General features: G+C 43.7%; 4 protein-coding genes, 1 long non-coding RNA gene and 2 pseudogenes across 6 annotated transcripts; 3 read left to right on the top strand and 4 right to left on the bottom strand.

The window, feature by feature from the left end:
• Positions 1-62,582: 62,582 nt before the first annotated feature.
• On the bottom strand, positions 62,583-114,731 carry Fzd3 (frizzled class receptor 3). 2 transcript variants are annotated; one of them, XM_051195506.1, is made up of 7 exons: positions 114,670-114,731; positions 104,841-105,365; positions 94,324-94,520; positions 89,327-90,344; positions 72,149-72,297; positions 69,806-70,039; positions 62,583-63,198 (listed from the first exon to the last, which is right to left on the bottom strand). In XM_051195506.1, exons 2-7 carry the CDS (start codon positions 105,027-105,029, stop codon positions 62,985-62,987), a joined length of 2,001 nt encoding a protein of 666 aa, XP_051051463.1. In that variant the 5' UTR covers positions 105,030-105,365; positions 114,670-114,731; the 3' UTR covers positions 62,583-62,984. The 2 variants fall into 2 exon arrangements, with proteins under 2 accessions (XP_051051463.1, XP_051051464.1); XM_051195507.1 differs by lacking the exons at positions 104,841-105,365; positions 114,670-114,731 and adding an exon at positions 94,117-94,205 and having other exon boundaries at positions 94,324-94,471.
• A 3,544-nt stretch (positions 114,732-118,275) lies between these two features.
• Fbxo16 (F-box protein 16) lies at positions 118,276-168,132 on the top strand. Its single transcript, XM_051195547.1, has 8 exons — positions 118,276-118,753; positions 123,265-123,400; positions 133,172-133,207; positions 139,818-140,024; positions 141,893-142,057; positions 146,569-146,795; positions 151,664-151,766; positions 167,865-168,132. Exons 1-8 carry the CDS (start codon positions 118,635-118,637, stop codon positions 168,033-168,035), a joined length of 1,164 nt encoding a protein of 387 aa, XP_051051504.1. The 5' UTR covers positions 118,276-118,634; the 3' UTR covers positions 168,036-168,132.
• On the bottom strand, positions 143,222-144,124 carry LOC127230277 (40S ribosomal protein S2-like; annotated as a pseudogene).
• Positions 168,133-178,158: 10,026 nt separating the features above from the next.
• On the bottom strand, positions 178,159-178,514 carry LOC127230282 (60S ribosomal protein L35-like; annotated as a pseudogene).
• Positions 178,515-204,043: 25,529 nt separating this feature from the next.
• On the top strand, positions 204,044-241,419 carry Znf395 (zinc finger protein 395). Its single transcript, XM_051195545.1, has 10 exons — positions 204,044-204,344; positions 230,193-230,454; positions 231,818-232,023; positions 234,102-234,219; positions 236,418-236,657; positions 237,278-237,378; positions 238,081-238,381; positions 239,897-239,989; positions 240,782-240,885; positions 241,160-241,419. The coding sequence occupies exons 2-10, from the start codon at positions 230,212-230,214 to the stop codon at positions 241,269-241,271; spliced, it is 1,518 nt and encodes a 505-aa protein (XP_051051502.1). The 5' UTR covers positions 204,044-204,344; positions 230,193-230,211; the 3' UTR covers positions 241,272-241,419.
• Positions 241,420-241,536: 117 nt separating this feature from the next.
• LOC127230288 (uncharacterized) lies at positions 241,537-243,778 on the top strand. Its single transcript, XR_007835170.1, has 2 exons — positions 241,537-243,230; positions 243,285-243,778. It is a non-coding gene; the product is annotated as an uncharacterized LOC127230288 (long non-coding RNA).
• A 2,834-nt stretch (positions 243,779-246,612) lies between these two features.
• Positions 246,613-267,724, bottom strand: Pnoc (prepronociceptin). Its single transcript, XM_051195548.1, is given in 5 exon segments — positions 246,613-247,024; positions 249,742-249,871; positions 249,873-250,091; positions 254,148-254,296; positions 267,408-267,724. Coding segments are annotated over 4 exon segments (561 nt in total). The 5' UTR covers positions 254,274-254,296; positions 267,408-267,724; the 3' UTR covers positions 246,613-246,938.
• Between the last annotated feature and the right edge of the window lie 16,297 nt (positions 267,725-284,021).

Below are 284,021 nucleotides of genomic sequence, written 5' to 3'. Positions count from 1 at the left end.
ACTGGGAAACAGGATACCCAAGTCCTTATTAACCAAGTATATATTGGAAAGAAGTGGCTTAGAGCTGGGGACGGAGCTTGCTGATACAATGCTTGCCTTAAAGTGTAAAGGATTCCAGATTCACTATATATAGATAGATAGATAGAGAGAGAGAGAGAGAGAGAGAGAGAAGGGGGCTGGGGAGACGACTCAGTGGGGTAAAGTATTTGTTGTGCAAGTGTGAAGACCATGTCTGAACCCACAGCACTCTGTAAAAAGCCATGTGGGTATAGTGGTACACTGGAGGTGAAGACAGGGGACTGGCTAGCTATTCAGACTGAAAAGAATTGGCAAGGTCTAGGTTTAGCATGAGGCCTTGCCTCAATAAAAAAAGTGAGCTTGATCAGGGAAAATTCCCAACTTTGAGTCTCTGCCAACACAAATATGCACATGCATGCACACCTGTGCACATATTTACACACATGTGACCATGCAGACACATATGCATACCACCCACGCACAAAAACATGGTCTTTCAAAAAAATCAGTAAAGCATGCTCCACCTCTTCTCCCTGCACAATCGTAGAAAATTAGTCAATCCAGCTTTATTTTTTAACAAAAGACATAATATTTGCCTTATAGACTTATGAAGATTATTTTCAACACAGTATCTCTTATCCAAATGTGTATGTAGTTCAGAGTGCTTTGTATTTGGAGTTTTTCAGATTTATGATTATTTTCACAGGTTAAACATCCCTACTCTGAAAATGTTCCAAAATCCAACTTTCTAACAATTGTGTCAATGCTCAAGTTTTAGATTTTGAAGTCTATCTTTGGATTGGGAGGTGCTCAACCTGTGCATGCTGTTAATGTCAGAGGCCCTGTGCTAACCTTCCAAACATCAATAAACAAATTCAAGATGACAGAGATTGGAAAACACACTTCTGCCCTAATGATCTTTGGCTCCTAAAGATCTGCTGCTTTTTTTTCTAAGCTTAAAACATCAGACCACACAATAGTCCTCTGCTCTCCTGCAGCCAGCCATGCTGCAATGTAGAACTGTTACCTGACACACAGGTTGAGAGTCATCTCTCTTGGGCATGGGTACAGCCAGCACCTACTAAATTTATCACTTCCCAATAGGCCATCAAATTATGACTATCTCCCAGCATTGGTGGCTCATGCCTTTAGTCCCAGCTCTCGGGAGGCAGAGGCAAGCAGATCTCTGAGTATGAAGCCAGCCTGGTCTACAGAGCTAGTTCCAGGGCAGGCTCCAAAGCCACAGAGAAACCCAGTCTCGAAAGACAAAACAACAAAAAGTTAGGACTATCAAGAGATGAATCCTAGCTGGGTGGTGGTGGCGTATGACTTTAATCCCAGCACTTGGGAGGCAGAGGCAGGTGGATCGGAGTTCAAGGGCAATGTAGTCTACAGAGTGAGTTCCAGTACAGCCAGGTTGTTACACAGAGAAACCCTGTCTCAAACAAACAACAAACAGAGAGAGTCCATTCCAATCATTTCCCCAAACCTGACCTATAAACATTGCTACTTTGGGGATCAGGGCTTCAGCACATGAGCATTTGGGGGGGATACATCCAGATCTAAACCAGGAAAACTACTAAGCTGTAGTATGAGAACAGACAGGGCTCCAATGTACAGAGTATTTTACACTGCACGTAGTACATGATGGTTTAGATCTAACATGGCCCCAAATACACAGAAGCAGGTAGAACATGGAACTAACTCAGCACTATCTCCCAGACAGATATGATATACACATCTATAACCCTAACACTAAGGAGGCTGAAGCAGCAAGGTTGCATGTTCTAGGCTAGCCTGCACCCTATATATGTGTGCAAATAAGCAGAAACCCCTCAAAAGTCAGTCAAAGAGTTTTTATTTTATTATTTATTTTTTAAGACATGGTCTCCCTGTGTAGCCCTGATTGGCCTGGAAATCACTATGACTCACTTTGTAGACCTTGAATTCACAGAGATCTACTGGCTTCTGCCTCCTGAGTCCTGGAATTGTAGGCATACAGTACTACACACAGCTAACGTGTGTGTGTGTGAGTGTGTGTGTGTGTGTGTGTGTGTGTGTGTGTGTGTGTGTGTATATATATATATATATATATAGAGAGAGAGAGAGAGAGAGAGAGAGAGAGGAGAGTTCTGTCTGCATATATGCCTGCAGGCCAGAAGATGGTACTAGATCTCATTTCAGATGGTTGTGAGCCACCATGTGGTTGCTGGGAATTGAACTTAGGACCTTTGGAAGAGCAGGCAGTGTTCTTAACAACTGAGCCATCTTTCCAGCTCCTAACTTTTTTAAAATACAGTTTAAATTAATCTCAGTGTGAACTCTGCCTCAGCCTCCTGTGTAGTAGGGCTACAGATGTGTGCCATTATATCTGTCTGGAAGGTAGTGTTGTTGAACCAGCATCCAATATCATATATCTGCATCTCCATGTTCTGCCTGTATCTGCATATTTGAAGGTTATTTCAGATCTAAACCATCCTCTTGTAATATATGTAAAATACTCCATAGATTGAAGTCCTGCCTCCTTTCTCATACCAGGGTCAACAAACTCTCCCAAGACAAATTTCTATTTTTTTAAAACTTGTTCAAGGACCCTCAGAGATCATAGCTAGAGAGAGAAATCCTAGTGCTAAAAATAAATGTATGTGTGTCCTTCCCCCATACAGGTAAAATTTTTAATACTCTACATTTCTGAAAAACAAACAAAAAACCCACAGTAACATGGGCCTGGAGAGATGGATAACCCAGTGATTAAAAGCATTTGTTGGAAATGATGGGCAGTGGTGGAGCATAACTTTAATCCCAGGCAGAGGCAGGCAGATCTCGGAGTTGAGCTACACAGAGAAACCCTGTCACAAAAACAAACAAAAGTCCTGTTGGCTCTTGCAGAGGACCAGGATTCAACTACCAGCACCCACAAGGCAGCTCACTGCCATCTGTAACTCCACTCCCAGGAGATACAACGCCCTCTTCTGGCTTCCACAGGCACTACATGTATGTGGTAAAATAGCCAAACACTTTTTTTTTTTTTTTTTTTTTTTTTTTTTTTGTTCTTTGTTGTTGTTGTTTTGAGACCAGGTTTCTCTGTGTAGCCCTGGCTGTCCTGGAATTCACTCTGTGGACAGGATGGTTTCAAACTCACAGAGATCCACCTGCCTCTGCCTCCCGAGTGCTGGGATTGATTAAAGGCATGTGCCACCACTGTTCAGCCCAAACACAATCTTTTAAAGCATTTTTTGAAACAATGGGAATTCTCTTTATGTTTTGCTTAATTTTCCTGTGAACTTCATAGTGCTCTAAGAGAATTAAATGAATAAACATTATTTTGAGAAGACCCATAACTGACCAACAAGCTCAGTGTCACTAATCAGTAAGGACATTCAAACCAAACTCACAGTGATATTTAACACATGACCCACAACAGTGGCTGGATTAAAAGGAAGACTGAGGAGAAACTGGATGCCTTGACCCTTGGACATGGCTGACGGGCTGTAAAATGGCCCCCAAGTTAGTGTGGGACACCAGCATCACATGACCCAGCAATTCCATTCCTGGACAAAGGATGAAAAGAATGTCAAGTGAACAGATATGAACAAGCAGAGAGGCTCAGTCACAATAGCCAGGAATGACCTAAATGCAAGAAGAAAGGATGCCATGTATAATGGCATCATGCTCGGCCATGAAGGGCAGTTAATTCACAGATCTGATGCCTGGAAGTCAGCACCAATGTGACCAGTACTTCCAAGCTCTATGCAGGGGTGGAAATGGCCAGGTAAACTGCATTTATTTTACCACAATGTTTTTTTTCTTTTAAAGAAACAAAGCAATAGTTCTATACTATCATAGCAATCACAAAATAAAACTTTAAATTTAAAGGAGATACAGAAGGGGGCCGGTGAAAACACTTTAAATTTTAATAAGAAAGAAACTATAGCATAGGATAATATACATATGGTTGGTAATGGAGGAAATTTTTTTTTCTTTTGGTTTTTCTGAGACAGGGTTTCTCTCTATTGCTTTGAAGCCTGTCCTGGAACTCACTCTGTAGACCAGCCTGGTCTCGAACTCACAGAGATCTGCCTGCCTCTGCCTCCTGAGTGCTGGGATTAAAGGCCACCAATGCCTTGCTGGAAAAAACATCTTAAAATGAGATTTGGGAACACAAACCAAATATATGATTATGAAATAAATATTTGACATCATTAAACCCATCTATTCATCCAAAAATACTATAGACTAAATATAATTAAAATATACTGTATACCTATATGAATTATCAGAGAATAAAGTATTATATTTTAAGAAGTAAATTATAAAGTCAAAAGACACAAGAAGCTGACCTTGGTGACTCACAACTTTAATCCCAGCATTGGAGTTAAGTGGGCTTTGAGGGAGGAAGGGTCACAAGTTCAGGGCCAGCATCGACCGCTTAGGGAGTTCTATACCAGCAAGGCTCCATCACAAAACAAAAAACAGGGGCTGGAGAGATGGCTCAGCAGTTAAGAGGCTTTTCCAGAGGACCTGGGTTTGAGTCTCAGCACCCACATGGGGCCCTACAACCATCTCTAACTCCAGTTTTAGGGGATCTGACGCCTTTTTCTGTCCTCCACAGTCACCAGGCATGCACATGGTACACAGACATACATGCAGACAAAACACCCATACACATAAAATAAAATATCAAAACAGTGAAAAAAAAAAAAAAGAAGCTTGAAGAATGGTATCTACATTGCTTATGACTGTACTAGAAGGCAACGGAACTACTAATAAAAAAATACAGACACAACAAAAGGGAGAAAGGTAATCTAATGAAGAGAAGACACCAAAAGGAAAAAATGCATGGGAAGATGGTAATCATGGACCCTCTGAGAATGGTTCAGAGAATAAAGGTACCTGCTGCCAACTTGTCCAAGCCCTGGGAACCAAATGGTAGAAGGAGAAAACTGACCAGATCCCCAAAGTTGTCCTCTGACCCCCATATGTACTCTCTCTCTCTCAATAAATAAATAGGATCCGCCTATCTCTGCGGGTCCACTCTGAGTCCCCACCAGCAAGATCCTTGACCCCCAAAGCAGGGCCTCTGCTAAAGAAAGAGGCCTCATCTGGAGAGTGCCAGTTTCCAGTGAGATCCAACTATCCTGCAGCCAGCCTAGGCTACTATATCCAGCAAAACTCTCAATCACTATAGATGGAGAAAACAAGATATTTAATGACAAAACCAGATTTTCCCAATACGTATCTACAAATCCAGCCCTACAGAAAGTATTGGAAGGAAAACCCCAACCCAAGGATGGTAACTACGCCCACAAAAATGTAGGCAACAGATAATCCAACTACACCAGAAACCAAGGGTAAAGCAGAACAAATATATTCACAATACCACTGTCAACAACAAACCTAAAACAAGCATCAACAATCAATGGACCTTACTCACCCTCAACACTAATGGCCTTAACTCACCTATAAAAAGACACAGGCTAACAGAATGGATATGAAGACAGAATCCATCCTTCTGCTGCATACAAGAAACACATCTAAGCTTCAAAGATAGACATTACCTCAGGGTAAAGGGTTGGGAAAAGATTTTCCAATCAAATGGAACCAAGAAGCAAGCAGGCATGGCTATCCTAATATCTAACAAGTTAGACTTCAAACCAAAAGTAATCAAAAGAGATGAAGACAGTCAGTTCGTATTCATCACAGGAGAAATCCATCAACACAAAGTCTCAGTTCTGAACATCTATGCCCCTAATACAAAGTCACCCACATTCGTAAAAGAAACACTACTAAAACTCAAAGCTCATATAAAACCTCACACACTTATAGTGGGAGACTTCAATACACCACTCTCAACACTAGACAGGACCACAAATCAGAAACTCAAAGAAACAAAAGAACTAGCAGAAGTTATGTCTCAACTGGGTTTAACAGACATCTATAGAACATTCCATCCAAACACAAAAGAATATACCTTCTTCTCTGCTCCACATGGAACCTTCTCTAAAATTGACCACATACTAGGTGACATAACAAACCTCAACAGATACAAGAGAATAGGAATATTCCCCTGTACCTTATCAGACCACCATGCTTTAAAATTGGAATTCAACAACAACACAAATAGCAGAAAACCTGCAAACTCATGGAAACTGAACAATGTGCAATTGCACTACACCTGGGTCAAAGAAGAAATAAAGAAAGAAATTAAGGACTTTCTAATATTCAACGAGAATGAGGACACAACATACCCCAACTTATGGGATACCTTGAAAGCAATGCTACGAGGGAAGTTCATTGCACTAAGTGCCCATATGAAGAAAACAGAGGATAGTCACATAAGAGAATTAACAGCACAACTGAAAGCCTTAGAACAGAGAGAAGCTCACCCCGTAGGAGTAGACGCCAGGAAATAACCAACTTGAGGGCTGAAAACTACAAAATAGAAACCAGGAAAACAATACAAAAAAAAAAAAAATCAATGCAACGAAGAGTTGATTTTTGAGAAATTCAACAAGATAGACAAAACTTTATCCAAATTAACAAAAAAGTAGAGAGAGAGAACATGCAAATTAACAAAATCAGAAACGAAAAGGGGAACATAATTTCCTGGACACAGGAAATCCAGATAATTTTCAGGTCATACTTTGAAAATCTGTATTCCACAAAAATTGAAAATTCAAAGGAAATGGACAAATTTCTGGATTAACTATCACTTACCAAAATTAAATCAAGAACAGACAAACAACTTAAATAGACATATAACCCGCAACGAAATAGAAGCAGTCATCGAAAGCCTTCCAACCAAAAAAAGTCCAGGGCCAGATGGATTCAGTGCAGAATTCTACCAGACATTCAAGGAAGAACTAATACCACTACTCCTCAAACTGTTCCACAAAATAGAAAGAGAAGATTCACTGCCAAACTCTTTTTATGAGGCCACAATAACCTTTGTACCCAAGCCTCACAAAGACACAACTAAGAAAGAAAACTACAGACCAATATCCCTGATGAACATCGATGCAAAAATACTCAATAAAATACTGGCAAACCGAATTCAAGACTACATCAGAGAAATCATCCACCATGACCAAGTAGGCTTCATCCCTGGATTGCAGGGATGGTTTAACATATGAAAATCTATCAACGTGATCCACCATATAAACAAACTGAAAAAGAAAAACCATATGATTATCTCCCTAGATGCGGAAAAAGCCTTCGACAAAATTCAACACCCTTTCATGATAAAGGTATTAGAGAGGTCAGGGATAACAGGAACATACCTAAACATAATAAGAGCAATATACAGCAAACCAACTGCCAACATCAAACTGAATGGAGAGAAACTTAAGCCAATTCCTCTAAAATCAGGAACAAGACAAGGCTGCCCTCTCTCTCCATATCTCTTCAATATCATACTAGAAGTTCTAGCTAATGCTATAAGACAACAAAAGGAGATCAAGGGGATCCAAAATGGAAAGGAAGAAGTCAAACTGTCTCTATTTGCAGATGATATTATAGTTTACATAAGAGACCCAATAAACTCTATCAGGGAACTCCTACAGCTGATAAACACCTTCAGCATACTAGCAGGATACAAGATAAACTCAAAAAAATCAGTAGCCCTACTTTTTTCAGATGACAAAGAGACAGAGAAAGAAATCAGAGAAACATCACACTTTACAATAGCCACAAGCAACATAAAGTATCTTGGTGTAATGCTTACCAAACAAGTAAAAGACCTATATAATAAGAACTTTGTGGCTCTAAAGAAAGAAATTAAAGAAGATACCAGAAAATGGAAAGATCTCCCATGCTCTTGGATAGGTAGGATAAACATAGTAAAAATGACAATCTTGCCAAAAGCAATCTACAGATTCAATGCAATCCCCATTAAAATCCCACCATAATTCTTCACTGACCTTGAAAAGGATAATAATCAACTTTATATGGAAAAACAAAAGACCCAGGATAGCCAAAACAACCTTATACAATAAAAGAACTTCAGGAGGTATCACCATTCCTGACTTTAAGCTCTACTACAGAGCTATAGTTCTGAAAACAGCCTGGTATTGGCACAAAAATAGACAGGTAGACCAATGGAATCAAATTGAAAATCCTTATATTAACCCACACACCTATGAACACCTGATTTTCGACAAAACAGCTAAAATTACACAATGGGGCAAGGACAGCATCTTCAACAAATGGTGCTGGCACAACTGGATGAGAGTGTGTAGAAGACTGCAGATAGACCCATGTCTGTTGCCATGCACAAAACTTAAGTCCAAATGGATCAAAACCTCAACATCAATCCAGTCAGCCACACTGAACCTCTTAGAAGAGAAAGTAGGAGGTACCCTTGAACAAATTGGTATAGGAGACCGCTTCCTGAACATAACTCCAGGGGCACAGACACTGAGAGCAACAATTAATAAGTGGGACCTCTTCAAACTTAGAAGCTTCTGTAAGACAAAGGACACAGTGGACAAGACCAAACAGCAGCCCACAGCCTGGGAAAAAATTTTCACCAAGCCTATATCTGACAAAGGGCTGTATATTTTGTATATTTTGGAGATTCCAAAATATACAAAGAACTCAAGAAACTAGTCAACAAAACACCAAATAACCCTATTAAAAAATGGGGTACAGAACTGAAGAAAGAATTCTCAATAGAGGAAATCAAAAAGGCTAAAAGACACTTAAGAAAGTGCTCCATATACTTAGCTATCAGGGAAATGCAAATCAAAACAACTTTGAGATACCATCTTACTCCTGCCAGAATGGCTAAAATTAGAAATACCAATGATGACTCATCCTCATGGAGAGGATGTGGAGAAAGAGGAACACTCCTCCACTGCTGCTGGGAGTGCAAACTCATACAGCCATTTTGGAGATCAGTATGGCAGTTCCTCAGGAAGATGGAAATTAGTTTACCACAGGACCCGGCAATCCCCCTCTTAGGCATATACCCAAAGGATTCACATCAATGCAACAAAGACATCTGTTCAACTATGTTCATAGCAGCACTATTTGTAATAGCAAGAACCTGGAAGCAACCTAAATGCCCTTCAATTGAAGAATGGTTAATGAAGATGTGGCACATCTACACAATGGAATACTACTCTGCAGAAAAAAATAATGGTATCTTGAAATTCGCAGGCAAGTGGATGGCACTTGAAGAAACCATCCTGAATGAGGTAACCCAGTCACACAAAGAGGAACATGGTATGTACTCACTCATATATGGATGTTAGACCTAGAGCAAAGGATCACCAGCCTATAATTCACACCACCAGAGGATCTAGGATACAAGGTGTATTCTAAGAGATTCATATAAAGTACCTCACAGAAGCGGAAAGGGACAAGTCCCCCAGAGCACAGGGGAAGTGGGAGGGCTGTGAATGAAGAGAGAAGTAGGAGAAAGCGAGGGGGAGGAAAGGAAAACACGTGCGACCAGGAAGATTGAGCCCGGTTAGGAATAGACGACGAGAGAGAGAGAGAGAGAGAGAGAGAGAGAGAGAGAGAGAGGACATAAAAGAGGGAGCCAATATTGGTTTGAAGATAAAGTTGAACACAAAGAAAGGTCTAGAGAACTACAAGACTGCCGCCAACCTACAATTTGAGCATCTGTGGAAAGGCTACCATAAATGCCCTTACCGGATAGTGAGATCAACAACTAACTTATCCATGGAGCCCTCATCTAATACCTGTTGGAAACAGGAGCAAACACCCATACATAAACACTGAGTCGAACTAGAACCCAGACACAGATGGAAAGGACAAGACCAGGCGGCAGAAACACACAGAGACAGCTTACCTGAACAAGGCTGTGGATTCCTTCCAGACTAATGTGGTTTGATCAAGCCAGACTGCCTGAAACAGAGTACCAGGTGATCCTACATTCAAAATAGCTGGACAAAGCAGCCTTACAGACTACAGCCAGGATTTCTGCATCTTCTTAGAATCCCCCATGACAGTGCCCCTTACCAGCAGAAGTAGTTGGGAAAGAATGACGCCCAAATTCCCAAATATTGTCTATAAATGTTTGTTTTAATTTAAATGGACTTGTTATATAAAAATAAATATAAATAAATAAATAAATAAATGTGAGAGAAAAATTGTGCTGAGGCGCCCACAATCAGGAGTCACTATTTCACATGTGGATTGGCCAAAGCTGGCCAAAGGCAGACAACATACTGAGGTCAGCAGAAACAAAGGCTATCCCACACACTGGGCAGCAGAGGAAGCCCTGAGTGATGAAATCCTGAGCAATGTATATTGTTGACATGGGCACAGCCACGTCAAAGACCCCAATGCCTCAGCCCCATGGCATTGGCAAAGCCTTTCCTGGGTGAGGCTCAGAGGGATGGCAAAGCTTTCTTCAGGTCCAAGTGCAAATATGGACAGCAACAGAGCCTGCAGACAATACTCACCCTAGCTTTCTCCCGGCCCGTGTTTATAGCCTGAAGACTGCTCCTGCCAAGGTTAGCTAAGCCTGCCTCCTTGTTCAGCTGTATAGACCAAGCCCGCCTCCTTGTTCAACCATATAGTAAACATGGTAACCTGCTGGGGTGTTGTGGTTTTCCCACTTGAGAGCCCACACCATCCTATCCCTGCTTTCCTGTGCCCGTGTGTCTGTCCTTTCTTCATTCCCTCAGCATCCCAGTTAGATCCATCACAGGATCCATGCAGAACATGGCACAAATCCCATCGCTGGCACATCGTTGTGGAGAGGAATACCACCCTGTCAGCATGCACTACGTGACTAGAGCCCCAGATAAACGCCTTCAATGCCTAACGAGAAGGGCACACACACCTCATCCGGGATAGTGGTGGCTTCTAGGAGGGAGGGAGGGACAAGGACGAAAGGGGATATCCGCTCTTATTTAAGGGGATCTAGACAAAAAAAAAAAAGACAAGGTACAAAGGTGTGTGAAAGCCAAGTGGTATCAGGTGTAACAGTGAAAACCTACCACCCCAGCCTTCGGGAGCCTGAAGCCAGAGGACTAGAATTTAAGATCAGTCTGTGCGTTGGAACAAGTTCAAGACCAGCATGAGCTGCATAATAAGAACCTGTCTCAAAAAGTGGGAGTCAAGCATGGTGGTGCACACCTCTAATCGCAGCAACACAGAGGCAGGTGGATCTCTGAGTTTGAGACCAGCCTGGTGAGTTCCAGGACAGCCAGGGCCACACAGAGAAACCCCATCTCTTAAAAAAAAAAAAAAAGTGCATGTGTGTTGGGGTGTGGGAAGTAGAGAGGGTGAGCATGCTTGGTGTGGCTCAGGTGAAGCTGTAGACTGGATATTAGCACACCCCAGGCCTTGGACTAGTTCCCAGCATTAAAACCAAGTGAAAACCCACCCAACCAGCTAAGTGGTGTACACATGATATCATTCTTTCTGCCTCTTTTGCATACTTGAAGTATATCCTGGCAAGGATCCGAAGCTCACTGGTGCAGAGCCAGAGGAAGGACACATAGGCATCCATGTTTGTCCCAAGTCTCAGTCAGGGAACAGACAGAGATGATGTGACACTGGAATGTATACAGGAGGTATCAACTGTTGGCTTCACTTCACAGGGAACATGGCCAGCATCAAGGGATGCCCATGACCATCTCCCCACTCGCACCCTGTGAGCTCTCCAGCCTCAGTATGGCTTCTTCTCTCACCCCTAGGGGACCTCTATCATGGTTTAATAAGGACCAGGATAAATAAATAGGCTGAATAGATGTTTATTCAGGGAGAAATAACTTACAACCTAGACAGATGAACACCAGCAGGTTCCGCCAGATGCTCTCCTCTCCACGTCCTGCCAGCAAGAGCAAGAGCGAGTTCCCGGCTCCTCCTCACACCTAGTTCCACAGGTCACTTCCGCCCCTGGCTCCACCCACAATGGGTGTGGTCAGTGCCACAGAAGCAGACAAAGTGAATATCTCACTACAATTCCCCTTTTAGTCTAAAGAAAATATTTAGGCTTGATATATTTGCCTCCTACAAGCACATAGGACTGCATGTCCAAATCAGTGGTCAAGGTGGGGGCAGTTCTTTGTCCAAGAGGCCATAGCTGAAGCAAGGATGGACTCCAGAAGGAGCAACAACAGTGTCCAACATATTTTTCAGAACGTGCACGGTGTTGTCAGAAGCAACAGTGTCTCATGTCAATGGAGTACTAATATTAAAACATTTAAATGCCATGTTCTGTGGGTCTAGGAAGTGATTGAAGATTAAGCATCTTTGACTAATCTCATAGGTAAAGGAAACATGGGTGAAGATAATCTGTAAAACTCAGGAATTTAGCTAAAAAACGGATTGAAACTTCCTTGAGTAAAGCAGGGACAAATACCTAAACAATATAACTATGTACATATATATACACACACACACATATATATATATATGTGTGTATATATATATATATATATATTTAAATTCCTAAAATAGAGGTAGAGTAGAAATGTCTAGTAGAAATGTCTAGACCAGAGATAGAACTATAAAGGGCAGCATGATAAATATCCCAAATTGTATCAATATACAAAATGTCTTCAACACAAGCAAAAGTATACATACATAGAATATGGTTAAGAATAATGTGCATAAATTGTATCAATATACAAAATGTCTTCTCTGGTCCTGAGGGGACCTCTTCTCTACAGGCTGCAGAAGCAGCTGCAGTGCCTCCTAGATAGGAAGTCACACTCAGGCAGAGCTGTCACTTCTGCCTTCTTCCATCATTTCCTGCAGAGACAATTCAGAGTTTTCGGTATCCAATGAGGAACTCTCCAATTTCTTCCCTTCAAAGCACCTACTACACTGCAAGAATGTCAAGGAGCTACAATGACATTATACATAAGGACAAGGACAACATCACATGGTGTGGGGAAGGGGGAAGGGAGGTGGCATAGGGTGCCTGGGCTTAAACCTGCATAGCCCTAAAGTCCATTGAGGCACGACCTAACAAGCATTAATAATAAACCGTGGTAAGAACGAAGATGAAAACAGATCTCCCCCTCCCCCGTGTGTGTGTGTGTGTGTGTGTGTGTGTGCGTGCTGAATGAGCAATGTCTCTCATAGTCTCCAGCATTTGAACATTTGGTCCCCAGGTGTAACGCTCTTCGGGGAGGGTTAGGAGGTTCTACCTTGGTGCAGGAAGTGTGTCACGGGGGTGGGGGTCTGCTTTGAGATAAAAAAGCCCTGAGCCACTTCTAGTTCATTCTCCCTGCTTTGTGCTTGCATTTAAAGTTTTAAGTTCCTGGCTCCCTGTTCCGACTGCCATGGCTGCCACACTTGCCGTCATGTCCCTCTGGAACTTTAGCCCAAATAAACTCTCCTGTAAGTTGTCTTGGTCATGGTGTTTTGTCACAGCAACACAAATAACTAATACTATCTCTGTGTGTGTGTGTGTATGTGAGAGAGAGACAGAGACAGACATCATATGAGAGAGAAACAGAGAGAGAAGAGTAAGGGACAGACCTCATATTGAACCCAAGTGCTCAAGCATGTCAAAGCATTCTGCCACTGAGATACAGAACCACATGACCCCCAGCTCTTTTCACCTTTTTCTCTGTAGACCAGGCTGGCTTCAAACTCAGAGATCCACCTGCCTCTGCCTCCTGAGTGCTGGGATTAAGGCATGCGCCACCACCGCCAGGCTTCTTTTCATAATTCAAGACAAGGTCTTATGGTTTTCCAGGATGAGACCTTGAATTTGCAATCAGCCTGCCTCAGCCTCCGGAGCAGTTGGGCTGCCAGGCCTGCACCTCCAGGCGTGACCAGAAGCAGAGCTCCCTAAGAGGAAGCATGTCTACAAAACACAGCACAGAGGCTGTCCTGGGGGAAGCTGCCTCTGACCCGTGAACTCAAAGGATTTGTTAGTAGCCTGTGGGGGAAGGGCACTATGCGGGAAGAACTGAGAGTTGCCTGGGCTGACATCTATGGGTAAGAGCTGATGTGAACCGAGAGGAAGGGAAGCACTGGACAACCTCAGACTTCCAGCTCGAAGTCAAGCCCGGGTCATTCCTTGGGTTTCTGAGGTCTAAAGATAAATGTGGGGCCCCTGGTGGCAGTGCTACCTCTTGGGAGGAGGCTGCCCAGGGAAATGTGCAGGCAGGAGGGGGGAGGGGGGAGTGGGGGGAGGGGAGCACACAGAGACAGACCGAGGCTGTGTGCTGGATGCCTCTGGCCGAGGTCCACATCTGGACTTGGGGAGACAGAAATCAACACCTTTCCTTGGCTGGGGTTTCAGAGTCTGGTCATTTGAGTGGCCGGTTCCTTAGTGCACTCTGTCAAGCCGGGATCATTCCTTGGGTTTCTGAGGTCTGAAGGAGGATGGGTACAGCGAGAGTGGGGAGTCCAGGGAAGCAGCCACAGAGAGAGAAACCCAAGGGCAAGCACAGCATACGGCCAAAGAGCTAAGCAGGAGAGCATGGTGAGTGCAGAGGGGCCTGGGTCAACAGCCTCTAGCTCTTGAGAGATGATCAACTGTGGGTTGCTCAGCCAGGGTACCATTGGCGACTTTTCTGAAGACAGTTTCAGAAGAAGGATGGGAACGGAGAAAGGAAGGAGAGCCAGTGAAAACAGGCAAGTCTAAGACAAAAAGCTGGGGCACGGAGAGGAGGGGTGGCTGGGAAGGCGGGTTTTGACGGTGAGCTGTGAGTGAGGACAAAGGCCGAGGAGACACATGGAGGTGGAGGCTAGAAGGCAAGGCTAGAACACAGACAGGCTGAGCCCCTGAGTTTAAGACTGGACCTACCTGTAGAGAACACCTGTAATCCCATCACTCGGGAACCGGAGGCAAGAGGAGTTAGTCTACAAAGCAAGATCCTACTTTCCTAGAAGTGGGGGGGAAAGCTTGGCTCTAACTCAAGGGCTGGGCACCCCAAGAGCAGGAAAAGAGCAGGCAGGTGTAAAGTTAACCAAGGAGGGCGCAGCAGAGCAGCTGCTTGACAGCCTTGATTTTATCTATAAAGCCACACAGTAGGTCCTTCACTGCGAGTGGGCGGAACCTGGAAGACCATCTGAAAAACCGCTGTGGAGAACAGAATGAGAAAGAACCAGCTAGGAAAAAAAACCAAACAAAAAAAAAAAAAAAACAAACAAACAAACAAAAAAAAAAAACGGGCTGTGTGCCTTGAGGACCCCTTGGGTAACAGAAACCATTTCAGTTCTACCGAGATCTGGATAGAAAGGACAGCATCCAGAAATCAATGTTTGACTCCTTTAATGGTCTGGAAGAGGGAATTTTAAGTTTGTTGACACAACTTAGTTTTTATATAGTGAACTGCCAAGCTGATGGAGATGAGCCACCGGAAGGCATCACAAATAACAAGACAGAGTGGATGGACAGACAGTAGACTGACTGCTTATGGTGGCTCATGTCACAAACTGATGGAGGATTGCTGTATGGGGCAGCTTGAGCTACACAGCAAGTCCAGACCAGCCTGGCAAAGAAGGAAAGAGAGGAAGATAGTAAGCTAGAGGGAAATACTGCACCTATACATGTTTACAAGAGAGAGAGGTGCTGGAAAATGGCACAGTAAGTGAGGTGCTTGCCTTGCAAGCCCGAGGATCCCCCAATCCCACAAAAAAGCCAGGGTGGTGGCAAGTTCTTGTACTCCCAGCATTGGGAAGGTAGAAACAAAAGGATTCTTTGGGGTATCTTGGCCAGTCAGTATAGTGAAATCAGGAAAACCCCAGCCTAGTGAGATACTCTGTCTCAAACACAAGGTAGGTGGCTGAGAAATGATGCCCAAGGTTGTCCTGTGACCTCTGTATACATACATACATACATACAAGCACGCACATGCACACACACACATGCATACACACACACCCTTCATCTGTGCCTATAAAATAAGGTCACAATTCTCTTAAGAGAAGCCATAATGCTTGGACAGAGGAAACACCAAGTGATGCTAGAGAAGACCCTTCTGTATGAGGACCCAGAGATTCAGTTGAGGAGATGAGAGCTCATGTGAGACACCATGGTGGAGACAGCTAACAGCCACAGCTGTCTGCTCTTCCCAAAATCTGTCTACATCGGGTCCCCCATCCTGAAACAGCCACAAGAACACCTGAACCACAGGAAGACTTGATTCAAACTCGGTGTCGTCTGTCTGTAGCCCATGAACCCCTCCTTGGAGCAAGAGTGTGATGGACGGCCTGAGGCTGTCCTCCTAGCCCACCTCCATCACCCCCACAGCACACACTGAATGCTTGGGGACCACACACTCCAACCACTTCCAAACCACAGCAAATGGGAACAGGAAGTGAGAGAACATATGCAAAACTTGTTTTTTCCTTGAGACTGGGTCTCTCTAATATAGTCCTGGCTGTCCTGGAGCTCGACACGTAGACCAGGCTGGCCTCAAACTCAAGAGATCCTCCTGCCACAGCCTCCCATGAGCAGGAATTAAAGATGTATACATCAAGCCTCAATTCTGTATGTGCTCTTAGCCACAGAATCAGCTCTCCAGCTTCACATTTTTGATGCATGTACAGACTTAAGAGCTTTTCCTTTTCCTTGCCTTCTGTTTTTCAATTCTTTTTTGGTTTTGGACAGGACCTTTCAATTTTCTCAGGCTTACGTTGAGCTCGTTTTACAGCTGACGCTGGCCTTGAACTCCTGATCTTCTATTTCTACCTCCCAAGTGGGATTACAAGCAGGCATCACCATGGCTTCGTCTTACCACCTTGATACCTAGATGGAATCAGGGCCAAACACACCCAATTCTAAGCACCCAAGTCTCCCTGAATAACTGTTTTTATAATTTGCTGCCGCAAGGCTGACAGAAATGAAAGTCAAGTTCCTGCTTGGTTAGACGGAGCAGCTTCATCAGCTGAGTCCTTGTTGGTACCAAGCCCTAGTCTGGGCAGAAAGGATAGGTTCTGGTTTCATATTCTCAGTCTGCCTGGACTTGCGCAGTAACCCTAGGCCTCCCTCTTGTCAGCTGCAGAGTGGGCTAAAGGGCATTAGCCACGTCTGCTGCCTCACAGCCCTGTGATCTGTCATCTAAGAACCTGCCTAGTGTTCTTTTCTTGGCCTGGGTTCTATTAAAATATCTTACCTTTTTCTGGAGTTGCATTTTCTGTCTTCCTTATCACAAATTTGTCGCAAGCTCCTAGACCTTGGCAAACTGACCACAATATGGCCAATAAGAACCTTTTTTCTGTATACAGTTAAGATATATAACTATTACATTAGCATTACTTAAACAAAATAGGGTTTTACTAAGTAGCTTTTGGCTGGCCTGTAATTCAATGTGCAGACCAGGCTGGCTTTGAACTCAGTGATCCACCCAATTCTGTCTTCCCAGTTCTGGGATTCAAGGCATCATGGCTACTTGCTTCTGTTTCTGGGATTCATAGGCAGAGGTTGGTGGGAGATGCTACATGTCGATAGGAAACAGTAAAAGGGGATTAACCACATGCGTGTGTGTGTGTGTGTGTGTGTGTGTGTGTGTGTGTGTGTGTCTGTGTGCGCGCGCATGTGTGTGTGTGCATGCGCACATGTGTATGGTGAATACGTGCTCAGAGGTGTACGAGCCAAGCATGAGGCTAGAGAAGGATGCTGGGTGTCCTGCTCTATCACTTCCTCAAGGCATAGTCTCTCTCACTGAACCTAGAGCTAGGTTGGTAGCCAGCAAGCCTCAGAAATCCCATGTCTCCCCACCTCCACCTAGAGCCCTGGAGTTACAGGCATGCACACAGTCACATACAAGGCTTTTTCAATGGATGATGAGGATTTGAACACGGGTCTGCATGCTTATCCACTGAGCCATCCCCCGCCCCCAATCCTGGGATTAGGCAATTTAAGCATGCAGTCCAATGGCATTTTCTATGTTCACTCTGTTGTGTAACCATCAACATGCTTTTCTAGGACTTCATCTTCTCAAACCTTTATCCATTGGACACTAACTCTGTATTCCCCCTTCCCACAGCTCCTGGCAACCAGCATTCTGTCTTCTATCTTCATCAATCTACTCTAATGACTGTATTCAAGTAGGGTCATACATTATTTATCCTTTGGGACTGGTTTATATCATTTAGTATAATACCTCACATACTTCTCATTTCTCCTGGCTAGCATATTTCCATGATTTTGTTATTTCTTAACCCCTCTTCCCAGGCATCCTTAATACTTATCTCAAGTGCTAGCTTTTTTAGAAGTCTCTTCCTCACAACTGATGGACTACACAGGAAGACAGACTAGACATAAAGCCCTGTCCATCATGAGCAGAGCTGTAGTGCCATGCTGTCTACCACCACAGCAAACATGTGCTATAGTGCCACACCATCCACCATAGCAAATTTTGCTATTAGTATATGCTGTCTGGGTTGATTTATCCTCCTGGGTCAGCTTCAGAAGCCAGAGTTTACATTATCTCTGCATTTCTGAACCCAGCAAGTGATGGGATGTCTACTGGACACAATCTGTGTTTGAATAACACAGAGTGATGCTCTGTCATTACAAACCAGGCTTATCCCATGTGGTGACACCAGCCAGAATAACCATTAAGTTTCTGCTTTACAAAGACAGAGAGGCCAAACTGTTATTAGTCACCTCCTTTCCTTGAGTAGAAGTAATTTAGTTAACAGTTTAAAAGACTTTTCTTGGCTGGGCATGGACACACACATTTAATCCCAGCACTTAGGAGGCAGAGGCAGGTGGATCTCTGCGAGTTAGAAACCAGCCTGGTCTACCCTAGTGAGTTCCTGGACAGCCAGAACTACATAGAGAGACCCTGTCTCAAAAAACCAAATAAATAATTTTTTAAACAAAATTTTATTATTTTGATTATCAAGTCTAGAGGGAGGTGTGGCAACTAAAAAGGAATGTGTGCTCATTCTTTGCATTGTAGGTTTGGAAGATACAGTAAAGATGATTTTCATACTTCAACCTTCTTGGTGGCAGAAATGTCTGAGAACCAAGCTTGCCTGATTTCCCATCCATTGCCTCCCACCAACAGCTCATTTGCTGGTTAGCATTGTGTTCACCTGGATTATCTTTTCCACGTAGTTGAATTACTTATTACTAAGTAATAAGAGAACTTTCTTGGGAGTTCAAGTGAAAGCACACCAATTGGCTTATGGAAATGGATATAACATAGGATGAAACGTGCCTTTAAAATACGAATCACAAGGCTGGAGAGATGGCTCAGTGATTAAGAGCATGTGTTATTCTCAGACAGCACACATGTGGTGGCTCACTATCATCCGTAACTCCAGATCTGGGGATACAATTCCCCCTTCTGGCTTTCAGGCACGCATGCATTGTACATTCATACATGCAGGCAGAACTCACACACAAAATAAATCTAAAAAGAAAAAGCTAAAATATGATTTACTTTATATTGGGGGCGGGGATCCGAGAATAAAACTTTGCAGGGCATTGAAAAGTGAGCAGAGCCACTCCACTCAGGTTTGTGACCTGAAACCTCCAGGTTGTGCTATGATTGTCAAGGAAACGGGGTAACAGGAAGCGAGACTGAAAGGACTGAACTAGAGAAGCAGAAACAGGCTGATGGGGAAGACACCCCAGCCCAAGCCGCCAAGCATTTCAGTGCTTTCTAACTACGGAAACTTACTTTTTTGCAAAGTGCTAATTATGGACTCTGAAAACCAAGGAGCTGGGTATCGCATCAAGGAGTCCTGGGTGGTGTCTAGAGCTGTTGGTCACCAGACCCTACCGGCTTAGTTCAAGGGACAGCGCCTCACCCTAGTCCATAGTGTGTGCTCACGAATACACGATTCCAACTTCCCACCAGTCGCTTGCGCCCGAAGCCGCATACATTCCCACGGGATGGATGGTCTGGAGCTGCATGGGACACCACCACAGGCTCCAGATACCCCCCAGGCCGGGTCCGGAACCCCTGGAAATGTGCAGGGGAGCCGGGCAAAGCCCGCGGCCACGCCCGCACTGCTCAGGAGGGATGAGCCTCCGGGGCCCCGACCTCGCAGCAGCGTTGGGAGCAGGCAGAGGTCTGCAACCAGGCGACCACCACGGCAGCAGAACACTTGGCCCCGGCCTCGGCCCCGCCCCCGCCAGCCAGACCACGCCCCGCCATCCAGGCCACGCCTTTACCAGCTAGGCCCCGCCTCGGAGTCTAGGCCCCGCCCCCGAAGCTGGGTCCCACCTCGCAAACCAGGCCACGCCCTCTAGTTCTATAGACCACGCCCCATAGAACTAGACCCTGCCGAAATGTTCAGGCCGCGCCCCCCATGGGGATGTCCCTCCCCACCGCTTGAGACTCTGCCATAGGCGCATGGGCAGTCCTGACGGCCCCCGCCCGGCGTGCCAAAGCCCGGTGCATTGTGGGACACTTCAGGCCAACTCCGAGCCTGTGCTGACCCCTGGTGGGCACTTCTGTAACAACATCCAGAGCGTGGCTGCAGAGCGTATATCCAGTCAACAGAGTTCTAGATAAATAGGATTGGAATGCTGGGCAGTGGGGCACAAAACTGTAAAAACTATCAGGACAGCCATTTAGTGTGCCTTCAATTTATTTTCTTTTTATTTTTTCTGGCTTTTTGAGATGGGGGAATCTCTAGAATAGTCTTGAACCACCTTCTGCCTTAGTTTCACAAAGCACCAGGATTCCAGTGGTATGCATCCATTCTTTAATGTTTATTAAATAATTTATTTACTGTTTATAGGCTGCTGGGACTGGTTCTGACTTCCTTTAGGACAGCAGAATTTCAGTTTCCCCAGTTTTCCCATAGTCTAAGAACACCCCCCCCCCCCAACCACCACCACCATATAGCCCTGGCTGTCCTGAAACTCACTGTAGACCGGGCCCAGATGTCTGCCTGCCTCTGCCTGAGTGCTGGGATTAAAGGCGTGTGCTATCGCACCCAGCTCATTTAAGTGATTTTGATGATTATCTCTACACACACACACACACACACACAAAAAGCTTCTGATGGCTTAGAGAACCATTTTGATTTTGCTTTTCTGCAAATAGTGGCAGGATACCAGAAGGAAACTATTTCTTTGGAAGCGTATGAGTTTGGTAAACTGTCTAAGAACTCAGACTAGGTGGTTAAAACGACAGGCACACACTCCAGAGGCTAGCAGGCTGTGAGCAAAGACTCGGCCTAGCAAAGTGGGTTCCAGTGCTGAAAGCTGAGAGGAAGGGATTTGTGCCTATCCCCTCTTCCTGGGCTTAAAGACAGTGTATTCATGGTTATAGTGTGTCCAAATGTTCCCTGCTTACATGACCAGTCAGTCATGTTTGGTAAGGGGCTTGCCCTGCTCCAGCAAGTCCTCATTCTAAACATACTACATATACAATGACCCTACTTACAACTCAAATTCCTTCTGTGGTACTGGGGGTTTAGAACTTCAACATATGACAGAGATAGGACAACAACTCAACCCAAAATTGGGAGTAAAAACTGAAAATTCACAGATTAACTTTTTTTTTTCGAGACAGGGTTTCTCTGTAGCTTTGGAGCCTGTCCTGGAACTAGCTCTGTAGACCAGGCTGGCCTCGAACTCAGAGATCTGCTTGCCTCTGCCTCCTGAGTGCTGGGACTAAAGGCGTGCACCACCAACGCCTGGCCCACAGCATTATCTTAAGACATTTTTATGGAAAACACACAATGAATGACAAAAGTACTGTAAATAGCCCTAAATGTATCAAAGTCCTGTCAGCTTACACACAGTTAAGACCAAACTCTTTTCTTTGTGTCTGTAACACTTCTTTCTAGCCTTTCAAGATGAACCTGGAACTGTGCATGAGCTAAGCTAAGAAACCTGCTTAGTGTGTATTTGATACACCAGACACATACCAACGCCTGGTCCAGTAGAAGGGACCATCTCTTGCATTTGAACCTTGGGGTCTTGGGCAGAGAGGGCACAGCAAGTCCTTCTACTGAAGAACTCTAAGTTTAGAAGCAGCAGTTTGACCAGAGCCCCTGGGTTGGAAAGGATGCCTCACAGGTACAAAATGTCTTTTAGAGCCAAGCTATGTTTCCCAGGTAGCCCAACTGTACAAACCACACTACTGTTTAACAGCTTTGGACTGTCTACAAGAAACAAAACCCTCCCTAGCATCTCAGAGCTGTGTTTTCTTGCCAGAATCCATCTAGGAGAACCCAAAACCCAGCAAAGACAAGCTCTGGTTTGTGGTGTGTATGGAAATCTATGGCAAACATTCCCGGCTGATCTCAGCCTACCCACAAGAGGACACGGCGGAGCACACGGTTGGGGACTCCAGCACACCACTGAGATGAAAGGACTGACTTACCAATGCATCTCAAAGCGTAGCCACAGCTGGGAGCTCCAGTGGAAAGCAGACAGAAGCCACTGCTCTTGTGAGAAAGGCACAAAGTTCGACTGGACAACAGTGCTTGAAGGGAGTGATGGACAGTGGGCAGCGAGTGGGAAGCAGGGGAGCAGGGGTCTGGAAGGAGCAACGGGAGCAGCTACCAAGAGGCAGAGCTAGCCTCCAGAGCTCACGCTGACACGTCTACTGCTCGCCAATTGGCAACAACAGTGAGGCAATTCAGCTTTTCCCAGATTGAGGGCAACAGCCCTATTCAGCTAAATAGGGCACAATCCTTGAGAAGAGAGAGCTGGGAACACAGGTGGCCATGGGAGCAGGTCCAGTGCTCACACAGATGACCTTCATCTCTGAGCTCATGGCCACGTGGCTTTCTCTTGTTTCTCCAGCTGTAGCCAGGAGCACTCACTCAGGGCTCCATTACATCAGGTGATGCTTGTACTAAACAGGCCACAAGACCTAGAGTTAGTTAGGTGGGCCTCCTTTTTTCTAATGGCTCTTAAAGAGGCCCCGGGGAACCCTAGCCCTGTCCGCTGCGTATTCAGACTCCCAGAGCATTACATTAGACTGTGTCTTAAGCTCACTGTCATGTGCACATATGCACGAGTGATTTTCCGCTTAGACAAACTTGATCCCGGATGTTTCTTCCTGCTTGGAACTTTTCCTGAGTGATCTGATGCCCCCTGGGTTCTCAGCCATATTTGCTGTCCTGCCCTCCCCCCACCCCAACCCACCCTTGGAACTTCATATTTTCCTTGCTTCGATATTTGGATACCAATACCAGAAATCTTGAGATACACCTATAGTATTATTCCTATTATGTACATTTTAAACTATCTTTTATTGTGATAAAACATGTGTAACCTAATTGCCCTTTTCCAGCCAGAATTCAGTAGCATTTTAATCACATTCACACTGCGAGGCAACCATTAATGCTTTCCAAAATACTCATCCTCAGTGAAGCTCTGTACCCAGTCATGCCCTTACTCCTAACTAGTCTTAAACTGGTGACCCCTGAATCTACTTTCTCCGTGAATTTTCTTGTTCTAGAAACTTCCTGTAAACAGAGTCAGTCAGGGCTGCTTTTGAGTCTGGCTTTTCATGCAGCAAACAACTCCAAGGTCCATTCATGGGGAAGCATGTTGTAGGTCATTCATTCCATGGCTGAGCAGTCATCTTGGCATGGGTGCACCCCATTTATCCTTTCTCCTGTTGATGAGCACTTGGGCTGTTTCCACATTTGGGCAATCATGAGGGGATCTGCTCAGAACACTGGCATACACTTAACGTGTATCTTTACCCTGAGGTAAAATCTGTTTCCACTGTGGACCTAGCTGGCTCCTACTTCAGAACCCTTCATAAAGGTCAGTATGGTGGCATGCGCCTGGCACTTGGGAGGTGGCAGTGGAGGATCAGGGGTTCAAGACTTTCCTGAGTCACATGAGCAAAAGGAAAAGAAAGAAAGGAAGGACGGAAGGAAGAAAGAGAGGAAGACAGATGGAAGAAGGGATGAGAGAGGGGAGGGAAGAATAAAGAAAGAAAGAAGGAAGGAAAGAGAATTGTGGAAAAAAAGAAAAGAAAAAGCTTCATAAACAGCCAGTGTGGCATTACGTGCTTTTAATCCCAGCCCTCAGGAGTCAGAGGTAGGCAGATCTTTGTGAATTTGAGGCTACCCTGTTCTACATAAGGAGTTCCAGACTAGACAGGGCTATACAATCTAGCCTGTCTCAAGAAAAATGCAAAAAAACAACTTCATAAATAGTAAACAGAATGTGGTAAAATAGGGGCCCCAGGCAAACACTTTCCTACTGGGTCCATGGATATTTCCAGGCACGGCTCTGTTCTGCAGCCTTTCCCCACGTAGGCTGTCTGTGACAGCAGAAAGACTGACGGTAACGGAGTCTGAAGCCACTGAGTCAGAGGACCTAGCAACCTGGAAGTGACAGAAAGTCATATTTAGCACCAGGGCACTAAAACTGGGTTTACACTTGATACCCAAATAGGAGCTCATGGGCTGTTCTCAGAAGGCAACGGTGCACAGCTGGCTGTGGGCACTTACACACGGATCAGCTGATAGGAGAGCGTTAAAGAGATAGATGGGTGGATGAGAGCTCAGAGTGAATGGCCAGCTAGAGCTTGCTTGCCTGCAGTCACCAGTGAACACTCAGCAGAGCTTTGGCAAAGCCATTGAGTCACTGCATTAAGTAATAATAATCAACTTGCTTCAAGAAAGGCGAAATGAGGGCTGAGGAGATGCCTCACTGAGAAAGAATGCAGGCGGTGAGCAGTGAGAACTCTAATCCTCAGTGTGCTCTCGCACATGCGCATGTGCGCGCATACACACACACATGCAGACATACACACACAGACACACACTCAGGCACAAAGACACACACACAGATACACACACACACAAGATACACACACACACACACACAGACGGACACACATGCAGATACACACACATACAAGATACACACACACACACAGAGACACACAGGCAGACACACACACACACACATACACACATACACACATAGACACACAGACACACACACACAGAGACACACACACACACAGACACACACACCCACTCAGGTACAAGACACACACACACATCACACACACACAGTGGACACACATGCAGATACACACACATACAAGATACACACACACACAGAGACACACAGGCAGACCACACACAGACATACACACATAGACACACAGACACACACACACAGAGACACACACACACAGACATACACACACACACCACAGATACACACAGACACACACTCAGGTACAAAGACACACACACACATACACACACACACAGACACACACACACATAGACACACACACAGACACACACACAGACACACACGCAGACACATACACATACAGACACACATGCACACACACAGACACACACTCAGGCACAAAGACACACACACAGACACAGACACACATGCAGATACACACACAGACACACATACACACACATACAGAGTTGAGTATGGCTGTACATGCCAACACCAGCACTGGAGGGCAGAAGCAGGGCATCCTTGGGGCTCGATTGTCTAGCCGAACTGGCAAGGTTCAGGTTCAGTGAGAAATGACCTAAATAAACAAACAAATAAATAAGATGGGGATCAAAAGAGAAGACAGCTAATGTCCTCCCGTGGCCTCCTCATGCACACACACACACACACACACACACACACACACACACACACACACGTGTAACCTCACTCCTACCCCGCTCTGCATGAATACCATCCCCCATATCCACACAAAAGATGAAACAGTGAGATGCCAGCATGCGATTCTATTTCATACTTCACATGAACAGAAATAGACTATAGACTATCAACAAGGACCCCATTGAGAGCTGGAAATGCCATGACCTAACCTGAATTTGGCCAGAACCAGCTTGTTGCTGTGAGTCTGCCCCCGAGGACAGTCACTTGAAAGCCTCTTTGATTTCTTTTCCCTGTGCCAAAGCCCCAAGGCTCTGAACTGGATTTTGTCACTTTGTCTGGGTGGTGACATTCAGTTTGTAGGCTCAGAAGATCCCCTATGACCTTAGTCATGGGTCATCACCAAGCATAATTCAAAAATTAGCCTCTGAGGTCCAGGGCTGTAGCTCAGTTGGTGGAGTGCTTGCCTAGCATGCACAAAGCCCTGGGCTAGTGCACCGCATAAACTAGGCATGGTGGCATAGACCTGTAACCAGCACTGAGGGGGAGGAGGCAGGAGGAGCTAGTGCTCAACGTGATCTTCAGCTAGAGTAAGTTCGAGCACAGCCTAGGTCACACAAGACTGTCTTTCAGACAGTGCCGCCTTGCATTCCTGGGTCACCCTCCACTATCCAAGTTCACACTCAGTGCACAAGTACTAACTGAATTTACTTAGGAAGGGAGGCTGTCACAGGTCTATCATCCCAGCATGCGGGATGCTGAAGTAGGAGGATCACAAATTCGAGGCCAGCCTGGCTGTACAGCAAGAGTCACTGTTAGAGGATGGGGAGCAGGGAGAGAGCTCTCCAGTGTTCATGTGACATCTGCACTGCAGACAGCGTGGCTTTTCCATCTGCCTCCCTCTCTTTCTGTTGTGTGGCCTCTATCACTCGGCGTCACCTCCTGACTCCCAGACACATGCGCAAAAAGGAGTATGGTATGAAATAAGAGTCCCCAGATACGTCTGCACCCTGGTGGGTTTTGATGGAAACTTCCCATTGCTACCGCTAACGGGGCTTCCCACCATCAGGTGCACTTGTGAATCTGGGTGGGCAAGCATCCATCAGCAAAGGGCCCTCCGTCCTGTGCTCTCAACAAAGCTAAAAGGGAAGGGACACTGAGGCCCTGTTCCATCGCAGAGCTACAGACACTCAGTAGGGGTGAACGCAGCAGGCTCCTGGGGCTGGTGGATAACAGGCTGGGCTCTATCGCTAACAGAAAGTCTCCTTTGGCCCTCCTGTGCACCCCAAGTCAAAGCAAAGGGATTTTAAAAATGAGCAGTATTTTCCAGAGATAAAGGAAGGAAAGAGCTGTGGACAAATAAGCCATGGAAGTGTCCTTCCTTCTTCTGAGGGGCCTTTTGCTTTGAGGTTCACATCAGGATAAGTCCCTAAGACAGACAGCTCCAAAGGCAAGGTCATTGTCCTGTCTTCCCTAGGAGGTGAAACAGTCTACTACAGCAAAATTCAAAACTCATTGAGGAAACAAAACCACCACCAACAACAACAACAGCAGAAAGAAGAAAGAGGAGAATAAAGAAAAAGAAAAGGGCTGGGGATGTGGCCCAGCTGGTAGAAGCTTGCCTGGCACGCACGAAGCCCAGGGTTCAATCCTAGCACTGCATAATAAACCAGTTGTGCCTGTGTACATCTCTAATCCCAGCACTTGGGAGGCAGGGGCAGGAGGATCAGAACTTGAAGGTAGTTAGAGAGTTCAAGGCCAACTGGGCTATAAGAGACTCTCTTAAAACTAAACAAATGCATAGAGTAAATTAAACATTTGCATTCAGAATTCAGAATATGGGACTGGATTTGTGCATCACACAAATCGGTTCTTTCCAGTGCCTTATATAGCCCAGGCTGGTCTCGCACTCATTATGCAGCCCAGGCTGGTCATGGGCTCCTTTTCCTCTTGCCCCAAGCGCTGGGATCACAGGCACCACACAAGGCTTCACTGGTGCCTTCTCGGGACCTTTGTGATATTTTGACAATTGAAGTGTGTATGGAAAGCTTGGGGGTGTGGCTCAGTCGATGCTTCCCTGGCATGCATGGAGCCCTACGTTTGGTCCCTGTAAACTGGATGTGATAGTGCCTCCCTGTAATCCCAATATCTGGACGTGGAGACACAAAGATCATAAGTTCAAGGTCATCCTCAGCTACACAGTCAGCTCAAGGCCAGCCTGAGCTGCCCTGTCTGAATAGGTAAAGGACAGAAGGAAAGTGGGGAGGCAGAGAAAGAGCAAGGAAAGAGGGAAGGATCGAGTTTGAGTTCAGAGAGGCAACGAACTGTCCCAAGTTCACACACAGATAGGTCAGCCAATGCAGTACAATGGCATCAAGCAGATCTTATTGTAAACTTGGAAAAGGCATTTCCGTAACACAAGCCTCTGTTCCCTCATCCGTAAGATGGGGCTGGTGAGCATCACTGCCCAGGCTGAGTGTGAAAATGAAGACACATCGCCTGCCTGTCAATCACTGTTAAGTGAGAGGATACAAGGAGTTGGAGGGCTGTTTTTATTGTTTGTTTGTTTGTTTTTGCTTTTGGCTCCTGGTGTCTATGCTTTGGAAGTCCACTCCATGCTCCTTCCCTCTCAGTCAGCAGACAGACCTGGTGCCACAGGCTTTGTGTGTGCAGGGATGAGCTCAAGCTGTAGATGCCTGGAATTGCTGGAGTCTGCTATCACTCGGAAGCCACGGAGCTGGTCTTGCTGAAGTCCCAGCCGTGGGATTCCTTGTTGTCCAGACCCAGACCTGTTTTCAGCCCTGACCTTACCAAGCGCTCTAGCATCATGACCACAGGTAGCCCTGACCTCTCCTGGGAGCTCCAACATCACAACCAGGGGGTTTGCAGGCATCTCACAGGGATCACACAGAAGGAAACTCTGGTCCTGCACTTTCTAGGCATCCTTAGCTTTAAAGGGTTTTAGCCAAACCTCTAGGCATTTACCTGGATATCTTTTTTTGGTCTCATGACTTATATAAACTATGATCATAAGTCTAAAGAGATGGCTCCATGGTTAAGAGCACTGGCTGCAGCTCATAACTATCTGTAACTCCAGTTCCAGGGGATCCAGCACTTTCTGACCTCTATAGGCTCCAAGTTAGCATGCGATACACGCGTATACATGCAGGCGGCTCAGGGTGGGCCAAGTCCAGCAAGAAAGAAGGTTGAAGAATCCAAAGGAGAGATTTTAAAAAATACATTTGGGACTAGTCCAGTAATGCACACATATAGAAATAAATATACATAGGTGAATTAAGATATGAACATTTATAGGGTGACAGAGACAGTGTCCAATTTGCTTTAGTATTTGTTTGTGAGGTTGTTTTCTCTCTCTCTCTCTCTCTCTCTCTCTCTCTCTCTCTCTCTCTCTCTCTGTGTGTGTGTGTGTGTGTGTGTGTGGTCATCTTTGTTTTCTTGTATGTATGTTGTGTGCATCTGTGTACATGAGTATGCATTGTAAGTATCTGTGCACATGTGTGTTGTAGGCATTTGTGCACATGTATGTGCATTTGTAGGAGACAGATGTAGGCCTGGGGTATTTTCCTGTTTCTTTCTACATCCCCTCTTTCTCTGTTTCTTTTGAGACAAGGTTTCTCTGTGTAACTACCCTGGCTGCCCTGGAACTCGCACTGTAGACCAAGCTGACTTTGACCTCAGAGATCCTTCTGTCTCTGCCTCCTGAGTGCTGGGATTAAAGGTGTGCACCACCACCACCCAGCTCTACATCTCATTTTTTGAGACAGGGTCTCTCACTGAACTTGGACCTCATTAATTGGCAGATGTAGGAGACAGGAAGCCCTTGGAACCAGTTTCTACACACACCTATACCTGAAGTTACAGATATGCATTGTCACACCTGGCTTTTACATGAGTACATCCAAGCTTCATGCTTGCATAACAAGTATAAGAGGCCACTGAGCCACCTCCCCAACCTGTTTGTTTTGATTTTGAGGCAGGGTCTCATGTAGTGCAGGCTAACCTCAAACTCATTATGTAGCCATAAGGGATTGAACTCTTGAACTCTTGCTGTGATGATCTTTGGTGAACAGGCCCAGCCAAACTGCTGGAGATGGTGGCAGTTTGGCTCAGAGAACTGCTACAAATTGGGTATATTAAAAATGTATCAGAACAACCAGACCCTAGAACTTACTGAACATATTGAGAAAGGATAGGCAATGGTACCTATCAAACTGTCATCTGAGTTCCCAGTGTGTCAGAGCACTGTCCCTGGAGTTCAGCCCAGTTTGGTCCCTACTGGTGATGTGGCTACTCGAATTTCAATGCATTCATTCATCCATGCCTGTGTCCATCAGGTCCTGGACTTTGTCTCTGCAATTAAACTCAATCCTGAGGCCTGGCTCAACCCTATGACTCTGCAACCTTGTTCTGCTGTAGTGACCACAGGCTCTACAGTTGGGTTCCTTAATATCTTACTCATTTTTTTTTGAAATTGCGTTTATTTTTATTGTATGTTTATGGGTGTTTGTCTGCATGTATGAAGGTGTACCACATGTGTGCACTGCCAACCAGAGGCATGAGAGGGTATCAGATCCTCTGGGATTGGAAGTACATATGGTTGTGAGCAAACATGTGGGTGCTGGGAGTTGAACCAGAGTTCCCTGTGAGAGCAACCAGTGCTCCTAACTGCTGAGCGATTCCTCCAGCCCTGTTCCTTAATTTCTCATCTAAGCATTACAATGAGTCTGCATCTGAATCAGTGTCACCTTTGACCTTCAGGAAGGCCCCTTTGACTCCTCAACTCCTTGCAGCCTCTTTAATTCTTGTAGCCACTCTGTGACCTACATATATTCATATTTATAGATTAATTACCATGCAGTGTGTGATCTGAGAGTTCACATTAGTAATTAAGACTGGAATAAAAGAACCTGTGTTTGCCAACAGCCAGCTATCGAGGGGAATCGAGACTACTCAGCAGACTGCAGCCAAATGGACCCATGTAGTTTGTGAACTCAGTGTCACTAAACAATTTTGACACTGTGCAAACACACAGACATGTCCATCTGTGCCTCTGACCCAGCATATTCCACGTTAGTGGTCCCGTGAGCTCGGGATGCCTGGAAATGTACAGGACAGTCTGACAGACTGGCAGGTGCAGTCCCTGGCACCGTGGGAGAGGAGGCATCTGCCCCTGCCTTGTGCAGTGTCCCGGGCTGTAGATACAGAAGACGAGGCTTGCCTTGGGACAGTGGTAGAATACCAGTTTCTGAGTTTGTCCACTCACATTTACCCCAGATTGGTGCTACAAGTGCCAGTGCCCATGGGCTTATTCGAGGGCTTAATTCTCCGTAGTCATGTGGCCTGCCAACCCTCCTGTCACTATCCTCTTTGTCGTCATAGATTTTTATCACACTTTCCCCATGTGACTCTCTATGTCCACACCCGCTTTTACCTCCTTACTCTTCTCCCTGTCTCTCCACGACTCCCTCTAACCTAGTCTCTTACTTCTCCCTCCTCTGAGCTTGCACTGAAGGAAGATGTCGATAGATATTTTCTGTTTTTTTTTTTTTTTTTTTTTTTTTTTTTTTTTTTTTTGAGACAGGGTTTCTCTGTGGCTTTGGAGACTGTCTTGGAACTTGCTCTGTAGACCAGGCTGGCCTTGAACTCACAGAGATCTGCCTGCCTCTGCCTCCTGAGTGCTGGGATTTAAAAAGCCAAAGCCAGTTGATTTCGCAGGATAGCTTGTTTGCTGTTTTCTCCCCAGGAAAATAACTTACAATACTAGCGCTATTGAGCTCTGGAAGATTTTACTCAAAGACAGAGTCACATGAAACCTGGAAATAACTTCCGTTTGGACTCAGTCACTTGCAAAATGCTTGGAGGTAGGAGGGCTGCAGTGAGGATGTGTCCACTTTAACCTCTGCCCCCCCCCCCCAGCCCAGAGCAGAAAGCTCAGGCAGAGGACAGGAACAACCTGGGACTGGGCTGGGAAGGGTGCCTGGCAGGCCAGGGGCCACATAACACGTTGCTGTGTGTGTGTCTCTGGGAGACGATGATGGCACCTCACAGGCGTATGATTCTCCTCTCCCTCAAGCCAGTGGTGTTTAACTATCTGCTCAGTGTTTGGAAGTGTTACCTGGAGTGGAGGAAGAGGGGCTGCAGGGAGAAGAGAAGAGGACCCTATACTACTTAGCACCTGCCTAGCTTTCCTGTGGCCCACAAGGACCCAGTTCTCCATTCATCCTCGCACAGGGATTCATCAGTGCAGAGCCACCTCCCAGCCTGGCTTTAGAGCCCCCATCCCCACCTGCCACAGTTGCTCCCAGCCACTCACCTGGCTTTCTCCAACAGAAGTCCTGGGAATGGAACGGCCTCTACTTCATTACATCTGCAGCAAGGCTGCAGCATCCTTGAGATACTGAGGACAGACAGCCCAGCCTTTGATTCAGCTCTGCTCTAAGCTGGAGCTGGGCTATTTGGGAAATCTACACTTACAAAACTCACTGGGCAATTTAACCTGGACTCTCAGTTTCTGGTGCTTCAAGAGGAGGCCCATCCTACCTGGCTCACATTTGCCTTGACGTGAGGACTTGCATATATCAGCTGTTGGTTCTTTCTTCTGCCATCCACTTCACTCCATCTGATCTGCCTCACCAGGAAGTTACGTCCTCCAGACAGCTCAGGCTGCAACCAAGATATCCATCCCCAATGTGGGCGGCTGCTCTGATGCAGGAGCATTCGGACACACCCCAAATATCACCATAATTTTTATCTTAAGAAGCATGGATGGGGAGGTGACATCTTCTGGCTGGGCTTAACTAGGTTTGAAGAATGTTGTCTGTAGAATTTGTGACTTGGGCAAAGATAAAAGTCACAAAAGATCTACACACTGAAGCCTAATTCTCATTCACTAGTGTTGAAAAATATTTCAATCCATGCGCTCCTAGAATGAATTGTGTACTGGCCACATATGGATACCATTGCTCTGAAGATCTCATATTTCAAGTTCAGGTCTAAAAATACCCCAGCCATGAAAGCAACACAAATGGATTCTGAAGCACCTGACCTCACTTGTCAAGTCCCATGCTTAGACAAACTAATGTCCATGCATCATGCAATATTCCATTTCTACAATAAATTATAAACCCGGCAGGAGAAAAGAAAAAAGGCATCACATGATCCCTTCAGGACAGTCCCCAGGAGCCTGGCTCACCTCACAGGTTCGAGGTTTGTGTCTGTAAGAGAAAACTGTAAACGTGGAGATTGGAGAGAAGTGATCCTGGAGAAGAGAACCAGTTGTCCAAGGTAGACACCTTGTAAGGGTCTCATGAGCATCCTCCACTCCCCACTTGTCTTAGTTACTGTTCTATTGTTGTGAAGAGACACCGTAACTGAAGCAGTTTATAAAAGGAAGCACTTAATTGGGGACTTGCTTACAGTTTCAGAGGGTGAGTCCAAGACCATCATGGTGGTAAGCATGGTGATGGACAGGCAGGCATGGTGCTGGAGCAGTAGCTGAGACATTGAGAGAGCCCATTAGAATGGTGTGAGCTTTTGAAATCTCAAAGCCCACTCTGAGCAACACACCTCCTCCAACAAGGCCACGCCCCCTAATCCTCAATTATGGGAGCCTGTAAAGCCTTTCTCTTTCAAACCACCACAGGGCTGGCTCCAGGAGACAATGTAAATAGGCCCCATCTCCTGAGGGGTGTGAGGTGATCACAGCTGTTTTGCTTCAAGACAGCAAGGGTTTGTGTCCAACCCAGAAGAAAACTAGGCTGCACTCTCTGAGCTCAGCAAGTCAGGGCTCTGGAAATGCTAGAGAGAAGAGGTTGTCTACTGTTCAAGCTAGAAGATGCTTTGACTCCATACCCTAGCTGTCTGCATTTTATATTTATATCGACACAGGGGCTTGTGGTGCCACAAAGCCTTGTTCCTGGCAATGCAACTGAGAAGAGGAAGCAGTATGTGCAAACTCTCTCTAGGGTGATAGAAGTGAGAGGTTTCTCCTTTCTAATAACTTCATGTAATGGGCTAAGGAGCAGCTGCTAAGTGAATTCAGGGAAGGAGTTGAACTTTTTTGAAAAGCTGCCAACACTTAAGTTCAGCATTGGAGGCAGATCTGGAAACAATACAAGCAATGTTGGTTTAGTTTTTTAAGGTGGGCTGGCAGCGAAGCTCAGGGGTAGAGCTGGTTTGAATAAGGCTCCGGCTTTAACTGCAACACACACACACACACACACACACACACACCACCTGACAGAGATAGATACATACACACAATACTTTTCTTTGGACAAAGCTGGCTGGCTTTTTAAAGAAGCTATAGAGGAAAGTAAGGCTGACACAAGTGAACAATGCAAATGTGAACGGGTTTGAGGAAGTTCACAGTACACCTGCTGGGCGCCTGGGCTGGGCTGCTGAAAAGAAAGCCTGCACTTGTGTGCAGGCTTAGAGTGAGAAATCAACAAAGATGCATTGTTCTTTTCTTTCCTTTTTTCCTTTTTTGTATTTGAATCATAAGTATGTGTCTTTTGATTTAAAAAATTCCTATAATGGCCAAATAGTTTTTAAAAATTAAGCCAGTAAATTAATGTTTGAGGAAAACAATCTAAATAGTGCAAGACAAAAACAACAAAACAAAACCCCCTCCCCTTCCCTGGGAGTTCCCCTGAGTTGCTGATGACAAGTCTGTAGACTTTATTGTCTGTAATACTGAAGTGTTGATATTTTAATTAGGGAGATTCAGGATGACACAGTGTTTAAGGGTGTATGTTTTTGGAGCCAGATTTCGTAGAGCAAACCCTAACTCTGCCCCATACTAGTTGTGCGATGGTTAGTCTGCCCTGTCAACGTGACAGGACTTGGAATCACGTGGGAACACACTTCTAGGTGTATCCATGAAGACATTGCCTGAAAGGGTTTATCAAGCAGGAAAACCCACCCTGTATCTGGGCTCAGCCATCCCATGGGATGTTTGCCCAAACTAAACAAAAAGGGGAAGATGAGCTGAGCACACGGGTTCATCTCTCTCTGCTTCCTGGCTGTGGATGCAATGTGACCAGCCGCTTCAGTCTCCTGGTACCATGACTTTCCTGCTGTGATAGACTGTACCCTCAACCACAGAGGCAATACAAACCCTTCCTTCTTTAAGTTGCCTTTGCAATTAAGAAAGTAACTCTATATGAGAGTACAACCTTGGAGAACATACTGAACTGTCCTCTCTTTCCCATCTGTGAAATGGAGACCTTCTTTGTCAGACTTCTCATTGCCATGACACACACATGAGAGACCAATGGACCAATAGGGGAAAACCAATTTTGGCCCAAATGTACTTGACAGTTGTATTTGGGCTGGTTGTGAGGCAGGGGCATCATGGCATGGAGCATATAGCCCAGCAAAGTGGCTGGCTTAGCTCATGGTACCTAGGAAGGAGAGAGATGGGAGAGCAAAGGGGCCAACATAGGGTGAGAGAGAGAGAGAGAGAGAGAGAGAGAGAGAGAGAGAGAGAGAGAGAGAGAGAACAAGAAGGAGAGAGAGAATGCTTGTGCTAGCAAGTTCCCCCTTTTATTCCATGTGGGTCCCCAGCCTATCGGGTGGTGTGGCCCACATTCTAAGCATGCCCCCACCCCAGTTAATCTTCTCTGGAAGCGCCCTCACAGACATTCCAAAGTATGCTTGCTAATCTGATAGGCTCTTCTCAGTTCAATCAAAATAGACCATTCCAGAGCCAATCATAGCTTATGATGATCACGTGACTCAACCTGCACTGAGCACCTGTGACACTGCTTAGCCCAGTGGTTCTCAACCTTCCCAATGCTGTGAACCTGTAGTTCCTCAGGTTGTGGTGACCCCCAACCATAAAGTTATTTCGTTGCAACTTCATAACTGTAATTTTGTTACTGTTATGAACTGCAATATAAATATCTGATATGTGAACCCTGTGGGGTCATGGCCCACAGGTTGAGAACTTAGCACATGATATACACTTCAGGAACTTCAGAATGTATTAACAGTGAAATACAACTTTAGCACACTTAAAGTTAAAGATAATAAGTACATAAAACCATCAAGTATAATATACATAAACAGCACTTTACCATTCTAGAGTAAGAAAATGGGAGTAACCCTGAGAAATTGAATGTGAAACCACAGAATTCTAGCTTATTTATTTATTGAGATGTTGCACAGCTCAGGCTGGCCTCAGACTTGCTATTCTGAAGAGGATGACAGTGAACTCCTGAGCACTGCTGTCATAGGGCTGTGGCCATCATGCCCAGTTCCACAATGTCAGCTTTTTGATTTGTGTTTATGTGTATGTCTCTCTGTATGCTATGTATGCAAGTGTGCACATAACCAGAAGAGGGCACCAGATTCCCTAAAGCTGGTTCCAGAATTTCAAGCTAGGAACTGAGTTCCCTGGAAGAGTGAGTAGCAAGTACTGTTAACTGCGAAGCCATCCCTACTTTCTGCACAATCTGAGCATTAAAAAATTGAAATACCAGGTGTGCTAACTATACTTCTGTAATCCTTTTTAAAAATCCTTTTAAAAAGATTTTTATTTATTTATTATGCCTACAGTGTTCTGTCTGCATGTACCTCTGCATGCCAGAAGAGGGCACCACATCTCATTACAGATGGTTGTGAGGCACCATGTGGTTGCTGGAAATTGAACTCAGGACCTCTCCAAGAGCAGCCAGTGCTCTTAACCTCTGAGCCATGTCTCCAGTCCCATACTTTTGTAATCCTAATCCTAGCACTTGGGAAGCTGAGGCAGGAGGATGATGAGTTCCAGACAAATCTAGACTACACAGTGAGACTTAATCATTAAGAAGGCAAATATTTTAATGTTCTAGCTACTCAGTTATCAGGATGTTCTCCACAAGTTTCCAGAGTTTCGGAAAAGGCCTTTTCTAACTCTGTACTCACCATGGGAATAGTAGGAAAATGGAAATTCCCTTCTGAACATGATCTTTTGGATGGCTTTTTCACATCTGATGGCTTTGCTTGGAACATTCCCTTGTGCTCCTTTTCCTGGGCGCTGTGGTCATGTTGCTGACTCTAGAGGTCTTTTTCCTGGTTGTTTGTACGTTCTTTATTTCTGATGTAGTTAGGTTTTTGGTCTGCTGTGTTGAGGCTTGTGCAAGTGCTCTACTCTGAGCTGCAACCCATGCTGGGCAAGTGCTCTACCCTGAGCTACATCCCATGCTGGGCAAGTGCTCTACCCTGAGCTGCATCCCTAGCATCTTCTTCCCTGTTGACACAGACAGTGGAGAGTCCAATATGGTTACCAGTTCCAGCCACAGCACTGCCATGCTCCTCTAAGAATTGTTTTGGAAAGACAATCTTTTTATAATAATTCATTTATTTTTATCTTATGTGCATTGGTGTTTTGCCTGAGCGTATGTCTGTGTCTGATCTTGGAATTACAGACAGTTGAAGCTGCCATGTGGGTGCTGGGAATTGAACCCAGCTCCTTTGAAAGAACAGTCAGTGCTCTCAATCACTGAGCCCACCTCTCCAGCCCTTTGGGAAGATATTCTTATCATTGCTCTTTCTTTCTTCTCTCAAGCATCTCAGAATTGTGAGATGTGATTTTCTGCACCCCCTCCGCTTGAGATTTAAAGTGGTATCCAGCCCTCTAAGAACAATTCACAATGCAAATGTTCAGATTTTCTAAATATCACAATGGTAGCACTATGCCAGCAAATGCCAAGTGGCTTGACACTGGAAGGTCACAGCACACTGGAGTATTAATACAATAGAGCACCAGAGAAGACAGGGTTGGAATCCATACCCTAGCTCTGAAGGTTGGCTCATGCAGTTTCTAGGGTGACTTTAAAGAGCTTCCTAGTATTGCTTGAAGGACACACTGTGAGTCTGTCCTTGTCTCAGCAGCCACAGCCCTGTAGCACCCTTGCCCTTCTATTGTTCCCTCACCCAACCAGCATGCAATCTAAAGCTGTGACACGAGGGGGCGCCATTATGCTCCACATGCTTAACTTGACAACCTTTGGGCGCTTGACCACTTCCAGCAAGGAACGGAGCTGTCAGAGGGGACAAGAACAATTGTCAGAGGCAAGAAGTATGGCTACCCACCATGGGGACTCTTTAGGGAAAGCACACAATGCCGTAAGTCTTATCATTCAGCTCTGAGTATATTTTGTGCAAATTTCCCCACATCATATACAACCGAGCAGCTTTAAAAGTGGGAAGCTTTGTTTACCGAATACTTACCAACATGTAACAGTTATTAATATTCATTTTCACCTTGTGAGTAGTTGGCCATGTAGAAAAGGAGGTATCATGGGGCAGGAAGCCAAAGATGGGAGGAAAAGGAAGAATAGAACGGGGGAGGGGGAGGGGTGAGAAGGGCTCTAAGCAGGCAGCAAAAGAGTCAGACCCTACAAAGGGGGCAGAGCCCACAGTGATGGCCCTTCACCTCTTCTCATCACAGTCCCCAAAGGGATCCCAGAAGCTGTGGGTCTCTGCCCACACAACAGATGTGTGCGTATCCTCAAGTAGTCTCTGCAGCACTAATGCAAACAGCACTACAAAGCAAGTAGAAAGATTCAATGAGGCAGGAGGTAGAGAGACAACAGAAAGTCGCGAAGGATGACAGCAGAGAAGGGCCATAGCGGTCTCCATCCACCCCACCCCCAAGGTCTATCTAAGGGCAATCCCAGGCTAAACGGGAGACAGGAAAAGTCTCCCAGTGTCTTTCAATAGCTCTCACCTGTCCTCTCTCACCACGTACACAGAAACTGTGTATAGGGATGGCTGCCCTCCTGGAGTGCATTGGCTGCCCTACCCTGCCCTGGGCCAAAGCCCTTGGTTTTCATTTGTACATTGAAGAGACTGAAACAGATAAAGATGGACATATTTTACTCAATATACTGTTGGTTCAGAAGTTGTTCAGGAGGCAGTAGACTTCCCAGATTACAGAGCTATGACAGGAGGGGCTTCAGTCGAGACAGTGACCATGGGCTGCAAGGAGTGGGGTGAAGGAAAGCAACTTCAGTGCAGTATGAAGGGCTGGAGGGCAGCTATCAGGCAATGCACATGAGCCAGACCTCCACAGTCTCTTCCGTTCCCTGGGAGTGTCAGCTGCCCACATCCCAGAAGGCATTTCAGTGTTGAGTTCCACTGTTTTGGCTATGAGACAGTTCTCATGGAGCCCAGGCTAGACTTGAACCCAGTATCAGCCAAGGATGAGCAGGAACTGTCTTGTTTCTACTTCTCAAGTGCTGTATGGGGACCTGGGGGGGTTGGAATGAGGTCTTCCTCCCTCCCTCCATCCCTTCTTTCTTTTTTTGAGACAGGCTTTCTCTGTGTAGCCCTACCTGTACTGGAACTCACTCTGAAGACCAGGCTGGCTTCGAACTCACACAGATCCACCTGCCTCTGCCTCACAAATGCTGGGATTAAAGGCCTGCGTCACCACCACCTGGCTGGAATAGGGTTTCTTGTGTGTGCTAGGCAAGCATTCTTTCCATTTAGATACACCCTCTGCCTAAGTTTCATGACTTTAACTCCAACAGAACAAACATGACTCAGGTTCATCCGAGAGTTATTCCATGAGATAAAGAGCTATAAGCAAAGGTACTGTTAAGTCTGAAGCAAGGCTAATGTAAGAAATGAACTTTCTGGATTAGGCCAGCTCTTTTACACGAATTAGGGCTCCTGACATTTCTTGAGCTGGTGTTGTTTTCTTAGGGGTTATATTTCTGAAGTATCTGGAGGGTGGGGGTCAGGCTCCCTCAGAGAACAGAGGCTTCACTTTGGGTGACTTAGAACAGACAATGTTCACATTCAGGGGATCAAGGTGGGCCGAGCAGGGGTAACCAACTAAGGACAAAAGGAACAGCTCATGCGTGACAATTCTGTGCCAAACAACAAGCTTCCTTCCAGGGGCCTGACCCCTTTCAGAGAGATGTGTGGCCAGGGCTGTGACTCTGGTGTGGCTTTTTCGGTTGAGGAGATGCCTGTGGCGCTGGCTCTCTGACAAGCCTACAAGAGAAGGCTCCTGGCCAGAGGCCTGGAATGAGCGCCTCCCCTCTAGTCAGTCAGCAAGGGATGCTCATTAGCAGGCTCCACCCACGAGCCTGCTGCAGGTGCCTGCATACTTAGCTGGCCCACCATGTACGGGCAAGCTGGTGCCCTCTGAGGGTTTCTGGAACAAAGAAGACAAGAACACTAACCTGGGGAAGTTTCCAGAAGAGTTCCACAGCACCTGCTTATCTGTCCAGCTGTGAAACAGGGTTCATTTGTTGCCTGGAAAACTTAAGAACACAGGGAGGGTTGCAAAAGTGGTCCCTGGGCCACAGGCAGCAGGCCTGTGTGCACATATGAATCCCAATTCCCACTTCAGACTTACTGAGACAAGCATCTCCAGCTTGTTCTTCCATAACACTCCCACTCCAGGTGATTTTTATGCAGGTAAAATGCAAGGATCTATTTTAGTGAAAGGAGTGTTTCTCTGAGACTGGGGACAGATGTTTTCTATCGACCTGCAAGCCTCGCTTCTATCATCTGTTGGTGGGCTGGGGGGGGGAGTGTCAGTAAATTACAGCCCTGGAACCAAATCTGGCCCATTGCTTGCTTTATAAATAAAGTCTTATTGGCTCTGGGCCCACCCATTTGTTATGTATTAGTATAAATGAAGTGTGAACGGGTAGCTTGTGGGCTACATGGGCAGAGTTGAGCTGTGAGCATTTGCTTTTATTAGTAAGCTTAAAATATTTCCTGTCGTGGCCCTCACAAACTTGGCCTGTCCCCAAGTTAGATGATTTCTAAGTGTCATGTGGAGATGTAAATACCCTCTAGTTTCATTTAGTCACACTGCTGGGCAACACCCGGTCCCCCTTTGTCTTTGCTGTGATGGTACATCGGCCATGTGGGTTATTATCACGCTCATTGGGTTTCTCTTCAGAGTGCACAGGTCAATCCTGGGCTAAACAGGAGACAGGAAAAGTCCCCCAGTGTCTTTCAATTGCTGTCGCCTCTCACCACGCACAGATAGGAGCCTTGCTAAAACTGTGTATCGGGATGCCTGCCCTCCTGGTGCCCACTGGCTGCAGATATCCCATGGGTGACTAGACCAGGATGAAAATGCTAGGCGTTCTGCTTTTAGCTGTGTCTATCTTAACCACTAGGCCAGATTCCACTTAGCTCTCTGCATGTAGACATCTCAATCATTCAAGAAAAGTGTTTTTTCTGGAACTATGACATAACTGTGAACTTGACCTAGCTTCTCTACTCCCTGCTCCAAGGCTAAGATGCCTACTAGCAGCCATGACTAGAGATGAGAGGTCTGAAAAGCAGTAGCAACCTAGTTCCTGAGTACTATTGCCTATGTTCCGGGAAGACATGGAAATGCCTCCCTTTTCTTAACCTATCTCTGTCCTTCATTATTCCTATCTCTATCTGAACTCCCTCAACCCTCTCAGCTCTCTTCTGCTCCTGAAGTCAGTTCAGAAGCAGAAGGTTCACCCCTCTGCTCTTTGGTCCCTGGACATGCCACAGCTTCCCTTCCTCCTGGCACATGTCTCTGGGATTAACTCCTACACCGGAGCTCAGTGGTGTAAGGACTCTCCCAGTCTTGGAACTCTTTAGAAAACAGTAATTATGTCTCTATAGGCATTGACATCGGTGCTGTTATCAGTCATTTCCTTGGCTGTAGGGATGGCTAGGGTGAGGGAAGGGACAATGCAAGCAATGCTCATGGACCAAGTACTAAGTGATTGGAACTAGTACCACAGAAAAGCAAACCAGAGGAGGATGGGAAGACTGGGCAGGATTTGTTGCTCAGCGTCAGTGTTAAATTAGTCCAGGGTTATCTACTCTCAAACTCAGGTAGACTAAGCGCCTTAGCAAGACATTGTCCCATTTCAAGCATAACATGGATTCATCAGTCTTACAAAATGCCCCATCGGTACCTCGTCCCATTAGACACAGAGATGCTAATCTGTTGTTTAGTCCATACTGGTAAGTTAATGGAGTAGAAAGGGACATTTTCCCTGTACCTCATCCCATAAGACTTTTATGGATTTGTCTCTTTAATATGGAGGCAATATTTATTTCAATAAAATACTTCCTGAGCGTCTACCAGTCGAGAGAACAGGCCACGTGCCGTTTCTGGACCATTCTTCCTGCACACTCTTCCCCTCCTGCTGCGCCCTCCGCTCTCACTGGAGACTGTAGCACCTGGCTCTGCTTTCTTCTGCCAACAGCTCCTACCCTTGTCCCCAGCACTTCAGGGTCTACACTGATGGCCTCATCTTCAGTGTCCATCTCCTCTGTTCTACTTTGGCCAGTCTGTCTCCCATTTGGATCACTGGCCCACCATCTCTAGAAACAACCCAAATTGAGGTGGAGTGTCCCTCACTGACCTCAGTCCCCAATCCATACCATAAACTTTATGAAACTGTTGTGAACTCTCCTGAGGACAACAGTTTTCGGGGAGCTAGCAGCCCAGGGAAACCAGGGCCTAGAGACAGTGCACCATGACATAAGGTAGGACAGCCTCAGCGACACTAAGGGACAGCAGAGTCCACAGCATGCATGCTGCGAGTGTCAGCAGGGAAGGCGCTCCAGTTGGCTTCTCTGTTGCTGTGATCAAACATGACCAAAAGCAACATGGGGGAGCAAAGGGTTTATTTCACCTTACACTGTGCAAGCCATCCTCTAGGAGAGCTGAGATTCGAGGCAGGGCTGAAGCACAGACCATGGATGAGTGCTGCTGGCTGCCTTCATCCCCTGACCCTGCTCAGCCAGCTCTCTTTCACATATCTCCAGGCTCATCAGTCTAGGGGTGACAGCACCCACAGTAGGCTGGGCCCTCTTATATTAGTGGTCAGTTAAGACCATTACCTACAGATATGGCCAAGGGGCCAATCTGGTGGAGGCATTTCTTCAACTCAGGGTCTGCCTTTTCAGGTCAAGCTTACAATAAAGAGTAACCCTGGCAGAGAGCAGTGCTTCTCAACTTTCCTAATGCCACGGCCCTTTAATAGTATTCGTGATTTTGTGGTGACCCCAACCATAAATTATTTTGTTGCTACTTTATAACTGCAATTTTGCTACTGTAATGAATTGTAATGTAGTATCTGATATGCAGGGTATCTCATATGTGACCCCTGTGAAAGAAGAACCACTGATGGATGAGTTTATTTTGGCTTACCAGTCAGTTGAGGTTACATCATGGCAGGGGAGAGATGGTAGGAGGAGCTTGAGGCAGCTGGGCCCACTGTGTGCACAGTCAGGAAGCAAGGAGAAGTGAACGCCTGTGCTCAACCCAATTTCTCCTTTTTATTCAGCCGGTCCCAGCCCGTGGGATGCTGCAGCCCAGTTCCACGGTGAGTCCTCCTTGGATAAATCTGCTGGAAACATTGCCACAGACACACCCAAGGGTCATTCCCATTGCAGGAGGCCATTGAGGAGCTGCTGTTCATGTGAGGGGAATGGTTGGGCACCAAATGAGTAGCGCCAGCAATAAAATGTACTCTTAGAGTTAAACTTGAATGGCATTTTGAAGGAAAATAGGCTAATCAATCTGTAAGAATCACAACTTCATCAAATTATAGATCATCTTAAAATTGACTGTAATATGTATAACAAAGAATCTCAGCACTTGGGAAGTGGAGGCAAGAGGATCAGGAGTTCAAGGCCACCCTTGGCTACTCAGTGAGTTTGGGGCCAGACTGAGACCCTTGCCTTAAACAACAAACAAACAACCCTCCCATAAGAGGATGTATAATGGCTTTAATCACCAGCTCACCCAAACTGGGTAAACTCCAAAGAAGTTTAGAAACCTGGGTGCTCACATCTCTGACAGAGAAACCCCACCCTTTGTTTGGGCTGATGTTAATTTCTGCTAGGGCTTTAATGCTGTCTGGCAAGCAAAGCGCATGTTCCCGGTTGGCTCTTTTCTCCCATTCTCTTGGGTGATGACTTCACACTTCCTCCTAGCTCCTTAGACGCCAAGCTCTTCTCGGCAGACCCATTTCTAATGACCTGTCTTCTGCTTCGCTCTGACATCCGACAGGAGAAAAAGGCAAGCTCCCACACCCTGCCCGCCCTCCTGTGGTACCCACTACTATACCCATGTCCTGTTATGGTGGATAACAATTCCTGTGCTGGTGTACTGGAGTCTGCTCAGGACACTGCGGTAGCATTCTCTCCTCTATTAGTTCATTCTCATCAGAACACACACACACTATTCCCCATACTTAAAAAAAAAAAGTCAAGCTGGGCATAGTGGCACACATCTTTATTACTATAATTATTATTATTATTTGGTTTTTCGAGACAGGGTTTCTCTGTACTGCTTTGGAGCCTGTCCAGGAACTAGCTCTGTAGACCAGGCTGACCTCAAACTCACAGGGATCTGTTTGCCTCTACCTCTAGAGTGCTGGGATTAAAGGCTTGGCACACATCTTTAATACCAGCTCTTGGGTGGCAGAGGGAGGCAGATCTTTGAGTTCGAGGTCACCCTGGTCCACAGAGTGAGTTTCAGGATAGCTGGGGCTATACAGAGAAACATGTTTCAAATGAATGAATGAATGCCAGTTTGGGGTAAGGTTGCTTGCCGTCAAGTTCAATGACCTGAGTTTGAACCCTGGGACCCTCATGGTGGAAAAGAACAGACTCCCACAAGCTGTCCTCTACATACACACTGTGGCATGCCCACACCCCCTCAACCCACTTAATCGATGTAACAATACTTTCTCTTCACCTATTTCTTTCCTTTACTGAAAAATAAGTCTCAGTGTCTCTTAGCCCCACCCTATGCACTCCCCCCACCAACTTCATTGAGAGTTGGTTGGACACAAAGTCAGTTTACCTTCTCTGTCCAGCAGCAGGTATCATGGAGTCATACTCCTGTTTGACAAACTGTTGCCACTCATTTTCCTGGACATTTGGATGACCCTTCCCCCACTGTTCAATCTTGCTAGTCTCTTCTCATCTTCTCAAATGCTGGGTGCCCAGAAGTGAATTTCTGGACTCTTCTTCCTCGTTATTTGATTTTCCTGGCTATTAAGTAGCATTGTGTGTGCACGTGGTTCACACTGGTGTCTCTAGCTCTGACCTCCCTCCTGAACACCTAGGCCAGCATCTACCTGCTACTTAGATGTCAGATTGGCATCACACATGGCATAGCTAAACACTGACCTCCAGTCTCTCTCACACAGCTCTACCTGGAGCCTTGTCTATCTGTTATGGGCAAGTCCATTCTCCTTGTTTTCAAGCCCCTGATTTACCATCATCCTTGATTCCTTTGGACTCTCTGGCTCTGTAGAGCTTGGTAGAAAGATCTCAACAGAAATGTCTTCTATAAAATACTGTTCACTTTTCTCTGTCAGGAGTTTGCCTTCTTGTCATGCTAATGGTAGGAGTTATACATCTATATTCTTCCCATCGAATAAAAGGAAGAAGTATGTAGACAGGAGGTTCTGGAGTAGGTGGCCACAGCTCCTTGAATATTCAGACACAGATTTTATCTCATATTAAGAGACACTTTTGCTGACTTACAGTTCTTCTTCACAATGTATTTTTCTCTCAGTAAATGTAGGCATACTCCTGTCTTCTGTGGCTGTGGAGAAATAAGCCTTCAGTGGAATTGCTATTCCTCTGATTTATCTGGCTCCCCCATGGCTGCTTTTGTGTTTTTTACCTTGAGAGTTCTTCACTTTTCCTATAAGGCTCAAGTGCAATGTAAGAAGATTGCCTGGGGGCAAGAGAGATGGGTTAGCAGGCAAAGGTATTTGCTGAGCAAGCCTGAAGACCTGAGTTAGATCCCCATAACCCACATTAAAAGCTGGACGCAGTGTTGTGCATCTGTAATCTCAGTACTCCCAAAGTGAGAGATGGGTGTATTCTGAAGAATAGCAAAAGGCGTATTAACAGGCATGCTTGCACGTACACATACACACATACAGACACACAGACACACACACACACACACACACACACACAGAGAGAGAGAGAGAGAGAGAGAGAGAGAGAGAGAGAGAGAGAGAGAGAGGCTGGATTCCTAGTGCCCACATGGCAGCTGTAACTCTGGAAGGCATTGGAGGGCCTCTTCTTCTGGTCTCCATGGGCACCAGGCATGCACTTGGTATACTTGCACACATGCAGGCAAAACACTCATGCACATAAAATTAACATTAAAGAGATTTATTTACATGTGTCCACTTGCTCTTCTATTTTATTCCCACAGGTGGAGCAACACTGGGCCCTCATCTAAGAGCCAGGCAGATAGTCACCCAACTTTGGACTTCCAGATTCCAGACCTAGATCCTAAATAAGCCCCTTAATAAATTTTCCATTATCAGCCGGGCAGTGATAGCACACACCTTTAATCCCAGCACTCAGGAGGCAGAGGCAGGTGGGTCTCTGTGAGCTTGAGGCCAGTCTGGTCTACAAAGCTACACAAAGAAACTCTGTCTCAAAAAACCAGATTCCATTATCAAATGTTCTGTTACAGCAACAGAAAACAGTTAAGATGCTATAATCCCAGCAAATAGAACATAATAAAATAAATGATTGTCAACTTAATTATTCATCATTCATATTCTGTAAGGTTCTTTGTATGCTCATTTCTTATGGCAGCGGTAACTCCTTCCACATTTGGGTACAGTGGCATATAGTATTAAATGTTGCAAGCTTACTCACTACAGTGCAAGCTTTGCAAGAGCAGAGACAGTCATTTTCTTTTTCAAACCAATTTTACTTCTTGGAGTAAGGAGAAGGTAAACAAGTGAGTATTGAATGAATAAATGAATGTTACTGCATGGTCATAGAGACTTAAAACATTTCCTAAACTAACTTTCACTGATAGACAAGAAAAAAGAAACAATATAAATATGACCTTTCACTCTAAAAAATATACAACTATGACACCCAAAACAGACTCCCACTTGATTAAGTCTTGTTTTTACAAAATAACTCCTATCAATGAACAGAAGGAAGGGTTTTAGATGGAAAGGATTTAGTTCGTTTTCTTCAGTACCTCCGGGTTTGTTAATTAACTTTAATACTACAGTAATGGCTTCGGGAAGAAAGCAATTTCCTGTAGCCATGTGGCCTTGGGGATTTTCAGAAATGCTCATCTTCACCCTGGGACCAATCTTATCATTATGACCAAGGCTCATTCAGCCTGCACTCAATTGGTGGCTGAGGGGCATGTGGATCACCAACAGTTCCTTTAAACAGGCTCAACCATGTCCAATCTGTTGCCAGAGAACTTCTCTCCTGGACATATGGGAAAGCAGAAGCTGCCTACAGATTTAGCACATGCATTTATTTCCCATATTTAGCAAACACTTTTCCAACAAGTCTGCTGTCAAAAGTTTCTAAAATATATATGATCTGTTGATCCACCTCCCGTGCAGTGTTTGGATATTTCTAGTGTATTTATTACACAGTAGTTCATCTAATAGAATGGGGGGGGAGTAGTGTTGAAGATTGCCCATTAGTCCTGTTGGCATTAGACTTGAGCAATCTACAATGGCATGAAAAGGATCCACTGTTAATTCTCCGGTTGCAGAGCAGATGACAGTGACTCATTAGGGACCTTAGCCAAGAGCTTCCCATGTCCAAATATTTCAAAAACACTTTTGAGCGCCTGACTTTGGGGATTTTGCCTTTTAAAATAAGTGGTTTCTCATATAATTCTCTTTTATGACTACTTCCCAGGAGCACACAGAGACCAGGAAACAGAGCTGTGTTCTCCACTTATTCCAGTCCTCGGCATATTTGAAAATCTCAGTATTTTCCTAAGGCCTGACTGACACTCTCCCTACATGATCACATTTGCTGGTGGCAATGCACGGATGATGCAAACACATGCTTCATTAAATGAATAGAGGAAATGAGGCAGTTTTAGAGGAGGAGAGTATAAAGAACAGAAGTCTAGAGATACAAAAATAAATGGGAAGAAAACTGATTTAGAAAGGGAGGCAGGTGGTGGTGCACGCCTTTAATCCCAGCACTGGGGAGGCAGAAGCCTGTGGATCTCTGTGAGTTCAAGGCCAGCCTGGTCTACAAAGCAAGTTCCAGGTCAGCCAGGGCTATTACACAAAGAAACCCTGTCTCAAAAAACAAACAAAAAGAAATGGAAAGTCATGCCCTGAAAGGCACAGGTGACTGGTTACTCTTACTGAAGTGAATCTCCCATCCTGTCAACAGCCAACATCACTCACTGCAACTGGCCAGCTCTATGAACTGTTCGACTCTTAATGGATTCCTTGGGCCACTTCCCATTACTCATTCATTTAACTGCCTATAGTTTGCATACACGCAAGAGTGAGGTTCAGCATATTCATTTTTTATTGCTGTCTAGCAAATAATTCCCACTATAGGGGTTGAAAAATATATGCCAGCTATCCTACAGAATTTAAGCTGAAGGTTCAAGGGCTTAAATTTAAGGTTCAAGCAGTTTGTTTCTGGAGAGGAGGGTGGGGATTACTTCATTTCTCATTCTTGTTGACTGTCACTGGAAGCTGCCCCCAGCTCTGAGTGGCCACTGTATCCACTTTGGCATCCTTCTTCCATCTTTAAAGCCAGAGCCAGTAGAGTAACTTCTTGCAATGTGGCATCTTTCCCACCTCTCTTTACAATCAAGGCAAAGAACATTTTTTTTTTTTTCAAGCTAATCATGTGACTAGATTAGGATCCCATTGATAACCCAGGAAAGTCTTCCTAATCATATCTACAAAGCCCCTGTGAAGGCTAACTTGATTGTCAATGTGATGGACCTGGGAAAGAGAGACCTCAATGGAGGAATTACCTCCATCAGAATGGCCTATGGACATGTCTGTATGCCTTTTTTGTTTGTTTGTTTTTGGAGATAGGGTCTCTCTGTGTAGCTCTGGCTGTCCACAAACTAGAACTCACTCTGTAGATCGGGCTGGCTTGGAACTCATGGAGATCACTTACCTCTGCCTCCCAAGTGCTGGAATTAAAGACGTGCATCACCATTGACCACCCCTTTCTTTTAAAATTTCATTATTATTATTATTATTATTATTATTGCTAAATGATGTATGAGGATCCAGCCCTGTGAGTTATACCATGCTGAGGCAGGTGGGCCTAGGCTGTATAAGAAACAAAGCAACATCAACAACAAAACGTTGCTGAATGTGAGCCTGGGATGCAAGCAAGCCAGTAAGCATTCCTCCAAGGCTTTTTGTGTTAAATTCCTGCCCTAACTTCCTGTGATGAGGGACTGTAACCTATAAGCAGAAATAAACTCTTTCCTCCTTGAGTTGCTTTGGTTATGGCATTTACCACAGCAGCAGAGAAGCAAACCAAACAGCTCCTTTGCGAAATAAGGTGGAATGTTCACAGATCCTGGGAACTATAGACCAGGCATCTGAGTGTGTATGGGGAGTGTTTCAGTCTGCCACAGAACAGGGCTGTTGTGTAATCTGAATTCTGAACTGTTTTTTTCTGAGAGACCTAGAGAAAGCAGGAGATTGGCATGGGCTGCTGAGGGCTACTTTCTTTGCATAAATACATTAGCAGAGTCTAATTTTCTTTTGAGAATATTAAATTTGAAGGGTCAAGTAAAAATGGATCAAACCTCTGTGTAACAATTGCTAATATATTCTTTAAATCATTTGAAGAAAAGAGGAAGATAGAAAATGAATAGATCATAAGTTTGAGGATTTTAGGAAACATCTAGAAGTCATCTTAATTTAGTACTTAAAAAACTTTAGAACCAGGTGTGGTCTTTCATGTCTGTAATCTCAATACTTGAAAGGGTCAGGAGAACCTAGAAAAGAGGCCAGTCTGGGGTACATAGTAAACAACAAAAGAAATGTTGCTGAAGTATTCATTTTGAGATAATTACAGATTTAAATTCAATTTAAGAAATAATACCCATCTTAGGTAGGGTTTCTTTACTGCTGTGAAGAGACACTGTGACCATGGCAACTCTTATAAAAGAAAGCATTTGATTGAGGTAACTTAAATTTTCAGAGGTTTAGTCCATCATCATCACAGCAGGAAGCATGACAGCATGCAGGCAGACACAGTGCTGGAGAGGGAGCTGAGAGTTCTACATCTGGATCTGCAGGCAGCAGGAAGAGACTGCCACACTGGGCCTGGCTTGAGCATTTTAGACCTCAGAGCTCACTGCCAGTGACACACTTCCTCCAACAAGGCCATACCTCCTAAGAATGTCACTGCCTTAAGTTTCTGTCTCCTTCTGCTTTATACTTCTCTCTCTGCCCTGCCGCATCACTCCTGTCTCCACCTCCCTAGTGCTGGGATTAAAGGATTGTGATTTGTGTGAGCACTGTTTCTCTTCAAGACAGATTCAATCTCATGTAGCCCAGGGTGGCCTTGAACTCACAGATTTGTCTGCCTCTGTCTCCCAAGTTCTGGGATTAAAAGTGTGTGCCATCACTGCCTGGTCTCTGTAACTAACAAGAGGCAAGCTTTATTTAGTGTTCTCTTATGTAGATCTGAGTGGGTACCACTACAGTCAACATGCAAACAATTCTTTTTTTTTGGAGATAGGGCCTTGCTATGCATGCCACCCAGGCTGGTCTCCAACAGATGTGTACAACCACAACTGGCTGGATTTAGTAATTTTTAAATAGATTTATTGGAGGGGGGAAGGTGGGAAGAAGAGAGGGGGCTTCAGTTACAATTGGTTGTGAGCTGCCTGATATGGATGCTCATGTTCTTAACCCCTGAGCCATTCTTCAGACTCTGAATTTAGTAATTTAAAAACTGTATTACTTGATGAAAAATCCCACAGCTAAAATCCTGACTTAGCCCAATATTTTTGTTTCGGAAAGAAACTTGTGTACATGTATCTGTGTGCTCCAACACATACATGATGACAGCCCTCAATCCACTAGTGACCAGCATTGGCAAAGTTAAGCAACACAAAACACATACAAAACCAAACTTCTCCATTTCCCCTTCAATTTAGCAAGCACAATAATTTAGTCTATTTCTCCATCTTAAGCATTTTGTTTAGAAATGAAGGGATGGGACATTAAGGACTACTTGATTCACATGCCTGGTGAATAGCAAGGGGTCAATTGGTGCCACTGAAAATACAGTTTTAATAACTGATGAATATATATAGCTACATAATAGTTCATCGTACGGATGGCTAGATCCCTCAATCACCAGAAACAGTTTCAGGATAAGTTTAGAATTAAAAGGAGAGTGAAGAGAGCACAGTATACCTTTTACTGACTCAATGCAACCAGAGGTGGGGGCTATTCTGTGGCCACTCATTCTGGAGGTATTTTGGAAAGAACACTATAGTCTCAAAGGATGTTGCTGGGAGAACAGGACATGTCTTGTTTGCAGAAACGATTTGGAGAAAGTATTTAGGAAGTCTTTCTAGGGAAGAATTATCCTGTATCTGTAAAACAGAACCGATGGCAAAGGGATATTTTACACTCAACTTACGGGATGCCTTTCATCACAAAGTAGAACCAAGGTCTTGCAGAGCAGTGGATGACTCATGTCATCCAATCCAAGGCTAGGAAAAGGTTTTGAGGAATTTTTGCACTGGGAGGCATCTGATCTTTAGGATTTCATTTTAAAATAGAATTTACATGCTACCATTAGGCAGGAGCCATGCTAACCTCTTTACTATTCTAATTTTAGTGTGTGTTCCTTAAGTGAGTAAAGGCCTTGTGATTCTTTTCAAGACCGGTACTGTGTAGCTTTACGTAGCTTGGGACCATGTAGACCAGGCTGCCATCAAATTCACAGATTTACCCACCTCTGCCTCCCAAGTGCTGGGATCAGATCTTATGAATTCTAAGGTCTTGTCTAACTACTGATGGTACCTTAAGTCCTGGTTTGCCTTCTGTGTCTGAAAACAAATTCACACAAGAAATTATCTGCTCATGAGAAAACTACAGGGTGTGTTTTTCGACCAATATTTACTGAGTCTCTATTGAACTGCAATAGATACAACAATGAACAAAGAAACATATCGTCTATATTGATAAAAATGAGAGAGAATATGATAGAGGATAGTGTAATATAAAATGCATTGGTAAACTATCATGTGGCCGTGGAGAGATAGCTTTGCCTGGAAATCTCTCAATTGGAACCGCCTCATGAAGGAGCAAGACCTCACAGATGCTGTAAGCTCCCGCACCCATGTCTCTCTGCTTGCTATTTGTTCTCTTTTGTTTGCTAACTACTTAAATCCACTTATTTGGAACTGGTTATCACAGATCATTTTCCCAATAGACAATGTGTGTTTGTATTTTTCTAAATCCCATATTTAATGTTTCTTATGTAATTATAAATAGAAATATTGTAACAATGAAATACAAAATTATTTTTTAAAGTTAAATTTAGTTGTATGTATATGGGTGTTCTGCCTGCATGTATGTCTGTATACCATACACATACTTAGTGCCCACAGAGGTCAGAAGAGAGGGTTGAGTCCTCTGAAACTGGAGTTACAGATAGTTGTGTGTTCCATATGGATGTTGAGAATTGAACCTGGGTCCCCTGGAAGAGCAGCTGGTGCTCTTACCCACCGAGTCATCTTCCCAGCCCTCTGAAACCTAACTTTTAAAGAAGCAGTGTGATCCGTTAGACTGAGTCTGGATGATGATGTAGGAAATTACATTCAATAATATACTAATGACAGAAAAGAGAACAAATTATTTAGTTTTATTAAAAATTTCCAGTTTATAACCAAAATATACAGCCACTACATTTAAAATCAGTTTTTACACTCACAGTTAAAGTGCTAAGAAAAACATTTACAAAACTGACATCAGTCTACTGTAAACAAAATAAATCTACAACAGTAGAGTGCAAAGCACATCCAGCTACCGTGAAGTACAGTCCATGCTCTAACCGGGTGTGCTTGCCCTACAGACCCCAACAACGGCGACTGTCCACTCATCTGGACATGAACAGTTTTAGCCAACGTATGGAGAAGAAACAGGAAGATCTAATGCCACAAGATACAAGTCTTCATCACCACAAGCACTTTCTAGCTAGATGTTTATGTGATAAAACAAGGTTAGTCTTAGAATTCAGAATCACCTCAGCAATTTAATTCAGAATAGTATTTTAAAGACTAAATGGCTAAGTACCAATTATTTAAAAGTAAGTTTTGGAATAATGAAAAAGGATTATTTTTTTTACTGCCTTCACATCCCTTGGAAAATTGTTAACAATAACAGGGAAAGTCTTTTGTTGAGCAGGCATGGACAGTGTTCATCACCAGTAAATTTCCTATCATTGAGCAGAGCTACCAAGATTGATGTGTTTGCTGTTAATGCAGACTTCTCTTGAAGCAAGAAAATGAGATTATAGTCACTAATGATTTAATATGAACTATCTAAGTCTCCTTCTCCCTGACACTTGAAGTGGGTCACACTTTGCACATGACTGGAACAGCTGGGATTAGGAGGGAAGGAGAAAGAGTTCAGGCTGTGCACTCGGGGACAGGTCAGAGTGGTGCTCACTCAGGGTACCACTTGAGTGGATGGATCATCTAGGAAGAAGTGTATCAAATCTCTACTGAAATCAAAATAACTTTCTCTAGCCTAAGAATGAATCAGACACGAAGACACCCAGGCATCTCTAAAATATACTGGATACTGATCAATGATTTTATAACAGTATGAGAAAATTTAGTCTTGAGTTTGAAACAACCTCATTTATACCTTTTGCATCATAAAACTGGGGATTTCCTCTATGGGAGTTTCATGTTTCTTACATGTGTGTTTATATTCATAAAGTTTTGTTCTTATAACAAGAAACATAAATATAAAGATCTTTAAATGAAAGCTTAGGGAAAATGTATTGACTGTATAACTTGGTATTCATTATTATAGAATGACTATCGGGGATAAAACTGAGTATTAGCAAAAAAGGAGTACATATGACTCTGGGGGGGTACTCTGACTCTAAATGGTATTCCTTTGACATTGTATCAGTTTATAAAAGCTTAAAAATCAAACACAGACTTAGCAAAAAGTTGATGTAACTTAAGTGTTCTTAAAGGCATTTGCTTCCAATTGATAAGATATCTTTAAGAACATGAATTTAGTGCCAGGTGGTGGTGGTGGCAGCAGCGGTGCAAGCCTTTAATCCCAGCACTCAGGAGCAGAGGCAGGCAAATCTCTGTGAGTTCAAGGCCAGCCTGGTGTATAGCACGAGTTCCTGAACAAACTCCAAGGCTACAAAAGAAAACCTGTCTCAAAACAAAACAAAAAAAACCCCAACCCAAACAAACAAACAAACAAACAAACAAGAAAGCAAAAACCAAAACCAAAACCAAACATGAATTCAGCAACAAGACACAGCAGCAGCTCTTCAGATGAGCCAGCACTTACATAGTCTCCTATTCTGATAGCCTGAGAAGAGCTGAGATGAAAAGTTAACCTTTATGTCCTAAACAACTTGTTGTTTGGTTGTCCCTTTAATACACATGGTGAAATTGTTGACATGAGGTTCTTTTTTACCCCAAGCCAGTGATTTTATGTGTTTAGAATATTTTCCAACTATTCAGACAGCAAGAACCTTGAGATGCTCGGCTGTCAGGAAGTGACTGATCAACAAGGAGGACTGTGCTGAGACAAGAAAGTAAGAACCAGCTCATTAAATAAATATGGGACTTAGTCTGTATTACAGAAAATGAAATAACTATTAATCACAGACACATCTTCATATAAGCAATCCTCCAAACTGACCATCAGATTAGAATATCAGAGAGCCTTTTCTTGTTTTGGAGACAGGGTCTTGTTATGTAGCTCAGACTGACGGTGAACTTGTGGCAATCCTCTGGCCTTAGCCTCCTAAATGCTGAGGTTACAGACATGCATCATCATGCTAGGCTTGAAAACAATACTTTCTTAATTTAAAATTTTAATTTTGAAGAATTAGCTTTTATAATAGTTCCTACAAACAAAATAAGCCAATGGATGCTTGGAGTTGTGAGTGAACTTTGGAAGTTGGAGGAGGAGAGAAGGTGTGGTGACAATGGTATATCTTTATTATGATGAAATAAAATTTCAAACTTAAGTGAGAAAATAAAACTCAAAAACAAAATCCAGAAATTGAAAATAAAAGTAGAAAAGTTGTTTGTAGTTGTTATTAAAAGTTGGTAAAGTTGGGGATACAGTTCAGGAGCAGAAAGCTTGGGTAGTGTATGAGAAGCCCACCCAGTTCAGTCATTACACACACACACACACACACACACACACACACACACACACACACACACACACGGGGTGGGAGGGGGAAGAAGGGAGGGAAAAATAAAAATAAAAACCAAAGTTAAGCACATGAAAAGCCTTATATGATGGCTGGCTCATGCCTGCAATCTTAGCATTCAGGAGGCCCAGGCAGGAGGACTGCAAGCCTTAGGCTAGCCTGGACTACATGATAAGTTCAAGGCCTTGACATTTGATATAAAAGATCAAAGCCTGGTGAGTTAGAGCACTTGCTTAGTATATGCAAAATCCTAGTAGCAGGCAATGCCCTAGTACTAGGGAAATAACAAAACAAACAAACATAAAACAAGAGAGGCTGGGTGGTTCTGGGGAATACTATAAAAAGAGAAATGATAAAGAATTCAGATTTATTTCAATTCATGGTTAAGATAGATATACATGAAATAATACCTGTTGAGAAGAGAAGTTCCAGATGCTAAACACCTTTCTCCTTTTCTCTCTACTTGGTTTTTGAGACACAGCCTCACTATGTAGCTCACGTTGGCCTAGATTTTTCCCATGCAGCACCGGATGGCCTTAAATTTATAATCCTTCTGTCTTAGCCTCTCAAAGATTAGGATTCCAGTGTGTGCCACCACATTTAGCTTAGACAAACATTTTCTCACTAGATAGTCCTTTTTATTATTTAAACTTTTTCACACTTACATGATTTTCAAGGCATATTCATCTCAGCTCAATGTAAAAACCTACTGTATTGATTTTCTATTACAAAAAAAAAAAAAAAAAAAAAAAAGAAAGAAAGAAAAAAAAAAAAGAAAGCTTATCTATTAAATGTTTCTGCTGACAGGATTAGTTCTGGGAAAACAATCTGAGACAGGGCTGAGGGACGCAATTTGTCAGCTTCCCAAAACTCAGGGTGGAAGGAATAGCTAAAGAGAGAAATACAAGATGAGTAACTCTAAATCATTCTGTGTTTACTTTGTTTTTCTTACATATCTTCCCATTATCAATCCCCCAAATAATCACTGAAACTGGACTTCAGATTCAATATATGCAAGGAGGACTTGGAGAGCAGGAAAACTGAAAATAAATGTGTTGTTTTTAGAGACTATTTAAAAATTATAACAATGATTAATGGAAGGATACATTTGAGAAATGTGTTGCTAGGCAACTGGGTCACTTTGCAACATCGCAGCATGCACTCATGAATTGTATGCCTATTGTTACTAAGTGATATGACCCTAGGGACCACTGCTATATGCACAGGAGGTCTAAAACAGGTCTTAAACTTGTGATCCTCCTGCCTTGGGCTGCCTTGTGTTTCTTAACTAAAAATGACTAAAATGTCATTATGCAGCATATGGCCATACAGGAATCTCTGAGTGAGAGGCTGAGCATCTAATTTAATTATGGGAAGCCAGTGAATGACCTAAGGTGAGTAATCAAGTATAGCTAAGGAAATCCTATCAGGAGCTGAGGATGTATATAGCTCAGTGGTAGAATGACTGCCTAGCATGTGCAAGGCCTTAGGCTTGTTCACCTAAGGGTGGGGGCTACAAAGCTGACATAGTTAGAAATAAAAAACATTAAAAACCAGCACACCAACCTATGTCTACTTTCTGTTCTGTATTCAACAGACTTAAACTCAACTGTACACTGTAAACCTATAGTTCAAAGCATTCGAGATGTTATATGAGCTGAAAAATGGTCAGAGAAAAGAAAATGATCTTTACAACTCTCTGTAACTACACTTTCAGGGGATCCAATACCCCCTTCTGGCATCCTTGAGTGCCAGGCATGCAAATGGCACATAGACATAGATGCAGGCAAAACATCCATATACATAAAAAAAAAAAAAAAAAAAAAAAAAAGAAAGAAAGAAAGAAAAAAAAAAAGTAAGTGGGATTTCCTTGATCTACTTCTTGGAAAGCATCTTTAATTTACAAGAGAATTCTGTTGACAAGATGGAGCTACTGAAATCTCTGCTTTCTTAAAGAATACTTAAAAATGTTTTCACATTTATTAATTGTATGCCTGTGTATTTGTGTCTGCACACATGTGCCTGCTCATGCACCTACACCCAATATACATGTATACCACAGTCCACATCTGGAGGTCAGAGGACAACTTGTGGGAGTCTGTTCTCACTTTCCTCAACATCAGGCTTGGCAGCAAGTGCCTGAATCTGCTGAGTCATCTCACTGGCCCTATTAGAGATAATTAAGGAAACTTTAAGGTGATATTTTCTGCAAAGCCAGGACAAATTAACAATAACAAATCACATTTATCTCTAACAATATATTGTGTGTTTTGTTTTCAAGGCTGGGAGTGAACCCAGGGTCCTGTCTATTGCTGAGCTAAATCCCAATCCTGCTAATATTTTAAATCAGGTCATCACTTTTCTGTGGCAGTTTGACAGCTACATATTCAGTGAATTCGAGGAGGAAGTTAAAAAGTAATGATTAAATGGAAAAATTGTATTTAATTTCTCTAGGTTCTTTTAAATTTTATAATCAAGTAGAGCAGTGGTGGTACACACCTTTAATCCCAAAACTCAGGAAGTAGAATCAGGTGGGTTTCTGAGTTTGAGGCCAGCCTGGTCTACAAAGAGAGACATCTACTCAGAGAAAGCCTGCCTTAAAAACAAAACACGAACAAACAACAATAATAATAATAAATGATTTTTAGAATCATTTGAATGTTGGTTAAACCTGACAGACTTCTAATTAACAAAGGAGCCAGTGCTGTAACTGATCTGTCCACTAATTTTATTTTAAACATGCTAGGGATGTGCACTCCCAAAGAACTACACTATAGCTCTACAGGACGCACCTGATAAGAAGAGGTCTTAAATAAATACTATATCCATAACTAAGAAAACAAAGCCCACAAAATACCATGTCATTTCTTTTATGTTTACCAATGCAATATGTTTATGTTGATGTTTAAGAAGTTTTTTTTAATTAAAAAGTCTATGTCTCGTATTTATAACTTCTTTCAATTTTATTAAATGTAATATAATTTTCCTCTTTTAAAAATCACTTAAGCTGGGGCATGGTGGCATACTCGAAATCCCAGCACTTGGCTGGCAGAGGTGGGTGAACCACAAGCTCAAAGCCAATCTGGGACATACACCTAAGACTTGCATATCAGCCTGAGGTATTTTGTGAAGGGGAATGGAAATAGCTCAATGGCAGAACACTTTTCTAGCATTGGTGGTCATAGAGTCTAAGCTCCCACACTGCAACAACAGAACCAAACAATGACTAGGAACGCCTCTCATTATATCTGTCAACTTAAGCTCAAGTTGCATTAGCTGTGTAAACTGACCATGTAAATAGAATTTATGGGAAGAGAATATAAGTGAGCTTACAGCAATGACTACAAAATGGTCAAGGGAGACACAAACTAGAGTCCAGTGGAATGAGACTCCTCATCTAAACTCTACATTCCCTTCAACTGCAAACAAAAACGCTGTGTCTGAAGTTACACAGTTCATTGAAAAGAGAGGCAAGATTAGATATCAGCTTTCCTGATGCAAGATCCTAGGATATTTTTAAAGTAACACAATGCATTCTTACTAGTTATTAAATAAAACTTGGCCAAAATAAAATAACTGAGTTCTAAATTCTCAAAAAAAAAAAAAAAAAAAAGCCAGTTATCATAAAACAAAGAAACATCTACAAGTTTGCAAATATAAGCAAGCTTGCTTAATTTTTCTGCTTAAGGAAATTTAATAAGTTTGAAAAAATAAAAACACCTTAAAAGTACTAATTTAATAGTTAGCAGTAATGAGCAGGATAACAGAACACTGAATATTTATTTATTTATTTTTAAATGGGGTCTCTTTATACAGCCCTGGCTGCTTTGGAACTCACTATGTAGATCAGGCTGGCCTGAACCTCACAGAGATCCTCCTGCCTCTGCTTCCCAAGTGCTGAGATTAAAGGTATATGCCATCACACCTGGCAAATTTTCAACTTTTGAATTATTAAAAAGTAAAAAAAAAAAAAAAACCAAAATTTTTTTAACCAAGGGAAAATGGTGTAGTGTCCAATAAAACTATAATAATTATGACAATTCTATCATGACAAAAACATTCACGAAAGGACAACATAGGGTTCTAGGTGGCTATTTAAGTAAAAGCTAAAGATAATTATCCTTCAACACATTTAAAAAGAGAACTTAATGGGTTTTGACCAAAATATTAGTGAAAAACTAAAAAAAAAAAAAAAAATCTTTACAGCCAGATTTTCTAGTTAGAGATCACAGGAATAAACACATTAATATATGCCAATTTTTTTTACAGGCCAATCAAACACCTATGTTTATTAAGATGGTTGGCTTTGGACAGACTTTTAACATTATTTTTTTTTCCAGAAAATTTGGATATTGAAAGAAAAGCACCATCCTGTATCAGTTTAATATTTAAAGATATACAGAATTAGAATAGTCAGAGAAAGCAATTACAGTCTGGTGAGCAGTGAAGGATATCTGGTGGTCCAAAGGCTTTTCCCAGTACTCACATGACTCAAACAACAAAACATGAAAGAGAAGGAAAACTATGAAGAGATGCAAAAATGCCAATGCATTTCCATCAACAATAATCAAATTTATGTAAATGTATATAAATTTTACATAGTTACATAGTTGAATTAAATAAATGTTTTTCATATTTTAAAAAATATTTGCTTTAAGCTAGGCAGTAGTAAGTGCATACCGTTACTGCCAGCACTGACTGGGGAGGCAGATGCAGGCAGATCTCTGTGAGTTCCAGGCCAGCCAGGACTGTTAAACAGAGAAACCCTGTCTTGGAAAAGAAATTATTGTGAATGTATGTACGTGTGTGGCTACTACAGTGTGCTGGTGTCGAGGAGGCAGTAGGAGAACCTTAGATGCCCTGGAGCTGGGGTTCCAGGCGGCTCACAGCTGCTGGACAGGGTGCTAGGAACTGATCTCTCATCCTTTGCAAGAGCAGCAAGCACACAGACCCACTGAACCATTTCTCTAACCCCAAGCTTTTCTCATTTTAATTGGTTACAAAGAGGCATTACACAAAAAAAAAAAAAAAAAAAAAAAAAAAAAGCTTAAAAGAATCATGAGTTTCTTTATAAATTTAGGGCCTAGAAAACTTCTATCCCGTGTTTTTGTGTGAAATCAAAGAATTCTTACTTTACACAGATTTAAAAAACATTCATGAACATATATAAAGAATTCTCATGGTCTAAGTTGACTGCTGTGTACTTGGTTGTTCATTAAACATTTACTGAAAAACTTATGCTGCACTAAGCCCTGTGCTAATTGCTATTCATCAACTGCCTCTGAAACAAATTACTGCTTTGAGTTTAATATTGCCTTGGATCTTTTGCCTAATCACGAATAAAACAATATTGCTAAAATCAAAGCACTTTTCAAAACCATTTTGATGATATATTAATACTTTTTTAGAGGGAACTATCACTTTCTTGGTTATCAACTGAACAAAGAAAACACTAAGCATTAACATATGCCACTCACAACAGAAATTAAAGTTACCCATATGGTAAGAAAACTGTCCAAACTTGTTCAAGTCAACTTAAGCAGGTTAAGATTTGAAATCACTGTTCTGTTATAGTTCTTTAATGGTCTATTCAAATAAAAAAAAAAAAAACTTAACCTGGAGCACTAGTATAAAGAACACGGCCCAAAATAAACAGTATTACTTAAAACAAACAATATTATGCAGAGTGTGTGGAACAAGGGAACAATGGTACTTGTTGAAGGTGACGACAGGCCAACAACATTCACATACACATCATCACAGCTTACAGGAGATGCAAGTACACACACAGAATCTGGAAGCACAAAGGTAAGACTTTCATGGCATTGTTCACTGTCTACACTTGGCCCGCTTTAAAAGACAGCCAATTAACACTTGGCAATTGGTAGAGTAATGCAGATGGTGATAGATGACAACATCTTTGAGCTCAAACTGGTATTTCTCTCTTAACTTCCTATTTTTTGTGGATGTTTGTTTTGGTTTGCCCATGCTGTTCTATGGAGCTTCTCAAACAGAAGCTTCCTGAGTTACTGGGTTATTTACAGACAAGTTATCAGCTGTGCCTTGTGAGGCTTAACTAAACTACTATCAGTTATAAGGGACTTCAGGCTCTCTGAGCGGTAACTCCAGTTCCAAGGAGAAAGACAGAAGGACAGAGGAAGAGAAAACATTTGGGGCTAAATGCTCAAATATGTCTTATGAAGAATGGGTAATCTCCACTGACAAATACTTTGAAGAAGCAACATGACACCAAAAAATCATGACTACCAGAAAACTGGCTCTTCTGTCAGGTGGGAGCTCTTCGTTTTAAAGGGTGAAAGAAGCACGCACGTGAATTAAACGTGTGTCAAGAAATGTACTACAGTAGACCTCTAATAAAGCTCTCAAGTCCTCAGGAACCTTAATCTCTCATATTTCACAATGCTTCACAGTTTCAAAGAGCTTCCATACGGTTGTTTTCATTTGATCTTAATTTGACAGCTTTGTGAGGTAGGTAGAGTAGATATTCATCTTCAATCTTCATTTTCAAACAAGGGGATCTACGCTCAAGGAGGTGGACTTGTTCAAAGTTGAAAACTAGCATATGGCAAAGCCAAGCCTCTCCTGAATCTAGAATATTTTTTCTGAGTGTCACTCTTGGATAGCCTGCTAAGAATCTTCTGTGGTGTTTTTAGAGATACAGATTTGTGAAATCCTACTGCCTTCAACTCTCCAGAGATGAGAGCTGAGAGTTCTGCATTTTATAATGGATAAAGTAGGAAACAAAAATATATTAAGTAACAATGTAAAATATATCACTGAATCTGGCCTATCATTAGTGGAAAGCGAACTTAAAAGAATGGGCTTCCAGCCTGGCTAGCTAACAATCACCTGGAAAACTTTTGTTTTTAAAGTATCAATTCTCACCTGAAACATGTTGGCAACAAGAGTTCCCACAGTGAGTCTTACCTGAATCACTGGGTTTTCTTAACAAGACATTAGCATTTTCCAGAATTATTCTTTCTGATCAGTTTCATACCCAATAAAGTTCACGGTTCATATCCTAAATCATTTAAGCTTTATAAGATAAAATGTCAAGTTTTTTTTATGATATTTTTAAGATTAAAAGGTATTCACAGAAAGAGAAACCATGCTCCACTTAACTACAATGATTTTCAAGAACCCAAATTAATCACCACCCTAGACTTAGATTATATATCTCAGATGTAAACAATAATTCAGAAACTGAAAACAGGGATGTGGGGCAAAAGCAGTAGCCAATTGGCTACTGGGGAATTTGAGTGCAGACAATCAGCTCACTGGATACCAATGTCTAATGGCTTTGGCAAGGTACATCTCACTGTAGAAAAATACAATAATGAATACAGAGAAAATATTTTGCCATATTGTAATTTGTTTACTACTAAAAACCCTTATAATGTGTGATGTTTATCATATTGCATGCCTCCACAGAACATATCTGAACATGAAATTGTCTATGAATCAATACAATTACCTGGGAAAAGATGGCCACAAATTAAATTTTCCTATCATGCACATGGATATTATAAAAACATAGCCCATAAAAGTAATATTTACAAAAATAAAAAATACAACTACAGGGGAAATGCTCATCTCTGCCTTTACTCCAGGGCTAATCCACATCCTGAATATCTCCGGGGGAAGACTGACAGACTTTGAGAGAACCTCCCACAGGCCAACTGGACTCTTCTGGCACTTTTATCTATTAGCTAAATACCTTTGCTGGCTTATCAGTCTTCTACAGTTTAAAAACAGTTCCTTTTTTTTTTTTTTTTTTTCACTCAGTGGAAATAAACCTACAAAGTCCTAGTATTCATCTGAGAAATAAGCCTTGCATAGAAGTTTTCTTTAATTCTGAAACTTTGTTTTATTAACAGAGCTACCAGAATGTCATTTCACAACTAGTTCATATGATATGAAAGTTCACTACAAAGCAGTCACCACACATATAGGATTTTTCTAAATATAAAATAAGTGGGTTTATAAAAATGCTTACCAGACAATCATCTCTTCACAACCTGGAAAGAATTATTTTTGTGATGACATGATTCTTTGTGTTTTGGATGTGTTTATGCGCCAAGTTTGATGTGATACAAAAAGCAAAGATCTACCTTCTCAGTGGGCATACTCTGCTGGATTGAAAGCAGGATGACAATGAGTTACAGCAGCTAGCCATGCGAAGGCAAAGACAAAACCTGCTTTTCCACAGCACACATTTTCACCTTAGACAAGACTAAGCACTGGTCCCATCCTCTTCGATAACACGGTTCATGCTGGTGCCGTGTGTAATGTGAGTCATGGGGTTGTTACTGAGGTCTCGGATGCTGCTGTGTCGTGACTGCTCATTAAGCCGATGAGAACTACTGTGCCTGGAGTGATCCGTCAGGCGTGACATGCTGCCGTGAGGTAGTCTCTCCTCCATTCCTCGGTAACTGCAGGGAGTGTATCTGTGTAATGGAGTGGATCTTGAAGTGAGTAACCGAACACATAAGAAAGTAACACTAAGTAATTTTCATTAACCAAACACACTGGAAAGTAACACTAATTTTCATTAAAACACCCTAGTGATTGAAGTGCTCAGCAAATCAACAGCGAGACAGCAATAACTGACATGATTATTTAGAATGGTTCCATTAAGCTGTAGAATTATCTGGTATGGGTAACAGAAAGAGAGAATCCACTTAGGTTCCGGATGAAGGTCCTACTCCCTGAAAAAGGGCAAACAGTAAATAAGCAAGGCTGACCTACTTGGGAAAATGTTAAATACACATACTTTTCTTACTCAAGTATGTGTCAAATACAGTGGGCCCAGAGAGACGAAGAATGAGGCCCTGCCCTCAGACTCTAGAAGACTAAGTACAGTCAGTAGCAGTGAAGAACCAACTACTAAAAGAGTAGGGTTGGAAGAGGGAATACATGAAATCACGGAGAAATGAAGAGTGACTTAACAAGGGAGCTGAAAGCACAAGGGGCATCTGTGCCCATGGTGTCTAGACCGGCTAGTTAACAGTCCATCAGTCATCTGTAAACGATCTTAATTCTTTTCCTCAGGGTTTAAAGCTGTGACCATGGTAATCTGTAGAAGTTAGATCTATTTGGAAGTTGTATCCTGACACCCTACAACCAATTCTCTCATCAGCAAATCCTTGTACTCCTAGCTGGGCTCTGCACACAGCTGGGCTACACAGCTTACTCTAGATGGTCTTCCTATCCAGAAATACAACAGTGGGATGATCAAATTTTCTTTTGTTGAAATCCTAACTCAATAAACCACATCAGAGTCAAGAATATAAAAATACAGAAAACAATGACGACAACAACAACAAAAACCAACCTCAGTCACCGGGTCTAGGGCAGTCGAGTCAAGGTCACAAAAACCAGTTAGACTTTTTTATTGGTCCATATGATATTTATCTTTCTGGCTAAATATTGAGTTCTTTCAGGATAAGTACCATATTTTAATATCTTAATCTGTAGTACCTTGAGAATTTTTTTCCTAAAATATTTTTGCTCTGCAGACCAGGCTGGTCTCAGACTCAGAGTTCCACCTGCCTATGCCTCCAAGTGCTGGGATTAAAGGCCTGTACCACCACCACCCTGCTTTTTCTTTCTTTTTAAGGCAAGGTCTCTAAGTAGTTCTGAATGTTCTGGAGCTCACTATGGAGACTAGGCTGGCCTTAAATTTACAGAGATCCTCCTCCCAAGCCTCCCAAGAGCTAGGATTAAAGTTGTGCATCACCAGGCCGAGCTCATTCCCTTTCTAACAGTCATCAAAGTAAATCATTATGAGCAGCTGAAAAGCTATTGCTTTAAAGCATTCACCTAGCCGGTTGGTGGTGGTCCATGCCTTTAATCCCAGCACCTGGAAGGCTGAGGCAAGCAGATCTCTGTGAGTTCAAGGCCAGCCTGGTTTACAGGGTGAGTTCCAGGGTAGCCAGGGCTCAGGGCTATTACACAGAGAAATCCTGTCTTAAAAGAAAAAAGTCACCTATGATTTTTTTCATCATAACTATAAAAAAAGTATCAAGACTTACAGTGAGTCATTTGTAAAATTAAAAGATCTGAAGGAAAGATTCATGAACACTGCTGAGGTGGCCATCTAGTTTTATAGCAGTGCTTGTCAATGAACTTTTCATTCAGTTATAGAGTTTAAAATTGGGAAGTCCTTTGAAAATATTTTTAAAAATCTATTTTAGGGTCCAAGCACAGGGGCACACACTTTTAGTTCTATCACTCAAAAAGGAGACAGAGACAGGAAGATCTCTACAAGTTTGAGGCCAACCAAGGCTACATAATGAAACCCTGCTCCAGCCCCCACTCCAACCCAACCCTATCTTCGTTTCAAGTTTGAATAAAGAAAAAAGTAATAAAGGTGCTAGCTAAAACACCATGATCAGGGGGTTATTTCAGCTTGCGGTTTGTAGGTTCAGAGAAATCAGGCACTCAAATCAGGGACCAGTGCAGGGGCCACTGCTTATCCCTCATTGTCTGCTCAGCCTGCCTTCTTATACAATACCTACCTGTCTGGGGTGGCACCACCAAAAGTGGACTAGGCCTTCCCTGTCAATTATTAGCCAAGAAAATGCCTGACAGGCTTGTCTTCGTCCAATCTTATGCAGGTATTTTCTCTACTGAGAGTCTCTATTCACACACGACCTAAGCTTGTTTCAAGATGACATAAAACTAAACAGGACAGATGTATATTTAAATGTTTTTAATTTTCTCATATTAATGAGAACACACTTCAGCCAGGCATGGTGTACTTATAATCCCAGGAACTGGGAGATGGAGGAAGAAGGCTTAACTCAGCCTTGGCTATGTGGTGAGTTTCAAAGCCAACCTGGGCTATAAGAGACCCTACCCTGTTTCCAAACACTTAAAAACATTTTACATTTAGGACCTAGAGACATTTACATTTTTAACTGCATCTTTTGGCTAAATAACTGGAATGCTTGCAAATGCAATTATGTTACAATGGGTTTGTGAAAAATTATTTTAAAATCATTACTTTGCATAATGATTATTGTTCTTTGAACTAAATAGATTCCTTAATTTCCAAATATGACTTGTCAACTTTTACCTTCCAATGTATCAATTTCAAATAAATATGGCAAATAAAGAAAGCAAATGTTCTAGTAATAATAGAAAAATAATTAAAAACAAAACAAAGAAACCAAGTCCTGTATGGTGCATATCTGGGATCCTACTGGCATACTAAGGCAGGAGGATTGGCAAAATTTGAGGCATGCCTGAGCAATGTAGGAAGACACCACCTCCAAAAAAAAAAAAAAAAAAAGGACAGGGAGGCTGGGGGAAATGGCATTTGCTGTGCAAGCAGGAGGACCCGAGTTCAATGTCTAGAAACCTCTTAAAAGCTGGCATGGCTGTGCACACCAGTGCCCTAGTGCTGGGGTGGAAGAGATACACAGGTTCCTGGAACTCACTGACAGCTTAAACTAACCAAATCAGTGAGCTCCAGGTTCAGTAAGAGACCTCATCTCAAAAAGGGGAACAGCAGGGCATTGGTGGCGTACACCTTTGATCCCAGCACTCAGGAGGCAGAGGCAGGTGGATCTCTGTGAGTTCGAGGCCAGCCTGAACTACAGAGCTAGTTCTAGGACATGTTCCGAAACAATATATAGAAAAAAAATAATAAGGATATTCAATGTTGACACATTGTATACATACATATACATGCACAAGCAAGTACACACACCACACACACACTACAAAGGGGGTGTCTGGGAAATGAAATTTAATAGTAAAGTACTTGCTTACCATGTGCAAGGCCCTGGGTTTAAGCAGGAGTGGGAAGGGAAGAGAGAAAAAAGAAGAGAGGAAAAGAGGGCAAAGGGTGGAAGGGAGGAGAGCAGAGAACACTCAGTCATTTAAAATATATAGCGGAGGGCTTTAGGAGGACTGGAGTTTAGTTACCAGCACCCACATCACACAGCTCATAACTGCCTGCAACTCCAGTTGCAGGACATCCGACACCCTCTTCTACCCCACAAACATACACACAAACACACACAAATAAAGTCTTAGCCTAGTGTTGAGATTACAAGCATTTGCCATTTGTGCCTGACAATTTTATGTGTGCTGAACTCTTCCCCGCTTCCATTTTCAGAAGAAAAATTACATTGTATAAAAAGTCTGAGAAACTATCCACAGAATTCTAAAATATATTCTTCCCATGAATAAACAAGAACTAACTATACAGAAAAGTTTAATTATAGTGTTTAATATAAATTGTATATGCAGGAAATGTCAAATTTTTGTACCTTTCAGAAGACATTTAAACCACTGTGAGTATATGCCACACAATATGAAAATATGCATTTTATATAGCCTTGTACATAAAACACAGTTTTAATATATGCTTAGACAAAATATGAGGATGGTCACTTTGGTAATATGGGCACTCCAGAGTAGGTGAAAGAGTGGCAGTAGTGTGTTATTATTTACTCCACTGCTTCCGGTTGCCAGGTCACCTAAGTACACACCAAACTTCTACCTACTTACTTCCTGTCCTAGCTATCCTCATCTAACTACCAATTACTTATTCTTTGAAGTGATGCTTACATGTATGTAGTACAGAGATCAACAATTACCCAAGTAGTGAATTGAATCCAAGTGAGCACTGGGAATCTGTGACCCAAGGCCAGGGTGCCTGGAGGTAATAAGACAGCACTAACATGCAGTTAGAGCCTGACTGAAGCAGAAAGAAGTCTTCATGAGATGGCCTTTTGGATTATGGAAATACTTGTTTAGGCTTTAGTCTCAATGTAGTCTTGAAAACTCTCACATCTGACCTACACTTCTGGGTATGGAAGAGTCCTGTGTACATATTCATTCACCTAGATAAAGGATGCCTTCAACAGACCCCCACCCACATCATTCTGCTCCATATGTATATATTGTACCTTTTCTATAAGGTTCTATGCTCCTAGAATATAGAAATTAGGAAGCTTTTTAAAGATCTCATTATAGATGGTTATGAGCCACCATGTAGTTGCTGGGAATTGAACTCAGGACTTCTGGAAGAGCAGCCAGTGTACTCAACCTCTGAACCATCTCTCCAGCCCCTTAGAATACAGCAATTAAAAACCTTTCTTTTCTATATATTTATGCATAGAATGTCATATACAAATATAATACTGTAATAATGTCTATTCATCACTGAAAAGATAAGGCCAGGATGTCAAATATCATCACTAAGAGTTCATAGATAAAATACATTCCAAAAGATAGAATCTCTATTGTGGACGATTCCTTTACACTATGTGAATATATGTTACTGTGATTGTGTTAATAAAGAAGCTGGTCAGGCAGTGGTAGCACACGCCTTTAATCCCAGCACTTGGGAGGCAGACACAGGAGGATCTCTGTGAGTTCAAAGCCAGCATGGTCTACAGAGTGAGTTCCAGACCAGGCTCCAAAGCTACAGAGAAACCTGTCTTAAAAAACAAAACAAAAACAAGAAGAAAAAGAAGCTGACTTGCCAATAGCTGAACAGGTAGAAGTTAGGCAGGACTTACAGACAAAAAGAGAGCGTGACGAGGAAGGGAAGGAGTCTAAGAATTTTGAGGAGATGCAGAGAGGAGACGAATTTGCCATAATGAGAACATGCCACTTACCATGTGGCAGAGAGCAGATAAGAAATAAGGGTTAATTTAAAAATATAAGAGTTAGGTGAGCTATTGACTGAGCACTTATAATTAATAATAAGTCTCTGCTTCTTTACTCTCTGATAAACCCTTATTATCTCTCAAATGACTTAATGTGGCAGCTCCTAAGCAGTTTCTAGCTCTAGTGTCCCAACCTCAAATTTAATGAGAAACCTACAGCCAGGCTTCCTTCCAGCTCTCTTTGAAGCATTTTCTGAACTGCTCTCCATGGTGGCAGAGTCACTGCTAGTCTCTGCGTTCATTGCACCTAATAAACAAGGGCTGGGTACTGGGTGCTAGCATATAGCACAGTGGTAAAAATCCTTGCCTAACATGCTCAAACCCTGGGTTTAAACCCCAGTATTCCACAAAATGGTAGGCTGACAAACTGACTTAATGGCACATCTGCTATCTCCTGGTTATAACCAAGGCCGCTGAAATGCAGTGTCTGAGTGCACACTGCCACAGCAGGTCTGAGCAGTGGTTGCCACCTTTACTAAAAATCCTAAAGCATTTACTATCTGGCTTAAGAAAATACTTCTATAGCCCTGGAATATATTTTGCTTTATGTTTATATTTTACTTTTATGGACTTATTACATTAATAACTGAAACTTCTATCTGACACTGAAACAGGTTCTTTTCTAGTGAATAGGCACATTATCTCACTGGATTTTTATGACATTACTGAAGGGGTGGGTGGCTAGTGCTATTTCTCCTTTATGGGTAAGGAAACTAAGTTTTATCATCTAGATCTATACTCTTAAAGATTTACTTTTGTTATTTCTAATTGTGTATATGTGTGCGAGTCTGCATGTGGGTATACATGTGATTACACATTCCTGTGATGGTGTCAGATCCTCTGGAGCTGGAGCTGTAGATTGTCTGGAGCTGTCTGATGTGGGTGCTGGGAACTGAATTCATGTCCTCTGGAAGAATAGCAAGTACTTTTAATTGCTAAACTGTCTCTACAACTCCCCAATTGTACATTATTTTCTTGGGGAGTGGTTCAAGACAGAGTTTCTCCGTGTTTCTCTGGAACTTGCTTTGTAGACCAGGCTGACCTCCCACTCATAGAGATCCACCTGCCTCTGCTGGGATTAAAGGTGTGTCCTACCACCTGGCAAAATTTACCTTTCTAAACTGACCAGTCCACCTTCTCTTATCCCCACTCAGTACACTACAATAATGCCATACTGCTTCTGTGTCAGGTCTAAACCCCAAAGTCCTTTCATTGGCTTTAAGTCCCACAGTCTAGGACAACTATAACCAGAAAGTTGAAAAAGCTTAATAATGTTCCACTTCTATTTCAGAATTGGCTCCTGTCTCTTAAGCTTTGTGATCCTAATTGAATGCATATAATACACTGAGTTGCTCCCAGACCTTACCTGCCATCACGTGACCTGTGGAGGCTGCCATGGTAGCTGCTCACTTTGCTGTGGACACTCCCTGCTTTGCTTCTTTGATCATCCACCATGGCCAGCTGAGTTGAAGAAGCATGTGTGGATGTTCCTTGAGTAGAAGTTCCTCTGGATTTTCTTATAATAGGAGTATTTGGGTCTCTCAGGAGCGACTGAGCAAAGTCAGGCTCCTGGAGTACCTGCCGGCTCTCATTCACTATCCTACACAATACAACAGGAAGTTTAATATACAAACATTCCTATAGACCAACAAACAATACTGCTACACAATACTGATTGATGCTAGTCTTGAAATTAATTGCTTCCCAATTTAAGTTTTTGGGACCAATTTGAGGTAACATTTTTGGCACAGGACAGAACCTAACAAAAACCTTTGTCAAAATCTGGGCCTGATGCCAGTAATCCTAGCATCTGGGATGTTGAGATAGGAGGATCATAAATTCAAAGTTATCTTCAAGTTCAAAGCCAGCCTAAACCCAATGCCATTTGCCCTAAAGTGGCACTGACAGACTGTGTTAGGGTAAGAAAATCAAGATTATAGTTCCAATTTTGTAAGCACATAGGCTATCTCAGCAAGTTACTATCCTGTCTTTATCTATGAAATGAAGGCTGAAAAGTCCATTATTTCAAAAAGGTCCCTCTCAGCTAAAGATATCTGTGATTCTTTAGGTCCCAAAATGTTTAAAAAAAATAATTTTAAGACAGAAAAATAAAAGCTTTTTTTTTTTCATGCTTTGCAGAAGAATGGTTTCATGATAACTGGATACAACTTTAATCTGCAAGAGCTGTTTAAGGTTCCATCTTGACTTTGCGGCAGGAGCAGCTGTCTAGTGTTAGAACAAACCTGAGTAGTCAACCTTAGAACAAAGTCATATGAAAAATTAAATTAAGCAAATATCCAATGAAGTCCTAAACAATTTAAAGGGATACATTATCAAAAGTAAAAGTTTTTAACACTCATGAATGGATGGACAGCAGAAATGTATGCATGATGATGAACAAAGCAATAACTAAATTAACAAAGACTCAAGTTAAATCACTGTAAAGTGTCTATGAGAATCAGCTAAAGCTAAAATTAAAGAACTTAATTAAAAAAAAAAAAAAAAAAAAAGCCCCAACAGGTAAAGACTTGATCATATATTGAGTAAGTATTTGAGAAAGTATGTGTAAATTCTCAAATTAACAGGGTTTTTCTAACTCCTTGTTGTTTGCAGTACTGGGCTGACAAGCTGAAGACAGGTATTTGGTGAGTACTTTACATATATTCCTTTAATCCATTTAATGCTATTTCTGATATTTAAAATTATAATAGAGGATAAATTCTTACAAAGAGAAAATATGTCACCTCCAAAACAGCATCATAGTTAATGAAAACACTAAAAATCACTAGAAATTTTTTCTTTCTTCCAGGACAAGGCTTCTCTGTGTAACTCTAGCCATCCTAGTACTCACTCTACAGACCAGGCTGCCTTGAAATCACAGAGATGCACGTGCTTCTGTCTTCCGAGTGCTAGGACTAAAGGCGTACACAACACTGACTGGCTAACTAGGAATATTTTTTCATTAAAATCAGGAATATGATACTCCATTTTACCATCATTCTTAATTAACTCTTTCAATAGTTTTAGACTAGAATTCAATAAAAGAAATTAGAGTTATAAACTTCTAATGTGCACTAAATTAGAATGGAGCGATAGTCTATCTTTTCATATGTCTGACAGACCTGCATAAGCAATGGAAAACTTCAAATAGAAACTGAAGTTACCTCTTAGATTGAATAGTTGTGTGGCCATGGCCAGGCATTTATGCTGCTCTTAGTTTTTTCATCTGAAAAGAGATGTGAATACACACCAACCTTCACAAGGAAGTCAGGAAGGCCTGGTAAATAGGGAGGGGAAAGCATCCACTTGTTTTCAATTTCAAGAAAACTATACTTTGGATGTTCTGCAATGCTTAGCCTTCCTTTCTTATTAAGGATTAGAACAGGGAAGCACTTGGATGGCTCTACTCAGCCATCTTCTTTTATTTGTTTGTTTGTTTGTTTGTCTGTTTTAGGGTGGAGTCTTCCTGTCTGATTTTGAACTGCTAATCCTCCTACCTCAGCCTAATCAATAACTAGGATTACAGGCACCAGCCACTGTGTCCAGCTAGTTCTTCATTTTAAAGTCAAGCTACTGTGCCAAATGTTACTAGTCACTGCTCTGCTGGTAGTTACAATGTTATTAGTATACTTCTCCAAGCCCAACATGCATGGGTACACACATGCACACACACCAGGGCTGTTAACTCTGTGAGAACTCATTAACTTACTCTTTTTTCCTACGGCCATGGAAAAAACTGGCCCATTCAAAGCATGTCTTTTTGCTTCCAACCCAAAATATAGAGGGAATTCCAACTATGAGAGCCATCAGATACTTCATCAGAAAGAGAATCAGGTCTGGACGACTCATCTGAGTAACCTACAGGGAGGCAAAGAAAATCATCTTAAATATGTGTATCTATTAAAGGTAAGTATAGAAATATAAACGCAACAGACAACAGTGAAATCATGTTATAAACTTAGTACCTTGGTTTCTAAAGTTCTGTGGACAATTTTCTTGGACCCTCAGAAAAGCAGCAAGTATTCTTAACTGAGCCATCTCTCAATCTTTTCTATTCTTGACTAATTTGCTGTCTACCTTTTAGTTTTAGCAGAGATTCACTCACATGACTGTGAACCTGCCAATTCTTATCCTGTCAATGTCACATAGTAATCTGCTAGTAAGGGAGATGTTCTAGCCATTTATCTTACTTTGTTAATGTTCTTAATGTTCTTTCACTTTACATTTTGTCTAACTTTTTTCTTTCTTTCTTTCTTTCTTTCTTCTTTTTTTTTTTGGTTGTTTGAGACAGGGTTTCACTGTAGTAGCTTTGGAGTCTCTCCTGGCACTAGCTCTGTAGACCAGGCTGGCCTCAAACTCACAGAGATCTGCCTGCTTCTGCCTCCCAAGTGCTGGGATTAAGGACATTTTGTCTGACTTTAACATTGTTCATAAGCTATTTTCTTACTCACACTAACATGTTTTTAGGGATTCCCTAACACCTTTTCATAGACTGTTTCTTTCCCCACAAGTCTTATGTTTGTGATAGCCATGCCTTTTAAAAGCAATGTGTAGTTTACCACTGGAATGTATACTCCATGAAGATGAAGGTTTACTAACTCTCCAAGTGTTTTATTTCCAGGGTCTTTAAGCAGAGCTCAATACATGATTGATACTCAATAAATGCATATGTACTTAAATATATACTTATACTTTAAATACTTTTTACAAAGGGTCTCGCTACTTATCCCTGGCTGATGATGCAGAACTCCCTATGTAGACCAGGCTGGCCTCAAACCCACAGAGATCCATCTGCCTCTGCCTCCTGACTACTGGGACTAAGGATGTGTGCCACACACCTAGCTACTTATACCTGGTATAATTAGGAAAATTTACATTTAAAAGCCGGCAGTGGTGGTGGTTGAACATGCCATTAATCCCAGTATTTAGGAGGCAGAGGCAGGTGGATCTCTGTGAGTTCAAGGCAAGCCTGGTCTATAAATCAAATGCCAAGAAAGCCAGGAATATTATACAGTGAAACCCTGTTTGGAAAAAACACAAATCAAAAATATTTAAAATTATTCAGCACAAGCCACATACTCTTCACAAGACAGTACTCCCTTCCACAGCTACCTAGTTTTGAAGTATTCAGAGTAATTTTCACAAAAATATTATTTTATCATTACTAACTCTGCTTAGGACCACTTAAGACTTCTCCCTTTGGGTTCCCTTCTTTTTCTGCTGCCTTGTTGGGTAGGGGTTGACAAGCCTTTGTCTAAAAGCATCTGTGTCCATTAACCTTGAGTCAATGGACAGCACAATAACACTATTTGTTACTATCTTAAAGTTCACTGTCTGCAAAGTCCTGCTGCTGCTGGACAGACCCCGGCCTTACAATGGAAACTTTTGCTTCTGGTAGTCTAACTTTGCACTCAACACTTCTTATTGTCTTTTACTTGTTACTAGCATTCTGATTGTTGTTTTAACCAATTTTGTTGTTCTTTCCAGACAAGGTTTTTTCTCTGTGTAGCCCTGAGTGTCCTGGAACTCACTCTGAAGACCAGGCTGGCCATGAACTCAGAGATCTGCCTCTGCCTCCCAAAGTCTGGAATTAAAGGTGTGTACCATTATGCCCAACTTCAACATCTGTTCTTAAAATATTTACTTAATGTTTGTGCATTATGTTTTTCCTACATGTATGTTGTGTGCTATCTACATGCTTGGTTCCTACACAGGCCAGAGGATGGCATTGGATCTCTGGGAAATGGATTGTAGGTTGTTATGTAGGTGCTGGGAACTTAATCAAGGTCCTCAGCAAGAGAAGCAAGTGTTCTTAGCCATTTATGAGCTAAAGGAAGATTTTTAAAGGAAGATTTTCTTAAAATATTAAGGGACAAATGTACATTTCATAAAAAATGATATATAGTTAGAGTAATCTTGTTCAAAAATATGACTCATGGAACACTGCTGTCTCACATGTGAGGCTGGAGAGATGGCTCAGCAGTTAAGAGCACTTGTTGATTTCAGTTCTTAACATCTATGCTGCAGAGGAGGCAGTCATAAATGCCTGTAACATTAGGTCCAGAAGATCTGACACCCTATTCTGGTCTCCTCAAGCACCTATACACATGTGGCATATACTCACCCAGACATAAAAATAAAGCTTAAAAGATACTCTGTGGTGAAATAAAACATGGAGACTATAACCCCCTCTTGAAGGATTTTTTACATTGGTGTGCTAAAGTTTCTGAATAGTCCTAGAGTATGGAAGTTGTTTGCCTCATCCCTCCTTGCCCCTGCCCACTAAGCTGATAAACACTGAGGAGTTGGAAAGGGAAAATTCTAGGCATTGTCCTATAGTCTATGATCTATTCTCTCAGAAAATCTATTTATTTATTTTTTCTGTTCTGAAATAATGTCTTTTAACATGAGACACCCTTGAACTAACACACATTCATTCTCCCTCAATCTCTGACTCCAGAGCCTCCATTTTCAAGACAAGGTTTCACTCTGGAGCCTAAGTTAGCCTTGAACTTGTGGCAATCAATCTCAGTGTGAAGTACATGGGTGAGCTACCACATGTGCTTGGCTTTGAATATTGTTTCTACTCCCTTACCTTCTCAAGTACTAAGATACCCTGGCTGGAAAAACTGTAGTATAATAAACACTAATTTTATGTCTAATTTTGTTGTCTTCTCTATCATTAAAATTCCATCAAACCAATTAATGTGTACATTAACCATGGTTATATGTTTGGGGGGAAACAGGGAGGGAGAAAATCTCTATAAAGGAGAGCACAAGAATGAAGTGGTTAAGAAATATGCTTCAAATAATATTTGTTTATATCCAATAAATGGTCAAATGAGGACTGATCAGAAAAAAGATATTAATGTAGAGAGGTGATTTAATTCCATAATGCAAACAGGGGCTAGAGAGATACCTCAGATGTTAAGAGCACTGGCTGTTCTTCCAAAGGGCCTAGGTTTGATTCCTAGCTACCACGTGGTGGCTCACAACAATCTGTAACTCCAGTTCTTGAGGACTGGGTGCCCTTTTCTAGTCTCCCCAGTCATTGGGCACACACAAAGACATACATGCGGCAAAAACACTCATATACATAAATAATAACATAATAAAATTGAAATAACCAATGAGGAGACAATGGATAATAACTTGAGAAAATACAATTGATAAGGCTGAAATAAGAAGTGCAATAGCAGAGCTAAACAGAAATCACATAATTCCTAAAAGTGTTGCAGGTGTCAATTACTGGCCTGAGCAATGTGTCTTCAAAAACCACTTGAAAAGTTTAAGTGCCTTGAACTTGTGCCTATAACGATCATCTGAAGTTGGAGTGATTACTCATGGACTTTGGGTAAACCCTTCGATTTTGTAGATATGGTGTTATAATACATGGAGGTGAAATAATCTACCTTAAGGTTAAATTTATTTGCATCCTCGGTCATTTAAATTCTGAGTATTACTATGTCCCACAGCAGATGAGTCAGAATATTCTGTGTACTTGTTGAATTCCCATTCTAAGGAGATAGGGTAGAATGCTGCTAATACACAAGGAAATAAGGAAATCTTAGGCATTTAGGGAACAGTGAAATAACTAAAGCAAGGTGAGGGACAAAGGAGAGATAAATATTTGGGGTATGAAATGATAGATTGGGATTAGATATCAGATATGACACATTAGGTGGGGTTGAGGGTATCTTTTGGAGTATATTTCAAACAGAAACACTGATAATGATAACCCTAAGAAAACTGTGTATCTTTTGAAGAAAAACAAAGTAGCCAGTAAAGTTAGAGCCAGTTAGAGCTGAGCATGCAAGGAGGAAAGGCAGCAGATACAGTCAGAGAGAATTAGCAGGAACCAGACACTGTCTGGTCCTGCGGGCAATGGTTAAGAATACAAATTTCATTCCAGAACAACAGAAAGTCATTGAAGGGTTTTGTTCAAAGGGGCAACCAAGTTCACTTGTGTTTTCAAAAGATTATTATGGCTACCATGCTGAAACAAGCTGTGAAAGAGTAACAGTGCAAGCAGAAGATCACTGTGCAAGTAGATGAATTCTTGGTCAAGGGAGGAAGGGGAGGTTATACAACGCTAATTGGGTTGAAAGGAAAGTATGAAAGGAGACAGGCCTCAAAGATGCTTCCAAATTAAGAGTCTGAGCAACTGGGGAATGTGAATACCATTCAGTGACTGGGGGAAAACTGGGGGTGAGATGCAGAAACAGGTTTTTAGGAGAAATATTAAGAGTTCTAAACTAAGCCTGGAAAAACCATGCAAATAGGCATTCTGGAGCTTAGATACATGTCTAAAACATGGGGTGATTGAGGCTATCCAGAAACGAGGGTGGAGTGGGGGGGACAGGGCACAGACAAGAAGTCCTGTTTTCTAAGTTCTATCCTCTAGTGTTTTATGTTGTATGGTACTGTCTTTTATAAGTCATCATTGCTCACACAACAGAAATGTTTGAATTATAGGGAAGAAGTGCTAAAAACAAAATCAGTAATACCCAAAGCAATCACAGCACACAGGAGATCTGAAGGAGAGCAGGGATGGGGCACGAACAGTGTATTATAGGATTCTAGTTAAACCCCAAATTTCAAGGGAAACAAGTTAGCACCTGTGGATGGCAAGGGTAAAGCAAGACAGCGACTCAAAAAAATATGTTTTGTGAGTGTTGGAGCAGAAGTCCAAGACACTAAGGGGAGGATGGTCAAGGGACTACTGTAAAAGGAGCTTCCCTTATGACTGAGAAAAATAGCTAGGAGAATGTATTATCTGGTTATACATCACAGAGAACACAAAGATATTGAGGGTGCATAGTATATAAACATGATATACAGGGCAAAGCCCATCAAATAAAATGTATCTAAATAAAGGAAAAGGAATATATGTTTAGTTTTATTTAAAATAGCCCTATAATGAAGAAGTGAATTAATAATTGTTTAAAGAAAAACTTAAAACATAAATCTTTATATAATAAAGGGAAAAAATGAGAAGCATTACATTGTTTTTTCTTTTATAAAAGTTCTTGAAAACGCCAGAACTTAACCTGATTAAGTTTTGTTTCTGGTGTAGGTATAAAATACTGACCCCCCCCAAAAGAAAACCTACCCCAAAAACAAAAGAGCAACAAAACAAAAACAAAAATAAAAACAAAACCACTTTGGGACAGAGGGTTTATTTTGGTTCACACTCCAGGTTATAGCCTACCACTCCAAGGAAGCCACAGCAGCAATAATGTGAGACAAGTGGCCACATCACACCCACAGTCAGGGGCAGAGAAACAACAAGTGCATCCACACTTGGTGCTCAGCTAGTTTTCTCTGCTTTTACACAGTCTATGATCCAAATCCATGGTGTGATCCATAGTAGACTGGGTCTTTGAAGCCACATCATTTCTTGTAATTAAAATTCCCTACCACACAGATAGCCACAGGCCAACCGGATCTAGACCATCCTTCATTGAGACTCTTTTTTTTCCCTTGTGGTCTAGAACAGACTGCATCAGGTTGACATTCACAACTAATGATCACATAACCCTAACTCAACTCATAAGATGTATTTCTTGGGCTTGTCATCTAGGAAACCAAGGAGAGTCCCAGATAAAGGAGACACTTGCATCTACTTTGATTACTGTCCTTTTCTGGGGGGGGGGAAGGGGAGGGAGAGAAACAACAGCCTGGCTATCTATAAACAACCTATTTGCTATTATCTTCTAAATAGCTGATTTCCACAATCACTCTCATTTTAGCTAATAAAACTACTATATGGCTTTATTGAAGCGTCATTTGGAAAAACATTCAACTATATCTTATTTTTCCTATTTAGGTTCATAATCTAACAAAGCCCTGAGGTTTAAATTCTTTTTAAGTAAATGGAAAAAAATTACTCATATTAATGAGGGAAGCCTTGCATAAAAAGGAAATCCCCTAAAGATATATTCACATTATTTGGTAGCCTAAACTGTTGTTGAGATTTTGGCTTTGAATCAGATGGCAGAGTCTTTGGCTCTTAGCTCTTTTTCCTTACCATACAAAATCTGCATTTTCTAATGGAGATACATACTGTGTTCAGTTGGCTTTTATTTTTTTAGATATGCTAATCACAAAATATTGACTTATTATCAAGCCTGTAACCATGTAAAGCCATAAGAAAATAAACTATTAATCAGGTTAAGGAAACCTGTCATACAAGTAACACAGCGTAGGGATTTGTTGTTGTTGTTGTTGCTGTTTTCTTGGGAGCTGACACCAGAACCCAGGGCCTTCTGTGTGCTTAGACAAACATTCTACCACTGAGCCACACCCTCAGCCACCAGTTCTTGAATTGAAGCTTCGAGTTACAACTTTTATACACTTCTTAATTACATTATGTTGCTTTATCAGCCTTTACTTTTATTACACTTTGAAAAGTCAATTACTTGCCCTATCAACATAAAAGCCTATTATAATGCTATAGTAATTAAGATAATGTAGTACAGAGAGACAAGCAAGCCGTGGAGCAGAGTGGTAGCAAGTTTCACTGTGAGCTCTTTATGTCTGATGGAGGAAGCGCTACAGAGCAGCGGAGCAAGGATGCAGGGAATGCTAACTGCTACACACACTAGGCATGGTTACAATAAACTATAATTTGTTCCTTTCAGGAAAGCATTGGTTTAAATTAAAGTGGCACAAGGTTGGGCAAGTAAAGAGCTGCTAGCAGTTTATTCTTTCATGTTTTATTTCTGTTCTCTAAATCTCAAATTATTTGTGCCACTGTGAAAATATATAATAGGATTTCAATCCCCAGATTTTCCTTTGATCACAGGAAGGAAATCAATAAAAATTCACTTTTCAAACATCTTGTAAATAATCTTTGTCTTCTAAACAGAGAGACTGCCATCTTAAGGTAATTACTTCTTATAAAATCAAGAGCAGCCAGCGTGGCCAAGTTCAACAACTTGGGTTCTAGTAACTACCAGTGACTGCTATATAACTATTTACTGTCAACCTTTTAAGTAAACAAAAATGAAATGGTTAAAGAACAAATTTGTCTTTCGTTATTCAAGCTTGTGACCACTCAAGTGAGAGATCAGAGGGAAAAGAGACAAAGGAGAGCAGAACTTGCCTAATTCAGAAGGAACTGCCCAGCAGAATGTAAATGCTCAGACAATATCATAAATCTTACTGTCATGCATGTATCAATACAGACTGCACATGTTATTTAGCTAACCCCATAGGAAAATGCCAAAGCCAAACATATTCAAGAGCTTAAGATGAAGATAGAAACAACACAGTTATCTCAACTTTGCCTTGCTGGCATTATGAAGAAGCTCTATTTGATTAAGCAAAGAGCAACATCCAACTCTACATGACAAGTGGTGATCATCACTGATGTTATTGTCTGTCTTACAACAGGGAATAGCTAGAAAATAGAAAAGCAACACTGTCCACATAGACAATAATAGATGTAGTAAATGGGAAACAAAAACTACAGAAGTATCTTAATTTTGGTGAGCATAAGAAATGATAATCTTCATGCATAGTGTTAACAATGACACACACAGGTGGAGAGTATAATTAAAAAAAAAAAAAAAAAAAAAAAAAAAAAAAAAGAACTACAGTTTTCTTCCTAAAACAAATCACACATAAAGTAAATTATTTGGGAAAGTTTTGTCTTTTTCAAATGCAAACTAAAAACTAATCAGAAAAGGCAAGTCAGTTTTTACAGAACAGTAAACAAAACAAACACTCTTCTTTACACAGCAATGTCATAACCAACTGCATTCTCAGCCTTGTATACAATGGAGAGATCTTTAAAACTTCCTCCAACTGTTCAAAACTTCAGGATTTTAAAAGCAAGCAAGCAACAAGCAGAAACCCTATCAGGTGTGAACCACAGTGTGAATGCAGCGAATCCTCTGTAAGAGCAGTGAGTGCTCATAACTGTTGAGCCATTTCTCTAGCCCCTTAAATGCTGTGCTTTATTGTAAGGTAGGGTTAATAAAACACTTGCCTGGAAATCTGTTACAGTAACTTCCTAGTCACTTCTAAACCCCAGGATCAGACAAAAGGCTTTCTCTTTCAGAGACATTTTAACCTGGCTATGAAGTGCTAGAAAGATAAATACAATATTTGTATACTTAACAAATTGTATTTTTTGTTTTTGTTGTTGTTGTTATTATAGAAATTTCAAGCTATTTTAGTAGGTGTTCCCAGGTCTGTTTGTTGTTATGTATTTTCTATGGAAGAAAAGACAGGAAGGACTTACACATACTTCTGCTTTAGTCATGCCATTTATCTGACTCAGTTAACTTTTTTCCACTGGCTATGAACTCCTTCAAGACAGTGGTTTTATCTTAATCACTCCCTCTTCTGTAGCAACCTCAACATGCCAGAAGAATAGAAGCATAATAATTCTGAATTACTGAGATTCTTAAAAGAGGAGAAAGTAAGGTGTGGTTTCTACATTCATTTAGTTTTACATGCGAGAAGAACTTTAGTTATCTTGTAAGATTTCAGAGCTCAGGCTGGGGGTGAGGCTCACTAGATAAGAGTGCTTGCCCGGCATGCATGAGAGCCCACACCTGTAATACCGGCATTTGAGAGGTAAAGGCAGGAGGATTGCAAATTCAAAGCCATCTCCTACCACATAGTATATTTGAGGCCAGTTTGAGTTACATGAAATTTTATCTCAAAAAAAAAAAAAAAATTCAGAGCTAAAGAAATTATAAACTAAGTGACCAATGTAAAGATACAACTTCTGGGTGAAATACCAAAATGTAGAAAAATGCCCTGTCAAACACATCAGTATTCTTGCATAGAAAAATATTACATAAAATATTAAGACTGCATGCTTTGAAGCCAGGCAGTCTACATCCAAACTCTGTCACTCTATGACTTTGGTTAAACTGTGTTTCACACTTAGTTTCCTTATTTTGTAAGATTATTCTTTGGCTCCATTGTTAGTAAGTTAACATCAGAGGTTGTCCTCTGGCCTCTACATGCATGAGCACATTCTTGGAAACACACAAATACCCCTATGTACACACACACCTCTGGCAGAAACTATAATTATTAAACTGCATCACTGATGTTACATTAGTATAAACTACCAAAATTACTTCTCCTAATTGGTGCAGCGAAACTTTCAAAGACTGAGAAGAATATCCTTTACTGACATGTCTTATAGTGACATACAAGTCATCTTATTTATTTAGTATAGTGACATAGCAATATTATAGTAAGTATTTTAGTTTTGGACATAAGATTATAACCAAAGTAGTGAGACTGCATGGCAAGTCTGACAATTTACATGATAGGAGTTCATTACATAATATTCAAGGTTATATAGAATAATGTTTGATGTTGGTCAGGGGCTGGCAAATTAGAACATGTAGGCTAAGTCACTCTTTTGTAATTAAAACTTTCTTGCAACATTTGCCTTCGTTTTTATGACCCTTTTTACAGACAGCAGCAGAGCTGAGCACTTGGCCGCCAGAGCCCCCATATTTACATTTGACCCTTTATAGAAATACTGCTGTGTCATTTTATAGATCATGACAATGACACTGAATTAAAAGGTAGGGGAAAAAAGTAAACTAGCACATGCCCATAATCCAAACACTTGGGAGATGGAGAGAGGAGATCAGGAGTTTAAGGCCAGCCTCTGCTACACAGCAAGTATCAGATCCAGCCTTGGCTGCCTGCCTTTATGACCCAAAACATAAAAGGCAAAGTTTAAAGCCAGGTATATCTACAATGCTAATTAACTGAGCTCACAGCTTAAGCTTTTTTGTCCTACAGAGGCCATAACAGCAGCCACTTGTATCTTAATTGTTATCTTAATTCTGCAAGAGATTTGCTCTGCTTTTTCAGGGAATTTGACTCCTTTCCTCTTTAACACAAACTACAAAACAAAACAAAACAAACAAACAAACAAAAAACCCAAAACCTTGAGAATAAACTGACTGAATTTAGAAGTTACAAGCAAGATAGCTTCCACTTTAAAGATTAGTAGATATCTCCACCAAAACATTAGAACTATGTACTTACAAGAACCCTTTACTGTATTTCATGGTTCAAGGAGAAAAATACTATTTCCCTCACAGCCCTAAGTATGGCTGATTCTTTTGAAACTGACTAGCAAAGGGAACACTCCTATCAGAAAATGAAGCTAAAACCAACAAATTAGATTTAATGTCGTCCTGCTATTTTTGTATTTTTCTGAATCAAGACTAGATAAACAACAGATGGCTTGCCTTGTGTGTCTGGAAGGGTAAATAATGTTTGTTTTCTTATAAAAATGTATTTTTTAGATTCTGCAAATGTTTCTAATGTGAACTCGATAGACTGAGCTATGGCAACACACTTTCTATGTCTGAAGCAAAAGCTCTTGTGTCAGATGCCTTGGGACATATAGCACTAGGTTAGAGGAATCAGACATGAGAAAAATGAAAAAAAAAACACATGCTTTTGGAAATTAATGTTTAGAAGAAAATCAGATGATTACAGTAGACAACACAGGAAGAATTATGTACTTATCCTTATAGTGAAATTAATTCCTTATAGTGAAATAATGAAATTAATGAGACACTCAGGCAAGACAATAACATTTATCTTGTTTAATCTTCATAGCAACTTTAAAAGTATCATTATTTTTACATGGATAAATAGTAAAAACTTGATATGAACTCAACCCATTTGATTTGTTCCAGTTTTAAACTAACATGTCCTGTTACATTAAAAATCTAATCTAGGATTATCAACAACTTTTGAGAAATATAACTTTTATAAAGTGCTTCAAATCTAAGACACACTAAATAAACAAATAAATAAATGGAATGGCCTTTTAAGAAAAAAAAAGAAGGAGTCTAGAGAGATGGCTTAGCAGTTAAGAGCACTGGCTGCTCTTCCAAAACAACCTAGGTCCAATACCCAGCACCCACATGGCAGATCACAACTGTCCCTAACTCTAGTTCCTGGGAATCCTACACCCTCACAGATATACATGCAGGCAAGACACCAATGTACATTTAAAAAAACAAACAAACCCCCCATGTATCTAGGAAATTACTAATATGACTCTGCTCTGGAAGTAAATGTCACTGCTTTTAAAGACATTTTAAAAAGTATGCACATTTCCACAGAGAACAGACGAGTCAGGTCTCCCTGAAGCACACGGTGGTGGGAATTGAACTCAGATCTGCCACAAGAACAGTACACACTCTTAATCACTAAGCCATCTAACTCTTTCACTCTTTTTCAATTAAGTATTGCTCTGAGTAAATTTAGGACTAAATATTCCTCTCTTTAAGAAATATTTGGAGACAGTATGCCACATATTACTGCCTAACCCTGAATTCTGTATAGCCAACAATGACCTAGAACTTCTGGTCATTTTGCTCCTACTTCCAGAGTGCTGGGATCACACACATGCACCAGCAGCAGCATGCTGTTAGGGATGAAACACAGGGTTTCATGCTTTTTAGATAAACTCTACCAAGCGATACATAGCCTTGGCTGGCCCTAAATAATGCAGGAAGTTATGATAATTCCTAATGGGAATTTTCAAGTGGTTTGAGCTGTAGTGGGGTAGCTGCCTCAGGTAACTTTGAAAGACTAAATAGCAATTGAATGTGTTTGATTAAACATACAAAGCAGTGTAAGTGAATCCATACTAAAAAAAAAAAAAAAAAAAAAAAAGAACATTCTTACCAAAAAACAGTTGGTGCAAGTGTAGGCAGTGAAATTCTGTATTAAAAAAAAAAAAAAAAAAAATGAACATTCTTACAAAAAAAAAAAAAAAAACGGTACAAGTATAGGCTGTGAAATTCCATTTTCAGGAAGAACACTCATTTCAAAGATTTTAAAACTAATTTATATTTAGCTCATTTTGTTCAAATCATAGGCTTATATACATGTAATTTGCATCATATCCAATCAGTATTTTAAACAATGTGATAAAATTACTTCACAAACTGATATTTTAGATATTAGAGGCCAACTTTACTATTTTTATCAGAAACCAAATATCTTCTTTCTCCCTTGCTTTGTATGTTTAATCAAACACATTCAAATGCTATTTAGTCTTTCAAAGTTACCTGAGGCAGCTACCCCACTACAGCTCAAACCACTTGAAAATTCCCATTAGGAATTACCATAACTTCCTGCATGTTCCTTTAGGCATGCTCACTATTACTTTAAAATGAGAATACAGTATCACTGGTGCTTAAGATCCCAATGAAACGCTGAATGAAAACTAGTATAATGTTTACATGTTCAAAGCCATAAAGTAGGACAGATATTACATGATTCCACTTATATAAGGTCCTAGAGTAGTCACACAAAGGAAGAGATTGTGGTGTGAGGTCACTGCTTAAACGTTTAGCCTCAGTTTGAGAAAATGAAAAAATTTCCAGAAAAAAAAAAAAGAAAAATGCTAGGGAGGGTTGCTAATTGTGAAAGTACTTGGAACAAGATGCTTAAGTGGGACTGGGAGTAGAGCTCGATTGGTAGAGCTTCTCTTTCCCCTTCAATCCTCTAGCAAGTACAAAGCCCCGAGTTCCAGTAGCACTTTATAAACTGGGTCATTCTTGGCTACATAGTGAGTTCAAGGCAAACTTGGCCTACATAAAATACTGTCTTAAATAAAAAAGTGAAAGGGTGAATATCGTGATAGGTACTTTTACACACACAGGTGGCCAACCTTGTAATCACTGAAATGTAGTTTGTACAGGTTACTTTTGTTGATGATCTTTTAGCTAATATGAATATGTGTCTTAGGGTTTCTATTGCTACGAAGAAACACCATCACCACAGCAACTCTTACAAAGGAAAACATTTAACTGGGTGGCTTACAGTTAGAGGTTCAGTCCATTATTGTCATGGTGGGACATGGCATCATGCAGGCACACATGGTGCTGGAGAGGCAGCTGAGAGTTCTTTATTCTTGTACTGGCAACAGGAAATGAACTGAGACACTGGGTGGTATCTTACGCATAGAAGACATCAAAGCCTGCCTCCACAGTGACACACTTCCACCAACAAGGCCATACCAACTCCAATAAAACCACACCTCCTAAATAGTGCTATTTCCTATGAGCTTATGGAGGACAATTACATTCAAACTACCCTTCTGGTAGAAAGGCTAGTCAAGAGCTCAAAAAAGACATTTGTAAACAGGGTAATGGTGGCACACACCTTTAATCCCAGGACTCAGGAGGCAGAGTCAGGTGGATCTCTGTGAGTTCAAGGCTAGCTTGGTTTACAAAGTGAGTTCCAGGACAGCCAGGGCTACACAGAGAAACCCTAACCCTACCTTGAAAAACCAAAAAAGCTGAACTAAAAGCCAAACCAAACAAAAAATACAAACAAAAACCCCAAATCACAAAGGGTAAGCCAGAGACCATACTTGTGATGCAAATAACTGAAAATCAGCAACAAACAGCAACCTATTAGAGCAGTGAACAAAGATAACAAATAGACTCAACACAGGGGAGAAGCCACAAGGTGGATAGTGTAAACTCTAAAGAACTGGGGTAGAACTTCAAAGGCTGGTAAAAAAAAAGCTTTCATGCATGATACTTACAAAAGGGAAAAAAGAAAGTCTGAACATGAAGTAAAATAGCCACTTGAATTGAAGGTTCTTTTTACTACAATGCAACAACTACAAATTTTGGTAAAAACAAAACAAACCTATAGAGACCAAGAAGTGACATTACAAAAAGTGTTGAGTATATGGACGAAGAAGAAAGGTTATTTTAAATAAATGGTAGCGCCAGTGTTAGGGACATGAATATGATGTTAAGACACAGTCAGTGCTCATAGTAGATGATGAGAATGACAGTTTCTTGTTTGCTTTGTGGTATAGTTGGTACAAATAATGCTTTTTATATTTGTAAGAAATATTAGCTACTCTTTTTAAAACCCATAATTTATAAGTTGAGGGGAAAATTGATCTTCTATTGAATTCCTTACCAGATTTGCTTACTAAAAACTCCTAAACAATTTTCAGACCTGAAAGTAAGTAAAAGACATGGCTGACTCACATCAATTGTTTCCCTATATGTTACGTAGTATTCAATTATATGTTGTTTTATGATGCATAAGCAATGTTTGGCTATGAGGACGTCTTTTAAAATATCAAACCAGAAGAAAGCAGTAAACGGTCATTGTTACCATCGATTCTGATCAGTGACTATGTGCTAACCTTATCTACTATTTCTCTAAGTTGTCCTTTTTTTTTCTCCATCTTTTTACTAACCTATCATCTACTAACCTACAGAATATGCATTCAAACATTTTTTAAAAAGTTTTTTCTCTCAAAGAGTTCACTGTCTAATAGGAAGAAAAGATACATGAATACAAGAAGTGCTTAACAGTGTTTATAGACTTGACAGATCTTGTTAGATAAATGAAAGGCCTTTGACAAAATCCAACATGCCTTCATGCCTTCATGATAAAAGTCCTGGAGAGACTAGGGATACAAGGCATACTTAAATTTAATAAGGACAATTTATAGCAAGTTTATAGACATCAGCAGCTTAAATGGGGAGAAACTCAAAGCAATTCCACTAAAATCAGTAACAAGACAAGGATGTCCACTTTCTCCTTACCTATCAAATAGAGTACTTGAAGTCTTAGCTAGAGCAATAAGACAACTGAAGGAAATCAAGGAAATACAAATTGAGAAGGGAGAAGTCAAAGTATTGTTATTTGCAGATGATATGATAGTATAGAAAGTAACCCTAATAATTTCACCAGGGAACTTTCAGCAAAGTGGCTTAGATTCAAGTTTAACAAAAAAAAAAAAAAAAAAACAAAAAAAACCAGTAGCCTTCCTATATACAAATGACAAATGGACTGAGAAACAATATCTTTCACAATAGCCTCAAATACAATAAAAATATCTCGGGGTAACTCTAAGAAAGTGGAACTTGCATGATAAAACCTTCAACTTGTTGAAGAAAGAAATTAAAGAAGATATCAGAAGATGGAAAGATCTCCCAATTTCATGGATTGGTAGGATTAATATAGTAAAAATGACCATTACCAAAAGCAATCTTCAGATTCAATGCAATCTTCATCCAACACAATTCTTTATATGGAAAAACAAAAACCCAGGACACCTAAAACAATCCTGAACACTAAAATAATTGCTGGAGGCCCCACAACTCCCAATTTCAAGTTGTACTATAGAGCTAGAATAATAAAAACCACATCGCACTGGCATAAAACACACACACTGATAAATGGAATCAAACAGAAGACTCAGACATAAATCCATACACCCAATCATACCTGATTTTTGGTATTGGAAAAAAGACAGCAACTTCAACAAATGGTGCTGGTCTAACTGGATATCAGCAAGAGCCAGAGGGAATGGGGAACAGCATGAGAAAGAGGCCCTCTGAAGCAACTAAGCAAAGTACATATGAGCACAGAGAGACTGAGCAGAAAACACAGGGTCGCATTAGGTCCTCTGCATATATATTATAGCTATTAGCTATTAGTATTTTATGGGGCTTCTCAGTGTAAGAATGAGTGGGTTTCCGACTCTTGAGCCTGCTCTTGGGACTCTTCCTCCTGTTAGATTTCCATGCCCAACTTTGATTTGATAGTTTTTGCTTAATCTTATTATATTTTATTTTGTCATGTTTGACTATTATCTTTTAAAAGCCTATTCTTTGCCAATGAGCAAAAAGAGAGTAGATCCAGAGGAAAGGGGAGGTGAGGAGGAACTAGGAAGAGATATATTTACAAAAATAGGATCTATTTTCAATAAAAGAGAAAATGTTCTTGCTCTTGAAGAGTTCACTATCTAGTAGGAAAAAAAGATACATGAACAGAAGTGCTTTAGTCTGAGATGTAAACCCTTCAATAGTGTTTAAAGGCCTGAGACATGTTGGGGAGCTATAAGGTGACTTGTGCACTTAGAAGATCTGATACCCTTTTCTGAATTACAGTGGCACCAGGCACACCTGTGGTGTATGATCATATATGCTGGCAAATACACATAAAATTAAATAAACCTTAAAAAATTAAAAAAGAAAAAAACTTTTAAAAGGAAGAAGACTACCATTTAGAGGATGAGGTCCTCTGACCTGTTCTCAGTTACTCTCCTAAGACTAAATGGTCACATACTAAACATGGGCAAGTCACCCAGTAGTTCAACTAGTCAAACAAAACAGATGTATGAAAATTTATGGACAGGATCAAAATAAATGATCTTTAAACTTCTTTCTAGATCTAAAATTCTGATTCTATGGCTTTTCAAACTCAAAGTTACATCACAAAATGTTCTGTGTGCAAATAAGAAAAAGTAATGCCAAGAGTTTATGTAACTGAATTCTGCTATTTCTACAAAACTGTTCAAATAATTACTAATCTGACCACCAGTGAAATTTCCACAGAAGACAGGACCCTTTCCTCAGAATTGGAACAGTTTTCTCTCCTATAAAACTTGACTTTGAAAGAATCAAACATTTTGTGGTAATGTTAATAAATTTCTTTAAGCTCATAATATGGAAAGCTAAATCATCTTTTAAAATGAAAATCTAGTTGAGTGGTGATCGCACAGCCTTTAATCCCAGCACTCAGGAGGCAGAGGCAGGCAGATCTCTGTGAGTTCAAGGCCAGCCTGGTCTACAAAGTTACACAAAGAAACCCTGTCTCAAAAAACAAACAAACAAAAAAGCCAAACCAAACCAAACCAAAAAAAACAAATAAAATGAAAATCTAAACAAATATGTCTAGTATATACTTACTACAATACATGCTTATCCATTATCTTTGCTTTAAAACTTTAATGTACATGTTTAAGGTTCATGAAGAATTAGAAAACAAGACATAAGATTACTTTTTATACTATCACACATTCTGAGAATTATAACAAGGGTTCCCTTACCTGGTATGGACACGGAATATGATATTCTCTGCAGCGTTCCTGTATCCATGTTGTTTCCCAGATGCCACGGTAAGCTTGCTCATAAAAGTAACATCCAATTACAACCAAGAGTGGTACAAGGTAAAGAATGCTGAAAACACCAATCCGGATCATGAACTTCACTAACTTATCTTGGTTTTCCTTTTCTAATGGGATCTCAATCCGAACTCTGTTTAGGGATATAATGCCGGCTAAGAGGAGAGAAACCCCAACTACCACGTACAGGCAGAGGGGAGCGAGAACGAAATACCTTAACGCATCAACATCGTAGAGGCCGACAAAACACACGCCACTAATATTGTCACCTTCAATTTTATTCATCGCTAAAAGGATGATAGTTAGAGTGCCAGGGATGCCCCAGGCACTGGCATGAAACAGCAATGCTTTCTTCTCAATAGCTTCACTACCCCACTTTGGCACAGCTGCTAAAAACCATGTGATGGTAAGAATTACCCACCATACACTGCCAGCCATAGTGAAAAAATAGAGTACCATAAAAAGCATGGTACAGGCTTTATTGTGAGATCCTTGTGTCACTGTGGAAGCCTTATATTGTGCAGGGCTAGATGCATTGCAGGCTACTCGATCCTCAAGCAAAAAGCCAATGAAGAAAATCAATGATACCATCATGTAGCAGACTGCATAAAATATGATAGGCCTTTCAGGGTAACGGAATCTTGTGACGTCAATCAAAAAGGTTAAAAAAGTAAACAATGTGGCAGAGAGGCAAATGATTGAAATTAGTCCTATGAAATAGCGAGCAAATGACAGTTCTTCTCTCCTAAAGTACATATTGGGACATGGTGGTGAACAATCTCGAACGTGCAGAAAGGAATAGCCAAGATCAGGATCAATTTTCAACTCTCGGGGACACCAAAAACCATAATCCCTCTGTACTGCAACTGGGGCGCCTTCAGTTGGATCTCCAACTAAATTCAAATCCACAAGTCGGGGATACGGCTCATCACAATCCGGAAACCTAAAAAGTAAAGATGATAACCATATTTACTTCTGGGTAAATCTGCTGTCACTTAGCAATTTCAAATTCTAACTTTAGCACCTGTAATCTATTCCCATCACTTGGCATAAATAAAAATAAAGAAAATGAAGCTGGAGAGATGGCTCAGTGGTTAAGAACACTGGCTGCTCTTCCAGAGGATATGGGTTCAATTTCCAGCACCTACATGGCAGCTCACAACTGTCTGTAACTCCAGGTCCAGGGTTTCCAACACCATCACACAGACCATACATGAATGCAAAACACCCATGAACATAAAATCAAAATAAATTATATTTATAAAATAAATTATATTTTTTAAAAATCTTCAAAAAAAAAAAATACCAAGATGAAAGAAAATGGCACGCTCTGGGGAGGCTTCAAGAAGATTTTAAATGACAGTTTTACAATTAAATTTGTTTTACCTTCAAAATCAGCACTCCATTAAAACAGTCAAGCCAGCCATCAAAAATAAACAACATATATGTGGACTATTTATTTAGTATAGTCTTTATGGTTTCCAAATGTGAAATATGTGTGCATGTATATGTGCAGTTGTATAAGAGTTCAAACTTAAGATTTAAAAATCTTCCTTAAATGCATGGTCCAAGGTGCTATGAGCTAGATCAGTAATAAACAATCTCACCAATGAGTTTTAGATCTCATGTGCACTCTCTAGCTTTGGGGGAGGCAATGCTGGGTTTAGATCCTAAGGCTTTTATGAATGCTGAGCAAGCACTCTAGATGCCCCTAGCCCGGTCTCTGCTTTTGTTACTGGGTAACTAAAGGGCATCTAAGGTCTTTAATGCCACTTAATTTTCCCCACCATTCTGACAACTTCTCTCCAGTGCTCTGTACCCTATAACTCAGTGCATAAAATTAAAGACATTTTAAAAAGAATATTCTAGCCAGGCAGTGGTGGTGCACGCCTTTAATCCCAGCACTTGAGAGACAGAGGCAGGTGGATCTCTGTGAGTTTGAGACCAGCCTGGTCTGCAAAAGCTAGTTCCAGGACAGGCTCCAAAGGTACACAGAGAAAACCTGTCTCAAAAAACTAAATAAGAAAATTCTATATACCTATCACCACAAATCATATTTCTGAAAGCTATAAATGTCCCTCTTAAGACTGCTTTCATTGCATCCCATAGACTTTGGTGTGTTGTGTTTTCATTTTCATTTGACTCCAGGCATTTAAAAAGTTTCCTTCTTGCTGGGTGGTGACACACTTTTAATTCCAGCACCTGGGAGGCAGAAGCAGGTGGGTCTCTGTAAGTTCAAGACCAACCTGATCTACAAAGCATGTTCCAGAACAGCCAGGGCTACAAAGAGAAACCCTGTCTCAAAAAAAAACAAATAAAAAAATTCCTTCTTCATTTCTTCAATGACCCATTCATCATTCTATAGTGTGTCCGAATATTTTATAGACTCTTCAGGTGCTGATTTCTAGCTTTAATCCACTGTAATCAGACAGAACTTAAGAGTAATTTCAATTTTCCTATTTTGCTGAGATTTGCTTTGTGAGACTTCAGAGAAGTATGAAAGAAAGCAAGAACTGAAGTCTGTAAAGAACCATAACACAAGGGACACACAGGAAGAGGATCCAAGAAGGAATCAAGACTACATGATCTGACACAGAAGAGTACCACAGCTCAGATATGATGTTCTAAACACACGAGGAAAGGAGGGAAGGCTGAAGGTGAGGGAAATAAAGGTGATCTTAACTCTTAAATTTGTCTCAAATATCTCAATTTCAACATGTCTATAATTTCTTTTGTTTTCTTAGTTCTGTGAAAGTTAGCTTTGTTTAGCTTTTCAAGAACTCAATCCTATATCCAATTATTATGAACTCCACTGCTGTCCTCTAACTACCTCATCAGGTTCTATTTTTAATTTATATTTAAAATGTATTAACCATGTTCCAACTGATCTTTCTGCATGTATTTTTGCTCAGCTTGAATTACTCTCTGCTACCTCTTAGATGACTTAGGCTGAGTTACATGATATATTTATTTACCAGGCATAAGTTCAACAAATATTAAGTGTCTTCAGCATGCCATACTCTTCTAGATGCTGGAGACAAGCAGTGAATAGAACAAAGTCCCTGTTCTTATGAATCTAAAATTCTATCAGCAAAGGTGCTAATGGGAACAAGAGAAAGTCTCTTTACCAGGACAAGTAGCTACAAATAACAGATAGAAGAGCTATGGTTTGACAATTGAATACACAGCATAATGAATTTTAAGAAGTGGGTTAGAGCAGTCCATTTGGAGATCTGAACAAGTACAAAAGAAAGAATGAAGTGAAATTATCAACAAAAGTATTATTCCAAGTGACAGGTAACAAAGTTTATACTAAATGATGAAAAAAATAAAGAGGCTGGGGAAGGAACCAAGGATGTTGGTAACACATGTCCAACACATCTCAGGTGTTGAAACAGTCCTCACTGTGGTAGTATTACTTATGAAGGCAAAGCTCTCATAGATTAGGCTTCAAGAAGAGATTGCCTTTTTGCTTTCTAGCTCTTCTGTCATGTGGGGATTGGTATATTCCTCTACCAGCTACTGCCAGATCACAGTCAAAAGGACTTTAAAGGAGAAGTAGTTTCCAAGGTAAACTATGGAGTAATCTAAACAATTATCAATAGAAGACAGCTAAAATAGAGGATTTTAAGACAATTAACTCTTAATCAGGAATTAAAAGAAAAAGAACCAAACACACATACACAAGCATAGATAAGGGAAAACATTTTATTACACACATACACACACACACACACACACACACACACACACACACACACGATAAAACCAAGCATGAACATAATTAATAGTTAATTTACCAGATTTATCAAACCTTGGGGAGAATAGAAGGATATTCAAGCAAAACAACAACCAACAAAATATTCAGCTGTACTATAGAGCCTCTCTACCCCACCCTACCTCATTCCAGACAGGGTCTCAGTATGTAGCCTAGGCTGGCCTCAAACACACAATCCTGCCTCTGCTTCCCAAATGCTGGGATTATAAATAAGCATATGCCACCAAGCTCAGCTTGTAGCTACAGTATTTTATTTTTTAAAAAGAAGATCTGAAAACAAACATTACAAAATGTTGAAGACAGGAAAAAGGCAGATCATTATGAGTACATAACTATTCCCTTATTAGTCTGTATTTCTGAGATATTCCAGAAAATAAAAATACATGTTAAATAACATACTATACAGTATATGATAATACAGATTTATTACTATTAATAGTACTGACTCATACAAAGCTACAGAAATGTCTGCTAAGCAAATCTTTAAATCTTCTGTAATAGCTCACAGTCTATGTGTTACATGAGATTTGAAAAGCACCAACATTTTCTCAACTGGGTACTAATATGTGATAGGGGGAAAAATTGACCCATCAATCTTAGATATTAGATATCAGCACATCCTACCTATATCAAAGGCATTGAAGCTGCTAAAATGATAGTCATGAGTAATTATTTTCTTTTCTTTCTTTCCTTTTTTTTTTTTTTTTTTTTTTTTTTTTTTTTGAGGCAGAATTTCTCTCTGTAGTTCTGGCTGTCCTAGAACTCATTCTGTAGACCAGGCTTGCCTTGAAATCACAGAGATTCACCTGCCTCTGTCTTCCAAGAGCTGGGATAAAGGCATGAACCACCACCACCCAGGTCATAATTTTTCATGAATGGCATCACTTCTAGAAACAGAAAAGTGTTTTAAAGGCAGAAAAAAAAAAAAAAAATCAACCAAATGTCCTGTTTATGATTCTTAATTCTTTTAAATTTCTTCATAGAAATGTCTTCTTCCTATTATTTTCATTTACTTCTTCCCAATTCCTACAAAAAATAAAACAATGAAACAGTGCTCAACATTATCTATACATAAAAAAAAAAGCCCTGCTCTTTAAAATAGATGAAAGAGAAGATACACTTCAGCATAAAAAATGACCCATACCTACTACATTCCATATCTTCAGGCCAAGGAACACCAAACATCTCCATGAGCTTTGAACACTCGCTATAGGCACGCTGACACAGCCTACGACAGGGAAGTGTGACACGTCCATATTCCATACAAATAGGGGCATAGAGCGCACAAAGAAATGGCCGAAAATCCCGAGAACAGTCCAGATTCACCATAGGGTGGAATGGCTAGGAAAAAGTTAAAATTGAATAATTAGAGAAAGAGCTTTAGATAATTCAAGTGCTTGTTAATAACCCATTTCTTTTTTTATTAATCTTTTAAAATTTAAAAAAAAACCTAATATTTCTAAGATTTTTTTTTTAAGAATTAAAATGTTCCCCAAGCTACTTCTCAAGAGTTTAATTTGGTTAAATCCGATGATTATGATAAAATTGACAAATCCTTGTACATATTTAAGTGTTACAGGTAATATTAATGAAGAAGCAGGCTGGGAATTACTAATAAAACAATCCACTTAATATAGGAGAAAGAAAAAACTATACAAGGCATACACTAAAGCTCAAGGATGATTATTATTATTATTATTTGGCAGTGGGACTGTAAGGCTTTTAATTTCCTTTTACGTATTTCAATTTCTACATTTTCTTCAATTAATACCTATCAAAAAAAAAAAAAAAGCAAATTAGCAGCAGCAAGGGGTTCTGGAAAAGGTAGAAGGGAGAAGACAGGTAGGTACACTGTAAAGGATGGAAATGGGAAAGACCTCTCTATAGTTGCACACAGTAAAGTGTGTTCCATTTGAGAAAAGCTCTATCACCTTTTGCTGATCAATTCTTTTTTTTTTTTTTAAACATAAAAAAATCCAAACATCCACACAATTTTTTAAACTGAAATCAAATGTTGTAAATATAGCTAATGCTATAATTTGATACTAAGTTAATAAAAAGCAAACTTGTGGTCCCAAACATAAAACTAGGCTAAGATACCTGTAACCAGAAGAACAGATTAAATATCCCCAAAAGTATACCTGGATTTTTGACCATTGAATATTTTTCCAGTTGTTTGTAAAATAATCTGAGCTACAGCTGATTGAGAACTAGCTATACTCTCACCACTGGCTTATCTGTTGAGTAAGAATAATTATTCCTAAAGATAGTATAATCAGAAAACTAAGAGTCAGTTAAATCAATGCCAAAGAAACTAACTGTAAAGCATATATAACTAATACATAACAATCAACAATCACTTCCAACTATGACAGTTTCCAGGAAGAACTTAAAAGATAAAGTTTTTGTTGTTGGTTTGTTTTTCTTTTTGTTTTTCAAGCAGGGTTTCTCTGTGTAGCTCTGTAAACAAGGCTGACCTCAAACTCACATAGATCTACCTACCTCTGAGTGCTGGGATTAAAGGCCTGTGCCCAGTTAAAAGAGAAATTTAAATTACCGACTTAAGCTGCAGGAGAACTATTCATGAGCTCAAAGAGCAAGGGGTGCAGCCATGTGGCCTGAGAGGGTAGCCATGTTCCCATGAAGGCACTAGCTGAATGTGGGGGTAAGGCAAAAGGCTGAGAATCAAACTGCCTATGCTTGTGCTAAGGAACTGAGAAAAATGAAAATGTAAAAATAAAAAAAAAAAGGAACAACAAAAGGAATGAATGTATGAAAATATATTAACAAAAGCTCTTTGCTGACAAAATGCATGTAAAACATATTTAAAATTAATATGTATAACAATAAAATAGAAAAGTTGAGTCAGGAAGATTAACAGGAGTAGCTGAAGTAATTATTTTACTAGAATATTGTAAATCAAAAAAATTGTAATTTTTTGGGTAAGCAATACAAGAATAGACAACAACAAAGTAACAGAAATGGAAAAAAAGAATTAATACAGAAGGCTCCATGGGAGAGGAAAACACAGTGGGGGGGGGATAGGACCTCAAATAAAAACAATCACAAAAAACCATGCCAGGTGTGGTGATAAACAAAACAATCACACAAAACACCCTGCCAGGTGTGGTGATAGACACCTAGAATTGCAGCACCTGGGAGACTAAGGCAGGAAGATGAGAAGTTCAAGGTCAGTTCAAGACATTTTCTCAAAAACAAACAAAAATAATAAATAAAATATTGGATATAAGACAAACATATTAGAATAGTATTTGCTAACTGAAAATTAAAATGATGAAAAAAATAAGATGATACAAATATATGGAAATATAAATAAATTGGCTTAAGAGTTCATACAAAGACTGACTTTTCCCACAAATCATCTCTAAAGTTTAATGAAATCCTTTTTATGTCTGAGGCTATGGGTTTGGTCCTCAGTCCACCAAAATGCCACATATTCATAAACTTATGACTTTTAGCAATCAAAAGCAAGATTTTTCTAAATCTTAAGACAGAGTATAGTGTTTAAACAAATGGTGCTTCAATTAATGAATATTCATAAGACAAAAATTAGCCATGCCCTACATAAAAATTACCTTAAAATTTATCATCAATTTCAATGTAAAACATAAAACAATGTAAAACATGATAAAAAAAAATAATGGCAAAGCCTGTACACACACACTCTTATACACAGACAAATGAGTGTATATAAAAACTGGTAAAAGAGAAACCCTAACTAAGACACTAAGACATTAAGCTAGTACCAGTATTTCTATGATAGACCTGAATATGCTTTTGTTTCACAGGACTGTGAACTTCGTGACTTTGGATTAGAAAAGCAGCTGAATGCTTTAAGTGGCACTTAATGGGCCATACTAGTGGGAACATGGAAGACAGTGGTGCTGAGTGCAAGTCTTAGCTAGCTAGGGTTTCTATTGCTGTGAAGAGACACCACGACCACATCAATTCCTATAAAGGAAAACATTTAATTAGGGCTGGCTACAGTTTTGTCAGTATCATCATGGCAGCACATGGTGGTGTGCAGGCAGACATGGTGGTCCTGGAGAAGGAGCTGAGAGTTCTACATCTTGATCCAAAGGCAGCAGAAGCAACTGTATGTCACACTGAACATAGTTGCAAAGGAGACCTTAAAGCCCACCCCAAACTTTCTACAAGACCACACCTACTCCAACAAAGCCACACCTCCTAACAGTGCAACTCCCTATGGAGGCCATTGGATCAAGGCGTTTCGGAGGAGAATTTTAGTGAGCTGCCTAGGATTGTTCTTGTGATATTTTGGTTAAGAATGTTAAGGCTGCTTTTTGCTCTTGTCCAAAAAGCCTGCCTGAGGCTAAAGTGAAGAGTTTTGGATTAACTGCATTGGCAGAGGAAATCTCAAAATACCCTAATATAGACTCTGTCATGTGATTACTAGTGTTGATTCTAATGAAGATTCATAATGGAAAGGAGCAATCTGAGCAAGGAAAATACAACATGTACAATTTGAGGAGGAAAGGGATGCACCAAGAGGGGTTATAGAGCTAAGTCCTATGTTCAAGGAGATAATATTAAGAAATGGAATAAAGTAAGTGGTGACCTTAGGGCAAGATTCCACCCAGCTAAGCTTCCAGTTTATGGAAAGGAATTAAATAACAGTTTAGGTTCAAACATGATGGTGCATACTTTTGATGCAGTACTCAGAAGGCAGAGGCTGGTGGATCTCTGAGTTTGAGGCCAGCCTGGTCTACAGAGAAATTCTGGAACAGCCAAGCTTACACAGTAAAGTTAACCATCAAAAACATAAAGCTGGTGAAGATGTAATTGAACAAGGGGACCATGCTCCAGCCTCAGCAAGCAGCAGACCTTGGCAGCTTAGGCCACATGGTTCTGGTTTTAGATTCAGGACAGAAAAGAGGGTTATGGAACCTCCCATTGAGACTAAGAAAAGCCACTGAGGCTTTGTTTCACTTAACCTCTATGCTTTAGTTTTCCCCTCACATACAGAACATAACTAATAAATAATATGTGTAAATAAGATAGGAAAAAATTTCAAGTATTGTGGGTCTATAGAAGGCTGATTTGGTTCCCTGTTCTCAATTGTCAAATGAAGAACTCAACTGGAATATTTTTAAAATGCCAAACCAAGTAGGTAACATCAAAACTGTGATGCTAAGTGAAAGAAACCACATATAAAAAGTAGATGCTGTGTGCACAATCTACTTACTATCGCAAAGGAAACTGAACTCTTTCAGTTTCTATCACCCACATCAGGTGGCTCACAACTGCCTTTAAATCCAGCACCAAGGGATCTGATGATCACTTCTTGCTTCCATGGGCACTGTACTCGTGCATAAACCCACAATCAGATATACATATACACATAACTAAAAATAAAAATAAATTATAAACAAGTAGATGCTATATGAGCCCATGTCTATAAACATTAGAATGCCCATTAATCCACAGGGATACAGAACACATCTGCAATGGCTGGAAACATAAGTATAGGGGTGAACCATAAAGGGCTGTAAGGCTACTGATGTGACAGAAATGTTCTACACTTTGATGATTATAATAATGTCATAGGAATTATTAAAACTCATCAAAGGAAACACTTTAAATAAATGGTGCAACTCAATAAAGCTGTTATATAAACATTCAATAAAGCTGTTATATAAACAAAGTACTAACATTTTTAAAACAAGCAAATCACCTTGATCTTAACCTTAACATTTTTAACCTCAGCAAAATAAAAATTAAATGATGTGGTCTAGACACAGATTGAAAACACATATATAACATTGGGAACAGTGCTCACAATCTATGGCTGACTGAATTCTAAATGACTCTTGAGTGTTTCTCTAAGCTGTGATGTTTTCATTTCCTAAATCAAGACTAGAGTATAGGAAGTTTACAAACTGGAAAGTAACTTTCTAAAACTAGATTTCTGATTTCTACAACAAAGGTGCACTACATGGAGCCTTACATTCTTTGTTTAAATTCAAATCAACCAAGCCTTTGTACTCCAATTCTTTCTTCTCTCAAATTTCCATTCGTTACCATAGTAACTAGCTAACTGACAAGCCTTCAGGCATAGCAACAGTCCAAGCTTAGCAAGGGTGTGAAAAGGGGGCAGTGTCAAAGGCCAAAATCTGACTCAGGAGAATCAGAATTCCAATCTTTGTCACTGTACAAAGAAGCTAGTAACCATAGAAACTATGCCATAATGGGTTTGGGAAGAGCATGATTAAATTCACTAAATGTGAATCAATGTGGAACAGCCTTAAAAATTCAAAACTGCTATTCATAGTTACTTTAGATCTAATTGGAATAAGAAGTTATTCCAAACAACTTATAAAAATTAATTTATGTAAGTAGAATTATAAAAGAATAATAACAAAACAAAACAAAACAAAGCAAAACAAAACCCTATACCAAATCTCCCTTACTGGACAATAGTTTCTGGTGATACAAGCTCTAAAACTTTTAAGAATTATCTTTTGTCTTGGAAAAAGGAACCAAACCAAAAAATCTCTTAGGTTTTTAAAAAAACACATTTAATTCAGTAACAACTCTTTACAAACCATAATTAAAAAAAAAAAAAAGTACCATGGTAGTCTATACAGCTAACAGCTAGGGTCACCATTATCACAGGAATCCATCCACTTTCATAAGTTAAAGTGGAGTTCCTAAAACAGTGCATAGGTTGACTCTTCTTTAGTGAGTAAACTTTTAATATTTCCACTACTGTTCTGGATTACGACATACTTTTAAAAAAAATACTTTACAAGTCAAAATCTACTTAATCTTCTGATTTAAAGCAAGAATTACAAGGGATTTCTTTAATTTATCATAAGAAAGCCAAAATTTCTAAAACCTGTTATTTTTGTTCCTAAAACCAGAAAAACTTTAAATAACTCTCTACTGCCTGCATGTATAGTTGTTTTAATTTAGAAGTTGCTTAATTATTAGGTTTATCCTAGTCACAAAACTAGCTTCTAAAGCCACACCTATCAGGGCTGGGGACATAGGTCAATGTGATAATAAAATAGGTTATTTCACTACATTGTTGTTTCTTTAGAGGAAAAAAAAGTTCCTTATAAATATTAGTCTAAACAGAAGGTAATAAGGAAAATAAATATGGTGGACAATGAATGTATTTTAGAGATTAAAAACGTGAATTTGGCTGGGCAGTGGTGGTGCACACCTTAATCCTAGCACTCCTGAGGCAGAGGCAGGTGGATCTCTGTGAGTTGGAGGCCAGCCTGGTCTATAGAGAGTTCCAGGACAGCCAAGGCTACCTGGCTCACAAAACAAACAAACAAAAACAAAAACCCATGAACTTAAAAGAAATTTTATTTACTAAAAGGCCTATCCATAGGATAAGTATTATTACACTTGGGAACATTCAAAATTTCAGAAGCTGTTATTTTTGCTCCTAAAATCAGAAATAACTGCAAATAATTCTCCACTAACTATAAATAGAATGCTTCTTGTTTTTGTTTCTGAAACCAGAACATTTATGACTGAAATCTTCAAGATGAACTGAATGCTCAATGTTGCCTTCACAGAATTCATGTCTGAATCTAATAGACATTTTAGGTGCCTTATCGGTCCAGGCCCAGTAGTGTTTCCTAGCTTGGCCTTGGCACTCTAGTTACACTTTCTCTATGGCTTGGCAGTGTGGCTACATTTGCCACAGGTTCAACCTCTGAAGATGGCAGGGCTTGGAGTCACATTAATGGCACACGTGCATCTTATTGAGACATTTTCCAGAGGATGACATTCCTTTTACCTCTTGCTTCTTCTGCCAAGGCCAAAGAGACCGGAAGAAAAAGCATTTCTTTTGTTTTTTAATTTAGAAGACTCTTATACTTGTCTCTGTTCTAGTTAGGGTTACTATTGCTGTAATGAAACACCATGACCAAAGCAACTTGGGGAGAAAAGAATTTATTTGGCTTACACTTTCATGTCACTGTTCATCATTGATGGAAGTCAGGACAGGAACCCAAACAAGACAGGAACCTGGAGGCAGGAGCAGAGGCAGAGGCCACAGAGGTGTGGCTGCAGTTTACTGGCCTGTTCCCCATGGCTAACTTAACTTTCTTACAGAACCCAGGACCACATCCCAGGAGTGGGACCAACCACAAAGGGCTGTGCCCTCCCCCATCAATCACTAATTAAGAAAATGCTCTATAGGCTTGCCTACAGCTTGATCTTATGGAGGCATTTTCTCAATTGAGGTTCCCTCTTTTCAGATAAAACTAGGCTGCACAGCATCAGGCATGTTTTGGTTAAGTCACATACCCTCCTGCATTTTTTGTTTTAGCTTAACAATAGATCAAGAACAACAGAATTTGGACAAGCAATAGTAGACTTAAGACACAAGATCCTAGAGAAAGGAAAATTATGTTGCTTCATTCTTTTGCTAATTACATTATTTATGCAATACAAGCATATAATGTGAAAAACTTTAAATCACTTTGAACACAACCAAAAAAGAAAAAGAAGTATTACACTAGTGTTCATAGGCAAGTGGTAGCTTTGAAATTGTAATCAGCATCACTATTCTACCAAACTATTTTCAACCCCAGGATAGTAAGAGTTTAGGTATAGCAGCAGAGCATAATTATGATTACTGCCATTGCTAAAGAATTTACAGTTTAATTCAAACATTTATTAATTACTGTGTATGAGGTTATATGTTAAGTACTAGGCATACAAAGGTGGTTAAGGACAACTTTCCAAATGAGTGGAGTAAGGAGGAAAAAAAGCAAACATTGTAAAAAAAATAATATACACTCTGAACAGGGGTAAAACAAAGCATATTGCTAAGTATCTTTGGTCATCCTAGATTCCACAAGGAAACCAGACCAAGCCAGGCCTTGAGAATAAAGCCAGATATTGTCAGGCCTTCCAAGCAAATGTGGCATTTGTAATGACTGGATAAGGCCAAGGAAAGTAGAAGTTCTGTGAAACTGTGATGAAAAGCTTCTGCAGACCATTGAGACTAGTCTAGAGTAGAACCATTTACAACTGTCTATTTGCTTCAAATGGGATCCTCTGGGCAAGGATGGGCACTGCTATTTTAGAAAAGCAGTTTTCATATTTTGTTTGATTTTTACAACCAATTCTATTCTAATGATGGTACAGTAAGACACTGTCCCAACTACACTGTTTATAAGTAGCAAAACTTGGGCTTGAATTTTTGTACCTCCAAATTCCTTACTCTTACCTCTTCATTACAAACTCTTCATTACAGTGTAATTAATCTTCATTTTACTGCCTTCACATATGATGCAATTTCTGTGTCTGTAAAGTAGGTGCTAAAGAGCAATGAGATGCTATTTCTAGCTACCTCATTGGTTTAATACAACTATGGCTTGTATCTGAATGTCCCTAGAGATTCCTGTTTCGTACACTTGGTTCCAGCAAGAGTGGTTCTTTAGAAAGCTGTAGAACCTGTAGGAGGTGGGGGCTACCTGGTGGACATAGATCCACTGGGAAGTGCATTTCAGGGTTAAACCCTGCTGCTGGCTTCAGCATGCTCTCTGCTTTTGGGTCCACTGCAATGTGAGCAGCAGGGCCACAAACACCTGCGATGAACTGAGCCATTCTGCTACGCCTTCTCCCAAGATGAAGCCAAGACCCTGAACTGTGAGCCAAAATAAATCTTTTCACCCTTATATTATTTCTGCAGGTATTCTGTCTGTGACCATCTAATACAGAAACAAAGAGCAGATTCTACTGCTAATGCTGAGAAACAGGTTCTTTCAAATGCATTGCTAGGGGAAACAAAAAATATGGTACAACGTCTATTGAGAGTTTAAAAGTATCAATGAAAGCATTTTTTGCGATTTGAACATTTCTTTTAAAAAATATATTAGTAAAAGTATGAAAACATATGTGTGGCACCTTTTATAAGAACTAAAGACAGGAAAAATCACAAATACCAGTAAGCACTGAGTGAAGAAATGCTATCTAACCCAATATAGCTCTAAAAAAAACAAGGACATCATATCTGTTAGAGTAGGATAGCTATTATAAAAATTTTTAAGAGGAAGAAGGGAGGCTGTAAGTACTGATAAGCAAGAGGAGAAATTAGGAACGCTTGTGTGTTATGCTGAATCTGAAACAGTGTAGCCACTGCAGGAAGCAGGACAGCAGTTCCTCAAAACAGGAACTGGTTTGATACATTTTTCTAGCAGCCTTCTCTCAGCTCAGTAATTCTGTTTAAAACATAATTTTTTTCTAGTGCTGGGGATCAAGCCAGGGTCTTAAGCTGCTAGAAAATTATTTTTAAACACAGAATTACTGAGCTGAGAGACGGCTATGAGTATGAAATTCACACTCTCAAACTGTGTCTGATGACTCTGTCAGTGGCATCTCCGTTCTGCTATGACAGCCATGCAGCAAGTGACTTCCTCATGGTTCAGTCAAATCTCTGAAGCCTTCTCTTCGAAACTACTTCCCACTTACGGACTCTTCCTAGAATGTCAGAAATTCCAAGAGGCAACCAACCCCACTGACAAACTATATGGATTACATGGGCATATCTTTGAGAAGGCAGAGAATGCCTACCATGTTATCATTCTGAATGCCCCATGAACATGTGGGGAATGATAAAAGTTCATCTGGGGCCAAGTCCATCATCTTCCTAGTGACTCTCTCTAGACAACTGAGAAACAGAATCTGAAATAGGATTAAATCTGTAGATCAAGCATTGTACAGTTACTTATAAATCTCTCATTTAATTCTAACAAGCCTAGGTAGGCTTCTTTTCAGTTTTTTTTTTTCCCCCATTATTGTTGCCTTAAACAAGATGTAGGAAGGAATGTTAGGCCATTTGTCCAAAGTTTTACTGCATGACAGAATCAAACACAGACCCTAAGTACAAACATCTTTATGACGTGTTTCTTGCTTCCAAAGGAGTTATAACTTTAGAGTAATAGTAGATATGAGGGTATTTCTAATTCAATCTTTAGCACATAGCAAAACTACTACAGCTATTATGCCAGGAGCCAACCTACTGCTGGCAGACAATACCTCCTTTCATATATCCTAGTCTGATGGTCTAAGACAAATCTTTTTTTATTAGTTAAACCTTGCATAGTCATAGGAAGAAAATGTTTTGTTCAATCTCTATAACATCATCAAATATTTGGAAAATTATAACATGCCTGACATACTTCTCACCATAATGATAATGGACTAAACCTCTGAAACTGTAAGCCTGCCCCAATTAGATGTTTCCCTTTATAAGAGTTGCCATGGTCATGGTGTCTGTTCACAGAATAAAAATCCTAACTAAGACAGCTATTAAACTACATATAATATTATTATATTCTACTATCTATATAAAGTTATTTACTTCTTAAATAAGAGTAAGGTAACCTCTGAAGAGGTATGATCATATGTTTCAGTGTTACAGATTTCTTTGTAAAAACATGTCTCAAAATAAATTCAAGAGTAGAATTTCTCCAAACACAAATTCTTCAACCTATTATATCATGAGCCAATCTATATAAAATTTTCAAATATATAAGATATAGTTAAAAGCAGCAATATTTTCCTATTACTTATATCAGACACATTGGGTGAGCCATCAGGGCACTCTAAGTTATTTTCTGGAATGTCAAATGGTAGCTCAAGTCTTACCTCCATTGCTAAAGCTGCTGTCTGTTGGTCATAATGGTTCAGAAGATTAGGCATGAAGGTAGTATTATAAGGCAAATCTTGGCACATCCTCAAGGTAATAGGCTCACAAGAAAATAAACTGTGCCCACCTATATGCCCCACAAACACAGTCAAGAGCCAAAGATAAAAGACAATCCAACTCATAGCCATTCTCCCTGGATCTGAAGGAGACTGATGATCAGATCTACTCAAGATGTGTTTCAGACCAGGGTATGCCTGCAGGTCTCAGCTTGAAAGCACCCCTTCTGTATCTGTTAGGTTCTTCAAACAGTTAGAAACTCCTTGTACTGTCAGAGGTCTGTTAACCTGGTCTCACAAAAGGCATTTGTTTTTGGTTTCACAATATTGGAAAATGACATCATCTTGTATCTTCTTTTCATTTTACTACACAGGGCACATCTGGCCAGCATATCAAGTTGATCAACCACATTCCCAAATCACAGATTCCATCTTAGGAGGAGAGTGATTTCTTCCTTGTTGAAATATCTGAAAAGTATTGAAAATGGGAAAGTTAATCACTTCTCAAAATATTGTAGACTAGACATTAAAATATTTGTTGAGACATCATACTGATCTAATAGAGAAAATACAGGGATATTCAGAAAGTAATATTTTTTTCTATTTTATCACATGATATATTCACACACACTAAAAATAGTTCTTAAATAACATTTAAAGGCTTATTTTATACCCCAGGTTGCATATCTAACACATGGTGGAGAATTCCATCATAAGATGTAAATAATCCATTTTGAGTACTTTTTCCTTTTCTCCAAACTATGTTGTTGTAAACTAGATTATTATTATATGTGTTTGGTTGTTAGCAGTACACTTTTATATTAACTGACTTGGTAGAGAGTAACTGAGAAAGGTCTGGGAAGAGATTAAACCTCTTATTATGTCAACATTGAAAACACTGTCACTTGATGATAGGGAGATGTCCTTCTTATGCTGTGAATGTTTCTCTTGTTGGTTGATGAATAAATGTTCATTGGCCAGTGGCCAGGCAGGAAGTATAGGCGGCCTACCAGACTTGGAGAATGCTGTGAAGAGTAAGGAGAGAGTTGACAAGTAGACACCATGTAGCTACTGGGAAGATAGGACACTCAGGCATTCTCTGGTAAGCCAAGACTCTGTGGAGATACTTAGATAAATAGAAATAATTAAGAGAGAGCTAGCCAATAAGAAGCCTGAGCCACTGGCCAAACAGTTTATAATTAATATAAGCTTCTGTGTGCATATTTGGAACTAAATGGCTACACGACCAGGCAGAACAGAAACTCCGTCTTCAAATGGTACTCCCAATGTAAAGCAAGAATTTCCACATAAAACCTGACAAAAGCTTAAAAGGGTTCTGAATGCACAGAAACAACTGCACTGGGCTTCCTAGTCTCACAGTCTCATGCAGGCCATGATGCAGAGAGGCTGTGGCATCCGGGCTTGAACAAAGAGCATGGTGGATTCCAGCTGTGTCTCCAAGCTGTAGAGCATGCTGCATGGCAGATTTAGCTTTTACTCTTATAGACAAAAACAATTTATGGGCAGTGTGCTATAAGCTGCTTGTTGGCGGCATAGACCAGAGTTGAGGTGGTGAGCACAGCTCTGGGAGAACAGAAGCACAACAGAAACTCCATCTTCAACTTAACCTGTATTTTTTTCCTCAAAATGATTTGAATATCACTTCTCAAACTTGGAAATCTATGAGTAAATTATAGGGTAAGGTATGCAAAAAAGTAGAGTTAAGCATTAGATGTTTTGGGCACTGAATTGCAGTTGACAAGGCTACCTCTATCAACCATACTGAACTAAAAATAAGATGGTTTTGAAAGTATCACCAGCCAGTTTTGCCAATGTTACATCATTTTAGATAACACAAAAATTTAAGGCCACATATACTGCCCTGGAATCTAAAATAAATGACCAACAAATGATCACCACCCAGCCTGATGTGCAGACAAGCCTGAGTAGGGCTGGGGATGATTCCAAATTACCATATCCACTGAGCTACAGAAGTCCCCTGAAGAGAGACATACTTAGGAGATAAAGATTACCTCCTAAGGGTTACCCATAGTTACAAGTAGCCTATAAGTCAGGTCTTGAGAAATGGTATCCTAAAACAGAAGAATTAAAAGAAAAAGCATGTTTATATATAATAATCTACATAAAATTATTATGTGGATATAAAGAATAATAATAAATGGATACAAAGAATAATAGGGCTGAAAAGTGACTCAGATTTGGTCTCCAACCCCCACATGGTAGTTCACAACTATCCATAACCCCAGTCCCATGGGATGCAATGCCTTCTCCTGAAGGCACCAGACATACACATGGCACAGACATATATAATCACTCATATACATAAAATAAAAAATATTTTTAAAAAGAGTAATAGAAAACATTCCAAAGAACAAAGGAAATACAAAAGGCCAATAAACAGATGACATGATGTTTAGCTTCACTTAAAAAATGCAAATAGAAAAAGACAAACATAAGATTTTTGCCAATCATATGTACAAAAATAACAATGACAGAGCAAAGTATGGCATGGATTACAGGGAAAGATTATTTTCAACATCTTGAAATACTTTGGATAAGGATGTAAACTAAAACTAGTTGATACTTTTTTCAATGGCTACTGAAAAGTTTCTAGACCTAGATAAGCCTCTCCACTGATGCAGCAATCCAAATCAGACCAAATCAAACTGAATTAGAAAAGTCCATGTTTAATGGATACAGAGCTCCCAGTGGCCTTCCAGCCCCTCAGAGAGAAGATAAGAAAGGGAGACGGGAAGAACCACAAGTCTAGTTTCCACAAGTCTAGTTTCTGGGGGGGCAGTTTAAATATCCTGTGGGAGTGAACATCTCTGGCAGAGGGGTCATCATTTGGCAGGCTTTCTGAGAAGCAGCAGGGTTTGGAAGGAGATGGAGGAAGGGGCTTGGGTGGAACCCCTACCATAACATCCCAGACTCATTGGGTACATGGGGCTGGAGAGATGGCTCAGTGGTTAAAAGCACTTGTTCTTCCAGATGACCTCAGTTCAATTTCCAGCACCTGCAAGTGAATCACAACCATTTGTAACTCCAGTTCCAGGGGACTTAACACCCCGTTCTGGGTTCTGCAGGGACTGCAGGCACATGGTACACATACATATGTATAGGCAAAACACCCATACACATAAAATAAAGATAAGTAAGTCATTTTAATGGCTATTTATACCAAAAGCCTCAGTTGCATACATAATTTGATTCAGCAAACCTATTCATAATTTATTACAGAAGCATAGAAGTGCATATTGTATACAACTGAAATATTAGTATAGGTTAATTTATAACAATAAAAACCTGAAGATAACCTAAAAAATTACCAATAGTGGTTTTATTAAATAATGTGGCATAAACACATGATGGAATATTATATAGAGACTAAAAATGACGAACATGACTTAGAGCACACCACAGTGGTCATGTACAACATCCTGTGTTCAATCCCCAACACTGCCCCTCCCTCCCAAAAGATGACCCTGAATTGCATTTACTGACTTAAGGACATAACCAATAATAAGCTTAACAATTATGACTGGGGAAATGGTCCAGTATGTAAAGTGCTTGTGTTGCCAAGTATGAAGAACTGAGTTCAAATTTCCAGAACCCACATAAAGCTACATGATAGTACATATCTGTAATCCCAGCCTGCCTACAGGAAAGATGGGAGGCATATACAGGAGAATCCCGGAAAGGCTGACAGCCAGCTAGCCTGGCATATACAGCGGTAAGCAAATGACTGTCTGAAACAAGATGGAAGGAAAAACCTGGCACCAAAAATTGTCCTGACTGTCACACATGCACCACTACATGAGTACTCTTACATTTAAAAACATAAACACATAAACACACACACACACACACACACACACACACACACACACACACACACACAAACTCACTATGTAACCCTAGCTAACTCACAGAAATCCACCTACCTGTGCTTCCTAAGGACTGGAACTAAAAGCCTATAGCACCACATACAACTTAATACAAAGATTTTTTTAAAAATCAGTATGTATATGTAACTCACTTCTGTCAGAAAAGCATACATGCAAAACAAACAAAAAAAGAAACCCCACAGCTACTTCATCTAGATGTAGTGGTACACATCTATAATCCTAGAACTCAGCAGAAGAATTTAAATGGAGAATAGTCTGGGCTACATGGTTAAGACCATATTTACAAATAATAAAAGTGTTCTATGGAATTTCATGAAAGACCTGATTTTGTAAATAAGTAACTCCTCAAATCTATCAATGTGTGCTGACTGGCAGACAAGAACAAATGCTATCTGAACAGTGTATTGGCTGGTAATTAAAGCAACAAGCCAACGGATCTACTACTTGTATTACTGCAAGTAATAGGAAAAGCAAAGAAGTGATAATTTAGTATGATTCCAATGGATTTTTCAGGTCGGCCAGATAGCTCATCAGGTAAAAGCACTTGCCACTGGGCCTGGTTGACAGGAACTCAATCCCCAGAATTATCCTCTGCTAACACACACACACACACACACACACACACACCTTGATTTTTTAACACTAAAATAATTGAATTTACCTGTTAGCTCAATCAAAATGTTATGTGTACTAAAGCACCTTGTACACACTTGTACACACTCCACATCACTCTCGAACGATGAATTACTTTTATCTGTGTACAAGTACACGAACATGCACGTGATGGCTAGAGATCAACTTCCAGTATCTTTCTCAGAAGCTTCCACATGTTTTTGCTGAGACAGCTAGGTCTCTCACCAAGGGCTCTCTGATTCAGTTAAGCTGTTTGGACAGCCAGTCTGTCTCTGGAGCTGGGATTACACAGATGTTCCAGGGATCAGGCCTCAAACGTATATGGCAAGCACTTTACCGACTGAGCCACCTCCATAGCCTCTGAAATAGCTGTTTCTAATCAGAATCATGAGAATGTGCCACTTTTCTCAAGGTAGGCTAGTCCATGGAAAAGCTCTAAGCTTTACAAAACATAGCAACCCATTAAAAAAATGGCTTACAGTTGTCTGAAGCATTGCTTTATTATTATCCTTTCTTTGGCAGGAATCTGTAGGATTGCAACAGAATAAGGAGCCTATTGACCTAACAGAAGGAGTAAGCCGTTTTGGGCACCAGGGTCCAAGCAAAAAACGAATGATATGACAGTTCATGCATTGTCTGTGAGGAAAGAGGCACTTTCACCTCTCCACAGAGCAATATAAAATATCTGGAAAATTCTAAGTGCTTGGTACCAATATAGGCTGGGCCTAGGGACTCATCTTGGTAAAGTGCTTTACTAGCATGTATGAAGCTCTGGTTTGAGCTCCTGTTCTAAGTGAGACATAGTAAATATTTGATTTTTTTTTTTTTGTTTTTGTATGTCCATCATCAGGAATCTAATATTTTCCAATTATTGTTAGTTTTTAATGATAAAAAGTAAAAGTCTTTAATATAAATTTAGCTGAGCACATGACCTGAAGGACAGGAGGAAAAAGAGGAATGAAATGTTGGAACTATCTTCCCAGTTTGCCTACAGAGCCAGCAAGCATGAGAGTGTACCACAGGCCTTCTCAAGAAAGTACGACAACAAAAGACTAGAAATATTTTCCCCTTCGCTTTCTCCACAGAGAGGGTTCCTCTCGTCATTCTTGGTTTACACTTAATTTTCTTGACAGGCAGTTCAGAAATATCATCTGTAAGCTGTAAATCCTGAATACACTGGCTACAATGTGAAAAGGTAGGATACTCATCTTTCAGACACATTTTTTGAAGAACACATCACAAAGATTAGCAATGGGTTCCTGTAAGTCAGTGTCTCTGAAGGAAAGCATTATCTTCTTAGAAAAATATTCCTATGACCTATCCCCTTTCCTAAGGCCCACTCAGTATTTGTCCTTTCATTTTCCATTTCTTATTGGGGGCTGAGTGTGTGTGTGTGTGTGTGTGTGTCTATGTGTGTGTATGCTCATATGCATGCCTGCATGTGTCAGATATTTTCCTCAACTGCTTTCCACTTTTTTTTTTGGAGACAGGGTTTCTTACTGAACCTGGAGCTCAACTGGCTAGGTTAGCTGACCTGCAAGCAAGGGCTTCGTGTTTCCACTCTGATCCACAACGGGTTACAAGCACCATTGCCACACAGGCTTTTTACCTGGGTGTGGAGAATCCAATCTCAGGCTCTCATACATGAACAGTAAACATGTTATCAACAAAGCCACCTCTATGGCTCCCCCATATCTTATAGTTAAAAATAAAATCTCATCCTCACCAAATTGCCTCTTAGCTATTGCAAAATATATATATATATATATATAATTCATAGAACCTACATTTCTATTAATTCCAGAGTTATTCTTTTCTGGACTTTCTGACTATATCAATCTGATTTTACTCTGGTAAAGGGGTGAGACAGCATCTCATGTAGACAAGGTTATCATCCAACTCCTGACCCTCCTGCCTCTTTCTCAAGTGCTAGGATTACAGGTGTGTGCCATAGTGCCCACCACCTCTCTAATTTTTAAATTTGTCATCTACTAATTACAACAATTAACCCAATCTATTAATGTGCTGAGTGGTATTGCTTAAAGAAATAAACCAAGCCAGGTGTTGGTGGTGCCCACCTTTGAACCCAGCACTCAGGAGACAGAGGCAAATGGATCTCTGTGAGTTCAAAGGCAGTCTGGTCTACAGAGCTAGTTCCAGGACAGGCTCCAAAACAATACAGAGAAACCCTGTCTCGAAAAACAAAACAAAACAAAAAACCCCAAACAAAACAAAAGGTATTTCTAGATGCAGAGAAGGAATGGTAGGCATCAAATTTCAATCAGATTTACAAATTACTAAACTTTAAAACTGAGAGAAGCAAACAATCTTTCAAAATTAACCTGTAAATAAAACTGAAAGTTCAAAGACAGATCTGCTTGCTCCCCCAACCCCCTACCCCCGCCAGTGCTGGAAACTGGTCTTGAAGGTGCCAGCCAAGTACTACCAGCTGAGTTGTTCCAGTCCCGAAGATGGGGCAATTCTACCAAAAATTAAAGTAAGTAAAGGTGAAATTCCCACCAGCTTCCCTTTCCAATTAAAATCTGTTCAACAGAAAGCACTGAACTTCTATGAGGAAATAGCAAGTTCCAGTGTTTTCCCCTTAACAAGACTGTATGCTTCATAGGCTTTGACTAAAGTATTATTCTGAGACATAATGAGAGGGAGGCTGGAATGTGTTAAGCTCACACCCTGTTATAGTCTTCAAAAGCTTCATTTACAGTACATTCCCTGAATCTACCCAAGTCAGTGGTTCCCAGGATGATAAACTGGAAAGCAGAGAGAGACCATTTCTGCACAGCAGCTAAGTCTTTGCTACCCAGCCTTACGAAAACAGCATCACCGATTGAAAACTCTCATTTTCTTTACTCAGAATCTTACTATATCTGTCCCAACCTCTACTGAGTCAAAGAAGATAACGTGCTGAGAACTGTTGCCTACCACCTGATTCCTACGGAAAATAAATTCCACACAAGCCTAGCATCAATATATTCAGTTTTTTGGTTTTTTGTTTGTTTATTTTGAGACAGTATCTCTCTATGTAGTCCTGGAATCTGCTACTTAAACCAGGCTAGGCTTCAACTCACAGAGATTCTCCTGCCTCTGCTTTCTAAGTGCTGGAGTTATAGTTGTGTGCCACCACACCTGATGTCAACCTTAGAAGTTTTATGTGCAAAAATCATAGCAGAGTTTTAGCAGCAAACTAATACAAAACATAAATTGGGTGGATCCCCAAGCCCCAGAGGTAAAGCAGGGAAACAGACAATCTTTTGTAAGGAACACCCCCACACTTCTTTGATGACAAAGGTTTCATGCTGTACTATATAAAGAATGTGCACTTCACTATTAGATTCCTCCCAACCCTCTCCACTTCAAATACCTCAAGCCTGAAACTCTCAAGGAAAATTAACCTGAATACCCAAAACAGAAAATAAAGTTCAAAGAAATGTGGGGAAAGAATAAAAGGGTCGAAGAGGCCACAGCCCCCTTTTCTTTCATTAATGGAACCTTGTTAGCTTTCTAGGAGATGAGATGCCCATTATTACTAGATGGGAGGGTAACAAAGACAAAATAGAATATTAGACTTTATCAAAAAATACACCTATTTGCCTAATAATTTCAAAGCATTTGGAGGCATGGAGCAACACTACTCATTGTTTTACTAAGTACAGAGAAGCACGGTAAGACTGCGACTGGGTTATAATGTATCTTCGGTTTTATCCTTCCAAATATTTACACTTCTTCTGTTGGCTCCTTAACTCTGAATCTCTCTAACATTTGCTGTTTGTAGTTTGATACAGCTCAAGAAAATGTGTTCTGTTTCCCAGGGGGCAGGGGACATGGATTTGTTTAAAGTAAAGAAGGAATGGAAAGCATTGTCGTCTAGAGGACCTCCCCACCTTTCTTTTTGAGAAAGGGGGTTTACTATGTGGCCTATCCTGTCCTAGAGCTTGCAGTGATCCTCCTGCTTCAGTTCCCGACTGCTGGAATTACAGGCATGAGTCATCACGCACGACTGGAGTACCCGCTCCTCAATACAGAACTCAGATCTATCTAGTCCTCTTCTAGCCCATTATGCCACCACCGAGAATCAAAGAAAGCTGGGGAGGGAGGTAACATCCTTAAGCTCAGATGGGTCTTTGTTTCCCTGCTCTCATACACTGGCTTTGCAAACTAACCCAATTCCCATCAACAAACATTCCAGATGTGCTGAAAAGACTTTTCTGCGGGGAGATTTTGAGCTGGTGCGTCTGTTCGGCAGCCCGAGAAATTCAGAAGGGAGCTAAAAATTCCCATTTTCTCATTTATACTGGGTGAAAACCCGGGACGTCTCCTCGAGTCGTGGTGTTTTTCAACTTTGAGTCTCCTCTGACTAATTAATGGCATGCGCTTTTGTCCTTTTTTTCTACCCACAAAAGGAAAGGGTAAGGACAAGAAAAAAGGGAGGAGAAAACAAAAATGAAAAAGCTCTTTTCCCTTGAGGAAGCCCCTACGTCCAAGAGTCCCAAGACGTTAAGAAGCCTATGGGATGTTTACAGCCTTAACGCCACCCTCATCTCAGCGTCTTTATTCCAGAGGCCACGAACTGTTGTTCATCATCCAGCCGTGGCATCCCAGGGTCCCCGAGACCCCACCACCGGGGCAGCTGAGGAGTGCGCGGAGCAGGGGAGCCGCCGACTTTGCAAAGTGATGGGCAGCAGGGGACAACTTTGGGGCGTTAGGTGGCAGGGGTCGGCCGGGGGCTGCTGGGAAGCAGCGGCGCCGGAGCCTGGCGCATCCTTCTCCCGCCCACGCCCCCGCATCGCCGAGCACAGAAACCGGCTCGGGCCGGCCTCGCTCCCCGCAGGCGGCCGGCGCGGGGACCCCGTCGCGTCCACACTCGCACAGGTTGCCCGGCGCGGGCGGGACGTAGCGGCCCCGCCACGTTCCCGGGGGCATCCCTCACCCGGCACGGCAGAGGCCCCGAACTCCGCGCCGCCCACCCCGATCCCGATCCCGACCCCACTCGGGCCCGGCACTTCAGCAGCCGCCGCTCCGCGCCCGCCTCCTCGGCAGCGCCGGCCTCGGGCTTTTGTTCGGCCGCAACGCGAGCAGCGAGCGCCGCCTGATGAGGGGCGGCCGGGCTGGGGCGAGCGCCTCGCCGCTCTCCACACGCTCCGCTCCCCTCCCGCCCTCCTGGCTCCGGAGGACGCGTCGGCCGCGGGACTCACCTCACCGGCGGCCTCCGGGCTCTCCCGGGCTGCACCGCTGGCCCCGCAGGCGTCCCTCAGGTCCCCAGAGCAGCCGAGGACCGCCGGCGCGCCGAGCCTTCGCGAGCGTCGGGGCGCGCGGCCCGGGAAGGACGGTGCGCGCGCACTGCCGCGCATGCGCGCTGCAGCAAGCCTCTCCGCGGGAGCCTGGCTGTGCGGTGCTGACCCGCGCTTCGTTGTTCTCTGGTTGGCATCCTAGGTGACGGTGACGCCTTTGAGATGCCGCGCGTCGGCTTAGTGGTTCCCAGCGCTGGAGGCGTTCATCTGAAATGTGCCGGCTCCCCCTCGCAAGGCCCTCAGTGCGGGTCCTCCAACACCTGCTCTGACAGCTAGTGTGCCAATTTCCGGATCTCGGGGATCCGTCAGGGAGCGACCACCCGTGGCGGAGGGTAGGACCGTGTATAAGTAGCAAGGGACACCCAGCCTTTTGCAACGCTGCACACTGACCCTCGAAGCAGATGCACTCTGTGCGTCCCCTCCGCCAAGACCTGTAAACAGATGGAGCTTGTATTTATTGGCGCCATGCCTCATCTTCTCTTTAGAAAAGGCTTCACTCTCCCTTTTCTACATGCATGACTCGAGAGCGAGAAGATTTTTTAGAGGTCATCTAAACACAATGTTATTTTATTTTTCCCCAATAGGGGAGAAGAACGCTCAGAAAGGTTGGATGTCTTACTTAAAGCCACACAGCGTTTTAATGAAAGAATAGAAATTCAATCAACCATTATTGCCTTCTCTTTGCTGCAGTGTTTTACCTTTCTTTTTGTCTACCTTCAACTTGGAGTTCATGGGATTATTGTTCTCTTGGTAGCTCACAGAGCAACACTGGTCCTGTTGCAAGTGATTGTACTTAACACTACTGATATATATATATATATATATATATATATATATATATATGTATATATATATATATGTTTATAAATGGTTAAGATGCTATGGGCTAGAGATATGGTTCTGTTGGCAAAGCACTTGCTGTACAAGCAGAAGAACCTGAGTTAACACCCCCAGAACCCACAAAAATCCAGTCCTGATAACAGGCACTTGTAATCCCAGTGCTGGGGAGGCAGAGACAGGGAGATTCCTCAGTCTAGCTGGTCGCCCAGCCTATCCCATTCCATGAATTCCCAATCCAGGGAGAGATTTGTTTCAAAACACAAGGTGGAGAGCAAACGATGAGCACACCTGTGGTTAGCTTCTGGCCTCTATACACACACACACACACACACACACACACAGAGAGAGAGAGAGAGAGACAGGTTCTCAAATAATGTAATGAATATTCAAGTCTTGTGCTCAGACATATAGTCTCACATCAAAAGGCAGCCTTGATGAACCAGCATGATAAATGAAATCAGAAACAACAGTTTCCTTTTTCCTTATTGACACTTGTGCAGTAACATGTTAGGACAGTAACATTGATTCTTAGGGCCATTCCAGGCAAGCCAGGGTATCTTGTGGAGCTGATGGTGCCTCTTGATGAGAGTGAGTAAAGAAGCAGGTGTTATATGGGAAACTTGGTGCTAGCTTCATGTATTGCCAGGTCCCCATAGCTAAAGCCCTGGAAATGTGCTCAGCAGGAGCTTTTTTAGTCAATGGACAGACACATCATCCTGTAAAAACAGACACGGGCCACACCACTGCTTGTGTCAGGAATCACAAATACATCAATATGATTAAGTCCCATAATGTAATATTTAACAGAGAATGGAACAAGTGGAGGTATATCTTTAAAAAGTGGCAAGAATAAGTTGCTTATAGGAGTGAACATATATCTAATGAAAATATCAAAAAGGTAGCAAATGGCATTCTAGATATAGGGAAGACAATGGGATCTGTATGCAGAAAAAGCTACTACATGTCTGGTAAACACACACACACACACAAAGAGCAAACAGTAGCATCTTGAAACATCTTTGTGGAGACACAGGTATTGTGAAAGTCTCAAGATTTTCTTTATGTTTGACATGTCCCACACAAAAGTAATGTCAAAATATCACAGACACTGGGCTATGTGTGCATGCTCCCTAGGAACACAGTGGGAATGGGGTGACTCATGAGGGACACAGTGGGAATGGGGTGACTCATTCCCCTTTGGGGGAACAGTCAGATGGAGGATCTGTGGGACAGGAGACCCAAAAGATGCAGTTGAGAGCAGAGAAAGGGATCTTCTATCAGAAATAAAAGCTTTCAAATCTCACAGGGATAACTCGAGATGCTTCCCTTGACCCATCTCCCTTTCCTTCCATGTTGTAACCACTAATAGAAAGCTTTTAACAAGCGGGAACTTCACAGACAGACTCAGCCACCTAGGCATTGTAAAAACTGGTCCCTTTCTGGATGAACCCGTTTTGAAACCATAAATGTTAACTGGTAATGCATGGTAATTTAATATGACATCTCTACCTGCCTCCTCCAGGCCACCCCCTCAATCCCCGAAGGCTTTGTTTATTCATTTACATACAAGCTGGTCATTGGGGGGGCGGAGAAATAAAAAATAAATAAAACCACTAGGTTGGAATCCAAACAAGCTAGGTTCTAATTTCAGCTTGGCCACTTACTGATCCATGTTAACTTAGGCAAAGCACTAACCTCCAAGAGACCCTTTTCATTTAAATTGGACATATGCAAATGTTGAGTATTTAAAAGTTATGAAATGTAGACTGGCATGATGGCTGAGACGGTAAAGGCATTTGCGGCCAAGTTTGAGCCCTGGACCTACATGATGGGCAAAATAGACTCCTGAAAGTTGTTCTCTGACCTCCACACATGGCACACACATGCCCACATGAAGACAGACACACATAAATAAATAACTGTGAATTTAAAAATACACTATTAAAACTAACATGTTGAAACATGGAGCATTTGTAGAACTGCTTAAGTTGTAGGAGAGTCCATTATTTTAGCAAGAAAGACAGTGTGGGAAAAATCACTATTTTTATTTTTGTTTTACATTCTGGGTTCATTTTTGGTTAGCTGATGCTCATCAAAATTGCTTTGCACTGTGGCTGCAGGCATAGAATTTTGAGCTTCCTGAAATACTATCACTGGTACGGGTCCCTGAGCTTTGCCTTCTTTATTTGCACTTTGCACTGTTCAGTTTCTCTCTTATTTCTCCTGTGTTTTGGAGCTCAGGCTGGTCTCCAACTTCCTGTGTAGCAGAAGCTGTCCTAGGACTCCTGATCCCTTTCCCTTTGCCTCCACCTCCTGGGTGCTAGGATTACAGGCTTGAGCCCCCATGCCCGGCTTCATTTTTTCCTTCCTTCCTTCCTTCCTTCCTTCCTTCCTTCCTTCCTTCCTTTCTTCCCTCCTTCCCTCCTCCTCCTTTCTTCTTCTTTATCCTTGCATTCTCTGGTTCCCACTACAAGGTGGGCGCTCACTGCATTGATTAAATGTGACTGGACTTTAAAAACCCAATTCACAGTTATTCTTACAAGGCATGCCATCTGCTGGTTCCCTGGTGAATCTGTCATTCAGCTGGGGGCAATTCCTCCACAACTTCCCTTTTCTTCTGCAGGTGATTTTCTTGCATCCAGCCCTTTGCGAATTCTTATTTCTTCCAGCTCTGTTCCACCTTCTGGGCAGTCTTAAAACCTGTCACAAAGGAGTTCGCGTTTCGGAGCTCCCGAATAACCAGAGCAACATAACTGGGCATGCTCCGTAGGGAAGGGCTGTTTTGGAACACAAACATAGCAAGCGTTGAAGGAAGATTTTTCAAGGCTGCTGGTTTCAGGATTGGATACAGCTTCCTGTCATCATTCTATCAAGATGTTACAGCTCCTCCCACTCACCCTACAGCCACACTTTCTCTTTTTTATCTCCGTGCCCAATTTTGGAGCCAGCCCTCCTTGGAGGCCACGGCCAATCAAGAGACCACACATTGTTGCCTAAGAGACCCCGGATGCTAGCGACAGGATTTATAGATGGTGATTGGACTGCTGGAAACCGTGAGGTGGGGCTGGAAGGAGTCAAAGAAAGCTGCCCTAGTGCAACGATGGCAACCCCAGGGCCAGAGGCTTGAAGAAAGAGGCCAGCTGCTGAGGTGAGAACAGTGGGCAGGGCACGAAAAAGATGGAGACTCTGAGAGCGCTCCCTAGCTTCCCACAAGCCCTGTCGGGGCTCTTGGGGATTGCAGTCTGCTGCAGTTTCAGTGGTTGCTTCATACCCCTGAAATTAACAACCAGCAATTACGTACAGGTCAAACATTAGCTTTTAAAACCATGCATTTCAGTGTTTACTTAGTTTTTAACAGGTTCGATATAATGTGAGTTCGCATTTAGATCTACCCATCCTCTATTTCCTGATACTGTGCTCTGGTGCTATCTCAGTGTACTGTGGATGAATTGTGTGTTAGCAGAGAAACTCAATCCTAGTCTTAGTTGTAACCTCCAAATAAATCCCTGACAGCCCCGAGCATTTCTGCTGTGCCAAGTTCATTATGCTCTGAGTTTTAGCCTGCAATCCCACAAGGTTTAATCCTCACATTACCCCCTCCCATTCTCCATGACATTTCTTTCTCCCACTAACAAATATTTATGGAACATCTTTTATGTACCACTGTGATTGGAATCGAGATGAGCAGTGTTAGAAGAACACACAAGCCCAGAAGTGTTCCATGCCACCATCCTTACAGTGGTCAAAAGGGCCTTGTGTCACGGTCCTTACAGTGGTCAAGCTGTCCGTGGGTCTGGACAGAGTATAGGAAAAGACAGAATGAGATTGAAACAGTTACTGTGAATCAACCCAGACTTCATGTTGAGAAGTCGGGATTCCACAGCCATTAGTGGGATTCAAAGGTTTTGAGTTGAAAAGTGACTTCACTGACTGGTCCTTAAAAACAAACATAAAAAAAAAGTTGGGTGTGATAGCATAGGCCTTTAATCCCAGCACAGAGGAGGGAGAAGCAGGAGGATCTTTGAATTTGAGGCCAGCCTGGTCTACATAACAAGTTCCGAGTCAACCAGTGATATGAATTAAGACTCTGCTGCAAAACAAAAACAAGACAAGACAAAACAAATCTCAGGGCTGGGACTATAGTTCCATTGGTAGAGTGCTTATCTAGCACTCACGAAGCCTGAGTCCAGCACTGCGTAAATCAGGTGTGTGGTACACACCTGTAATCCAGAACTTGGGATGTGGAGGCAAGAGGACCAGAAGTTTAAGGCCATTCTTAGCTACACAAGCAGGTCTGAGGCCTGCCTGGAATAGGTACTTAGTAAAGTTATTGTGTAAAGGCGATGGTGTGAACAATGGCTCAGACGATTTAGAAGGCCAAACCAGACCTTAGAGCATGACCACTGGGACTCCTGCTTGGCTGTTGAACATGAGCCTGGGTCCATATATAGGGGACAGGGACCCTGGACTTTCTTTCTACAGTTTTATCCCAAGGAACATGAATGACAGACAGTCATTAAAAGGAAAGGAAGTCATATGAAAGTACCAGCAACTTGTATTTCTGGAAGGAGGTGAGACAGCCAGTCTGCTTTGTCTTGGTAGACAGGATCAATTATTTCAATTACTGTGTGTGTTCTGTGCAAACTTCTGACTTTTGAGTAGTAGCCAGTGGTCTATTCTGTGAACTTGTGTATGCATACAAACTATGTGCGCTGCTCATCTTCCAGGACAGAGGAGGAGGGGAAAACTGAAAAAGGATAATCATAAAAGTGGAGGTAAGACACCTCTGCTGGCATGCTTCTGCAGGATTGTCATCAAGATCTGTGCCTCCTGGCTAAGCCCACCTCCTGAAAATTACAGCTGATTTGAAGAAAGCCCAAGGAATCGGGGGAGGGGGAGCAGACTGTGCAGACCCGTAGGGTATCTTTGAGCAAAACTGCTTTATCTTCACTCAGAAGTGGTACCTAGAATACAGCAAATGGCTTTCCACACACACTGGGAAGCAAGAGAGCTTCTCAGCTTAACACAGAGATTTTTTTTTTTTAACCTGGGGGAAGCAGAATTTTAGATCCCTGTGTATTTTCTAGGCAGAAGATTCATAGCTTTTATCCAAGAGGCTCCGGGATTCTCAAAGATGTTTAAAATAGCTGCTGTCTTAAAAGCAGGGGGTGGGGGACTGCTGGGCACAATGACAAATGCTAGTAATCTCAGCACTGGGAAGATGGAGGAGAGGGGATCTTGAAAACAAGCAGTATACCATTTTTGCCTGGGTAGATCTGAACTTGGTGGCAGTGCTTTATAGCTGGTGTTTGCCTGCATACCTGTACTGTATTTCTGGCTGCTAGTTAATAATGCAGTGAAACCATTTCCGGTGCCTTTGGGAGCCTAGCTAAAACTATAGTGACTTAGATAATTAAGCATTAGGAGCTGAGAAGAGCCCAAAGGCTGCTCTGAGCCCAGGCTATGGTGGCAGGATGATACAACCAAGGGAAGGGGTTGACTAATGAACCTACCAGGGTATAAGACATTGGCTTCATCTTCAACTGTAGCTTAAACCTAAGTGAATATTACATGTCAAATGAGGACCTCAGAGATTTCAGATGTGGTGAATGGGGAAATCCCATCTCAGCTGAAAAGTAATGTATTAAAAATTTTATACATGTTTTTAAGGTTCATTAACCCAAGCTGACCTCTCTATGAGGATGACTTTGAACTTCTGGCCTCCTGCCCCCCCCCCACTCATCTTTCAAGACATGGATTCTCTGTGTAGTTCTGGCTGTCCCGGAACTCACTCTGTGGACCAGGCTGGCCTCGAACTCACAGAGATCCACTTGCCTCTGCTTTCCGAGTGCTGGGATCAAAGGCGTGTGCCACCACGGCCCAGCCTCTAATTGGTTTTAATTTGTTCAGTATTTAATGCTGTAGAATCATGTGTAGAGCCCCAGATCAGGCATGTGTAGAGTTGCCTCAGCCACAGTTCCATCTTTGTGGGAAACCCCATCTTCAGAGAGAAGGGAGGGTAGAAACACTTAGGGTAGGCCCTTTGGCCCACCAAAGGACAGGCTTTGGATACTTTGTAAGTGACAAGTTCTCAGAAAGACTCAAAGAGGTTACTAGTTACTGAGGCTACCTGTCCATCAGCCACCATGTCAAGACCCTTTTCTGTCTCCCAAGAACCATTTTGGAGGTCCACATACATAGAATTTAGGTGCTTGGTGCTCTTGTAGAGAACCCAGGTTCAATTTCCAGCACCCACACGATGGTTCACAACTGTTCATGACTTCAGTTACACAGGACCCAGTGCCCTCTTCTCACCTCCTCAGGCACCAAGCATACACACATGCCGGCAAAACACACAACAGTAAATTGCATAAATCTAAGAAAATATTCTAAATTGCAGAGCCAGTGTTTAAAATTAAAAAAAAAAAAACTCTACAAGGTTAATTTTTTAAAAAAGGTTGCAGAAGCAGAAACAGATTCTAGTTCACAAACGTAGAAGAGGAAAAGGGCAGGTAGCTTCTGGGGGACCGCATTGCAATCTGCTCAGGTCACTATTGTTACCCTCACAGACCACCTCATGCAGAAAAGGATAAGTCCATCTGTGACTTGATCCACTCACCATCTGCTGTCAAGGAAGTCCCTGGTGGTCCCCAAATGAAGAAAAAAACCCAGCAGCTGGACACCTCTAAATTCAGCCAACTAGCCAGCAAACTCCACGCTAGTAAGGAAAAATAATTCCTCAAGGAAATTGAAGTACCTTAATTTAAAGTAGGCAAACTGCATACCGAATAACTAAAAACAGCAGATTTACCCAGTGAACACATCTGTCCATCTCCAAAGGTGTGGCCTTGCCCCCTATATCAGTCTACCCCCTGAGTGGAGTGTATATTCAGCCAAAACTCTCCTACCTCAATGCTAAAAGTAGAGGAGGAGCGTTAATTACACATGAACAAAAATTAGGTGTTTGTTTTGAGACAGAATCTCGTAAGGTAGCCATAGCTGGCCTGGAACTATTTATGAAAAACAATATGGCCTTAAATTCAAGGAAATTCACCTACCTCTGCCTCCCAAATGGGATGAAGGGTGTTTGTTTGTTTGTTTTGTTGTTGTTTTCCAGATAGGCTTTCTCTTGTAGCCCTGGCTGTCTTGGAACTAGCTCTGTAGACCAGATCTTCCTGCCTCTGCCTCCCCAGTGCTGGGATTAAAGGTATGCAGCACCTTCACCCAGCAAAGGGTGTTTTATATTGCACTCTTGACTCTAAATTTGAAGCATTTCTCTTTCAGGCCAGTAAACTTTATTCTGATCTAAGGATGACTAAACTTCCCCCATGATCCAGTGGTCTGATTCCTGTTCCATTCACTATCTATACAATCTTGGGTAGGGTGGGCAACTTCAGTGAGCCTCATTTTTTTCAATGGCCTAAGTAGCTAAAACCCATAATTGCACCATCAGCTCATTGTAAACTTGTACTGAACATTCATATAAAGTCTTTCACATAAACAAGGCTCTCAGTAAATATTCTTCCCACTCATACCATCTCTCAACATACAAAAAGTATATATATATATATATATATATATATATATATGTACATATATATGATGTATAGATATGTATATGTAGTTTTCAGAAATTCGATGATTTATTTCTTACGATAGGTGTAGTCTTTCTGATGGACGAACACCAGGTCATTTCATGATGGCATTTGCACCTCCAAAAAGTACTGATGGCTCCAAAATGCAGACAAAGATGAGCACCTGGACACCCCTAAACCATCGGCTTCTGAATGACCAGGCGAGTGGTCAGAGATATTTTATTATTTGGGTCCACGGTGGGGGGGGGAGTAAAATTCTGATAATCAGAATATGAGCAGGAATTGTTTAAGATGGTACTCTATGAACAAAAGACAAAACACAAAGTTATTTAACGAACTATAGAAATGATCACTGAAAGTATAATCTTACAAAGTTTCTTTAAAAACAACTTTGTGTCTTTGCTATGTGGGCAAGATAAAAAAAAAAAAAAAAAATAGATCAGAGTTCTGGCCCAGAAAAAAGTCATTGTTCTTTCCTGCGTTATCTATTCCTGGCTGGTGTGTCTTCTTTCTCCCATCGCTGGTTCTCCCTGGAGCCAACAGAATTAGGGGAGGGGAAGAAAGATGTCTAGGAGGGGTTCCCCTCAAAAACCAGTCCCTGAGTTTCTGGATAAAGCTGAGGTCACTTAGTGAATATATTTCAGCCAAGAAGTCTATTTCCCAGTTTAATTCTGGGGAGACACAAGTAAAATACACACGATAAAAGACTGCAAGCAAGTGGCTGGGGTGTGAGAATGGCAGACCTATGGGATATTGTATTCTTGCAGAGTTGCAGAACTCTGATCAGTCCCTGGACATCAGGCAGGACCACACCCACTTGGCAACAAAACACAATCAGTTTCATTGTGTAAAACTGACCTCACTGTCTTCCTTCTTCACACCAGTCCTTCCTCCAGAAGAGAACCCCCACTTTATGCCATCACAGGGCCATAAAAATCTCACCTTTCCCTGTCAGGTGTTGGATTGGATTATTCATCCCAATTTACAGGCTAATAAGTTAGCCTGTTGCCTGAGGAACAAAAGACAGTACTATCTCACAGTGAAGGACACAGGGATCTAGGCAGGCACAAAGAGCTTCCGCTCACAGCAGAGCTGTCAGGGTGAGCATTGTGTCAAGCCTAAACACTGACTCTCCTGCTTGACCAGCCTAGTGCAAGGTGGGTTCCCTGGCAGCTGAAGACCAGTGAGCACACGGAATCGAATACTTCCTAGGAAACAGTAAACATAAACTCCTCCCTCTAGGCTGTCTCCCTGCAATGTAACTTGGAAAGCAGGTCCAAGTGAAGAGTCTAAGGGCCTTCATGTCTCAGCACTCCCAGACTCTTGGGAAAGGAAAGCTGTGGAGGAATATCTACCTACACACCCTTGCCTCCTTGTTCTCTGGATCTTTGAGTCTTCTCTCTAGATCTAGTCTAGCTCCTTGTTCTCAGGTCACTTCCTCACCCACCACCCTTTGCCAGGCGCAGTAAGGTAACTCCCTGGCTGTTGTCACTGCCTCTAACAAGCTTACTTATCCTCTAATAAGTCTCCAGGAAGATCTTTCTGAAATACCAATCCTATTAGGTGAGACTGAAAATGGGATTTACTCCAGAGAGCAAATTCCAACGCCCCACACATCCTTGAGGTCCCTTCAGGTCCTGACCCCCAGCCAACCTCCTAGCTTCTACCTCTGCTGCTACTCCGGGGCACTGCTGTTTCTGGCTTTCCCCTTCAACTTTATCCCATCTGCCCCACTCTCTCTGAATACACAGCTCTGGGTGAGGACACAAGTCCAGTCCTCTCACTGTTTTTTGTTTGTATGTGTGTGTGTGTGTATGTGTGTGACACACACTTGTATATGTGCAACTAAAAGTGTACATGTGCATGGAGGCCACAGGACTTCAGCTGTTATTCCTCAGGTGTGATTTACCTTGTTTTTTTGAGACAGGGTCTCTCATAGACTTAGATCTTACTAAGCAGGCTAGGCAGGCTGACTCTCCAGCTCTGGGATTTAAACACACCACAACTCCTTGTGTGTGTGTGTGTGTGTGTGTGTGTGTGTGTGTGTGTGTGTGTGTGTGTTTTAGTGTGAATCCTGGGGATTCAATAGAGGTCCTTGTATTTATAATCACATGTTTCGCCAATTGAGCCCTTTCTTAGATATTCATTGACTTTTATCTTTGGACCCTTCTAGCTCCTTCCTTGGCTGGAGTTGGTCCATTGTTTATGTAACAAAGAGTTGATCCCTCTTGGCAAAGCCTGTAGTCAGACCTGGCTCATGTTAGAACTAGGAACTTTCTCCTATTCTGATGTGAAATAGGAGTTGGGGGGGGGGTGTGCTGTATAAGAGATTGGATCCTGAGGAATAAAGCAGAGAGAAGCTGTAAAGGAAACAGATACAAAAATAACCTAAGCAGGGAGAGGGATGGAAGAAAGGAGTCCTCAGGAACAAAAGGACAGGTGCAGGCAGATGGAGCCTGGCCTCATAGTGCCAAATTAACGTATGGAAATCTTTTTTCTTTCAGCACAACTATTATTCACTGAGCACCTGTTGTGATGCTCAGAGCTCTCCAACAGTTTATATAACAGTTTATCCCTCCAACTTCAGTGTCAAATTTGGAAATCTGTTTTCTCATTGAATTGTGAGGATTTTGCACATGTGTGAAAAAGTGACTTGAGTTGAAACACAAAGTTGCTGAATGTCTTGATTTTCAGAAAATTCCCTAGAAAAGTCTTGGTCAATTTGGCCACTGTGAAGAAAAAAGAAGTATCTTAAGCTAGGCATGCTGGCATGTGCTTTCAGTCCCAGACCTCAGAGCTAGAGGCAGGGGGAGGTCTGTGAGTTCAAGACCAATCTGGTCTACATAGTGAGTTCCAGACCAGCCAGTGCTGCGTAGCATGACTCTATTTCCATTATTATCTTTTAAATTGGTGGCTGGAGAGACAGCTCCACAGTGAAGAGCACATATCACTCTTGCAAAAGACCATAGCTTAAATTCCTAGCACCTGAGCAAGGTGGCTCACAACCTCTTGTACCTCCAGCTCCAGGGTGAGCTGAGCTTCTTGAGGCACCAAGTGCACATACCCACATACAAACATAGTTAAAATCAAAACTAAATCTTTTAAGAAGTACCTTCATAGTCCCCAAAGTACCCAAGTGCTCGCTGTAGGAGGGGTGATAAATAAAGATAGATCCTTTATTTGACAGTGCTGGGCACTTGTGAAACAAGGTCTCTCCCACTGATATACATCCCCAGCTTTGAGAAGCAGGTTTTGATATGAATATATAGGAATTATCCCTAAAGAAGGGGAGAAAAGGCGTGATGGCTGTCCTTGCTTGTCAACTTGACTGCATCTGGAATTAACTAACACCCAAGTGGGAACACCTGTGAGGGATTTTTTTTCTTAATTAAATCATTAAATGTGGAAGATCCATCCTTTAATCTGGTCTATACCTTCTGGTGGCAGCCAGAATAACATAAAGTACCCAGAAGGAAGCTTGCGATTGCTAGCAAGTCCATTCCCTCATTAGCATGAGAACCTACTTCTTCAAGAGTCTGGCATATACTGAAGACCAGCTGAGACATCCAGCCTTGTGGACTGAACAACTACTGGATTTTTGGACCTCCTATTGGTAGTCAGCTATTGTTGGACTAGCTGGACCATGACCTGTAAGCCCTTCTAATAAATCCTGTATATACATATGTACGTTCTGTTCCTCTTGAGAACTCCTTGAGAAGGAAAGGATGTAAATTTGGGGTCAAGGATGAAGGTGAGGTGCAATGCAATCTCCATGACATCTCCACTGGCCCCATAGGACACCAGCTGTCGTGATCCATGAGTTGTCTCATAACTCAGCAAGGAGGCCTGTCCTTATAGTTGACACTGCCCTTTGGTGACCAGCTGCTCTCCCCTCCAAGGTTATGACCTTGGCCAAGGCAGCTTCTTTGAGCTCCTAGCTGTCAACCAGCTGCCTCCCAATGGATACTAAATAAATCCCTCAGCTCTAGAAAAGATCAATACAACATAGCAAACATGGTAATGGTTTTATCCTTGTTCTTTAGTGGCTTTGGTCATATCTAATGATAATTTTTAGAGAAAATACTCATCATTCATAATTCTGACATTCAAAAATATTAGTTAGCTTCTTGTTTCAAATTAATTTTTTAAAGAACTATATGCCATTGAGAACTCTTTTTTTAAAAAAATATTTATTTTTAGTGTATGTTTATGTGTGTGTGTGAGAGAGAGAGAGACGGGGGGGGGGGGAGAGAGAAAACACAATACCCACGAGGCCCAGAAGAGGTTATCACCCCTCTATCATAGCCCCGTCTAACCTGGAGTTAGACGGTTGTGCCTTGCCCAGCTGCGGTGCTGGGAAGGGACCCTAGTTTCCCTGTAAGGGCAGCACATGATCTTAGCCACGTGCCACCTCTTTAGCACCCATCCCCTTCTTTTGGGACAGGATATCGTGTAGGCCCAATTGGTCTTGAACTCAATGTGTAGTCACGAATAAAACCGTAATTTTTTTTACTTTGATTTTTCGAGACAGGGTTTCTCTGTGTAGCTTTGTAGACCAGCCTGGCCTCAAACTCAGAGACGTACCTGCCTCTGCCTCCCAAATGCTGGGATTAAAGGCACTGCCACCACTGTCTGGCCAACATTGTACTTCTAATCTTCCTAAATTTACCTCCCTAGTTCAAGGGTGATAGGCCTGTGGCTCTAAGCCCCGTTTATGGGGTGCTGGAGGTTGGACCCAGGGCATCTTCCATGCTGAGTAAGCAGTCTACCAACTGAGCTACCTCTCCAGCCCTCCATTTTGTCTTTTGTAATTTTTGTTCTGTAGTAGAATGTGAAATACATAATAACCAACTCAGCCTGAAATAAAAGATTCGGGGTTTTAAGTTCACAGCAGGTTGTCAGCTGAGAGACTAAATTCAAATTTAGATAACTTAAAAAAAAAAAAAAAAGCATCATCAAGGTAGGCAAATGCAGCAGATTACAGAGTAATTTGGGCACCGAGGATTCCTAGGGGAGAGTGTTATAATAGTACCTGTTTTGCCAGCCAGTGTTGTAATTAGAAGGATCATGTTCCCCCATACGCAAAGCTAACCATGGACAGGGATGGGCAGGATAATTGCCTTGACTCTAGCGATTATTTCGCTCTTGTATATGCATCCCAAACATCATGTTGCACACCTTAAATACATATAATTTAAGAGCAGGAAAAGTGCACATCCCCATTTCTTTGATGCTCGATTCACACATGTCCCACAGTGCCTGTAAAAAGGGAGTCCTGGGGATGCAGCACCTTGTTGCCATCCATCGATCATAATGTAGGATTTCCAAAATAGCTCCCTCCTCCACTGCATTGATGTCACACGAGGAAATATGTAATTGCAGTGTCAACAGACTAAAATAACAACCAAGAGATTTTGACTTAACAGCAGGCTGTGGGTAAACTGTGATATAAACAGACTGCAGCCGTCTGTGGGAGAAGACCCATTTTAATATTGCCGATTCAGAGAGATACTGTGCTTTCCAGCTTCTTAAAAATGAAGATCCTGATTGCACATCTTTGGAATGATAATCCAGTCTAATTCAGGGAACATGAGAGTGCAAATCCAACTGAGGACTGACACAAAATGATTTACCCCAAATTATATATATTTGTTATAAGGGCAGACTCAACCAGAGTGGAGTCCTCTTGATTTTGAGTCTGGGATTTGTCAAGCAGGAGAGACTGATATTTGCTCATTATTTCCTCTCTCCTCCTCTCTTCGGTGGTCAATTTCTCTTGGGTGCAGATACTGTCTGTGAATGCCTGGGCTTGCTTAGAGTCTGAATAGATGTTGGTTTCCCTTTTCTTTTCAGTGCTTGGGCTCAAACCCAGGGCTTCACAGCTGCTTAGCAAACATACTGTTGCTGAGCTGTATCCCCAATCCTCCTTTCTACTTTTTAAGACATAGTCTTACAAAATTACCTAAGCTGACCTAACCTCATGCCATAGCCTAGACAGGTCTTGAACTTGTGATCCCCCTGCTTCAACCTCCTGAGTAGCTGTGATGACAAGCCTGCACCACCAGGTCTGGCTTAGACATTGTGTTTGCTTTAGCCTGATGCATGACTGAAACCACTTCCTACCTCATTTCTTTCCTGATGCCTTTCTGTGAACTCTGTTCTCCAGTCAGTGTCCCTTTGTTACCATGAGCCACAACCTCAGGGAACACTATGATGGTGCAGCCCAACCTCCTTTTGAAAACTTGATGATATTGAGACCTAGTCTTTCCCATGCCAGGCAGAGCCCTGGCAGAAGTTCCACAAGAATTTAGGGCTGCAGGGTTGGTGGGATTCACCTATAATCCTAGCACTAAGGATGCTAAGGCAGGAGAAACATCAATTCCAGACCATTTCAGCTGTATAATAAGTTCCAGGCAGCCAGGATGAAGAAGACCACAATTATAGTGAGAAAACCAAGGGCAAAGTTAAGCTGAGTAGGTAATTCCCTACCAGGGTTCTCCATCCCTCCATTCCTTTCTTTTTGTCTTCCTTTCCTTCCTTTTTCTTTTCTTTTCCCTTCCTTCTTTCATTCTTTCATTCCTTCATTTTTATTTTTTATTTTTTTACTTTTGACACTAGCCTTAAACTTACTATGTAGTTGAGGATAAACTTGCATTTATCCTCCTGCCTCTGCTTTCCAAGTGCTGGGAGTTCAGGTGTGTGCCACCATGCTTGGCACTTGTCCTTTCTGTTAGCCCAAATTATGCCCCAAACTTAGTATCTCCCTGCTTCTGCCTCCTGAGTACAGAGACTACAGTATAGCACCACCTTGCCCAGCGATTTGTTTATATTTTAAAATCCAAACAAAGTATCTATTATGGGAGTCTGCCTGTCCTACCTAAAATGAGGAAGTTAAAGAAAAAGCTCTTCAGGGTTTTTATGATTTATTTTAATATTATTTGTATTTATGTGTGTATGGGTCTGTGCACATGAGTGCAGTGTCTACAGAGTCCAGAAGAGGGTGTTGGATCTCCTGGAGTTGGGAGTTACAGGTTATTGGAAGCTGCCAAGTGCTCTGATCTCCTGTGCCTTCAGAAACCTTTTCATTATCATTGTTTGACCAGTAGTGTCGCTGAGATTCTGCCATGAAACCTGTTCTTGCTGGTTCTGGGGAGCATGTAAGAGAAAGGGGTTCTCATCTAAATGGGGAGGTAAGATGAACAGAAACTACTAGAGAATCAACCAGACACTCTCAGTGGGCATAGGAGTTCAAGCCTTTAATTCCAGAACATGGGAGACAGAGGCAAGAGGAGGATCTCTGTGAGTTTGAGGCCAGCTTAATGTACATAGTGAGTTCTAGACTAGCCAGGGCTACATAAAGGAAACATATCCCAAACCAAACAAACAAACAAACAAACTCTCCCGCCCCTGTGGAGCATGAGTAGAGCAGAAAATGGAGGGGCCCTGAGCATCAGAATTGCATCCGAATTGGTGCTTGGCTTGAGGAGGTTTTGGTAGAGGAGAAAAAGCACCAGAAATACTTGAATCCAAATTCAGTTTTGTCTCTTCTGTGTTTTCTACATTCTCTATTTGCATGTGTACTCCTGAATTTATCTGTTGTCACAATGATAGGACCAGAGCTTCCCAGTGGCGATGATTGAGGTGGGAAGAGGCATGGGTTTTTTTTTTTTTTTCTCTAGTATGCAAAAAGTATCTGCATGTGGTGTATGAGATTCTTTGGACAGGAGAGTAGAGACTTCTCGTGGCACTTGTTGAAGCTGCTATTTCAGCCCCATTTCAATATGCCCTTGATGACCAGAGCATGCGAGACTGAGAAAGAAAAGAATGACCTGCTGGCAGCATGAGGTCAACTTCTCATTCTCCATGATCAGGAAGGAGCAATGTCTGCACAGCCTCTCCTAGCTGGAGAGGTCCTTCAGGGCTGCTCAAGAGCTGTAACATTGACCCCCATTTGAAAGCTGACAGAGGGTGTCTGTGGTGGCTCGGAGACACAGTCACATATGTTCATTTTTCTCTCTTCCTCTCTTCATAACCCCTCCTCTGCCGAATATACCCATGTTGGTCTTCTCCTCTTCACATGCTGAAATCCATGCATGCTCTGAGGCCCAGAAACATATTAACATATACATTCACTCACACTGTGCTCCAACACCCATAAGGCCATCAGTTCTTATGGTCACATCTATTGGAATGAAATGTCTTGGGTATTTGTGATAAGCTATACCAGCACACAGCTTGGATGTGTCAAACAACTAGGGCATGGTTTCTTTGCAAAATATTGTATAAGAGCAAACCTATGCAGACACAAAGTTGTAAACCCAGAGTCACACATACAGAAACTATTTTTATAATTAGAAAGTCCATGGATAGTCATGCATATGGGTATACACTGAAGGGCAAAAGCAGGGCTGGCAAGATTGTTTGGTTAGTAAAGTGCTTGCTAAGCAAGCAGGAGAACCTTGTAGAGCTTGCTGGCCAGCCAGTCTAGCCAAACTGATGAGATCCAGGTTCAGAGAGAGGCCCTGTCTCAAAATATAAGTTGGAGACAATGGAAAGGCTACCTTAAATGGCCTTCCCTGATAATGAGATTGATGACTAACTTACATGCCATCATAGAGCCTTCATCTAGTAGCTGATGGAAATAGAAGCAGACACCCAGTTGCAGAGAGGGAGGAATGATAAGAAAAGGGGTCAAGACCAGGCTACAGAAACCCACAGAGACAGCTGACCTGAACAAAGGGGTGCTCATTCCCAGACTGATCGCTGGGAATCCAGCATTGGATGGACTCAGACCCCCTGAACATGAGTCTCAGTTAGAAGGCCTGGGCAGTCTAAGGGACCTCTGACAGTGGAACCAGGATGTATCCCTGGTGCACAAAAGGACTTTGGGAGCACATTCCCCATGGAGGGATACTTCCTTAACCTAGAGGCAGGAGGGAGGGCCAAGACCCTATTCCAAATGACTTGACAGATTTTGATGATCCCTCCTGGAAGGCATTACCCTCCCTGTGGAGTGGGGGGGAAGGGGAGGAGGGAGAGGGAACTGGGATCAATGTGTAAAATAAGAAAAAATAAATATATATAAAAAAATAAGTTGGAGAGAGATAAGATACCTGATGTTGTTGACCTTTGGCCTCTCTTTACACAGATACACATCTCTGTGCACGCCTGCGCGCGCGCACACACACACACACACACACATACACACACAAATTCTTAAATACACACACAAGAAGAAATAGAACTGTTCATTCATATATTTTACACGTTTTTATGTGATTGATATTGAAAATTTCCAGGAGCTACATTTTTTTTTGTCTGTGTTAGTTTATGACCTTTCAAATTTGAGAGCCTTTATAATTCCTTTTTCTTTCATATTTCATTTCTCTTGAAGAACAGTTTCTCAGTGATTCATGGTGGTACACGCTGGTAATCTCTGTACTTGGGAAACAGAGGCAGGAAAATAAAGTTGGTTGGGCCAGCTTGGGCTATAAAATGTGGGCCAGGCCAACCTGAGCTACAGAGAAAGGGAAGGAAGATAGGAAGAAAGAAGGGAGGATAGGTTACTTCTTTCGTATGAATTATTCCATATACAGAAACTAAAAAGAGAGGCCTTGCCTAGGCTAAAAGTAAGTAAAGTGGGCTGGTAGTGTAGTTGGTGGTAGAGTGCTTCCCCAGCATGCACAGAGCTCTGAGCTTGATTCCCCAGCTTTGCATAAACCAGACATGGTGGTACAGCCTGTAATCCAAGTACTCTCGAAGTAGAGACAGGAAGATGGGAAGTTCAAGGTCATCATTGGCCTGCATAGAGAGTTCAAGGCCATTTAATAAATAGATAGAGTACCTCCTCAAAAATGCAACCTGTCTTCCCTACTCATTGATCCCTTAATGGTGTTGTTTGTAATGGGTATCTTGAACCACGATGCCAAAAAATGACCCCTTTTTTTTTTTTTTTCTCTTACTTGCTGTAGGTGTTTGAAGAACGAAGAGCTCTGCTTGGAAAATGGGTAAAGCATTTAAAATATATAGGCCTGCTGGGACTATCTGAATTGCAGAGTACTTGCCTAGTCTGCACAAGTCTTGGGTTCAGTCCTCAATACCACAAGATAGATAGATAGATGGATGGATGGATAGATAGATAGATAGATAGATAGATAGATAGATAATAAAAATAAAATGTGCCTGTTTCTGAATCATGGTATAATATCTGTTTTCATCTGTTCAAGCTACTATAATGAAAACCATAGGCCAAGTGGCTATTTATTGATTTTTCTTAGTTCTGGAGTTTGGAAATTCTCATTATCAAGGTGCTGGTAATGGGTGTCTGGTGAGAGCCCTCTTGAGCAGCCATCTTGCTGTCTCCTGAAATGGCAGAAAGGGAGGAAGAGTTCTGTGGGATCTGTTTTGAGATCCACCTCCCGAAGACCCCACCTACTCCCCACTCCAATCTATAGGTTAGGATTTCATACTGGTTTTAACTTTTTATTAGATTTATTTTATGTGTACAAGTGTTTTGCCTGCATATGCATGTGTGCACCATGTGGGTGCATGCCCATGGAGGCCAGAAAAAGGGGTGCATGCCTTTAATCCCAGCACTCAGGAAGCAGGAGGAGGTGAATCTCCGAGTTGGAGGCCAGTCTGGTCTACAGAGCAAGTTCCAGGACAGCCAGGGCTACACGGAGAAACCCTGTCATGAAAAACCAATAAACAAATAGTGAAGGTTTCAACATGCAAATGCTTCAGGACACATTCAGTCTGCAGCATTGTCTCGGAGCCATGAATACCAAGGCAGTGCTGGCTCCATTCCTAAGAGTCATGACTGATGATTTCCATTTAAACTCTACCTGGAAAACAGAACTCATCCAGTATTTCAACAGACATAATTTAATCAAAAGGGTTGGCAAACGAATATTGAAAGACTCAGGAAGGGGTTGATAAAGGTCTGTGGAGAACTGGGCTTGATGCCAGCCTTACTCACTCCAGTCCAGCAGGGGACCCACACTCCTGAGGGGGAAAAATAGGCATCCCAGCCTGCTGGTTCTGGTATATCCAAGGAAGCATGATGACTCTAGGTCATCTGGGAGACAGCTGGAGTCAGGGGTCAGGGAGAAGAGTCAAGGCAGTGCTGACAGGAACAGCCGGCGGGCAGGGAGTGGTATGTCCGTCCCCTCTTCCTCAGTTTCCCTGTAGTACCTCCATCTTCACAAGCAGCATTTAGCAGAGAGCTGGCTGTCAATGGAGAAATATGACCACAGAGTTCCAGCCTCCTGGACTTGCAGAGAGAGTATAGCGATGTGGGTTTGGGTCTGAGAGAGAATTTCTTTGTAACCAGTGCAGTTCATCCTCTGAGCCTCCAGCATCCAGGTAGCAGGTACATTCTTCTGTATGTACTTGAACTTCCACATGAGAACACTAACAGCTTCATGCTTCTGCCTAACAAGCTACAGCTGCCCTTCATCATCGACTTTCTCATCTGTTCCTCTAACTAGGAGACAGAATCCCAAAGGTCATTATCCAAACTGAATAATGTCAAGTTATGTGTTTCTGGGCAACAAATTACTTGTTGAATTACTCTACAGTCTCAACTAAATATTTTCTACTACTCAAGAGAATTGAAAACATATGGCCATACAAAAGCTTGAACATTAAGGTTTATAGCAACAGTATTCAAAATAGTCAAAAGCACAAACAATCCTAATATCCATCCACAGGTAAATGAATAAAAAAAACGTGCTGTGTTCGTATGATGGGTTGTTAGTCAGCTGTAAAAACATGCTATAACATGGATGAACTTTGAAAGCATTGTGTGCTAAGTGAAATAAGCCAGTTTCAAAAGCAAATATTGTACAACTCCACTTTATATGAGGTACTTACAATGGGCAAATTCACAAAGATAGAAAATAGAATAGAGGCAACCAGGGGCTGTGGAGCTAGTGTTTGACGGGTGCAGATTCTTGGTTTGAGAAAGCTCTGGAGCCAGGTGGTAGTGGTGGTTGCACTACAATGTGAGTTTATTTAATGCAACTGGGCATATAAAAGCCTGTAATCCCAGCACTTGGGAAGCAGAGGTGGGAAAATCAACTCCAGGACAGCCTCAGGCTAGGTACCAAGTTCAAAGCCAGCCTGGGCTTCTGAGACCCTGTTTCCCTAAATCAGTCTTCTCCTCCCCAAGATCATTTAAATAGGATGAAATGCTTATGTATTTTTTTCCAAATCATTATATCTTTTAATAATCTGATGGTAATTCAAAATATGAAAAATAAATGGTGAAGCCGTTCGAGTTAAGGTGGATGCCTCTTTGAGTGCCTCACCGTAGATGAGGATGAGATTGGATTCCAAGTGCATGGACAGTAAAATGGTTTCATGGCTTCCAGACTGATATGTTTGGTTACTGAGTCTCTGAAAGGTAGCAGATGGCAGATGAAAAATTAAATGTAAGGGACCTCAGAGAACAGGGTACCATTTCTGTGGGGTTTTTTTGTTCGTTTGTTTTGGGGGTTTGCAGAGGGAGTTGGGGATGAAAAAGAAGCTGAGATTAAATAGTGCTGATGGTTTTGTGACTATATTAAAACACAGTCCATTGTACACTTTATTTTATTTTTCATTTCTCTCTCTATCTCTCCATCTCTCTCTGAGTGTGTGTGTGTGTGTGTGTGTGTGTGTGTGTGTGTGTGTGTGAGATGGCTATATAAGGGCATATGTGCCACAGTGCTCATGTGGAGGTCAGGGGACAACTTTGTGGAGTCTGTTCTCTCTTTTCATCTTTATGTAGATTCCTGAGGGCAAACTCAGGTCACCAGACTTGCACTGCCTGCCCCTTGCACTGCTGAGCCATTTTACTGGCCCTCCGCCTTACTTTTTAAGGCAGGGTCTTTTACTGAATCTTTTACTGGATTCAGCCAGCCTGGCTGGCCAGAGAACCCTAGTGATTCCCCTGTCTCGGCCTCTTCAGCTTTGGGATTACAGGTGTGTGCCACCACACCCAGCTTTTACGTGGGTACTGGAGGTCCAAGCAAATCCCTTACCAACTGAGCTATGTCTCAGCCCTTCAAAGTCTTCACATTTAAAAATATTTACTTTTAATTATGTGTATATGTGAAGGGGCAGAGTAAGAGATTGGTATCAGCTCACGATCCCCAAGACCAAGTTCTCAGCACAAAGGAGATTTCTTTGCCTCGGAATGACAAAGAGCAGGGAGTCAGAGACAAAACGGGAGATAGAAGAGAAGGGGAAGGGGACAAGAGAGAGGGGTCAGGGATGTTTGTTCCAGAGTAACAAAGACTGCCTTTGGATAGAGAGCAGATAGCTGTGGTCCATAGGAAACTGGCAGTTTATAAAGGTAAAAGGGGAAACCTTGTGTCAGGATGAGTTATTTGATTTTAATTGGGCATGTTAGTTAGGTGAGCCAAGGAGGGTTTTTTGTTTGTTTTGTGTTTGTTGTTTTTGTTTGTTTTTCAAGGCAGGGTTTTACTGTGTAGCTCAGGCTATCCTAAATCTTGTTCTGTAGATCAAGCCGGCCTTGAACTCACAGAGATCTGCCTGCTGCTGCCTCCCAAATGCTGGTTTTAAAGACATGTGCCAGTACTGACTGGCCCAAGAGGGCTTTTGACTGCTGGTCTACTTTGATTAGCTGGACCTTGGTAATCAGCCCCAGGAGGAGGAAGTGGCCAAATAAGGGAATGGACCTTGGTGATATGCTTTCAGGATGTAATCTAACAATTGTTAGCAAAGCAGAGGGGATGGGGGAGAAGGGCAAGGCTGCTAGAGCCATGTTAGCCATGCTTGGGCTGGCTGGAGTCCCTTCAGTATGTGCATTTGAGTGCAGGTACCCAAGGAGTCCAGGAGAGGATGTCAGATCCCTGGAACTGGAGTTACAGGTGGCTGTGAACTGTCTGGCCTGGGTACTGGGAATAAACTCAGTCCTCTGCAGGAACAGTAAGCACTCTTAACCACTGAGCAATCTCTCCAGCCCCGTAAATAATTTCATTTTTGTTCATGAATGTATATGTGATTCTGGTTGATATTTAGAATAGCAACATACAAAATAATAATGAGAAAATGAAGCTGTACGTGCACTGTGTGGTGGTACACACCTGTAATCTCAGTACTCCGGAGGCTGGGGCAGAAGGGTTGTGAGTTCAAAGGGCAGTCTGAGATACACAATGAGACCCTACCTTTAAAAATGAAGTCCTCTGTAGGGCTAGGGAGATAGCTCAGTGGTTAAAATACTTGTCTCAGAAGTGTGGGTATGGGAATTCAGTTCCCCAGAACCTAGATAAAGTCCAGATGGGTATTGCACCTCCCTGTAAATCTAGTCTTTGAAAGCAGAGCCAGGGTTCCCACAACACATGGATCAGCAAAATAACCCTGTGAGCCCTGAATCAGACTGAGACCTTGCCTTGATACACAAAATGATAGGTGGTGATTCCCAGCATCACACACACACACACACACACACACATACACACACGTACGTTTGGGGGAACCTCCCAAATCACCCTCCTGTCCTTGCCATTCATTGTGAGATGATTGGTGAACTTTGACAGCTCAATCTACAGCAACTCTAAAAATAGCATGCTCGCAGTTATGAAGAATACCCCACAGGACAGTGTCCTTCAGGAGTGAACCCTGATACTGTGTGACAGCAGAATATGAAGACTCTAGTGGCTCCCCAGCCTCATGTGCTGATCCCTTACTTTCATGCTTCCGATTTTACTGAAGAACTGATGAAAGGAATAAGGGAGATTGCTAAATTCCTGCACAGTGGACTCTTCTTGGAGTATCTGCTTCCTGGTTTATCCTAACACCTTCCAAACTCCACAGGGATTTCCCCTCTGCTGCTCAGGATTCTGAGTCATCATCCCCACCTTGAATTGGTAGGGGTTCAAGGAATGTAAATTCATTTTCTATTAGCTTAAACAAACCCAATTAGAAAGGAAAGTCCCCGAGGCAAAAAACACCTATCTGAGCCAAATGGAAATTATCCTGGACTTTCTGGATCAGCGAAACAAATGAAGAGTCCACGTAATTATCTTTTTAATCTCCAGGGAGAATGTTTCAGTGTTTTTCTTTATAGTTTTTTATGACCGTAATGTTCTTTTATATTCACTTTAAGTTGTATTATAATGTGAGTTCATCCTCTTACGTGACACTAAGGAAATCTGGTGAGCTGATCTGGGCTTGTCCTTGTCAAGACACAAACATGACAACTTGATGCTTTTAAAGTTTCTTTCATATCTCCTTTACACAGATTTAACCACTTACATACTGTTTTTAAGATCTCCATGGCATTTTAGAATAATAGGTGTCCTTTATATAATGTACATGCACACATACACACACATATGTATATGTAATCCTCACAATAGTATGTGGTCCTCACAATAGCCCTACAATGTAGTTATAATGACCCTAATGTATAAGTGATATTTTAAATATTACAAACAGTACAAAATTGATAGCAAGACACTGAGTATTCACTCCTGTAAACAATCCAAACTCAGAACATACAGGCGGATCTTATATGATTTGTGTCCAGGAGACACAGATTCTAATAGCTCTGAATTACTGTTTGGAGGGAAATAGAGAAAATGGAACCTTTACAGACAACAGGCTCTAAAATCATCGCAAGGTAATTTAAAGAGTTGAAACAGAGACTCCTTTTGTAGTTGGAAAAGAGTATGAGGGCCAGATGACACACCCAAAAGTGGCATTTCTCATATCTGTACCCCAACAAAAATGAATTCGTTCACACACTGTGAAGGAAAGTTTTAACTGTCAACTTGCCACAACCTGGATTCATTTGAGAAGAGAGTTTCAACTGAAGAACCATCTAGACTAGATTGACCTGTGGGTGTGTCTGTGGGGGCATTGTCTTGTAGGTAGTACCCTTTCCTGAACTTGAGCTTCTGAACTATATCAGACAGGAGAAAGCTAACTGAGAGCAGTCAAGGATTATTCATTTCTCTCTGCTCTACACACACACATTTTTTTTTTTTTGGTTATATTTTCCTAGTGTCATGTCTGTTACTGTGATAAAACGCCTCAACAAAAAGCACTTCATGGAAGAAAGGGTTCATCTTAGTCCACAATTGCAGTTCTAGTCCACCATAGTGGGGATGTCAAAGCAGTAACTTAAAACAGCTGGTCACATCTACAGTCAAGAGCAGAGTAAAATAAGTGCACGCAGGCACATGCGGTACTCACCTTTCTCTTAGCACTTAGATAGTACGAGATCCGCTGTCAGGGGAATGGTGGCTCCCACTGTAGGGCTGGACTATCAATCCCACATCAATTAACATAAAACAGTCACACCCTCCCCCACCACGGACATGCCCAAATGCCAACCTGATCTAGACGGTCCCTCAGTGAGATTCTTCAGGTAGTTCTAGATTGTGTCAAGTTGACTGTTACATGCCCTTCTGTAGGTGCAGTTTAGTCATGTACATGGAAATGTGAGAAAGAATAAGTCAGTGGTGAAATGTGGAATTTACTGAGCTGGTATAGTAACATAAGCATGCTATGCATTAGCAATAACTTACTAAACTTACTTTCTGTGCTATTCTCTTCCTCGAGGTTGATCAGAATAAGTGTGGGACTCTCATTCTGTTTCCTCAGTTTGACAAATGGACAGACTCTCAGAGGAGAAGAATTCTCACAGGCCTGCTAGAGCGCTGCTCCCTGTCCCAGCAGAAGTTCTGTTGTCAAAAGCTGCAGGAAAAAATCCCAGCAGAGGCTCTGGATTTTACTACCAAGCTTCCAAGGGTGTTATCTGTCTATATCTTTTCCTTCTTGGATCCCCGGAGCCTTTGCCGTTGTGCACAGGTAAAGGCAATGGAATGGTACAAGGCGTTTTGTTGGGAAAGCCTTAGGAAACTCTGGAGGTGGAATAACCTAGAGATGAACCCCACATGCATGTGCATAGAGCCAAGTAATAGATTCTATTCTGCCAAGTTTGAATGAATGGCCCTTGACCTTTTTCTGTGTCAAACTCTCTCTCTCTCTCTCTCTCTCTCTCTCTCTCTCTCTCTCTCTCTCTCTCTCTCTCTCTCTCTGTGTGTGTGTGTGTGTGTGTGTGTGTACGACACCCATCCCTCTCAACGGCTTATAAATAATCATTCAGAAGCTTAATAGTAATTACAAACTTTTTGGCCGATTGTTTAGACTTATTGCTAACTAGCTCCTACCTTTTTGTCTGTTTGTTTTGGTTTGGTTTGGTTTGGTTTGGTTTTTGAGCAGGGTTCCTCTGTGTAACAGCTCTGGCTGTCTTGGAACTAGCTCTGTAGACTAGGCTGGCCTGGAACTCACAGTGATCTGCCTGCCTCTGCCTCCCAAATACTTGGATTAAAGGCGTGCACCACCACCACCTGGCTGGCCCCTACTTTTAAATTAATCCATTTTTATTAATCTCTGTATTGCCACATGGCTTGTGGCTTTACCTATGGTCTAGTACGTCTTGCTGCTCCAGCGGCTGGCTGGCATCTGCCCCTGACTCTGCCCTTCCCCCCTGTATCTCTGCTTGGTTTTCCCTCCTTGCTATATTTTGCCCTGTTATAGGCCAAAGCAGCATTCATTATCAACCAATGAGAACAACATATATTCACAATGTACGGAGGGGTTACCCCACAGCAAGTCACCATGAGTATCAGATGACAAAAACTGACACTAGCAGTTATTCACATACAAGTGGTTCCTCAACAGGGCAGCATTTACAGTAGCACCCTAGACCAATGGCTCTCAACCTTCCTAATGTTGTGACTCTTTAACACAGTTCCTCATGTTGTGGTGACCCCCCAACCATAAAATTATTTTTGTTGCTATTTCATAACTGTAATTTTGCTACTGTTATGAATCATAGTGTGAATATCTGATATGTGAGCCTTGTGAAAAGGTTGTTCAATCCCCCAAAGGTATTGACCCACAGGTTGAGAACCACTCCCCTGGACTATGCAGTATAGGCCATCTGTAAATAGAAAAGCTCAAAAGAGGGAGTTTAGGAGATAAGTATGAAGAAGACAAGAGTGAAAAATGCCTAAGATAAGCTGCATACCTGTGAGCTCAACACGTGGAAAACTAAGGCAGGAGAGCCATTGTGAGTTCAGGGATACCCTGGGCTACAGGGCCAAACCTTTCTCAAAAACAAAGCAAAACAAAACAGAAAGGAAGATAAGTAGGTCTGAGTGTGCCAGTATACCCCCTGAGGACTTAGGGGAAAAAATGAAGCCATTTTTTCTTACAAGTAGTTCTTTACTGTATTAAACTGAAGTTAAGGCGCTGGAGAGATGGCTCAGCAGTTAAGAGCATTTGCTGCTCTTGCAGAGGATCCAGGTTCAGTTCCCAGCATCCACATGGCAGCTCATAACTTGTCTACAATTCCAGTTCCAAGGTATCTGACTCTCTCTCCTGGATTGCATACCTATACATACACACAGGCAAGTACTCATGCATATAAAAATAAAAATAAATAAATGTTAAAAAAAGAATAACCTGGAGTTAAATTAAGATATAAACCTGTAAAGCAGGCTTGGTGGGGCACACCTGTAATTTGAGCACAGCACAGGAGGATCAGAAGTGTAATATTACTGAGCTGTGCCTTCAAGGAAAACGACAGAAGTTATCTGGGTCCCTCAGCGCAGCTCAAGCACTAGCAGAAAAGAGGCTGTGAAAGTGAAAAGGCTGCTTTGTTTTCCCAGGTGAGCTGGTACTGGAAGAGCTTGGCTGAGTTGGACCAGCTCTGGATGCTCAAGTGCCTGCGCTTTAACTGGTACATCAGCTTCTCCCCAACACCCTTTGAGCAGGGCATCTGGAAAAAGCACTACATTCAAATGGTGAGAGAACTTCACATCACCAAACCCAAGGCAAGTCTGAGACAGAAAGCAGCACACTTGGAAAATGTCAGCTGTGGCAAATTCTAGAACTGTGAGTTAATGATCCAGCTTGAATGTAGGAAAGGAAATGGGGCAAAAGACATACCCGTGACTTCAGACGTCCCGTTTGAGGCCTCATAGGCCTTTTCAGGAAACTTGTGTGACTGAGAAATCTCACCTGCTGCCCTCCAACCACAGCTACCTGTAGAGGTCAGGACTGGGGGACACCTCTCTGTATCCCAACCCTGATTTATGTGCCTCTCCCTCAATCACCAGACAGTTAGACATGGGAATTAATCATTATATTCAGTAATTGTCAGCACGGACTGTTAGAATTTAAACGTTCAGGTTTGTTATGATTCTGTAAGATGAGGTAAAGTTTGTTGGTTGGTTTTCAGTGGGTTAACTAGTTCATTGTTTGAGACAATGGTCTCCTCATGTAGCCCAGGCTGGCTCTTATCTCATGAGCCCTAGCCTCAGCGTTAGGGATGCTGTTACTATAGATACGTGCTGAATGCATGAGTGTTTATTTATCAGCTGTCATGGGGATTCACACTAGGGCCTCATGCAAACATGATGGTCTGAATTTGGATCTCCACTACCTTTTTAAAAAAAAGCACTGGGGAGTTGGAGAGAGGGTGATGCTGCAGGCTTAGCTAGCTGAGACAAATAGGAGAGCTCCCAGTCCCCGTGAAAGACCCTGACACCAAGACTCTGTCTTCCACAACCATGTTCGCACATGTGTGTGTTCACAGGAACACACACGCATGCACTCATTTGATATAAATATTCACAGAGTAAAAAAAGAAGAAATATAGAATCATTTTAATACACATATGCAAACAAGTCATCTAACAAGATTCAGTGTCCATTCATGATAACACAATTCCAAAGACTTCATTCAGGCTGGGATTATAGCTCAGCAGTAGACCCAGTGCTTCCGTAGCGAATGTCAGGCCCCAGGGTTTAACCCCAGCACCAGCACAAAAGGTTTGAAGTGGTAAGAGCAAAACTTGCTTACATCAATGTGGATTTCATTATTGTCAAGTTTCAGAATTAATGATTTTTCTACATTTTACTAATACTTAAGTACCTCCCAAGTTTTAAAACTTATCCCATATTATTTTAGTATTATTTAGTATTATTTTTTTTAAACAGACTTAATTCACTTTATTTTTCTTGTATAAAACCCCTTATGTGGTGGCAACAGCTGGAGCCTGGGTCCTCTGAACAGAGACTCTGATATGGGCTTTCACAAGATGGTCAGTGAATTCCTGATAAGGAGACTTGGTGAACACAGTCTCTTTCCAGAGGTCAGGGGTCAGGTAGCTGTAGGTCTTAGAGATGGCATCAAAGGTGGCCTTGGCAAAGTTGCCCAGGGTGGCAGTGCAGCCCCTGGCTGATGTGTAGCAGTCATCAATACCGGCCATCATCAGTAGCTTCTTGGGCACAGGAGCAGAGACGATGCCAGTGCCTCTGGGGGCAGGGATGAGACGCACCAACACAGAGCCACAGCGGCCTGTCACTTTGCATGGAACAGTGTGGGGCTTGCCAATCTTGTTCCCCCAGTAGCCTCTCCTCACAGGGACAATGGAAAGCTTGGCCAAGATGATGGCCCCTCGGATAGCTGTGGCTACCTCCTTGGAGCATTTAACACCAAGACCAACATGACCGTTGTAGTCCCCAGTAGCGACAAAAGCCTTGAACCTGGTCCGCTGGCCAGCCCTTGTCTGTTTCTGTACTGGCATGATCTTTAGAACCTCATCCTTAAGAGATGCCCCCAAGAAAAAGTCAATAATCTCGGATTCCTTAATGGGCAAAGAGAAAAGGTAGATCTCCTCCAGGGACTTGATCTTTATGTCCTTAACCAGGCGGCCCAGCTTGGTGACAGGGACCCACTCCTTGTCTTCGGCTTTACCTCCACGAGCCCCACGGCCTCGACCATGGCCACGGCCCCTGAGGCCGCTGCTGAAGCCTCCGCGGAAGCCTCCGCGGCCTCCTAATCCTGGGCCCCCGGGGTCCTCCGGGCCCTCCCGCTGCACCGGCATCATCCGCCATTTGGTGTTTTCCTGAAGTAGAAGAAGTATTATTTAGTATTATTAATAGTATGGTACTAATTCCTTTTAACATTGCTGTGGCAGAATACCTAGCAAAAGCAACCCAGAAAGAAAGGTCAGTTTTGACTCATAGTTCAAGGGTATAGTTCATAATGGTGGGAAGTCATGGCTGGAGGATCTTGAGGTGGCTGGTCACATGGCATCCACAGTCAGGAAGGTAGCAGGTGACTGCTGGTGCTTAGTCGCTATCTCCTTTTTACTCAGTCTGGAACCTCAGTGCCCAGAATGATGCTGCCCCAGTCAGGGTGGATCTTCTCACTTCAATTAACCCAGTCTAGAAACTCCCTCACAGATGTGCCCAGAGGTTACCTAAGTTATTCTAGATCTGTTAAATTGAGAATATTAACCATTGCAAGGATTAAAGTAGAACTCCTCCAGCAAAAAGACAAGAGTTTATTTCTGAATAAGCTAATAGAAATGAACGTCCATTCTAGATGAGACCTGTACAGTATACAGAATTGTACAAATATTATGTCTTCTTAATTGGCTATTGGACCCTGTGATGGTAATCTTGATTGCCAACTTGACATGCCTGCGATTGAGCCATGTCTGTGAGGCTTTGTCTTGATTGCTAATTGATGTAGGAGGTCCCAGTCCACTATGGGTGGTGCTAACACTAGGCAGGTGGCCCCGAGCTATATAAGAACAGTAACTGAGCATGAGGCCGGAAGCAAGCCAGTAAGTAGCATTCCTCCATGGTTTCTGCTTCAAGTCCTTTCCCTGAATTCCCTTGATGATGGACCATAACATATAAGATGAAATGAACCCTTTCCTCCCCAAGTTGTTTTTAGTCATGGAGTTTATCCTAGCATCAGACAGCAAACTGATACAGCCATAATCATTCATTAAGTGAGTAAATACTTATCAAACACTGTTGTATGCTGGGTGCTAAGAGTACAAAGATCCTAACCAGGTTTCCACAGAACTCAGTCTAGTAGCCATGACATACCCAAATAAACACTATACTCCAAACACTTGACACTAAGGATAATCTTGGAGTAGCAATGACTACAACAAACAAGGAGTGGCTCAGACCATGAATCTTGTTATGCTTGGGGAGTTGGGGAATTGCTTCTCCCTCCTTCCTTCTTTCTTTTCTTCCTTCTGTCCTTCTTCATTTTTGGTGGTGGAGCTGGGTATGGAATATAAGACCCTAGCAAAGACTATACCCCAGTCCCAACTGGGGAGATTCTTGATTTTTCAATTACAATTGAAGCAAGTTGATTTACTAAACAAAGCCTCCCTAATCTCTTAATGAACAAAAATTGAGCTCTTAATGGCTTCCCAACATACCAGCACCACTTCCCTTAGGCTAAACCCGCATTGAAAACACTTTGTGAGCCAAGCACACAAAAGACAGACTTCTAAATTTGGAAATTAAATAGAATTATTCTTAGGGAGTGGCTTGGCTTTGGATAACTGAAACAACTACAGTCTACCTCTGTGCAACTTGAACGCGTCTATCTGTTAGTTCATTAAGGACAGGGCAGCGCGCGTGTGTGTGTGTGTGTGTGTGTGTGTGTGTGTGTGTGTGTGTGTGTGTCTGTGTGTGTGTGTGTGTAGGGGTGCACCCTTTTTATGAATATATTAACTGCAGTGTAACAAGCTAGTTAATGGGTGTAGAGCTACAGGATAAGATGAAAAGGTTTGACTGACAGACTTGAAGCACAACAGACTTGGATTTGAATTCTCTATTCAAATTGAAATTCTACTTATGTCCTTATGGGTCAATTATATAGTTTCTCCTAGCGTCAGAGTCTGCCTCTGTAAAATAAGAGCAATAATGAGCTCTCTTTAAATTACTGTGAAAGTTGGGAGTGGTGCTCACACCTATAATCCTAGCACTTCTGAGGCTGGGGAAGAAGGCTTGCAGCGAGCTCAAAGCCAGCCTGGTTACTTAGGCCAGCCTGGGTCACAGACCAAGACACTGTCTTCAAACACCAAATAAGGCTGGTGATACAACTCAGCTGGTAGACTGATTTCCTGTTGGTCAGGAAGTCCTAAATTCAGTCCCCAGCACTATATAAACCTGGGGTAATAGACCTGTAACCTTAGCACTGTAACCTCCTGCAGAGGCAGGAGGAACAAGAGTTCAAGATCACCTTGGGCAATACAGGGAGCTTGAGGTGAGCTTGAGCTATACAAGACCCAGTATAAATAAATAATAAGTAAATTACTATGAAGATGGAATAAGAAAATGCAAAGGAACTGCTACGCATATCCAAATACTGGGGGCAGTGGTTGCTGCCATCCTCATTGACACTATCACCATTGTCATGATGATGTGAGGAGGAGGGTGGTTAAGATGTTTGTGTTCTTTGTCTCATGGTGGTGGGTGGTATTCTGGTAGCCCCAGAGTAGAAATAATATATTTTCTTCTTCTAGACACCTCCAAAGGATGGATTCATAATCGCCGATGTTCAGCCCATTCCCAGCAGCTCTCTAGAGGAAAAACAGTCCCCCTCCTTATCTCTGCGGTCCTCCTCGCTAAGAAAGAAGAATAACCCAGGGGAGAAAGAGCTTCCACCGTGGAGATCGTCGGATAAGCATCCCACCGATATCATCCGATTTAATTATCTAGACAACTGTGACCCTGAACACCTCTGGCAAGGGTGAGAAGCTCTATGCCCCGCCCTCTCAGCTGTTTTGTTTTTCAAAATAATTATTGACACTTGAGTAGATGGAAAAAAGTGGTCCTGGAACTCACTGTGAACTACAGAAGGTTTTTCAATAGGTCCATGTGGACTAGCCACTCTTAACAAGTTTGCCCTTTTCATCATCATCTGCCTGCCTCTTATAGCTGTAATGACTTAGCAGTGTGACCTCCTTAATATTTTAAATGCTGTGATTACTGTCCATGCTACGGCACGCCTGTGTGGGGGTCAGGGGACAACTTCCTTCCACCTTGGATTCAGGGGATCAAACTCAGGTCGTTAGGCATGTATAGAAAGGACTGTTTATTGGCTGAGCAACCAAGCCAGCCCATCGTTAAATACTTAAAATTTTTATTTAATTATGTGTTTGTATGTATGTTTCATGCGCACGTGTGTGTGTGTTGGGAGGGGTGCCTGTGGAAGCTAGAAGAAGGCCTTTGAGCTGGAGTTACAGGTCATTCGGTGTGGATCCTAGGAACTGAACTCAGGCCCAGTGAGAAAACAGGAAGAGCCATTGCTCCCGCCCCAGCTATCTTATTTTAATATTAATTCAAGCAAGCATCACGTGGTTCATCCTGGAGTTTTATTTTTCCTTTTTATACTTCCTTCCTTTCCTAGTGAGCAAACATAAGGAGGGATGGACAAACTATGATCTCCACCCTCACCTCCACCCCCACCCCACACTGCACCATGGAGAGCATGAGGTAGTAAGACAGTCACTGACTTTTCCCTACCAAGCTAAGTAGGGATGGACTTGTAAAAAATATCGGACCAGGTTTGAGGCAGCCTGAGCTAAGTAATGAGACCTTGTCTCAAAAGAAAAATGGTAGCTGAAATATTGGTGATATTCAGCTGTAATCAGCACTGAGGAGGCTGAGGCAGGAAGATAGCACATTTAAGGCCAGCCTGGGCTACATAGAGATATCCTGTCCCCACCACCACCCCCCAAAAAAAACTCATACCAAAAAATGTATTATAATGAAGTAGAAAGGTAAGTTATATATAATAAAATAATACCAGCTATTGAATGAGATGGAGACTGTGCGTTTCATCACTGTGCTGTTAATCTTTCATGTTTCCTGCCTTTTGGAGGTTGGTTTATTTGTGGAGCTAGAATCTCCTTTTGTAGCCTAGGCTTGCCTTCACTCTGCATCCCTCCTGCCTCAGAACCCTGAGGGCTGGGATTATAAGTGTGTGCCACCATGCCTGGCTTTCCTGTACATTTAGAATTTCTGTATATTAATGCTCTCCATCAAACTGTAATTTGATGGTTATTCATTTTTTTCATGTGTGGCCAAGCTGGATGATATGGCAGGGTCAGACTGACAAAGTCAATTTAAGCCAGTTTTAGAATTAAACGCTGTCTAGAAGTTACCTTCTAGTCCTGCACCTGAAATAGAATGAATAAAGGATGAGTCTGGGAAGTCGGGGTCTACAGTTTGCAGCTCTTCTAGGGGCACACACAGAATTGCAAGCATGTGGTAAACGCTCTGAGATTCCAGCTTTAAAAAAAAAAAATCTGTGTGTTAAAGCCAGATGTGGTGCCGCTTGCCTTTAATCCCAGCACTTGGGAGACAGAGGCATGCAGATCTCTGTTTCAGTTCAGGCCAGCCTGGTCTACAGAAGGACTTCGGGGACAGCCAGGGCTACACAGAGAAACCTTGCCTTGAAAAAAACAAGCAAAAGAAAAGAAAAGGACAGAAGCGGGGGGGGGGGGGGGGGGGGGGGACGACACACACGACAAACGATATTAAATGATAGTAAATAAAATAATGTGTATTTCCTAAGACATATTGGTGCTAGGGTGACTGGGTAGACAAATGTCTTTGTCTTAGGAGATGAGTGTTGCAGTATTAGGAGGGGTGTGTCATTTTTGCAACTAAAGCATTTTGCAAACAAGCATCACTACAAAACCCAACCATATGTATGTAGAGGGTGCAATGAAGCCAAGAACAGCCAAATGCTATCAATATATACATAAGGCTGGGATCGCTGCCCTAGCCTGCTAGCTCTTCTGCCTTCTCATCAATTAAAACTTGGAAAATATCTTGAAAATGAAGTGCCAAGTAGTATTTGGGCAGATGCATTCTTTTTAAATTAAAATCCTTTTATGACAAATATTGAAATTAGATAGATAATCCAAATTAACCTTTTGTGGCTATCATCTGTTGGTAACAGTTTTTAAGTTACAGCCAATCTGCAGTCATTTATTCCTTACCTACTCTGCCCTCCCCTGTATGGTGACATTGATGAGTAAGCCAGGGTCTTACTATGAGGCCCAGGCTACCTTCACTTCCCAACTCTCCTGCCTCAGTCTTCCCATGTCTGAATCACATGTCTTCAACACCATTTCTGGATCCCCTAAATAATTTTTAAATAAATGTCATATTATCTCATATATGACTTATTTAATAGGTCATATACTTCTGTTTTCTTCCTTCCTTCCTTTCTTCCATTTTTTTTTTCTTTTGTTTTTGCCAAGCAGGGTTTCTCTGTGCAACAACCCTGGCTGTCCTAGAACTAGCTCTGTAAACGAGGCTGGCCTTGAACTCACAGAGAGCCACCTGCCTCTGCCTCCAGAGTACTGGGATTAAAGGTGTGCGCCATCACGCTCGACTCTATCTCTGTTCTCAAAGAGTAAGAACCCTTTGTGATAATCATAACCTGGCACCATCTTCCTCTAACTCAATGAATAACTCCTTAATACAGTTAGGGGTCATCAGTGTTCAGGGTGCCTTGAATGTCACGCAAGCATTTGACTTTTTAATGAATGCTTTGTTTAATCAGGTTCCAGATGAGGTCTAAACTGCATGTTGTGTCTGACTCACGTGTCCATTCTTGCCCTGAACTGTAAGTTAACCCTCTGTCCCGCGCCTGCTGCCTCCCTCCTTCTTGTCCCCATCACATTCTGGACTCTGCGGAGTGCCCCACCGTGTGCGTCCTCTCATGCCCCCTGTTCCCTGGCCACACTGATAGTCAGAATAAGAAGCGCTAGACTATATGGACAAAGACGCACACCTCCGTTTCTGGCTCCTTCTGTGTTGTTGGTAACCATGGAAGCACATTACCTAGATTCACGATTCCAGGCAAACTTATTCTAGAAAGGGCCAGAAGGGAGATATTTTAGACTCTGCAGGACATAAGCTCCATGGCTCAGCTCTGATGGCATAGCTTGAAAAATTGCCTAGGCATTCCAAACATAAAAATCATTGTTTTCTAATACAGCTCTATGAACAAAAGTAGGCAGCAAGCTAGAGTTTCCTTTAATCCCAACATGGGAGGCAGAGGGGAGAGGAGCAGAGGGGCAGAGGGGAGAGGAGCAGAAAGGGAGAGGAGCAGAGGGGAGAGGAGCAGAGGGGAGAGGAGCAGAGGGGAGAGGAGCAGAGGGATAGAAGGGGAATGGGGCAGAAGGAGCAGAGGGGCAGAGGGGAGAGGGGCAGAGGCAATCTCTGTGAATTTGAACTCAGCATGGTCTACAAAGTGAGTTCCAGTTCCAGGCTAGCCAGGACTATTTAAATAGACCCTGTCTAAGAAGAAAGAAAAAAAGGAAGGAAGGAAGGAAGGAAGGAAGGAAGGAAGGAAGGAAGGAAGGAAGGAAAGAGTATTCAGATAAATAACTGTTAAAAGTACAAGAAAAACTTGTGTGTGGCTGTGCCAACTTCATGGACAAGATCAAACTTGTTTCATTTTGCTTTTTGGTATTTCCTCTCTTTCATCTTAGCTTATACTCTGGATAACATTTTAGTTGGTTCCAAAAGTCAAGAATGCAAAATAAGGGTATGTTTGGGGGAGTCTAGCTTCTGCTCCTATGTCTCCATATTGTTTCTGGGGGATTCCTATGGGCTCCCTACCTATGGACAATGGATTTTCACATTTTTGTATCATTCTTCTACTTCAAAAAGTTCCAAGAGCTGGATATGGTGGTGCATGCCTGTGATCCCAACGCTTAGGAGGCAGAAGCAGGATGCTCAGCAGGAGTGTTGTGTTAGCCTGGTTTATATACCAAGTTTCAGGAGCAGTCAGTAAGATTATATAGTAAGATCCTGCCTCAAAATAATAAAATAACCCTCTCTCTCCTCTTCTCCTCCCGCTTGGCCACCAGTTACCCCCACTCCCTTGTTTTCCCTCCATCAATAAACTCCACATGGGCTCATTGAAAAAAAGAAAAAATAATAATAACTAAAAAGTACCAACAAAAGTCATAATAAAAATTTAACAAATAGAAAGTACAGGGGTGTCTAGGGCTGTACCACCCTGAACGTGCCCAATCTCGTCTGATTTCGGAAGCTAAGCAGGGTTGGGCCTGGTTAGTCTTTGGATGGGAGAAAGTACAGGGGCTGTTGTTCTTCCAGAGGCTCTGAGTTCAGTTCCCAGCCCCCCACATGGGAGCTCATAACTGCACAGAGCTCTGGTTCCAGGCGATCTGACGCCTTCTTCTGGCCTCCACAGGCACTGCCTATACATGAGGCAAACCACATAGAAAATAAAAGTAATGTTTTAAAATCTCCTGGCAAACAGCAGACACGTTATGTTTTTAGGTGCCTCTCTTTACCCGGTTTTCTTTTTTGTGTGTCATTGTATCCTGAGGCTCGCCCTACAGTTGTGTACAGAAATATTCTGCCTCCCTTTCACAGCTCAGAGCTCTCCATGGTGCTCCTGTGCCAGTGGCTCTCTATAGACAGACATTTGATGTATTTCCAGGGGAGTGCAGGCAGCCTTTAAATCAAAGGCCATCAAAAATCTAATGAAAAAATAGCCATGTGAACTGCTGAAGACTTCATTCAGATGACCAGTAATAATTTCCCTATCACTTTGCAATTTTGCAGAAGAAGAAAAAGAAAGGAAGTGACCCCAGACTTCAAGCGGCAGTTGAGGGATAAGAAAAACAAGCCTGAGGACAGAGCCAGGCTCAAGAAAGCACAGTCACTGGTAAGTCAGCTTCTGGAACACTCACCCCATCACTGACGGAAATTACCCTCATTCCCTAATCCTATTTGTGAAATTGAATTTGTTTGCTAAATCACAATCATCAAGTGGTTGTTTAAACCTTGGTCTCTGGGGCTAGAGATGTAACTCAGTTGCTAGAGCGATTGGCAGCATGCAAAAAGTCCTGGCTCCCATCCCCCGGCACAGCAAAAAAACTCACAATGGCTCTTGGGAGACAGAGGACAAAGGATTAGAATTTCCTGGTCGTCGTTAGCTACACAGCAAGCTCAAAGCCAGTCTGGGCTAAATAGATAAATAAATGACTCAAAAAATAAATAAACCAAACTGAATTAAGAATTTTTCTGTCTCTGGGGCTGGAGAGATGGCTCAGAGATTAAGAGCACTGGCTGCTCTCTCCCAAAGGTCCTAAATTCAATTCCCAACAACCACATGGTGGCTCACAACCATCTAAAATAAGATCTGGTGCCCTCTTCAGACCTGCAGGCAAACTTGCAGGTAGAACACTGTATACATAATAAATAAATAAATAAAATCTTAAAAAAAAAAAAAAAAAAGAAGAAGAATTTTTCTGTCTCGAGCAGGGTGTTGGCGCATGCCTTTAATCCCAGCATTTGGGAGGCAGAAGCAGGTGGATCTCTGCCAGAGTGGTCTACAGAGCTAGTTCTAGGACAAGCACCAAAGCAATACAGAAACTCTGTCTCAAAAAACCAAAAAAAAAAAAAAAAAAAAAAAAAAAAAAAAAAGAATTTTTCTGTCTCCAGTTAAAAAGCAGTTAGTCGGCAACATAATAATAATAATATCAGTAATTGTGACTAGGGAACATGATTAATTTATAGCAGACTTCCCCAAACTGATTTGGACCACAGGGGATCCCTTTTTATCACATTATGAGAGGTTTTGGAGCAAAGTAGGAAGGAATTCGGGTGGAATTTAAAGTGCATATAATGTAATGAGAATCGAGAGCAAAGCTGAGGACATACAGCAGGAAAATTAATAGAGAATGCATACCAAAGTAGGAAGGAATTCGGGTGGAATTTAAAGTGCATATAATGTAATGAGAATCGAGAGCAAAGCTGAGGACATACAGCAGGAAAATTAATAGAGAATGCATACCAATTGTTGGGATAATCTGCACCCACTCGGGAATAAGTCTTTTCCACAGCTCAGCTTGAGAACCTGTTACTTTCTGCTGAAATGTTATATTAAAACACACACACACACACACACACAGAGGATGAGAGATAAGCTTCTTAAAATAGACCCGGCTGTGTGCTAAAGACCACAGTACTGGGGAAGGCTCCTTGTCGACATGTGCAGCCTGTGAAGCCTAAACCAAAGCCGTAAAGCTGTCCATGAATCTGTTGATTGAAAAGATAGATAGATAGATAGATAGACAGACAGACAGACAGACAGACAGACAGACAGACAGACAGACATTATGAGCCTAATTGCACAGGCCATTATGAGGCATTCTGCCTGGTTTCTATCCATTGAGCAAGGAGGAGGAGGAAAGCAGCCAAAACAGAATCTGAGCCAGATGTGTTAGTGGCCCACTCCTAAATTTCGACACTCAGAAAGCTGAGGCAGGAGGAGAGCTGTGAGTCTGAGACTTGACTCAAAATACCAGAGAGACAGAGACAGAGAGAGGAGACAGGGAGGACAGAAGGGTGGGAGAAGAATATGAATCTGAATGTATGCTGAGAAATATTCAATGCAATTGAATGTTCCTCCTGCTTAAAAAAAAGCACAAAAATCTGTGACTTTTGACATTAGCCATCTATCAAACACTAATAGATATTTCTTAAAGTATTCATTGGAATGCAAAAGTGGGAGGCTGGAGATGTAACTCAGATGGTGGAGTGTTTAACTGCCGTGCATGAAGTCCTGGGTTTCATCCTCAGCATGGCACAACTTGGTCATGCTGGCCCACACCTGAAATCCCAGTACTGTGGGAGATTATCCATAGTTACATAGCAAGTTCAAGGCCAGCCTGAGCTATATGAACCCCATGCCCCCCCAAACAAAAATCCAACCCAAACAAACAAACAAAATGAAGACATTAAAAAGGGGTTAGGTGTGGTAACACACCCTGTAATCTCAGCACTGGGGAGGTTGAAGCACGAGAAGGATCGGCACAACTTCCCAGCCAGCCAGGGCTAGACAAAGGTAAAACACTGCCTCAAAAGCATAGGTAAATAAATAAATAATAAACCCTGAAGAAGTTGTGCTAATTAGGGCCGAAAGGGAAATCCAGATGAATTAATGATAGAGAACAATTAGCTTTTACTAAACACATGATTATTATATCTACTTGTTTTGATTTTGTAAGTATACTAATTATAATTATTACATACATTTGGTAGTTTTGATAAAGAACATGGAATATAATTAACCCCCGAATGAGAACTATGCTGTGGTCTTTGACTCATGCCTGCAATATGCTGGCCTGTGATAAGCCTGACTGTTGGTGCTGCAAAGTAGCGGTTCAGGACCCCTCTCCACAGAGGGGCAGTTTGCACTTCACAGGCCTGAGAAGGAAAAATCCACACTGCTGATGCAGGACTTTTGTGACAGTGAAGAGATTCTGCCAGTAGCCTGGAGAGGGGAAGGAGGGGCACTGAAGACATTACCCCACCCTCCTTAGGAGGGAACACTGTAACTGTGACACATGTGAACACACCCCAAATGATTCCAATGAGGGACTTTGACAGAAAGTTCTCGGATCCTTTCACCAGGTTTATGGAGGGAGAGAAATGGGTGTGTTGTAGTGGGGAGAGCTGGTGTTAACTCAACAGATGAAGGTGGCAATGCCTCTTTCACCTAACCAGAGGATGATCTGATCTGAGAGCACGATAACTGAAGATGAGTTGTGCCTATCCTGTGGGAGAGGGGTGTGTGGGAGTCGGAGAAGGTAAAGTGTTGAATGGAAAGGTCTGGGGAAGAAGGAAGTGGAGACGTTTGAGAGAATACAAGGAATATTCTGTAGGCCTGCTGCAGGGTCCTGGCAGCAGCTGGGAGATCAGCTCCTCTTCTGCCTGTCACTCCTCAGAGCAAGCTGAAATGCAGCTCAGTCTTAGGAGAAACATCCCCAGGGCTCAGCTTCTAATTTGCACATGGAGTTGCTGTGAGCTTGCCCAATTCCTGCTCAACCGGTGTGAGTGGAAATTGGCTTTCTCTGGTTCTCACTTCTACACAAGATCCCCAGGAGCTGCCTGAGATGTTCCCTAACTACTTTATGGTGTAAACATCTGTTAGAAGATGGTAATCAGGCTTAGATATGGTTGGGGATGCTCTGAAATTTCCAAGACTTCTTGGGAAACTTTCAGACATAGCAAGAAAGCCTCATACCCTCATACCTATTGGTAGTGACAATATTCCATATCAAACCAAATGGGTTGAAAAGCACAAACACCACAATGCCCTCGTCTTCTTTAAACTTCAAAGATTTTTTTCCAGTCTGGTATCAACACACACACACACACACACACACACACACACACACACACACATCCCCCCCACACACACACATGTTAACTACTGGCCTCCAAAAGCTGTTTAGGGAAGGAGGGAGCTGTCTCCTTGCAGGGAGGTTTTGGTGAGTTCCTGGAGAGGAATGGGGCACCAGGGCCACAGTATTAGCAGACACCTGGATGCAGAGGAGGGGAAGCCTAAGCCTCCCGTGCTTGAGTGAGAGAAAGAATCTAGTTTGTTACTTCTGTCTGGGGAAGGGACGGGGAGCCAAGGGTGGGAAGGAGAAGGGAAAGAAAGGAAGGATGGGGCAGAGAATGGAAAAGTGAGAGGAGAAAGAGGGAAGTTGAGATGGGTCATGGAGGAGCCAGGACAAGAGTGACCCTCATCCCATTTCAAGTAAGTATGCTTGCTACTGTTGGGGTGCAAACCTCTTCCCATCTCTATGGTAAATTCTATATACTTTGTACATACAAGTAAGATCTTGCAAGTCTCGAGGCCCAAGAAAGCAAAAGCGTCTTGGGACAACACAGACGATCCAGGATGTGGGTGTCGGATTTCCTGGAATTGGACTCAATCTTTAATATTTTTTTGAGATTTTATTTATTTTAATGTTTGTGTATTTTGTCTGCATGTATGTCTGTGGTCAGAACTTCTGGAACTGGAGTTACTGGTGGTTGTTAACTATGTGGGACTGGGGCTCAACCCTGGGTCTCTCTGAAGAGCAGCCAGTGCTCGTAACCAAAGTCATCTCTCTAATTGCGCCCCCACAAACCCGCAGTTGACATCTCATTCTGATCTTTCCTTCCAACCAGGTCAAGTTTAAAACACTTTTGTCTCCCTTGGACTTTTCCTTGGAAACTAGTCCTTGCTTTCCAGGTCCTGAGGATCTCAGAAAGCTGTTGAGCCTTTAATTACCCGCTTATACTCTCTAATTGCCTTAGATAAGACCTGCTGCTAATTCCAGCCTCCAGAAGGCAATTACTTCACCTCTTTTCAGGGCCACTTTACTCCTAGTGTCCCACTGTCCTGACTTCTTCTTCTTCTTCTTCTTCTTCTTCTTCTTCTTCTTCTTCTTCTTTTTTTTTTTTTTAATCTTTCTTTGAGTATTCTCTTTTTGCCTTGCTGAATCAGGTGAGAGGAAAAAAACAAATGTACTCTAAAGTGATTCTGAGATGGTGTGAAAGAAAGGAGGAAAGAACCTAGGGCCCAGTTTCAACTCTAACAGTCAATCTCTTGGAGTTTACATCTCCCGATGTATAAAATGGGAATCTGAATGACAACATTGTAAAGAATAATCTAGGATAGGGGATAGGGAGATGATTCTTTGGTTCTTGCCGTGAAAGAACGAGGAGCTCAGTTGGATTCCTGGAACCCATAGGGACAGAGATGGGGTGAGGAGAGCTAAGAGTGGTGGTGTGTGCTTTCAGTCCTCAAGCTGGGTAGGCAAAGATGTGAGGATATTTGATACTCACTAACTAGCTAGCATGGCCTAATTGCTAAGTCCTAGGCCAGTGAGAAATCCTGTCTCAAAAAAAAAAAAAAAAACAAGGTAGATCACACCTGAGGAACCCACTGGGGGTGATCACACTCACACACACACACACACACACACACACACTCGCACATACACACACTCACACACTCACGCACACTCACACACTCACACACACTCTCACACACACACGCACTCACACACTCACACACACTCACACAAACACACACACTCACACACACTCTCACACTCACACATACACACTCACACACACTCACACACTCACACACACTCACGCACACACACTCACACACACTCACACACTCACACACACACTCACACACACTCACACACTCACACACACACTCACACACACACACTCACACACAGCATTCCAGGCTGAATCCTGACTCTACAGGGTCCCCTAGGTTTCTGTTGAACGTGTTTGTGCTTCTCTTCCCCTTTTCCTGGAGGCCACACTGTGATTAAAGTGACATTAGATAGAATACCAAAGGTAAGCCATTCCGATTGTGAACCCAGATTTTAAGCCAATGATTTTTGTTTACTGTCTCGTCTTTCTCTTTGAACTGTGGAAAATACCATTCACTAAGACTGAAGAAATTACACAAGAGAATTTAAAGTGGTTTCCTTGCTGACAGTCTTCAATAACTGCTTTCAAATTCCGGCAAACTCTCCCCATTTTTTTTTTTAAAAAATACTATCTATTTGGTTTGGAAGTGCAAAGCTACTCATTTCCACAGGAAAGGTGTTTAAATCCTTTCATTCCACCAAGGAAACATCTGGGGGTCTCATTTGGAAAGAAGCAGGAAGAACGTGCCATACATGGGGATCAAAGTGGGTTCTTTTCCTAAATGCTGTGACTGTGGGTGAGTTACTTAGTCTCTCTAAGCCTCATTTTCTCCATCTGTAAAATGTTGGCAGCACATAAATATAAGGTATGAATTAAGGACCGTGTTAGTTTCTTTCACTGTTGTCGTGATAAAATACTCTCACAAAGGCAATTTAAGGAGGAATGGATTTATTTGACTCGAAATTTCAGGTTGCACTCAGTCCATTGTGGCAGGTCTCACAGCATTCAATAGTTTTTTTTTAGTCCCAAATTTCAAAGTCTTCCATATTCTTCCCACAAAGCAGTTCCAAAGGCAAGAGTCACGAAATTAGGTTTATTCAACAGCAAAAACACACATCTTGATACCGACATATGTCTTTGTTTCTTTTTCTGATGCTGTAAAATACTCTGGCAAAAGCAACTTATGGGGGGGAAAGTTTTATTCAGCTAGCCATTTTGGGTTATAGCTCATCATTGTGGGGGAATCAAGGCAGCAGGAACTTGAAACAGTTGGTCATGAGCAAAGAGCAATGAGTGAGTGAGGGCATGCTAGCTAGCCCTTGCAGCTTACACTCTCCGTTAGCCTAGGCTCGATGCCCAATATCACTATTTTAGTAGCTTAGAATTTAACCCAGGGCACTTAAGCTCTCCTGGGACTATTTCCTCATCTGGAAAAATGGAGACAGTTAACAGGACTGACAGAGGGTTGGGAGGAGGTGAGGCATTTAACATAGCTCAAAGTGGGCACCCGCCAGTACCTGCCAGTCATGGTAATATGCGTGGCACATCCCTAATCTGAAAAGCCCAAATCTAAAATGCTCTGTTTCCGTTTGCTGTATGCTATACCCTGGCATTGAGCACCTTAAGGGAGGAACGGTTTATTTGGCTCACAATTCCAGGTGACAGTCCATCACTGCAGTAAAGCCAAGCCAGAAACTAGAAGCCCCTAGTCAGATCCACAGTCAAGAACAGAGAGAGGATGGAAACATGAGTGTATGTTCCTTGGTGCTCAGCACCTCTCTACACTTACATAGGAAGCAGCGCTACCCATTGTGTTTGTCTTTCCAGGCTGGGTCTTTCCACATCAATTAAGGCAACAAAGACAGACCCCTGTGGATATGTCCACAGGCCAACCTGACCTAGTCGCTCACTGAGACTCCTTTCCCAGGTGATTTCAGATTGTGTCAAGTTGACAATTATAAACATCACACTTTCTGAGTGACACAGGTAACATCCACACCCAACCTCCTAGCACAGATCACAGTAAAAAAAAAAAAAAATAAAGTGCATGGGAAATACCCCATAAACTTGCCTTCAGGATACATGTATGAGGTGTATACACAACATCAATGAGCCAGTCCCTAAAGCATCTCATTGCCCATATGCAGATATTCCGGAATCAAATACTTCTGCTCCCAAGCATTTCAGATAACGATTACTGTACTAGGAGCAGCAGTTAAATACTGGATCACACCTGGGACCACAAAGCAGGTGTGAGAGACAGCCACTGAGAAGCAGACAGAGGAGGAACTGGAGGAGAGACCAGCCCTGAAGCCAGAAGGCAGTGGTCAGGGACTCAAAATAGTGGCAGGAATGTTCTGGCTATACCTATCTTCCCCAAGTTTCCTTTCCTCTTTGCTCTGTCTTCTGAAGTGGGCAGGGCTGTGCTCAGTCATGTGCTTGCCTAGTAATCATGAGCCCTGGGTTCCATCCTCAGCACCACATAAGCTGAGCTTGGTAGTCACATCTGTAATCCCAACACTCAGATGATGGAGAGATGAGAATCCGAAGTTTGGTGTCAAACTTGACTACATGAGTTCAAGGCCAGTGCAAGTCATGTTTCCTTTGCCCACATGGCCTTTGGATGTGTGTGTGTGTGTGTGTGTGTGTGTGTGTGTGTGTGTACACTCTCTGCACTGGCTCATTGGTACTATTGAGCTTCACTCCACCCTCCCGAACTGGATACACCACCACCAATTTTGCTATCAATGTTGATGCCTAAAAGGCCTGGGAACCTGTCTAGAGCCTGCTAAGAGAACTGAGTGTATGTCCTGTCTCATTGCCTTCCATGTCGGTATACTAGATATAATGAATGATCTTGACATTTCCCACTAAAAGGAGCCTTCCTGCTTCTCTGTCACCAAACTTTTAGACATGCCAAATGGCTATTTAAACCAAAAAATTTGGCACAAAGGATCTACCAGAATGAATTTTGCTTGTGAATTATATGTTATTAGTTATATATACATATCTATGATGACAGGTTTTGAATGACTGCTACCATAGTGTTTAAACTATAAATGAATGTAGATAGTGGGGGGAATGCATATGTGTGTGCATCTGTGTTTATGTAGGTTGTATATATATGTGTGTGTATATTTGTGTACATATGTATGTGCATGTGTATATGTGTGCATGCGCATGCATGTATGTGTATTTGAATATGGGTGTATATGTGTTGATTATATGTATGCATGTATATATGTGTATGTGTGTGAAAGTATATATATTTGTATGTATGTGTGCATGTATGTATACGTGTGCAGTTTCTGGGTATATCCATCTTCTCCCAGTTTCCTTTCCTCTTTGCTTTACCTTCTGAAGTGGGTGGCTGTGGCTCAGTCAGTCATGTGCTTGCCTAGCATTCATGAAGCATTCATACATACATACCTGTATGTTATGAATGTATACATGTATGTATATGTACTGTGTAAATGTATATGTATATGTGTTTATTTATGTATACATATGTATGTGTATGTATGTTTGTATTATGCAAGTGGATTTGTGTGTGTATTATGTGCGTTTTTTGAGAATTTATATGTGTTTATATTTGTATATGTATATTTATATGTATGCATATGTATTGTGTGAATGTGAATATGTATTTGTATATGTATGCATGTATATTATGTATGTGTATATATACATATATATTTGTGTGTCTGTGTATATGTGTGTATTTGTGAGTATGTGTGTATATATGTGTCTCTGTGTGTCTCTATGTATGTCTGTGTGTGTATTGCATTTAGTAATTTGAGGCTTCATTGAAAATCTGGAAGCCAGTGTGAGCTGTGGCTGTTTTCAAGCAGGGGTCAGCATGGTGCCTGGGTTGTAAGGCCCATGCATGTTTTGCAACATGTATGCATTATTTCACCTACTTGGATGGCTGAGTGGCATTGACTTGAAGTCTTGGGTTAAAATTTCAAAACCCTGGTTAAATTGCCTCATCTTCCTCTGCAGCTGACAGTTTTGCCTCAAGATAACCAGAACCAAAGCCACGCTTGGCATCTTTCAGGTGATGATGAAGATTTCTCCCTAATACAACCTTTCGGTTTTCCCAGGATAATAGGGAAGGGGAGGGGACACCTCTCCTAGGTGCTGACCAAAGCAGGGTCCTGACCAGATAGGCCTGAGCGGCTTTCTGGGCTTCACGGTAACAGGACAGGGCAGCTCTGCCTTTACCCCCAGAAGGAGCTCCCTCTCAGTGAGGACTCCTCACTCACTCAGTGAGGCTTCGTCTACTCTGATGGTCACACAGAAGCCTTCTGCTTTTATAATTTTCAAATGCTAACGATTCACATTTAAACACAGAATTATGTCACCCCTGAACTAGGAAACATAATACAATATGTAAGAGATATAATTCCTAAACAATGACGAGGGTGATGTCTTCTACAAAATGAAGATTTGCCAGGTCCCCACTGTCCCTCTGACACAGAATCTCATCTTAGCCTCAAACCAGTGAACTCAAATGACCTTCCTGCTTTAGCGTCACAAATAGTTGGGGCTGTAGGCACATGCCTGTGCTTGGCTCGGCCACCTTTCTTTCCCCACATTGCAGAAGTGCTGGGAAGATTAAGTGAACAAATGAATGTTTGATTCTAGGTACTTACATTGATGGCCATTGGCTTTCTGGGCAAGCTACTGGGACACCTTGTGAACTATTCTTAGCGTTGTATTTCCTTGTTCCCCATGCTTTACCTAACTCTCTCCACTGATCTATGGGCTTATCCAGCAGTGCTGCACATATATGAAATATCTTAAGAAACCAACTACGGGGTGAAAACGGCAGGTCTGTGTGCCGACTGTTCATACAGTTGCCTGCTTGTCACTTTTCTAGGGCACTGCTGTTTCTTGGGTCTCTCAGCTTCAGCGGCCTCTGGGTCCTCTCACCCGTTTTTCCAACACCCAGCCTATCACCAATGTTTTCTGTGCTTATTTCAGAGTCTACCTGCAGCAGCCACTGCCCTATAACAAAAGGAAGGAGACACTGGGATGGGTCTCACTGATTCAGCAAGTATTTTGCAGGCACTGGACTAGCAGAATATGACACAATTCCTGCCCTCAGGTGGCTCATAGGCTAGAGGGGGAAAGCTCCCAACTGAGAAAGAAATAATTAAGTATCTGGGATAGGTAATTGTGTCAATATTCATTCACTGAGGCTAGAAACTAGGCAGACATGGTAGGGTTGAAGAACTTGTGGGTCTCCAAGTGAGCCATCCAGGGGAGGCCTGAATGGAAGAGCCAGAACTCACTGGGGGTGGGATGGGGTGGGGAGGGGGGAGTAGATGGCGAAGTAGATCCAGTCATGATGATCCAGATACCAGATACCCAGGAAGTAGGCCAAGTCCAGTGATTTCATGTTGAAAGCTTGAACTTACGGCTGCTGTGGCTAGCTGCACAAGACCCAAACAAGAAGGGGCCATTCAACATCCCATCATGAGTTAGGAATGGGCTTGTGAAGTCCCAGTCAAGCTAAGGAACTGTTGGCATTTTTGACTGCTTGGGTGGGGGGAGGGGAAGTAATTTCTTCTTCTTCAGTGGTGTGGCCACTGGTGAGTTCCCCCTGTTCTAGGAAACACTCATTAAACTCACTGGAGAATTATAATAATAAAAACTTAAAAGCCATGGGTTGGAGAGATGGCTCAGCGGTTGAGAGCACTGGCTTCTCTTTCAGAGGTCCTGACTTCAATTCCAGAAACCATATGGTGGCTTACTACCATCCTTAATGAGATCTGGAGCCCTCTTCTGGGCTGTAGGCAGACATGCTGCCAGAAACTGTATACAAAATAATTAAATCTTAAAATTTAAAAGCCATGAAAGTAGGAGGGGACTTATTGAGAGGGGTTCAGAGGGAAATAGAGAGTGAATATGATCAAAATAAATTGTATGCATTATGAAATTATCAAAGAATAAACAAAATATTTTTAAAGAAGAGAGGATCAATATCTAACCCATGTTTTTGTGTTGACGTGTGTGTGGTGTATACACACGTGCATGTGTGTTCCCATCAGTAACACTTGTATTTTATGTGTACATTTTGCACATAAATTTATTTCTTGTGGACATTGTGAATGCATACAATATATTCAGAAGGATATAAAGCAGCAGATAACCTTGCTTGGCCTTGTAAAAGGGAACATAGGGGATGCATGGGGAATCACATTGAGCCCTTTCTCATCTTTTGAGTATTAAATTATGCAGAAATGCAGCCTATGCAAACAGCAAAAAAGTTCTATTTTTAAAGAAAAGGAGAGAAACCTCAGAGGCCCTGTTGGGGACTACCATTAAGGAAGAAGCCCCATGGAGAAGGGGGGGGTTCGTGAAAACAGATTGGACCTAAGGTACTCAGGGGTCAAATGAACTGCTTGAAATTAGGAGTTCTGAAGCCTTCCTAGAATTGTCCTTGATGCTAAGTTTATGTTTGAGAGGGTAGGCATTTCAGGAGTCGAGAGCAGAGATCAGCGGGAAGGAAAAGGCTTGGGGAGCCCTGGTGAGGGACATTTCAGTTATCATTTCAATCACAGTCAGATGTTGCAAACCAAGATCCAATGCTTGAAGGTTTTTATTCTTTTATATATCTTCCCTGGTTTTCTCTTAGATTTTATGGCTCATGGCTATAATCTCTTGGGTTGCTGAGGCAGGAGGATTGCAATTTGAGACTAGCCTGTGCTATATTGATAAGTTCCATGCTAGCCTGGGCTACAGTGTATATGACTTTGTCTCTAAGACACACACACACACACACACACACACACCAAAAATAAGACATTATTAGTCTTAAACTGGGTCTGGGGAGATGGCTCTGTTGGTAAAAATGCCTGCCTTGCAAACACAAGGACCTGAGTTTGATCCTCAGTACCTAAGATATGTTTATGCGGGAAGCTGGTCACGGTGAAGACCCAGAGCTGGGAGGGTAAAGATAAGCAAATCGCTGGGGCTTCCTGGCCCTTCTCACTGGGCAAGCTCTAGGCCATTGAGAGACTTTGTCTCAAAAAACAAAAACAAAAACAAAACCAGATACATGGTACCTGGGAAATGACACTGGAGGCTATCCCCTAGCTTCCACATGTACATCCATACACCTCCATGCACACACATGTACACACACATGCATGCACACTCTTACACCCATGTGCAGCTATATACATGCACCCCAGAACCAAAGCAAACCAACAAACCTAGTCTTAAACTGGAGGGGTCTATAAGTTTTCTGGGACAAGAAAAATAGACATAAGAAAGCCAGCTTCCCAGACTGTTCTCAGCAGGACACAGGAAGCCAACAGCCTGGACAGCTGGCAACAGCTACTATGGAGAGCAAGGCAGGGGAGCTCCTGGGACCTGCCACCCTGAAGGAGAGTGGCAAAGAGCCTGCCCAGGCCTGTGGCTGCCCCAGGCTCAGGAGCAAAGGGTTCCTCAAACTCAGTGACAGATAAGCAGGGCTCAGTAATAGGATTAACCCTGAAAGTGTTACAGGTAAGGGGAGACGAGCCCATTCTTGCCATCGTGAGAGCCAGGAGCCCATTCTTGCCATCGTGAGAGCCAGGAGCCCATTCTTGCCATCGTGAGAGCCAGGAGCCCATTCTTGCCATCGTGAGAGCCAGGAGCCCATTCTTGCCATCGTGAGAGCCAGGCCTTGTCCTCCTCCAGCCGGCAGCACTCTGTCTTCATTGTTCCTGACAGGGCACAAAGGAACACTCCAGTTTGTTCTCTTGCCTTATGTGGATCTGCAAACTACGGGAAACAATTGCTCTATGGGTGCTTGGTTTATTTTTTCCTCTTCGTGGTGTTGAGGATTGGGCCCAGGGCCTCACATGTGCTAGGCAAGTGTTCTACCATTGAGCCATGTCCCCAACTCTCATTTTCTGTTGTAAGACGAGGTTTAGTTGAGTTTGCCCAGGCTAACCTAGAACTCTTTCTGTAGCCCAGGCAGACTTTGATCTTTAACCTTTCTGCTGCAGCCTCCTAAGGGGCTTGATCATGAGCAGACCAGCCTCTATAGGACAATACTGAAAATGTCAAACGAGCAGTTATATGCTATCATCCCCCTGCTCCCAGTCTTAACATGGACACTGTGACCCTTTGAACTTAGCCGCTTTCTACTTCAGCCCTAGTTTTGTCTTCTTGTCTGGGAGAAAAGATCGCCATCCAATATATTCTAGTCCTCTGTAGACCACCCCATGTGGAACAGTGACGTGTAAGATCCCAGCTTTGCAGGCAGAGGGACTAAGACTAACAGAGAACAACCAGTCAAGGCTAAGGTGGGGAGCTCAGTAATGCTCTGGGATCCCACTGATGGAGGAACCCCAGAAGCTGAAAGCATTCAAGACAGGCAGGCTCACACACGCCTGTAATCCCAGCCTTTGAGAGGCAGAAGCAAAAGGATTGCTACAAGTTCAAGGCCTGCTTGGGCTACACAGAAAAATGTTATCCCTAAAACACAAAGGCAGGGCTGAGGGGATGGCTCCGTCAATAAAATGTTCTTCGTGCAAGCATGGAAACTTGAGTTTGATTACATAAAAGCTGACAATGGTGGTTGGCATGTGTCTGCAATCCCAGTGTGGTGGGTTGAAAGAAAATGGCCCCTAAGGTAGTGGCACTATTAAGAGGTGTGGCTTCATTAGAGTGGGTGTGGCCTTGTTGGAGGAAGTATGTCACTGTGGAAGTGGGCTTTAAGGTCTCAGAAATGCTCAAGCCACACCCAGTGCCTCAGTTCACTTCCTGTTGCCTGATGTAGGACACTCAGCTACTTCTCCAGCACCATGTCTGCCTGCCTGCCACCATGCCGCACCATGATAATGGGCTAAACCTCTGAAACTTTAAGCCACCCCAATTAAATGCTTTTCCTTTATAAGAGTTGCCATAGCTGTGGCAATAGAAACCCTCACTAAGACTCCCAGCATACCCATAACCCCAGCTCTGGGGAGACTGACAGGAGAGGTGCTTTTTGGCCAGCTAGACTAGCTGAGTCAGCAAGCTTCAGGCCAACAAGAGACCATGCCTCGGAAATCAAGGTGGAGAGCAACTGGGGAAAATAGCTGATGTTGACGTCTAGCCTCCACATGTACATGTATGTCAACACATATATAATCCTTGTGAATCCTATAATCCCAGCACTTGGGAGGCAGATGCAGGAGGATCGAGAGTTCAAAATGGCCAACCTGGGCTATATGAGACCTTGTCTCACAAACAAAACAAAACAAAAAAATCATTCAACACTCAAACTTCTAGGAGAAGGTGGGTCTTGAAGGATGAGTTATCGTGAGGAATTCAGGCAGGTCAGAGGTTCAGGACTGTTCTATATAATGCGTCCTTGAGGGACAACGACGAGGCAAGTTAGCTAGAGGGGAGGGCAAGTGACAGCAATCACTGGTTTCTGAGGCGATGGAAAGGAAGAGATTTTCCAGGACTCAGAGGAAGCCAGTGCACATCTGTCAGGGCTAAAACGGATTAGTGATTCCACATCATTTGTCAAGATTGGCGAAGGGGTGGGACCGCGACCACGGGAATTCTCCTTCATCATTGTGCAGTTGGAGCCAAGGGAAAGCAAACTATTTTGGTTATTTTTGTTGTTGTTTTGTTTTGACTTAGGTAGCCTAGGGCTATGTAGCTCAGGCTGGCCTTGAACTTTCGGCAGCCCTCCTTCCTCTAAATGCACACAGCTGGGATTATAGATGTATGCCATCATTCTTGGCTCAAGGGCAAACTTTAAATTTAATATTATTTGAGATTGGATCTCACTATGTAGACCAATCTGGTTTCACATCCATGGAGTTCTACCAGCTTCTGCCTCCCCAAGTGTCTGGCTCCAAATTCTTTAAAGCACTTCACTCTGTCTGGCCTCAAACTCAGGTTGCCTTATCTTTTTACTCTCTGTTCCTCCCTCTTCCATTTGCCTGCACACCACCAGATGACAAGGAGAGATCTGTTGTCACTGTGAGTTTGGGTTGGGATGGCAACCTGGGCCATTTGCCTTGTTGGAAAGTGCATGCAGATGCATAGAGTGAAAAGCATGGAGACGGACCGTGCTGGTGTTCCCTGGTCTAAGATGCAGAAGTCTCTGGAGCCAGCTGTGACACTGAGCTGTGTGACTGTGGACTGGTAGCTTTCATGCCTGCTCCTCCGTTTCATTTGCGTGTAAAATGGAAATTATGAATACCTCTTTCCCTCCCTCCCTCCCTTTCTTTCAAAGTCTTTTTTTTTTTTAAAGAGGTTTTTGTTTTTTTAATTATATGCCCTCGGTGTTCTGCTTGCATGTGTGCTTGCCAGAAGAGTGCACCAGATGTCATTATACATGGTTGTGAGCCACTGTGTGGTTGCTGGGAATTGAACTCAGGGCCTCTGGAAGAGCAGCCAGTGCTCTTAATCTCTGAGCCATCTCTCCAGCCCCCCTTCCTCCCTTTCTATCCCATGATTTTCTTGGGGTTCAAATAAAATGTGGTGGGAACTGGGGGGGGGACAACTCAGTCTATAAAGTGGTTTGCCTTGCAAGCAGGAGGACCTGGATTTGACCCCTTGCACCCATGTAAAGAGCAAGGTATGGTAGTATGTACCTATCATCTCAGCACTTAGGGGAGTCAAGACAGGTGGATCCCTGGGGCTCCCTGTCTGGCCAGTCTAGCCTAATGAGGCCTAGATCACTGAGAGACCTTGTATCAAAAAATAAATAAATAAAATAATAATAAAATAAAAAAAATAAAAAAGTGGGTGGCTCCTGAGGAATGAACTTAGTGCCTGGTGTGTGTGTGTGTGTGTGTGTGTGTGTGTGTGTGTGTGTTCTCTTTTGAGGGTGAAAATTTACTAGTTATATAGTTCAAAATGAAGTCTGCATGGGAGTGATGTAGGGGTTACTGGGAAATTTTGGAAATCCTCATCTGCCTTATGACTGCATCGGGTTGCATCCTATCACTATAAGAAATTTAATTGTATGACTTCCTTTGGCATGTAAATAACCTTCCCTCTACTGGCACCTTTTCTTCCCCAGATGTTCCTGAGCTCCCATTCGAAAGTTCCAGTTCGTCTCACCTGGCCTCTTCATCTGCCGGTGGGACCCTCAGATGCTGAAGCACTAACTAGAATTCTCATGGAGCATTTCCCAAACCACCCTAGGCTTCGGTCACCCCCCTCAGAGAATCCAGAGTCAACACAGACTTAAGAATGGAAAAGGACTTTTCTAGAAGTGACAAGATATTCTTCACAGCTGAGAATTGGTTTCTAACCAGGCCCTCCATTAAACACTTTTGATTTATGTATCTTGTTGTGAATGGTCCTGTGAGTCTGCTTTATCCTTAAAGAAGAGAAGGAATGGCAGAATTGGCAACAAGTACAGAACCTCGGAAAAGCGTCCCTGGATATGTTGGGTTTGGTGAGGGGATGGATGTCTGATGGCCTCATTGGTAACACTGGGTGAATCAGGGTCCCAGGAGGAAATGACAACCCCCAAGGCTCCTAGAGTAGTTGGTGGAGATGCTTAGAATGTTGAGGTTGTAGCACAGACCGAGAGTTTTCAACAACAGAGATGCATTTGATCATAGTCTGAATAACGGGAATCCGAGATGATGTGTCAGCAGGTAACGCTGAGGTCTCCTCTCTCCACTGGCCATCTTCTCTGTCTTTCCTTCTAAGTCCTGGTGGGGCCCATTCCAATGATTCATGTGATCCCATCCATCTCTGTCTCCAAATGCAGGCTCATCCTAAGACACTGGAAGTTAGGAGTCCAGCATGTGGATTTGTAGGGGATGTGGTTCTACCATTAACACATGCTATGGGCAGGATTAGAAGAATCGAGATAGGTGGATAGCAGCAGGGAGAACCTTTATCATCCTTTGGGCCAAAGAGATGAAGGGAGAAGGGGAAGTCTTGGAATCCAGCTTCTGCTGTGGCCTTGAGAAAGAGATTGGCAGACACAATGCGTTGGAGGTGGCAGAAGAATATGGGAGGGGAGGGAAGCAGCTGATACCCAACTCTTCTCTCTGAACACCCTTCCACACTCCTGGCAAACCCCATCTGGAAGTAGAGGCAAAGATACTTGTGGTTCAGCCCTTAGCTGCCAGCCTCCTGAGGCAAGAGAGCAGAGCTGGCAAGGGTAAGGCTATGGAAAATAACCAGTGTCATGGAGAAGAAGAATACAGGGCTGGGACCCATGAGATGGCTGAGCTGGTGAAAGCATTTCCTGCACAAGCCTGATGACCCAAGTTCAGTCCATAGAACCCATGGTGGAAGGAGAGAACGAACTGACTCCCAAAAGATGTCCTCTGACCTCCACACGCATCAAACCCCTACCCCCACAACAGTAGAACACATGTCTGGAGAAGTTACAGTTGCCCTTTGAGCAATTTAAAAGAGCTTTGGAGTAACTGGAAAACAAAACAAAGTCACTTAGCCACAGAGACTGTTACTGTAACAGCCCCCCCTCCAGACCTAAACACAACTGACACCATGTTAAAGGCACCAATCTGATCTTAAAACCCAGCACCTAATCCATCAAAGACCCAGTCCATAGTTCCAGAAAAGTCCCTAAATGTACTAACCTCAGGTTTTTACTTCTGTAGCTCTGCTACTTGCTAACTGAAGTGTAACAACCAGGATGTGGTTTTTGTGCATAAAAGACAAAGGACTGTTAAAGCTCAAGGCTACATGGTTTGGGCAAGTTCCCTCCCTATGCAGCCACCAGCCAGCAATAATGACTTTCATTTTTGGCTATATGAGAGTCTGTGGTGGTCTCTGGTGGGCTTACTTCACAATAGTACATTCTATACTAAACCACTTACCCATGTAGCTATCTCAGGGCCTCGGAAACTGCTGTTCTAAGATGCTTAAGTAGAACAGAAAACGGAAAAGCAGTGTTTGCTGTTATAGTTTGAGTATGAAGTAGGCCCAGAGGGGCTCATGCATTGCGGATGTGGTCTCCAGGTGGCAAGTCCTGTCCCTGGGAGGTGGTTTTATTATTAAGGTCTGACATCATCAATCAGTTAGTATTTATAGTGTAATGTGCTTTTAGGAGGTGGGGACTGGCTGGAGGGAGTAGGTCCCAGAGGTCATACTTGAAGGGTCTGTCTTGTGGTCGACCCCTCCTCTGTCCTGTTTGCCACAAGGGAAGCAGCTCTGGTTTGCCCCCATGTTATTCTGCCTTGTCATGCACGGGCTTAGAATCAATGCAACCAAGTAGCCAGGGACTGAAACTCTGAAGTCAGCAGCCAAAATAAGTCTTTCTCTGCAAGTTGCATGTTGCACAATATTGAAAAGGGTGACAAACACAGCTATGAATTGTGATCCCAGACAATTCTTTCTACACACACACACACACACACACACACACACACACACACACACAGGTTTTGAACAATGGCCCAGATTGATGGTACAGAATGAAGTGGTGTGTGTCCACCTAGGGTGACATTAAAGCGTGGTTCCACAATGTGTCTTTCCCATAGGAAAGGTGTCCTCCTCCTGGAGCCTGTGTCCTCATGGTCAGCCCCCAGCAGTCATGGGCAGATAGAGAAGCTGGGTGGTCTGCAGCTGTGTCCGTCTCTCTTTTTCCCCAGGGGACCCTCTGATCATGTCATAAGCCAGTTACACCCTGGGACTATGTTTGGACGGGCCAGTCTGGGGTCTACCATTGCTCTCTTTTGGAATATGAACCAGAGTCGTCCGGACCAAGAATTATCAAGGTGAAGAAGGGCTTCTCTATACCAGCACATCATGTTGTTTGTGGATGTATCCCTGTGTGTCCAACTATCCCAGACTTACTACAGTGAAGAGTTGATTACTTCCTGTGTGAATCTGAAGTTTGGGCACGGCACGGCTGTGTGTGGAGAACTTGCCTCTGCTCCCGTACTCAGCTCCTGGACATCCCTTCAGAGGAGTGAAAGATCTGTTTTCAAGAGGCAGAGGGCTATGGCTGGCAATTTAGTGTGGGCCATCCACTAGGGGCTCAGTAAGGGCTGAAGGCAGATCCGTTGTTCTCTTCACAGAGCCTGGTGTTTTGAAACATGGGGGTGAGCCAAGTGGGCCTGAGTCACCTTCAAGGTTCCAGTCATGGAGTTTCATAATGTCACTTCTATTTCTTTAGTTGGCCAGACAGTTCCATTTTTAAAAAGGGAACACAGACTCTGGAGAGTTGCAAGGCTCTGGAAGAACATGCTGGTTTCTAGGATAGCTACAGACACCCAAAAGTACCTTGTAGAGGTGTCTTATGTACACATAACCTACTGTTTTCATATGCAGTATCTCAAATAGCCTCCCACTTCTTTCTGATGATCTACCTGGATATGAGATGGTCTCATGTATCCCAGGCTGGCCTTGAACTTACCATGACTCCAAGGATGATCTTGAACTGCTGAGCCACCTCTCGATGCTGAAATTACTGGTGTGGTGGACAGTAGTTTATGAGGCACTGGGGATCAAACCCAGAGCCCTGCTAACACTGGATAAGCACTCTAACTACTTGGTACTATCCCTAGCCCCTCTGATTTATTCATTCTCTTTTGGTGCTGGGGGTTGTACCTAAGATCTCGTATACAAGCTGATACCGGGGAGCTATGTTCCCAGCCTTTCCCATACAGTAAATAATTTCTAGAGACTCGTAATTCATAACACAATATGAGTAGTTGTTGTACTGTGTCCTTTGTACAGTGACTAAAAATACACATACAACCATGGTACATGTATGTCAACAATGTCATAATAACTTTTTGGAGCACTTTTTGTGGTTGGTAGAGTCTGAGAATGAAGAACCTCTAGATGCAGATTGTGGTTGGGAAAAATAAACCTGTTCCTTCTTAAGCTAAGGAGCCCAAGCAGCTGGGGAGGTGAGAGGCAGGGCTCCTTCAATAGAGTGCCTTGAACAGAGCTCAAAGAGGGAACAAATAAACCATTCTGGGGGAGGGGGGGAGCTGCAGAAGGGATGGCCACCAGAAAGCCAGGAGTAATTCAACAGAAGTGTGGGATATGCACAGGGTATCATTTCCAAGTGAGAACTGAGACAATAAGACAGCCAGAGACCCAGGGTGAAACCAGGCCATCAGTCATCCTGGCGTGCCTAGGTCCGCCTTGGCTTTAGCACTGTAGGCCCACATCCAGGGGGTTGGGGTATATAGCTTAGTGTGAGCGACTGCGAGCTCTGGGTATGGTCCCCAGCATCTCCAAAACAAAGGGAAGGAGAAAGGAAAGAAGAAAGGGGGAAGGGACAGAGAAAGGGGGGAAGAAGGAAAGGGGTCAGAGGAGATGAAGAAGAGGAGGCAGAGAGGGAGGGAGAAGAGAAAAGGAAGAAAAGAAGGAAGAGGCGGAGGAAATAAAAAAGAAAGGGAGGGAGGGAGGGAGGGAGGGAGGGAGGGAGGGAGGGAGGGAGGGAGGGAGGGAGGGAGGAATGGATGGGGAAAGGCCAGGCTGGAGAGATGGCTCAGAGGTTAAAAGCACGGGCTGCTTTTCCAGATGGACCTGAATTCAATTCCCAGCAACTACATACAGGGTGGCTCACAACTGTCTGTAATGAGATCTGGTGCCCTCTTCTGGCCTGCAGGCATACATGCAGACAGAACACTGTATACATAACAAATAAATCTTAAAAAAGAAAGGAAGGAAGAAAGGGAGGGAGGGAGGGAGGGAGGGAGGGAGGGAGGGAGGGAGGGAGGAAGGAAGGAAGGAAGGAAGGAAGGAAGGAAGGAAGGAAGACCAAACCATTTTCAGGACCCTCTCGGTCACCGTGAGTTATTCTGGAGACTGGAAGGTCAATGAAGGCTGAAGCCCACAGGTGTCGGTCTGAGTTCCATGAGGTTGGGGAGGGAGATGGAAAATTAGTCAAGGGTCCAAACAGGAAGCTGATCCCTGCCAGGAAGTCAAGGCAGCACAGTAGGTACTGAATCGATAAAGGACTGTTAAACAGGAAAGTGACCTGGGGAGACTTGCATGTAGAGGGCTCTGGTGCCTGGGCAATCGGGGAGAGATGCTGTGCAGAAGGCTGTCCGTCACAGAGCCCCTGCCTTTCTCCAAAGAAGAGAGGACAGTAAGCTGGACAAAAGAGGAGGGAGATCGAACTGGGAGGTAGAGACTGCAACCGCAGGAGTTAGAGTACAGAGGTAGGTGAGGGGGACTCTCACATGCCTGGCACGGACCTTTGGAAAAGTCTGGGGAAGTAATGAGGGTGGTTTGGAAAGGCCTTCCCACACCACCCTGCCCTGGAATGCAAACAAACAGTTCCTTCCCCTGAAGCTTGTGTTGCTTTGACAGTCTGTCTTGCTGTGTGTGCAACCATATTTCAGGGACAAGGGAAGCCTCTGAGAACTGCAGGGTAAGCGGGAGATTTGTCCGAGGTGTGAGTGGGAAAGGGAGGAACAGTATTAAAGCACAGGCTTCAGAAGCCACTTGTCCACTCCTGTGTAGTTTCCACAAGACCCTTAGTGGGAGGGGGAGGGGAAGGGGAAAGGAGGGAGGGCTGGCACCCTCATTTTGTAGATGGGAGATTTAGGCTGGAGTAGCAAGCCCAAGCAATGACTACAAAACAGCAGGCCTGGAATGTGACTGTGATGGGTTCCACTGCAAAGCATAGCTCTTCTTTCTCACGGCACAGTCGCCCTGTAGCCACAAACACCTCCTTGTGAACATGTCCTTGCTTCCCTGTCATGCCTTGCACTGATCCTCATTTGGTATTTGGGCTGGAAAGAGGGTCTTCCTAGGAGAGTGGAGAAGATGCTGATGGGAAGATGGGAAAGCCAGGGGTAGTGCTCCCCTGGGCTCTCAGAGAGCAGCTGAAGGCTGCTGTCAATCATAGAATTAGCTGGGCATAGTGGTGCATGCCTTTAATCCCAGCACTTGGGAGGCAGAGGCTGGTGGATCTCTGTGAGTTCAAGGCCAGCCTGGTCTACACGGTTGAGTTCAAGGCCAGTCAGAACTACATAGTGAGACCCTGTCTCAAATAAAATAAAAACAAACATAAATAAATAAATAGCAGGTGGTGGTACATGCCTTTAATCCCAGCACTTGGGAGGCAGAGGCAGAGGCAGGCGGATCTCTGTGAGTTGGAGGCCAGCTTGGTCTACAGAGCGATATCCAGGACAGGCTCCAAAGCTACAGAGAAACCCTGTCTCGAAAAACCAAATAAAGAAACAAACAAAAAAAACAGAATTGTCAGATAGTTTCTTCTTCCTCCCCTTTTTCATATTTTTAAATATTTTATTCATGGGTGGTGTGTGTAGGGGGATTGCTCTGGACCACATATTAATACTATCTTGAAGAGACAGAAAAAAACGATGACACTGGAGCCTTCAAAGAAAGTGTATAAACCAGACACATTTCCATCACACACAGACGTTGACGTCTGTGGCATTCCACTCATTTCTCTCTGTCAGTCTTCTACTGTATTCATTTCTGCGGGAACCTCATCTTTCCACCTTCTGGGACAGGAATCCTTCACAGGGTCCCAGATTCATTCCCCATTTCTACATTTCTTTTTACTCAGCAGGTACATAACTGGTGTTTGACAGCAATGCTGTCATCGGAATGTTATCCCAAATTGGGAAATTTGGCATTTCTCAGCCGGCTCCTTTAGTCCCAGGCTCCAGCAGAGAATGGCCGCTAGAGAGCGCTCCTTCCTCTCTCTTCCATCTCTCTTTAGCTTTGGGCACTTTACACCAGTATCCCAGTATCCAGGAGGAGGTTTTTCAGAGTTTTGACTCCGTATGCCAGCACCTACGAAAATGCTCATTGATTCATTTCAAGTCATTTATTCCATTCAAATTGCCAGTTTTTAAATTTTTAAAGATTTTATTTTTATATGTATGAGTGTTTTGCCTGCTTATGTCTGTGCACCGTGTGCATGCAGTGCCCACCGACGTCAGAAGAGGGCGTCAGATCCCCCGAAACTGGAGTTACAAACCGTTTTGAGCTGCCTTGTGGGTACTGCAAATCAGACTTGGAACCTCTGGAAGAGCAGCCAGTGCCCTTAACCACCGAGCCATTCTCCTATCCCTAAAGTCAGTTTTAGACACAGAGTCGTCTTTTCCTACAGTTTCCCCCCTCCCCACCCCCTCTCCAGAGTTCAGAGGTCCTCCCAGCCAGGTAGTTCCAAGTCAGTAGGGGATGGGGGCATGGCTGCAGACAAAGCAAAGACTATCTCTTCCCCCAGCCGGATCCTGACTTGTCTCCCGTGTGCATCTCAGGGCCTGCTTCATCTGTTAAGCCTCTTTGATGTATGTGTCTTTCATCCCAGACTATGATTGGGGTGGGGGCAGATGGGCAGAGGTGAGACAGTCTAATATGACTGTCAGATTTCCTATGATGCTGAGGCTGGCCTTGCACTGATAGTCCTGCCTCTATTTCCCAAATGCTGGGATTTTAGAGGTGTGCCACCACACTTAGCGACATGCTACCCTTTATCATTCCCTCAAGAATGCCATTTGTCCCTCCCCTTCTTTACAACAAGATGTTTCCTTGTGAGTAGATTTTCATCAGCATCTACCCTTCTTAACTAGGAAATATGGCCTCAACTTTCACGCAGGGAAAACCACCCTCTTACTGCTCACATCATCTCCTCTAGCGGCTCTTTGGCTACCTCCCATGGCCTCTCCTCTTTGATCCTATTTGATCTCTCTGCAGCATTTGCTGTCAGCGTCAGAAGCCATGTCTTGTTCCATCCCCCCCCACACACACACACACCCTCTCCCGGTTTCTACCTGTAAACCACTGACTTCACTACAGATTCCTCTCCCATTCTGTCGCTGGGGAACTTACCTCCTTCTCCTCTGTGGACTCTCCTTTGCCTTCTCTATTGGCTTTGAGAGTCTGCAAGATTCCAGGTCCAGCTCCAGGGCTGACCTCTCCTCACTTCCGCCCACACCAGTCATTTATTTCCCTTCTGGGATGTTCTGTCATGCAACCAGGGATCTTCAGGGACCTTTCTTTCTTTCTCCTTCGCCCCATTTGTGTGTGTGTATGTGTGTTGCATGTTTCCTCTGCTTGTATGTAGACTAATGTGCATGTGTGAGAACAAGCTCATGAAGGCCCATGGTTGAAGTCAGAAACCATCCTCAACTTCTTCCTCTTTATTCATTGAGACAGGGTCTCTCAATAAAACTCAGAGCCTGCTGATATGGCTATCGTTAGGCAGTTGCTCTAGGAATCCCATGTTTGTGCATTCAGAGCCTGGAATTACTGAGGGAGCTTTCACACCTGCAAAGTGTTTGTGTGCGCCTATTATGTTTACATATACCATAGAAGAAAAATACTGTTATCCATTGGTTTGGGGACCCCCTTGGGGAACAGGGATACTCATGCCCCTCTGCATTTGTATATAATCTTCATGTAGCTGCTCTGCCATCACTGCAGTGAGGTGGCAGACTTGGGGCAGAGAAAGGGCAGGGCTCTGGCTAGTCTGGGTGATGCTTGGACTAAATGGGCCTTTTTATTTGCTTGGAGTGTGTTTGTTTGTTATAATTACATTTGTGTGTACACACCATGGAGTGCACATGAAAGTCAGAGGACAACCTGTGAAGGTTAGTTCCCTAGTAGCCTATGGGTTCTAGGGGTAGAGCTCAGGTCTCCAGATTTAGTAGCAAGTACCTTTACCCATGAAGCCATCTCTTGGGTCCTGATGTAGATTCTGAGACAAGGTCTTGCTATGAAGCCCAGGCTGGCCTTGATGTCATGGTCCTCCTGTCTCAGTCTCCTCCATGCTTTGCTTTCCAACTCCTGTTCCCTGTGCTTTCTCTCCGGTGATGGACTCAACCCTTTGAATCCAGGAACTAAAAGCTTCTCATCCTTCAGGTTGCTCTTGTCATGGATTTTAGCACAGTGGAAAGGAACTAATACAAACAGAGCAGAGACAATTTGATTAGTTTCTCAGACTATCAGACGAGTGACTTGTAGATTTTGATAAAATACTGTTTGGGCCGGGGAGATGGCTCAGTGAATGAGTGAGTGCTCACTACACAAGCACTCTTAACTGCTGAGCCATCTCTCCGACCCATGCATCTGTATTTTTAATAAGTCCAGCATGATCTATAGAAAGCTCTAGACCAGCAAGGGCTACACAGTAAGACCGTATCCCAACAACCCCCAATAAAACCCCCCAGCAAACATGAACAGGGATTGAACAACATTGAAGTCAAGGGGAGTGGTGATGGAGAGGTTGGGGAAACCCTGGATACGTGATTCTGGTGTTTACTTGGAATATATGTTTCTTGTCATTTGTTCACGATGAAAGTTTGATATGTTTCATTTCATCTTCAAAAACACAGCAATACTTTTCAAGAATGAAACTGACCATATAATTGACATGAATTACAAAAATCACAACTACTAACACATGCCCAGAAAGAAACCAAGCCTCAGAATGATGCTTCATGTGCTATTGCCAAATATTTATTATTTATACGCTACCGGTTCATTCGCTGAACGCTGGTGGATCAAAGGGTGGGTCCTTCCTACTAAGGAAAAGGCAAGAATGGGGGAGGGGACATTTTCAAACCAAGCAATCTGATCCATTAAGGTTTCCTTTATGAAATAGGGACACGATTTGTAGTCATTTGATAGGAAGGCACACCACCTCACTCAACTCAAAGAACACGGTATTCCCAGAAGTTATGGATTAAGTCCAGGCATGGACCATAGAAAGCAAGGTCCCTAAAGGATGACAAGTGCTTTTAAGCAAATGACTCTGGTAACTGAATACAGGACAGGCTAACGATGGGCACTGAGAAAACCAAGTAGGAGATTACAGTGGTAAATAGCTGGAATCCAAACTGGAGATGTAGCAATCTGACCTTGTGTTTACACAATGCATACTCCTTCTATAGATCACTCCCCTTAAAACAATTATGTGCATTAGAGTGAGTCCTTTTTTAAGAGTTGCAGTTTAATTAAAAAGACAGGTATGGGAGAGAAATTTTTACAAACCCAGACTTGGCAGGATTCAGAGGCAGGACTGAGAAGGAGCAGAGAAAGTTGAAAGACCACCCCCAGGTGTCTAAATTTGGGTGACTCGAACACTATTCTGGATATTTATGAGCTAGAGGAAAAGCTGATGTGGAATTTGTGATGGTGAACTTTTTTATTAAAAAAAAAAAAGATTGGTTTATTTACTATGTTTACAGTGTTTTGTCTGCATGTATGCATGCAGGCCAAAAGAGGGTGCCAGATCTCATTACAGATGGTGTAAGCAACCATGTGGCTGCTAGGAATTGAACTCACGACCTCTGGAAGAGCAACCTCTTAACCAGTGAGCCATCTCTCCAGCCATGAACTTTATATTTTATTTTTATTTTATTTTTCAGTCAGCTTTGCGCTTTATTATAAGCCTTCCCATCAGGTCTTGACCGCATATTTGCGAAGCGGGTACAGCCTCTGTTTCCTCTGTTGCTTCTTAGTGTTCAGCTTCTCCTCGTGCTTGGTGAGCCCGCAGCGCATGGCTCTAGTCTTCTTGGGTCGAAGGTCCAGAGGCTTGTACTTCTTACCCTTGTAGAATTTCCTGGTTAATTAGGGTGAGGACCTGGGCAATGAATTTGTGTATCTTGGAGAGTTTGGACACTGCACCTCCCATCACCTTGACGATGCAAAGCTGGGGCAGCTCCACCTTCAGATCTAGTTGTTTTAGCAGCTCCTCCTTCTTGCTGCGCAGGACCTGAGCCTTAATCTTGACCATAGCTGTGCTCCTCACCGCTGAGGCCTCCTGGTCCAAGAGAAAAAGGAAGATGAACTTTATTTTTAAAATGGATCTCTTTGTTTAAATTTTATGTGTATGAGTATTTTGCCTGCAGTGCTCACAAAGGCCAGAAGGTGACATCATATCCTCTGAAACTGGAATTACAAATGGTTGTAAGCCACCACGTGTGTGTGTGTGGGGGGGGTGAGGGTGGAAACAAAACCCAGGTCCTTTGCAAAAGCAGCCAGTGCTCTTAACTGCTGAGCCATTTCTCTAGCCTCTATTTATTCTTTTTATCCTGAGCCTCTTCAAGGTTTTTTGTTTTTTTTCTTTTTGCTTGTTTTGTTTTTCAGTATTGTTATTTGGTTGTCCCGTAGCCTAGTCTAGCCTGGACACTGATATGTTCCTAAGGCTGACTTTGAGTTCCTGTTCTCCCTGCCTCCATTTCCCAGGTGCTGTGATTACATGTATGTGATGGGGGATGTTCTTCTGTAAATATCTTTCTCTTATTTGTTGATGAATAAAACTCTGTTTGGCCAATAGCCAGTATAGGCAGGAAGATAGGTGGGAGTAGGAGGAGGAGAATGCTGGGAAAGGTAGGCAGAGAGAGACCAGAAGGGAATGCCATGGAGGGACTGGGAAGATAGAATGTGCCAGGCATTCTCTGGTAAGATAAGGCCATAGAAATACATAGATTAGTAGTTATGTGGTAATAATTAAGACAGAGCTAACCAATAAGCCCTAGCCATTGGCCAACAGTTTAATAATTAATTTAGTGTCCATGTGTTTATTTGGGGCAATGGGGCAGTGGGACCTGGTGGGAAAGATAGATACCTTAGCAACAGGTCTGCACCACCACACTTGGCTCCATTCAAGTGTTGCCTATGGTCCCAATAAGGCCCTTTGTAGAAGCCACATGTTGCACCCAGTTGTCGTGTATGTCCATCTTGAGTATTTCCTTGGGTTACCTTGATGTTCACAACCTTGATTTTCAGGCTCTCTCTCTTCAGCTTGGAGTTGTTTTGTATTTCATTGTGGTTAACCTAGGCCAGGCTTCTTTGAAACAAAGACTCATGGTGTTTACACAGTTGTTTCTCATTGTGTGGCACACAAGCTCCACTCATCTCAGGGCCTGTGGTTTCCATGATTTGACTAAGGTGGTGTCTGCCAGGTTTAGGTTTCTCCCTGGTAAAGTCACTCTCCACACGGAAGAACAGATATAACTCATGAGGAGGCCCTCTGAGAGCTGAGAGGCTCTGGGGGCTGGCCTCGCTGGTACATCTTCCTCTAGGTCTGCAAAGCATTTGTGATTAGAAGGGCTCTGGGCTCTGTCAACGGTGGGGGTGGGGGGAGTAGAGGAGGGGAAGAGAGTGAAGGCACACTCGTTTGAGCTGCATTTGTAGCTCAGTTCTAGCACATTTGTTCGGACATACACAGTCCTCGGTACCACCCCTAGGACCACCAGAAAGATAATGGAGCAGAAGAGATGGCTCAGTGTAAAAGCACTTGATGCTAGGCCTGAGGACATGGGTTCAACCCTATGACCCACATTGTAGGAGAGAGTCAATTCCCACAGGTTATCCTCTGACCTCCAAGAACCTTTACTTGAAGCAAGGTTTATGGGTTCAAGGCCAGTCTGGTCTACAGAGCAAGTTCCAGGATAGCAAGGGCTACACAGAGAAACCCTATCCCAAAAAACAAAACAAGACAAAAAACAAGCAAACCCCCCCAACCAGCAAAACAAACAAAAACCCACCAACCAACCAACAAACGAAGGAACCCCAACCACAATGGCGAGGGCATTTGTCCAGCACACCCTGCTTTCACTAATGCCCACTTGAGATGGAAAACCTAATGGCAAGGCTGACTTGCTGGCTCCTAAGCAGGTTCAAGCGTCCCCCTTGAAGGATACACTCTGCTGTCTCCTGCTAGGAACTCGGGTTCTGAGCAAGAGGCCCTGCCTTACATGTAGCACTGGGCCCTGCAATTTACACAGCCGACCCAGGGTGAAGGCACAGGTGTGGACTATTCTTGGTCTTGGGAATGTTTCTGGCTGACACTGAGAGGGAAGCTCAGTGGGGGGGAAGAGGGGGAGGGGAGTTGTGGGGGTCGGGGTGGTGCTGCTGAATGTTCCAGCAAGAGCGGGTGGACTTGCAGATAGCAGTGAAGATGGGTTCAAGGCCTTCAGAGGGCATATTTAGCCTTGGGCTGGAAACAAAGTGGAGACAGAAACTGGCCAGGCAAGGGGAGTGAGGGGGGCAGCCCATGAGAAGCGAGGCACTGAAGGAAACCTGGCGTGGTGCCCAGTCCCAAGGCCGCCTTGGGCGATTGCGCTCTGGGGGCCCGGGTGTCCCTGGCAGTCCGCACAGACGCCCACGTGTGGGCACAGGGCGGCGCCACAGTCGCGCGCGCAGCCGGAACGTGCAGGCCCCCTCTGGGGCCCAGTATTGGCCCGATGTGTCCCCCCCCCCACCAACACACACCCATCCACCCTGGCAGGGCGGGCCCGGAGTAGCGCAGGGGCCTCCGTGGAGCCAGGCACGTCCGCTCTCAGCGTCCTCTGGGCGCACTAAGGCTGGGCTGGCAGGGAGGGAACTTAAGAAGGCTCCTTATGCCAGGATCAAGATGGGGGCGATCGTGTTGTGGCCTGAGCTAGTCCCGGACTGAGAGGGAGCGGAGGCTGCTTGCTCCGCCGAGGCTGCAACTCAATACAGGGCCTCGAGATGCAGGGCGTCACCAACTCCAGCCAGTGGGACGAAAATCGTGGGCCCACTGTGTGCAAAGAAACGCTAGAGACCCACGTGATCCCGCCTGCCTCCCAGAATCCAACCTCTTCTCCAGCTGCAGTCCCGAAAGGGTCTGTGTGGCCAAAGGTCCTGTGCAACCATCACAACTTTTCAGAAGGGTTCTGGAAAAACAAAATATTCTTCTGGCTCAGTGAACTGAGGAGGAAGCAGAGGGGTTGGGGACATTTTCAACCTCATTCACCTCCTTACAAAGTAATAGCTTAGTGTCTAAATTGGCAAACACGGAATGTGTGAATGATTCGATTCCTCCCCAAATAAAGCACCCAAAAGCCTACAGCTCCCAATCAAATTCTTTATTTACTGGAATGCTTCATGTTTTTTGACAGTCGATTTTTCTTTACATACTTGATAATTCTGCATAAATCATTTCATATCTTGCTTTTTATTTTCTCTTTCTTTTAAAGTATTTTTAGTTAGTTTGTCCACGGGGGTGGCTTGTGTGGATGTGATAGGGTAACCCGACAGTGCTCCCTTTCACCAAGTGGGCTCCGGAAGTCACTCTGTTCACCAGGCTTGGGTTGGCAAGCACCTTGACTGGTTGAGACATCCAATGCTCCCTTCCTCCCTTCCCTCTACTCTGCAGCCATTCTCCTGCCTCAACTTCCTAGGTACTAGGATCACATTCATGAGTCCCCCCCCCCCTCCCCACGTATGTACCTAACTTTGTTTTTTGTGCTTACTCTCTTACATTTTCATTTCTTTAAACACATCCTAAATATGGGTGAATGGTTCTATGCTAACATTATTGTACAGGAAGACCTCGCGGATTTATTGTTCCTTGCTTGTGTTGCTGTGCATACTGATAAGAGAAAGGTACCTGATCTTGGAATAGCAACCAGGACTTTTGTAGGTCCCAAACATTTTTCTTTTTTGCCTCAGTTAAAAAGAAAGAAAAGGAGGGAGGGAGGGAAGAAACAGTTAAATTCATGGGTTCTGACTATGGTGACCTTTGACATGTTCTTGTTTTTTAGTTTTTCGGGCATTATGTATTCCCCATCAAGCTTCAAAATCGTATCATCAAATTAGTACTTTGAGCCGGGTGGTGGTGGCGCTCGCCTTTAATCCCAGCACTCTGGAGGCAGAGGCAAGTAGACCTCTATGAGTTCGAGACCAATCTGGTCTACAAGCGCTAGTTCCAGGACAGGCTCCAAAGCAATACAGAGAAACCCTGTCTCAAAAACAAAACAAAACAAACAAACAAAATTAGTACTTTGAAGAGCCCAATGAGGAGTCAGTATACCATATTTCCCAAGGGTCCCAGTGCAGGCTTGCTTCCAGTTAGACTCCCTCCCAGGTTCCCAGCAGACTCAGCAGGCTGGGCTAATAGTTCCACAGCTCCCATGGGGTCAGGCTCAAAAAGAAGTCATAGATACATGCTGAATAATTATAGTAATTGCTTTATTAAGAGTCCCTTGGAGCCAGGTATCCCTTGGTGGCACAGCCTTTAGTCCCAGCACTCAGCAGGCAGGGGCAGATGTACCCTCTCGAATTTGAGGTCAGCCTGGTCTAGACAGAGTTCCAGGACAGCCAGAGCTATGGAGAGAGATCTTGTCTCAAAAAACAGGAACAAAAATCACAAAGAACCCCTTAGCGCCTTATGAGGACTCAGGTCAATAATCCAAACACTTAAAAGGTTGAGACAGAAGTGCCATGTCAAGTTCAAGGACAGCCTGAGCTACATTGTGAAACCATCTCAAAAGGGTCCCTTGGGAAGCCAGTCCCAGACTGCTACTTGGTGCAGGCCTATTGAAAATCATGGTCCAGAATCTGTTTTCCACCTGAGTGGACAAAGGGACTCTGGGTAACCTCCTGAAGTTGCAGTATTGCCTTAAATTTTTAATTTTTTAAAATAGTTAGAGGGGTTGTTTGTTTTTAACATTTTTCTTTTTTAATGTGTTTGGGGGATTTTCTTGTTGTTTTGGCTTTCTTAGTTTCTTGAGACAGGATTTTGCTATGCATAGTTCTGTCTAACCTGGTACTATGTAGCCCAGGTTGGCCTTGAACTCATGAAACCCTTCTTTCTCTGTCTCCTTACAGGAGTATGCCAGCATGCTGGCCTAGCATTAGGCTACTCTCACCCTGCACACTCAGGCTACTAGTGAGGTCTCATCAGCTCTAGGTGGCAGGGACATTGACCATTTCACAATTGTAGAAATGAGGCTGGTGTGGAAATTGCCTGCCTTCCTAATGCTCTGTCACTGACAGCATGTGCTAGTTTTGCCTCCTTCAGGCAAAAGGGAGGGGGGTGAATCTCCAGGAAACCCTTATGTACTGTGTCCAAATGGCCACAGCACGGTTTACTTAAAAGCATCCACCTTTCCTGTTGGGCTGCACACTAGACACCCCCAGGTTTTCTCTCAAGTGACCCCAGGATCAGGCCTGCTTGCTTCGAACCATAAAAATGGCTTGCTGGCTGCATGCGGAGCCCCATTTTGCCCTGATCTTGAAATCAGTTACATTCACGTACTCAATAGGTAGCTGCTATCTGGGTCCCTAGCCCCTTGATGTTTCTCAAGACTGCTCCGGAGCTAAAGAAATGGCTAACTGGTTAAGACTTGATGCTCTTAAGACCTGAGTTCAGTTCCCAGCACCTGTATCACCTGTGGTTTACAATCACCTGTAACTGCGGCTCTAGGGCATCTGGCAGCTCTCACCTCTTTGAGTACTTGCACTCAGAGGCACATGCCTCCCTCTACCCTCAACCCTGCCCTCCTCCCCATAATTAGAAAGGAAACACAGATGACTTTCACCATCCCTTCCAGTGGGCCTGCTATTTCCTCTTTCAGACTCTTCCTCTGTGCCTGTCAAATCAGGAATTAATGGCATTTTCCAGCTATAGGGATTATCCACTGCCTTCCCAACATTTTGCAGAAGCCATTTGGTCACCCTGCTGATTATGTCACTGAGGCTAGACCACCAGTATTTCTGAGCTGAGTCTGCTAGAATATGCAGCCTCAGGATCTGGTTCTTTCCTTGGCTCTGGGCAATCCTGAAGTTAACTTCCTGATTGAATCGGATAAGTTTCTGGAGCCCTAGGCTAGGCAAGGACAGATGCCTCCTGCACTCAAAATGGTTGTTTGGAGGCTCAAGAATGTGGGGTAATGCACATCCTGCCTTTTTTGACTTTCAAAGTTTCCTGATAAACTGACTTTTTATGGATACTGATTGGCTAATCACCCAAACCTTCCCAGTGAGACAGGGAGAGGGCAATAATGAAGAACATCTTTCAGGGAAATCATACTAAAAAGAAATCATGCAGAGAGAAAGTACCTCTTCCTTCCTGCCAGACCCAAAGTTCACATGTAGCTAGTGACTTAAATTTTAAGACATTACTGCAAGCATACAGGATGCTCACACTGTTGAAGTTTATTGTCAGGCCATCAAAATCAATGTTGGTATTAGAGATATGGCTCAGTGGTTGGGAGCACTTGCTGCTCTTTCAGAGGACCTGGGTTGCATTCTTGGCACTCACATGGCAGCTCAAAACTGCCTGTTAACTAGTTCCAAGGAATCTGGCACCCAACTTTTCTCCTCAGGCATTACACATACATAGTGCACATATATACATGCAGGCAAACACTCACAGGCACAAAATAAAACAAATATTGTTTAAGGTGGTGTTTTATAATTTCAGTATTACTTCAATTCTACAATTTGCTTTCCTGACTTTAATATATGATTTGTGTAGTCTGCGATAGGGTCTTGCTATAAAGCCCAGGCTTACTTGGAGCTTGCCATACGGCCAAGGCAGCTCTCAAGCTTGCCATCCTCTTGCCTTGGGCTCTAGAGTGTTAGCATTGCGGGTATAAACCACTAGAGCTGACTTCCGGATCTTTTAAAACACCAATGTGTAGTATACATAAGAAGAAATTTGCTTATTACAGAGGCACAGTTTGATGGACTTTCCCAAACTGAATCTCAAGTCACCTCAGATCAGCTAGTGTTTCCAGTACCTCTGGTGCCACCACCCTTCTACAGCGGCTCTTGTCACTGCTATTTCTTCCTTCTTTTCACAAATATGCCTGCTGTGAGTCAGAATTTTGCTTGGTTGAAAGACAGTGTGAGGATGTGTACCTAAGAAGAAACAGTTCTTTCCCTCCCACTCTAACGAAGCTGGTTGAAATCAATTGGCTACCGAGGAGAGTTTGAGGGCAGATGCCTAGATTCAGAAATATTTAAGGCTGGAAGAGACTTTGGAAAGAGTGATAGCTAAGGTGTCAAAGCAGCAGATCCAGGATGCAAGTCCAGGCGTCCAAACAATCCATCATTATTTTTGCTTTGTGGAAGTTATGTAAATATAACCAACCAGGGGTGGTAGGATGTACCAGGAAGAGACTTCAGGAAGATTTCCCATGTATAGTTAAGCACAGACATTATGGCAGGCCATAAACAAAGTTACATCTCTCCTCCACTCTCCCATCCAAGTCCCAGACCTGGCCCAGACCTGGTAACTACTAGGACCAGATGAGATGGAGCACGCTCAGGGCAATATAGCAGTAGCCTCTCCTGCTTTATCCTGCTGGAGATAACCAAGCTGTCTTTGGTCACTTTTGGAATTATCTCTAACAGTTACTGAATCGATGTTCCCAAATTGTGAGATAGATATTTTAAGGCTCTACAACCAAGAAATACCTCTCTCTCTCTCTCTCAATCTTTTTTTTTCTTTCTTTTTTCTTTTTTTTCTTTTTTTTTTTTTTTTCTGGCTGGCTTGGAACTTGTTATGTGTAGATCAAGTCCTGAACTCAAAGAGATCTATTTGCCTCTGTATCACCACACTCAGCTCATATTTTATGTATTTATGAATCTGGCTTTTTTTGAGACTGAGTTTCTAGGTATATCCATGGCTGTCCTGGAACTCACTCTATAGATCAGGCTGGCCTTGAACTCAAGAGATCTGCCTACATCTGTCTCCTAAGTGCTCAGATCAGAGGTGTGTGCCACCACACCTGGCCTTATATTTTATTTTAATAATAAATAAAATTATTTATTTACAGATTAAAACATCACACAGCTGGTTTTAGGAAGTCATTCAAACACTTGTCCAGTTCACATCTCAGTAATTTCTCTGCAATTAGAACAGCTGTTCTGAAGCCATGATGATTCACTTAGGGTTTCACACACTATTCACATTTATATTCACTTATCCAACGTGCGCGCGCGCACACACACACACACACACACACACACACACCACAGACTGAGTTAAAACTAGACAAAACAAAAATGGTTTATATCCTCTTTCATGACTTGTGTCCTTTGGCCTGAAAAAGGAATTATAATTTCTTTTAGACAGGTTTTCTGTAGCCATGCTCACTTCAAAATTCCTATATAGTGGAGAATAACTTTGAATTCCTGATCATCTTGTCTTTACCAAGCCTGGGGGTATTCTATAAATACTCAAGGAAAACACAATGATATCTGATATCTGTCATAATGGGCATGAACTATTAGAGGAGGTGTGGCTTCCTAATTAACTGCCTTAAGTTCATTTTGATGGTGTCGTCTTCACAGAATTAGGTCTTGGTAGATACGGTGTTAAAATGCAAGCAAAACTACTGGTACATGAATGAAAGAATGAATGGATACCTTGGTTTGAATTCTAGCCCATCTACCTCCTAGATCTGTGATTGCGGAACTTTTCATTTTCAATGCACATAACTAAAGCCTGATGGGAACTAGGAAATGAAGGCAGTAGTGTGCAATCTGATGGTAAGGTCTGGGAAGCTGTGCAATGTTCAACAGGTGTACACATCCCATTAGAAGGTAATAGCAGTTGTTGAGAAGCAAAATAAAAAGACTAATTTTCATGTGTATACATCATTTTTATAAGGAGCTACTATCCTGTCAGGGCATATATACTTCAGTAGTTTGGACTTAACTACTAAGTAACCAGATAATCTCTTGTCCTGGGGCTGTATGACCTTTGCCCAGGCTTCCAGCTCTCTGAGATCCAGTTCTTTGGGCTATTTACAGCATCTCTAGCACTCTTCACTGACTGGACATTCAGCTGGTAGACCAGAGTCCAGGATTCTGTCTGTGTTGGAAAGTCACTCAATGGGGGCCATTCACTTGGGGCTGGTCCAGATGCCTGGGGTCTGAAGTACACGCAACTGTTGGAGACTTCTTTAATAAAGTCAATAATGCAAAGTGAGAGGTCTGAGATTGGGGCAGGCAGCTTGCAAGGGGCTTATGCCTGGGAGGGGCTCTCAAGCTTAAGAGTCTTCCATTTGATTAGCCTCTGGGACTAGCTGGCCAAAAGCAGAAATAAAGAGTTCCAACCCAGTTTTATCTGACACCCAGGATATAAGATGTGGATCCCCTCTTACCAAACATAAAGAGGAAAATTGGGGCTGTAAAACTATTTCTGAAACTAAGAGCCCAGCAGGGTCACCCCTAAAGGGCCTGGGAGTTGGGATGCCCGTGTCTACTGATTAGAAGCTATGAGAAGCAGCAGTGGGCTTTGGCATCAAACATGGCTTTGAGGCTGGGCACAGTGGCACATGCCTGTAATCCCAGCACTGAGAGGTTGAGGCAAGAACACTGATGAGTCTGAAGCTAGGCGGGGCTTTATACCAGGAGTCTCAAAACAACAACAAATAAGCAAACAAAACTACTGGTACATGAATGAAAGAATGAATGGATACCTTGGTTTGAATTCTAGCCCATCTACCTCCTAGATCTGTGATTGCGGAACTTTTCATTTTCAATGCACATACTTTACCACTGGAACAGCTATGGGAAGGGGGCTCTAAGGAATGGCCCCCACTCATACAGCTGTTGACATGCATTTCATCGATGGAAAAACTCAAGTAAGGAATGATGGAACGATTTATATGCAATAAAGTGCAGAGTGGAATAGTTTTCCTTTAAGCGATACTCAGACCCAGGATATTCTACTGGTGCAATAAGCCCTAGCTCTGGTTTGTTGAGGATGTGTAGCCAGTCTGGCCTTTGACTTTCAGCCCTTCCTTCTGCTCCTGACTCTCAAGTACTAGGATTATACGTGTACACCAACATGTCTAAGTCAAGCGATACTTTTTAAAAATAATTTTTATTTATTTTTATTTTATGTGTACTGGTGTTTTGCCTGCATATATGTCTGTGTGAGGGTATCCAGTCTCCAGGAACTGGAATTATAGACAGTAGTGAGCTGCCATATGGTGCTGGGAATTGAACTCAGGTCCTCTGGAAGAGCAGCCAATGCTCTTAACTACTGAATCATCTCCCCAGCCTTCAAGCGATACTTTTTAATAACTCTGCCCAACTGCAACCCTTTGGTAGCATGTCATAACCATTTTTTATTCAGGAGAGATGTCTATGGCATTGTTGGACTCAGTTTTCAACCTGCCCATTTGCTGTTAACAAGAACGAAGACGAAGACCTGGAGAGAGCACTCAGTGTTTAAGAGCATTTGCTGCTCTCACAGAGGACCTGAATTCCGGTCCTACCACCCACACGGTGGCTCAGAACCATCTATAAGTCCAGTTCCAAGGGCTCTGACTCCCTCTGCTGATCTTTTCAGGCTCTTGCATGCATGTGATGCACATACACACACCCCTCCCTCCAGAAGGTGGGAATTATAAGAGATCATAATGAAGGCAGCTAGTCTTCAGCAGGCATACTACTTCTCTTCATCTCCCTAGCAAATATCATGTTCATTTGGAGATGAAACAGATGCAAGCTAGTTGATAGTTTCCTGTGGGTGGAGGATGAAGATATAGCATCAACTGTCTGCAAAAGATGCAAATCAGATCAGGCTGGCAGATTTCTGCCCGGTACCCAGGCTTGGCTCAGCACCTGGTTCACTAACTTCAGGAGGTCTTTGGTACTCAGACAAAGGTCAAAACTTATCCCACCAGTTGTAATTTCTCCAACTCTGGCCTCAACAGTCCTTCAACATCTTGTCTTACTAAGATCCAACACAAATCTCTCTTCTTACCCAAATGGTTTCCTTGTTCACCCCCATAAACATCCATTGAAGCCTTAGTAAAAAGCCACTTCCCCTCTGAAGATTTTCTTTACATAGACCCAAATCTTACTCATCCATGAGGACTATCCAGGTTCTCTCTTGCAGTATTTCTGATGTCTGAATGAAGAACACTCGGCTCTTCCAAGTCCTGTGCGCAGTGTGTTTTTGTGTGTGTGTGTGTGTGTGTGTACGTGTACAAGAATACATGGGCATAGAGGCCATAAAAGGACACAGGGTATCCTGTTCTATCATTCTCCACCTTATTCCCTTGAGACAGGATCTCCCACTGTACCTGGAGCTAAGGCTAGAGATAAGCCCCAGTGAACCTCTGTCTCTATCCCCCGCTTCCCACCCAAGCACTGGCTTACAGATGTTCACACCTAGGATTACTAGGATTTGAACCCAGGTCCTCACACTTATGCAGCAAGCACCCTTACCCACTGAGCTATCTCTCCAGCCCCAAATCCTACCCTTTGTACTATTTTCCCTCCCAACTCCAGTATGATGGCAGTAATAGAGGAAAAAGAGAAACTTGTTTCTGTGTCTCATTTGCTGCATACCCCTGACAAATACCTTTCCTGGCTTCCTATACTTCTGGAGTTGAGTAAGGAAATAAAAAACATTCCTTTAACCATGTTTAATATTGATCTTTATTTCATGGGTATGTGTGAGGCCAGAAGAAGGCATTAGATCTCTTGGAACCAGTTACATGTAAGACTCACATGGTGCTGGAAACTGAACTCAGGTCTTCTGGAAAAGCAGCCAGTGCTATTAACCTGTGAGCCACATCTACAACCCCTAACAACCTTTTTCTTCCTCCTCCTCCTCTTCTCTATCCTGTAGATTTTGATGTCCTGGAACTGCCCATGTAGACCAGGCTGGTTTCCAGCTCAAAGAGATCCACTTGGCCGAGTACTGGAATTAAAACTGTGTGCCACCATGCCCTGGGGTAAATCTCACTTAACAAACTTTGAAACATCTGTTGACCACCAATACCCACAGGATAGAGTTGGGGGCTAAAATAAAGAGGCTGGATTGAGGAGAACAAAAGGCTCTATTCTGAAGGAACTTGAGCAAAAAACTAAGTGCAAACACTTTCTCATGGAATTCACTGAGTGAGGGGTCAAGAATAAAATGCTAGGGGCCAGTAGTGTCTCCCTATTCTGTCTGGGCCAGTGGCCAACTTCTTTCTCCTGTCCCAGCATTCCACCACTCACCCCTTTGTCCTGGGTACCACAGTTGGTTCATATCGTGCAGGACATTCCTTCTACTCAGAAATTTGTTAGTGATGGCTCTGGGAGTTCAAGCCCGTAATCTCAGCGGTTCAGGAGGCTCACAAGGTCAAGGTCTGCCTGGGCTACATTGAGTAGCCAACTGAGAGGTTGTCTCAAAATAATCTGTAAGAAGAGAAGGGGAGGTGTAGCTCAGTAGTGGAGGTTGCTGTAGTAGGCATGAGATCTGGGTTCAATCCCACAAGGTTTCAAGTGTCACTAGTCATAAACTGCATTTGCTTTAGTCAGTATAGCGATTCTGTTTGTCCCTCCATCACCCCCCCATCCCCGTTCGTGGTAACCTTGGCTTCAGACCCCCAAAGGCTTGTCTGGATGTTGCATGTATTGGCAGGCATCCAGAAGCACGCTAAGAAGGCAATAGAACAGTGACAGTCCTGAGTAATTTCTTTCATTAGCTTGGATGCCAAGCTCTATTCTGAACACCTGACCTAGGGCATTAATCTGTGTGACATCTCTGTTAGGTAGTTACTGTCACTCGTCCAGGTTACAAGTCATCTCTGGAATCCAGCAGTGAGAAGTCAAATGACTTGCCCAAAATTACAAGCAGGTGAAGAAGCAGGCCATGGAATTCTGGCTTGGCCTGTCCTTTCATTTGTAACAGGCACAAGAAAATAACGCTGGGAAGGTTCCCCACCTCTCTCTCTGCCAGATGTGTCTAGTTCCTGGAGCTGCCTTGAAGGTGACTGGCAGAAGTGCTGTCCTTAGGTGAGGCGGGGATGCTGACTGGACTGGCTGCGGGTTTGGAGTGGTCAGTTTTTTTTTTTTTTTTTTTTTTTTTTTTTACCTTGAACTGCAATAAGAGACCGGATAGACAAGCAACAGGAGGTCGTTGTCTTCCTTGGGATCTCATTCTCAGTCCTGTATCTCAAGTTCGCTCACCTTCGAGGAAAGGGTAACGAGCGCCACCCTGACGGCTCAGGAGACAGGTTTACGCAGCCGGAATGCGTATGCTCAAGGACCGAAGTCGATTCTGGGGCTCAGGCAGTAAATTTAAGCGGTTCAGCCGGGCCGAGGCTACAGGGAAGACGGAGCAGAGCGCGAGCGTCTGCAGAAACAGCTCTGGTACCCACGCCGCCGAGAGACAAGCGCGCCTAGCGGGCTGGAGCAGCGCCAGGCAGCCCAGGCCGCAGGGAGGGGCGGGACGGGGCGGGACTAGACCACGCCCCTGCTTCTCTCCCGCCCATAGCGCGAGTCACGTGGTGCGTGGGCGGAGCGGTCCCTCGGGAGGAGACTCGCTGAAGGCTAGGGGCCTCTTCGGCTCCACGATCCAGAGACAGAAGGAATGGAGGGAAGGGAGGAGGCATGCGGGGCGGGGCCTGTCGTGGGGGCGGAGCCTGTTGCTAAGGATGGCAGGAAACTGGGCTCAGGGGCCCGGCCTACTGGCTGCGGGCTCTGGCTGCTTGTTTACTCCTGGCGGGGGAGCAGTAACCCGGTGTGGGGAGGGGGGGCGGGAAAGCGAGTACGAAAATGCGGCCCGGAGTTGCACGCTGCGGGAGCGGATCGAGCTGGGGCGGGGGGGGGGGGGGGGGGAGACTGCGGAGGGCCTGCAAAGGAGATGGATGATAGGGCCCAGAGCAGTCTTAAAACGAATTCCTAGCGGCTGCACAGGAATTCTTCCACCCTTCCTACACACACAGTACTGTAGTCGGTGAAGGGTGTTTTAGGCCCTGAGATTCTTAGATCCCTTAGGGTAGGGCTGTGGAGCGGTGTTTTGCTGCCTTAAGAGGTGGACACCCGCTGCGTGCTGTTCCTGAGTGGGGCTCTGCCACTTTCCTTAATCCAGGAAATGATTCATTTGCTCGTCCTCATGTAGTTCGCATGCCTGCATGTAGCCAGCCGCACAAATAAGCCCTTTGGGGTTTGTTCTAGGCTGTTAAATCTCGCGCTTGGTTTTTCTAATTCATAGGATGAGCCAGAGGGCTGCTCACTCCTCCTAAGTGCTCCACAGATGAATTCGAAAAAAATTAGCAAATCACGGACAAATGCCTTCCTCAACTGAGTTTCCCATCATCTGACAAATACAAAGCACAGAACAACTGTAGCACGCACGTCATTTGATACTGTTTTCTTAACTACCAAGTTTTATACCCAAGGACTTGAAACTAGTTGGTCAGAAGTCACAGCCAGAAAAAAAAAAAAAAAAAAGGAATATGAGCAAGCAGGACTTGACTCCCCCAAAGGTGCTGACCCCATTGTGGGAGGATGTGTAATATTCTGTCACTAGTGTCTCTGATTTTGGGACATCACTCTTTTATTCCCTGGTGTTAGTTATTAAATATTTATTATTATTTTAAATTGTCTGTGTGCTTGCTTGTGGGTTATGTGCAGAGGAGCGCCCATTCTAGTGGAGACCAGAGGTGTGAGATCTGGAGTTTTAGGCTGTGGCGAGCTGCCCTATGTAGATGCAGGGATCGGAACTCTAGTGCTTTGCAAGAGCAGCAAGCTCTCTTAACCCCCCATTTAACCCCCCAGCAAGCTCTCTTACCCCCCCCCCCCAGCCAGCTCTCCCTGTGGGGTTCTTTGGCTTCATGATCATAGAATCCTACCCTTTCTGGGATGCCGAGAGGGTGGGACATTTTATCTCAGTAGTCAATTATAGTCTTTCCCAGTGACCAACAGAAGGTGGTTGGGAGAGAAAAGGCTATTTTCTATGAGAGTTGCTAAGTTGAGATGTTGGAGTTGGGACTTGCCAATAAACCATGTTCCCAAGTATATGAAGGAAGTCCTTTGGGGGAGAAGGGAGGCTCTTTTGAGGCAGGAAAAATAAATGGAACTACTAAGCTAGAGCAAACAGACATAAGAAATTTGGAAAACTAAATCATTACAAGGTTGTTTAAACTTGGGCTCTCAAGGGCTGGAGATGGGTCTGAATCCATATTAGAGTACTTGACTAGCATGCACAAGGCCCTGAGTTCAATCCCTGGCACATTAGATTGCTCAGTGAAGCCAACAAGTTTGCTCTTTTTGCTGAAGCTAGCATAAAGCGAGTTCCTCTTACTTATCTCTAAAAAGAAGTCTGACTAATAAGTTTGGCACGGGGTTTATTTTTCCCTCCGAGAATAATGGAAGTTGGGTGCTGGCCACAACTATCACTTCTTAAGTGTTCTACTTCCCGTAATGAGTCATGCCAAGTGTGTGTGTCCCATGGATGTGGGTTAGACAGAAAGAAGAAAGTCCAATTCTTCACTGTTACTGCCATTGCAAACAGGACACACTTCAACAAGCCCAAATTAAGAGTTGTGCACACAACACTTAACCCTGGGATACTGTAACTGTCTCAATTGTGGATAGAATATAGCCTGGAATTCTAGATTTTTTTTTTCATTTATGTATTTTGTTTATTTTTGTTTTTGTTTCTGTAGCTCTGGCTGTACTGGAACTCACAGTGTAGACAGGCTGGCCTCAAACTCAAGAGATCCACCTGCCTCTGCCTTCTGAGTGCTGGGATTAAAGGTGAGTGCTACCACTGCTCGGGCCATTTATGTATTTTTTAAAGGGTCCTATTAAATAGCTCAGGCTGATGCTGGCCTGTAATGCATGACTTTCCGCCTCAGCCTCCCCAGTACTGGGATTATAGGCACATGCCACCGTACTTTGCTAAGGCTGCTAAGGCCAAGTTTATTTATTGCATTCATCATTTATCTTATTTTATTTACACAGCCTGTCATGTTCCTCAGGTTGACCTTGAACTAGATTCATGGCCAAGGATGATGACCGGCTTCCATCTCTAATGTGCTGTGAGTGGGCACTATCTTAGTTCTGTGGTATTGGAGATCAAACCCAGGGCTTCCTGGATGCTAGGCAAGCACTCTACCAACTAAGCTTTGTCACCAGTCAAAGATAGGTTTGTGAGATGAGATTACTTGGTTTTTAGGGACATAAAAAAAGAAAGATAAGAAAGAGGAAGGGAGGGAGGGAGCCTGATAACAATTATTAGTTGGTTATAGCTGAAGGATAGATAGGAGCATTTATAATCACTAATCTTAGACACCGAGAGTCCCTAATGTGTCATTCTTCTTCCTGAATAGTTCCAGTGATGAAGAGCTGGGCAGGTCACCAAGGAAAAGGATGCCAGTGATCCATAAAGAGCATGGGTAGTGGTCTTTTTCTCATTCTTTGTCAGCAATGGCCATTCTGAGGGCCTGTGAGAAGGGGGCTGTGTGTACTCCTTGGAAGCACATTGGGGCAGCCCGCTAACCTGATATTGGCATCAAAGTTTAAAAGAGAAAACAAAGCTGACATGATGGCATTGGAGAGAAGGCTCCATGGTTTCGAGCACTTATAGCTCTTACAAAGGACAGGGGCTGGATTTCTAGTACCTAGGTGGCACTTCACAACCAACCAGAACCTCATTTCTAGAGGATTGGACACCAATGGTACACATACATGCGTGCAGGCAAAATGGCCATACACACAAAATAAACAAACCTAAAAGTTAACGAATTAATTCAAACCCCTGAGATGTCTAAAATGCTAAGCTCTGTCTATCCTTGACTCCTCTTGGGGATGGAGCCTTCACCCTGTGAGAATAGGATGCTAGGTCCCTGAAAAAGTTTATCTGCAGAAGGCAGGGCATCCCTGGTGGAGAGGGAGTAAGTGAGAAGAGAGGGGCTGGAGACAGCAGGAGAAAGAAAGGAAGAGAGGCAGAGAGAAACAGCAGATGTGGGAGTTTAATTTTGAGGCGCAGGATTTGGAGAGGGCTTTGGAAGCGGTGTTGTGTGTTGTGCAATAGAATTGCTCCTTGGCTTCTTCCCATCAAAGAGTCAACAGAGAGGCTGGGGATGGAGCTCACTTGGTGGAGCGCCTGGCTAATTGGCACTAAGCCCTGGGTTCTAGCTCTAGGCCTGCATAAGCCAGGTGTGATGATGCATGTCTGTAATTCTGGTAAGAGGAGATTGGAGGAATAGCAGTTCAAGGCCATCCTTGGTTACATAGGGAGTTGAAGGACAACCATGACAATGCATGAGGCCTTGTATAGCAAAAGGGGTGGAAATGAGGAGTGGGAATGGTGGATCAGCAAATCAAAGCACTTGCCCAGGAAGCTTGACAACCTGAGGGCAATCCCTGGACCCCAGAGTAGAAGGAAAGAACTGATTTGTAAGAGCTGTCTCCTTACCTGCATACTCATACATATACACATACAAACACACACACACACACACACACACACACACACACACTCTAATAAGTAAATAAATACAGATTTAAGAGAGAATGCAATATGTTACCTCACAGTCTTTTAAAGAAAACCTCACATATTTATTATTGCACCAACCAACTAGAGCAGATCAAAGAACAACAAATGTCAGATTCCCAAACATGTTGGAACAGTAGTGCCATTTTCAGTGTGACTGGGTAAGGTGGGCATAACTGGTAAATCACGATTATTTTGCTAGCTCATGGGGAGTCCTTATAGATCCAGCTTGCTTTTCTAGTGTCTGCTCTTGGAAATGAACCTGGTTTTATTACCAGTTTTTATCTGAGTTCATTGAGGAATGGGGGAATTTGCTTTTTTGTCTTGGCTTGAATCAGTCCTTTAACTCAGAAACTCTTGTGAGAGAAACCCTGGAATAATCCAACAGAGTTAGGTATACACCAGGACGGTGGAGGAAATGAAGGCCAGTAAAGCACTCTTACCCACAGAGGCATCTTTCTGACTCCAGAAGATGGTGATTCTGTGCCAAGAGAACTGTGCTCTGTCACACCAAGACACATAGGGAGACATCAATAACTTGAAGTTACTGAGTGGTGGGTGGGTTTGCTTTTTGGAAATGGGCCAGCTGATGGCTAAAGTAAATAGTAATAGTCATTTTTCAGCTTTTGGTATTTGTTGTAAACTAGTTGGCTAGTGAGCCTAAGAGGTTGCCTTTGTGTGACTGGTTTTGGTCATGAGTTAAGTAGGAGCTACAGTGGGAAGCAGGGGAGTGGACTAAAATCCTCACCCTATAGCCATCTGGAGTGGACGAAAGTCCTTACCCCTACCCTGTAGTGCTAAGGCAGAAAATACTTCGTTACCAGCCATTTCTGTCGTTCCCAGCAGGGATTGAAGCAGTTCATTACACCATCAGAGAGAGAGGGTTGGGATTTGGTAAATCAACAGCTTATAAGTGAGAACACTGTGAGATTGGCCATGCCTGGAGACAAGCTTTGGAAAAGCAGAGTGCTCCCAGGAGGGTAATACAAATGGGTAATTGAATAGGACTTTAATAATTCATAGGGCCTCTATCTCAATGTTTTAGAAGATTTCCTAAATCAGGAAGTAGATCAATGTCTAATGAATTGCAGCTTAAGAGAATCAGTGTGGCGATAGCTATTTTAGGAGGCTAAGACTCAGCTTTCTGAGAAAGTGTTTGACTCTAAACAACAAACACCAGGGGCTGGATAAATGGCTCAGTGGTTAAGAGTGCTTATTACTTTTCCAGAGTACCTGAGTTTAGTTCTTAATATTCATATTGGGCAGTTCACAACTACCTGTAACTCAAGATCCAAGGGATCTGATGCCCTCTTCTGGCCTCTAAGGGCAACACACACACACACACACACACACACACACACACACACACACACACACACACACCCTATACACAAAATTAAAAATAAAGTAAGATCTTTAAATAAACAATCCTAAAGTAAGACCCAGTTTTCTTTACCTAAACTTTGAGTTTAAGCATAGATGCTGTTATCTAAAAAACTTAGATTCTCCTTTTAATGTAGTTTTTAAAGATTAAACAATTAAAAAAAAGATTAAACAATTCTCTGGAAAAAAATTCTTCTCTTTTGGTAGATCAGGATAAACTTCTTCAGGTGAAGCTCCACCCCCTCAGAGGTTTTCCCACCTCTTATTATTTTTGAACTTGGAAATCAGCTGTAGCATACCAGGTTTGGGAGATAAACCACTCCCCAAAACAATGCATTCACCTTAAAAATAAAACAAATACCATCTTGACCTAGGCATCTTGTTTTATGTTGTAATACTTTATACAGCTCTGACTTTTTTCCCTTGTGGGTGAGAAAATCTGCCCTAAGCCTCATTGAGGTCTTCTCTGAGAAGACTCTTCCCTGGGGGGTTATAACAGAGAAGCCCCTGGTGACACTGGGAAGAACTCAGAGGCACTTGTTAAGATGAATTCAATCAGTGTTTTTGATATGTGTAACTTGTCTGTATCTGGGAGGCTCCAGGGTGACAGCCATCCAGATAGCCAGAAGACATGTGGAAAGCTTTCTGGTCCTCTCTACCTCCCTAGGAACTTGATGTGCCTGGGAGCCATAGTTCAGCCATCTTCAAAATGGTCCAGTCCTGGATCTTATCACTGTGCTTCAAGTGCCGAGATGAACATACGTTCCATCTCTGTTTTCTGCTCTCACTAGAAAGCAGCAGGGTTGTCCAGAATGAATTTCCTGTGTCATAGAAACCACAGAAGCATAAAATGACAAAACCATATGTGTATATACAGCCTGCCTGGGCTTACACATCCTCTTCTACCCAGAGTTCTTAGGACTTGTGCTCATTCCTCCCACCCCCCTCCTTCAGTGAGTGTGGATTCTTACTGAGATCCGGATGCAAACACGAGAGGAAGTAGGTACAGTGCTGAGTTTGTCCACCGGAGTGTCTCTAACTCTGCACACATGTGGGAGTTTGTGTGAGTGAAAGCGTATTGCATAGATCTAACTCAGGTACTTCAGGGATACCCTTAAACTTTGAACAACCTCACAACCTATCAATCCTCTGGGGATGGAATGCGAAGCCTACTTCCTCCAGAAAAGCCTTAACACAAGTGTATCAGAGAGAACTGCCATTGGCCCCGGGTGAATCTGCAAACCACTCTCTCTTCTCTTTCTTATACTTCTTAGAGTGAAAAATGTTCACGATAGGTGCTGGTCCTTTTTCTTTTTTCTTTTTGGTCCACTAAGAAACACTGTGACTTTTCTCAGCTAGAGAAAAGCACTGAAAATGCTACAAATGCAAAAAATAGCATATTATTCTTTCCACTTGAAACTCACAGCCTGGTTTTGAGAGGACCGCAAAGGAAGCTGTGTTTAGAAGTGTATATTGAAGAGGCAGTAGTGGCTCCTACTTAGACTAAATTAGGAACGAAGTCCAAACAACTGAGCTGATAGATGCTCTCCCTGCCTTAGGTAGCTAAATTCTGGAGGAAGTTCAAGAAGTTAAAAATGTAAATGGGCTTGACTTATGAGCACTTCCCTCCCCCATACATCTTTTTTTTTTTTCATTTCCTTGTGTGTAAAGTGTGCATGTGTATATGTACATTTGTATGTGTTTTGGTATATGTGTGCACATGATTGCACATGAATGTGTGTGGACAGGTGTATGGAGGCATGAGGTTGAGGTTGGGTTGATCAGAAATTATCTGCCATCTCTCTTGCACCTTGTTCGTTGATGCAAGGTCTCTCAATCAAACCCAGAGCTAGCCAATATGGCTAGTATTGCTAGCTATCTTGTGATTGTAAATCTCCTGCCACTAACTCCAGAGACTGGAACTGTGGGCAGGCCACCAATTCCACCTGGCACTTACATGGGTGCTGGGAATCAAACTCTAGTCTGCATGCTTGCTGAGCCTATGTTTTAACCACTGAAACATCTCCCCAGCCCATGAGTATGTTTTTGGTGGACTAACAAGACCCTTGATTTCTGATTATTTATTTGATATATACTATATGCTAAACACTGTTCTAGAAGCTGAGGACACAACACAAAATCCTTGTGGTCATTGAAGTTTTAGCCAAACAGACAGAGACAGATTGTCAGGTGGTAATTTGTGCAAAGCCCAGAGACTACCACTAGGTAAACGGATAGAGTAGCGGTAGGTGCATTTTCAGATATGTTGGAAGGAAAATGTCTTGTGAGTTTGAACAGAGATGTAGTTAAATACTAGATGTCTACAGGAAGATCACTCGAATTCTAAATAAGCAGCCTCAGAAAGGCCAAGCGGGCTGGTTTAAGAAACAGCACAGGGCCAATGTCGTTGGGTAGGCTGGAGCTACTTGGGGCTAAGATTTGTACTTGTTCCCAAAGAACTTGAAGAACATTGTTACTTACTGAGGTGGGAGGAAGCAGATTTGTCAAGAGCCATCAGAAGTCTTTTCTTTTTTACCCAAGAGGTTTAATGTTGGGATGCCAAGCAGAGAATTGGTGATAAGAGTTTAGCACTCATAGTCGGGCGGTGGTGGCACACTTTAATCCCAGAGCTTGGAAGGCAGTGGCAGGCAGATCTTTGAATTCCAGGTCAGTCTGGTCTACAGAGTGAGTTCCAGGTCAGCCAGGGCTACAAAGAGAAGCCCTGTCTTGAAAAAAACAAAGAACAAAAAACAAACAAACAACAACAAAGAGTTTGGAGTTCAGGAAAGCCTCATACTGGGAGTTTCACCCTGCTCTAAATAAATGGCTGGGAACCTCAAGAACCTGGGAGCCCACACAACATTTAAAGTGTGGTTTGAACTGAGGATCACCTGGACCATAGAACACTGATGCTCTTTCCCCAGATGCAGTCTGCCATTCATTCAGCAACAAATACTTAAGGCACTGTGCTGTACTGGACATAAGGCATTGGCTGTGTCATGAGCGTTGAGACTGTCCTGTACGTACATCTGTAGTCTTGTAGGAGGTAAAGATGAAAAAGTGGAGATTTCAGCACAGTGAGGAGGGAGTAAGTTAAGGGTGCTTGGACCAAGGGTGGGGCACCTCATCTTGTCAAGGAGGCCAGAGCAAGCATCTCAAAGAACATGTTTCCCAAACTTCCCTACTTGGGTATGAGGATGGAGAGCAGTGTAGAATAATGAGTGAGAACAGCGTTTCAGGCAGAGAATATAGCAGGGGACAAAGGAAGACATACATTCTGGTGAGCATGAGGGTGCCCAGGGTACAATGTGAAAGGGATGCACAGACACACAGAGGGAGGCAGGTGGAAGCTGGAGGCTCACCAGGAGGGGTTGGTTCTATTGGCAGTGCTGGGATTGTATTAGAAAGGCTACAGGCAGCCTCTGGGGAGCTTTAGGTAGCGGAAAGGGGCCAAGGGAGGGTGGTTTGGAGAAGCCACACCTATAAACAGTAGCATCAATAGTCTGAGAAAGGTGGACATTTTAGATGTCTAGTGCCCCAAATATGACCTATAAGTGTAACATACAGTGTTAGTTAGGGGAGGGGGAGGAAGGTTGGGGTGCTTTGCTTAATCTCAGTTGATGGGGGATACTTAAATGGAAAGGAGGTACGAGGTACCAGCATTTTAATAGGGAGCCAGAGGGTGGGAGAAAGGAAGGACAGGCTGAAGATGAATGAGACAGTTCCCCAGAAGGGCAAGCCCTTTCACACAGAGGAAGCAGGCAGGAGACCAGGACCACAAACCCAAAATGACAGTCTTTCCAAGCACACTCTGCTTGGCATGTTGTATGTTGTGTGTATTCAGGATCTGCACCTAACTTCCAAGAGAAGGTGCTTCATGCTAGGTGTCTGTGTGTTTGGACCAGCTGTTTGTGAAGGGATGTTCTGAGTTGGGGCTAATGTGCAGAACTCTGGAATGTACACCATATGTACTGCCTGCAGTAAAAGGGATTTGTATCTCACATATGCTGGGAGAGGACATATGTCCCTGAACAGCCTGTGAGATTTCAAACCAGAACAAGCTATGGGCTCTGTGCAAATTCAGAGAGTATGGGCTTGCTTTGCACACAGTGGGGACATATGTTTTGTCAACTGAATGAGCATTTCAGCTTTATCGAAACTCAGTCATTTTAGGAAGCATATGTTTGGTTAAAAGTTTAAATGAGATAGTTTAAAAAATAAATTCAGGCTGGGGATTTAGAGCAGTGGAAGAATATTTGCCAATAAGCACAAAGCCCTGGGTTCAATCTCCAGTATTGCAAAACTAAAATAGTAAGTAAATAAATAGCCAGTAATGGCGTTACACACCTTATAATCCCAGCACTGAGGATCCAGAGGCAGGTGGATTTCTATGAGTTCAAGGCCAGCCACGGCTATACAGAGAGACCCTGTCTTTAAAAAAAAAAAAAAAAAAGTAAATAAATAAAAAGTATAAAAAAGAAAAATAGAGCTGGAGATGTAGCTTAGTTGATAGAGTGATTGCCTGATATGCATGAATCCCTGGGTTGGTCCCCAGGGCCACATAAATGGGGTGTGTTGGCACATGCCTGTAACATCAGCCTTTGGAGAGTAGAAGAGAATCAGCAGTTTCTCCTTAGCTATCTATCAAGTTCAAGGTAGGCCTGGGTTACACGACCCTATCTCAAAAAAAAAAAAAAAAAAAAAAAGAACAAAAAACAAAACAAAACAACACCATGATAAAACAAAACCCAAAGCCAGATACTCTCAACCTTTTATGAGGCCTAGCTATCTGAATACTGTGCTGCAGCTCATATTCTGGCTGGGGACCTACTCTGTGCACGCAACTTTCATTTAGCTCCACAAGCATTTCTGGAGCCGCAGGTTTTACTATGAAGACTCCCTTAGTCCCTGAATTGCAATTAACACTTAATTATAGGTTTTTTGTTTGTTTGTTTGTTTTTTGTATTGCTCCTCAATTGTTAGTGAGCAGCAGTCTGCTCCCAAGGAGGCCAAATGTTCCCTGGGGGCAGGGACTGTATTGCAAACCTCAGGTTGATCAAGAAAGGCATGAGAGGGGTGAATATACAGGAAGCATTGGAGGACAACTGGGAACAAGAACAGAAAACCATGCATGGGTTGTATGTTCCTTTACTAATAAAATATGCAATTGCAATCTACATTTTCATGTTAAGGGAAGGCTTTATGTATTAAATCATCGATTTGAGTCCCTACAATGCTTTGTTCTCCTTAATTGGAAACAGAAATCTTTCCTGAGGATGAGAATTAAAAGGGAAAAGCAGTCTTGGGTGAATCACACCCTAGCAGGATTGTCCTAGAGCAGGCACTACAAGCATTCAGACTAGTTAATTCAGCCACATGGGGCTGTCTTGTACACAGCAGGACACTGGTGGCATCCTTGACCTTCAGCAGCTTAGATGCCAGTAGGGAACAACTCTCACCTAACACCAGTGACAAATGTCTCCAGATATTATTAAGTGCCACTGGGGACAAAAATCATTCCTAATTGTGAACCATCTCCCAAAGGAATTTTGATTCCAGTTGGATACTTTTATTTCAACAAGTAGTGAGAGGCAGGGGAAGGGACATTCTATTTTTTTAAAATTTAATTTATTTAAATTTATTTATTGTGTGTGTGTTCAGGTCTAAGGATAACTTGCTGGAGTTGATTCGCTCCTGCCACCTTGTGCATGCTGGGGCTCTAACTCATCAGGTTTGGCCACAGTGTTAACACTGAGCCATCTCCTCTTACCAGTTCCCAGGACATGCTACTTTTTTTTTTTTTTTTTTTTTTTTTTTTTTTTTTGCTGTGATGTAGGCACTATCTCTAGTTACTCTGCTTTATCTAATAGATCAAGAAGCTGATGTTCAGAGTTGAACCTGCCGAAGATGCTGGTGCTAGAATCACACGTGACTCCCCAAACTTTACCAAGACTCCACTGCCTCCTAGAAAGGCAGCAAGTCCCAAATTGGAGGTGAACTGCAACTTCAAAATGTCTTAAAACTTTCTTTTTTCAAGAGGGAGAGGGAATTATTACTCTTTTACTCATTAAATTTGTTTGATTGTAAACACACACGCACACATACCACACACACACACACACACACACACACACACACACACACACACACACACACACGCCCCTCCCCACCGTCCTTGGCCTTATCTAGGAAAAACACAGACCTACACAATGGAACAGCTTCGATTCTCCCTGTTACAAATTATCCAAAAGCTAGAGCCTAACTGTGCCAAAAAGCAACCGGTATTGTTTACTCAAGGGTTGAAGGCTAATAGTTAACTTTCTCCCATTTAATTCTAGAAACAGTAAACACCGCCTCGCGTTACAACTACAAACGAATAAATGTCATAAAACAGGGGAAGAAAACTCTTGGTCCAAAGCAAAATGAAAAGGTTGGGTTTTCAAGCGCTTCCGCCCTCGCGCGCCGCCCCCGGCTACCCGGCCTCGGGTCCCTGTCGCCCTCGCCAAACTGCTGTCCCTGGCGCCCAGAGCTTCTGGCTTCCTTTCCCGCCCTGGGCGCGCTGGAAAAACAACAGCCAGAAACTTTGGCTGGGTTTGCAGTTCAGTGAGGAGGGGGGTAAAAAAAAAAAAAAAAAAAAAGAGAAAAAAAAAAGGAGGAAAAAAAAAAAAAAAAAAAAAGGAGGGGGGAAGCAGATACTCTAGTTCGGTTCCGGACTGAGCTGAACGTTCCGATTTAGGGGTGGGGGCTGGGGGGAGGGGGTCACAACTCGGTCAGGTTCAAGTGCGCATGTGTGTGTGAGAGGAGTCGCTCCAGCATTTATTGAGCGCCCACTGTGTACCGCCAGCCAGGGTGTGTGGAGCGCGCGCGCGCGCGGCCGGGGCTGGGGGCGCGCGGGTTGTGCGCGCGCGTGGCCGGGGGTGTGTCCCCGCGTCTAGCTGGCTGGCTCGCGGGCGGTCTGGCTGCGAACGGCTCGGTGCGCTCCCTTCCCGGGCGGGGGAATCCGGGCCGGGTTGTGGCCGCGGCCGTGTACGTGAGCGCAGTGTCCCGGAGAGGGAGGGCAGGCCGGCCAGGTGGGCGCGAAGGCGGCGGCGGCGGGAGGCGGCGCAGTGCAGGGGCCGCGCCGGTGGCGGGCAGGGCCGCGGCCGCTGCAGGGAGCCGAGCTGTCCGGGCCAGTGGTCTGCCGAGGTGAGCTGCGCGGGACCTCGCGCGGGCTGCAACCCGGGATTAGGGACGGCATCGGGTGGGGGGCCCAGGAGGCTCGTGCGGCCCGGGCGAGATCGGGGCTGCTGCGGCGGTGGAGGGGTGGCCGGGTGGGGGTGGCCGCTCGCTTTCTCGCGCGTCGCCTTGTTTATGTCGCGGGTCCTACCGCCGGATCTCCCTTCCAACTTTGAGCAGTGGCCGGGAGTGGCCTCGCGGGCCCACACTGACCTGTTAACCTGCCCCCTTTCCGGCTGGGCCGACAGCCCGGCGCTCCGCGCGCCCCTGCCCTCTCCAGATCCAGAGAGCGCGGTGCTGCGGGACTGGCCTCGCGACACACCCTCTCCCAGTTCTTTCTTGCGGCCCCCCTTCGCCGCCCCCCTTGGCTGTAAGCCTGCTGGGCTCACCCCGGGTCCCTCCTTGGCCGTGGCACTGTGGGCCTCTGGAGTGGCCGATGGGGGCCTAGAAAAGGAGTTTGTCATGGGCAGACAATTCCGAGGCAGGATTCCCTTCCTGCCTGGGAGTTAAGGCTCTGCGCCTTCACTTTAGGGCCCACTTGGAGGTCTACCTGCCAGCAATCCTGCGCGTGCCCTGTTTTCCATCCCTCCCTTTCCTGTGGTTCTGGAGGACTTCCACTAGGCATGGGTTCCCATGATGCCAGGCCATGGCACAGGGACTATCTACAGTCCTTCACTGCTTTCTTGACTCTCCCTGAATAGAAAGAAGGGTGTAAAGTGGGGCAGTTGGTTTCAAAGTGAGCAATCAACAGGTCTTATAGCCTGGGGACATCTTCCTAGGGGCTGTGTAAATAGAGGCTTTTGCTTTGGAAGCATGAAACAGAAGGGCATTGGTTAACCCACAGGTACCTCTGAGAACCTATTCTGTTCTCTTCCTACTGCTAAGACTTCTGGGTGATGCTTGAAGGCGACTTTTCGAAGGACTCAGGAAGCTACAAGACTAGAGAGAAATGATTTAAGAGCTCAAGTTTAAATTAATGTGCTATGGCCACAAAGTTAATGTAAACGTTGGGGACACAGGAAGCATGGCAGTTAAAGGTGGAGAAGGGCACTTAGTACTCATTTTGAAATAATTCCCACCTGTAGACAATTCCCTGGCAAGACTCAAAAGTCAAAAGGAAGAGTTCACAGGTGACAAGCTTGCAGAAGGCTTGTTGTCCCAGTGAGTAAGACTACAGAAGATACATAAATCTGTCCAGGGCTTATAATCTCTTGGAGGACACAGAAAGACTTGAGCATGTGAAATAAGATTCCAGATGGGGCACAGTTAGTTGTCAAATTGCCAGGTGCAGAAATGGGTGCCGTTGGAGGTCAGGGGAGGGCGCTAGGTACGTTCAGGGATTGCTAGGCCTGTGTTGTGCCCCTTGCACGATGAGACTCTGGAGATGGGGCACAATGAATGTGGGGAATGAGTCTGGGTTTCTCTAGAGACTAGGAGATGGCCTTGGCCCTCTTGGAATGTTTCCTGAACAGTAAGAGATAAAGTTAGAGAGGAACAATGACTGAGGTTGTGAAAGTCCTAGAAAGTCAGACTAAGGAATTAGACTTTTATCCTGGGCGTACTGGGGAGACATTAGACCAGGGAGGGATGTGACTAGGGTATTTGTAAAGATTTTTGAATCTGATGTTAGGAGGCAAACCAGTAAGTAGCCTGTTGCACTTTTGGAGTGCCGTGGGTTTGGACTTGGTTTTATTGGAAGATTTTACTGTTAAATAATCTGTTGACAGGGGCAGGGTGGAGAGAAGATGTGAAAGGAATTCATTCCTGGTGGAAGCTGATCACACATACACCAGGGCCTTGGAGTTGCCCTAGTTGGTAATCTGAATCGGAAATGTATGTTTTGTAGAGAAGGTAATTGACACTTGGGCTGTAGAGAAGTCTCTGTTTGTCAGGTTGTCCAGATGTAGGGTGTAGTGCTAGCAGCTGTGGCTGTGATGGGTGCAAACCCTGGGGGGGGCAGTGTAGGGACAGAGAATTCACATGGGACTGCGGGTGGGTGCAGCCTTCAGGGCTTTTGTTTTGCCCTCCTTTCACTTGGCATTGCCTGCATCTAACCCTGAAGCTAGAGGAGCAGTGCTGGGGAATGGGTTTCTAGGAACATGGGGCATTTATTACAGCCCTGTGGGTGGGGCTGGAGGTTGGAGGGAAGTGGAGTGGGCTTTGCTAAGGGGGGTAAGCTACTAGGCTTTGATGCTTGCTGAACTTTACTCTTTACAGAGATACTAAGGTAAGTCTCCTGCGCTGTTTGTGCAGGGGGGAGGGACAAACAGCAAGACAACCTAAGAAGACAGAGGAATGTGGGGCCTCTTGTAGGGCCTGGCTTATACCAGGCCCATCCAGTTCCCAGGATTCTGGTGACAAGGACAAGTAGCAGGGAGCTGGTGTTCTTTTTTCCCTGAACTCTAAATTCTGCTTTCTTTTTGCAAGAGCGACTTAGGGTGATATGCTGAACAAATTCCCCAAGCCTCAGCTTGCAATATCTGAGTTTGAAGGGTGATTGCAAAAGGTTGTGGAGTGATCCGGGATGCCCGTTTTAGTTGCTGGTTTCTCTTGAGATTCAGGGTCAGTGAACAGAGGGGAAGAGGGCCTTGAGGGATCGGGACGGAGCTGTAAGGGTCACATTCTTTCTTACCTTCTGTCTTTTGGCTCCTCTTCTCCCCTCCTCTCTTCTCCTCTCATCTCTTCTTTTTATTCCCTCTTCCTCCTCTCTCTCTGTTCCTTCCCTCAGTCCATCCTTCTCTCCAATCCCTCTTATTCTGTGTAACTCAGGAGCCTTGAATTCACCACAATCATCCTGACATGGCAGGCCTGAGCTATCATAGGTATTTTTTTTTTTTTGTTATAGTGACTGTCAGACTATTAAAAGAAATCATATAAAGCAGACAGAGGTTGGGTTCTTTGGTTTATCATAGGGCAAGGTTTATACACAGTTGTGACCATGACCTACATTAAGAAATAGAGTTGAGGGCTGACGAGATGGCTCAGTGGGTAAGGGTGCTTGCCACCAAGCCTGGTAACCTGACTTGATTCCCAGAATTCACATGGTGGAAGGAGAGAACCAACTCCTGCAAGTGCAGGCATGGATACCCCCTATCAATGTAAAATAATGTAAAATAATGAAAAGAAACTTACATCATGACTTTATATACCTAATCATGTATGTAAAAATCGAATTTCAGTTTGTGAAGTCTTAACCTCTTTTCTTTGTACAGCCTGGATTTTTTTTCTTTTTATTGTCTATGTTGTTCCTTCTCACTAAAAAATGCTCTTGTTTCCCACCAAGTTGATCCAGCCACTCTCTAGTGGATCATAACCCACTCACAGTTTGAAATGCACCGGGAGACTTTCACATTCCTCAAGTATTTATGAAGCTGCCTGTGTGCAGAGCTACACCTCCCAGGGCTGAAGGTAGCTGCAAGCCCAACAAAGGGGGGGGTGTTATGGCCTAGTTGGAGAGATAAGATGCACCGTGGAGAAGGAGCAAATGCCAAAATGAAAAAAATTAGTACTCTGAAAGGCTAGAGAGGGCAGGGGAGGTGGGGCCGCAAAGTGGTGTGTGCTGATGGGACTGGGGAGAACTCTTGGGAGTAACCAAGTCTGGGAGGAAGTTTGGGGCATTCAGTGCTGCATAGGGAAGACACATCGTGAGTGAGGGCTGGGCTGCAATGTATACTGTGGTTGTATGTGAGAGGGAACAGGAGATTTTTGTGAAAGAGAAGGACTGGAAAGGCGGTTTAGGGCATGTGTAGTGTCGGGCTTGTGCATGTGTGGCAGGCTAGGCAACACCAAAGTTCCAAAGGCTTTTTTTGTTTTATTTTTTTTTTTTTTAAAGATAGGATCTCACTATGTAGCCCTGGCTGGACTCCAACTCACAGAGGTTGGCCTGCTTCTGCCTCCAGAGTGCTGGGACTAAAGGTATGCACCGCCATGCCTGAACACCAGAGTTTTACAAAATTGGGAATAGTCCAAAAAACATCTGGATTTGGGGGTCTGAGGAGTCAAGCATGGTTGCCTCATGTTGAGGGATGGCTGTGTGCTGAGTACAGAAAAGGATGTTAGAGTCCCCAGTCCTGGTCTCAGGGTTCCCTGGCCCTTTGAAGCAGTCACTAGACATCTTTGCAGAGGCCTATAGGCATTTGGGACCTCAGGTTTCAAGACCTCAAATGCCAACACAGGGAGCCCGGGATCTATATCATGGGCTCTGACTGGACCTCCGGAAGGTTCTGGTAAGGGTGTGGCATGGAATCTCTGGGATGTTGATGTGCAATGAATTTGTGTTATGCAAATCAGAGGCCACTTCTAAGGAAGATGGAGCCCGGAGATATTTTTATGTGATCAGAATTACGTTTTTTAAACGTTGAGTGTTTTGTCTGCATGTATGTGGGTACACCACATGTATGTAGTGTGTTCATGAGGGCCAGAAGAAGTCAGATCTCCTAGCATGGAGTTAGGTCTGTGAATCTCCATGTGACTGCTGGGACTAGAACCTGGGTCCCCTGCAAAAGCAGCAAGTGCTCTTAACCATTGAGCTCTAGAATTGTATTGTATATTCTCTCTCTCTCTCTCTCTCTCTCTCTCTCTCTTTTGTTTTTTGAGACAGGATTTTTCTGTCCTGGGACTCACTTTGTAGATCAGGTTGTCCTCAAACTCACAGATCCACCTGCCTCTGCCTTCCGAGTGCTGGGATTAAAGGCATTCACCACAACCGATAGAATGGTATTCTTTAAAACAAACTTCCACTGGTTAATTTAGGGTGAGACTTATTTCTAGGAATTCCAGGGTTTCTCCAGCATCTTCACTGTATTTTTCTGTCTCTCATGCTTAGGTGGTGACTCCAAACAATCATCTAAGAATGAAACTGGTGATGATAACTTGGTGAGAAGTGAGTGAGTCAGGACTATACAATGCCATGACACAGTGGCTTCTCAGGTGCTGTGTCTCACAGAGACACAGCACTAAGGGGAGTAAGAAGGGTCAAGCCATCTTTCTCTGGTTTCATTATTCCTGGGACAGCCCAAGATTCAGGGAGGTTACAGAACAGTTGGTTCAAGTCTTAAGTGACTCCAGAAATGCTAGTCTGATTTGGTGATTAGCAGGAGTGAGTAAGTTCAGGTTTTTGTAGTCTAGAACATTCTCATTGATTCTAAAGAATCCATAGTCACCTGTGATTGGAGGCATTTCCCACATGAGCTACAGGTGGGAGCTGCTGACCTGTAGTCACCTTGCTTTTGTATTGGTAGGACAAAATTCAATTGTTTAAAAAAATATTGTTTTGATACCATAAAAATAAAGACATCAGAAGCTAGACTTGGTGGTTTATACCCATAATCTTAGCACTTAGGAGGGTGAGGTAGGAGGATTGTAACTCTGAGGCCAGCCTGAGCTACATAGACTTTGGGGGTGGGGAGGAGTTTTTTCGTTTTTGTTTTATTTAGCTATATTCTGATTAGAAGATGTGTCTATAGGATGCAGCCCATAGTGAGCTGAGTCATCAAATTAAATCCATTTCCTGTTTTGTATGATGACTGAGGGGAAGCAGCTATACCATATTTTGGCTTTAGTAAACATTCTTAAAATTTATTTTTTATTTTTTAAATTGGCATATAATGTGTTAGCTACCATTATGCCATTTTTGAGCAAATCCTGTTATTTTGTGGCTCTCCTCCCATCTCCTCGCCCCTGCTACCCCACCCCCCTTTGTATCGTCCTCAGGCTCCAAGATTATTCTCCTCTTCCATGTCCCATGTGTCCTCTTGCCTCCCCCTTTCCATTTTTCCTCATCACCCAATAGTATCATCTCTGGGCTTCTTTTCTGGATTGTTAGACTCTGTTAGTAACACTTTTTAAAAGGACATAATTGTTCATATTAAATCATAGGTGGTAAATTATGGTAGGCTGGGTGGCATTATTAATTTAGTTTGATAATCACATGCAAAAACTTAATTGTTGGCAGGAATCAGCCTCAAGGGAGGTCTGAAAGTAAAAGCTATGTGATTCTGCTTTTGATGGCTTCAACATTTTTCCAGTGTTGGGGGTGTCGATGTTTATCCAGCTTAAGAGTCACAGAAGTGGGAGGGACTGAGTATTTCACAGTAAACCAAGGTTCAGGATCCTCTAGAACAAGGATGATTTAGAAAGGAATTCAGAAGTGAATAAATGTCAAGAGTGAGTTTAAACATTTTGAACTGTGTGGCTGGGAGGGAAAGGCATTTGCTCCAGTTTGGCGAGTATGACCGCACACCCATGTGAAGGTGGATGGGAAGAATGACTTCACAAAGTGACCCACCAGTCATGCACATACAGTGTAATGCCACTTAGAAAATTAGAACAGAATTGAACTGTGATATATTGAGATGTTTTGCATTCTGATTGGAAATTCCTCTTCTGAGGGTATAGCTGAGACCATATCCAAAATGTAGATGGTGTTTTATGCCCAGATTATCCAGAGATTGAAGAATATATATATACATAGTGGAAAATGATCTGGTTACATAGCCCAAGATGGCCTCTGCCTCCTAAGTGATGGGACTGCAGGCATGTGCAACTGTAATGAGTTTTGCAATGATGGAATACTACAAAGTTACGAAGAGTAATGTTTAGGGATAGTTTAAAAACCTAAGTGTTGTTTCTGCCCAAAGGTTCATTTATAAGATAAACTCAAATGCTGAATAAAAAGCAGTGGGTAGAAGATGAGGGATATGGCATGCACTCATGACACTAATACCAACACACACTGATTCTGTCGATAAAAGTGATGGGCATTAAGGCCTCCTCTAACTCCAAAGGCTGGGTGAGCAGATTGCAGTAGAGCATGTGGAAGGTTTTTTCCAGTTGGTAGGCTGTCCAACAGTGGATGAGGCTGCCTGTATAGTAGTGAGTTTCTTATTGTTGGGGGCATTTAAGTAGGACTCAAGCTATCGATTAGGGATGGTTAGAAAAGAAAGGAGGAGCCAGGCTGATCTTCGGAACTTGTTTGGATTTCCAGTTATTTCGTGACTTGTCACACCTGAAAGATGACATGGAATAGTGGCTGTGCCACTAGAGTCAATATCACTGTGTGAGTTTCAAGGAAAGTTCCTTAAAACTTCAGTACTGAGGATGGAACCTGGGACCTCACATAAAGACAAGCACAGGGCCACTGAGCCACACCCCAGCCTCCATCTAGCTTCGAGATGGGTTAGGACTTAGTTTGTGGCTGTTGAAATTGAATTTGGTCCTCAAGCGAGGCAAGGACAGTGGGGGGGGGGGAATGGCAGACCATAATGAGCACTCCATCCTCTGCTCTGTTGATTTTTTTTTTGTTTATTTTTTGAAGATGTGTGGTGTGTGTATGCATGTTTGCATGTACATGGGCATGTATGTGTAAGCATGTATAGAGGCCAGAAGTGACCATTCAGTATCTTCTTAGCCGTTCTCCACATTAACTAGTTATTGAGGCAGGGTCTCTTACAGCACACAGAGCTCACTGACTCGGTCTGGCTAGTCTGGCTTGTGAGTTTGCCCTAGGGATCCTCTGCCGTCCTACTTTCTTTATCCACTTAACACTCTTTTCAACTTCTGGCTTTTTTTTTTTTTTTTGGTGAAGCTTTGGTTGGCATGGAGTTCACTATGTAGACCAGGCTGGTCTTGAACTCACTGAGATTCAGCTCCATTTGCCTCCGCAGTGCTGGGATTAAAGGCGTGGGACACCACACCTGGTTTCCTTTTCTCTTTTGAGTCTGTCTCTCACATAGCATGGCTGGATTCACATTCACAGCTACCTTCTCACCTCAGTCTTAGCAGTACAGATATGAGCCACAACCTTCAGCTTTGGATGTTTTGGGGGGTGACTTTGGCCATTGTTGGTACTGCTTGGGTGACCTTCCTTGTAGCAGAGCACTTTTGGCTCCTTTGGGACTAGTGGTGGATCCTATCTTCCAGGACTGCCACAAGCTGATTTTTGTCTCCATGCACTTTGTGCTCCTATTTTGGCATTTAGAAAATCATTATTTGACAAGAAGTGCTCTGTTCGTATGGGTAAGGTAATTTGGCAACACAACAACCCAGGTACTGGCAGCTGAGACTTGTGTAAAATGATTAGGAAGAATTTGGTTGTGCAGACCTGGAACAAAAATCTTCGTACTCTTGTTTGTTTTTGTTTTGACACGGGGTCTTTCTATATGTTTTGATGGCTTTGAACTCGTGTCTCTTCTGTGTCTGTCTTCTGAGTTCTGGGCTCACAGGTGTGGAGCAACTGCTGAGCCCGGCTGGGATTGCATGTATGGAACGACTTGAGCCTGGCTGTTGCTCACATGAGATGGAGCAGCTTGCTTTTATTTCCATGTTGCTGTGCTTTACATGGAATCTGTACTTGTCTAGCTGCTGGAAATTGGTTCTTTGGTTCACATTTGTGGGTATGGAGAAAAGTTAGACTAACATGTAATTTTTTGTGTGTGATATTGGGGATGGAACTCAAGGCTTTATATACACTAGATAAGAGCTACATTCTTACATTTTTAGTCCTAGGGGTGTGTGTGTGTGGTGCAGTGCGCATACCTCTATATGTATCTATATATGGTCCCAGCCCTCAGCCTTTATCTTTGTTAGAGACAAAGTATGCAGTTCAAGTTGGCCTGAGATATCTCACTTTGTATCCCAGACTGATATCTGTATTACTTTGTACCCCATCTTTCAGCCTTAGTCTCTTGGGTGCTGGGATTACAGATGGAGATAGTCCTACCCTGGTGCTTTTTTTTTTTTCTTAAAAAAGCTAGCTGGTAAGAATCAGCAGTTCTTAGTTTTATTTTGTTCTCTGAGTACTGGGAAGTCATAAAACTCTTGGTTAAAAACAGTCAGCCAGTGGCTAAATGTAGGCAGTAATAAAACTTTCTCTCTTTTTTTTTTTTTTAGATTTATTTTTATGTGTATGTGTTTTGCCTGCATGTAGGTCTGTGCACCATGTGTGTGCCTGCTGCCTGTAGAGGCCAGAAGTGGGTAGCATCAGGTCTCCTGGTACTGGGTTATAGGATAGTTTTGAGCCACTGTGTGGGTGCTGGGAACTTGAGGCCTTGGCGAGAGCAGTAAGTGCTCCTAACCACTAAGCCGTCTCTCTAGCTCCTTGCCATCTATTTTTATGTAACTGTCACGATGCTATACATGCACCTTCCATAGTTTAACAGGCGTTTCTAGTATCCTATAAAACAGTTCCCATGGCTTAGCTGTGTTTGAATCCCACCCCCCCCCACTTTGTTATTTTTTTTTTTTTTTTTTTTTTTTTTTTTGAGACAGGGTTTTTCTATGTAGCCCTGGCTGTCCTGGAACTCACTCTGTAGACCAGGCTGGCCACAAATTCACAGAGATCCACCTGCCTCTGCCTCCCAAGTGCTGGGATTAAGGCATGTACCACCACTGCAGTTTTTTTTTTTTTTTTTTCCTGCTGTTGCTGTTTTTTTTAAATGGGGCTCTCCACAACACTAACTGTCCTGAAACTCACTATGTAGGCCTTGAACACACAGAGGTCCATTTAACTCTGCCTCTTGGGTAGAATTAGAAATGTGCACCACCACTCCTAGCTTTTTTTTTTTGTATAATTAAGTGCAGTGAAAATTTTAGCTCTTAGTGTTCTTTAATCAGTTTTGACAAAATATCTTTTACTCCAGAATTTGTGTGTGTTTGTGTGAGTGTGTGTGTGACTGTTTTAAGGTAATCCTCAATCCTTATTCTAATGGAAGGTACCATACATTTGATTTCTATTATTGTAGGTTAGTTTTACTTAGTTCTTAGTTATTGTGTGTTCATGAGGACTCAATAAGTGGTATTCAAAGATGAGGTTATAGGTGTAGGTGTGTGTGTGTGTGTGTGTGTGTTTAAATAACACTGTCCAGGGCTGAGGTTGTTAATCATTGGGGTGTGATTTTCTAGCATGCCCAAGGACCTGGGTTGGAGCCCCATGTACAACAGTCAATCAGTTAATCATTCAGTTTCCTGTATAACTAGGTGGCCACAGAAGTAAATTGTAAAGCTGTGTGTAGTGTTTTTCTCATGGGTTGTTTAGTTCTTCCTCTTCATTAGCCCAAGGGATCTAGCTAGATTGATTCCTAGCTGGAAGAGTCAGAGCAATCATGATGGGGCAGGAACTGTCTTATTGCTGTGTGCGTGCTTTCCATGTGCATGCCTGTGTGCCTAGGGTGTGTTTTAGCTTGTTGAGTTGGAGCCCTGCAGTATGGGTTAGAACTGGAGTGACTCCAAGGAGGTCCCTTTGGATTACCAAAGTCCCTATGACATACTCCCCCCTCCCCCACCCCAACTGACATAAAATTTAACCATCTGCAGAGTTTCCACAGAGTTGACTGTGTTGCGCCTGTGAGATTGAAATAAGATCCGTGTTGCAAAACGAGCTGCTGGCTTGCAGCTCACACAGTCTGTGCACTGCTGAGCTTGCAGCCTTCTGGCAGGCAGGGGCCAGATTCCAGTGGAAATCACTCTTAACGAAAAACATTATTAAAATGTATTGAGCAGGGTCCCAATCACTTCTTTAAAAAAATTAAATGAGTGAGCACTTCATTGCATAAATAATATACAGGGGAAGAAAAAAAGCAAACTTCAAGCAGGCCCCCCCCCCCCCAAAAAAAAAAAAAAAAAAAGGCTTCCTTGACAACCACTTCTAATCCTAGGTTTTTTGTTTTTTGTTTCCCAGAGGTTAACCACTGTCCTAGGGTTGTTGATATTCTTCGGATGCTTTGCATACTTATAGCTGTGCCTTAGGATTTAAGAGTCAAATGCACTGTATAGCACGTGGGTATACCTTATCAGGATATCTTGTCAGTGTGTGAAAGTGGCCTTGATCTTATTTCCTGCTTAGGTTTAGAAGCCTGAACACTTGTTTGATTCTTTCCTAATTGATGGACACAGGAGTTAATCTTTTTTCTGTTACTAGTGCCCTTAGAGAAAACATTGTTGCAGCCTTTGCAGTCCAGGAAGTTTCTCCCGTAGGTACTGGAGAGGTGGCATTCTAGGGCAATAGGGTGAGGTGATTTTACATCCTGATAAAGACATGGTATAGGGGGTATTTCTGAATTTAGAATTACTATGTGTGGAAAAGTGCTTGCATTGTCTTTTAAGAGTGGGATTTAGTTTTGTCAAGGTGTGTGTTCTCTGGATCTCATTGGCCATACAGGCCAAGCAATGGTAGGTGAGAAAGGCTGGTGTTAAGAAAGGCCCTTTTGGGCTTGGTAGTTGATGTCTGGTCCTATGTCTTGAGGACCTTGGCCTCTATGTTGATAGTGCCTGTGTGAAGAGTCACAGGGTGGACCCAGAACAGGCAATTTGAAGGTCTTTACTATTTTCACTGGTGACTTGACTCTTCTTGTACTCTTTAGAATACAAAAAGTATAGCTTCGATGTTCAAGCTTGGGTGGGGGCACTGGGAGGTATTTTTAGTGTTCCATGAGTGTCTGGACTCCTGTAATACACTGGTTTATGTTAGAGAAGGAAGCTGCATGTCTTTCTTCTATTTGCACTTGCAGCCATGGACGCCTGCTCTCAGCAGCACTCCTAGAAGGCACCAATGTTAATTAGGTCCCATTGATGTACTTTGGAGCCAAAGTAGCAATGGAGAGTATGGCCATGTTCCTGTCTCAAGGCTGGCTGTGTGCTGATATGACAAGTCACACATTAAAAAAAACCCTATGTGGTCTCCATGACTGTCCTGGGCCTTGCCTTCAGATCCTTCCGTAAGTGGCAAAGACAGCTTCTGTTGTGACCTAGGACACCTGGTCTTGCATTTGTTCAAACCTAGGAAAGCATTCCCGTTCTTGCTTGGGGCACTCAGATGGCTTTTCCTCTGGTCTCCTACAGGTGTTTGCAGGCCCTACCTTTTTTTGTCCTTTCAGGACAAACTGCCCCCCCCCCCCACCTTGGTAGGTCTTTCCAGAGCCCTCTTGGCTTTGGCCCTTTCAGCTTGCCCTGTTTACCTTGTAGCACAGAATTTTGCAAGTCACCTTTTTTCAGGGGAGTGACCACTGTTCTCAGCATGGATAGCTTTTTAATTTTATGGGTGTTGTGACTTCCTTCCTTCCTTTCCTTTTTTTTTTAAAAATTAGTTAACTTTTTTATTTGCACTGTATTAGGAAGAGTGAATGTTTTTATAAAAAAGATTTGTCTCAATCCCTCCCCCCCCCAAAAAAAAGAGGATTTATTTGTGTGTATGTGCCTTGCAAGTGTAAGCATGAGCCCATCGAGGCCAGAAGAAGGGATTGGATCTTTTGAGGCTGAAGCTGGGGTTCCAGGTAGTTATGAGCTGCCTCAGCTGAGTACTGGGAACTGAACTCAGGTCCTCTGAAAGACCAGCAAGCAGTCTTATGTGCTGAACCTTTTTGTTGTTTAGATTTCTTTATTATGTGTACAGTACTCTGTTTGCATGTAAGCCTGCATACCAGAAGAGGGCACCAGATCTCATTATAGGTGGTTGTGAGCCACCATGTGGTTGCTGGGAATCGATTTCTGAAAGAGCAGCCAATGCTCTTAACCTCTTAGCCATCTCTCCAGCCCCCTGGATTTTTTTTTGTTTGTTTGTTTGTTTTGCTTTTGTGAGATAGGGCTTACTGTGTGAGCCATAGCCATCCTTGAACTCTTGTTCCTTCTGCTCAGCCTCACTCATGCTGAGGTTACAGGTGTGCGCCCAGGATAGGAAGCCTTTTTGCTTTTGGCCTTTGTAGCTACAGTAGAATGGCGCTCTGATCCACAAGGATGCACATGTCCTCGTCTGGGAATGGTAATGCACTACACTTGCAAAAGTTTTGATTTTTTTTTTTTTTTCAGATGTCCTCCACTGTCCAGTGGTAAATTCTGTTTTCCTCTCTTAAATTTTAGTGACTGTGTATTGCATGTGTAGTGGGTGTGGAAAGTATATGTGTGCAAAGGTGCATAAGTAGAGCTCCGTGGACAGCCTGTAGAGTTAGTTCTCTCTGTCCTGTGTGAGTCCTCCGGGATCAGACTCAGATTATCTGGCTCACTTGGTGGCAAGGGCCTTTACCTCCTGAGCCTTGTCACCAGACCAGTATTATAATTTATTGTTTTCTCACTATAGTGCTACCCTATAATCTGCCTATACATTTGGCTCATCACCACTGCCTACAGTTTGGTGTCTATTATTTGGCCCTTGTATTGGGGATTGAATTCAGGGCCTTGTGTATGCTAGCCAAGTACTGTATCATAGACTTGATACAGCCTTACTCAACCCCAGTGCTTCTCTGATGAGCTGCTAGGTGGCGACAGGAGAATGAATGCCTGAAGCTTGTGGACCAGCTAACCCAGTGTTTGCAGCACACCAGCAAGCCAGGTGGGAGGCAGAAGACTCACTGACCCCCCTCCAGAATGTCCTCTGACTTCCACGTGCCCTGTGGCATGTGTGTCCACTCATTAATATACAGCCCCCTCTCTCCCCCCTCCCCTCCTTTTTTTTTTAAATTCCTGTTAAAAAGATCTCTTTTTTCTTTATTTTTAATTGACCAACAAAATTATACCTATTTATAGATGGTGGCAGTATGTGCATGCGCCTAGCATTTATTGCATGGCTGAGCTCTTGTGTTTGACATGCACTTTTTCATTATTTTCTCTCTCATACCTGGGGAATCAATGCCTAGGAAGAGGAACTCCATGACCCTAAAAGCCAAGACACACCCCTCCATGTGTAGAAGTGTGTGATGTGTATATGTGTTTGCTTGTGTATGGGTTCACATGCTTGTGATGCCTGTGCTTGTGGAGACTTGACACTGGGCGCTTTCCTTGGTTGCTCTCCACCTTGTTTATCTAGGCAGGGTCTCACATCTGAACCTGGAGCTAGCCAGATGATAATGCCAAGTCCAGCTGGCCAGATTGCTCTAAGGGTTCCTGTGTCTTCCTTCCAATAGCTGGACTTACAAGTGGGTTGCCGTGTCTGGCTGGCATTTACGTTAGCTCCAGGGATCCAAATTTTGATCCTTATAGCTGCACTGTGAGAACTTTATTTACTGAACCAGTTCCCCAAGCCCCAAAGCATTTTTGAAAAACAAACAAAATAACTCCAACACATGATTGTCTCATCAAAGTTTCAAAGAAATGGTGGCGCACGCCTTTAATCCCAGCACTTGAGAGGCAGCAGCAGGTGGATCGGTGAGTTTGAGGCCAGCCTGGTCTATAAAGTGAGTTCCAGGACAGCCAGGGCTGCATAGAGAAACCCTGTCTTAAAAAAATCCAAAGCCAACCTAATAGACAAAAGCTTCCAATTGTCCTGTAGGATAGAAACTGGCGCGTGTCACTGTACAGGTATAGTAACTGAGGAATAAAACAAAAGGGACTTTTTGTTCCCCCTGAAGGTCACATAGTTGGGGAGTGTGAGCTCATTTGCTGCCCAGGCTGTTGGTTTGTGACTACTCAGCGGTGGCCCCCGTGTTGGGGGAGCCCCATCCTGGATCACTGCCCCGGGCAGGGCTCATTTCCCTTTTACCAGTGCCACTTTGACCTCTATGTGACTTAAGATCTTTAACAAGGAGCCTGAAGAGTCATCCAGCCTAGCTGGCCCTTCACTGGTACATGACCATCCTGGCTGTGCCGGGGAGAGAGTGTGGGGCTTTGGAATCACATCGTCTGAGCCCCTAGCTGAGTTCTGTCATTTCTCTGTCTGTGGTTTTGGAAAATGGCTCAGCCTCCCTGGGACTCAGTTCACTTATCTGGAAAATGGGGATGGCCGGAGTGCTTATCTTGTGGATTATTTGGGAGGGTTAAATGAAGTACAAGTTGTGAAATGCCCTGCAACTGACTGGTGCTTAGGTATTTGATCAGCAAAGCTTTCGGGTTGGTCCGGAAGACAGCCTCTGAAAGGCTGTGGGTCGTGTGTCAAGTTTCTTATTCCGTGCTTGTCTGTTTATGCTGTAACCAACCGTTCTAATGAGGTAGACATGAGCAGCTGTGCTCTGGGATTATAGATATGTGTCTGCTCTGGGCAGGCGACATATTCTTTTTCAAGGCAGGATTGGAACCTTCATCGTCTTCCTCTACTTAGCGTTATTATCTTAAGGAGCTAGGTCCTGCTGTAGCTAAGTCAGCAGATGGCTTGGGGCTGGGGCTTTGCTCTGTGGCAGCCCTGTCCCCAGGTTTCTGGTGAGTCAGTGCTTAAGCTTGTCTTAGCTCCAGTGTGGGCCGGATCTGCTCCATGAGGCTGGCCAGGCCACACCCCAGGGAAGTTTGGCAGTTAGCCTTGAACACCCTGGGCAGGGCCCCAAGACAGATGTAGGCACAGGGGAGCTGAGCAGGGGAGCAGCCCATGGCTGAAGAGAGGTGACAGGGAGGTGACAGGCGGCTGGTCATGTGGAAGACAGGCGGGACCTCGCTCTGGATTTCCTGAATGTCTAGATTGGCATTGAGTGTGGTCTTGAGTGCTGAATCCAGGGGGCTTGTTGGCCAGGAGGGCTGTAACAGCAAGAGGTTGGGTTTCTTTTCCCCCATCTTGCTGAAGTCAGCTTTGTTAGGATTTCAGTTAATTAGTAGCTTATCCATTGTAGGCTTCTGGATTCCCTTGAGAGTGGGTAGTCGTATTTCTGGTATGGTACCTTGGTGCATTGCCAGTTCCTAGATGACAGCTGGATGGACAGTGGCTACTCAGAGTCACTTGCTATGTTATATAGCATGGGCCTAACGGCAATGACAGCAACATGTTCCTTCTGGATTTGGGACACTGTGCTGCTGGCATTGGCTCAGTGAGGCAGATGAATTCTCTGCTTCACAGATGGGTTGGGGAGCTGCAGGCTTTAAGGTGGTGGCTGCTGGTGGTTTCTGGAATGGACATGGATTCCCGAGGGGTACTTATGATTTCTGCCCTCTCTGTTGAGTACCTTTGTAGGCAATGTCTCCTGTGTCTGTGTTTGCATTGTTTGGTATCTTTCCTTTTAAATCTGGCATTCCAGCTTGGTGCCTGAATTGGTGGTACATTCACTGGACATAGCTCTGGATGCCCTGGTTGTTGACTATAGGGAAGTGGCCGGGCTGTTGGAGGACTGTTGATTCCATCCGGGAGCATCACCAGACACTGTCCCTCCTCCTGTCTGGAAGTGTGGTAATTCACAGGAGTGATGTCCGAATCCTGCAGCCTTCTCTTCTAAATGGTTCACTGTCATCAACCATCCCATTCATTTGCCATCACAGGGGTCTGAGGTTAATTCATACAGACGATGGCCCAGTTCCAGAGAATGTTTGCTTTAACCACATCTCTGAAAAAAATGAATGAATGATGTCCCATGCCCTGCTTCCTTCTTCAAGGAGTAAAACATCACCCTGTTCACTGAGCGTCAGGAGGGGACCTTGGGTGCTGTTGACGCTTAGCTTCCCTTCCTAGTGCGTGCCACTGGCTTGTGGGTTTTTAGGACTCTCGTGTCTCCACTGCATGTTTTGGGGTGTCCCTCTTGCCAGCCTTGCTTGTCACTTCTGCAAGTGCTTCACATAGACCCTTTCCCAGTGAAAATCACTCTTCCTCCAGAGTCCCCTCCCTTCCCGTGCCACCCGTCTTCCTGTGCCCCAATTCCTGGAGGAAAGTTGTAAATGCCCCCCACCCCAGTGTGATGGATCCTGCTTTCTCAGCCATAAAGCAGGGTGCTATTGTCTTTCCACATCAATAATTATTTTACAAATTAATAAAAGAGTTGTTTTACGTTTACTTATTGTGTGTGTGTCCATGTGGAGTTTGGTCAGAGGACAGCCTGCAGGAGTTAGTTTTATTTAGCTTTCTGTCATGTGGTTTCCAGTGACCGAATTCAGGTTATCATGCTTGGCCACAGGCACCTTTACCCCTGAGCCATCCTCTGTATTTTGTTGAGTTATTGGGGTCGGGTAGGGGGTCAGAAAGGTAAAGCATCCCCCAAAAGTCTGCTCCATTGAGAGTAGACAAGGAGTCACCTGAGTGTTCCTCCTCCATTCCTTGAGCTCCAGTGCCAGGCTCCCAGACTTACCTTGACGCCAGGGTGGGTGTCTGGGGCCTGTCTCCCCAGGGGAAACTGGCTGCCAGCTCCCTCCTGTGAGACCTGGCTCCGGGAGAATGCCAAGTCAGCGCTCCTTTATCTCCCTGCCTCCTTCAGGGAGGCTCACACAGGAGTTTCAGGCCAGTTTCAATCAGGTTTAACCACACCATTCCCTCTCTGGTTTTTTTTTTATGTATTTGCTGTTTGAAGCAGGTCTTACTATGTTGCCCATGGCCTCCTAGGTTCCGATGAGCCTTGTGCTCCAGTCTTCCCCAGGACATGGGACTATAGGAATTGCAGGTGTGCACTCCTGTGTTGTCCTCATATGCCGCCCTCCCCCACCCGTATGTTTTGCACATGTTTACCAAGCTAGGAACTGAAGCCAGGGCATGCTTGGTGCATGCTAGGCAAGTACTCTACTGCTGGGTATCCCAACCTTTGCAGCTTTTTTAAAATTTTGAGACTGAGTCTCACTAAATTCCCAGGCTTACCTTGAACTTACTCTGCAGTCTAGGCAGGCCTTGAACTTGTGATCCTCTTGCATCAACTCTCCAATTAGCTGGGACCACAACCCTGTACCACAAGACCTGCCTCAGTGCCTGCTTTTGTGAAAATAGTCTTAGAACTGAGTTTGAGTGCTGTTTAAGACCCTGCCTTGGAAGGTCACAGAGGTGATTAAGAGCACTTGTTGCTCTTGTAGAGAACCCAGGTTCAGTTTCAGCATCCATATGGCAGCTTACAACTTCCTGAAACTCCAGTTCTAGGGCTCTGATGCTCTCTTCTGATTTCTGTAGGAACTGGGCACCTATGTGGTACACATCTAAAACACTCAAACATCTACATCTGAAAAACAAAGCAAGACTGCTTTACTTTTTTTATGAACGTGTATGAGTGTTTTACATGTATGTATGTATGTATGTATGTATGTATGTATGTATGTGTACTGCATGTGTGCAGTGCCCACAGAAGACATAAGAAGGTACCAGAACCCTTTGAATTGGGGTCCTGAGCTGCCATGTGGGTGCTGAGATTTGAACCTAGATCCTCTGCAAGAGCAGCAAATGCTCTTAACAGTTGGACCATCTCTATAGCCCTCTGCCTTGCTTTGATGTCTGCGTGTCAGAGGAAATAGTAGGTCTTTCTTTAGAAGTATTTTTTGTTTCATTTTAAAATCTATTTTATGTATCACTTGTATGCAATGTCCAAGGAGGCCAGCAGAGGGCATCAAATGATCTAAAATTCAAATTATGGATGGTTGTGAGTTGCCATGTGGCTTCTGGGAATCCAGTCCGGATCCTCTGCTAGAGAAAGTGCTCTTAACCGCTAAGCCATATTTCCAGGCCCCAAACTAACTATTCTTGAGTCTGGGACCCTGGGAAGCCTTGTTTACAATAACAAACCTGGATTGACAGCAAAATACAGTCTGCAAGAGGCTCTGTAGTCCCATTGCTGCAGTTTGAGTATTTCTCAACAGAAGTGCCTGGGAACAAACGTGTATTAGATCTTACACCCTGTGCCCAAAGTGGAAATATCTGCAAATGTATAATAACATATCCCGAATAGGGAATCCACGTCCAAACACAGAAGTCATTTGCATCCCACCTTAGTCTCATACTCTGAAGGTAATTTTACTTATTTATTTATTCCTATGTTTGTATGTATGTATGCATGTATGTTTACATGTATGAATGCATCACATGTATGACTAGTACCCTCTGAAGCCTGAAGAGGGTGTTGGATCCCTGAACTTGGAATTACAGATGGTTGCGAATTGCCTTGTGGGTGCTGGGGACTGAATGAACCTGATCCTTAAGATCAGCAAGTGCTCTTTGCTGCCAAGAAGTCTCTGGAGCTCCGTGCACACTGTTTTTAATGTGCCTGTGTTTTCGATGTGAGCTGTCATATGAGGTCTTGTATGGAATTTTCTACCTTGTGGCACCTCGAGAGTTCACCCACTGTGTTTGAGGTTGTGAGATGAGATCCCTCACCGGGTGCCAGGTGCTATGCTTAGGCATTGTCCTGTTTGATAGAGTTGAGCAAGCAGGATGGTTAGGAACAAAGGGTGCTGTGTTTCTGAAAGAGGGAGAAGGAGGAGGTAGGTGTGAGGGGAAGGAGAGTATGTTGCTGGGAGAGCTGCTAACTGCTTCCTTTCCTGCTGTAGCCTTCTGTAGGCAAACAGGACTGCCTCTGTCACCCTGTTGAATGACAGCCGGGCCGAGAGACCCACAGGCATATTTGTTGAACAGGTTCATTTATTATTTGCTGGAAACCAGATCAAATGACCTGCTTCTGGCCCATCCGCTGGAATATGAAAATGTCTGCTATTTGAGACCATTATTCTTCCCTTCCATTATCCCATTACACCTATTACCACAATAGCAAGAAGCTGCATGCTGTTACTGGGATGCTTCAGAGAGGGTTCCAGCCCCAATTCCTGGTTGGTTGACCTTATTTAAATTTCACTGGTTATCCAAATTATGGGCCTCTGGACTCTGATACAGTGTAACTTATTTTTTCTCTCCTTCAGAAAAAGACAATTAGAATACCCTGAGAACCCAATTTTTTACTGTCTGGACAGCTGATTTGAAATTTTAAAAATTACATGTTATCTATTTAACTTTCAGGTGTGGGTGTGCATGTCATAATACATGTGTCCAGGTCAGAGGACAACTTGTAGGAGTTGGTTCACTCCTTCTGCCATGTGGGTCCAGGGGATCAAATGCGGGTGGTTTGGCTTGGAGGCAAGCACCTCTACCCACTCATTGGCTAGTGCATTTAGAATACCAAATGGATACAAATATGTTCAGTGCTCTATGGAGATTGTAGTTTGGCAATCTTAAATATATATGCCATCACCCTATAATAAATGATACATAGGAGATAGGGAGATGGCTAGAAAGTGCTCTGTGTACGAGCATGTATTCAAGTCCCAAGAACCAAAGTCAGGCTGAACACAGTAGCCCACATTTGTAACCCCAGTGATCCTTGGCCTTGGATGCCCTCACTGGGATTTAGTTTCTTTTCTTTTTTTAAGATTTATATTTATTTCTAATTATGTGTGTACCTGTGAGTGCAGCTGTCCAAAGAGGCCAGTGAGATGGCCTGTGAAACAGCGGATGCTTGCAGGCCAGCTAACCTGTGTACACAGGTGGTTGGTGAGGACTGACACCCAAGGTTACCCTCTGACCGATACTTGTCCCCACAGTATATACACACATGTACACACAGAAAAGAACTTGGTGACTGTCTGAGATCAGAGGCTTGGGTGAGGGCCTTGGATACTCTTACTGGGATTTAGGTTTTTTTTTTTTAGATTTATTTTTGTTGTTTCTAATTAAGTGTGTATGGCTCTGTATGTACACGTGAGTGCAGCTGTCCAAAGAGGCCAGAAGATGCTGTTAATTCTCCTGAAACTGGAGTTGCGGGGCGGTTTGTGTCACCTGACATGGGTCCTGGAGCCAAACTTGGGTCTTGTGTGAAAACAGTTCATGCTCTTGACTGCTGAGCCTTCTCTCCAGCCTCTTCACTGGGGTTTCTAACTGAAACCAGGTAGGGTTTTCTTCTTTCTCTGTGAAGAAAAAGGCTAAGCATGGTGAGCTTTGTTTCGTTTTCCTCCAAAGGCGATGGGATGTGGTGAAGGGGAAGGGGTGGCCTGTGAACCGGAATGATCCTGAATGTGTTTGCTCATAATCACTGTAACACACAGGTGTGCTCAGCACCTATCAGCAGAGAAACTAGGCAGTCATTATTGGAAATAGATCCCCGTGGAGAGCTGCTGAAAGTAAGAGACTTGGTTTCCTGATAACCTTTGTCCTCTGGTTGAATTTAGAATATAACAATGAAAAACAACTCTAATTAAAACATTAAAGATTTAAAGGAAAAAAAAGAGCAAAACCCCTGGTAGTTCTCTAGTAAAGGATGAAGACAACACACGAGATATTAAGGACTAAACACTCAGGTTCCTGTATGTGTGCTGGTTGTCAGATCTGTAAAGACACAAAAGCTTCCTACCTTCACGTTGACTTACTCATCAGCAGTGACGATGTAGCGGACACCAGACCTTTTGCAATTAGGAGCCTTGCTCCTAACTGCACCCTCCTCAACTCTGACAAAAGTCCCATGAGTTGTGAAATAAATCACTGGCTTGTGACCTGTGTCCCAGAAGTTTGGGTAGGTGATGTCATGGCGTGCCTCAATGCGCCTGGGTAGTGAGAGGCGCAGCCATTGTGTGCAGCTCTGTGCACTTGCAGCCATCGGGTGATGAATGGCAATTTTGGACTCTGAACCATAGAGTTTGTTTTATTGTTCTGTCAGGTCCAGTTATGTAACACATGGCAGATGTCTTTGTTAAAGGACAAGTGCTAACCTTCTCCAGATATTGGCCAAAGTACATAAGCCATCCCTTTCTTATTGGCGACAGCACTTGGGGTTCCAAATTCCCCCGTACTGAAGTTCTGAGAACACTTTGGCATGAGTTTATTCCCCGGCAGGAATTCTGCTAGTGGAGAATGTAAAACCAGAAAGTAGCATTTGGTCACATGATTCTCTATAATGCAGGTTTCTTCATTTTTCTCTGCTGCCACAGAACCACAGGGCAAATCGAAGGATGGCTGGTTCAGGGACCATCAGTAGCTTTTAGTAAAGCATTCAGGGAGCAGTAGATAGATGCAGAGGTTGGGGAAGAGGGGCCTAAAAGAGGTCAGTGGGAGGGGGTGCATGCACGCTAGGAGGAAGGGTGAGATCCTCCATGCCGGGTGACCAGCTAGCACCCCCCAGAGTAGGTGTGACCTTGACCCTCTACCCGTCTTTCCAGCCAACTTCCGTTGTTAGTGCCTCATTACTTCTGAATCCTGGCAGCATAATGTGTGTTTTTGAGTGGATCTTTGGAGAAAGCATCCAGCCTGTGGAAGCAAGCCAGAAGCAGGCCAGTTGCCTATTTGTGCAGATCCCTCCAGCTTCTGGAAGGTGCAGGCTTACCAACCAACAGAAGAGCATTCTTTTAAAAAGAAGACGGGCTTCCAAAAACATCATCAGAGTTTGTTGCCCAAACATCTCAGGTTCTTTCTGAAGACTGGGAACGAGGAGGTTTGGAAACACCCCTGTCTTCATTTTCAGTACTAGAAACCCCAAACTTCCGCCTCAGGAAAGGGGGGGGGGGGAGCTGGTGCCTCCTGTTTTTTTTTTTTTTTTCCCCAAGGGCTGGCGGTTTCTTTGTGTTAGTGCTTCCACCTGTTGTCCGTAAGTGGTATTACACTCTAGCTCCCCTTCACTCTTGCTCCGTTCTTTCCTGAGTCTGGGATTGAACCCAGGGCCTCTCTTACACCAGGTATACCCTCTATGCTTAGCTACATAGCTGGTCCAGTGGCTCCAGTTTAAAAGCCATTTATCTGGGATGCATTTTTTTTTTTAAATTGTAGTCACAAAGAGTGACTCCAATGTGAGAATGTGAAGGCAACAGCCACCTAACCTGGGGACTCTGCCTGCCACATCTTTGCTTTGTTTCCGGGGGGGGGGGGGGGCTTCTGGATGAGTTGCCAAGATATCAGATTACAGCCTTTGGGTGGTGGCTTCCAGAACCAGCCTTTCTACTTTGCTCAGTGCTTGCCACTTTTCCCCTCTTCTTTCATCTTTTTTTTTTTTTTCTCCTCCCAGTGACAGGGTTTCTCAATGTAGTCCTGGCTGGCCTGGAACTCTCTGTAGACCAGGTTGGCCTCAAACTCACATATCTGCCTGCTTTTGCCTCCTGAGTGCTGGGATTAAAGGCGCGCAACACCACGGCCCGCCTGCCACTTTTTGAAAGTTATTGTTTTGTTGTTAGTCTTCTTTTCTATTATATTTTTATCATTGAAAACAATTTTTAAGTTGAAATGTTTTACCTCCTCCAAGTCCTTCCAGCCTCCCCTCCCCTCCTGACCCATCCAACTTAAAGTCTTTCCAACTTAAAGTCTTTCTAAAATAAATAACCACTCCTCCAAACCAAGGAAGCAAAACATCAGAAAAAGAAGAAAACAAAAAACCCAAAGCAAAACCATCCAAATAAAGGCATAAAAAGCCAAAACAACAAAAAGAAACAAACAAACTTGAGTCCATTTTATGTTGGTTGACTGCCCTTGAACATGAGGCTGCTCTGGAGTAGTTGATATACAGTCACTCCATTGGAGAAAACTAATTTTCCCTCTTCTAGCAGGTATAGTTCAGTTGTTAGCCTTTACCCTAGTGGCTAAGTTTTCTTTCATTCATTCATTCATTCATTCATTCATTCATTCATTCATTCATTTTAGACAAAATAAAGTATAAGATACAACAGAATCTATCACATTGAAATTGTGATAGATACACCAAGGGAAGGAAAGAGCCCAAGAGAAGGCATAAGAGTCAGAGACCCACTTGATCGAACATTCTAGAATTCTATGAAAAACACTAAACGGGAAGCCGTAAAGGACGTGCAGAGCACCTGTTGCAGACCGTGCAGGCCCTGTGCATGCTGCCTCAGGCCCTGTGAGCACTTACGAGCATTGATCCTGTTGATTTAGAGGACCTTGTCTCCTTGGTTTCCTCCATCCCCTCTGGCTCTCTCACTCTTTCGGAGGCCTCTTTTATAGCTATGTTTTTCTGTCTTGGTTGCTAGTAGAACTTGCCTGGCTAGTTGGGAAAAGAAGCAAGGATGTCTGGGGTGAGGCTGTGACACAGGACCCAGATAAATAACCCTGAGGTACTTTTTGCCAGGGCAGAAAATAAAGGCTTACAGACCTGTTCACAGACAGTTGATGTTAACAAGTATTTAAAGGGCATTTAGCACTAGGAGACACAGTTCACTACTGTGTGTGTGTGTGTGTGTGTGTGTGTGTGTGTGTAGGTCAGAGGCATCAGTTCTACCATGTGCGTCCTTCGGATTGAACTCAGGTCATCAGCCTAGGCAGAAAGTGACTTTATTCACTGAGTTATCTCGATGGCCCTGATAGGCTTCTGGTTGTGGACTGGGAAGGAAAGGGAAAGGGAGGAAGAGGAGGAGGAGGGATGTTCTGGAACATCTTTTTGAGACATTCAGCCTGTGTCCAATTAGTCTGGTGGTGCCCTGGGCTGGGGAAGCAGCAGCTAGAATCAAAGTTCTGAAAACACTGGAGTTTCGATGCCCATCCCAGCCGCACCACACCTGGAATGTGCTTCATGCCCAGCTGTTCTCCAGCTGGGTATGAACTGAATGGACAAACAGACCTTGAAGGGCAGAGACCAGACGTATAGGTGAAGACCCAGAGGGGTTGAGAGGCTCAGGGCGGCTGGGAGGAGGAGGCTGTGTGAGTTGGCAGAGGCTGGTCTTTGTTCATCTAGTTGATGATAAAGTTTTTTTTTTTCTTTTTTCTTTTTACTTTGTGCATACAAGTGCTTTGCTTGCATGTATGGCTGTCTGCCTGTGCACTGTTTGGTGCTGGCAGAGACCAGAAATGGGGTATCAGATTCCCTAGAACTGGAGTTATGGTTGTGAGCAACCACATGGATACTGGAACCAGGATGGTCTTCTGAAAGAGAAGCCAGTGCTGTTAACCACTGAGCTACCTCTCCAGGTGTGGTGGTGTTAGTTTCATGGTGGGTTTCCAAAGTTGTCTGCAGCATTGAAGAGCTTGGGAGTCTGTGTATCTAACAAAAGCCCTCAGTGTTGATGTGGCAATATCAAGAGAAGGAGCCTCACTAAGGAAGCAATAGTGGCTATGTATGCGGGGGTGTGTGGAGGGGTGGGGGGTGAGGAGTGTTGGGGCGGGGGCTTGGCTCAGGGGATGCCTGATGAAGGTAGAGTAGCTGAGACAGCAAAACACGGGACTTGGCCTTCTGGGAAGTAATGGGGGAATTTGTTAAACCAGCAGCATTACACCTGCCTAGAAAGTACTGGTGGCTGTTTCTATAGATCAGCGCTCAATGATGTAGGCAAAACTGAGCTGTTATATTAAGTGAAAACCAATGCTAGGTGAAGTGGCTTGTCCTTGTGGATGCAGGCAGGAGGATTGCCACAGGTCAAGGCCAGCTTACTGACTTGTATAGTAAGTTCCAGACCAGCCATAGGTACCTAGCAAGAATTTGTCTCAACAATAAAACAAAAACAGGGAGAACAGAGTATACCAGTGCAGTTATAGAAGGAGCAGGATGCTTTAAAATTAAAAATAAATAAACAAAAAAAAGTGTGTGTGTGTGTGTGTGTGTGTGTGTGTGTGTGTGTGTGTGTGAGGCTGGGGATGTGGCTCAGTTGGTAAAGCGCTTGCCTAGTGTGCATGGAGCTTGCGGTTTGTCTGGAGCACCACAGAAGATGGGCATGGTGGTGATGAATACTTGAGGTGGGGGCAGGAGAATCAGAAATTCAAGGTCACCCTCAGCTGCATAGGAAGTTTCCACCTAAGCTGTGTGAAACAGGAGTCTTAAAAAACAAAATAAAAATAAGGAAACAGGAGCAAGGGGGGAGTGGGTGTCTTTGGGATTCAGGTTCACAAGTGGCTTTACTTTGAGTTCATCAGTGATTTTTTACATGACCTCCTAGGAATAGGTATTAATTTTTTGTATTTTTTTTTTTAATAAAGAAAAGATAGAGCTGGCAGGATGGTTCAGCAGGTAATGAAGCTTGCCTGCAAGCCCATGTCCTGAGTTTACCTTTGCAAACCACATGGTAGAGAGAGAACTGACTTCAGCAAATTGTTCTCTGATTTTCACATGTGCTGGGGCACATATGCACAGAAATTAATGTGTGTGTGTGTGTGTGTGTGTGTGTGTGTGAGAGAGAGAGAGAGAGAGAGAGAGAGAGAGAGAGGGAGAGAGATAGGGAGAGAGAGTTCACTCATACTCACTGCCACTTTTGTTTCCTCCGCAGAGGAAGCAGAGTATCCAGCATGCTGTCCCGACGCCTTGGTAAGCGCTCCCTCTTGGGAGCCCGGGTATTGGGACCGAGTGCCTCTGAGGTGCCACTGGGGGCCAGCCTGCCTTTGGAGCCACAGATAGAAGTGCCTGAAGGAGCCACGCCCCAGCCTTCACACACCTCTAAGGACCCTGTGTGCCAGGAGCAGCCCAAGGAACTCCTCAAGGCTCTGGGTACCTCAGGCCACCCAAAGGTGGCCTTTCAGCCTGGACAGAAGGTAGGTTGATCCTAACACGGACGGGCACCCTGTCTCTTGAGTGTTGGGATTGGGAGACTAGGGCTTCCTAAGTGGTAGCCTGGAAGTCCTATAAACTGGGGCTCTGGGCAGAAGATGTACTGTCCTTTCAGACCAGGGCATATTCTTGACTGTCATGTGGAGGAGAGAGTGGCCAGGCATTGTGGGATGCTCAGAACCTCAGATCACAGTGTGGCCTCAGCTCCCTAGCTTTTTATCTGCCTTACTTCACAACCTTAGGCAACAAGGAGAAGGACCTTAGACTTTAGGCGCTAGAGAAGAGATTGCAGAAACTGCAGATGGCTGTGTAGTCCAAATCTGATAAGGACTGTCCTTGTTTTCCTTGCATCCCCTTGCCATGGCTGGGCCCATGGTTACCTAGGCCCGATTCATTACAAGGTCCAGCTCCGTGGGCTCTGTGCACTGAACTCAGCTAGTCAGCCTTGGCAGCAAGGTCCAATGGCAGAAGGCTCCTGCCATTGCCTTTTCCAGCATCCATCTACGAAGACTTGGCCTTTGTCTTCCCATGAGGCTCAGTGCCCCCTAGACCTTTGTCCTCCTGAGATAAGGTAGCCTTCCAGAGTCCAGGTACCCTGATGAGAGAGCAGTCTATCCCCCTCCCTCCAGTACAATGCTGAGGAGAATGGGACTTAGGACTCTCCAGAAGGAAAACATTGAGTAAGAGGTGTTTACCAGTTCAGAGGCAAGGACAGGGGCATGAGTAACCGAAGGATGAGTGTAGGTTTGAGGGTCAGAGAAACCCCAGGTGCTGGCCTACTCAATATCTTGTAGGGTGCACAGTGTGTAGGGAAGCTGTAGTAGAAGATTTAGTCCCGTGTGGCTAGCCCGTGTGTGTGCTTGGGTGGGCAGCAGGTGCCTGGGAATACCTGCTTTCTTCTGGTCTGTTTAGGCTGTTGTAATGGAAAACCCAAGGTGGGGAAATGTACAGACAGTATTTCATCCAGCTCAAACTTCTGGAAACTGGGAATCCTGAGAGGACAAGAAGGACAGGAGAGTGAGGGTCTGCACCCACTTTTATAATAGTTCACACTCTCCCCGCCTACCCCACTCTCTGGATAATTCTCTCCTGTTATGACATGCCATTTGATAGAGCAACAGTTCTCAGGACATATTCACTTACACTAACTAGACCCCACTTCCTGACACTGGTCTTGGGGATTAAGTGTCTAACATGTAACCAGATCTTAGCATGCACAAATTAAAGATGAGTGTATCGAAGCACAGACTACAGCAGATAGATAGCCTGATACCCGGGACGGAGATCTCTGGGGGCTTTGGTGTCGGAACGCCTGAGTGTTGACCCTTGGCCACCATCCCCCTGTAGGTCTGTGTGTGGTATGGGGGTCAGGAGTGCAAGGGCCTGGTGGAGCAGCACAGCTGGGCCGAGGACAAGGTGACAGTCCGGCTGCTGGACCAGAAGTTACAGATTTGCTGTAAAATGGAAGAGGTGTGGCTAGCAGAGCTGCAGGGGACCGCATCCCAAGTGACAGCCTACAGACCCGTGTCTAGGAACATCGATGTCCCGAAGAGGTTTGTAGGAGTGGGCTGGGACATGGTGGGAGGAGTGTGGGGGTGTTGGGCACCTAACTGCTGGGATCGTGAAGCTAGATACAGAAGAGGCATCATTTGAAGAACATCTAGGTAACATCCTTTCTTCTCTAAAACTCTCTTGGTGGTTATATCTATTTGGTTGGTGAAGGCTTAAACTCAGCTCATCGTTTTTCTTGAATGCCAGCACGGGTTCCATACAGGGTGGAGAGAATTTCAGACTTGTGGGCCAAGCATACTCTGTCATTGCTACTTGGTGCTGCAGCCATAGACATAAAAGCCTGTAGTCATGCCGTGCATTAATGAAAACTAATCAGGGTCCCCAAACTTTACCGTGATTCAGTATCGTTTTGTGTGTCATCTGTCAAGAAGTAAAACGCTTTTGATTCTGAAATAGTATTTTAAAAAGTAAAGCCATCCATCCTTTCTTGGCTCAAAACTGGACAGGTGGGCAGCAGCCTGTGCCTAGGCAAGGTGGTCTGATTCTTCACTTGGGTGCTAAGAGCCATTGAGTAAAGAATGGATATTCTGCTTTGGGGCTTAATGATAAGATGCCAGCCTGGGATCCTGGTGTACATCTTATGGTCTATCTATACTGTTCTTTTAAGATTTAAAAAGAAAATCTGGGGCGGAGAGATGTCTGTGCAAGCCCAACAAGCTGAGTTCAATGCCTGGAACCCACGTAGAGGCGGAAAGAGGAGCCTGCTCCATAGAGCTGACCTCTGATCTCCACATTCACACAGCATGCACAAACATAATAATAAACAAATGAAAGTTAAAAACAAACTTGGCCAACTAAGATTATTTTGCATGCAAGATATGCAAACAGCTAAACTCTATTCCACCCTCTTCTGTGGGTATGAGGGCTCTAGATGGACCAGGTGGGCTTAACAATTTTTAGATTACATTCATTTATTATGTATGGGTTATGTGTGCATGCTGTGCTGCCCCTGTGGACGCCAGAGGACGACTTTCAGGAGTCAATTCTCTTCTACTCCGTGGGCTCTGTGCACTGAACTCAGCTAGTCAGCCTTGGCAGCAAGCTCTTTTACCCACTGCACCATCTTGCTGGCCCAGCAGAACAGTGTTTTAAGACCAAAGGAGCAGCATCTCTGATCGTGTATCCAGTGGAAGGCCTGCAAAGAACTTATTTTTCTCTTTTGAGAAAGTGAAAACACAACAATCATGTAGTGTTTAATGTGTTGATGGCTTTGGTCCCTCTGTCTCAAACCCAGTTGCATGGTTTGGTAGACCTCGTGTATAAGTAATGGGTGAATACAATCCTTTAAAATAGGCAAGCCACTGGCAGTTTATTATATTCTAGTTTCCCTCAAATACTTTAGATTTCAGATAGTGTTTATTTTACTTCCAAATCGTGTAACTGTATGGATTTAAAGGCGAGGAAAAAAGAGCACACGTAAAATTCTAGGCAGCCTGTTTAAAGCATGGAGCTTAGCAGTGGGAGATGGTGTCATCTGGTTATTTATTCTACCCTGGTTTGTTTGCTTACTGGCTTATGTAATGGGTTCTGTTTACATTCAGAAGCTAACAGAATGCTGTGTTTATTTTGGCAGAGGGGAAAGAAAAATCCATTAGTGTAATTGTTTCCTCTTAAATTTGAATCTAAGACAGAGGAAGGAGGTAATTTTAGTGTTTAGATTAGTGGGCATCATTTATTCCCATGCTTCATCTTAACATTTTGAATCTTCTCTCCGCACTCAAATAAAATGTTCCATTTTAAGTTGTAGGGTTAGAAGGAGAGTTTGGGGAGAGCAGTGCTGTCTCAGGTGTCACCCCCCCCCCCAGTTTAAGCAGGGGCCCCACCTGCTCATCCTGGGCTGATTGAAACAACACCCAGAACAATCACTTTTCACGGGTTGTTGCTTTACTTTCCATTGAGCTGGTTGCTTGGGGGTGGGGGTGGGATTGGCTCTGAGAGGACAGCACAGCAGGGTAAGGTGATCCCATGAAAGTAAGCGGATGTGGTAGCATAATCTGTGGGCTTTGTGGACCAGCCAGGCCCCAGAAAGTAAGCACACTCCCTACTCATTTGAATCCAGGAAGTCGGATGCAGTGGAGATGGATGAGATGATGGCTGCAATGGTGCTGACTTCTCTGTCCTGCAGTCCTGTCGTGCAGAGTCCTCCTGGGGCTGAGCCCATCTTCTCTGGTGAGCAAGTGGGGTTGGGCTGACTCCTGGGATGGCAGAGGCTGGCAACTGACACTCTCTCTTTTCAGCTTCGAATTGCCAGTGTCAGCTTGGCTGTAGGGTTCCGGAGGCTCTCAGGGCTATCAACCAGAAGCTCAGTTTCCCCATCTGAGCAGAAATACCTTGGCGCTTTGTGACAGTGATTGAACTCGGCACTCAGCCAAGATGACCACTCAAGCAAGTTCCAAGTTCTGTAGGAGCCTGGACAGGGCCTACAGGAACAATTATTTAGTTCACAAAAGCAGATCTATGCTTGCCTGTTCACTAGTGGCTTCCCATTATCAATACTCAACTTCTAAAGTGCCTAAGTCAGCCTCATAAATTAGTGTGGGCTTGCAGGCCAAATACTTGAGCTGAAGTCTCAAATCTGGTTGCTTTATACAAACCAATAGTATTGCCCATTGAAAAGACTGGGTGAAGATGCTTGTTGCTGAGCCTGGCAGCCTGTGTTTGGTTCCTGGGGCCCACATGGTGGAAGAAAACAAGTAACTCTCTTAGGTTGTCCTCTGACCTCTACTTATACTCTCTCTCTCTGACACTGTAATAAAAAAAAGTCCCTAATAGTGTGACTTCAGATTTATAGAAGCCAACAGAACTCTTCTGGTTATAATCCCCAGATGCTTTACCAGTGCTTGGAAGGGCAGCATCCGAGAAGGATTGCAGACTAATAAGTCTTTTGATAAGACTGGTAGTGGCTTTGGTTATTTTAGTAGCAATTGCTTATCTTCCAGTCCTAAAAGCTATTTAACAGTTTGTAGGAGAATATGGAGCTAGTTCTAACTCATACTGAGAGGAAAGTGGTTTTCACAAGTGTCCCTCACCTTTGATTGAAAGCAAATTTAATTACTCCACCAGAGACTGTCACTGCACTTGGGGACATCTAGTGGTGAATTCCATCAGTGCAGCCTGCTTTAATGTGCATGAAGACTCAAATCCTCAAGAAGTTTAAAAGAAGTTGAGTCAGCAGATTCAGGAAAGGAGCCGAAGTGGAGAAAACATGGCTGGCGTTCCCTCTTGAGCCCATGCTCATGGGTCCATGATCAGTTGCTTTGGATGCTTCTTGAGTTATGCCCAAGTTTTGAACTCTATGTGTATCTGTGGTACTCTCTGTTTCCAGGAAGAGCAAGTGATTCGAGTTTTAAAACTAGAAGGGGTATATGGGGGAGGGAGAGGTTCTTTATCCAGCATCCTTTCTGAGCAAGAGTCTCCTAGAAGTAAAGAGAGCCTCCTTTGGAAACGTGGGACCTTGGAGTTGGCCCAGCCTTCAGGTCTGCTATGATTACTTAGGGTGTGGCAGTGTCTCTTCAAGCCTAGAGTCAGGAGAATGTGTGTCCAGAGAGGGAGCTGGGGCTGCTGGGAGCATAAGTTTTTTTCTATCTCTCTTGCTGTTCCCCCCATATTAGACTTTCAGATCATCTTATGTGATCAGTTGGCTTGGATTTGAAGGCAAGGGAAGACAAAGTCCAGCTTGAGCCTAAAGCAGCCTATAGACCCATCAGTCAAAAAAACCAAAAAAAAAAAAAAAAAAAAAAAATCTAGGCTTGGGGTTCCACTCAGTGCTAGAGTGCTTGCCTAGTATGAACAAGGGCCTAGCAATCAAAGTAAAACTAAGCATAAAAATCCCACTTGTTATTTGTATTCTTCCTTCTTAGATGTCTGAATTTGAGGGGGCAGGTGGCCACTGAAAGTTCCAGGACATTTCTGTGCACTCACAGACGTTCCTGCATTTGTCCAAGTTAAAATGGTTGAAAAGCATTTTTAGGAAACTCATCAAGAAGGTAGCTAGCCCCATGTTGCTACCGCTATGTGGATGTATGTCCTCAGCCAGGCTGGAACTAGGAAAGGCTCTTTTTTTAGCATGTACAGCATGAACTAGCTTTTAATGGCATTCTTTTTTATTAATCTTCGATGAAAGATAGTTGAGAGTAGGTGTGGTGGTCAGCGATGACCCATGTGGCCGTGGCAGAAAATGTCTACCAGGCAGAGCAATTATAGCTCCAAATTGCTATAGCGTTTGCGCCAGCCCTCATCTTGTAGCTCAGGAAGAAATTTCTCTAATAATTACATTTTAATAATATTTTCATGTTTGTCATCAGTTACTCACTTCCCCCCCCTTTGTTGCTGGGGACGAGGCCTCCTGAGTGCTCTTTCACCTCTCTCTGGCCAGTTTCCCCGTGCAGCTTGTGGTGACCCATGGAAGGAGAGCGGTGACGTGTCAGACAGCGGCAGTAGCACTACCAGCGGGCACTGGAGCGGGAGCAGTGGCGTCTCCACCCCTTCGCCTCCCCACCCTCAGGCCAGCCCCAAGTACCTGGGAGACGCCTTCGGGTCTCCCCAAACTGATCATGGCTTTGAGACTGATTCCGACCCATTCCTGTTGGATGAACCAGCCCCACGCAAGAGAAAGGTAGGTGACTGACCACTAGTGAGCATGTGGGGACAGCCATCCTCAGAGGGCAGGGACTCCACAGGTCCCAGGTGTTTCTGGTTTTCCTTTGCTGCTGCACCTGTTGTGAAATCCTAGGCTGAGGCTGGTTCCTTTTCATTTTGTGTGTGTGTGTGTGTGTGTGTGTGTGTGTGTGTGTGTGTGTGTGTGTGTGTTTCTGTGTGTGCATGCATGTGGAGGTCAAATGTCAACCTCAGGTATTTATCATGAGTTATCTGCCTCTCCCACCTCACCCCATCTTAGCTTTTGAGATAGGCTCTTTCAGTGGTCTGGAGCTCACCAAATAGGCTAGGCTGGGCAGCCAGTGAGTCCAGGATCTGCTGTCTCTGCCATTCCGTGGTATCACAAGTGTGTGCCACTATTATTTATTCATTTATTTATGTATTTTTTTTAATGTGGCCACCAAGGCATCCCTCTGGTTCTCCTGGGCATGTTTCTGTGCTTTCTGGGAGTCTCTTCCTAGAGGTTTTTTCTTTTGGGTCTGGCTGAGGATGGCAGCCAGCTGAAGTCCTCATCAAGTGACAAGGGAGGCTGGGAGAGTGTTCCCACACACTGGTTACTAAGACTTCTTTTTCCCCTAGAACTCTGTGAAGGTGATGTACAAGTGCCTGTGGCCCAGCTGTGGCAAAGTTCTTCGTTCAATCGTGGGCATCAAGCGACATGTCAAAGCCCTCCACCTGGGGTAGGTCCAGTGCTTGGTGACTCTTGCCTGAGGCGCCTCCAGCCTGCTAACTCCACAGGACTTGCAGTCCAGAGGCTTCTGGTGAAATGACTTCCTGTAGGCACTGTCCAGTTCTCCTCTCTGACCACTGAATGTGCGATGCCTTCACGGGGCAAGGAGATTCTTTATATCGTGGTCAACATTGATGCTCTTGTGGGATCTTCCCACCTGGTGTAGGAAGCAAGCTGTTTCAGTTCTGGGTAGAAAGAGAACGGTTTGGTTTAATCACTGGTGAGATGCTATGGCTTAGACATAGTGGCCGAGTTTTACTTGTGCTCCTGTGTGGGGGAGTTAGGTCTATATCAGTGCTCTGGCACTCATGGCAGGGCCTCATCTCTGTACAGAACCCTCAGGGCAGCACCTCTGGTGTGAACTGCCTCAGCCCTCGAGAGCGTGCTATAGTCGGGGCAGCTCCCAAGAGGGCTTGGTCTGTGCCAGGACTAGGTTGTACTCATACACGTTTGCCATTGTGTGAGCCCTTGTGCTGAAGAGGAACTTCCATGGGTGGGCATGTTCTGATCCCTTTTGATGGCACTCCTGGATGTTCTCTTGGGTACTTTTCCCAACATCTTTCTCCTTGAACACCCCCCACCCCTCCACCCCCAGGCTTCAAACCAAGGTAGCATCATTAAGGAATGATGGCTAAATGTCTGTTCCACACAGGGACACCGTGGACCCTGATCAGTTCAAGAGAGAGGAAGATTTTTACTATACAGAGATGCAGATGAAGGAAGAATCTGCTCTGGCTGTGGCTGCCCCCCCTGCCCCTGGGACACCCAACAGCGAGCCAGCCCCCACCTCCCGTGTGACCAGCCCGTCCCTTGCCGCTCTTTCATTGCCTCCGCCCAAAGTCCAGTCCTCTGGCCCAGAACACCCTGGCCTGGAGTCTCCCCTGCCTTCAGTTGCACTCAGCAAGTCAGCTCCTGGCTCCTTCTGGCACATTCAGGCTGACCACGCATACCAGGTTTGGAACAGGCATATGTGGGAGCTTAGCCTGGGATCACTGTGGTCACTGGCTATTAGACAATAGGCCTCTGAGCACCTTGACTGAGTTGCTAATCTTATTTCCACAGAGAAGGAAAAGGAAAGGCTTGGATGTAGGTCAGTTGGTAGAGTTGCTTACTGAGCGTGTGCAGAACCTTGGGTTGATCCTGAGCATAAACCCAGGGCAGGGACACATAACCTGTGATCCCAGTCAGGGTGGAGACAGGAGGAATAGGAGTTCAGGGTCCTACACGGGGAGTTAGAGCCAGCTTGGGCTATATGTAAACCCCATCTCAAAAACAGCAGCAACAAATTTTGTGACACTCAGGGCTGATAAGTACTCTAGCCATGTGTCAGGGTGTGAACTGAGAGCTTTCACTTTCAAGACTGGCTAGAAGAATCAACAGAATCATGTAGGACTTCCCAGGCAACTCCTTAGCTCTGAGGAGTGTGTTACACTGGATAGTGCTGCTCTGAGTACCTACTTGGTGTCAGCATTGGGTTAGGTAAACCTTCCAGTTAGACTAGGACATGACCCCTGCTCTCACAAAGTGCATGGTGGAGCTGAGGTTAGCAATGTGGATTTGGCTAGGACTGATTATAAGTTGTCAGAGTACCATTTCCTCGAGATGTGGGAGACACAGGCCCAAGAGAGACAACTCCATTATTCTCTTGGGCCTGGGAAAGTTGTCATGTTGAGGTGGGCAGTGTCATTTAGAGTGACCTTCACCCTGCAAGCTAGGTTCACATTCCTGTATGCTGGTTTAAAACCTTTTCTGTGTTTATAGTTTGACTTGAGCAGGCTTGATCAGTTTGCAAGTTAGTAAAGAGTAGTGCTTCCAACCAGGTCTGCTTGTGCATGCCTGTAATGGCGGCACCTGGGAACTCAAGGTCAGCTTGGACTACATAGTAAGGGCCAAAACAAACAAACAAACCAAAACAAAACACTCCAAACCAGTGGTACTTTCAGTGAGCAAAAGTACAAAGTAAGCGGGCTCGCCTCATTAGAATTAATGGCCACTTAGTTTGTGTCTGGCTAAGGTTCATTCTTAGCTGACCCTGTAGCCTCTGGGCATTATGGCTTGTACCATTAGAAATAGGCCTAAGCCAGACATCCCTGCCTGTATCCCTACTCCTGAGGAAGGGCCTGGCAGTTCTCTGTTTTTTTTCTGGAAATAGTCCTCAGGCTCAGAAGGCTTTGGACTTTTTGCCTGAAGCATGTTCTCCATAGGTAACTCAGCCACTGAATAACAGGAGGCTGGCATGCAGGCAGCCCTAAGTAGGAGTGTAGCCTCTCAGGAAGGAGGAGGCTGTGTTGATGACAGGTTAGACGGCTTTGAGGATGCTTATGGGAAAACCTCTCTAGCTGTCTTGGTGTTTTCCAGGCTCTTGACTAGGCAGAGATATGACTTCTGTTGCAAATGGGAAGTTACTGGATCCAGAGACAGATGCTTCCTTAGTAGGAGCACAGGCTGACACACTCTTGTCTCTGCAGGCTCTGCCATCCTTCCAGATCCCTGTCTCTCCCCACATCTACACCAGCATCAGCTGGGCTGCTGCCCCTACCACCACCTCCCCCCTCTCTCCGGTGAGTGTGGACTACAGTACCCCCAAAGCTTTTGCATACATCCCCAGGGCTGGGGGTCTGTGTCATTGGTATATAGCACATGGCTGGTATTGCCTGTATCCGCCCCCCCCCCCATACTTCATTAACATCTCTGTGTGTCCTGTCTGGCTACAGCTCCCCTCAGCAGCTAGAAGGGCTCCTGGGGGGGAGGGTGTGGGGGGAGTCAGGGTGAAGCAATTTTCTTCCTTAGGAATATGCTGGGCAAGGCTAGGCTCAGTTCAGTCCCTTGCTCTGTGAGTGCTTGTTAGAGTTCTAGTGCCTAGATGAAAGGATGGGAGAGAATGTGTGGGTGTCAGAAGGGAGAGCATGACAGATGGTCATAGGAGGGGCACCCACAGGCTGTGTGAGCTGGACCAGAAATCTCAGGCCATCATGGATTTGTACCCTTGACTCTGAACTGACATAAACTGGAAGTCATTAGAACCACATATAGGTGGCTCTAGTTTCAAGTGTCTGCCACAGAGAAGTGTCACACATGGCAGAACCTAGTCCACAGAAGGTGTCACTAAGGCAATACAATGCCTCCATTTGCCCCTTGGATGGTAATTCCATGTGAGTTCCTTAAAGCCTTAATGGTGGCTCCTGTCTTTGGCCCTGACTTGACCCCATCTATTGAGAATTTCCTTTTTGGGGTAAAATCTATGGTTCCCTGCTCTGGGGCTCAGAGAGGCATGCATGGCAGAGCCCGGGGAGTTGCCTTGTGGTTCTGAGTGGTCTCTTGCTCATAGCTGATCTTATAACCCTCATACCCAGGTCCGGAGCCGGTCACTCAGCTTCAGTGAGCCCCAGCAGCCACCACCCACAGTGAAGTCTCACCTGATCGTCACCTCCCCACCCAGGGCTCAGAGCAGCTCCAGGTGAGCCATCTCATCCTTAGCCTTGGGGTTTCTGCCCTCTGTCTGTCAGCACTGGTGATGTAGACTTTGATTCTACCCAGTTGCAGCCTCCAGGATTAGTCCCCAGGCGGAGGCCGCGGTGGTGGAGCTGCCGTCTCTTCCTTGTGGCTCTGGCTGTGGGTGCCACTGACTTCTGTGCCCCTCCCAGCTCCTGCTTGCTTGCCCGCTCATGCTTGGCTGTTGTCTGGGTCTAACTTCCATTACATGGTGCCACCCTCACTTCATTCCTTGTCAGGAAAGCCCGCGGAGAAGCCAAGAAGTGCCGCAAGGTGTACGGCATAGAGCACCGGGATCAGTGGTGCACAGCCTGCCGGTGGAAGAAGGCCTGCCAGCGCTTCCTGGACTGAGCCTGCCTCGCCCAGCCCCGCTCCTCACCCTGCCGGGCAGCCAGGAGGCCTCCAGGCCTGCAGCCATCAGCAGAACACGGAGAGATACGGAGTGGATGTGGGCAGCTGGGGCTCCATTGGCTAAGATTTAACACTTAAAAACACTTTCTCCCCCCTTGTGGGAGTGTTTTATTTTTAAAAAAAAGGAAGATATTTTTCCCCCCTAAAATAGGAGAGAGCCAAAATTGACCAAGGGTATAGTGCAGCGAACCAGAGACCAAAGAATTACCCCCTTCCCCCCGCCCTTCCACCCTCTTGGGGACTAGTTTGTACGCATCAGAAGTAGGACAGGATGGATGCCTTGCCCATTTTTGTGCTGAGCTGGTGCATCCATTGATCTTTTAGCTATTCCAGAATGGACTGTGAGTAAAATGAATTTCCTTTTCTTAGGAAAAAAAAAAAGTGAGATCCTTCTGGCAGGTGGATGGCCTAGGGGGCAGAGGCAGGAGGCTGCACTTGGTAAGATGCAATATCATTTCTGTTGGAGCAGCTTCTGGGGCTGGAAGAGGGATACCCTTTTACCGCGGCAACTTTCGGGTCTGGGTTCCCTCAGATGTTGGGTTGCATGCCAGTAAACTTTATGTGGCTTCTTCTCAAAGCCTGTCCCCCAAAATCCTGAGCCAAAAGGCTAATATGAATTTAGTTTGAGAATGTGGCCTTGAAACACTACCCTGAGCATCCTTTTAGCTCTGAGAGGAAGCGTGGAGGGTCTCCACAGAAACTTTGCTCCACTGAGTAAAGTCCTTTCTGAGGCCTCTTCCCTCCAGAGTGTCACAGGCTCTAGAATGTCTGGTTTTCTTGTCTGATGTGGAAGTCTTTGATGATGAAGCCTTCTTTCCCTAGGGGAGCCTCTGGTAGGTCCTAGCAGACTTGACCTCTGTGCCTGCTAAACGTAACTTCTAGGACCCAGCTGTCTTGGACTGAAGTCCCAGGTGTCACAGGCTCAGGGAATACCACTAGGCCACCCCTCCAGGGGCTGAGCAGCATTGACTCATTAGTTGTCATGGAGACCATCCTCTTGACCACTAAGGGTCCATTGGGGGCATTACATGGGAAACAACATACCAAGTTCTATGAGAAAATCTGAGAACCTAAGAGATTGTATGTGTGAGGTAGAGGGTATTGTGGTAGCCTGGGCTGCTGATGGAGGGGAGAGACACTAGTGTCTTTGGTAGGGGTATAATTTTATAACGAGCCAGTCCAGCCAGAGGCAACCCTGGGCTCTCCTGCCCCTTCAACCTCCCAGGTAATTAAGAGCACAAGTTAATTTTCTCTCCTTACTTCCCATGATGCTCGGCTTCCAATCTTACTGGATTGGGAAGGGGAATATAGAGACACAGAGGGAGTTTCTGGACATGTAGAGACCCCACCAGGGAGCTCTCCTCTCCCCTTCTTAATCCCAGTGTGGACTAAGCCTGCACTTCAGCAGCGACAGTGTAGTCCCAGCCTTGGTTTGGAGCTTGCAGATGTAACTGACGATAATGATTTTCTCCGTTCGAAGCAGGCTTCCTATGGCATTGGCACCCCAGCCAGAACAGTGAGAGAGAAAAAAGGGGATTAATAGGATGGCTTAAAAGCTGAGGGAGTTTTAATTCTGTTCAGTTCTCTATTCCATGTCTGCGCAGCTTCCACATCTGTGTTTGTTCCCCCTTTTTTCTAGCAGTGGTGGCCTCCCGACCACTGTCCTGCACCCCCCTTCTGGCGGTGGTGGCCTCCCGACCACTGTTGTGCACACTCCCCCTACCCCCCATTCATCTTGATGCTTCTGTATTGGTTACTGACACATGGTCTGGTTTTGGGTTTGAAGGGCAAGGGTGGCTTGTGAGCACACCCAGCCGTCAGGCCTGCTCCTGTCATCTCTGTATCTCCCTGCCTCCCAGCCCCGTGGGTTTGGAATCTGACTGGGTGAAGGCGCCACAGGTGTGCTTTTGAAAACAGCAGGGTTTGGAATCTGACTGGGTGAAGGCGCCACAGGTGTGCTTTTGAAAACAGCAAGGCGTAGCTTGCAAACAATTATCTTGGGAAACTGTTTAGCCATGTATCCGTTATCCAGAACGCTGTCAGAGTTTCCTTCAGACTTGGTACCATGTTGGGAACACCGTCAAGTGAGTGTGTACCGTTCTCAATTCCGTGGTGCGAGTCCAGGAGTACTGTCTGAGGCCAGCCGAAGTCTCAGGTATAAAGCCGAAGGGCTCTCTGGTAACGTAGGCTTGCATCAATGATAAGGCTTTTAACCTGGCCCTGAAAGCAATGTTGCTACTTCTGACAGTGCTTTGAGCAATGGCTGCCTTGTCATAGTGACTGTATAGCTTGACACCTTAGAGGACCCTGTGAAATTAGATACGGAAACTGATTTGGTGGAAGAAATCTGTTATGTTACTTTCTGGTCACCCCAGGTTCTGATTTTACCAGGGGCAAAAAACCAAAACAAAACAAAAACAACAACAAAAAACCCCAAAACACAAAACTTTTTTTTTTTTTTTTTTTTTTTTTTTTTTAAGATTAAAGCAAAACAATAAGGGAGAAGAATCCCATCCGTGAATTTGTCTTATTGGCGCATCTCACCCTTCCCCCACCCAGCCCCGCTGTCTTCCAAGTATTATTTTTACTGTTAAGATTTTTTTTAAATGTGAAATGAAATGTAATGTTTTTACAGCAATGATATGAAATATATTTTATAAGGAATAAAATGGTACATTGTCTGACTTAGTGTGTGCCTGTACTGAGTTCTTAACTGTCCCTACGATTAGTGCAAATGGTACCATGTGACCCTGTAGGCAAGGGGACTCATTTGCTCACACTTTCAGCTCAGAACACACGTGTGGTTCTAGGTTCAGTGTCCTGAAACAAATTCAAGGAGGTCGTATTGAGTGTTTATAGCAGTGGTTCTCAGCCTTCCTGATGCTGCAACTCTTTAATACAGTTTCTCATGTTGTGCTGACCCCAGCCATAAATTATATTCATTTGTTGCTACTTCATAACTGTAATTGTGCTGCTGTTATGAATTGTAATGTAAATATCTTGTGTGTGACCCCCAAAGGGGTCAGGACCCACAGGTTGAGAACAGCTGCTTTAACAGATAAGGGTAGTAAGACATGGAGTTCGAATATCTTGCCAACGGTACATACTGGGGTAGGGTGGGGTGATAATATTGGCATTGTAATCTGGGCTGTGAGTGTTTTCTATGGCTTACATTCATTTTCATAGGAGGACATATTTTGGGCATGTTTCTGTGCTTGATGGGGAATGGCTGGAAATTTAGGAGAAAATAAATCACATTCTATATATTCATCAGCTTTTCATAGCTATAATAAAATACCTGAGGCAGGCTAACTTTAAAAGACAGAAGCTCAGAGGCTGAAAGACTGGCTCTTGCAAGGGACTTCCTGAACACATCACCTCCCAAGCAGGTGGCAATTTTGGGAACTCATACCAAGGGTGGAGGCACAGTGTGAAAATAGGAAGCCAGAGAGGCTGGGGTCCCTAGGTCCCTTCCTCAGGCACCACCTCCCTCTGCCACCCTAAACATCATTTGCCTCTGGCACATGAAGGTTGGGGACCTCCCGAGACATGCTCAGTATAGTCTGCTCCTGAGACATTGGCTTTCACAGGTTGTGGACAGATGCTAGTTAAGTTGGCCTCTCTGGTCAGGGTCCTAAAAGCAGAAAGCACTCCCCCCCCCCCACACACACATTGGCTTATTCAACTTTAATCATCCCAAGAGCCTATGAAACCAGGCTGCAGGAAGTGGTGGTGGGGTGTGTTTGTGTTTAAATGTTCAAAGGACGTTTGGAGTACAAAGGGAGTTGTGTTTCCCTTGTAAGAAATATCTGCACTCCCCCAGCATGGTCTCCTCTTGCCTCATAAGTGCTGAGATTACAGCGTGCACCACTTTAGGGGATGGATGGAGTGCAGGAAGGAGGAAGGAGACCTGGGATCTTTTTTTTTTCCTTAAGCATCCTGTTTAGGAAAGTCAGGAGCTGGAGTGAGCGGCTGCTGAGAGAGAGAGAGAAGAGAGCCAGAGGAGTGGAGAGCTGCTTCTGAGCCTAGAGTCCTCCAGGGCTGGGTTCTAAGGCTTCCTGACATTGCTGGACAGTGAAGTCCCCTTCATCTTGTACTTTTTGACCCCAAGAAGTGTGTGTTAGTTTTCAGGCATCTGTACTGGCCTGCCCTTGGGGTTCTGACAGGATACACCCTCAGCTGTAGCCAGTAAGGGCACCACCTGTGCACATTCACTATGTTCCCTTTTAAAAGAGCCCTGCTCACCTCTTTTTCTGCCTTTCTGCCTGCCTGCCTGTCCCTCCTTCCCTCCCTCCCTTCCCCTCTCTGCCTCTCTCTTCTCTGCCTCCCCTGTCCACAGAGGCCTGTCTCATCTCTCCCCCTTTTCCCATTCATTATCCCCCAATAAAAAAACCCTCCACCCAAGCTGTGTAGCATAGCATCTTTCTCTCGAGTGCTGCTTTTTAAAATGACAACAGTGTAAACACAGTAAATTAACCATTGCTCATAATTTACCCATTCTATGGTACAATTGTCCACTGCATCAGCAGACTCAACCAACTGCAGACTGAGAATCTTAAAAACAAATTGCATCTGTCCTAACCAAATACAGACCTTTCTCATTATTCCATAAGGAGCACAGTAAAACAAATATGTTCATGCTGTTTATGTTGTATTAGATAGCATAGATAGAGGTAATTTTGGTACCCAGAAGCTTGTGCAATGGATGATTTTGCTGCTCACAGGGGGGTCCCAGAACTAGTCCCTCCAGGTTATAGAAAAGCAGTTATGGCCTGTGATTTCAGCAGGAGTGAATGGACCTCGAGAGCCATCTACCATGTAGACACTGAACTGGTCAGTTAGTCCAGTTGGGTTCTCTATGTGTTTCCTGGTTGGACTTTTGACAGTCATATACCTTACCACGTTTAGTGTTGCATAGAGAAAAAATAGGTGGACAGCTTTTCCACTCTCTTGCTTCTGTCACAACCCACTGGCACCAACCAGTAGGCTTTTTGTATCACATGGTAGCGGCTAAAAACATGTTTCTGCCGGGTCTAGAGCTGGGAGTGGGACCCAGGAGCAGCTGGATGAACTGTCTCCCCTTCCATCCCCTTCCATCCCCTGCGCACACATTCACACAGCCATTTGCATCTGGCTTCATAGTACTCTTGCCTGTTGCCCTCAGTGTGGTCATGTCCCAGCATCTCCTTGTGCCAAATTTGTAGTCCACATAGCTGTCTGGGTTCCCAGCCTGTGCTTCTGAGAGAGGCGGCGCTCACAGTGTGTGTTTGCAGAGTCCTTGCTTCATTATGCCACTTAAAAACAGCCAACGAGGTTATTAACCATTTGCTCAGTAGAAGTTTAATGGAGAGAGTTGTTTCAAACGATCGGTCAAAAAGAACGGGTCCTTTACAAACAGGTTATGGCAGTGATGAGGCAAAACCCCAGGTCTGATTTCATATTCCTCTCACCTGGCCCCAGAAGAGGGCAGAAGATGAGGGAGAAGATGGGGCCATTAAAATGTTAGCTGGAGAAATTACAAAAATACACTCTGATGTAGCAACAGGGTTGTGGTGAAACATGCCATGAGGAGAGGGCAACAACTGGGCAGGGAGGGGCTGTGGGCACTCAGTGCCTCAGGGAAGAAGGAATCCTGACTCCTGGCCTGCAGTTCTGGGTGTGGACACATGCTGTTCGGGGGATCACCTGGATGCCTGGGAAGACAGAAAGGGTTAAAACGTCAACTCCAACAGGGTGGCTGAGCCATCCGTTCTATTTTCCCAAGTGACTTAAGACTCAAGTAACCCAAAGTGGGGCCACCACAGCAAGTGAAAGGAAGAACTTCCCAAGTGACCAGAAGGGGTCCTTACTTGATGCCCTCCACTTACCTGCAGCTCATGCCTACTACTGGCAGGAGGGATGCATTGGCTAAAAGGGAGGTTGATGAGCTGTGACTGAAAAGGCCCAGTGACAAGCCTTTTCCCAGTCCCACTCATCCCCTCCCCAGTTCTCAGCATCTATGTGAAAACTGCCCTTAAAGTTCTCTCTAAGCTAGATGTCGAGAATACGGGATCGTGAGTGTGCTGCTGATGTCTAGAAGGCCAGGGCTGGGCACAGCAGAAAGTATCGGAAGGATAGGTCAGAGCAGGAGAGGCTGTCCCCAAGTCCTGCTGTGCCCTTCTCACAGACCCTCCAGGGCAGGGTCTGCACTCAGGTCCTTCATTCCGCTTCAGTGTTGGATGGCCCCCTCTCCCAACTCCAGTCTTCTGAGTATAGATTGGCATTGGCATCTCAGATGCCAGCAACAACTAAGGCAGGGAACTGGCCAGAGTGGAAGGACTTCTATCACACACATGGCAAATTGGGCTGTGTGAATGCAGATAAACATTAGGTCTCAGCTGGCTACAACTGGCTCATTAACACACACATACACATCCACTCTGGAACTCATCACCATGCATGTGCAGAGAGAGAGAGAGAGAGAGAGAGAGAGAGAGAGAGAGAGAGAGAGAGAGAGAGAGAGAGAGAGAGAGAGAGCGCACACTGGTTACACAGTGACAAGCAGCCATAAATAATACCCAAATGAACTAGCTAATGTTGCCATCAAGAACTTTTCATGTTGAGTGAAGCAGTAGACAGAAACCAGTTATTAGCCCTGTTACAGCACCTCTCAGCTGGAAGTATAATAGAAAAGCAGAAAAGCAATTGTCTGGCTCAAATAGTTTTTTCTTTTTAAATAAATTGATTCTTGCTAATGGGACTGATCTTAAACTGTCTTTAGGTAAAGAATATTGTTGTGGTTTAGAATTAGATATGGGCTTTGGTGTCCCTTAAGAGCGTCTGTAAAGAATGTCATTAAGACTTAGAAAAATTTGTGCTACTTCTGGAAGATTTACTACTAATATCAGACAGGTCTGGCTTAGAAATAGAATGCTTGTCAAGAATGGAGTGCAAGTTTACTCAGGCTCTTTGGAGATGAACCATTCTGTTGAGACAAATGCAGCAGTCTTCTCCCTACAACCTAATAAATGTGTCCATCTTTGGGGATAAACTTGCTGAAACAAGTGGGCAACTAGTTTGGGGCACCAAAGGTTAGCATATGATGCATCTATCTGGAAAGAAGACTGAGCAACATGGCTACCTTGGATGTGTGCGAAGCAAAAAGACAGGATGCCTGCATTTTTCTTTTCTGCGTCAGAGATGGGAAATAGCTCTGTTGGGACAGCATTATATGGTCAAACTAACTCATGCTTTGTATGAAGCCGTGTTTCTGAGCTGTCTCGGGACGTGTGTGGGACTCTGCTCATGTTCACATTGGCATCTGTGGATGAAGACTTGATGGTTGGGTTCTTTCTTAAATCCACTGTGCTGATTCCTAATGCCATTCCCTAGTTCCGCACTGGTGATGGCTGCGAGAGAGTTGGATTTGGAATCAGCTGGCAATAACTGGATCTTTGCTGTGTGTTTTCTGAGGCTTTAGGACTATGTATGTGTGTACCCGAGGGCGGGGATGAAGCAAAGGAAGAGGACACAAGTGGCAATCTGGGAAGAGGAAACAAAACAAAAAGCCTGAAGGGGGGGGGGGAAGCTAACTCTCCATTAGTTCATGTTCTGAAGCCTACTAGCTCCATTGGCTCAAATTCTGGACTGGAGCCCTGGTTCAGCAAGGACACCAGAAATGGAAAAGAACTGGTTTTTCTTTGGCAAAACACAAGGATGACCAAGTTGCAATAAAATGAGAGCAAAAAGCCTAACTCAGGGTCCCAACAGAAAGTCTTTGGCATGGGGAAATGGGAGACATTGATGGTTTCCATGGAGTTTAGCCACCTTGAAATGTAGGGTGAGATGAATAAGCTGTCTTTGAAGTAGAGCAGTAATCAGCCTTTTTGCAAATGGCTAAAAGGAGAGCTGGCTATTGGTTTTTTTTTTTTTGTTCAGATAAAGTCTCTGAGGAAAGGTGAGCTGAATGGTTGCCATGGTAACTGACTGTTAGAATTGGTCCACTTAACTGTCCCCATAGTAACTAAGCTTCTGGAAAGCTATAGAGGAATTAGTTATCTTAACATACTACTATTATCCCCATGGTAACCAGTCTCTGAATGGGAGTGGTCAGCCTCAAGGAGAATGGTGGGAAAATCCTTCTCCTTGGAGAAATGGGTTGGAGGCAGAGATGTGAATTTCATTATGAGCCAAGCCTCCCAAGACCTGGAGTCCTTTCGATGTGTGTGGGGGAAAGGGAGAGGGACTGGATGGTGTGTGTGTGTGTGTGTGTGTGTGTGTGTGTGTGTTTGGGACTGGCTAATATGCTTTTAGGCCTGGGACAGCTGGATATATGAGGTCACTTCTTGCCCCCTGCTAGTTGGTGCCCAACTCACTCATGGGTTGCAGTGGCCGGTGCAGCTGGGAGGGGCTCCTTCTGGCTACACATTACCATTCTGGTGTAGAGTGCGCCGGCGCTGGCTTGATTGCATGCTCAGGACCAGATACTGCCTCATAAACTCACTGAACCGCTTCTGGTTGGCCAACTTCCTGGCTGACTTCCGGGCCCCAGTAAAGCCCCCCAAACCTCTTCTGCAGCTGCTTCTGTTCCACCCCATCAGCATCTGCATCAGCCTCTGTATCGCGAGTTTGCACCAAGCTCCTGACCCGGGGCATTCGCTTCAGATGCTGCATCTCCGAGGCAGCAGGGTTGAGCTGCCCAGAGCCATTGGCCATGACTTTGGTGCATGCAGTCCAGAGAGGACGGGGCAAGACCTTTTCTTCACACTGGAAGATGCACACCTGCAAAGACACAGGCAGGAGGGAGAAATGAGAGACAAAGCTAGGGATGAGCTAAGATAGGGAATCATCTATGTCCCAAGTCACGTGCTTCTGAACAGCTATTTCTCAAGCACTGTGTAGCAGTTTATGGCTAATATGCTTTTATGCCTGGTCATTCACAGAGCCCTAGGTTCAATCCTAACCACTGAAGACTTTATAAAAATAAATCCAGAGGCTGGATAGATGGTTCAGTGGTGAAGAGCACTGTTCTCATAGAGGACCAACTTCAGTTCCTAGCACTTATGGGTGGCTCACAGCCATCTGTAACTCCAGCTGCAGGGGATCTAACACCCTCTTTTGGCCTCTATGGGCAACTGCACTCATGTGTACATACCCTCCCCACAATATATATGCATATATAATATTGAATATGTATGTACATACGTATGTTCAAAGGCAGACCCTATCCATAAATAGCACGGGAAAAATCCATTAGAAGTGCTTCTGCTGCAAATCACCTCCAAAGAATGTTCCCTACCTGCAGGAAGAGATGCCAGGAGGCAGCTTCTGTTGCAATAGGACTTTTACATACATTTCCCTGAACTGTTTTTTGAGAGTGTGTTTGTCTTCATTTTGGACTCTAAAATAGCCCTGTGAATTTAGTTTCTTTTAGTTGAACTGACAGAATAAGCATCACTGACAGTTAGTTGAAGGACCAGAGGACACTGCAATGGATGAGTCATTTGCTGACCAAAATTATAGTCTATCAAAAAGCCAACCATACTTGGGCCACCTACCAGGAGTAGAAATAGAAAAATTTCTGATGCAGCCAAGTGTCCTGAGGATCCTGGGAACAAGTCAGGATTATGTAATCTGGCAGGGAGACTGGTTGGTGACCCTCGCTGAAATGTGAATTCCTCCATTACTGCCCTCATCAGAGCAAGCATGGGCAAGATTTGCAGCCTCAGAAAATAAGACATAATTGCTTATGTCCTTGGCATTTTGTTCTACTTAAAATGGGTTAAAAGGGAATAGGAACTAGAAACAGAAAAACAAGCAAGCAACAGGGTCCTGGGGAGGAGGGTGGGGCAGCAGGCTCTGCAAAGCACCTATCTCCAGCCATGAGGCTTTTGCCAATCCATTTTCTGACTTGTTTCTCAGAGGTAAAGTCGGTATTGTCTGGCCCCCAAAGATCTGAGATGCTAATGGAGAGATAGAAGAGCTTCCAATCCTTCACCCCAGAAAGACCCAAGTGTAAGTCCTTACAGTGGCTGTCCAGGATGTGACCAGCAAGGAGCCTCATGTTCTGAGAATCACAGTTTCCATGAGGCAGGCTGCCTGAACCCTGTTATGGCCCACATACTGGGCCCCATGCAGAGATACCCAGATAGGTCAGTAAAGGAACTCATACCATAGCGGGGGGGGGGGAGGAGAGGACAGAGGAGAAAGAGGAGAGAGAGATGCACACAGAGAAAGGATGTGTGTGTGTGTGTGTGTGTGTGTGTGTGTATGAGAGGAGAGAGAGGAAAGAAGGGGAGGGGGAGAGAAACAGGAGAGAGAGAGAGCAAGAGAGAGAGAGGGGGAGATGCAAAAAGACAGAGAGGAGAGAGACAGAGACAGGAGAGGGAAAGAGAAACAGAGGAGAGAGGAGGAAGAGGAGAGAAAGCAGAGAGAGAGAGAGGGGAGGGGAGAGAAAGGAGAGGAGAGAGATGGGGAGGGAGAAAGAGAGAGAGAGAGGAGAGACAGAGAGAGCAGAGAGGTGGAAAGCAGGAAGAGCAAGCTAGCCATGGCACCAAGAGCCGGAATAAGCACAACCCGTGAGCATCACCAAGAAAGAATGTATTTCATTCCCTCATAAAGTTCAAGGCCAGATTGGTTAAAGGAACTCCGGGTCTGAGAGTAGGTGGCTAAATGTGCATGCATATTTGAAATAAAGGTCACTGGAGAGAATAAACCTGGTGGTGTTCATTTTCAGCCTACATATACTGGCCATCCACAACTCCTGCGATCTATAGCAATGGGCTGGGATATAGGCAGGTTGAGCATGTGGGGCTAATTTTGCATTCTACCCCATGGGGGCTCATTCTCATACCCAAGCCAACCCCAGAGCACCAGGAACTCTGCTGCTGCTGTTTCCCCAAGCACCACAGTGTCTGGTGGAGACCATCACTCTGACCATGCCATTTCTCCAGCTCTTTCTGGCTGGTCCTGATCTTGGTCTTACCCTCCAGAACTTCCCGTCTTGGTTTGGGTCTCCTAGAGGTCTCTATTTCCCTCTCCTGTATGCTCCTTAGCTTTACCTCCACTTGGACCTCACCTTTGCCTTTGTGAGTGACCGCGGGTTTATTATGATGTGAATCTTAACTTTGGCCTTGAAGTGTAAGTGGGATTTAGTGGGTAGGGGAAGGGAGAGACAGGTGCAAGGTGGCAGGACAGCAAAGAAAGGCAGGGCTCCCTGGCAGCTGTAAAGAATGCCCTGGACCTGGGCCTGAGCCCAAGAGAGAAGGTCAGAGGTTCCCTTTGACAGTTACCTGCTGCGTAGGAGAGAAAAGCCAGGGTATGTGGTGGCATCTCCAGAGAGGGACAGAGGGTCAAGACGCATGCATCTTGCCACCCGTGTTTAGGGATTGGGCAGAGGAATAGAGCCAACATGAAAGGCTGGGAAAGAGCAGACAGAGGGAAGGGACAAGTAAGTCAGGCAAGAGATGCAAGAGATGTTTCTTGAAGGATGAGATACCCTCCAGGCAGACATGCCTAGAGGAAAATAGGATGGATGAGCATCAGAAACACATCCCCTCGAAGGGGTCATCTGGACTGCCCTTCCTTATTGCATGACTGTGTCTTCCTACCCAGAAGACAGGTGTGCCCAGGCTGAGAGGAATGGAATGTTTGTCTGTTGGGGCTGAGGCCATGTTTCTACCTGGAGCCAGGAGATAGCAAGGTTTATTGGTAACCAGCTATGCTGGATTTCACATCTGCACATTTGCCTTAAGGAAGAACAATTGCTTGCTTGTCTTGAAAGGTTGAGGGGTTTGAAGGATGGCACCTTGAAAGCAGTTTTATTGACTTCAAAGGAAAAATATAATTGAATTATACTGGATTTCTTAGGAGAGAATAGCTATCTAAGCTGAAATTAAAGAAGTAAGAAAGCAGTTCATTTAATGAATAATAATTTAATGTTTGGTACTTCAAGTCAAACATTTAAAACACAAGAGAACATTTTGGATGCTCATTGTAGAATTATTTGCAATATAAAAATGGATGACAATATACATGCTCAGCAGACAGGGAATGGAGAACAAGTTATATATTCATAGAAAGAAATCACTTGAAATAGTGTATAATGACGTAAGAATATTAATCCAGTGACACCACAGAAAGTAAGAAAAGTAAGATTCTTTCTGGTTCCTGGAATATAATAGTTGACCTTTATTGTCAGCTTGAGGGGTTAGGGTTGAGGACACACAGCTGATGAGGGTGTTTCAAGAGAGAACCCTACCCTGAGTGTGGGTAGCACCAGCTGGAGAGCTGGAGTCCAAGACTGAACAAAGAAGATGTGAGCTGAGCATCGGTGTTTCATCTCTCTATGCTTCCCAGCTGTGGACACAATGTGACCAGCTGCCTCAAGCTCTTGCCTCCATGCTGTCCCCTCCATTATAGACTGTGCTCTCAAACTGTCAGCCAAAACCAACCCTTCCTTGCGATTCAAGGACTTCTGTCACAGCAAAGAGTAAAGTAATTAGTTCATGGGTTGGAAGAAGACTTTAATTTTCTTTACACACACAACACACACACACACACACACACACACACACAATACATGTATTATGTATAACACTGGGACAAGGGCATCATGAACAGATATTTATTGGAAGATAAAGAGGGAGGATCATAGGGATCTGGTGGTAAAGTAGGAGGACCACAGGGGTCATAGTCAAAGATGTAGCTCAGCTCCACCCGTTTCCTCTTGGTCACATTACACTGTACAAGCCCTATGACCTCCTGGAGACTTGAATGTCTCATTTAGCATTTGCTTTGGAGTCAGAAGGAGGAGATAGCAAGGCCTTCTGGACATACCTTCAAGTTGAAGCTGTCTGGGTCCGGGTGGAGCTTCTCCTGGCAGGTGAGACAGTCCCTGGGACAGCTGCTGAACACACTGGAGAGCAGGCTGAGCAGCAGAACATTACTAAGCAGGATTTTCATGGTGCAGAGTAGGAAACAAGAGGCTGAAACACACAGAGGACACATGCTAATTAGTATAGTCTCGGGAGAGGGCTCCTCAGCTCTGGGGATCACAACCCAGGGAGGCAAGCATCATTCCTCAGCGAGGAGATTCTTCAGGTTCAAGAGTCACCTGGGAAGGGATAGACTAGAAAATACTGGTGGCCTGGTCCTGCCATCCAGGACTACTTTCATTCATAGGCTGTGTGTAGTATGGATCCCTGGAGAGCATTTGTGATTCCTGCCTCTTAGCTGGACTCTGCTGTTCCAGGAAGAGCTGTGGGATGGGAAACAGCTTTCCCAGAGGCCAGAGGTATTGCTTCCTAGCTGACCGATGTGTGCCTTTAAGTCAACCTCTTCAAACCTCAGTTTCTAAAGCCATAAAAAAACAAAGTATAGCATGTGCTTTACCACAGCCCTATAAGGAAGATGAGATGTGAGCTGGCGGGCCCAAGGTTTTCAAGGAGCAGATGAGGAGCTGAGTGTGGTGGTATAGTCTTTCATCCCATTTCTCAGGAGGCAGAGGCAGGGGGATGAGCGACTAAAATGTCTTCTGTCTTCTTTTCTGGCCTAAATATGAATGCTGTCCCTCAATTCTCCCCGGAAGCTTCCACATGTCCCTGTCTGTCACCTACATCAGAACTGAACTCCTGCTATGGTCTGAGTGTGTCTTCTCAGAGTCTGCATGTTGAACTTTATGATGGTAAATCGTAGTAGACAGCTTGGGCAGACTAAAAACAAATGGAAGGGGGGGATTGCTCAGTGGGTAAAGTGCTTGCTATGCAGGCGAGGACTGGCGTTCAGATCCCACTCAGCATTTGTTGGCAGACCACCTGCAATTCAGTGCAGTAGAGACAGGCAGTTCCCAGAACAAGGTGGACAAATACGTGGTTGAATCAGTGGACTCCAGGTCTAAGTGAGAGAACCTGCTTCTCCATATATAGTCTAGTTAATAATTAAGGAATATATCTGAAGTCAACCTTGGGCCTCCACACACACAATCAGTACCTCCCCAACACACTATGTAAACACACTTACACACTATACACACACACACACACACACACAAACACACACACCATGTCGACTATTAGTAAATTACTCCTCTGTTTTGTGTGTGATGGCATCTCTAGAAACACTGAGATCATGAGGGTGCTGACATAACAAATAGGCTAATCCCTTGGTAAATGCGTGAGATGATAACATTATTGGGAGCTAGTGAAAAGTAGGTGGAGGCTACTTGGAAGAAGTAGGTCTCATGCCCTCATACCCCCTGGTTTATACTGAAGAACAACTGAGATATCCAGCCTTGTGGGCCGAACAAATATTGTATTCTTGGACTTTTTATTGGTAGATAGTCATTATTGGAGTAGCTGGACCACAGCCTGTAAGCCATACTAATAAATCCCACATATATATATATATATATATATATATACATATATATATATATATGTGTGTGTGTGTGTGTGTGTGTGTGTGTGTGTGTGTGTCTGAACATGTATTCATCCTATCAGTTCTGCTCCTCTAGAGAACCATGACTAATATCTTTAGAACAAACCTCTTGAATCAGGAAACTACTTCCTTGTACTATGCCATTTTTGGTTGAACCATCTTTACTTGGGATTGGATGGAAAGAGGAACAGAAAACTAGTTCTGTTAACTTGACACCAAGAGTTACCCTTGAAGAGTCTTAATGAAGGATTGTCTGGATCAGGTTGGCATGCCTGGGGATTTCATGGATTGTCAATTGATGCAGGAAGACCCAGCCCACTGTGGGTGGCGCCATTCCCTGGGCAAGAGGTCTTGATTGGTATAAGAAAGGAGAAAGTCAATGGAGAGCATGCAAATAAGCAAGGTCAATGCATTTGTCTCCCTCCACTCTAGATGTGAATGTGGGTGACTAGCTGCTGCAAGTCCCCATCACTGCGGCTTCTCTACTGTGATAGACTGCAAACTGGAATTGTAAGCTTAAAGAAGTTGCTTTTAAAACAATCATTTCTGTATGTGTGTCTTTCTCTGTGTGTATGCCACATGTACGATGGTGCCTTCAGAGGCCAGAAGAGGGCAGTGGATCTCCTGGAGCTGGAATTGGAGCTCTCAGACATGGGTGCTGAGAATCAAAGAGTAGCAAGTGTTCTTAACTACTGAGCTAATTCTCCAGCTCTCTACATTTGTGTGTGTGTGTGTGTGTGTGTGTGTGTGTGTGTGTGTGAGGTTGTTTTGTCATAGCAACAGAAATGAAGGTTGAACAGAAACTCTAGAAATATTGACATCCTTTACTGGGACCATAGGTGTGTGTGTGTGTGTGTGTGTGTGTGTGTGTGTGTGTGTGTGTGTGTACAGAAATGAAGGTTGAATGGAAACTTGCAATAAATACTGAATTCTTTATTGGAGCCATAGGTATTATGTGTGTGTATTATATGTACAAATACATACATATATACCACATACATATACATACATACATATGTATGTATGTATCTATCTACATACACATATGCATACAGAAATGAAGGTTAAGTGGAAACTTTTGTGGTGGTATCTTGCTTGTACAAATAAAGCTTGTCTAAATATCAGAGGGTGGAGCTTGCCACTAGCTAACCATAGAGGTTTGTAGGTTTGTACAGACAGACAGGAAGTGAGATGGCTGGGCAGAGAGAGGAAATAGGAACTAGCTCTCTTTCCCCCTGGGAAGCTAATGAGTTTAAGGTGACTTTGGCTTCTTCCTTCTTCTCTCTGATCTCTCAAGCATTTTCCTCTATAACTGACTCTGGATTTTTATTATTTAGACCAATTAGAGTTCCATTTACAAATTTTCTAGAAATACTGACATTTTGAGTCCATACGGATTTGTATATATACATACATATTTTTTTGAGAGAATTTCTTTATGTAGCCCTAGCTGTCCTGGAACTCACTCTGTAGACCAGGCTGGCCCCAGACTCACAGAGATCTGACTGCCTCTAGCTCCCATGTGTTGGGATTAAAGGTGTGTGCTACCACCATCTGGCAAGGGATGTATATATTTTCCATCAAATTGTAGATTTAGAGACTTTTCATTTTACTGTATGTAACTTTTCTGCATAGAGAATTTAAAAACAATGTTTTCATTGCTTTTTCATCAGATGATTCGGAGAAATCTATGACTTTGCTTTTCTAATGCTGTCTGCTGGAGTCTTCTGAGAAGTATATATTCTTGGGCCCTACCCACAACTGTCACCTCGGGATCTGTGTCATTAGCGCTATTCCTAGGTGACCTGTCTATATGACAAAGTTTGAGAGGTGTGGGTGAGAAGGGGTCAGTCCATAGGAATAAGGAGGGGACATGCAACAGAAGCTACCAAGGAGCCATATTGGAAGAACACTGGGTTCTCGTGTACCAAGAAGCACGTTGGACTCCAGGAATGATGATAAGAAGGGTGTTCAGTTCAGTAGATTTTGTTTGTTTGTTCCTTTGAAATGGAGTCTCTTGTAGCCCAGATTGTCTTTAGACTCCCTATGTAGCTGAAAATAATCTTGAGCTTCTGATCCTTCTATCTCTACCACCCGAGGTCTGGGTTCCAATGTACACCACTAAGCCAAGTTTATAGTGTTGGGTATCAAACCTAGAGCTTCATTCATACTAGGCAAACATTCTACCAACTGAGCTATATTCCCAGCCCTCAGTATATGTTGAAGTCAGTGAGTTACCACTTGAAGTGCATGTCAAAATGAGCGTTTGGTGACAGGGATCCCAGGAGATCTGGGATCATAGCCTGTGAGTGTGCCGAGCAGACTGGTAGCCTGGGGAATCTGCACACCTTCTTCAAGGTTAGCACCTGCTGAAAGGGGACTGGGTCCAGATGGAGCAGGTCTTGTCTGCTCTCCTAGGAAGCTTGTGCTTTATCTTCAGATGGTGGGATGTCTTGGGCTAATAAATAAAGCACCCAGACATCTGTATCCATGAGTGTCTCTCAAATGCAATTTTTCTCCTTTATCCCAACAGCCAGTGTCTAGTTGAGATTTATTGCCTTATTATTATAATTGTCTCCTAATTAGTCCACCTAATGATCTGGCCTCCCTCCAAGCCATTGGATGATACCACTTCATTCTTAAAATAATCCTGTAACACCCATGACGGTCAGATGTCCCAAGGACTTATCTGGCCACTGGTTCTTGCCTCATCCCCTGCCACTCACCTGACATCACTTTCAGACCCATGGAACACAACTGTCACCTGTATCTGGTTGCTAACGTTTTTTTATGCTTTGTCACTGACTGTTGCCTCTGTCAGAATACTATATTCCCATGTCAGGAATGTCTGCCTCCAGAAAGCCATCTCTAGACTGGCTTGAGCTAGACCACTGTTGTGGCATCCCAAGTCAAAGTTACCATGGGAAACAAGTGGGACTCAGGGCCCCCCATCTGTCACATGGGCTAACCAGAACTGTCCTGCAGAGTTGTGTAATGTGAGTTTTCTTATCTGATTATCTTGGGAAAGGAGTCCTGGGTTCAGATCATTGGTTCTGTAACTTGCTGGCTGTACTCAATCTCTGAGTTCCTCATTGTAAAAATAGGACCACCTTAGGAACTATATCATACTAGCGTTAGTGGGTTCATGTTTGTAAACAGTTAAAGCAGCATCTAGCATATAACACTTTACCAAAGGAAGCTAGAGCATAGCACTCACCTTGTAACGTCCCTGTACCCTGGCCTGGGGCTTCCTGGGGGACAGAGATCCTGTCCTATCATTCTCTCTGTCTGCCAGGTACCCACGCTAGGACACAAACTTTAGGGTCCGCTCAGTGAAACAATTGAAAAAGACACTGGGAGATCTCAGGATCTCCTTCTTTTTCTGGGAATGTGGGGCTGAGGACTATTCTGGAGCCACTGCCTCACTGGGGGTCCAGTGCACGTGTGGCACAGGAGCTGCCTCAGGACCCAAACCACCCACCAAGTCTTTATTAGCGAATCGTCCTGATTGAGCAGGGAAAAGAGGAGTTAGTTTTATGTCATCCCAGTAAGGTAATATGTTATCCTAAGCAGACACTCTGATGCATGTCTGCTAGAAGACTGACCACAAAGGGTCATGGTTGGGCTATGTCGCATGCTAGGTCTGTTAGGGTTAAGTAGAAGGTGAAAATACAGCTCATTCACTATTATACAAAATCAGTATTCTAGAAGGCAGTCTTCAGCATGCCTCCATGACTCTCTTGTTAGTATCTCCCAATTGTTATCTGATAATTGCTCCCGTGTTTCACAGGAAACTCGGCTTTTAGGTTTCTAGTTAGTAATTTTTTTTTTTGTAAGATCTATCCAGAACAGCTCAGCTATTCCCTTTATCACCACATGATGGCAGTGGCCATATGTTACAGAAGAAAGGGTATGAGCCAGTTCCTTTAGTTCATGCCTAGAATGTTTAATACAAGTCTTTGTCCAGTTGATAAGCGGTGATGGATGTACATGAGAAGCCCCAGCTGAGGGTACTCACGGACTCGATCAGCAACTCAGTGGGCAGGGAGTGTTGGCGTTTTGACTGATATTTGTCATTTACAATTTGTGGTAAATGGAATTTAGGGGTGTGGTCCTGGGACAATCAGCCTCTGCTGCTGGCTCCATGTAAAACACAAGCCCTTTGGGGTTGGCTTTTGGTGAGGACTTTTCAGCTCTCTCTGGCTTGGGTCAAACCCTCCTCCTGTCTGAACTTGATGGCCTTGCTTCCACCCTCCATTTCCCCTTCCTCCTCCCCTCCTTCCTCCTCCCTTTCCTCCTCCCTTTCCTTCTCCTCCCCTTCCTCTTCCTACTTCTGCACTTCTTCATTCTTCTGCCTCATTTCCCCCTTTTTGAGACAGGGTATTACTACGTAGCTTTTACTGGCTTGGAGCTCACTTTGTAGACCAGGCTGGCCTCAAATTCGCAGAGCTCTCCCTGCCTCTGCATCCTGAGTGCTGGATTAAAGGCGAGCACCACCTCCTTTTCCAGTCTTGCTATGTAGCCCTGCTGGCTGTCACCTGACATTCTTCCTGCCTCAGTCTTATCACCTGGGATCACGGATGGGTGCCGCCTCACCCCTGCACCCTCCCCTCTGACAAGCAGCTCCAGCTACTAAATAAGATCCTTTCACACTAGATGGCATTCATTCCCTTCTGCAAGTCCAAGAAGCCATGAGATAGGACTGACATCAGGATCCCATCTCACAGGTGGTTTGCTAGTTGTAAGTCTGATCAGTGTAAGCAAATGTGCAAAAACCTATGGAAATACATCACAAAGTAGATATTTTATTCTTTTGTACTCATGATACCTAGCCCAGTTGTGTGCTGTATAAAATTATATTAAAAATAGAAAGCCTAGTAGAAGTTGAAAAAATTTTTTTGAGACAGGGTTTCTCTGTGTAACAGCCCTGGCTGTTCTGGAACTCACTCTGTAGATCAGGCTATCCTTGAACTCACAGAGATCCACCTGCCTCTGCTTCCTGAGAGCTGGGATTAAGGGTATGGGCCACAACCTGGCCAGTTTTAAATTTTTAAAAGTAATGGTATGTTGTATTTTTGAGACAGTGTGTCATGTAGCTCAATTTGCCCTTGAACTTCTTATGAGAATGACCTTGACCTTTTGACCCTCTTACCCCTACCTCCCAAGTGCTAGGATTGCAGGCATGTGCCACTATACCCAGTTTATGTGGTACTGGGGATCTAATGTAGGACTTTGTGTATGCCAGGCAATACTCCACCAACTGAGATACAGCCCCAGTTCCAAAAGTTCTTTTAATTTTTAAGAAGTCTGAACAACATGTCTGACATTTTGGCCTATGCCTCCAGTCCTAGTACCTGGGAGGCTGAAGCAGGATGGCTGCAAGCCTGAGGCCAGTCTGGGCTCCAGAGTAAGACTTTATCCGGAAAAGTCCACACACACACACACATACACACACACACACACACAGGCATGCACGCACGCACGCGTGCACACACTCATGATTCCCTCCTCCAACAACAAATAAAAGAAGCCCAAACTCCAGCTGTGTGCTGGGTTGGAGCTGTGCACAAACACTGGTGTCCAGCAGAAGGGAACAGACTAGCTTAGATAATTCTGGAGTCACATTTATGCTTAAACCATACACTTTGTAACTGTGTGACATAAGGCAGCTTAATTTACTCCCCAGAGCCTGTCTTCCCAGCTGTAAGGTGAAGATGAATCCCACCCCCCACTTGAAGATGATGCCCCCCAATTTGTTTATTATCCGGAAATAGTGACTGGCTATCAGGCAGAACAGTGTGCCTGAAGATGTTTGAGTTCTTAATGGCTTCCAGTTCATAAAGGAACCCAGAGCTACTAGCCATTCACTGTGGCAATCCTATAATTAGGCCATTTTGTATTGGATAAAGAAAGGTTTAATTACCTTTTATGTAGGTAATGGCACCTTATAAATTTGATTGCATCTTGCTGTTTATAAAGATAAGACACCACTGTGATTTAATTTTAATCTACTTGCATGTATTCTTGCCTCCAAGGGCAACATAATTAGTTGCTTTTCTGTTGGATGAGAACATGCGCAAAAGGAGCTGAAGTGAGACTCCTGTTTCCTCTCCTGACCTGGGAGAAAGCCTGTGACCCCGGTGCTATTGGTGAAGAAGGGAAGGGGCTCTCTTTCCATCAGTGACACAGGGGATACTGTTCCTTATGGGCTGTAGATAGTTATTTTCATCTACAACCCTATCACTTGGTGGTAATTTCAACCTCCTTTCTGGGATTAACATCAATTCACAAAGGTTAAGCAATTTTCCTAAGATGTTCCAGTTGACAAATAGCATAGTTAGGACTTAAACTCAGGTATGTGAATCTGTGTTCTGGCTGCGCATAAACTCTACACAAGGTTTATGCTTTGAAAAGGGTAGCAAACTGTGATGGACTCTTGTTGGGAAGGTTCTCCATGACTGAAAGCTGTTGAAAGCCAATGGGTCTGTGAGGGTGCTGCCAACTCCACTTTACAGGTGAGGAGACTGAGGCCGGGAATGTTGCACCGTGAAGTGGCAGAGTGGGGATTGGACCCCTGAGCGTAAGCTCTGATTATCTGTCTTGATATGAGTTCCTTTACCTGGTTCAGCAAGCTGCACTCACACCCTATCACTCATGCATCACCAGGGATGCAGGGTCTTCCTCATTCCTGGTTCTCTATCACAGACAGGGCTCTATTTATTCACCAGGCAAGCTGCTTATCCCCTATGAACTTGTATTTACCCCAGAAAGGTAGATTGAAGTTACCTCCAGATTACAGGGTTATAGATGAGTATAAAGGTCATCTATAACCTGTAAAGAACCATTTTCTGTATATGGCATTGATGAAAAGGAAGTGACCACACATACTTCTAGGAGGGAGGAGTCCTGTGTCCCCATCCTCTAATAGAAGTACTATAGAATCACAGGCTTTCTCATCATCCAGGGCACAAAATTCTGGGGTAGCAACAGCTAAAACTTTCATATAGAGTATGGCTTGCTCTTACCCAGGGAAACTTTCTTTCCTTTGACAGATATATTACTCTTAAAAGGTCTCTCTCCTGCTCTCAATTTCCACTCAGAGAGAAAGGGAAGGGCTTGGGGGGGGTTAAGGAATAGAGTACTTGTCTACCCTGTGTAGACCAAGGCACTTCCCAATGTGGACCAAGATTCTTGCCTACCCTATGTGGACTAAGGCACCCTGCCTACCCAATGTGGACCAAGGATTCCCAGGCAGAACTGTGAATGGAAAAGAGCCCTGTGCTAGGAGACAAGGTCCTGGGTTCTAGATCTGGTTCTGTTGTTACTTGTCAGATCTTAGGCATAACACTGTCTTTTCCTGGGCCTCAACTTCTCCTTATAAAATAGGCAGTTGCATGAGATGGTTAGTAATATCCTTTGATTTTATGAATGGCCAGGATTGCCCTCTACCAGTAGGAGAAGAAAGAAGTAGGGAAGGGGATGAGACCGCAGGGCAGTGGCTTCAGACAGTCTCAGATGAAGGTCATGAGGTGTATCTGGACTTCACAAAGGGCTGGGAGGGAAGCCAGACACATGTCCTTTTGGCTGTCACACATCATAAGGGAATGCTCTTAATGTTCACCTTCCTGATTCGAACAAATGCTGTCACATATGGACTTTTAAAGCTTTGTTTACTTTTATAAATTCATCCTATGTTCTTTTTAAAATGATCAGAAAACCCAGATAGGAAGACAATGATAAATCTAGACTCATATAATCTTTCAATGTCTTTAATTTCGAATCTCTAGCAACCCATTTTAAAGAAAGTTTTAATTGACACAATTAAACATATTTATGGAGGCACAGTGTGTGATTTCCACACATGAATGCAATATGTAACAATCAGATTAGGGTAAGTTGGTACATCCATTGCCTTGAACATTTACCATTTCTTTGTGTAGCAAATTCCTAAATCCTCTGCACTAGTTATTTTGGAATAAAAAATTGTCATTAACCACAGTTACTCTATGAATCAGTTTTGAATATACATCCCAACCTCTTCATGAATGATTAAGAAAGGTAAGATTTAGGGGGTGGGGAGATGACTTGGTATATAAAATGATTGTTGCACAAGCATGAAGACTTGCACTCAGATCTTCAGAACCCATATAGAAAGCCAGGAGTGGTATTGTGTGCCTGTAACCCAGTGCTGAGACTGGGTAGAGACAAGTGGCTCCTGCTGGCTTGCTTTCAGTCAGTCTAGCTAAACCGGGATCTCCAGGGTTAGTGAGAGAGTCTCTCAAATAAATAAAGTGGAGAACAATAGAGGAAGATGCCTGATGTTAACCTCTGGCTTCCACCTGTGTCTGCAGGAGAAAGTATGCTTATGTGCACGTGTGTGTGTGTGTGTGTGTGTGTGTGTGTGTGTGTGTGCGTGCGTGCGCGTGCGCACGCGCTAAAAATAAAAAATAATTTAATATCTCAATTTCCAGTAGGTACTTGAGTAGGTGATCTCCTTTGGAGATCTGGGCTCATTCACATTTTGAGCCTTTGGCTGTGAGTTGGGAGAAAGCTGATGACGGAAGGCTCTGCCCTACTGGCACGAGTACTGTTCTGCTCCTATCAGGAACACCACACACGTTCTCAGTTGGATGAATGAAAGGATGAATGGGGTGACAGGATGGGGGAAGATCACAGGACTAGCGTGAGGAGAAGGGAGGCTCCCTATGACACTGCAGGCTGCAGAGCCTTGGCTGCTTGTCAGGGAGGCAAGTCCAGCTTTTCCCACCTGGCTAGCCTATGCAGCTGCAATGCCTAAGCAGCTTTTGACAGATCCAGGACCTGCAAAGTTGATGATTAAAGTGGTTGTAGCCTATTGAGGGCAACGATTCTCAGAAAATCAACTTGTGTCCCCTCCTCCCCCGCCAAAAAACATTGGTGTGCCCCAAACCTCATAGTTAGAGTTTGTGGTTAGAATGCAAGGTTATGGGAGCAGCTGTAGGCATTGATAGAGAATTGTTTCAGAGATCCCATTTATCTAATGAGCATCCAAGAACTCAAACCCCCAAAAGCTGATGTTATGATGCCTCTCATTTCCTGGATGTGTTCATCCTCTCCTCAAATACCCGATGACCCAGAATACAGGAGACTTAAACATTTTCTTATGGTCTGTGTGAGCTGAGGAGTTGGGGGAAGGAAGGGTCTTTGAACCATATCATTGCAAGTAAAACAATAAAGGGCCAAACCTCTCATTATCATTGTGTGTGTGTGTGTGTGTGTGTGTGTGTGTGTGTGTGAAATAAATGTCTAGCCAAGTTTAGTTTACTGCTTGCCATTAGTGACTTAAAGAAATATTAATTCCTTTTGCCTTTCTTTAGTGCTTTTGTCCTAGCTGCCTCTAAACCTTCAGTCCATCTGGATTCTAACTGTCTTGCCACTGGTCTCAATGGAGGAGGAGGTGCCCTTCCTCAAGTTCCCCCAGCATTGACTCTCTGGACCACAGGTGTAGGACTGATCACACCCAGCCCTATATTATCCCATTATCTCCCATTGCTTCCTGCTGTCTGTGCTGTGTGCCTGCTATTCCTTTACCAGCACCGCAGACCTTAAGGGGAGTGAGCATCAGACCGAGAACGGCTGCCCTGGGCTGAGCTTGCATGCTGCACGGGGTCTTGTTCCTGCAACTCTGAGATAATGATTTTTTGCCTTTCAGGGTTGTTGCTGGAGATAATGGGTGCGAAGTGCGTAAATCATTGCACAAAGTAAAGTGCTGTTATTAGCACCTCTGCTGAATCTATAGAGCCCCATGCCTCCCTTGCCTGGTGGGGTGTAGCTGATAAATACCTGATTGATTGAAGATGGAATTGCTTGGTGACAGCTCCATTCTCAGGCTCGGCTAACATCTAATCCTGCAATTACTCCCTTCACTGGCGATGCAAAACCTGCTGAGTTTTCTGCAGCCCTAAGTGCCCTCAGACTTCAGCTGATGAGGCAGGGCTGCTGCACCTGAAGAAGATGACTCTCAGCTGCACCAGAGTACCTTCCACAGACAGCGCTGGGTGTCACCTGGAAAAGCGCGGCTGTTCCTGCTACTCAGGTGATGTCTGGGGCAGTTGCCCCTGCAGAAGACTCAGCAAGTGCAAGGAATACGAGTCCTTTCTGTTAAGGTATCATGGCACTGATGGAAGCTTGTCGAATATTTCCCTGCTAGGCTTCATAAATGAGAAAAAAGGAGGGTGTGTGCAGCATCCACCCACAGGCATCGAGAAATCTCAGCATTCTCTTTGGGAGGTTGTGATACGAAGCCGGGCAGTTACTTTTCTCCCTCTGTGATGAAAACTCTCGTTTGGGCTTGCTGGCAAATGCCGTGTGGAGCTCAGCTTTTGTTAGTCTGCTGAACAATGTTATTGGTTATAATTGGGGCAATTATGAGCTGCTGGAGGAAGCTAAACACAGATGTTTAAGCCCAGGCTTGGGGTATTCAAGTCCAAAGCAGCATGCTTTAAATAGCCCCCTTTCCAAATCATCCTGCCTTACTTGAAATTCCCCTCCAAACTTGCCAGTGTTCAAAGGGAGATGGGGGAGAGGAGAGGATGGGTCGGGAAGGGAGGGGGAAGAGACTCACAAAGAGGAGGAGGAGAAAGAGAAGGCTGAGAGAGGGCAGACAGAGTTCAGATGCTCTGACGTGTGAGAGAGTTCCATGCGACCTGGGCAGAGAGACCTTTGGGTGGGACAGACGGGCAGTGGAGGGAACGATGTCAAGAAAGAAAGGGTACTACCTTGAACAATCCAGGATTGGAGGACCAAGGTCATGCCTTCAGAAATGCCCACCAAATCCACCCAGCCAGCGACTGACTGCATTCAGCCGTGCACACAGGTGAAGCTCAACCCCTCGGGTCTGTCTCTCCCCCCCCCATATTGTTAACAATTCCCACTAAGGTGTACAAGAACTCAAACCGGAATGACATCAGATTCAATGACACAGGAGCAGCCGCTTGCACAAAGGGCAGAAAGCCACAGAACAAAGTAAATCCTCATAAGGTGTGCCAGGGGCTTCCTAGGGCTGCTCTGAATGGCAAGCCCCTTCCCAGTGTCTGCCCTCTCTCCTGCAGTCACCTCTTCCATGTGTATCTGTCACCCAGTCAGAGCCACAACTGGGAAAGCAAAACTTTTCCTCATTTCCAAGTTCAGCTTTTCTTTTCGCATTTCTCTTTGAGATTAGCCAGCCCTCAGCCCTCCCCTTCTCTACCAACGGAACCCTGAGAAGAAGATGAATGAAGCCATAATCTCACAAGAGGCCAGCAAGCAGCCACAGTGGACAAAAGGCAGAGGTGGAGGGGCCGGCTAGGCTGTCCTGCTTTCCCCCGAGAGGCTCCGGGCAGTTAGTGCCGGCCGGCTGGTACTGGGGTCACATGCATTGCCTACCTGACGCTGTCTGTCACAGGGCTCTCTCAGATGTGAGGTTTGTTCCTCTGTGTCAGCCACACCAGCATATATATCCTCCCCCCACGCACAGCCCTCCCCTTCCCTGCCTACCTCGATGATGACACATGCCTACGCTGACCCCCTTCATCAACCAAACAACCCAACTACAATCCTGCCTGGCTGGCCCCCTCCCCTGCTCTGCATTCAGACTTGTGCCACGCCAACCTCCCCATCAATCCAGCCTCTAGCCTGCTTCACCTGGGCTCCGGATCAGCCAGGATCCCTCAGCTGCCTCTCCGGTTGCTTTCAGAGCCACTGTGAGGATGGCCAGCCAGGGAGAGCTGGCAAGTCACTCAGAAAAACAGACTCCTGGTGACAAGGGATGAGGCAGACCCCAAAGCCTGGAGTCTTCTCCGGTACCCTCTCTGCCTGAGGAGTGGGGATCAGGAAACACACAGGAGAGAGGAGGAGCTCATGCCCACCTCCCACTGGCTCAGGGAAGGGCTGAGCTGAGCCCCCTCCTGATATCCTGGCTCCACTGGGGTGGCAAGCTCTAGGCCAGACCAGAGTGATTCTGGAGGCATTTTCCACAGGTGCCCACAGCCGGGCACCGTACACATGACAGAGCACAAGCTCGGCAGGGGCCCTGAGATTGCAGCTTTCTCCCTTGGAGCCGGTATATCTCTTGTGAGCCTCAGATTTTCTTCTGTAGAATGGGTGCACCGACTCCCACGATGGGAGTAGAGTGATGGGATTGTTTGTATCTGGGACACGCAGGCCTTTAGTAAATGCTAGTGCGGTGTTCTCTCCCACCTTTCCGTCTTTTCACTCTAACCGGTGCCACCTTTCCGTCTTACATCAGCGTCCAGGGGGTTTCCAAGCTGCCGCTGCACCTTAGGGTGCTAGAGGCTGCCGAAGACACCTGGCCCGTGTTGCAGAACCCTGATTTTCCTCTTAGCTCAGGCAGGGAGTAGCCTGCAGAGAGGTGGCTCACAGGCAGCTTAGAGGCTACCCTAACCCCGTGGGTCCCCTTTCCTTGCCCCAGAGAAGTGCACCAGGACCCTGGTCTTCATTTTCCTAAGAAGATTTAAAATATCTCAGGATGCAAGGCTTTCATCATCCAATGAGAGCACGCACCCACTCAAGGGGCGGGTCTAGCTGATAAAGGACTGGGGCCTTGTCAGAGGAGGATTGAGGGATGAGCCTGCTCTGACCACTTGTGGGCACGGGGTTTAAGTGTAATCGAAGCATCCTTTAGAATGGTGAATTTGGTCCTGTTGAAATAAGATCTCAACAAAAAGCAAACAACAAGCACTTGCCCAGGCTAAGAACGAATCCTGAGAATAAAATCCCCTTTCTTGCATGTTCCCAGTGGAAAGGCCCGTGAATCAGTGTGCCTGCTTAGCACTGAGATCACTTGCTCAGCACAGGTCAAGGCAGCCAGTACAAACTCTTTGGGAAATCAGCATGCACTCCATATGACATGGAGTGGGGATGGGGGGGGCAGTTTTGCATCCTGCTGCACTTTGGGGTCCTGGGTATGGAGCCTCATCTCAGATGTTGCTGGCTGCCTGCCCAATATTTTCCTGTCCCCTTGTTATTTCTTATTGAGCAGGGGCTTTGATTTTATTCGAAGTGACAGCCTGCTAGCTAAAACCCTGCATTTCTCTGGTCTTTGGTGCAGTTGAGGTAGCCAATGAAAGTCAAACCACTGGTTTGTAGATGGGATTCTGAGGAAGTTCTTTTTAATGGTGTCCACTCAGCCAGTGGAGGCTCTCTTCCTCTCTTGTTCCCCCCTTCCTGGAACGCAAATATGGTTGCTGGGGCCCCAGCCGCTATCCTGGATCTTGAGGCAACTTTGAAGTTGAAGCCGTATGGTTACCGGCTCCTTTTTTTGTTGCTGGGAAATAAATGCTCCATAAAAGCAAGGCAGGGGAGAAGGGTATATTTTGGCTCACAGTTTGGGGGTAGAGTCTTCCTCGGTGGGAAGCAAAGGATGGAGTCTGATGCCGCTGGTCATATTGCAGCCACAGTCAAGAAGCAGAGAGCAATGCATGCTGGCCACAGCTCAGTTTCTCTTTTTTGTTCAGTCTGGGATCCCAGCCAAAGGAATGTTGTTACCCACACTTAGGGTGGGTCTTTCTTCCTCAGTTCACCTAGTTAAGACATTTCCTCACAGACACACCCAGAGGTTTGTTTCTATGGTGACTCTAAATTCCATGGATTTTCAAAATCAATATTATCCATATTATACATCACAAAATTCATAGACTAAAGGCGATTCAAGATAAATATAGAAGGTTTTGGATCCTTCATGGCCATGAACCTGCCATATTGATCCTAGACTTCTAATGGTCAGACCACTATTTTTGAAGGGAAAGAAACCCCCCAAAAACAAAAACCCAACTCAAACCTTTACTTCCCATGCCATCAAGGGTTCAGTTATGCGTGTTACATTTAATGACAAAGGCAGAGTCTTAACACAACAGAGTCCATGCTTGTCTCATGACTCTGCAGACTGGGAATTCAGGATGGGTTCAGCAGGGAAGTCTCAGCATGGATCTCTCACCAGTACCCAGCTGCAAGCAGCTCTCAGAGGCTGGCTTAGTTCTCCTGCCGAGTTCTTTCTTTACCATACCCTCCATAGACCCCAGCACACACCATCTCACAGTAAGACTGAAATGCCAGTGTAAGCAAAACAAACCAGGGAAGGGCAAAGCACAGCACAGGGTCCTCTTGAGGCCTCACCGTGGAGCTAGCATTCCATGGATTTGCCGTGTGTCTTAGCTGTCCAGGGCTGGGTAGGCTAGACACTACAGTCACAAGATAAAGAGGACAGCTGTATAGAACCAGCCAACACTTTTGTTCAAGTCATTGATTTGGATTTTATGTTATACCCAGGGGAGAAATATTGATTAACACACCTGCCATTCAGTCTTAAAATGTTGAGAGATGCCAGGCAGGGCTGGCATAGGCCTTTAATCCCAGCATTTGGGAGGCAGAGGCAGGCGGATCACTCTGGGTTCAATGCCAGCCTAGTTTACAAAGAGAGTTCCAGGACAGTCAGAGGTGCTACACAGAGAAAGCCTGCCCCCACCCCAAACACAAACCAAACCAAACCAAAAAGTATGTTGAGAGAGTTAAATCCTCCCCTACCCTACAGCCGGGGGAAAAAAGACAAGAGTAAAGAGTTACTGCCTCTGACATTTTCTTTCTAGTTTATCAAATGGGGGAGGTGAAGCCAGCAGCCTGGAGGTTCCCTGGAAGATGAATGAAGATGCATGTCACATCAGGCTACTTCTGAGAATGAGGGGAGGCACAGGGTGAACCCAGGGAGGGAACATACTCCCTCAGAAAGTAGAGTACATGTTTGTCAGTGCATGATGGCTTTCTCCTGTGTGTTTTGTAACAGAATCATCATTCTGTGAGGTCCTTGTCTTTTCTGTTGTACAAGCATGGTGAGTAGTTAGAGTTACATGCTGTTCTTGGTTTTCCAGACTGAACAGAGGCCCTAGGAAAATAACTCACTAAAGTGCTTACCTTGTAAGCATGATAACTTGATTTCGATACCCCAGAACTTATATTAAAAAAAAAAAAAAGCCAGGCATGGTGATATACACTTATAATCCCAGCCTTGGGGCGTGGAAACAGGTAGATCCTGGGACTGGCCAGCCAATCATCATGGCCTACTTGACAAGCACTAGTATCAGGGCAATGAGACACTACGTCTCAAAGACAAAGTGGTCAGCAACTAATGGCGGATGTTGTGGTTGTCCTTCATTCTACACACATACGTGTGCATGCATGCCTGAGTGCATTTTGGTTTGAAATGTCCCCCATAGGCTGTTTTGCATATTCACTCCCCCATTATTTGGAAGGCTGTGGGGTTTTGGGAGGTGGGGTTGGTTATTGACCATCTTGTGAGGAATGCTTACCATATGCTACCGCTGCCATAAACTCCACCATGATAGACTACTACTTTCTGAAGAGTCAACCCATTTTTCTCTTAAGGTAGTTTTGCCTGCCTTTTGTAGCAGTGATAAGAAAGTGGCCAATGCACTTGGTAAGGGAGGCCACCTTACCTCATCTCTCCGGCTTTTGTGGATGGTTTTCCTCTTACTGGAGAAGGATTCAAGCTGAGGGCTGTAGGAGGTGGTAATTAAGGAGTAGACTCCAGCAGTTCCCACAGGTAAGTCTTGAGGAAGATGGAGCAAAGTCTTAGAACAGGCATCAGACCCATTCCCTTCCAGTTGTTTTCTCCCCTCAGGGCCAAGAGCACCTTCCTCCCAGGTATGTGGCTGCCTGCCCGGGATTTACTGATGAATTAAGGTGCCTCCAGTCAATTGGTCTCCTTAGTAACCACAGCAGCAGGGTCCCGGCTGGAAAAGCTGCTTCAATTTCTCCAAAGAGGGCAACCCAGCTTCATATTTTAAGACTCTTTCAAGTTACAACATAAGAGGACATTAAAAATAGACATATCTCTCCACTCCGAGTCAAAATAAGGATGAGCTTTTGAAGTATTGAGGGCAAGGTGGATGCCAGAGACGTTGAAGAAATATGTTCTTCCTATTGGATTCCTTTGTTTGTTTACACAGGTGCTGAGGATAGCATCCAAGGCCTTACACATCAAGAAAGGTGCTATACTTTAGAGCCACATCTCTAGCTGCAGGTACAGATTTTTTTTAATTGATGCATAAGAATTGTCCATATTTAAGGTTTCTGAGTGGCAGAGATTCATGTCTACAACATGGAATAACCAAGTCAACATCATTAGTGGTTCATCACAGCGTCACATGCTGGTGACTCATGCCTATGATGTGGAAAGCAGCCATCATCTTTGCTACTTCAAACTTCTATCTGTTGTGGACGCCCCAATCCTCTGCTCTAGCTATTTTAAAACACACAACAAACCATTGCTCATGGTTTTATAGAACACTAGAACTTAGCCCTCTTATCTAACTGTTTTTGTACCTCTTAACCAACGTCCACGTTCCCTCCTCTTCCATCCTCACACTGGGGCAATCACTATTTTACTTTCTACTTTCTCTTGAATTTAGTTCTCTTGTTGAGATGGGGTCTTGCTATGTTGCTGAGGCTGGTCTCAAACTCTTAGGCTTAAATGATTTTCCTGCATCAGCTTCCCAAGTATCAGGGACTTTAGGCATGTACAGTCACAGCAGGCTAAGTTCCACTTAACAGTGTTTCTTTAAAGTGTTCATTTATTATTTATTAGCAGTATGTGTAGGTAGATGTCATAGAACTACTTTAGGTTCTTTCCTTCCACCATGGAATCAAGGATCAAGCTTAGGTTTGCACTGCCAACGCTTTTATGCACTGAGCAGCCCTTAGGTTCAACACTTAAAGCTTCTTTCTATGGAGGAGGACATTTGGGGTTGCTTTCTCTGTGCTTAGCTTATTTCACTTATCATAATGCCCTGTAGTCCTATACATATTGTTGCATACATCAGGATTCCATTGCTTTCCTATAGAGTCCATTTTAAAAAACATATTCATGGGTTCACCAACACTTACATATATTCCATATCTTAGCTCTTGTGAATAGTGAAGACTGGATGTGGAAGTCCCCTTATTGCTTTGACATACTGATTCCAGTGTCATTGGATGCATGTCTGGTGTTGGATAGCTGGATCATATGTTCATTCTATTTTCACTTTTTGTTGTTGTTGTTGAGGAAACTCAATGCTGCTTTCTGTAAGGGCTTTACTAATTTACACCCCTACCAATAGCATCAGGTGAATTCTCCTTCTGCATTTATCACCTCCCCCCACCTCTTTTTGTGACATTTTAACTGGAATGGAGGATATGAACACTAGATTTTAGTGAGTAGAACTTTCATTCGAAGAGCCAGTGATTGCCTTTGAAAGTGTGGAATTGACCATGGGAGTGAGTGTGATGCTTGGTGCTGTGAGAACAGAAGCGATCCTGCCTGGAGAGGCTCACCTGGACCACAAGAATTCTGCTAATAAGTGGTGATCAACACAGCCTGTACCACAGTGGCTCAGAAGATGAGAGTTACAAGACCCACAATAGGCTCTGATTGTAGTTCAGGATGGTGGTGAAAGAGAGGTTCAAGTGAGGAGAGAAATGACATGTTTATCATTTCTGAACAAAATGTTAAGATACTGAAGACAAATCACAGGTTCTCAGTGGGCCAAAAAGTGTCAGCTTGCCTTCCACACAGCCAAGGTGCAGGATCAGGGGGCGTAGCAGTTTGTTTGGGCTGCAGTAACAGAGTCCTGCTGACTGAGTGGCTTCTGCCATACGTATTTATTATCCTACTGTTCTAGAGGCCAGGTTGGTTTGCTTGAGAGCCCCTGGAGTTGGTTGGCCACCTTCTTCTCCCTGAGTCTTCACATGGTTGTCATTTTTTTCTGTCATAATCTCCTCCCAAGGTCCTCAGCTATACTGGACTAAGGTCCATTTTAAAGATTGCGTTTGCTCTTAACTACATCTTCAAAGGCCTTGACTTCAAAGACATGCTGAGTACGGGGGCTAGATCTTTACATAGGAATTTAGAGGGGGAGGGTATGTAGTTCAGCCTGTTATGGGGAAAATGGGACCACACAGTGATACAATCACTGAGAGGAAATGGAAATTCAGTGTGGGACATGGGTAACAGTGGCCAGTGTTATTTTCCTATTGCTTGCCCCGCCAAGCCTCCCACGCTCCTATCCACAGGAGCTGGGGGCTGCTGGCTCGAAGATAACAATGACAATGGTCCTCTGGTTGTCTGTATCAGCTTGTGCCTGGAGCTCTTCATACAGCTCATGTGGCTACATATTAGTGGTCTTGTCACTGCAAGGGCTATACCCTGAACTTTGTAGCACTAAGCTTCATCTCCAGCCATATCCCCTATCCTGTACCTTGAACCTTGATGTGGCCAGTACTCGCCCAACTGAGTCACACCCTTAGCCCCACCAAATATTTCCTAATACACAAAAAGTCGATAGATGGGGTGCGAGGGCTTTAGTAAAATGTGGTATAGAGTGCATGGTCTGGCTTGGAATATGGCCTAGAAGTAACAGGCATATAAGGCAGTAAAAATGTCTGCAAAGATACTTGGGCCCTGAAAGGACTCTTCTGGTGGATGGGAGGAAGTGAGTAGGGTCTGAGAGAGCCAGTGAGATCTGAGCGGGCAGAAAGAGAGAACAGGCAAGTGTGGACTCAGATCAACTGAGAGTGCATGTTGAATAAGACAGTAGACTCCTGGAGGGGTGGGCTCAGGAGCTCAGGCTTCTCCTGGGCCACAAGAAACACGGCGCGTATTTGCTCTCTATATTAGAGCATTCGGCTAGGCACACAATACTTATTGACTGGCAAGAGCAGGAGAGAGTGTGGAGGTGTCCCTGTGTTTGTGGTTGTCTCTGAGGGGCTGCCTGCAGTCTTAGGGTTTCACTAGAATAAACAGTCAGGTGACTGCATGGAAAACTTCCTATGTCCCCTGAAAATAGTGTTACATGAAAAAGAATCTGTGAGTATCTTGACATTTCCTAATTCTATATGGGGGGGGGTCACTGCTCTCTAATCTATCCTTAACCCCTGTCAGAGGTGTGACTGGCTACAGCACCCACCTGTGCTCCTGTGGGGAAGAGCCCTCACCCTCTCTTGCCTGCCTACATCAGACAGTGGTTGGATTAAAGCTGGGATGGCGCCATCTCACAGATTGGTGTTCTTCATTCAAGATGACTATCTTCCCCAAGCTATTTCCTGGTTTTGAAGAGGAAAATACAAAATGCAATTTTGGGGGAAGGAGAGACAAAGTAGTTTCAGTCCTTTGTAAGACAACAGGTTTCAAAGTCCATTTTTTTCCTTTCTGTTTCAATGAAAAGTCAATGGTTTAAGCATCTTACTACAACCTTCTTGGTCCTCTGTGGTCTCTTCCTACTGTGGGCTTTAGATAGACTTGCACACTTGGGTACATGGCCACATCATTCAGGACATTTACTGCTCATGCACACACACACACACACACACACACACACACACACACACACACACACACACACTGACATCTTTAGAATTTACTTGTGGAAACACATAAGCACAACACCAAAGATCCACACAGAGCCAAATGGTCTGTTAAGACAATGGGGGTTGTTTCTTAGAGGGAAGGAAAGTGATTCATCTCTTGTGTTGAATGTCATACCTAGTACCTGCTCCAGGACAAGAACTTTCCAGACTCACTTGCTTCCGTGTCTTCATATCTATTGTCCACTAATAAGGTCAGAGGTGCCCAGGGCTGACTCTGGGAGGCCAGATTCCTACCATAACACACAGAGGGCTGACTGAGAAAGGGCTCCCCACTGAGGAAACACATCTGTATTCTAGGCTGTCACATGGCCTCCACGGGGCTGCATCTGGGACCTGAATGTTTTATGGAACCATTAATAGTGAATTTTCTGCTTGAATTCCCTGCTGCCTGGAGACAAAAGGCACTAGAGGGCTCTGTGTGGGGCTCAGGGGTGGCATGGGAACACTCTGATTTGTATTCCATAGCTTCTTGCATGTGTATACTTTAAGTGAGGCACAAACAAGCCTCCTTTGCCAGCACAATTCTGTGTGTTCATATTTGTTCATAGACACACATACAACAAAGCTTCCGGGTGCCAGGGGCTGTGCACACGAAATGAGACATGAGCCGTTCGATGACATCCTGGACCCTTCTGAGCTTGTCAAATGCAGTTTGTGGGAACATAAGGCAGAACACATCCCAATGTGAGCAGTATTCAGATGGTTTTTTAATGAATGAGGCATAGATTTGGAAGAGGGCTGGAGAAGGATTTACAGATATGGACTGGTGGGAGATAAGCATGCAAGCATGTGTGTGGTGGTCCTTTTTTTGTGCAAAATGTTGTTTCGTGTGATTATGTGATTAGAGTAATACTTATGCAGTGAAATGTGAGGACTATAAAAATATAGTTAATATTTACAGGCAATATGATGCAGAAATATTTGCTGAATGAATAAGCATTTCATCACAGAACAACTACCCCAAGAGCCCTCAGCCAGAAAGATCACTTATGGAACAGGAAATGGTATTGTCTTCCCAAATGAGAACCTCCTCCTAAGCAGACCTATGCAACCAATACATATTTATTGTGAGAAAAAGTTCAAACTATATGCAAATTATAAAATGAAAAGAAAAACATCATTTGGACTTCCTCAGAGGCTGTTGATATTTGCTATTGGTAGTATCAATTTTAAACCTAAAAAATGCATACATCTTTAAACTCCATGGTCACCACATAATCATTAATATAAATATCTTAGAATTATTCTTTGACAGTTCATTCACATATACAATGTAACTTGATCATAGCTGCTCCCAACTTCCCCTCCCCCTCTACTCACTGCTAATGGAACCATTTGAAAGTTGAATTATGCATTTTCACATTTCTCGTGGGCTTTCCTTGTCAGGTACCAACCAAGATTAACACACTCTACTTCTCAACCCCACACCCTCATCGATCACAATTCAACATCATTTAAGATACAATATGTATTCAAAGCTTCCCAGGAATCTTCAATATTTCTTTCACGACTTAAAAAAAAATCCAGGATCCAATTGTTGTATATTTTATTTTGGGGCCACTTTTTAAATCATCAAAATCCAGAGCCGTCCTCATGTCTGACTTTGTGCTTAACAGTGATCCCTTGATGTTTTCTGCTCAGTTATTTTTATTGACCGTGCACCACTATGGATTTTACTGGAGTTCCTTCATTTTGATTGGATTCCTATTAAACCCTTCATCTGCGAAAGCAATTATGTAAGTGACACTGTCTATTTCTTGCACCGTTATACAGTAGGCAACTGCTGCTAGGATTTCTAGTGGAGGGAGCAGCTGACAGACCAGTGTGAGGGAGCACGATGTCTTTCTAGTCACTTAGAAACCCATGAGATGATAACTTGCAGATTGTGAGCATCTTTTGCTTTTGTATAGCTTTCAAAGTGCTTTTTGTTTTCTAGATGAAGTTCCCTTGGAGCTGGAGTTACAGACAGTTGTGTGCTGGGACCTGGGAAGGTCCTTTGCAAGAGCAGTATGTGGTCTTAATTGCAGTGCCTTCTTTTATCATATCACATTTTATCCAGCATTTAAAAAAAAAAAGTTGGGGGATCTTTGCCTGAATCAGAGGTTTTTCTTGGGATTGGCAAAATGATGATTTTTCTGATTCCTTCCTTGTTTCTTAATGGTTTCTTTTCTGTTTTTCATTTCGTCTCTCTTTATAAGTAAATTCATTTGTTTGTTTGGTTTGATTTGTTTGACACAGCGCTATGGATATAGCCCATGATTATTTACATATTAGGCAAGCTATAGCCTCCAGGCAAGCTACTTTTATGGGCCTTGTGGACATATAGATTTTACAACGGTCTAAGGATATAGCTCAATGGAAGAGTGCATGAGACCCTGGGCCTTATTTCTAGCAATGAGACTGACCCCTAGATCATCAATGTTTAATGCTTAAATTGCCCCAGATTTGACAGTTAAACCTGTACCTCACACTGACTCTGTTAATCTTAGATGGCATGTTGTGTTTTTCTGGCCCAAGATATCCAAGAATTGCCCTGGCTTTTAGTACCACACATCAGAGGGCAACTACAAGAGAGAGCCCTGAATAGTTCAACACAAATCTCTTCCTCTGTCCCCCCATCCCATTATTCCATGGATGTGAAGGATGTCATGAAAAAGGCCTCACAGAACAAATATTCCTGTTTGTGTGTGCTATGTGTGTGATTCTGTGTGTGTGTGTGTGTGTGCGTGTGCGCTCACTGTGGATGCTAGAAAAATCTGGAGGGTTTACTACCCCAAAGACAAGGACAAAGTGTCTAGTCTAACCCTTTATCATATCACCCCCTTTAGGAAACCCTATCTTCCCATTTCAAATTTGCATCTACTGTTCATTCTAATCCAGTCAAAACACAGCACAATGGTATTTATTTTGGCCTTCACCTTCCAAGAGATGCACATTTGGATAAACCTTATACACTTGGCCAAAACTGATCTCCTACTCTGCCAGAACAGTGGATTTCACAGACAGAAGCTTCAAAACAACTAATAACAACAGGTGCTGCTATTTGACTACAAGGATAGAGAACGGGGTTTCTGCCTGGGTAATGCTCGCAGCCACAAAGTTCTTACTTGCATCCAACTTGCCAGACCCCAAATCTGGTAATTTATCTCCTACTCCTTGCAAGTCTGAGTGTAAAACAACCTGTTTTCCTGAGTCCATAACCAGACATGCCTAAGTACCTACTATGTGTTCACTACTATTTGAGGAATAGTTGGCAAGCACTGACTATGAGCCAATAACGATAGATTTGCTGATCTAGCCAATGAGTGAAAGACAAGATTCACATTATTTCTGAAATTTATGCTCTCATTTGTGAGTGAGGGGCAAGAGGAAAAGACTTAAGTGAAGAAACGGCTGCAGTTAGCCTGGAGAATGGGAGAAAGTTTCCCAAGTGTGACAATAGAATATGTTCTGTTCTTTACATTTGTTCAAAGAATTTTGCAAAAGGAATGTTGACTTGGACATCAACACAAGTGATAATTAGATACTTTCAGATTGAGCATCTGTGGAGCACTAAGTACATTATATAAGGTATAATGTATGTAATATATATTTACATATATAAATATGTAATATATATGCTCTAATCTTCACAGCACTATAGTGCATTGAGTGTAGGCCCTCCTCCCTGTCTATGCGTCAATTAAGCACACTGAAATCTTAGTCCCTGTAATTGGAGACAGTTAGTTTAAAAAATGATTAAGGGGGAAAAAAGTCATGTAGGCATGCCCTAGTGAAGGCACTGCAGCCGGTGTGTTTAAACAAAGATGAAGGGATGCACACCGAGGAAAGGCCATGAGGACATGCCAAGATTGTCTGCGAGCCCAGCAGAGGGTTGCTGCTTTCATGATGCCTTGATCTTGGACTTTTAGACCCTGAAACTGTGAGAGCAAAGACATGTTGTTTTATTCCCTGAGTCTGTAGTTTTTTGCTATGGCAGATCTTGCAAACTAGTACACATCCTCCAAAAAAATCAAGCAGGACCCCCACTCGTCAGAGTGCAGAACACAGCTGAGAGAGTTGAAAATTTCCCAAGATCTTGCAGAGACAAGGATGTCAGAGAGCAGAAAATAAGTCTGTCACACTGAGGTGTTTCATTGTTTTTTGTTTTTTCTGGAAAGAGGTTCAGGGATGGAGATGACATTTAATTTTCCCACCATTGTCCTCATGCGTATACACACACACACACACACACACACACACACACACACACACACACACCCATGCATGCATGCAGGAGTAAGGGGACTAGATAGACTGAGAGCAAGATGGGGGAAGAAGAAGAGGAAGCAGAAGAGGGAGAGAGAATATAGCTCACCTGGACTGGAACAGCAACAGAAAGTTCCAGAAGGTAGATGACACTGCACTAGGACTTCAGCCCACAGAGCACTGGTATTCATTCTATCATCAGAGTCCATGGGATAATTTACCCATTTTTATATTTCAAGTCTTTCTGTGACTATTATACAGAATTTAGAACAGAAGGCATTGAACACAACTCCCTTAGAAACTTTGTAGGATTTCAAGTGTCCAGGCCTCTTCGAATCAAGTTAACTTCCATGTGCAAAAAGCATTCAAAATGAAACAGTCACAAGGACTTTCAGCAAGATGAGATGGTCCAGGTTATTATCCCAAATTATAGCATGATGAAGTCCTTCCTGTGGTCTAGCAGGGTACAATATCCTATAGTGGCTCCTTCTCTACAAATATGCATTATTCATGCACTAATTCTTTTGCTTGAGAAATTCACTCAGGGTAGAGTCACCTGAGGAGTCATAGTCTGAGATTTCACTCATAAAGTACATTTTACCCCCATTATTAGAATCGAGAGTGCTGCTCTCCTTATCTTCTGGCTCATCTAATAATTTGAAAAGTCCTTCTCTGCCCATTTTCTTTTCCTTTTTTGTTTTTTGGCCTTTCAAGGTAGAAAATGAAAAATTCTGAATTGTTAATTGTGTTCCATGAAGGCTAAAAGTAGACCATAAAGATAGCATCTCCTGCCTTCTTTCACACATCCATCAAAGATGACATCATTCTTTTGGCACTATGAAGGCAGGAGGGAGAGCTGAGGTTGCTCGGTTGCTAAATCTAAGCATGAGGACCTGAATTTGATCTCAGCACTAGAGAGGTGGAGATGGGCAGATCCCTGATGCTCACTGGCCATCGTACTTAGCCTGCTTGGTGAATTCCAGGCTAGTGAGACTCTGTCTCAAAAGGAAATATGGTAGATGGCACCTGAGGGAAGACACCTGAGGTTGTCCTCTGGCCTTCACACACACACAAACACACACACACACACACACACACACACACACACACACACACACAAATGCAAGGTAAGTTCTCATCTTTCCAGGTGATGCCATCTTTTTTTTTTTTTTAATTAAAAAGTTACCTTTGGGGGCTGGAGAGATGGCTCAGAGTGTAAGAGCTCTTCCTGAGTTCAATTCCCAGAAGCCACATGGTGGCTCACAGCCATCTGTAATGAGATCTGGTGCTGCCTTCCGGCATGCAGGTATACATGGAGGCAGAATGTTGTTTACATAATAAATAAAATGCTTAAAAACAAAACACTAAAACAAACAAAAAGACCTAAACAAACTAAAAACACAAACCAAAAAAATAAAAAAAAGTTACCTTTGCCACATTTGGGACAGCTGTAACAGTGAAGGACGATAGTCTCCAGGATAACAAAGTAGTAAGATGTTTTAAGACAGAGGAGAAGAAGGATTGGTGTGATCCTATTATTTCTTAGATATATTGTCCTTGGGTGAAATGGGTTTCAGTGGAATGTTAGGGTCATTGCAAGAATTCATCTTAATTCTAAGTCTGAGTCAATAATAATAATAAAAAAAGTGTGCATTACTGTTTTCTTTGGAAGACCTCCCACTAACATTCATAAATACCACTCCTTATGAAGTTGGAATTCAAAGTAAGAGACACACTGGGGGACTTGCGAATGAGTGCACAGATGAGCACACAGCTGTGGAGGGGAGGGCTAGCAAATGCATGCAGCAATGCATGCAGCAGGGAGCTGCAATGTGACATGCTTGGATGGGAGTCAGCAGGAGACCTCATAACTGGTGCTTTGCAGAGAGGTGGGGAAATCAGGTCAGGGGTCTGATTAAGGTCACATGTACAAGATCCCTGAAGGGTTTTAAGCAGGGGTTGCATGGTGCACTGATTTATGCAAACATTTTCCTGCATCTTTCTACTATAATTATGACACTTATTCCCATGGGTGAAATGTTAGTTTAGAACGTGTAACAGAAATCAGGTGTAATAACTTCAACTTTCAGCGAGTATTATACATTTAATTAAAAGTACTTCAGTGGGCCTTGCATTCAGCAACATAAATTAAAACCCATATTCTGTCTTCAAAGCTGAATGAAACCTGCTCCATATTCATACATAAGCCACTTGGTTAAACTATATCCTGGGCATTAGCAGTGACTGAACAGGTCTTGATGGTTTAGGGCAACATGCTGGTTTTCCATCAGGGGCAAGATGGCTTGGGCTACAATGCTGGACGTAGAAGCATGGATGTGATCATAGTGTTGAACTGGTAAGCAAGGGGATCGAGAGGATACCCATTTGTTTTTCAAGTTCTGGGAGGACTTTGGTAGGAAGGAAGCTTATAGAACCATTATCCCAAGAGGTGGCAGAGCCTGCAAAATGAATTAATTTCACAGATCAAGATGCAGGTGAAGATGACAGTTATAATTGGCAATAAAAAGAATCTGCATGCTGTTGGTGGCCTCCCTCCACAGGCTGTGGTCAGGGCCTTTCATTCCCAGGTGCTCGGGTGAACAGACTTCCCTTCCTGTACTCTCGCGAGGCAGCCTGAACCATGAGGGGCCGGTAAGCATGTTTTCATTACTTTAATCGGTACTCTCAACAGCCACACATGAAGGGCTGTGCATGTTTTGTCACTTTCATCTTTCAGGTGAAGCAATACAAGTCCAGGGACTTCACCAGTCCCCAAGCTGGTGGCTTGCCCAGAGGTCAGTCAAACTCAAGGCTGGCCTGGGACAGTGAGCGTTCCACTCATCAGCAAGAGCCACCATCTCACTCTTAATGTAGGTAAGATAGAGGATGATAGACGACAGACAGCTATGGTAAAAGGCAACACTGTTAATCTTGACCTGGGGGTGGCAGAAACCAGTCAAGACTGTTCTAGGCACTCTCAGCCTATGGCCATCCTTCTCACATACAGCCAGACTTGCCTGGAACCCAAATATTATGTAACTTTCCAGTAAACAGGTTCTTAAGTTTTAAGCTTATCCTCTCTCTAGTTTGTATGTATGTATATGTTTTGCTGGGTTGGTCTTGGGTATGTTAGACAGATGCTCTATCCTCTCTCTCTCTCTCCCTTTCTCTCATCTATCTATCCATCTGTCACCCATTCCCACTTCAATCAAAGCCAGTAAGTGTTCACTGCAACATAGGATAGGAGTAGACTATTGCTTCCCAGTGTTCTCACAGGTAATTGCTTAGTGACTCCTGGAGCTCAGCTCATTGTCTGGGGACTATGTAGAGCTGTGGGCAAATGGGTAGAACCCTGAGAAGATGTCTTACTGTCCAGGCATCCATCCTCCTACCATGATGGGTTGCATCATGGGTCAAGGAGATAGGAAGCTGCTCCCTAGGGATGGGGCAGAGGGAGTTGGGTAGCCTTTGGTAGGAAGAAACTATTCACTTTGTGCCTGTGCTTCACTGCCTGTAACTGGTGTGTATGGGGAAAGTGGCCTAGACTTCTTTTGTTCAGACAGAACACAAAACAGCTGATAACTGGCAGCCAAAGCCATCCATGCACAGATGAAATATAAACCCTTCCTTGATGGGGGTGGTGGAGAAGCCACATCTTCCATGTACTTGGGCTATTCCAGAAGCATATGGAAAACAGGAAGAGAATATAATTTACATTAGATGTGGTCTGAGACTTAAGGGACTCATACTGGCATATTGAGTGGATGTGAGAACTTAGGACTCTCTGTGCTCATCCCAAAGTGGTGGGGATGTGCGGGGGAGGGGGGACTGAGTTAGAGCTGGAACTGGCCTGGCTGTCCATCCCACCCCACCATTGTGTAGTAAGTTACTCAGGCTAGGCAGACTCTTTTGTCTGCCATTTCAGCTCTTGGTTGAGAATATTTGTTATAGTGTGCTCAGAGTAAACTAGAATACCCCCTAAGGGATAATGTTTTAAAGGCAACTGCAGAAAAAATTTATTGTGACTGTTAAATGGCTAAAGAACAGAGACTGTCTGGGGAGTGATGGGATGTCAGTTGAGTCCTACCACTAATGGCAGAGACTATGTACAGAACTGTGGCTAATAACTGCCTTGGGTCATCCTTAGCATTTGCCAAGAATCTATTGTGTCTTTCCTATTCTTTGAATTTTACTTTCTTCCTGAAAACCCTTTGCTGGCCTGCTTTGTGTCTTGACAGCTTGGAGTGGCAGATTTGATGTGCAAAATCTTCTTAAAAAACAATTAAACTAGGGGGCTATCTTTAGCTTTGATTCCTCTTATCTCCTGGTCCCAAGGTCATTAACAGTGGCTGCCACTGAGGCCGTTTCAAAGGCTTTACTATCAGCAGGATTTATCTTGCTCTGTATTGCTGGTGAAGTCTTGGCCTTCATTGTTTCTGTCTGTGGATATCAAGGATAGTGGGTTACTCTGGGGCCCTTGGGCAGTCAGGCTGCACCTCAGACCATTCTGCCAGCTTCTTGGAGGATATATAGGAAGACAGAGCCAGAGACTTGAGATGGAAACCTCTTCAG

This window comes from Phodopus roborovskii, unplaced genomic scaffold, assembly GCF_943737965.1.
Source record: "Phodopus roborovskii unplaced genomic scaffold, PHOROB, whole genome shotgun sequence".
NCBI classification, from domain to species: domain Eukaryota; kingdom Metazoa; phylum Chordata; class Mammalia; order Rodentia; family Cricetidae; genus Phodopus; species Phodopus roborovskii.
The sequence above is the reverse complement of the archived record's forward strand: the minus strand, read 5'-3'. Positions and strand labels throughout refer to the sequence as shown.

Coding starts and splice junctions, on each gene's coding strand:
- Znf395 (XM_051195545.1), top strand. CDS start 230,212: ATGCTGTCCCGACGCCTTGGTAAGCGCTCCCTCTTGGGAGCCCGGGTA. Junction 236,658..237,277: donor CAGCCCCACGCAAGAGAAAG/GTAGGTGACTGA, acceptor TTTTTCCCCTAG/AACTCTGTGAAGGTGATGTA. Junction 238,382..239,896: donor AGGCTGACCACGCATACCAG/GTTTGGAACAGG, acceptor TTGTCTCTGCAG/GCTCTGCCATCCTTCCAGAT.
- Fbxo16 (XM_051195547.1), top strand. CDS start 118,635: ATGGTGATTGGACTGCTGGAAACCGTGAGGTGGGGCTGGAAGGAGTCA. Junction 133,208..139,817: donor GAGCTCTGCTTGGAAAATGG/GTAAAGCATTTA, acceptor CTGTTTCCTCAG/TTTGACAAATGGACAGACTC. Junction 142,058..146,568: donor TTCACATCACCAAACCCAAG/GCAAGTCTGAGA, acceptor TTCTTCTTCTAG/ACACCTCCAAAGGATGGATT.
- Fzd3 (XM_051195506.1), bottom strand. CDS start 105,029: ATGGCTATGAGTTGGATTGTCTTTTATCTTTGGCTCTTGACTGTGTTT. Junction 72,298..89,326: donor ATATTCCGTGTCCATACCAG/GTAAGGGAACCC, acceptor GCCTCCCTGTAG/GTTACTCAGATGAGTCGTCC. Junction 70,040..72,148: donor CATGGCCGTAGGAAAAAAGA/GTAAGTTAATGA, acceptor TGTATTGTGTAG/GATAGTGAATGAGAGCCGGC.